The following is a 276,849-nucleotide window of genomic DNA, read 5'->3' as shown; positions in this document are numbered from 1 at the left end:
CCATCATCTAATAAACTCTAAAGGCCCCCATCCACTAGTGCAAGGTATACCATGCGGTATCTCGCGTTCAGTTTCCGCACGATAGGGGGGGGTTCACATATTACTTCTGGTGAAGGCCAGGGATGGTCGCACTCTTGTGGTGCTCCCGGCTTCCATCCCCAGAGCCGCCATCCACGGCCCCCTAGAGAACCGGAGAAGGGGCGCAGAGAGAGCGGCAGGAGGGGAAGCACCCGGCCACGGCGCAAGATCTGCTGCCCCTACCCCATCGGCCCAGAGGACCGCAGCCAGAGGAGGGGTGAGACAGAGGAGGGAGGAGGATGGCGGCATGGTGCAGAACCCCATCCCCTCACATATAGACAGCAGGACCCCCCAGCCATGAACACCCAGTGCCCTGTCTAGGAAGCCTACGGGAGAGGAGGTATGGCTCTGCATCCCCCCAGTAATGGTGGACTCCAGCCCAGGAAAGGCCCAAGATCCAACTCCTGGCCCCCGGCCTCAGCCTCCCTGACTCTCTCAGACTACCCCCCTCTCCCTGCACGCTGGCTCTCCACGCCCCCTCATCACGCTTTTGCAGAAGCAGCTGGAGAAAGTGGAGGAGCTAAGATGGAGCGAGTCCACTAAGCATGTTGGACTTGTGGATGAAGCCCTTCATTTGCATTGCAAGGCCACAGTGCTCTATCCTTGGTTTAAAGCCTACGTGGTGTCACTCTTTCCGGCAGACCCAAGCCTGCAGAAGTGCAAAAAACATCTGAAGTGGAAAGTGACTCAGCAGCTGCTTCTCCTTCATTTTCTCCCGCAACCGGGGCTGCCAGGAAACAACTGGGATTTCCTAAACATCCCGCTGGCGGTGATGCAGGGCAGGCAGGACCAAGTTCAGGTCCAGACTGAAGGACCTGGCAACAATTTCTGACATCTACTGTCACTGCATATGATGCTGTCACTATTGACAGAATGGTGGAGGATTATATGGGTGACAGCATCCAAGTAGGCATGTCAGAGAATCAGAACCTGTACTGGCAGGAAAAAGAGGCAATTTGGAAGCCCCTGTACAAACTGGCTCTATATTACCTCAGTGTCCCCCTTCCAGTGTGTACTCCGAAAGAGTTTTTAGTGCAGCCGGGAACCTTGTCAGCTAAAGACATACTAGGATGCTTCCACAAAATGTGGAGAAGATGATGTTCATCAAAATGAATGATTCTTACAGGAAGACCAGCATCCGGAAAGTAGAAAAGAGACCTGTGGTGGTGGATTCCAGCGGGGATTAATTAATACTGTGTTAGAAGGATGATGGGGGGGGTGAGGAATCGGTAGGATGAGGAGGATGACTACATCTTGCCGCAGTAGAGCCAGTTTTGCAGATTAATTGGCAGCTTATTTTGTGGGGGCCCAAATGAACCAATCATTTCAGCCACAGTCATGTGGCAGACTATGGCACTGAAATGATTGGTTTGTTAAAGTGTGCGTGTCCTGTTTACATGCTATTTGGGGCCTAGTTTTTCAAACCGCCATCCTGTCTGCCACTGCAGTGCCACTCCCAGATGGGCCAAGTGTTTGTGCCACTCCCTTGTGTCGCTTAAATCCAGCTACCTCATTGCAACCTTTTGGCCTAAAAACAATATTGTAAGGTGAGGTTAATAATAGCATAGGAACGACACCAAGCATTAGGTCGACACCACTAGGTCAATATGCATGAAGGTCGACATGCAGGAAGGTCGATATGGGTTAGGTCATCAGGGTCATTAGGTCGACACAATCATTAGGTCGACATGGGGAAGGTCGACAGTAAAAAGGGTGACGTGTTTTTTCACTTATTTTGACCCGAATGTCGACACAGTTAACATGGACACTGAATTGTAGCGCTGCGTTTGCCATACTTCAGATACTATTATATTCTCTCACCATGCCCTAGTGGATGGTAGGGCATGAAGTACTGCCTTTTGGCACATGTCGGCTCAAACCCCCCCCCCGAAAAACCCCATGTTGAATTTTTGACTGTCAAACTTCCACCAAGTTGACCCAATGCTTGAGTCAACCTAATGACCCTGTTGACCTAACACATGTCGACCTTCAGTCATGTCTACCTTCAGTCATGTTGACCTTCCTGCATGTTGACCTTCCTGCAAGTCAACCTTAATGCACGTCGACCTAGTGACCGTATCCCGGTCACAGATGGGATACCGCAATATTCAATTGTGGGATCCTTTTAATGATCATTTAGCATACATCCCTTCACACAGACTTTTGGCAAAGTAGCAGTATCATAAGGACAGATTATAAGGAAGAATGCTCACCCATACTTCAAGTTGCTTCTGCTGGTTCTGACTGTGTGCCTCTTGGGCAGTGAACGGATTAGGTGAGGGTGCAAGATAGTAATTTTTGAGGTTATTAAGCAAATGAAAAGAAGAATATGGGGATCTGCTGTTTCGATCCAGTTTTTACCCCCGATGGTCACCCATCGCAGGGGGTCACTCCCAGACTGGTCACAATGAGAGTCCTCTAAAAAGAGACTGTATAACAATGTAACAATAAATTGGCTTATTATTATAATAGGATATATCAACAGGATGCAGTCAATATATCTACAATCAAAATACAGACACTGTCAAAATACCAACATTTAAAATGTCTACACGTGAAAATACAGACATTTAAAATGTAGACAGGTCAATAAGTCAACATGAGTTTTTTCAATGAAACCAAATTATTCATCCCAGTGGACATGGAGGGGGAATATAATAGTGTGGCGAAGCATGTCAAGGGCACCGAGCCATGCAAGTTGACGCAGTTCACTCACACAGGGTTCATATCGGACTATGTCCACATTCAGACCCAAAAATATGCTATTTAAAGACTAAAGGTAGACACATCCACTACACACTATTTGGACCTTGAAAAAGACCCCTTGGAGGGTAGAAACACGTCGGTTAGTGGGCCGTGGATGGATAGACGGACAGCACTTTGCGGGTACTTACCACCAGGAGCAGGGACCAGTGAATATCACTGCTGATTCAATTCCAGTTCACACACCCTCTGGTAATTTGCTGTTATCTACACTTTACCACGGACATGTGGATGTGATGTTTATGGCATTTTTAATTGGATATTTTATGTTGGTTTTTAATAAATTGTACTTACAGTACTTACACTATAGTATTTCTATTCTCCATTTTGATGATCTACAGGACATTTGAAACATTGTTCACTATCCTCGAATTGATTCAGCGCTAGCTAAGTGATATTTTAGATTTTTTTTGCTTTTGTATGTATTCTCTTGTGAAGGTTCTGGGAAACTTCACACTTCACTAGGCCAGCTGCTCTGAGCGCATTCAAAGTCAAACATACACCTTTTCTTGCATTTACTTCTTAACCTGTCCATATTTTAAATGTCGGTATTTTGACCATGTCATATCATCTGCTGTGCTGGACATGCGTTTCGCCTATTAAAGGGCTTGTTCACCAGTCACTCTGCAAGTCTCCTTTTTCATTCAAAAGGCAATAAAAAAAAAGTTGAGAGAATATTGTAGCATATCTGTGACAATGTTGGAGTGAATATTAATAAATGGAATACAGAACAAAGAGAAAAGAATGTCTGTGGGTGGTGCACTGAGAGGGTCAGAATAATAATAAAATGAACTTTTATTAATGAATTTGTTAAAATTCTACGAATATATAAAACAAACAGTATATGTGTGAGGACATGGAAAAGAGTGTTTAAAAAGGATATAAATCCTGACGTGGCGAGGTTCCAGTGTAACTATGTCACATAATAAAGAATGAGGTTAGAGGCGCATCTTATTATGATTGGAACTGGCTGAGTGAGCAATGATACTGATATGTGTTGCAATCTATAACAATGGGTATTCAACTCTTGAATGTTTAGCTTAATAGGTGGCAAACCAGACGGCGGCACTCGACAGGAATAAATGGACTTCAACCAGGTATAATCATCAACGTTTCGAACTTTTAATTAATTCTTCATCAGGATATAACAAGATATAAAAAACAGACTTACATTTATACACCACACCAGATAATGAACACCTCGTCCTCCCCTCCCATCACGGCGCCGCCGGGAACACAGTCACGCCCACGTCACCGGCGCACAAAAAATGCGTCAGTACGTTAGCTGGCGTGTCCCGTATGGGTTGCCTGGGACGCTAATGGTATCATAGCAACATCGTGCACATACAGCCAAATGCGTTGTTATAGAAAAATGGCATCCTAAGTATAAAGTGCACATGAAAAAAAGCATTGTACAGGTATTGCCACGATAATAAAATACATACATAAGAATACCACCACGTGAAAAATACATAATAAAGAAAAATAAAAAAAGTTAAAAGCAGCGGTACATGGACATAGTAAACTGTACACGGCATAGCATAAACCCGGCAGAAAAATCCATCACATTATATTATAATCATAATGTAGAAAATATAACAGGGATAAACTCAAGCCAAATTGTAAAGCCTCAGTCATAAACAAGTAATGACGAGGCAACAGTAAGAGAAATAATAACTGCATAGGTCCACACATGGATAACAATATCAAGATGAATAATGCTCGAATAATAACAGTACTATAACCTTAAAGAAATCAAAGATTGCCCTAACATTATAGGAAGCAATGTAAACCCCTGAATTCGTTAAGGCCCCGGGGAGCAATAGTATTGAGGCGTTGAATCCATTGCGCCTCACATTTAAGGAGTTGTAATGAGCGGTTGCCTCTCCTGATGGAGGCCGGAATATGATCAATGATCATATATCGGAGAGCTGGCATGGTGTGGCGCGCCTCGAGGAAGTGCCTAGCCACCGGTTGGTCACTGGTACCCTTCTCAAGTGCTAATTTGATAGAGTACCGATGAGAAGCCATCCGTTCTCTAAGGGTTCTATCGGTTTTTCCGACATAGTACATAGAACAAGGGCATGAAATCAAATAAACAATGTAGCGTGTTGTACAGGATAAACGGTGTCTGATGAAATAACGTTTACCACTGGATGGGTGGCAGAATGAGTCACCTGTGATTAAAGATCTGCAGGTGACACAATTCAGACATTTAAAACAACCTGGACGTGTACCCAAAAACTGCTCACTGCTGGAAGATTGCAGCAAAGCAACATCCGACTTCACCACATAGTCACGCACACTCCTGCCACGAGTGTAACACGGCATAATGGTGGTGTTGGACAGTTTAAGGGAATCATCCATTTGTATCAAAGGCCACAGTTTTTTGGTAACTTTGTTAATACAAGAACTCGCTACATTGTAATGGTTAACCCATGGAAGTCTTTTTTTGTTAGAGGTATTTTTCTGTTGGTAAACCAACAGCGATTCTCTCGTTTTAGACATAGCTTTGATTTTTGCTTCGTGAAGAAGCATGCGATCATATCCCCTGGTGAGAAATTTATTGAGCATGTCATCAATGGCTTTTTCAGCCAGAGCATCAGTACTACAGATGCGCCTGGCACGCAAAAATTGCGAATAAGGCAGACTAAATTTGCTAGAACCCGGGTGACAGCTGGTAGCATGCATAAAGGTGTTGCGGTCAGTCGGCTTAGTATAAACCGACGTGACCACAACACCATCCCGCACGGTAAGAGCAACATCAAGAAAGTTAATCGACATAGTGTCAAAAATGTATGTCAACTGTACAGGACTACCAGTGTTGTTGTGGTTATCAATCATATCAGTGAAAACATCTTTAGGGCCCGTCCAAATCATGAATAAATCATCGATATATCGCGTGTAGAAGAATATCCACCGCGATATATCGGGATTGGAAAAAAATATGATTTTTTCCATGTCCATCATGTACGCGTTGGCGTAAGATGGGGCAAAATTGCTACCCATCGCACAACCAACGCGTTGTAGATAGAAGGAACGATCATATAGGAAATAGTTGTGAGTGAGTACCAGCCCGAGTAGAGCCAGCACAAACTCAACACAAGGACCTGTGTAATTAGCATTACCAAGCAGTAAATTCTTAACAGACTCTAGGCCGGACTCATTGGGAATTATGGTATAAAGACTCGTTACGTCAATACAGCATAAAAGGCTGCCAGAAGGAATAGGGTCCAATGCAGTAAGGCTGTTAAGAAATGCAGTAGTATCGAGCAGGTGTCCCGGGGAAGATCTAATACATGGTTGCAATAAAGCGTCAATATATGTGGATATATAATGACATGCAGTGGGAGATCGAAAAATATAAGCTTAATAGGTCCTTGCAACTTAAGGAATATTTTGGTAAAAAAATTGATGTACCGCCATTATCTTCACCTGTCTCTGATATACCTGTGCAATTGTCTAGGCTACAACCTAAATCTGTTTTCGATCCCCTCTCTAATAACTCGAACATTAAAACCTTTATGCAAGCGATTGAGGTCCAGGTTTCTAATGCAGTTCACCCACGTAGTGGTATACATAATGTATCTAGTGCTAACCTCAGCAATGACGAATTCCAGGCTCTACAAGATCTTAGTAGTTACAACCACATAGTAATCCGGCCCGCCGACAAAGGCGGGGCCGTTGTACTACAGGATCTTGCAGACTATAAATGTGAAATTGTAAGACAGCTCGAAGATGAGTCTGTTTATTGCCGCCTGAAAAGTGAACCCACCATTGAGTATACTGGAATTTAACTAACCTTTTGAAGTCTGCTGTCTCTGATGGTGTTATTTCTCCTGAGCTATCCACGGCCCTGATTGTTGCTAATCCGGTTGTACCCCTATTGTACACCCTTCCTAAAATACATAAGGGGTTGGATACCCCTCCCGGCAGGCCCATAATTGCTGCCCGTGGTTCTCTTTTTCAAAATGTCTCCACATATATTGACGCTTTATTGCAACCATGTATTAGATCTTCCCCGGGACACCTGCTCGATACTACTGCATTTCTTAACAGCCTTACTGCATTGGACCCTATTCCTTCTGGCAGCCTTTTATGCTGTATTGACGTAACGAGTCTTTATACCATAATTCCCAATGAGTCCGGCCTAGAGTCTGTTAAGAAGTTACTGCTTGGTAATGCTAATTACACAGGTCCTTGTGTTGAGTTTGTGCTGGCTCTACTCGGGCTGGTACTCACTCACAACTATTTCCTATATGATCGTTCCTTCTATCTACAACGCGTTGGTTGTGCGATGGGTAGCAATTTTGCCCCATCGTACGCCAACGCGTACATGATGGACATGGAAAAAATCATATTTTTTTCCAATCCCGATATATCGCGGTGGATATTCTTCTACACGTGATATATCGATGATTTATTCATGATTTGGACGGGCCCTAAAGATGTTTTCACTGATATGATTGATAACCACAACAACACTGGTAGTCCTGTACAGTTGACATACATTGTTGACACTATGTCGATTAACTTTCTTGATGTTGCTCTTACCGTGCGGGATGGTGTTGTGGTCACGTCGGTTTATACTAAGCCGACTGACCGCAACACCTTTCTGCATGCTACCAGCTGTCACCCGGGTTCTACAATGTAGCGAGTTCTTGTATTAACAAAGTTACCAAAAAACTGTGGCCTTTGATACAAATGGATGATTCCCTTAAACTGTCCGACACCACCATTATGCCGTGTTACACTCGTGGCAGGAGTGTGCGCGACTATGTGGTGAAGTCGGATGTTGCTTTGCTGCAATCTTCCAGCAGTGAGCAGTTTTTGGGTACACGTCCAGGTTGTTTTAAATGTCTGAATTGTGTCACCTGCAGATCTTTAATCACAGGTGACTCATTCTGCCACCCATCCAGTGGTAAACGTTATTTCATCAGACACCGTTTATCCTGTACAACACGCTACATTGTTTATTTGATTTCATGCCCTTGTTCTATGTACTATGTCGGAAAAACCGATAGAACCCTTAGAGAACGGATGGCTTCTCATCGGTACTCTATCAAATTAGCACTTGAGAAGGGTACCAGTGACCAACCGGTGGCTAGGCACTTCCTCGAGGCGCGCCACACCATGCCAGCTCTCCGATATATGATCATTGATCATATTCCGGCCTCCATCAGGAGAGGCAACCGCTCATTACAACTCCTTAAATGTGAGGCGCAATGGATTCAACGCCTCAATACTATTGCTCCCCGGGGCCTTAACGAATTCAGGGGTTTACATTGCTTCCTATAATGTTAGGGCAATCTTTGATTTCTTTAAGGTTATAGTACTGTTATTATTCGAGCATTATTCATCTTGATATTGTTATCCATGTGTGGACCTATGCAGTTATTATTTCTCTTACTGTTGCCTCGTCATTACTTGTTTATGACTGAGGCTTTACAATTTGGCTTGAGTTTATCCCTGTTATATTTTCTACATTATGATTATAATATAATGTGATGGATTTTTCTGCCGGGTTTATGCTATGCCGTGTACAGTTTACTATGTCCATGTACCGCTGCTTTTAACTTTTTTTATTTTTCTTTATTATGTATTTTTCACGTGGTGGTATTCTTATGTATGTATTTTATTATCGTGGCAATACCTGTACAATGCTTTTTTTCATGTGCACTTTATACTTAGGATGCCATTTTTCTATAACAACGCATTTGGCTGTATGTGCACGATGTTGCTATGATACCATTAGCGTCCCAGGCAACCCATACGGGACACGCCAGCTAACGTACTGACGCATTTTTTGTGCGCCGGTGACGTGGGCGTGACTGTGTTCCCGGCGGCGCCGTGATGGGAGGGGAGGACGAGGTGTTCATTATCTGGTGTGGTGTATAAATGTAAGTCTGTTTTTTATATCTTGTTATATCCTGATGAAGAACTAATTAAAAGTTCGAAACGTTGATGATTATACCTGGTTGAAGTCCATTTATTCCTGTCGAGTGCCGCCGTCTGGTTTGCTGTATATACCCTGCGGGGTTTTTGGAAGGCACCGCAACAAGTTATTTTTTGTCGAGGCAGTGCTGCTCCATCTCTGGATTCTAGCTTAATAGGTGCACAATCCTTGTGACATAGGGAGTTATTTTGGTTCACTCTTTCTGACAAAATTCTTCTTAGATGGACAAAACCATATGCACTGTAGGGGGGCAGATGTAAAATGTGCAGAGAGAATTAGGTTTGGGTGAGTTATTTTGTTTCTGTGCAGGGTAAATACTGGCTGCTTTATTTTTACACTGCAATATAGAGCTCACTTTGCAGTAAAACCCCACCCAAATCTAATTCTCTCTGCACAAGTAAAATCTGCCCCACCTGCAGTGCACATGGTTTTGTCCGTCTAAAGCCCTGTACACATGCATCGATTTTTCCAGATTTTTCGATTAGATTTTGCTTATAAAAGCAAAATCGAATCAAATCCTAAAGGAAATCGAATGGTTTTTGTGTCACTTTCGATCTACATTCGATTCGATGCGCGCTCCCATTTTCACAATATCGAAGATCTTGTAAATCGTATGTGTACAATGTACCATGAATGTATATTGAATTTGATATCGAATTCGATATCTAATGCAAAAGTATAGATCTAATGCCAAATCCAATGGAAACATCTAATGCCAGATCTAATAGAAAATCGAATCTAACATCGAATCAAAAGCAAATCGATTTGTGTGTACAGGGCTTAAGAAGGATTTTGTCAGAAAGAGCGAACTAGAATAAGGCCCATAGTGACACTGGAACCTCACCATGGGCCTTATTTTGGTTCATTCTTTCTGACAAAATCCTTCTTAGATGGGCAAAACCATGTGCACTGCAGGTGGGGCAGGTGTTACTTGTGCAGAGAGAATTAGATTTGGGTGGGGTTTTACTTCAAAGTGAGATCTATATTGCAGTGTAAAAATAAAGCAGTCAGTATTTTCCCTGCACAGAAACAAAATTACTCACCCAAATCTAATTCTCTCTGCACATGTTACATCTGCCCCCCCTGCAGTGCACATGGTTTTGTCCATCTAAGAAGGATTTTGTCAGAAAGAATGAACCAAAATAAGGACCCATGTCAGGATTTATATCCTTTTTAAATACTCAGTTTTTTTCCATGTCCTCACACGTATCCTGTTTGTTTTGTATTTTTGTAGAATTTTAACAAATTTATTAATAAAAGTTAAAAAGTTTATTTTTATTATTATTCTGACCCTCTCAGTGCACCACCCACAGATATTCTTTTCTCTTTGTTCTGTATTATTATGCCCATTGTCTAGTGCAGGGTTCCTCAAACTATTTTTCTCTGGGACCCCATCAAACAATAAAAATAATGACAGGACCCCAGCAAGTTACTGCAGAAGGTCATAACATCACATGTGTAGTCAGCAGACAGCACATAAATGGCCGCATTGTGGAGGCACAGAGTGATGGGAGGAGTCTAAAATAACAGACTATTCAACAGATTATTCAAACTCCTTAAATCACTGAATAAGATTAGAAAAGTCATCAGCCTGATGGTCAGCAACATGGAGTCCGGACCCCATGCTGAGAAGGGTGGGACCCACTTTGGGGTCAGGACCCACAGTTTGAGAACCACTGGTCTAGTGGTAGAAGACCTCAATACAGTTAGACTTTGGTCTCAATATTTATAAGGAGGTATATTGAACTTTGAATATCATTGTACTTCCAGTGCGAAAACCAGCAAAACCCTCTATCTTTATAAATAAAAAAAACACAGTTGCACATAAACATAAGGAAATTGCTACAATAAAATTTCTCTCTGAATGATTCCTATGAGATTCCTTTGTATATAAATCATTGTAAAATCCCTGACATATATGTGGATAGAAACAGTGCAAAAAGAAGGGACATTTATTTCCTATAATATACACTGCTCAAAAAAATAAAGGGAACACAATGCAATTTGGTCTCGATTTCTCCCGATCGGGCAGTGAAATCGGGCCAAATCGCATGTCCAGACACCCGGTCTGACCCGATGCACGGTCCCGTGCGCATCGGATCGGAGTCGGGAGGTCGGATTTGCAAAATCTTATGCACAGCCGGGCAGGGGACCCCGGAGCAGGGAGCTGTACTCCAGGAAGGTGGAGGGAGCAGGGTGGCGGGGACGCTGCGGGGCGTATGGCGGGGGACGCTGCTAGTACGCTGCGGGCATAGGTGCCAATTTATGTTTTTATGTTATGTCTGGTGGGTGCTCAAGCCAAAAATATAGGGGAGTGGCTTCATGGGGAAGGGGCGTGGCCACAAAATAATACCAATTTATATTACGCAGCACAGTTGTCTCCAATATTCAAATTATACTGTGACTGTCAGTGCATGGCCAGGCCCAGGCAGGCACCACAAGAAAATAGAAGCTGACAAGCCTGACAGGACTGGAGTCAGATGCTGTTGTGAAACTACATGTCCCAGCATGCCCTGTCACAGTTTTGGCAATCTATTATATAAAATCTATGGCAGGGCATGCTGGGACATGTAGTTCCACAACAGGTGGAGGGCTTGGGGCATGAGTTTGACACCAACCACTGATCTAAACACTCCTCCTTTCATTTATTCCCTGGCTGCTGTAATATGAGCTCTGGTTTTTATAAATGGCCTGCCCAGTGCCCTGCTATTAATTTCAATTACATCATAATGCCAGTTACATGGTACATCACACAGAGTAATGCCCATCACATGTTACGCCATACACTGCAATGCCCATTACATGTTATGCCAGGACTGAAGAAGTTTTTTGTAAAGGAGGGAAAACATGGGCAGTGCGCGCCGTAGGCGCGCGTCAAAAATTGTCAACATAATGCTGATTACACGTCACACCCATTACATAGTATACCACATGCCATAATGCCCATTACATGTATGCCACACACCGTGAAGCCCATTACACATTATGCCCATTAGTTGTTATGCCACACACCGTGAAGCCCATTACACATTATGCCACAAACCGTTATGCCCATAACACTTTATGGCACATGCCATAATGCACATTACACATTATACCACCTGCTGTAATGCCCACTAAACATTATGCCACAAGCCGTAATGCCCACTACACATTATGCCACAAGCTGTAATGCCCCCTACACCTTATGGCACATGCCATAATGCCCACTATACATCCTAGTCCTCAAGTTTGGAAACAGACATGTTGCATGAATGATTTACTATAAAACTTGCAGCTGAGCTCTCCCCATAATATAGCATTCATCTTCATCCATATAGACCTCCTAATAGTCACTTACTGTGCACTGCTGCGGCTCCTGGCTCCAGTCCCAGCTCCTGCCTCTCCCCTTTTCCACAGATGCGCGGGCGGGCGGCGCAGCATCATGATGTCATGTACATGGTGTACACTGTGTAGAAGGTGCAAATGGCAGCAGCTGGACAGAGGTGGCTATACCAGTCTGTACAGAGACAGATAGGGGCAACTTGGTGCTGCGGGAGGATGTTTATGAGGCTGCCTGCTATGGAGTCATATCACTGGCCCGGTGTACAGGTGTGAGAGAGGCAGAGCAGCGAGCCTGGAGAGTACAGCAGAGCCATGTGCCCCTGACAGCTCTGCAGATGCTGCTGGTAGTAGAGAGGCACACACTCCCACACACACTACAACCCGCCGGACCAGTGACTGTCTGCAGCTGCTGCAAGGTGAAGGGCCGGCGTCTTGGGAGCAAGCTGAGAAGCTGAGAGACCCAGTGGCCAGGCCTGTTATCTTAACTGCAGCAGCCCGCTTCCGCAGGCTGCTGCTGCGCCCGACCCCGGCGATCTTTATAAATAGAAAAAGATGCGAGAAAAAAAATTACTATGCGACAGGGGGGGGGGGGGCACGTGCCCAGGTGCCCCCCCTAAATCCACCAGTGCCCCCAGCGATCCGCCCTGGTTTCCTGATATACGGCGGTGCAGCTGCGGCGGGAGAGCAGGACTTAAAAAAAAGAACGCCCATACAAATGAATGGGAAGCCATTCATTGGCTGAGACCTCTCTCAGCCAAGATTGGCTGAGAGAGGTCTCAGCCAATGAATGGCTTCCCATTCATTTGTATGGGCGTTTTTGTTTTTTTTTAAGTCCTGCTCTCCCGCCGCAGCTGCACCGCCGTATATCAGGGAACCAGGGCAGATCACCGGGGGGGGGGGGGAAAGGGGAGGAGAAAACGGATGGTCGGACAGGGAGTCAGGGACAAACGCGGCCCAGCAGCATGATTCAGGCCAGGTTGCCCGTGGGTGCTCATGGATTTCTGTGGGTGCTCAAGCCCTTGAGCACCCACAGGATCGGCGGGGGACAGTGACAGAAGAGGCAGTAAAGGAGAGCAGGGCAGGGGGAGCCGTCCGGGAGCTGTCAGTGCTGGAAAAAATTAATGAATGGGTGTCAGCACTGGGGCTTTCTGTGTTCCCGGTTGTGACCGTGGTGGGCCAGTGGAGGGCGCTGGATAGCAGAACGCTGGTGCTTTAAGTATGGACATGCACTGGGGTGCAGAGCACAGTGAACCAGAGTGTTGACGGAGACCAGGAACAGGGGCGCGGAGTCTAACCTGCCAGCGGTATTCACCAGGGAGTCCCGCAAGGAACTTTGGACTTCGCTGCGTCTGACAGGCAGGTCGCGGCCCCCTGCCCTGGTCCTCTGGACACAGGCCCGCTAGGGATATCGCACTGAAGAGATACAGGTAGCTGTGCAATCTGAGAACTGCAGGAGGTGTCGACTTGTAGTGTCAACCGTGGTGTTGACAGGTGAGGGAGAGCCCCAGGGTACTTGCTGGAAGTATAGGACGTAGATGGTGTAGTCACTATATGCGCAGCAGGGAGTAGTCAACCCCGGAGTCGACAGAGCCTGTCGGCAGTTTACAGGACCAGGTGGAAAAGTCACTGAATGCTGAAAAGCCAAACGATGTTTGTAATGAACACCGGCTACTCAACTGCAGGGATGGAATCACAGGAGTCTTCTGGAGATGGTGAGAACCAGGTAAGTATTGCAGATGCACACTGGAGAAAAGAGACACAGGGGAGCCTGGAGATCTCGGAGCCTTGGAACTTCTCTGACACGAGGAACAGGTAAGCAATTGTTCAAGGCAAGGAAGTCAGGCCTCAGGCCTGAACTATATCCCCCTTGCCTGCTGATAATTGGCTGCAAGCCGCAGCACTAATCAAGACTGGGAATGAGTGCACACACCTTGATTCTGACACAGGTGTGTGGTTCAGGAGTCAGGCTGCTGGTTAGAGGAATTGGTCAGTGCAGTCAGCTGACCACAGGTGTCATGGCGGCGCCCATACACCTGATGCCAGGCATGCAACGGACCTCCCACGCAACACAGACCATCGGGAAGGTAACGACCGATGTCTCAGATGGTAAGATCTGCTGCGGTTTGTGACAATGGGCAGCCTGTGATTGGCTGAGCGCTCTCTTAGCCAGTCAGCAATTGGCTGAGAGAGTGCTCAGCCAATCACAGGCTGCCCATTGATTGTATGCTTTTTTTTTCTCAGCACTGACAGCTCCCTCCTCCCCCTGCCCGGCTCTCCGTTACTGTCACTGTCCCCCGCAGCATCGGCTGCATCATGCACGCTGCCTCTGCCCTTCTAGCAGCGCACCCCACCAGCAGCCCAGCAGTGTCTCCTGCCGCTTGCCGCTACACCAGACCCTGCGGCGAGCGGGAGAATAGAAAAAATACTATTCAAAAGACTGAGCGGCCGCTGATGGCTGAGAGCTCAGCCAATCAGCGGCCGCCCAGTTTTTGAATAGGATTATTTTTTTTATGCTCCCGCAGCTGCTGACTCCCCGGTCCCCGCCCTGCCCCCTGCCACAGACCCTTACCTGCAGCTCCCTGACGCTTACCTGCTCCCAGACCCTTACCTGCAGCGGAGCCTGCTCTCCCACTGCTCCCTGGGTTTACATGTGATAAATTGAGACGATTTATCACATGTAAAAAAATGGCACATCAAGTGCCAAATCTTATCAAGCTATCCCAGGGAGCTGCCGGGAGAGCTCAGGGGAAGTCAGGCCGACTTGTCCTTAGGACAAGTCGGCCAAATGTATGGGGGCCTTTAAACAACACAATGTAACTCCAAGTCAATCACACTTCTGTGAAATCAAACTGTCCACTTAGGAAGCAACACTGATTGACAAGCAATGTCACATGCTGTTGGAATAGTCAACAGGTGGAAATTATAGGCAATAAAGGAGTTGTTCTGCAGGTGGTGACCATAGACCACTTCTCAGCTCCTATGCTTTCTGGCTGATGTTTTGGTCACTGGCGGTGTTTGCACTCTAGTGGTAGCATGAGACGGAGTCTACAACCCACACAAGTGGCTCAGGTAATGCAGCTCATCCAGGATGGCACATCAATGTGAGCTGTGGCAAGAAGATTTGCTGTGTCTGTCAGCATAGTGTTCAGAGCATGGAGCCACTACCAGGAGACAGGCCAGTACATCAGGAGACATGGAGGAGGCCATAGGAGAGCAACAACCAAGCAGAAGGACCGCTACCTCCGCCTTTGTGCAAGGAGTAACAAGAGAGCACTGCCAGAGCCCTGCAAAATGAATTTTCCAATCCAGGAGAGTATGCACACTCCTGGAGCTCCAGAGAGTTTACTTTATTATTTTGGGTTTGCTGTTTGGGACTAAACAGCATTCCTGCTTCGTGGGAAGCCAGGGGAACGGTCAGTCACTGGAATCTTCAGGTGCAGAGCTGTTCCCTGATGCTCGCAGGTATTACTCCAACCTGTTTGTGGTACCGAAGCTGGGTGGCTCGGTGCGGCCGATTCTCAATCTGAAGCCCTTGAACCCCTACCTACAGGTGCTCAAATTCAGGATGGAGTAATTGGAGGAAGGAGAGTTCCTCTCTTTCCTGGACATGAAGGATGACTACCTTCACATACCGGTTTGGTCCCCGCAAGGTTTGCCCTAAGGGACGAGCACTTTCAGTTCCAGACCCTCCCTTTCGGCCTGTCTAGAGCTCCACACATTTTCATGGAGGTAATGGCGGAAATGATGTTCCTACTCAGGACACAAGGGATAAACATTATCCCATACCTGGACAACCTGCTAAAAAAAAAATCCTATTTCTTCTACGATCCCCATGGCAGCCATAACACTGGGATGTTCCCTTCCCCCATAGATTTAGACAGGATAATTTTCTCTAGGACCGCCCACCTTGGGGTATAATAGCCTCCTCCTTCTCCTCTATGTCTTTTTTCCTGTCTCCGTTAGAGAAGGACAGAGTAGGTGTTTATTTTATTTCAACCAGGGTTACCTCTAGCAGCATGGAGCTGAAGGGGTGGCTCCCCGGGGAGAGGAAGATGCCAAACTAGTTAAATCTATGTTTGTGCATGGTACCTGCCTAGAATGCCGGTGCTTGGTAAAGGAGGAAGCTGTGGTATGAAAAAAAATTGGAGCAGCAGCGCAAGGTGCGTGCATTGTATTACCTTAGGAAAGCTCTGGAGATGTGTGGCATCAGCGCGGTACACAGGGTCCAGCATTGGAGTGGCGTCACTTCCGCCCAGAGACGCCGGAGGTGCGGCCAGAAAATGCTTCCCCGCGGCAACAAGGGGAAGCATTATTAGTTCTGCTTGGTCATCCTGAATAGGGAATACCAGGGAACAAAGGGTTATGGCGCCCTATTTAAAAACGTTGAGGATACAGCGTGGATTACACTGTTTTTGGTGTTCCAAGTGCTAAACTGTGACTGCTGTTTGCCATTATGGATGTGCCTTCTCCCCCTAAGCTGGATAATGCCCCTCAGAGGTAAGCCCTTTGATTTTTGGGCATTAGTTGATTTTATTTTTAGATACTTAGTGCCTTATATCTTTTGTAGTGTGTCTGCTGAACAGAAAGTGGAACTATCTACCATTCCGAAAAAGAGGATAGCTAAAAAGAAGTTTATCCAAACCTCTTGTATGTCCTGTGATAAATCATTTGCAACAGCCCAGAAAAAAATCCTTATGTGGAGATTGTGAAGCAGGGCAAAGTAAAGTTGAAAAGAAAGGGAAACAATCAGATGTCCTTAGAGAGCTTTTGGACTGGATGAAAGAGTCATTTGTGTCAAAAGAAGAGTTTGCACAATCACAGACTCAGAAGAGATCCAGGGCTTAGGCTGAATTCAGTCAGGAGGAAGGATCAACTGAAGAAGTGGAATGTGTGGAAAAAGATTCCACGGATGAGTCGGAGGAACTACAAGATGTGAGGTCTTTTAATTTAGAATTAGTCGAAAATGTATTGAAAAATATATATAAGGCAATGAACTATAAAGAAGAACCCGGAACGTCAGAGGAGAAAAATCTCTTGTTTGAGGACAGAGGGAAGAAGGGGAGAACATTCCCGGTCCACAAGATGGTGAGAGAAACGATTGCCAAAGAGTGGACGAACATGGATAAGAAGCTGACGCTGGGGAACCGGGTTGATAAAATGTATCCTTACAAGGATGACAAGTTCTTGGGATGGAGCTCTATACCCTAGGTAGACGCCACAGTAGCGGAACTTACCTCAAGATCAACTATTCCGGTAAAAGACGCAGCGGCTTTCAAGGATTTGATGGATAGGAAAATCGAGAATGCCTTGAGAAAGGTCCATACTGCATCTGCAGGATCACTCAAATCTACAGTGGCAGTAGCATCGGTCTCTAGAGCGCTGAGATTGTGGGCATCCAACCTACATACAGATGTGGATGAAAGAATTTCAAAACACTATTTATTAAAGAGTCTGGACATTATGCAAAAATCTATAGACTACCTGTGTGAGGCTTCATTGGATTCCGTTGCTTTTGCGGCAAAGGCGATGGCTGCTGGAGTAACAGCAAGAAGAGCCCTATGGCTTAAACCATGGAGCACGGTTACAAGCTTAACAAGCTTACAACATTGCAATTTGAAGGAAACTTTTTATTCGGGTCAAAATTGGATATAATGATACAAAAACTATCAGGTGGAAAATCGGTACGTCTTCCTCAAGATAGAAGGAATCGTTTCCCTTAACCAGGTACTGGTAAACAGTCATATAGAGAAGCCAAAAGTTACAGGCCTGGTAGACCTTATTACAGAAGAGGCGGATCCAATACCTTGCGTCAAGCGTTTCGTCAGCCCTTTCGTGGGCGTTTCCAGTCTGATAAAGGAGGAAGATCATGACTATTGTCAGACGACGGAAATAGAAGCCAGACTGTTGCAGTTCAAGGAGGAGTGGGAAGACACTATAACCGACAAATGGGTTCTGAAGATAAATCAGCAAGGTTACCATATCGAATTTATAGAAACTCCCTGTCAAAACAGATTTCTGAAGTCCAGAATGCCAATAGAAAGAGAAAATAGATCAGCTCTGTATGTGAAGATAAATCAAATGTTAGAAAAGAAAGCGATCGAATTGGTGCCGGAAATACATCACAAGATAGGATTCTACTCCAACCTATTTCTAGTAGACAAAAACAATGGAGGATTCAGGACGATCCTGGATTTGAGGGACCTGAATGGCTTTATCAGAAAAACTAAATTTCGTATGGAGTGTCTGACATCCATAGTCTCAGGAATAAAACAGGGCGAATATTTAGCATCAATTGACCTCAAGGATGCATACTACCACATCCCGATTTGTGTAGAACACAGAAGGTTCCTGAGGTTTTATGTGGCCGGCCAACACTTCCAATTTACGTGTCTCCCATTCGGGCTAAGGACCTCCCCAAGAGTCTTCACCAAGGTGTTGATCACACTGGTGGCAGACTTGAGAAAGCAAAAAGTCCAAATATGGCCGTATTTAGACGACTTGTAAGTAGCTGGAAACTCTGTAGAAGAAGTGAAACAAAGTCTGAGTCTGACTATAAAAACCTTGCATTATCCATGGATGGATAATAAACAAAGACAAAAGTCAGTTATATCCAACCAAAAATATTATTTTTCTCGGAGTGAGGATTGATACCAGGAAATATTCTGTGGCCCTATTGCTCGAGAGGTGTATGAAGATGAAGAACTTGATAGAATGGATCTTGCAGGAAAAGAAGATTCCTTTGATAAAGGGAGTACAGCTACTAGGAATGATGGTCTCTTGCATAAAGATAATACCCTGAGCTTAGTGGAATTCAAGACCTCTTCAGTGGTTCTTGCTGCCTTTGCTGAAGAAAGGATTAAGAGATCATCATATGATAAAATTGTCTCATCAGGTGACACAATCGTTGAGATGGTGGATTCAAGACTTGGAAAACAAGAGTTCCAGTTTAGAAAATCCACATTTCCTGGTTCTGACGACGGACGCCAGCCTATTCGGGAGGGGAGGTCATCTCGGAAAGAATTCAGTCCAAGGAATATGGTCCTAGGAAGAAGCAAGAAACTCCTCAAATGTCAGAGTGCTACAGGCAGTTTGGGAAGCTATACAGCGGTTAGAACCAAAGATCCAAAGAACGCATCTCAGAATTATGTCCGACAATGTGACCATGGTGTCCCACATAAATCATCAGGGGGGAACCAAGAGTCAGAAACTGATGAAGATGTCAGAAAAGATCATGTCTTGGGCAGAAAGAAATCTAAGATCGATCTCTGCGGTATACATACCGGGGAAGAAGAACGTGATGGCAGATTATCTGAGTCGCAAGACTATATTACCAGGGGAATGGGAACTGAACAACGAAGTGTTCCAGCAGATGTCAAAGTTCTTCGGAGTACCAGATGTGGATCTGATGGCCATCTATTCCAACAAAAAGGTGAGCAGATTCTATTCAAAATATTATCATGCTCAGGCGACAGCTCTGGACACATTCTCAATCAGATGGGAATTCAAGCTGGGGTACCTCTTTCCTCCTTTCCCGATGATAACCAAGATACTGAAAAAGATTCGGGAAGACCAAGTACAAGTGGTGGTAATACTGCCTCATTGGCCGAGAAGAGCCTGGTTTTCATATGTCCTGAGAATGGCGATACAAGGTCTATGGCAACTACCAAACAGGCCAGACCTGTTGAATCAGGGGCCTATGTTACTTCCAGAGCCGGTGACTTTGCAACTAGAGGCATGGAAATTGAGCGGCAGATATTGATGAGACACAATTTATCTCCGCAAGTGACTGAAATGATGCTGAAAGCTAGAAAAAAGGTTTCTTCGGTAGCATATTACAAAACCTGGTATAAATTCATCAACTAGGGACAGTTTGAAGGTAACTTTACGGATATCCCTACAGATCAGGTGTTACAATTCCTGTTTGAAGGCTTCCAAATGGGGTTAGCTATGGTAACCATTAAAGCACAGATATCAGCTTTAAGTGTATTATTGGACAGACCTCTAGCAGACGAGAGAATGGTCAAAAGATTTGGTAGGGCAATGAAAATAATTAGACCGCCAATTAAGTCCATTGTAGCACCCTGGGACCTAAATCTACTGTTGACAGTATTAACAAAAACCCCGTTTGAACCATTAGCAGACTGTCCGTTAAAGTTTCTAACCTGGAAGGTGGTGTTCCTAGTAGCCGTGACTTCAGCCAGACGGGTGAGTGAGCTACAGGCCTTGTGGATTGAAGAGCCGTACTTGGTAATATTCCCAGATAGGGTGGTACTACGGACACATCCAGACTTCATTCCTAAAGTTGTGTCAGCTTTTCACCTGAACCAAGAGATAACTTTGCCTGAATTTTGCCCGCAGCCAAAGAATGAGGAGGAAGAGGTCTGGCATAAATTAGACTTGGTCAGAGCGATATCTCTGTATCTGGAAAGAACTAAGACTTTTAGATTGACGGAGCATTTATTTGTGATTCCAGAGGGAATAAAGAAAGGCAAAGTGAAACAGACTATAGCCCTTATTCTGAACGGTGCGTACTTTCCCGAATTCTTACGGTGCGGTCCGCACGCCACGCTGTGCGGTGGCGTACGGCCAACGTCCGTAGAAACGCCCACGTGTCCTCCGCATTCGGACGGACTCACTCTTTAAGAACAGGGCGTGTGTACGGACGACATACAAACCGTGCGTGTGCGGTGGGCACGTACAGATTCTGCACGGTCTTCCCGCGTAAGCACGGTCTTACCGCGTCAGAACGTACGGGAAGCTGTCCGTACGCACCGATGCAGAGTATTTACGCTCAATCCCACACTTTTTTACTGAGTACACATAGCGATCACATGACCCACTTAGGCAATTAGGCAACCTCATTAAAAAGGGATTGTTATCTATTTCAATCAATTAAATGCTAATCTATACTGAACCACATTCCTGCTACATTCATTACACACATTAACCCTTACAGCATGTGACCCTAACATACATCTATATACACTATTTACATTTGGCTTATTTAAAAGATTTTAAACAAGTTACACATATACTTTTGCATGTTAGAAAAAAAACACTGACAACTTTGAACTGTAAATAACTATTTATTATGGTACTTATGTAATATCTGGGCTCCCGTTTTTCTTATGAGACCGCGGCCCCTTGCGGGGCTCGCTGCGCTCGCCACGCTTCGGGCACGGTGGCTCGCTGCGCTCGCCACACTATATAAAATCAACTCCATGCGTAGTTGGATAGTAGGGGTATGAAAAAATGGGGTGCATTTAACATGGGAGCCCAGATAATACATAAGTACCTTTATTATTATAATTAACAAATTTACCAAACAAAAAAAAAAAAAAATTAATTTGGGCCATCTAAGAGCCGGTCCAATTCGGCCATCATCTGCCGCATGTGGCCTCTCATTCGTAGGAGGGCCCCACGGAGACCCTCCTCTGCTTGGGCAGGCTCATCTGTGGACCAAATACAAATTGAAAAATTAATAATGATATTCATGCATACATTTAACATAGTCATACCTACATTTTAAACATGCACCGTGACAGGTGTGTGTGTATATGTATATATATATATATATATATATATATATAGAGAGAGAGAGAGAGAGAGAGAGAGAGAGAGACACATATATAACTATATATATGACACATACACCTATACATACATGCATACATACTACATGGAAAGCCTGATTTTTGCCCTATACCCTTTACTCTGTAGAACACCTCACAGTCATACTGCTCCTTCTCAATCCAAACCCACCCATGACTAAGCTCTGAGAAGCATGTCACGCGCAGCACCAATCACAATTCTGCAAACAAAGTTCAGTGTCTGTTATATGATGGAGGCTGGCAGGGGAGTTACACAACTCTCAGGAATGCTCAGTACATTCGTGCAATCAAGCATGGCTTGCGTGCTGATGGTCTACTCCAGAAATCATTGTCATAATGCCAGTTAGGGGAAGCTGCAGCACTAACCCACTCCCATGCTCAAAATCATTACTAAGACCAAATCAACACACAATTATGGTGCAAAACATACATGCAGATCACAGGGGGTGGTTAGCTAGAGGAGGGCCCAGGGGCACTGACCACTTGTTACTCCAGTCTAAGCCACGCCTGTCCATACTTCATTTATGCCATACTGAATCTAGTTTACAAAGATCAATCACCAGTAAACTCTACTCACCTATATGAGGCTACAGATTGTATGCTTGCAGCAGGGACATGTAACCCTTACATGAGCAAGTCATCACTTTCTTCCTGGATACAGATTAACTACACAGGTTCAGTGGCACTTAAAATCGACCTGAAAGCCATCCGCACAACCTGTGTCATTAATATGTGTCCAGGATGAAAGGGATGGTTTGGCCACCCTATCTAACCCCAAAGTGTGTCTGTTGCTACCCAATTTGTTGTTTGCCTTTATAGTATTTTCAAACACATTTGAATCACCAGTGCTACATATCAAATAGTGGATGACAAAAGGAATAATGAATCTTTATGTATACATACCACTTTCGGCCGCCTGCTCCACCTCACAGGCCTCCTCATCCTCCCCCTTTTCCTGGGCCTCCTCGGCTGGCACGACCTCCTACTCGGCTGCCACCTAGTTGTCGAAAGCCACCACCTCCGCCTCCACTGCCCACACATCCTCCACCACTTCATCCCTTTCCTCCGCCACCCCTTCTTCACTTTCTCCCTCCTCGCCCATAGCTGGCTCCGCCTCCTCCTGGGCCTGGGCCGCCTCTGCCTCCTCCCGGGCCTGTCTTGCTCGATCACGTGCTGTGTTTGGGAAAAATCAAAAAAGTGCCAATTAGTGGTAATTTGTATTAAGCCTTATCAACCTATAAATGCAAAGGTTATAAGTACTGATAATTGTACAGGCAAACAGCTCCTTAGTGGCCTTTACAAAACACAGCCTGTAACATGGCAGGTATGCTGTGACATTTGGGCCATTGTAAGCATCACAAGCATTAATCCTCCCCAATAACATATTTTATGACCATTACAGGGTGTCAAACAGGAAGTTGCACTCATATATTGTATGCCATGTTTAACTCATGATCAGGCTGGTGACCTTAGTGGCTTAAATAATGTCAGGTAAGCAATCAGGTACAAATGGACATTTACTGTAGAAACACTCACATCTAGCAATACTGCCCCTGATTTGCTGGAGCAAATCCGGCTGCCGACGCCTCAGGTCAGACCACCGCCGCTCCAGCTGAGCGATGGTCCGCCGCACCTGGGTGCGTGCGAATATGCGGCGGCGGGCCACCGCATACGCATTCCGCTTCTGGCGGTTTGTTATAAATGGGCCTGCTCGCCCCAGCCTGGTCTCCATAACGGAGACCAGTGTCCTGAGCTCCGCAGCTGAGAAGGGTGCTGCTCTTCCATAAGCCGCCATCTTAGCAATGGCACAAATCAAGCAATCATGTGCTGTCATTGGTTGATCAGAGTGATATTTGGTATTAACTTTATTGTTCATTTTTACACTAACAGCGTGTATGCGCCCGAACAGACGGCTAACCCATTGCATCGCACACCCACACTTGCTGTACCTTTGCATAGTTTACCAGACCATCCTAAACAGACAGTGTCAAATAAGATGGGAACCCATTATATAGAATCTATAACAATCACCAAACATGGGTATAAGCAACAGGTGAAATAGTCTGCATCACTAGACACTTACACCTAACCCAACAAGGTACTAAACAGCTATTTTATCATGAAAGCTATGCAGCATAAACATAGCAAATAGTGCCAGACCTTTTCCCAAAATTAGGCCAAGCTGCCATGTGTACACTTACCTTATACTGGGCCATACTAGAGAGGTGGAATGAAAAGTAGCTAGCATCAAGGCTGATTTACTGATTACTTGTGCCTAAGTGGTGGACTGGATTTACATATGGAATGGGTATTGTCAGTTGTACTACATACCAAACAAGTGCACAGTACAGATGTACATTCAAATATACATTTCATGTGTGACCTCAGTTTTATTTGGTCATTGGTGTTCAAATATGCATTTACCTACTAAATCAGACTTACTCAGTTTGCCAGGTTTTTTTAAAATATTTTTCCACAGCAAGGGGCGTGGCCTATGCGCCGCACGGTTGACGCTGCCGTACGGAACGTGGACGTACGGAACGCGGCCGTACGGAACGCAGGTTGTAGCTGATTAACGCCAATTACAGAAATAGTATTTAAAGTTGTGCTAGAAAGGCAAATAGTTGTTGCAAACATGGCTGGCTCAGAGTCAGAGGAAGAACAGGTGGTGCAGAACCTCTTGGCCCGCATGGAGTCCAACACCACCTATGTCCCCCTCAACCCAGACCAGCCATTGGGGGAAGAGCAGACAGATGGGCCATCAACATCACGCCAATCGGCAGCTGGCCCATCCTCAGCATCAGCAGAATCATTGGGAACACAGCAGGTGGCTTCCCAACAGTGTAGCCTGGCCAGCTCTTCACTGGCGGTGCCAGTGGCAGTGGCGGTGCCAGTGGTCGTGGCCGTGGCCGTAATCGGGCAACAGAGGAACCAACCACCAGAAACATGGCATATGAACCGCAGGAGCTTGCCATCCTGGTGACCCGGGCACGGGATTTGATCGAGTGCCCACCGGCAAAGTTGACACACACAAGGAGATGGAAGATCTGGGAGGAGATAACGGCGGAGATTAATGCGGTGGCTCCACAAGTTCGTGAGGCGGAGCACGTTAAGAAGAGGCAAGTTCATGTGTGTTACATTTGAGCAGTACAAGTCCAGTAATGTTTACATTCAATATTAGATGGAGTTGGTCAATGGGTGGTCACGTTGCTTGGAGGCACAGACATGTTTGCCATGTTATTGAATTGATAGTTATTGTAGGGTGAGTGTGATTGTATCTTCTAAGGGTTGTGTTTCAAAATAAATATAATCTAAGTTTGGTGTCAGGAGGCACATGTTGTATTATGTTTCAGATTGCAATGGGTGCTACAGCAAACATGAGGAGTGACATGTATTAATATGTACACTTTGATTGCAGGTGGCACGACTTCAAAGGGAACCTCAAAAAGAAATTGAGCCCGCGGTGGGAACACAGCCACACCTCTGGGGCTGGCCCCATGCCATCAAAGCTGCAGCTCACCCCCCTGGAAGAGATGGCAGAGTGCTGCATTGCAGTGGAGGAGTTCCGGGGGGTGAGCACCATAGACAGCGAGTCCCCAGCGGAAGTGATGGCTTCTACGCTTGAAGGTAATTATTTGCCAGGCCATGTTTTGAATTTTGCATGGAATGTGTGGTAATTGGTATTTTCTCTTTCAACAGCATCCCCACCGCTTGGTCAAGAATCTCTTGAGGAGGTTGTGGAGTCTGTGCCACCTGGCCCCAGTAGCAGGCCCATGCAGCAGCAGCCGCCAATGTCTGCGGCTGAATTGGCCACTTGGGGGCATGTGCTTGAAAATATTGTGCAGCAGGGAGAGTCGGCATCAGAGCGGGTGCGTAGGGCCGAGGAGGTGCTGCAGGGTTTGACCACCAGCCAGCAGAGTATTGCTGCGAGCCTGCAGGCTATTGCTGCTAGCCTGCAGGTGCTGGCTGATCAAGCCCTGCTGCAAAATGAACTCCTCCTCCACCATAATGAACTTATGGTGGAGCTAGTTACCACCAATAGGGTCCTAATGTCACCCGTTTCTGGTGCATTACCACAATCATCACTCCCTGCTGCCAGAGGGGGAAGAACATCCACCCCCTCCCCAGCATGTGCTCCACGTGACCCACCATCTGACTGTGGCCGAGGCCGAAGAGCTGCTGCACGTGGCAAGGAGCCTGCCAGGGGCAAACGTGGCCGCAAATGAACTTGTGTCCCCATTAATCTCCACCGTTATGTCTTCCCAAATCTTCCATTGAGCTGTGTGTGTCAGCATCCTGTGTCAAATTCCGTGCCGAGGGTCACCACATTTGCCCGCGGTTCAAATGTCATGTTTGGTTCCCCTGTTGCCCTGTTTCGGCTAGCATTACTGTGTGCTGTACTTGAAGTGTTGGTGCTCTACTTTTGTTGTGAAGCCACCTGATGTGTTCCTAATGATTCTGCTGTGGCTATTTATTATATATTATTTACTTTTAGTCCTGGTATGGTACCATTTATTTTGTGATGGTTTCGAAATTATTTTCTAAGTTGATTTAATAAATGTTATTTTTGCCCCCCAAATGTCTGGATTAATTGATACATGCAGAAGTGACATGTGTATTAGTATTATTAATATTAAGTTGTGTTCATTATTTGCAGTGTAAAAGTGTGTGAAAACTGCAGCATATATGTGTGTGTTTAGTAATGGTCCATTTAAGGTGCATTGGTTTCAATTGAAGCAGTGAGAAGCGTGTAATTTACAAGTAATGAGTAAATTAGGTGATTGTATTGTGTTCAGCTGACATTGGTTGAGGTGCGTCCGTCCTGATTAGGCGTTCCGATTGCCTAGCGCATGACCGAGTGGTGTCCGCAAAGCAATACTTGCCTTTTGGACACCGCACATTTCTTCCCTTTTTGCGTGCATTCGGTGTGCTATCCAAATGCACGCCTACCAAAATAAGTGTACTCCCCCGTGTCCGCCCATGTTTCCGCCCAGTTTAGCCCACTTTGAAACTACGCCCCTGTGTCATTCCGCATGACGCCCATAACACGCCCATATTGCCCGAGTGATTGCGGTGCACATTTCTGTACGGTATTAGTGAGAACAAGTACGGAGACCATGCGTGGCACATGCGCATGGCGTTCCCCACGCATGCGCAGACGGCTAAAAAACGCGATCCGAAAGAATTCGGGAAAGTACGCACCGATCAGAATAAGGGCCCATATCTCATTAGATCAGAGAGACCATATTATTTGCATACAAAAAAGAAGGCAAGGCGCCACCACCCATCGTTCAGGCACACTCTACCTGGGCAGTGTCTACTTCCTGGGCGAATAAGGCGAAGGCATCAGCTTCTGAGATTTGCAAAGCAGCGACATGGTCGTCTATCCATACTTTTTCAAACCATTATTAACTTAAAGTTTCTACTGCCCACTTTGGGAAGCATGTCTTGCAAGAAGCTCTTTCTGGTTGATTGGCTTCTATAGATACATTAAAAAGTTTTCATGCAGCATTTAGCCCTCCCGTGTGTTTACTTGGGTATGTCCCAGTGTTATGGCTGCCATGGGGATCGTAGAAGAAAGAGTCGAATTATACTTACCGATAATTCCTTTTTCTTCCTAGAGATCCCACTGGTTTTTCCCTCTCTGTGTTATGTTGTTTTCTCCAGGACCTATGTTACGGAGACATGAAAAGACATAGATGAGAAGGAGGCTATTATACCCCAAGGTGGGCGGTCCTAGAGAAAATGATCCTGTCTAAATCTATGGGGGAAGGGAACATCCCAGTGTTATGGCTGCCATGGAGGGGGACATTTACCAAAATGGATTCGTAGAAAAAAGGTGTATTCGTAGGCAGAAATACACCTTTTTTTTACAAATTTGTATTTTCGGGATTTACAATCCCAAAAATACAACAATTCGTAGTCCTAAAGATGGAACATTCGTATTTGTATTTACAAATACGAATGTCCTACACCATCGATAGGATACGACAGAAATCACCATTCAAAAGAATGGTGGTTCCTGATGTACTAAGCAGCCTTACTGATAATACGGCTGCTAAGTGGTGTGAAACACCCACGCAAATACGACAGGAAAATAGAACACCATTTTCCTGTTCTATTTGCTTTAAGCCTGCACGGATCAGTCAGATCCGTGCAGGCTGCGGTGTAAAAAAATAGAGAAAAAAAAAATAGAGAAAAAAAAATATTAAAAAAAAAACCCGGCGTGGGGTCCCCCCCACAGCCGTAACCAGCACCAGGCTGAAGGAGCCGGGCCAATAATTAAAAATCAGGGAACCCGAAAAATAGGGGTTTAATCTATTTTTTTACACCATAATCAGCCCGATGCCCACCGCCCAGGGGCATCGGGGACAGTACCAGGCTTCAGCCTGGTCAGGTAAGTCCTGGAGGGGGGGGACCCCTTCATTGGGGGGGTCCCCACTCCCCCAGGGCCCCTGGCCAGGCTGACTGGTCGGTAGGGTTAATGTTTTGGCCGCGGGACCTTATATCATAAGTGTCTCCCGGCTGTGACATTACCCTGCTGGCTGGTTGTGCCTGGGACTGGTTCTTGAAATACGGGGGACCCCTAGTCATTTTGTCCCCCGTATTTTGGGAACCAGCCCCGGACCTGGAGCCTGGGGCTGGTTGTTAAAAATCGGGGAACCCCTATTTGTCGGGTTCCCTGATTTTTAATTACCGGCCCCGGCTCCTTCAGCCTGGTGCTGGTTTCGGCTGTGGGGGGGGACCCCACGCCGTTTTTTTTTTTAAATTTATTTTTTTTTCTATTTTTTTTTTACACTCTGCAGCCTGCACGGATCTGACTGATCCGTGCAGACTGCTAGAAATAATTTGTATTAGCGGCCGTATATATGGCTGCTAATACGAATTGTTACACCATCGGAGGGTTACAAAGCAGTCGTACATGACTGCTTTGTAATTTCCCCTCCGGAACACGACTTTGCATACGACTTAAACAGTCGTATGCAACCGTAGGGGAAATACCAATACGAAAAACTAGGTTTTTCATATTGGTAAATTTCCCCCGGAATCTCTAGGAAGAAAAAGGAATTATCGGTAAGTATAATTCGACTCTTTTCTAACCTTGCCGATGTCTTGACTATATCTTCTCTTCATTTTGCAACTCATTTGATAAATAAAAGTAAGTTTTCATGTAAAACATGAAATTGTCTGGCCGGTGACCCTAAACTTTTGAACAGTAAAACAACCAAAATAATCTGAGTTCGCTTTTTGTACATCACCAAATTCCCAGAATGTTATTGCCACGGGGATGACACATGACTAAGGTCAACACAAGCATTAGGTAGGCAATGGAAAGGTCGACAGTCAAAATGTCGACATGAGTTTTTCGCAGTTTTGCCCCAAATGTCGAAATAGTCGACATGGACACCGACAAAGTGTACCTCATCCCCTTACATAGCGGCACAGTGCCTTGCTGTGCTGGACACATTATTCTATTCTCCCTCCACACCCTAGTGGATGGTAGGGCATTGAATACCGCCTGTTGGCACGTCTTTCAAAAAAAAAAAAGTGAAAACCTCATATCGACCTTGATGTTATCGACTTAATGCTTGTGTCAACCTTCCAACCCTGCTGACCTTAGAAATGTCGACCTATTTCATGTGTCGACCTAAGCTATGTAGACCATCAGTGTTCAACCTAATGCATGTCGACCCAATATGTGTCAAATTAATGACCATATACTATTGCCACCCAGGGGGTGTACTAAATAATGTTGATTCCATAGACCAGGGGTTCCCAATCTTTTTTGAATCACGGCTCCCTAGAGTATCAGAATTTTTCCAGGGCACCTCTAGGCCCCCCAAAAATATATAAAATGAAGTAGATTGTGTTTATGCTTCTTAGGTTCAGTTATGTGGTAAAGGGCAGGATTTGCTTCTATTTGTACACAGATTTTGGACCTTATTTTGGTTCATTCTTTCTGACAAAATCCTTCTTAGATGGACAAAACCATGTGCACTGCAGGTGGGGCAGGTGTTACTTGTGCAGAGAGAATTAGATTTGGGTGGGGTTTTACTTCAAAGTGAGATCTATATTGCAGTGTAAAAATAAAGCAGTCAGTATTTTCCCTGCACAGAAACAATATTACTCACCCAAATCTAATTCTCTCTGCACATGTTACATCTGCCCCCCCTGCAGTGCACATGGTTTTGTCCATCTAAGAAGGATTTTGTCAGAAAGAATGAACCAAAATAAGGCCCCATTATGATTGGCAGCCACCAGCACTGGTTTTGTCCATAAATAATTGATCATAAATTATTTAAATTGGTCCTAGACCACCAATCCGTGGCACCCCTGCAAATGTCCCAAAGGCACCCCAGGGAGCCACCGCACACAGTTTGGGAACCACTGCCATAGACACAAACCAAGCGTTTATCATTGATCTTTAGAGGAGAAGATGGAGCCCTCGGCCCATGGACTCTAACTGGGAATTTCCCAGTATGCCTGTGGACCAGTAGAACCTGTTCATTACTGCTTGTTCTTGCTATCATGCTCTTGTAAAAAGATATACATAAGATCCCAGCTTTCAGGGAAATTGGCAGTTGGGAAACAGGTTAGGCAGGGAAAAAATCTGGGCCTGGGGGCTGCTGTATTTATATAGACAGCTGGGTATATTTAAGAACTAAAACAAACGCGTTTTTTTCCCACATACTGTACAGTATAAACATAACAGCGATTTTGGGGCATAGTTGAAATCAGGGCCGGTGCTAGGGTGTTCAGAACCCTCCTGAAAAATTTTAATTTGCACCCCCCATTCTTTACAAAAAGGACAACGCACACCGAAAAAAGACGCGTAGTCTCACAAGGAAGGGGCGTGGCCACACAATAGTACTCCCATTCAAAATGACTCCACACAGTAGCACAATCTTATTCACATTACCAGTGCCGTAATTAGCCATTTTGGTGTGTCTGTGCCAGAAAGGGAATTGGTGACTGCCTCACCACCACAGTCAAAATAGGGAGAGTCGGCGCTAAAGGTGCGTGGCAAAATAGAGGAGTGTTGCTAAACGGGGAAGGGATGTGGCCATATAAAAGTACCAATAACACTGTAATGCCCATAACAAATTATACCACACACAGTAATGTAACACATTATGATGCCCCTTACACAATATGCCACACACCGTAATTCACATTTGACATTATGACAAACATTATGCTACACGTAATGCCCCGAGTACTCCTGCATATGCCCACAGTAGTAGCGCTGCCTATACATATTGGCAAAAGTTTCCAACTGTAGTAGCCCTGCTTATATATAGTTAACACCCACAGTTACTGACAGTAGTAGCGCTGCTAATACATAATGCCCACACCAGTTGCCAACAACAGAAGTGCTGCTTATATATATAATGCCCAGTTACTGACCGTAGTAGCGCAACTTATACTGTACATAACGCCCACACCAGTTGCCGACAGGAGTAGTGCTGTTTATACGTAATGTCCACACCAGTTGCTGACAATAGTAGCGCTGCTTATATGTAATGCCCACACCAGTTGCCGACTGTAGTAATGCTGGTTACATGTAACGCCAACACAAATTACCAAAAGAAGTAGCGCTTTCTATACATAACGTCCATACCAGTTGCTGACAGTAGTAGTGCTGCCCATACATATGCCCGAGTTGTGGTCATTTGGTCTACAGCATGAAAGTCAACAGTCATTAGGTCGACATGGGCCTAGGTCGAAAGGTCATTAGTTCGACAGTGTCTAGGTCGACAGTCAAAACGTCGACATGGGGATTTTCAGTGTTTTTTTGAGCCAACATGTGCCGACAGGAGGTATTTCATGCCCTACCATCCACTAGGGCATGGTGTGAGAATAAAATAGTGTGCTGAGCATAGCGAGGCACCCTGCCCGATGCATCGTGAGCGCAGCGAGGGGATGCGGTGCACTTTAAACTGTGTCCATGTTGACTGTGTTGACATTCAGGTAAAAAGAACAGTGAAAAACCCCATATCGACCTTTTCACTGTCGACCTAGACATTGTCAACAACCTATAACCATGTCGACCTAGACCCATTTCGACCTAATGACTGTAGATCATCATGCTGTAGACCAAATGATCCCAACCCATATGCCCAGTTTCTGACAGTATTGCGCTGCCTATACATATGCCCAAACCAGTTGCTGACCGTAGTAGGCTCACATTTTACTAACCTAGTTCAGGGCACTTCAGGCTGGCAGTGAGCTCATCCTCTCCTGCTTCCTTTTTATCACCAGTTTTGCTCCCTGTAGCTCCGCCCCTCTGACTATTTAGCTCCACCCCCTCTGTCCGTGTAGCCCAGGGCAGGGCAATTGCGGCCCTCCAGATGTTGAGGATCTACACATCCCAGCATGCCTTGCATCAGTTTCAGCATGGCCACATAGCAAAACTAATGCAAAGCATCCTGGGATGTGTAGTTCCTCAACATCTGGAGGGCCGCAATTGCCCAGCCCTGGTGTAGCCCATGGGTCTTCAAACTGCTGCCCTCCAGATGTTGTGAAACTACAAATCCCAGCATGCCTTGCCACAGTTTTAACACTCCCTTATAGCAAAACTGTGGCAAGGCATGCTGGGATTTGTAGTTTCACAACATCTGGAGGGCTGCAGTTTGAAGACCCATGGTGTAGCCCCTCCATCTTTTGGTCCGTGCCGATGACCAGGTGATTAGGAGCCGGGAGGGAGCTCTGTGCCTCTGCCGCTGCTGTCTGTCATGCACTGTGACAGGCGCAGCAGCAGCAGCCACAGATGAGAGGACAGCTGGGGATGTAGAGCAGAGGGAGAGCGCCTCTCCTACCCGGCGCCTCCCTGCTGTGCATCCTCTGCTGAGCGGGTAGCACCGGCCCTAGTTGAAATCATTCATTTAAGATAACATTACAGAATATACAACTTTCTAAGTGCAATGGGCTATAGGGTCGACATGCATTGGGTCAACCACTGAAGGTCTGTATGCATCAAGGTGGACACACCTGAATGTTGATATGGGCATAGGTTGACTGGTCACTAGGTCAACACATGCATTAGTTCGGATGTTTCGTTATCAAGAGAGCTGTCCTTTGCTTAACCACTTGAGTGGTATGGCCGGAAATTTTCCAGGCTCAGCTGCGCTGCCGCAGCAGGCTGTCCTGGAAAATTTCCGGGCATACCACTAATATCAAGGTGTGTGCCAATGTTACCTGCAGCTGTGCACCACTGGCGCATCACCTATCCAGGGACCCCCCCCCCCCACCTCCTCTCCCCTCCCTGCCCCTCACCCTGAAGCAACCCCCGCCGCCATTATTTGCAGGGAGCAGGCAGCAGGCTCGGAGTGTCTCAGGATCCCGCACCCGAGTCCTCCTGAGCTGCTCCAAACATCCCCGAGCCTGCCGCCTGTGGTCACTGCTGTGGCTGACGGCTGGGGCAATGGCAGAGGAGCTCCGATGTACAAATGATGGACGGAGGTGAGAGGGGGGGGGGGGGGGGGCGGAGGTGAGAGGGGGGGGGGCGGAGGTGAGGGGGGGTGTGTCCGGACAGGTGGGTGGGTGGGTGGGAGGGAGGCTATGTTCTGTGGTGGGTTTTGCTGTTTAGTTTGCCCTGCCCCAGCAAATCCCACCATACAAGGGGTTAAAGCAACCTCCTCATTAGAACCTATGTGAAGACATTAATACAGTTACATGCAGTCATTTGAAAAAGGCATATCAAGCTATTAACAGTTTAACCCAATGGGCTTTAGTTTAGTTTCTAGTTCTAAACAAAACACTACATTCTAGAACACACGTTCTCAAAGTCAGTCCTCAGGACCCCCACACAGTGCATGTTTTGCAAGTTTCCTCACAGAATCAAGTGAAATAATTAGCTCCACCTGTGGATCTTTTAAAATCTGTCAGTCAGTAATGGGTACACCTGTCGGGAGACATGGAAAACGTGAACTGTGTGGGTTCCCGAGGACCGAGTTTGAGAACCACTGTTCTAGAACATTCATCCAGAGTCTAGGTAACTGATCCACTTCCAGCATCGCCATTGTAATTGAGACACATTAGGTTTCTTCATTAAAGTCTCTCTTTACTAGCCTTACTGTGCTCGCAGGATTAGTATTTCTAATACCAGTCTTAAGTTCCCAAGTCTCACTATCACAGTGAATTAAAGGTCCAACATATTCCATTCACCATGGTCTTTTAGTAAATTTCCAGCATCATGTATTTCAAAGGTACAGTATTCAAAAGCCAGTTAAGAGATGAGAGAACTACAGTAATTTCTGTTACAGTGCAACAGTACAATCAATTGCCTGACATACGGGAGAATGTCCCCAAGTGCATGTGTTTCAAATGTGGGATCTATTTTCTCAACATAATTGCTCACATTAAATAGGCATTTTCTCAATAGAGGACTTAAGACCCATACACACTGGGCGACTTTGAGCTGAAAGCTGCTGCTTTGAGCTACAAATTAGGGATGGCCATCGACCATCGAGGATTAGAAATCATCAATGGTTTATGGCCGATGTCGAATAGTTTTGCCATCGATGGGGGAGAACCAGATGGTTTCCCACCATCGATGTCAGGCTTAAATGAATAGTTTCATTTTTGCTTTTTCCCCACGGTGTCGGACAGAGAGCATAGCTCCACCCCCTGCACCCACAAAGCCCTGCCCCCGCATTTTGTTTGGCCCACAGATCAATCAAAGAAAATGGATGACCATCGATATGTTAAAACATCAATGGTCATCCATTGAATATTTATACACTATCGATGGCCAGTTGCACTTTTGGGTGCTGACGCGAGCTCCCACATTATCGCCCACGCCCGTTTGTCTGCATACCGAACGGCTTTCCATAATATCCTGCTATCGAAAACAGCATCGAAAATTGCTGGGCAGGGGAAAAAACACTCAGTGTGTACTGAGCAATTTTCAGCCCAGCGATTTCAGCCATCATCGCTGACCATATATACTGAACAAAAACTGCCCAGTGTGTGTATGGACCTTTAATCATATGTTTTATGTACATTTTTGCATAAAGATATATGCACACTGTATAACATATTCCTGTAGACTTTGCTATATTCAGCGCGATATGAATAACACTGGTAAGAAACTCGCAGGGATATTCAATTGAGCTGGCTGATATGCGCGACAAGGCTAGCTCTTATGGCACCACTCCTAGGGTGCAAACAGAAATTTGCAGGGCACCGTGTTTCACCAACGAGAGGCAGTGGTCACTGAATAGATGAACACAGCATCTTACGGGTGGGGAGGAGAGTCGGGGGCTGCCAGCTGCTTAAGGAGCACTAGGCACAGCCCCCAAAAATGGGGATCATGGTGTTAAGCCTCACCCCATCCACCAGAGGCCACACTCACCAGTAGTTCTGCCCCCTTTCCACAATACGGTCAAGACAAAAGTAGGGAGGTATGATTTTGTATTTTTGGATTGTGGGAGGAAATCAAAGTAAACCCACACAAGCATGGGGAGAATAAACAAACGCCACCCAGTTAGAGCCATTGGTGGGAATTTAACCCATGACCTCAGTGCTGTGAAGCAGTAACACTAACCGTTACACTGGCCATGCTGCCTAACGTGTGGGAATCTCCTTCCTTGATATGCGCCACTAGGGGTAATTGGTGCCTGTAGGAACCAGAGGAGAGGCCTTCCTCAAGGACATACACCTAACTGCCAATAGCCTTAGCCACTCAAGAAACATTCCAGCACGCACGTGGGACGAGATAATTTTGAGGAAGGTCTCCAACTTCATGTCCATCAGATCTTTAAGAAAAAAGACACAGTAGTGTGTGTGTGTGTGTGTGTGTGTGTGTGTGTGTGTATGTATGTATGTATGTATGTATGTGTGTATGTATGTATGTATGTATATATATATGATTGATTGAGTAGACATTTTTTTCTCTATTACTGCAATTAGTTTTCTGGTTGCTATTAACATTGTGTTTTAATAATTCATGCATATTTACTATGTACGAAACTATAAATAAATCAGTAAAAAAACAAACTGGTAAAAAACAAACTGAAACCAATTACAACGTATATTTTCTGGCATAGTACCTTATGACAAGAGCAGACAGTCTTTAAATGCTACAGTACTTAGTGCATAGAATATATTGTCCCCCACCAGTGTGAACACAAGCGTCCCCAGTGGTGGGGGGAGAATAGCACGTCATACATTTCTCAGCAGGGAGCGAATAAAAGGCTGCAATGCATTCTGATATTTGCAAGTGGTACTTGTGTAGTTTCATGGCGCCGTGCTATTTCCGGGTTCTACGCTCGCAACAAACTATGTTAAAAAAAAGTAACTTAACTCCATGCCAACATGGATAGTTCATACCTCCACTATCCATGTTGGCATGGAGTTGATTTTAAATAGCGTGGCGAGCCACCGAGCCCCGCAAACTACACAAGTACCTTGCAAGTTGAGCAGACTTTCAAGCTCAAATCATTTTTGACAACCAGACCTTGGACTGAGGGACCAGTTTTACAGTCTTAATTAAAGTCCCTCCTTCTACCTGAAAAGAGAATTCATCTTGGACAGAGGAAGTCTCAATATCAGGAAACCAACACACGTCTTCCTTCCAGTTGGCGGAAACTTCCAGAGTCTGAGGCCTAACCAGACTGGGGAAAGTAGAGTCGGATATGGAAGGTTTGAAACATTTCCTTTGCAGCATCTGCTGGTACGGGGTGGATACCTGCTCCATACCCTGTACGCTCTTGGAGGGAAAAAACTCAACTCAAGAGGGCAGGTGCAGGGAAGACTGCATAACCATGGGGCCTAATAGAGAGGGTGGGCAGAGAGCCCCCCACCACCCAACCTGCTTGTGTAAGGGCTGTCTGCAGGGATAGAACAGGCACAATGATAGGACAAGCACAGAAACATTTAATGCAGTTAGATAATAGGGCAGTAAGTGCTTACCAATCCAAGCCGCAGTCAGCTGGAAGGAGCGTAACTGTGTAACCTGACCAGAGAGTGTGGTATACAGTGATACAGGAGACGGACTACTGAAGGCTGCGTGTGGAAATGGGCACTCAGCGTTCCCCAATATGGGAGGGAAGAAGGGCAGTGGTAGGACGCATCCATGAGGGATCACATCAGGCTGGGGGAGACCCTACCTCCTGTGCCGATGTGGGGCCCCAGGTGCATTACCGCATCACTAAATACTATTGCCTGGAATGTGCTGCTCTGCGGAGAGTCCTGCTGGAGTCGCTGGTCCACTCATCAGAGCTATGGCTGCAGGGATTTGTTGGAACTGTAGGACAGGTGTCCCTATAGAATGCCTACTACTGCCCGCTCAAAAAAAAAAAAAAAACCCTTGAGACTGCTGACAGCAGGCCCCATTCTCCAGGCATCTGTTGATGCCGGGAAGCCAAAGCTTTAACAGTTTGGTGACCAGTTCCTTCTGCACAGCCTATACCCCCAGCGTATTCCCTGCGGATTGTAGAAATCCTGTTTTGTACATGGTAATGCCACAGCAAAATGGTCATTATACCCAGGTTCATTCTATAGAAGTCTGTGAGGTAGTTGGGTTGATGGAGAAGGATGAAAAGTTTTCATTATAACCATTACATAAATGTTTTAGTAATTAGTGTAGTATTACATTACATTGCACCCATTAGCAAACCAGAACATGCCAATGCCAGCTTATATACAAATGTGTTTATTAAACAGGTGCCATTTGGTGCAGAATGTTACTTTATTTCCTTTTTACATTTGTACAGATATCAGATCTGATCTTTCCAGGAAAAAGAATGAATGGATGGTTAGAACTTTTTTTAATCCTTTCCTCAGTGAAGCCAGATACAAAATTACTATATAAGCCAGGAGAAATATTAAATTGTGAATAAAAAACTAAGAATATGGTTACACCAATATGAATACTGGTGTACGCTCTCACAACATGTGTATACATGCACACATACACGTTGTATGCCAGCATTAACTTCTGTTATGCCATCCAAGCACATTGGATTTACACAACACAAAGTCTATGCCACAGGTTCCAACAGGATAGCCCACCTCAGACCCTGGACGATCTCACAGGCTGGAAAATAAAAACCCACGACTAGAAGTTTCTCATGGTTACATTGAGTCGGCGGTTTAAAAGGCAGTCCAGATAGACAGGGAGAGACCCCGAAATCTACCCCTAAAACACATAGTAATGTTATTTCCAGGTGTAATCGCTTTACAGGCTGACAACTCATTGCTTTTTTGACTTCTTGTTCTTGCGTTCAGCTTTGCTAGTTTCATCGTGCGCTTTCCTCTTCATTGCCAGCTTGTTGGCCTGGGAAAAAGAACAATTTGTAATTAAAAAAAATTATATATTTTCTGTACTAAACTTTCTAGTTTTAATGAAATAGTCACATTTATAAAATTCCACAAGAAAAGCACAACTTTACACAGATAGTAAGGATATAAAGTGCAATCATTTTTTTATTTCCTTGTAAACAGTTAAACAATCAGTTACCCAAACAAAAAAAATTGAATAAACAGACTTAAGTGGGTGTGGTTACCAGGATCTGCTACGGGACCAGTCCCGTTTAGTTTTACCACAATTACGTGCAATGTGCACACTAGGAGACACCGAGCTTCTATGGGGAGATAATATATATGTAATTACACTAACTAGGCCAACATACTCAACTAGTAACTACCTCGATCTATATAAAAGTAGACTCACTACCTTCATCAACGTGCAATTGCTGGGTTGCCACACTCTGGGTGATCCATTATAAAACAATAATATAGGGGCAGACTAGATGGGCCAAATGGTTCTTATCTGCCGTCAAATTCTATGTTAATATACCAAGGGCAATGAGCCAGGCTTCTTTAAATTCATATAAAACGCAATTAGACATTTAATCTGGCATCAGTGCAGATCATAAGACACATCTGGTCGATGTTTCGAAACACAGAGGGAGCTTTATGAAGACCCAATACTGCTGCACACAGACTTGTTATTTGTTTGTGTTGTGTGTACTAGAATTAGTAGTTTGATTAAACCCTGTGTGTACAAACATGGATATCCATTCCGTTTGAATTCAAACCCTCTCTCACCTCTCTGACTTTACGCTTTTTGCCAAACATGATTTTGTTGTAGAGATATTTCTCCTTCTTCTTCATCATCATGATGGCCAGACGTTTCTCCTCATTCTTCTCTCTCTCAGCAGTCCGTGTTTTGTCCTCTATCTTTACTGTGCCTGCTGTCACTTTCACATTAAGCTTCTGCATGACAGGAAGGCATTTAGCATTAAAAAAAAAAACAGGAAAAAAACAAACATGTCCTGTAAACAACAACATTTCAATGTAGAATTTACCTTTTCTCCAAACTTCTGTTCCATTTCATTTAGCTTAACATTCTTGTCATCGTCCTCATCATCATCATCCTCTTCTTCCTCCTCCTCCTCCTCATCATCGTCGTCATCATCATCATCCTCTTCCTCCTCCTCCCCTTCTTCTTCTGATGAAAAGTATCAATGAAATAAACAAAATTAATTTTTTTACCCCGACCCTTCATCTAATCATAGACAGAATACATAGGACATCTTGTTTTAAACAAAGTGTTATCATGAAAAAACGACAATAGATGTGTAATGCTGGCTGTCAGACTACAGCATTTGCAACATCTGAAGATTACTTCTCTATTGTATTCCAATAAACTGTATTAAATAGCTTGCCGGACACTTTCCTTACTGCCTACATCTTTCTAAATGTTTAGATTTTCTTTATATTTGCCCCGAAAAGCAGCTTACATATTACCAACATAGTATTCTCACAGAATAAACATTTGATACATAAGCATTTCTGAGGGGGCATAAAAGGAAACAAATAATTAAACAATACAGATCATATCCCACTATATAGGAGACTACGGAAGAACTGCTGATATACTAATAATTTTTCTTGAGCCTGCAATATTGGGAACTCCCACTCTCTCTGGTATATCATATCCCAGTTTACAGAAAGCAAGAAGAAAACAAAGGACACTTAAGGTGCCCACACAGAGTGAATTTTGGGCTTCCGATGCGCAAACACTTTTTGGACCAGATTGCATCTAGTTCAAAACGCACCCTGCATAGCATATGGTATCCATTTTGAACTAGATGTGATTGGAACTAGTCCCAATCGCAGAGTGCGCATTGCACTATATATGGGCATCTTTAGGTCGGTTTCCTCAATTACCAATTCGCTCTCCTCTTTGCAGTGCCAGCAGCCGCTGTTTCTCTGGTGGAATGTAGTCTCCTTCCTTCTCCACGACAAATGGAGAGAGATGGGGAGGCAGAAGTACCCCTGGAAAGTAGTCTTCTACAGGAAGGAGCAAGCGGGCGTTCACACTGTCAAACAGCCACTGTGGTTGTACATAATACCTGTAGATGAAACATGAACAAGTTCAGATACAATCTCACTACACAAAGTGATTTGCTATACTGTATATGCATAAATCAGAAGTCTGATTGACTAACTTCAATTGTTTCCATTTCTTATTATAAGTGCCTAGTGACTTCTGGTGGGTAAGAATCAAAAAGGCCACCTTATTATCTCCTAATATCTACTTTCCATCACCATTTGAGCACCTTTGTACTTTTCACTTCTCCCAGAAGTGAAGAGAATTCCTGGGAGCCCTTTATTTTTGACGCAAAAGCTTTTTTCCACCGGATTTTGGACATTTGTTAGTGGCTTGCAAGACAGCCAAGGTCTTTGGTGCAAAAGCTGGCATGGGCGTTGCTGTGGTGGAGTCTACTGCCTAGATCTCTACCTTCCACCCTCACCAATTTATTTGGTCCCTGAGGGATAATTGAGACTGCCACAGAAGACTACTTTCCCGTTCAAGCAAGGAGCGCTGCAGTTTCTCTTTTCGCACTGTCTGCTCCCAGCCACGGATTGAGGCTAGTGGGCTGTGCTGCCTTTTTAGTCCTGGGATTGCCTTATAGTATCTGGGACATTTCTCTCAAGAGAGCACAGTAAACCCAGTCTGGCTGAATCTTTCCCAACTTCTACAGAAGGATCTCTTGGGACTGGATTAGATCTCTCCTCAGTTTGTAATTTCCCCCTTACTAAAAGGCCCCCATACAAGAGTACAAGATGGCCCTATCCCACACAATTTTTACCCACCAGGCCGATATGAGTCATGTTAAGAAAAATGTAATATCCTATAAAGGAAACAATTGCATGGTAATTTCAAAAATACTACCTGGTATCTCACTAGACTTGCGACAAATGACCCACTGATAAATTTATGCTGACCGTGTCTGTATTAGGATTGGATTCCTGGGCTATGAAACGTTCTGTAATTCTGTTTATTATATTATTTGACAGTTTATTTACAACCAACAATTGCTTTGTATATATTTACCATACTGTGTTTATCTTATTATTAGGAAAAGTCATTATCTCGATATTGAAAGTCAGAACAGTTTACCCTTGAATGTATTATTGTACAGTGATTGATATATTACATTTCATATTGCTGTATTGTTTATTTTTAGGATGCCTCAATACAATAAAAAAATGTATTTAAAAAAGAAAGTGGCATATCATATGTAATTTACTTCCGACTCAGGTCCTGTGCGTATCTGTTCTGGAGTTTGTCATTGTCGTCGCAAGGAGGAGAACCTTTGTAGCACTGCCTGTGAAAGCAGCACTTCAGGGCTTCAATAAGTTTAACCTTTTTTATGGTGTATACAATTGGTAAGCGGCGTCATTTCTCACTTAAGACCCCCATACATCAGGACGACATTGGACCCGAACGCACAATCTCAATGGGTCGTGTGCACTGTGCACACGATGCGTGGCCCCGCAGTTCATGAGGTCGGCCCTCAGATCAGATGCGCTGTATGTCTGATCTGACCGCTCCACAACCTGCATACGGTTATGACCGTGAGCAGGTTGTTCTGATGTATGGCCAGCTTTAGTATACACACTCATCCTATGCTGGCGACATAGAATCGGGGGTGCCTCAGACAAGCTATGAGAGAAAATATTCCATCTACAACAGATGTGAAACCAACAGTAAAAAAAACCCTGACCAAGGGAGAGAAAAACAAAATGGCACCAGCTAGGGGTGGAATTCCCAGCTAGAGGCCAGTGTTCATTTATCCCACATCAATGAACGGGGTAAGTGCTTTTCTGAAGTGCTATTCAATTAGCCCTAATAAGTTTTTTTTTTGGTGAAAATGTGTTATTTATTTTTTTGACTGTCCAAATTAAATGGCCTGAGAAAAAAACAAAACAAAAAAAAAGACAAAATACATTGGATGATTGAATACCATCCTGAGAGTAAAATCCCCAAGCAGCAAATTTATGCAGTCCCTAAGTAATCTATAATAATACCAAAAGGACCACAATTCGAATTACCTGTTGATAATCTGAGGTTGTACGTTGGGTCGGTCCACAATGTGATGTGTGATAGAAGTGTCTGAGCTGTCATACGTTGCCCCAATACAGAGTGTGCTGTCCCATGACACTTCTCCTCCAAAACTCCTATTGGAGAACAGAAAATTATCACTGAACAAGTACATTTCATATGGCACAAAAAGACAACCAGATCTGCAGACAGACTTTTTCAGCTATAATTCAGTTAGAAACTTCTGATGATATCCAATTAGCCATGAACATCGCCAGCTCAAGTAAGTGCAAATTATTATACCGCCAAACCCATGGTTTTTGTGTGCAGCCGCACAGCGCTGTAAGCAAAAACATGCGAGTACAGTTCTATAGTTAACAAAATATTGTTTCTACTACCACCATCTTTTCCCACTTACCGGATGATAAAGGCTAGAGCCTCTCTCGGTACCTCCCGGTTCAAGAAAAACTTAAGGCCTACAAATAAGGACTTGTGTTTTTCCTCCTCTTGCTGCTGCTTTTGCTGCTCCTCCAGAAGGCTTGCATTTTCCTAAACCAATCAAAGTGTAGGATGAGAAAATGATGTAGTGACTCCACATCCAGACTCCCCTCTCCCACCTCTTCTCCCTACCATGCACTACTAGACTCTTACACCACTTTCAATTTATTGAGTTCTTTTGTTAAAACCCACTTTCATTATATGCTATGCTACCCCATACCTGATAAGATTCCCTCTGAGCACTACCAGCTACTATCCCATTCCTCATCTAGCACCTATTGTCACAACACTGCACACTTCTTCCATACTGTAAGCTTTCAAAAGTCAGACCATTTGTACCCACTGAGCCAAATGTATGAAGCCTTAACAAGTGATAAAGTAGAAAGTGATAAAGTGTGAAACTACAAGCCAAATCAGCTATTGCCATGTTACAGGATGTTTTTAAGTAGTGACAGTTAGGGGCTGTTGGCTCGTACTACTACTACTACTACATCAATGGCTGTCTAAAGGCCCATCCATAAACTCTAAGTATATAATACGGTTTGTCTCAGATACTGAAATGTACCTGTAAGTAGAACGAAGAGAAAGAAACATCAATGCCCGAGAAGGTGTTTGCATGAAGGCACACATGCATCCATATTCTAGATTCCCTATTTCTATTCATTTAGTTTCTGCTTAAAATGCATTCAGCACAACACACTCTTCCTTATTATACATAAGAGCCAATTAAATTATATTTGCACACATCATCATACAACACAAACATTTTTACCGTAACCAAATTGTCTAATCCCATCTATGGTGGCTAATCCCATCTATGGTCCTGGTTAGGGCGCGTCAATTCTCAACTGGGGGCCTAAACCACAGTGTTTTCACATAGGGGTCACCCCCTATGACTAATGAGCATCTAAACCCAGCAGCAATTGATTTTTTGGGGGAAAACAATTGAATCATTACCAAATAATGAATTTTGGACCTAGAAGGCACAGCAATACATATAGCTTACTCACTGTATCTGCAGGGAATTCATCAGCCTCCACATCATCTTCAGGCTCAGATGGAATGGCACGGGACAGGCTAGCGCTAAGAGCTGCAAGTTTCTATAGAACAAGAAGTGTGGGCAGATTCATTGGAGCGAACAAATTTTAAAAACAGAATTGCTAAAGAATCTATAGCACAAGGGCAAAGACAGTCAGAAAGAGAAACAAATAAAAGGAATATAAAATTTAAAAAAAAAGCAAAAACACCATACATATAAATAAAGAAAAACGTAACACAGGGGTGACAATATGTGAAGAATGGAAAAGAACGGTGCCATGATTATACCTCCATATAAGCCTCGGACTCCAGAGCATATTTGTCCTCATCATCCACCTTTAGTTCTGTATCTGAACGAGAATCCAACTGATGGATAATGAACGATAAGCCCAAGGTTATTAATTACAGACACAATGGTCATGACAAACCAATGCAGATCTCACAGGACCTGCTAACAATCTAGAATGTATCATCTAGTTTTAAGTAGTCTTTTTTCGAATTCATGCACAAAAAAGGTAAAAGGATTTCTTTTAAATTGTGCAGAAACCTAACACAGCCCACTCAGGTTAGAAATTAACCCACAGTACAATAGAGAATCTTTATACTCCCTTACCTTGGGGGGGTATTGCAGATTAAGCGTCTGGTAGAGACGGAAGTTGACAAACCCAAGAAGCGTTGTATAAAATTCAGTGAAAGTAGCCATAACTCTGTAATCCACATCTGTGGGGTGCTGCATGGAGACAAAATGTTCTTAATGTAATAGGAAATCATTTAAGCAACATAGCAGCTTATAGAAAGTACTTTATAAATCCTAGTGAGAAGACGATTGCTCACGAAAGGCAACTTCTCTGCTGAAGGAAACCAGACCACCCAGGGGTAGATTAAGCAAAGAAGAGAACACACAAATAATGGCTTGGTCAGGATGATCTAGGGCTGTGAGGGAGTAATGCTAACCAGCACACGCTCTGAACTTCTGATTGTTAAATAGTGTATCTGAAGGGTGGCTGCTATCACAACTTGCAAAACGAGAATTCAGGTTTCTTAAAAAAATAAATCAGTATTTACCTTATACTAAGATGGCATCTAAACTGTATATTATAGCATTTGGGAGCTTTAGCACTGCGTGACAAAATATATACTGGTACATTGATTTCCAGCATCTGATGATATGGTACCACCTTTAATCCAGACACATTAGATGCTGGGGGCAGTTAGGATTTAGGAGGGTTTAGAGGGGCAGCAGGTAGGGAGGGAGTTGAGCTGCAGTTGGGAGAAGCTATGTGGCTGGGGACACAGGGAGCCGCACTGTGGGGGGGGGGGGGGTCTTAGTCATACTGCGGGGATACCACCTATAATAATAATCCGGAACAGTGCTGGGACCCAGGTACCAAATTATTTCACATACATATAAAATTGTTTTATTTACACAAAGTATGAGCTGCTGGTTAGAAAATATAAAAGACAGCTCCACACTTATGAGAAACTTACATCATGAGAAAAAGCATATGGGGTAATCCATGTCACAGTCTGCCCCAGGACCTCGGCTTGATAATAGATTCCTTTTATTGACAGGAACACCTAATGTGAGGACATAGCTAAGTGATACAGATACACAATTCACAGACAAAACAAAGTAAAATGGCTGCTATTATTCAGTTTCCACATGAAATGCACACATTGAGGCCATTTCCATTGTTACTATACGGTTTACAGATAAAATCACTTAACATGTTACTGCATAACCATTATCTACAAAATAGATAATGGTACTTGTTTCCTAGCACGGCCACACCGATTCTAATCGGGGGCATCGTAGGTAAAAAAATCTCATCGGTCGCATCGCATGCGTGCTAAAAAATCGCATGCGATGGTCCCGACGCGATGCCCCCGATTTCCCATAGGGAACAATGTTAAATGCCTCAATTTACCCAAATGAACAGGGAACAATGTTAAATGTTCCAGAAACCCCCCAAAACACCCCAGAACAGTGAAATGGCCCCCCAAAATTAGTTAACGCCACCCCACGATCAACGTGAACCCGAAGCGTGGCGAGCGCAGCGAGCCCGCGAGGGGCGGCGGTACGCGTCCTCCGACCTTTTCATACCCCCACTATCCACGCCGGCGTGGAGTTGAGAATAGAATAGTGTGGCGAGCGTAGCGAGCCACCGAGCCCGAAGCGTGGCGAGCCCCGCGGATACCTTCACAGTTATACGCGTCCCCTCGCGGGCTTCACAGGTGTCCGTGGCGACGCGGACACCTGTGAAGCCCGCGAGGGGACGCGTTTACCTGTGAAGGTATCCGCTGCGCTCGCCACGCTTCGGGCTCGGTGGCTCGCTGCGCTCGCCACACTATTCTATTCTCAACTCCACGCCGACGTGGATAGTGGGGGTATGAAAAGGTCGGAGGACGCGTACCGCTGCGCTCGCCACGCTTCGGGTTCACGTTGATCGTGGGGTGGCGTTAACTAATTTTGGGGGGCCATTTCACTGTTCTGGGGTGTTTTTGGGGGTTTCTGGACCATTTAACATTGTTCCCTGTTGATTTGGGTAAATTGAGCCATTTAACATTGTTCCCTATGGGAAATCGGGGCCATCGCGTCGGGACCATTTAATGCTCATTTAGCCGCATGCGACGCGACCGACGCGATTTTTTTACTTTTCAATGCATTTCAATGGGAAATCGGGTCCATCGCGTCGGGGGCCATCGCATACCACTATTAAGGGCACAAGATCAATGCGATTGTGGCCGTGCTAGGAAACAAGTACCTAGATAATTAACTTGATTACCCAGTCCAATACTAATAAAAGTCAGTTATATTAAGATTGATCTGTATATGGGGAGATTTATATTGATATTTTAGCAATAAAATTTGATTAAGAAGATTTGCATGTACTATTCATATCATTAACCATTTATACACCAATTTGTGTTTATACTATTTCCCCCCCCCCCCCATATCTCATGGGTTACTAACTAACTAACCAACAAAGAATTTGGCAGTTGCTAACATACACACACAGTTAGGGTGGCCAATCCTGGGATTTGAGGCCAAAATCAGCGGGATTTGTATTCCGAGATATCAGGATTATGCTTCGCAGGATGTGCGGTTTTCAAATTGGCTTCCCGGAGCACAGCCACAGTTGAAAACTGACTGTGTGGCGCACTGCCGCAGACACGGACCAACTGCCCGGAGCACGGCCACAGATGCTGCCCGGCTGATACACAGTCTCTGATGCACACTGCGCTGTGTGACATCAGAGCTCACGCAGCATAGCCACATGGAAACCCACCCACCATTTCAGCGCTGAGGACTCGCCTGGCCCTGATGTGTGTGGCTGAGTAGGCCACCCTTTGGCCAAGAACAGGACTGCGTTGGATCCAGGTTGTAGGATGATTGGAGCCCAGACTGAACAGGACCAGAACCCTGCTGTGAGTGTAAAAGTGACCCTGCAGTGCAGTAACTGTGACCCTGCATACAAGCCTGGCCTAGCCGACATACGGCCTGGTCTCTGCTGACCAGACCCACCAAAATTAAATTCACGGATTTACTTTCATTGACTAACCTCAATCCTGGAAATCCCGAATTCCGGGCCTGAAAAAATTACCCAGGATTGGCAACCCTATGTACAGTGCAGCTGTTTGGTTCTCCTATTGTGAGGGCAGACACCCATGTCCATTGCTTTATGGGATAAAGCAAGGCAACCATCCTCTTACCTGCGTTTCTCCTAGCCTACCCGCTGGGAAGCAAATTATGCAATCTTCAAATCTTTTAAAAACTCTAATGGGCCCAAAACACATAGCAATGTGTGTAGGGCTTCCTAGCTATGCTAGGTCGCGCACTGCATGAACTGCTGTCGCTCAGCACACAGAGCTGACAGCCTACACACAGTGCGAGCTGTCAGCGCTGTGTGCTGAGCGAGCCGACAGTGCCAGTGTTCTCCAGTGGAATATTTATTATTCTTTAGCTCTCTGGCTCATTTATTAGCCACCATCTCTAGTGCTCAATTGTGTTGTTGTTTTTTTTGTCATTAAACTGTAAACCGCAGCGGAGATTGTTTAATTTAGCCAATTTTATTGTCTGGGAGATTTTTCGGTTCATGATGCAACCATGTAGGTCTTCTCACACACATACAAATCGATATAACTCAGGTGAAAAAAAAAAACTTTACTAACAGGCGAGTTCCATGAAAACATCTGGTCTATGACAAATTACCTTGCGCAGAGAACGGGAAGCAATGACAAAATTAAGGAATTCTACAGAAAGGCGGCGACAGAGCTGTATCGTCTGGACATGGCACTTCCCGGTACGCCGAAAGGTAGAGAAAAGAAAGCACATGGACAGAGCATCATCCATGTCACGTAGAGCATCAATAAAAGTTGGGTACCTGCAGAAGGCACAAGTACAGCATCTCTAATATATGTCATACAGCATTAACGAGTCATTTAAACCCTTTTCTATTTAATTCAATACATCTAAAGTGAAACAATTCGCATACCAAACAATGGTGGTGTCAGAGAAAAAATATACAGTATACATTGTAATGTGTGAAATTTTGAACAATTAAGCCCAAATGCAATTTTAAATTGTAGGTACATGCCTATTTGTAAACACCACAATTTTTTTTACAATTTCAATCCCCACCGCTATTTCCGACAGGGCAAATAGTGGCTAGGGCCTACTCAATGCGGTCATTCCCGACAGAATTGAAGAGGCAGCTCAACTGAACGGACCCGAGTCCATTTTGCCGAAAAATGTCCTTGGACTGTTGAGATCATGGCTGGATCTTGACAATCCATGCCCCTTTTTCGCGACATGCCCCCTTTTTGATGATCGTCAGGCGGAACATTGAATTCCGCCTATCGATTTACTGGCGTGCAGACTAAATACGGACTAGGGTTCCAGCTGTCAGGACATCCTGACAGTTGGATCCCGAGATTGAATATAACCACATAGTCTGTTTACTATAATGACCCTGGTGTACATATTAACAGAGTAATCATAAAAAAAAAAAAAAGAGGGGAGAGTGAAAAGCAAGACCGACCATCTGATTTGGACAACTAACTTTAACACGCTAAAAGTGACTGAAATATGACATATGTAGAGCCATAGCCAAGAGTTTAAAGAATAACACAAACACAAAATTTTCAATGCCTGCTGTTGCATTTTTATGATGGCAATTTGTATACACTTCAGAATGTCATGAAGAGTGCAATTAATTCCAATTCATGTGATCAGTACCTTTTCCAATTCATGTGATCAGTACCTTTTCGCCACGACAAAAAACTTCCACTGCATTACAACCCTGCCACAAAAGGTCCAGCTGACATGTCTGTGATTCTCTTGTGAACACAGGTGAGAGTGTTGGCGAGTACAAGGCTTGAGATTCCCCTATAACTGGGGTAGCCAACCCTAGTCCTCGAGAGCTACCAACAGTGCATGTTTTGCAGGTCTCCTCACAGAATCGCAAGTGAGCTAATTAGCGCCATCTGTGTATCTTTTAAAATGTGTCAGTGATTAATGAGTGCAGCAGCTAGGTTGTCTGGAAAATGTGAACTGTTGGTAGCTCTCGTAGGCTACAGTTGGCTACCATTGCCCTATTAGCAGAAATTAAATCAAAAAGGAGAAATATTTTTTATTCTGCCACCACTGCTTTTTGTATTAATAGATAATGCCGGACTCTTCTCACCAAGTGCTATTCAATTTTCTGTTTTACAAGCATAAAACCAAAAAATTCTAGGTACTTGTGTAGTTTCACGGCTGCAGCCTAAGCTACATTGTCAGTGTAGTTTCACGGCTGCAGCCTAAGCTACATTGTCAGCGTAGCCCAACGGCTGCCTTGCGTAGTCAGCGTAATGACTCCACGGCAACCCTGTGTAGTTAGCGTAGTGTGTCCGCGGCAGCCCTGCATAGTTAGTGTAGTGTCCCTGTGAGCTGCAGCTATGTCCCCAGCATCCCTGGCAAGCTTAGTGAGTGCCTATTACACAGCACCGGTAACTGCCAGATCCCCTGCGCTGGCGGATGCCGGCGCTCCATCTGCCTGAGATGCTTGTGCGTCTCAGTAATTATTGCGGCAGGGTGCAGCAACCCCGCCCATGTCCGCTTCAGGGAGACGGGGTTAGGGGTTCGGTAGCACGTGTGTCTCATGCACAAAGGGGGGGGGGGGGGGTGCGGGCGCAAGTGCGTCTCATGCACAATAAAGGACGTGTTACATGTCCTCTCGACCTGTTCCTACCTCCGTTACCCACGTTGGCATGGAGTTGATCTTATAAAGTGTGGCGAGCGCAGCGTGCCCCGCGAGGGGACGCCGATTACTTGACATGTATTACGCCGATTCTGACAGGGATGCTAGATAGACTACGCTAACTACTTAAGCGGCCGTGGGAACACTGTGCTGATTCCGACAGGGACGCTACGCTGACTACGTAACTGCCGTAACTACACAAGTACCAAATTCTATAATTGCAGATTATCCATTAGTGTTAACATATGTAAAAGGGATTAATGCAGTAAAATAGCACTCCTGCAAATAAGATCTCTCACCTCTCCTTGATGATGTGGTCCAGTTTATATGCTGGCTTGTTGTCTCTTATTCGATCTACTGCATCCCATTCCTGTTTTCCATAGGCTTTACGCAGACGACGCACAAATACCTGAATGATAAAGTTACATTTTGTGAAAAACCTACACGTTTAGAGAACTAAAATCACAAATTAATTCAGAATAAACGCAATTTTTATATATAAATTTGGTGGTTTCTACAACCACTGGTATATTATTAATAGGAGGAGTGTTTGCTGTGCACACTTGCCCGTGAATCCTGATAGGGTAGGGGGGGGAGGGTAGGGGGAGGGGACCACTTCTCCCATTTTTTGAATACTTACCCTGATGAGACCGGTGCTGACAGCAGCATCAGTGCTGTAAAAATCTTTGAGAAAAATGGCGCAACTACCAGTTTTCTGTTGTTTTTGTGCATGCGCAGTAGTAGAATCAATGGGAAAAATGACCACTGCACCATGTTCCCGGAGATATATACACAGAGCAGAAGCCCTCTAGTGTTCAGACTTGAAAGCGCTTCCTGAAGAGAGGAAGCTGCCCACAGGACTCCTTCTCTCCTAATATGCCCATCTACATCAAACAGATTGATACTTAATATGTGATGCTGATTAAAGTGAAGAAGCTTAAAGGCAGCGACTCCCATTTACATAGTTTCTAAGCTGGTGTGCAGGACCCTCTGTTGACCCAGTCTTGCTTTATTTGTTACCAATGTGTAGAAGTGCTGCAAAATATACTAGTACCATCAAAATTAATGTCAATTAATTAAGCTTTGTACTAAATTGCATTTCACAGAGGGACGGAGATTCTAGAAGGTCATTTCCTTCACATCACACAAGCATTACTATGCTGCTGCCTACTAACTGAGCATTCCTCCTCATTTAAATCCCTACCAGCAAATGTCAGCAAAATCCAAGAAAATCCAAACTCATGAAGTCTCAAGTAGCCTATACATAGCCTTTTGCTACTGTATGTATAAGCATGTAAAGGTCTAAAGACCGCACACATTACATTAGCATCTTATGTTTGGAATAAAAATACAATTACATATTAAATGGTTAGAAAAAAAAAAACTCTTAACTATCATGGCTACTTTAATATGGAGCATACAAAGATGACCCAGAACAGACCTTGTACTCTCTGAATTTCCCCACAATAGGCTCATGCAGCAGAAACTTTATATCCTTTACGAGATAGAATGTCCGGGGAGCTGTGGACCCTTTATTCACTTTTTTCTTGTGCCTTGGCTCATGAGGATAGATTCCTTTTAAGATACAGAGGCGTCTAAGGAGACAAAGTGAAATGCAGCAGTTTATTTACAGCGATAAATAGAACAGGTTTTCTATCCACAACACTAAAGCGAAAATAGGATTCAGTAAATATTAGCAGAGAATGGTGCAAATTGCTTTAGCATTTAAAACCGGCCCTTCTCACACGCTATGCCCAGCCGATTCTCACAAAAGCGTTCTGCAAGATCCCGCTGCCATAAAGTGTGGCAGGTGCTGCACAAGTAAGATAATAGCAGGCAACTGACTCCTCCTCCCCCTCCAATAAGAAATTGGTACTTATGTAGTATCTGGACGCCCCATTAAAAAAAAAAAAAAAATCGGGTCCATCACATCGCATGCGATGGACCCAATTTTTCCATAGGATTCAATGTTAAAATGGACTGAGTCCATTTTAACATAGGATTCTATGGGAAAAAGGGTCCTTTTCATTTCCCCACTATCCAACTACGCATGGAGTTGGATATAAACCTGTGGCGAGCGTAGCGAGCCACCGAGCCCGAAGCGTGGCGAGCGCAGCGAGGGGATGTGGAATACTTTTTAACGAATCCGCTCGCCACGCTTCGGGCTCGGTGGCTCGCTGCGCTCACCACAGGTTTATATCCAACTCCATGCGTAGTTGGATAGTGGGGAAATGAAAAAGACCCTTTTTCCCATAGAATCCTATGGAAAATCGGGTCCATTGCATTGCATGCGATTTGATCGGATGCGATGCGATAATCGGGCGTCCAGATACTACATAAGTACCAAGAAATCTTCTATGAATGGGATCAGACCACAATCACTAATTACATTTTATTTACTTTCTATAATACATTTAGCATGCACTCCTGCCAATCAAAGTCATTTTTTTCAATACCACAAAAATACTGAAGCTATACAGAATATGGTCTTCACAAAAACAGTAGGAGTAGCTGATCCATTTCATTTTAGGTTCTGAATAAGCATATTTCTTCCTTCATTGATAATTACAAAATGCATTTTGAATGCACATCAACAGTATTGGGAAAGTGACTTTTATAGGTGTTGTACCTGAAATCTGGCAGGCTCAACTGCAGCTTCTTTCTTGCCTTATTTCTTGTGATGTAGTTAGTGGCAGCGCCACGTTCATACTAAGGAAAAAGGGGAGATAAAAATGACATCAATTCACTACACACATTTTTAGTAACCAAGAAGTTTACCATCTTAAAGCGCTCATACATTGTGTGTTTTGCAGGTGCGATGCACGCTCCCGCACTCATCCCACTGCATAGTTAAAAAAATATGCGCTGCACATACTTTTTAAACTAGCTTCGGATCGCATCACATGCAAATCACATGCGATACGATGTAGTCTAACACACATCCAATTACTGTATCCCACGGTGTATGGCCACTTTTAAAAAGGTGACGTCAGTGAGTAAATCAGAGTTCTAGAACCTAAACATCTGCAGTTAGCTGAGTTCACCAATTTGCTAATGTCGGATCTTTAAAAAACATGTTAGAAATCCTCAATTAGCTGATTCCAAGCCAATCAAAATCAGTGTGTCAGGTAGTTTTAACATGTAGGATTTTGCAGATCCTTTGACCCCCGATTGGCAGATCAGATCGAAGCTTTTTCGTCCGAACACATGGGGCGGCTTGGATGCTGATCAATTTAGTCTTAATATCGCTGATTGTCACGTTTTCATCAGTGACCAGCGATGGTCGCTAAACAAACCGGAGACCCCCACCACATACAATCACAGGAACATGCTCCTGCAACCAGCGGCCAGTACCGGGCTGGTCACAGGAGCACACTGCTAGTAATATTGCCCTGTACACATGGGGGATATGGTTGCTCAGCGGGGGAATAAAGGCTACGAATATGATGGGCTGCCCCTCAAGCCTTTCCCGCTCTTGGAATAGATGCTGTGTACATGGCACCCATTTACCAAACGGTAGACTTTCCCTTCCACCAGAACACTGCAGGAGGGGAAACCACTAGGCAGGCTGTGTTAGCAGGGCATCACTAAAAGGACAGGGAGCATAATTCCTGCCCTTTTAGTGCATGTTGCTCCTCAATTGCCAGAGATCATTACAGAAACTAGAATGATCAGCTAGTTGATTTTATAATAAATAATCAGCAGTTGGGTGTAAAAGACAGTAATAAACTACCATCCTAATCAGCTCTTCCAGAGTAGTAAAAATATGAATATCAAGGGCACTGTTAATCATCCTCAACACAGTCATTTATTTTTTTAAGGCGCTCTGTATTTTACCAATTAATCACTAATCAGTTTCACCAACCAAAGCCCTTAACATTATATTACCTAATCCTGCCTCACGGTCAGCTATGACTGGTGCCAAACAAAACCTATACAATGCCTTCATGACTAATACGGTGATGGTTAAACAAGGCTGTTTGGCGAGCTCTTTGTGTACAAGTTCTGAGACCACAGTTAGACACTGCTGTAATTGCTTAGACATTACTGTACTGAGGCTCATTGCAGTGTACCAAGAGGTGACCAACCTGGTCCTAGAGGACCGCTATCAGTTCACTGTTCCACACCACCAATCTGCTGCAAAGGTGTAGTAAGTACAGTCACAAAAGATGTGCTGCATTCACTCCCAGCTTCAGTTAGGTACACCCAATCCGATGGGGTTCAGCCAAACTAACAAGCAGACCATCTAGTGTAGACAGCTGTGAGCATGCAATAGCTGTTAGCACTATGCTATATGGACAATATATTGTCCAATATAATGCTTTCGGGGGGTGGGGGTTGGATAGGTGGAGGTAACTGCAAATATTTATTATCCCCTGAATGTACAGATGGAGCGCCGCTTATTCACCGCCAGCTGTCCCCAGATCCCCTGCGCTGTCGAGAGCCGGCTGAGAGGAACCCCATCTGACGGGGATGCACAGGAGCGAGGAGAGGATTCCCTGCCCATCTCCACTTCAGGGTTAGGGGGTGCGGGCACAGACAGAGGAGCATCAGGTAAGCGACGGGAGGCGGTGGTGGACTCAGATGGAACTGGGCTTAAGCGGCTCCATGTGTATGACAGAGGAGTTGCAGAAAATATCTCCAATATCAGCTGCAATCGCTCCATTCATGCCAGGAGTTGCTATAGAGTACTATGGGGGATGCAATAACTCCATTCTGAAGTCTGGCCACCTCAGCTAATGAACAATACATCATGTGGTCTCACAGTATATTGTTCAGTGTGTAATAGTGCCTACACACACACTGCAATTTCAGCCAGTTTTCTAAGTGATCAGATTGTTTAGAAAATGACCCATGTCACTCCATATGTAAGGGCCATATCACCGGGCATTTTAGATCCTGCATGCAGGGTACATCTAGTTCTATTGCCTGTCAGGCACAATGTTGGCCCTGACAGATCTCCCAGCATAAAGCACTAACACATTGCTGCGAGTGTGTGCTGAGCAATCTACAGTGCTCAGATAGCTCAGCAGAGTTGCCCAGTGTGTAGGCCCGATAAGGATGACCAAAGTATCTTTACATTGATCATGCCGATGGCCACGTCCAATGCCAAATACACACTAGGCGATATTGTTCACAATATCGCCTAGTGTGTACACTCCATATTGTTAGCGATGCCTGCTCCAGCAGCATGACTATAGCTCATCCCACCTGTCGCTCCCATTTCTCCCTGCATTGGCACGTGTGTATGCTTTTAATGTGTATGTCATTTAGTCTTATGTGTACCCAGCAAAACACATTCACAGGAGGCCTGAAAAACATGACCTGCGAGGAGCAGTTTGGACACCCCTAATGTAACCTACTACGTATACTGTTACAGAATATAAAAGGTACAGTAAACTCATAAAATAACCTAGGAAAAATATCACCATACAGTATATATAACCAGTATACAGTCACCAGCACACAAACAGGGCTGTGATATATACCTTCTTCTTCTCCAGGCCGCCCATCGTCGCTCACTATCCCGGAGATCACGCTCTCTCTACAGCGGAAGCTCACACGTGTGGAGTGGACGCAGAAGACACAGCTCGGCGAAGCCAGGACCCTGCAGGGCAGCTAATCGATGCCTGCTCTCACACGACGCAGCAGGCACATTGCAGGGCAGCTAACACGGCTTCAGCGTGCCTCTGACGCCGGTGTCGTCATGCTTATGGTACTACAGTACAGTAGTGATGGGAAATCTAGTTCGTTTTGGTGACTAGTTCATTATGATCTAGTTCACCCAAAAGATTAGATCAGAAGATTAGTTCATCTAGCTCATTTAGTTCATTATTCCAGCACTGACTCAGAGACTGAGAGGAGTGCATGGATCTAGATGAACTAGACTAGATTATGACACACAGAGCAGGCATTGTAATACCAGCTCATTGTAGGAGTTATAGTCTTGTTAGAGTGATCATATACTGTATGTTTAATACATCAGATTATTTTCTAGTTTAGAAAAGCAATAAATTTATACAGCACCCTTCTAGTGACATGCTTATTGTTTAGCTCTGCAATATTAATCCCATTGTGGTTATTATTTTACATTCCATAATATGCAAGTAAAATACCCAAATTCAGAGTAATTTAATAAATCATTTTTTTTCTCTTTTTAAAATACAGTAATTAGAAAAAAAACATGTCCCCTTGCCCCAATGTAACTGACCTTAGAGAGATAAAGTAGAGACTTTGCAAAGTAACCAGTTGCTGATTGGTTGCTAGGGGCAACTGCTCCACTGTATGCATCATGAAGGTTCATACATATCCATCTCTGACTGTAATGTGGAGTAAACAGAGCTACTACAGTATACTGTATAACATGCAGCAGCCAGCACTGTGTCTGCACTGCATACACACAATACATGTGCCTGAGCACAGCAGTGCCACACATGGTAGCTCACAGGTACTGCACAGTCTCATTATGGCTGTATAGTCAGAGATTAGTTCAGGGATCTGTATGATCAGTGAACTAATTGAACTACTGAACTATTTGCAGGACTCATGAGTCATCAGGACAATGTAGTTCATTTGGATCCGCAGAGTCCAGACCATGTCTGAGCTCAGCACTGCCATCTTTGGCAGCTACCATGTACTGCCTCCTGTGTATTGCATGAGAGCTGATAACATGGCTGCTGCAGAAGCTCCTACACAAGTCCCAGCAGCAGATTTAGCACAGCAGTATGCTCAGGACCCAGTACCGCAGCAGCAAGTGTTTGGACATCTGAACTAATCATATAATGATAGCATCACATAAAGGTGAGCAGCATGAGCACACATTCTCACTCACAGACACACCACACAACTTTGGCTAGGCAGTGCATATTTTTATTTTATTACATCTGTATTTGCTGGGCTTTGTTGTACTTTTAACTTTAGATTCAGGAAGTAAAGATCCAGTAAATGAGCCTTATGGATCTGCTGGGCTCTGTCTGTCTGTGTGTTACAATTCCAACTTGCTTTACTTCCTGGTGAACTAAATGAACTAATCTTTGCCAGAGCAGTGATCTGAACGATTTAGTTCACTTTGAAGATTAGTTCATTTTGATCTAATCATTCACGAACTACCCAGTGCAGCGAGTGCCGGATCGCCAAATCTGTATATATATATATATATATATATATATATATATATATGTAGGAAGACGCCTCCAGGCAGGGTTGACATCAGAAATTGTGGGGCCGGGGACTGGAAAAACAGGCAGTGGGCAGTGCTGCCCCCTTTCCTCACCTATTGTTACACAAAATATATTTGTCAGTTATTTTGACAGCATCCATCTAGTCGGAGCCTCTCGAATAGCGAATTAAATTTAATTTTTTTTTATTGAAGTAATCATTTTTTTTTACATTGCAAAGCAAATTCAATAAACATCTCCTCACAGGTACATTTCACAGGTGACATGACATGGTTATACAAGGGTCACAAAGAAGAGTACAAATAATAATAAATAAATACAATAAAAAAATGCTTGCTGTGTTGTGTTAGAAGGGGGGTGCCCCCTTTTCTAAAACCATCATGTTGTACCAGGTAGACAAGTGTACAGCCTTTCTGGATATATGGTCAGGTTGTACCCATTTAGACAATATGTTTTTCTTTGCCGCTGTGGCTATTCTAGCTAAGATGAATCAATTAGATTTTAAACAAAAAACCTTACAGTCGGGGGGGGTGGGGGGGGGGGGGTGGCATAATGCTGTGTACACACAGGGGAGATATATTGCTAGCAATATATTGCTTGCAATATATTGCTGAGCAATATATTGCTCGGTGTACTTGCAATATATCTCCGCAATATATTTCTCAGCAATATATTGCTCAGTGTCCAGTTTTTCAGAGGGACCAGCAATTTTCCATGAAAATTGCTAGCAATTTTGACTAGATTTTTTTTACCCTCTATTTAAATTCATTTATGATTGACATGGGTTGTGGGAAGTCTGTATATGGTGTACTTGTGGAGTATCACGGCTCCCACGATGGCCATCGTATGCTAAAAAAATTGCATCGCATGCGATGCGATTGCACCCGATTTTGCACTGAAATACATCTAAATGCATTGAAATGTGTAGGAAACATGTGAAATGCCCCCAAATGTCATTTTTCATAGTGTACCACCCCCACTATCAACCCGAAGTGTGGCGAGCGCAGCGAGCCCCGCGGATACCTTCACAGGTATCCGCATCCCCTCGCGGGCTTCACAGGTGTCCGCGTCCGCTCGCCACGCTTCGTGTTGACGTTGATAGTGAGGGTGGTACACTATGAAAAATGACATTTGGATGCATTTCAGTGCAAAATTGGGTGCAATCGCATCGCATGCGATTTGTTTGTATGCGATGCGATCGCATGCGGTTTTTCAAAAAATCACCAAAAATCGGCTAAAATCGCATCCCATCGCATGCCATCTCATGCCACTACATTTGGCATGCGATGGCATGCGATGGGAGCCGTGATAATCCACAAGTACCTACAGATGTAGCAGGGGTCATCTTTGTAGGGGCAGGATAATCTAGCGGCAGCAGCCGCTAGTGCCCCGCTCCCACCAGGGGTGTGGGGGCACAAGACGGCCGTGCGGCCCCTGCCAACGGTCCCCACTGCCCCAACCCCCCCCCCCCCCCAAAAAATCATTTATTCATTTTATTCATTTATTTATTTATTTATTCATTTTTAATCTGCTCAGATACTATTGGTGTGGGGCAGCATGGTAATGCTCATGCTGCCCACCGATGGTGCAAATCACCATCGATGGGCAGCATGAACATAATCATGCTGCCCGACACCAATGCCCCCTTCATTTTAAATCTGCTCAGATACTATTGGTGTGGGGCAGCATGGTAATGCTCATGCTGCCCACCGATGGTGCAAATCACCATCGATGGGCAGCATGAACATAATCATGCTGCCCGACACCAATGCCCCCTTCATTTTAAATCTGCTCAGATACTATTGGTGTGGGGCAGCATGGTAATGCTCATGCTGCCCACCGATGGTGCAAATCACCATCGATGGGCAGCATGAACATAATCATGCTGCCCGACACCAATGCCCCCTTCATTTTAAATCTGCTCAGATACTATTGGTGTGGGGCAGCATGGTAATGCTCATGCTGCCCACCGATGGTGCAAATCACCATCGATGGGCAGCATGAACATAATCATGCTGCCCGACACCAATGCCCTCTACTACAGCCTATGCACTTACTGGATAGTGCGGCTGTGTAGTAGTGTGCTGATGGGGGGGAGCTGCTGCTGTGTGCGGTAATGCTGGAAGACCGGAGCAAGAAGCAGGGGCTGGCTCCGTGTCTCCGTCGGGTGGGCGGTGAGTGACAAGGCGGGTGGGCGGTGAGTGACAAGGCGGGTGGGCGGGTACCCGGCCGGCGCAGGAGGCTAGTGTCGCTTGTCGCTGGTGCACAGTGCTTTGTGCACCAGCGACCTGCAATTTTGTGCAGAATCTGAGGAGCAAGCTCCTGCGACCAGCGACCATGAAGCGCTGGCCGCGGGAGCGCGCTCCCAGCCATTTATCGCTGGCTGCACATTAAATTACTGGCAATATGGTCACTGAGCGACCATTTTGCCAGCGATTTAATGCATAATTGCAGCAGTGTGTACGCACCTTAAGACCTGCCACATATTTTTTAAAGGTATGCCATACCCATTTACTTTCACCAATGGTTACAGCCTTGCTGAGCCTGCACTGTTAAGCAGGGCCGTCTTTCCCATTGGGCACGATGGGCAGTTGCCCGGGGGCCCTAGGACCTAGGGGCCCCCGGCCCAGCCCAATGGGAAAGATGGTGGCCGGGGTCCGGGAATCCGCTCACCCTCGCTGGGGGATCCGGGCAGGGGGATCAGGGCGGTGGCGGTAGCTAGAAGCCTGATTCGGCTAAGCTCTATTTGCCGGCGGGGCGGGAAGCGCTGTTGCATTTGAATAGACTGGCCGGACGCTGATTGGCTGAATTCAGAAAATCAGCATCCGGCCAGTCTTTGAAAAGGCAACAGCGCTTCCCACCCCGCCGGCAAATAGCTCTTCACCTCCTAGCTAGCAGTGAATTTAATTTCGGGGGTCCGTGTGCCGGGGTTCTGATCACCCTCACTGGGTGATCCGGCAGGGGGATCAGGGCATCGGTGGCGGTAGCTAGGAGCCCGAAGCGGCGAAGCGCTATTTGTCGGCAGGGGGGGCGAGAAGCGCTGCTGCATTTAAAATGACTAGCTGAATGCTGATTGGCTGAATTCAGCCAATCAGCATCCGGCCAGTCTTTTCAAATTCAACAGCGCTTCCCGCCCCCGCCGACAAATAGTGCTTCGCCGCTTCGGGCTCCTAGCTACCTCCACCGCCGCCCTGATCCCCTTCCCCAGCGAGGATGGTCGGATCCCCGCCACCCGGCCACCATCTTTCCCATTAGCGCTATTTGCCGGTGGGGCGGGAAGCACTGCTGCATTTGAAAAGACTGGCCGAACGCTGATTGGCTGAATTCAGCCAATCAGCGTCTGGCCAGTCTTTTCAAATGCAACAGCGCTTCCCGCCCCGCCAGTTAATAGCGCTTTGCCACTTCAGGGTAGGCTCCTAGCTACCGCCGCTGCCCTGATCCCGCTGCCCGGATCCCCCAGCGAAGATGATCGGATCCCCGGCCGCCGGAAGCTGACTGGCTGCCGCACGGAGCCAGAGAGGAGAGGGTTGGGGAGGTGACTGTGGGCTCCTGGGCAAACTAATTTGGGGGGGGGGGGGGTCCAGTGAACTAGGTTGCCCAGGGGCCCTTCCTAATGTTAAGACGGCTCTGCTGTCAAGCAATATTTACATCCTGTTTGAGCCCCTTAGACACTGCACCAGGATTATGCACACCATAATGCCCATTACACATTGTCACACACAGCAAAGCCCATTACATATTACGCCACACACGGTAATAACCATTACATCACATACCGTAATGCCTATTACATATTACACCACACATCGTAAAGCCCATTAGACATTGTCACACATGGCAAAGACCATTACATAGTACACCACCCACCGTAATGCCCATTTCATATTAAGCCACACACCGTAATAACCATGACATATTATGCCACACACCGTAATGCTTACGCTTACCTGTATGCATGTTGCCAGGAGTTACATGCTTGTTGCCAGGGGTTTCTTGCTCGATGACAGGGGTTACATGCTTGTTGCCAGAGGTTAGATATCCTTGCCTGGGGGGATACATGGTCCTTACCAGGGTTTCTTGCTTATTGCCACAGGGTGGAAGTTAAATGCCTATTGCCAGGGGGGGTTACATACTCCTTGCCATGCATTTCATGCTCCTTACCAAGGTAGGAGGTAATTAAATGCTTGCTGCCATGGAACATTTCATGATCTTTGCCATGGGGTAGATAGTTGCCATAGGGGAATAGGTGCTCATTGTTAGGGGGAATTTCTTGCTCCTTGCCCAAAGGTTCGCAGTGCACACCAGTGCTCCTGGAATCCGCACTTCTGGGTAACGCTGGTCGCTCTGCGCTACCCTTCCCTGTCAGACGCTAGAGGTACAGGAGCATGTATGTGAGCGGCGGGCAGCAGCAGCGGCGGCCAGTGAACTAGGCTGCAGCATCTCCCACCAGTTCCTCATCACTGCTGCCTAAGCATGTCACCGCTCATGCATATGTAATAAGCAGGGACTGGGATCTTTACATATGCACTTCGCCAGGTTCCCGCTCATTAGATAAGCACAGACGGGGATCCAGCGCAGTGCATATTGAATTAATCTGGTCCCCCCCCCAATCAATTGCAAAACTATTCTACATCTACCATAAACCATCAATGATTATGATTCATTGATTCGTCGATGGCCATCCCTACGATGCAGGATAAAGTGCCAAACATGTACATGGTTTGGTTGTATGCGTTGTAGTCGACAGTGGATCCTTGATATAATCCTCGTAGTCCTTATACGTGATGTCTTCATATCATACGAGAGGAAAACAAAACCAAAGTCACACATAGGGGTTGATCTATGCTGTCTATTGGGATTGGTAGTCATACACTTTCAAAAATAATAATGAAAAAAATTAAGAAAATTTCCTCTCCCAATGAAAGTAGTGTCCAATCCATTACTACACATGCATCCCAATTATGGGGTTTATTCAGTAAATTCTCAGAATTAAAATCTTTCTCTAATGGGCAAAACCATGTGCACTGCAGGTGGGGCAAATTTAATGTGCAGAGAGAGAGAGTTGGATTTGGGTGAGGTGTGTTCAAATCTAAATTGCAGTGTAACAAGAAATCAGCCAGCATTTACCCTGCACAGAAACAAAATAAATCACACAAATCTAAAGTTGCCCAACCACTAGAAATATCAGCGATCTTAAAATGTGCGCATAAATGTGCCTTGAAATCATTTTGTCCATCCCGGACAAAACATTTCAGGCAAATGCACATTTTCACCAAAGATTTATTTTAAGGTCCAATGTGCGTGCTTTCCTATTGATCTTTTGTTAAATCTTTGGATCTTTCATGCAGCAGGTAATATCAGAAGATTTAGCAAAAGATCCGCAGGAGTGCACATGCGATTGAGATCGGCCAATTTCCAGTAAAAAAAAAGACTAATCTGGTCTGCTGTCCAAAATCGGCCGCTTGAAAAAAAAAATAAAAAATTCTACTGCGTTGGCACCTTAACTCTCTTTGCACATGTTACATATGCCTCACCTGCAGTGCACATGGTTTTGGCCATTAGAGAAAGATTTTGCTTTTGAGAGCCTTACGGAATCAGGCCCTATGTCCCCACAGAGTCACAATAGCAATTTCTGGCATACACAGAATTTAATAAAAAATGTACTGTATGGGGCATTTCTGGTTGGTGACATGGTGACTATTCAAATAGAGATGGACCAACTAATAGAGCTGTTGCTGAAGTGTTTGCATATACAAGCCCATCATCATTCATAATGCGTAAACCTGCACCTACAGTAGGCTTGGTGCTCAAATTTAGATGGTTTGGCCGGAGGGGTAATACAAAGTAAAAAGCTGAAAGTGGGCCTCAGTTCTTCACATGCAGTTGCAAGGTTGTACACCAGGGCAACACCTTATGGCTTTGTTTGCATAAAGTTGCAGACGTACAACTGTCAAAAGAACAGAAATAGAAGCCATTGTGTCAAATTTAGAATCAGGCCTGTAGTGCATACCTCCCAGCAGTCCCGATTTTCTTTGGACAGCCCCTCCCTTTTTTTTTTTAGAACTGGTCTTATTCCATTGTCCCGCATGGGGGGTAATTGGAATTCCCCTTGTTTCTCTCTGCTTTGCTTAGTAGATCAGTGGTCATAGATGCTGTGCACAGGGAGACTGCAGGCATGCTAGTAACTCAGAGCACTACTCATTCTCCCATAGTGATGTCAAATGAGGGCATGACCCATAATCGTGTTATTGCTGCAAAGCCATGCCCCTTTGCTGAGACCGCACCCCTATTTTCAGGACGGGGTTGTTGGGGGCTTTGGTGTACTAAAAGTCTACAATTTGCTGTTTGAGAAGTTGGGAGCTACTGTATGCATAGTGTGCAAATAATCAAAACTGGAGTAGTGTCTTCCTGATAGTTATACACAACAACAACAACCTGGGATACTATACATGCATGACAATGTTGTCCAACCATCCATAAGTTATTTATGTGTTTTTATAGTTTCAAGTTTGTTAAAAGTTGGGGATTTTTCGTTATCTCCCTTATACAATTTCCAAAACCCATTTCCATCAATACAAGACCTTAACCTACATGTACTACAACTTTGGTCAGATTATGGCATTTAAAGCTTTCTACATTTGATTATTCATTAGTATAATATTAGCTTGCCCACAGAACTGTCTTTTCATACTGTCTGCCAAAATTCAGGGTAAAAGAATAAAAAGGAAATAGTAAAAGTAGCTGCCCCATAATCCCTGACCTGGCAGTGTCTTTTGCGGATGCGTGACTCAAGTTCAAACTTGTGTACAATGTAGGCTGGGGAGAACACAGCGCTCCTTCCCATAGGAATAGGCAAATCACTAAAAACCTGCCAAAACTAGTATTTATGTATAATGAGCAAATTAATGTAAATGAATAGGCCCCTTGAAGATCAAAGTACAACATAAAAATATAAATAACATTTGTTTGAGTTGAAATGCTAATGAGCATGATCTCTGTGAGCCTATGCATTGGAAGGCTTGTCTATAGAGTACATCTAAAAGACAGCATGGTGAGCTAAAATTACAACGTACAGCAACTTTTAACGGAGAAGGAATCTTTCGTACAACATCAGTTTATAAAAAAACACAACCTCTAGAGCACTTTAAAAAGCTCTTAGCTTGGATGAAGGAATCCATTGTTAGGAAGAATGATCTCTATGCTAGGCACGGAGTGAAAAGAACAAAGTCCAGGACAAGTAATGTATACGTATAATAGATATTCCCATTCAGAATGTTTTGGGGGCTTTTTTTGGGGGGGGGGGGGGGGGAATTTATTTTTAAAGACTTTGAAGAAATTCAGTGAACAGCTGTGATTTTTTTCCTTTGGATATTGTTTTATCGTGATTAAATATATCTATATATGCAGATGCACAACTAGCACCGGTGCCCCTCAAGGATGTGTCCTCTCCCCCCTGCTCTTCTCCCTCTACACAAACGACTGCACCTCAGCAGAACAGTCAGTAAAAATTATAAAATTTGCAGACGACACAACGGTTATCGGCCTAATCATGGATGGAAACGAGTCGGCATACAGACGGGAGGTGGATCGGCTAACTAAATGGTGTAGCGGAAACAACCTTGACCTCAACCCCCTCAAAACGGTGGAGATGGTGGTGGACTTCAGAAGGAAACCAAATGCCATGCACCCACTCATAATATCTGACAGAGTAGTGTCGAGGGTCGACTCCTTCAAATTCCTAGGAACAAAGATTTCCTGCGACCTCAAATGGGGTCCCAACCTCATTACAACTGTCAAGAAGGCTCAGCAGCGGTTGTTCTTTCTGAGGCAACTCAAGAAATTCAACATCCCCCAGGAGCTGCTGCTCATCTTCTACACTGCCATAGTAGAGTCTGTCCTTTGCTCCTCGATCACAATCTGGTTCGGAGGAGCAAACGAGAATGACAGATGAAGGCTGCAAAGAGTTCTGAGGATGGCAGAAAAGATCATTGGGGCGGAGCTCCCCACTGTCCAAGAACTATACCTAGCCAGGGTCAATAAGCGTGCAGGAAAGATCTTGGCGGACAAGCTACACCCTGGCCACAACCTGTTTGAACCCCTTCCGTCAGGCAGACATTTTAGGTCCATCCCAGCAAAGACGATAAGAACTACAAAAGGCTTCTTCCCAATAGCTGTCCACCAACTAAACCGTATTGAACATACCAAATACTAACTCAAACTTTTCTAGATACATGTGAAATGTATGTGATGTATGTTTATGCCTCTCTTCCCACCCCCTTTGTGTTCCCTGATTGATGCTGCACTGTTACCACAAAAAATTCCAAGCATACGCAAGCATACCTGGCCAATAAAGATGATTCTGATTCTGATATTTTATTTAGTCATAGAATAATTTATTGTTACCCATACCGCTCATTGAAACAATGCTTTATTCATCCTGAAAAGTAATTAAATAAAAAGCTATTTTATCACATGTAGCTTTGCCTCTTCATAGAATAAAGCAAAGCAACTGCGAAAATAAATTATTTATTGCTTATTATCGAACAATATACTAAAATGGCAGGGACAGATTTGTTGGAACCATTTAGAAAACATAATAACTAACTGCTGGTCTGTCCAATATATATCAAACCACATGAACAATCAATGAGATAGATGACATTCGGTGTATGGCAGGTTATAAATGGTGAAATTTCGAATTTTCTGTTGACTTCAAAAGGTGTCTCTTTTGGATTGCTTAGATTTCACAGTTTTACACATCCCACATGTGCCACATCTATGAAACCCCTTTGTTCATATACGCAATGTATCTGTACAGGGAAGAACACTTTTAACCAACTTATTTTGTAGATTGTCTGATCTACGGTAGATAAATTCAGTCTGGGTAGGTAAAATGTTCACCAAGATGGGATCTTTTTTCAAAAGGGGCCAGTGTTTTCTGAGGATGGCTTCAAACTTTTTTTGGGTAGGGTCAAATTGGGTGATAAAGGCAAGATCAGACGTTCTGTTTTTTTTTCTTCTTCTTTGTTTCTATCTTCTTCTTTGTGTCAAATACATAAATTTTAAACGTATAATTAAGGACAACATAGGCCCACTAACCGCTATCAATGGAATAAGTTTTACGGAGGACAAGGGAAAAGCAGAACTGTTAAATGAGTTCTTCTCATCAGTGTTTACTAAGGGAGAGCAGACTGTGGAATGCACACATACCACAAATGGTATGAACAAGCCCGGACCTCAATATTGAATTCTCTACCGAGGAAATAATATTGAAGCTCAGCAAAATCAAAACAAATAAATCACCTGGGCCCGATGGGTTTCATCCTAGGATACTAATGGAATTACCCAGGATACTAATGGAATTAAGGGAGGAATTAGCTTCCCCTCTACATTATATCTTTGATAATTCACTATCATCAGGAAAGGTACCAAAAGACTGGAGAATAGCAGAGGTAGTGCCATTATTCAAAAAAGGAAAAAAAGGAGGATCCCGCTAATTACAGACCTGTTAGTTTACCCACTATTGATGTTAAACTATTTGAAGGATTTTTAAGAGATGTTATCCAGGAATATTTAGACCTTCATAGTTTACTCGTTCATGCCAAACTAATCTACTTGGTTTCTATGAAGAGGTTAGCAAAAACCTTGATATTGGAAACGCTGTAGATGTGATTTTCCTAGATTTTGCTAAAGCCTTCGACACAGTACCGCACAAGAGGTTGATAAATAAAATGGAGGACATGGGATTAGGGGCAAATATCTGTAGATGAGTAGGGAACTGGCTGTGTAATAGAGAACAAAGAGTGGTCGTGAACAGTGTCGTATCAAATATGATACCAGTACTAAGTGGAGTGCCACAGGGTTCGGTTCTTGGGCCCATTTTGTTTAACGTTTTTATTTATGGGATGGGGCTACTCAGCAATGTATCCATCTTTGCGGACGATACAAAACTGAGCAGTTATTAAGTCATCAGAAGATGTCACCACACTTCAAAATGATCTTCACAATCTAGATGAGTGGGCAAAAAAGTGAAACATGAGGTTCAATGTGAACAAATGCAAGGTCATGCACCTTGGGAGACATAACCAGTGTGCTAGTTATAACCTAAGCGGGGATGAATTGGGTAAATCAGTACTTGAAAAGGATCTAGGAGTCCAAATAGACAACAAACTGGGGTGTAGTGCTCAATGTAATATAGCAACAAAAAAGGCCAACAAAATTCTAACATGTATTAAAAGGGCAGAAATTACCATATATACTCGAGTATAAGCCTACTTTTTTGAGAACATTTTTTTAATCTGAAAAAGCCCCCCTCGGCTTATACTCGAGTGAGGATCCCACTTGAGTCAATGAGTTTTACCAGTTTTTTTGTTATAAAATTAGGTGCCTCGGCTTATATTCGGGTGGACTTATACTCGAGTATATACGGTAGCAAGGGGCGCTGAAGTGAATCATAGGGTTTACTGGTGTATTAAAAGGGGCATGGAAACTAGGGACTCAAAAGTAATTATGCCTCTGTACAAATCATTGGTTAGGCCGCACCTCAAATACGCAGTTCAGTTCTGGGCCCTGCACTATAAAAAGGACATCATAGAATTAGAAAAAAATCCAAAGAAGAGCAACAAAGCTTATTAGGGGAATGGAGAATTTAAGCTATGAGGAAAGATTAAACAATTTGGGACTATTTACACTAGAGAAAAGACGTTTAAGGGGGAATATGCTAAACATGTATAAATATATTAGGGGCCAATATAAGGAACTGTCAAACACCCTTTTTTCTGCTAGACAGGAATCTAGGATGCGAGGGCACGAGTTTAGATTAGAAGAAAAAAGATTTTGTTCATCTAGAAGAAAAAAAATCTTTAGTCAGAGCAGTCAAACTTTGGAACTCTCTTCCTGGAGAAGTGGTGTCAGCAGACACTATAAATACATTTAAAATAAGGTTGGATAAACATTCATTGGTTAAAAACATCCATGGGTACGAATAAGTAACATAATCTGTCTTTAAAATATCAGAACATACAGTACTATACAACAAGGGATAAGCTACTATAAACATAGGTTGAACTAGATGGACGCAAGTCTTTATTCAGCCTCACCCAGTGGCGGATTCAGGGGGGGGCACCCGGGCACGTGCCCCCCCTGTCATTAATTTTGTAGATGAGGACCAGAGCTTTCCAACGAGCCCAGCCCCATGTCTCTAGCCCCCCGGGAACCGGAGATATCGCCTGGCAAAGCTGTAACATTTTTTCCCCATAGGATAATATGGGACCCGTCAATTCCGACCCCCACCCGGTTCTGACAGCTGCCAGTTCCCCCCCTGGCATCACAGGAGCTTGTGATTGATGTTATTCAATTCCAAATCGCTAGGCCTTCAATATGATACCAAGATGGTCCATATCGGTCAATCGGTTCCAGAGATATAGCGTGTAAATCGATTTTTTTATTTTTGAAATGTAATTTCATGGCTGTTCATGTTCTTTGAGGGCAGATTACTCTGGAACCAAACGTTCCAGTTTTACTGGACCAAAATCCTTCAAAGCCCACTCAAAACTTCTTCAATATGATACTTGTCTCATGTAAATGGGTCAGTTAGTTCCGAAGATATAGCCGGTTAAATGAGATAACTGGTTAAAGGGGGGGAGGGGTGGTTTTCTCTACCCCTCACACCAGAAAATGCAGGGACTAGGCTGGTGTAAAAGGGGCCAACCTGGGAATGCATTTTCTGGTGTGAAATGGGTATTATTTCAAATAGCTGGGACCTGCAGTGCTCGGAATACAGCCAGGCTCTGCCACTGTCAGTGGCTATCACTTCTGCCTGGCGGCGGCTGTCCCCCATTTACCACGAGCATGTATTCCCCGTTGGCAATGAGCATGTAATCCCACATGGCAACGAGCATGGAACCTCTGGCAATGAGCATGTAGATAAGTAGCACTTACTGTATGTAGCATAATTTTTAATAGGCATTATGGTGTTTGGCATAATACATAATGGACATCATGCCGTGTAACTTAACTTGCAATGGACATTATGGTGTAAATTTTAATGCGCGCCTTTGGTGGACAAGTCCCTGTTTATGAAGCGTATTGTGAATTTTGTCTTAATCTGTGTGGCATTATGTGAATTCTGGCTCAATCCGTGTGGCATTATGTGAATTTTGGCTCAATCTGTGTGGCATTATGTGAATTTTGGCTCAATCCATGTGGCATTATGTGAATTTTGGCTCAATCCATATGGCATTTTATGAATTTGGCTCAATCCGTGTGGCATTATGTGAATTTTGGCTCAATCCATTTGGCATTATGTGAATTTTGACACAATCCATGTGGCATTATGTGAATTTTGACACAATCCATTTGGCATTATGTGAATTTTGGCTCAATCCGTGTGGCATTATGTGAATTTTGGCTCAATCCATTTGGCATTATGTGAATTTTGACACAATCCATGTGGCAATATGTGAATTTTGACACAATCCATTTGGCATTATGTGAATTTTGGCTCAATCCGTGTGGCATTATGTGAATTTTGACACAATCCATTTGGCATTATGTGAATTTTGGCTCAATCCGTGTGGCATTATGTGAATTTTGACACAATCCATGTGGCATTATGTGAATTTTGACACAATCCATGTGGCATTATGTGAATTTTGGCTCAATCCATTTGGCATTATGTGACTTTTGGCTCAATCCGTGTGGCATTATGTGAATTTTGACACAATCCATGTGGCATTATGTGAATTTTGACACAATCCATTTGGCATTATGTGAATTTTGGCTCAATCCGTGTGTTATTATGTAAATTTTGGCTCAATCCGTGTGGCATTATGTGAATTTTGACACAATCCGTGTGGCATTATGTGAATTTTGGCTCATTCCATTTGGCATCATGTGTAAGGGGAAAGTATAATGGGGTCTAGTATTTTGTTGCATAATGTGTAGAAGTTGTATATGGTGTTGTACACTACACTCAAGGACATGCCCCCTGTTGAGTGGCCACACCCCCTTTTCCAGAGCGCGCCTTTGGCGCGTGCACAACTACATACTTCACTTTTGTTGCCATGGTGGGCCTGCATACTTTAAATGCCAGGGCCTATTTTTAATCCCATTCCCACCCTCTCTCTGCCACTCTCTTAGCATGTACACTGGCACCACTAACACTGGCCCTCCCCCACCTAAACCCTCTTTTATCATGGTGCCCCCACTGTCATTTTATCCTGGATCCGCCCCTGGCCTCACCTACTATGTAACTATGTAACTATGTTCTTCTTTTTGATAAAGGTGTTTCTATTGATGTTTGAGATCTTGTCTTGCAATATTGATTTTGCTTAACTTATAGCCCCTGGCTCTAAAATTGGCTGACATCTCGGTCAATTGTTCCTCGCAGAAATCTTTTTCAGTGCAATTTCTTTTTACATGGAGAAATTGGCTGTCATGACTAGGAGTTTGTGGACTCAGTCATGACCTTGGTGGCTGGTGCAAACTGTCACACCGGATGGTTATTGTGGATCAGTCACAGGCTGCGGTACCGGGACGGGCTGTGTTTGGGGAGCTGGAAGCGCAGCGGGTTAGATATAGGGGACCTGCGCATAAACCCCCTGGATGTGAGACTTGGCTGAACTTCATGATGAGGGCGCGGAGTCTAACTGCCCAGCGGTCTTCGCCAGGGACCCCCGCAAGGAGGTTTGGATTTCGCTGCGTCTGGACAGCAGGTCACGGTCCCTCCCTAGAAGTGCTCACTGATGGTGAGAGGTTGCGCAGTTGAGGACTTGATGTAGGAGTTTATGGTCGGAAGGCAAGTGGGACAAATGAAAGGCTGACTGGCTGCGACAGGCTGGAGTATAACTGGGATGACCGAGTAGACCTCCGTAGAATGAACACAGGAAATAAAGGAACTGAACTTGCCGACTTGGTGTTGACACTCCAACTGTATAAAAGAAACCAAAGGCCGACTTGGCTTTAACACAGGAACAGGTCACGGGAATAACTGAACAGAAATGGCCGACTTAGCATTGACACAGGAACAGGTGATGGGAATAACTGAAATGACCGACTTGGCGTTGACATAGGAACAGGTGACGGAGATAACTGAACTTAAATGACCGACTTGGCGTTGACACAGGAACAGGTGATGGAGATAACAGAACTGAAATGGCCGACTTGGCATATAACAAATAACTGAAGAAAACCGAGGATAAACACAGGAACTAGATGAGCAGGAACAGGACAATTTGTGGACCAAACTGGGAGCGTTGGACCAGCCGGACAAGCAGAGCCTCTGGGAGCTGAACACTGAAGACTCACGCAGGGATTCCAGGAAGCAAGCTTGAACAGCACAGGGCATCCAGCACATGCAGCAGGAAGACAAGTTGCTGAAGGCAGTTTCTGGGTCTGTGAGCAGGATATTTAACCTCCCTGCCTTGCATTGATTGGAGGAAAGGACAGAGGGCATTCTGCAAACTGAGGTAGGAATCCAGGAGACTTCAGTGTGAATTTAACAGGTGAGCAACAGGGAACAGGACAGCAAAGGGTTAAAGGCGATTTCAGTTTTAGACTGGATTCTACTCCGCTGCACAATCAAGGAGCCAGCAATGCATAGACTGACTGGCAGCATGAATGCAGACAGAACTGATTCAGACTGAGACTGAGAAACAGCAGAATCACAAGTCATGTAAGCTTGAATAAGCAGATCCGTGACAGTACCCCCTCCTTCAGGGTGGACTCCGGACACCTATGCCAGAACCTTCTTTGGAAGGAAGCTCAAGGTCAACGAAGATGCTTCTTCTTCTTCTAAGATGAATGCTTGGATTTTTTTGAGGAGGTGAAGCTTTAGATTCTGCAAAACAGGCATCAGAGAGCACAGGACCTCCCAGGAAGGGAGTTGCATCATTATCAGAATCATACTCTGAATTTGAGTCTTGGTCTAAGGTCAGGATTGTAGACGTCTTAGTTGAATTCAAACTCCCTGAAGGACCACCGAGGTAGCATGAAGCGGCAGATCCAATACATATGGTGGGTATTGACGAGGCAGATTCCTTTTCAGAAGATGATCCTGGAGAATTGGACAGTCCAGAGGAACCAACACAATGGGTGGACATGGATGTGTACCCAATTCTAATTTCCATAGATTCGGGCATCGATAGACAATTCTTTGAAACCTGGGAGGTTCTAATGCATTGTTGAGATGGCTCGCAATCTTGGATGGCTGGCAAAGAATGGTCGGTTTTGGCCACCGGATGACTTTTAACTGTAGTGGTGGAGGAATTCTTACAGGGAGTCTTTGAACCGAACCTTTCGACTACGGCCTTGGAGAAGGATATCAGATCTCGTATTCTGGAGTCGTTAGATTCAAAAAGCGGACTAGCCCACTCCAAAGCTTCTCCTTTAAATGCCAAAAACAGGTAACTGACGATGTTGGCTAGCGTGAGACCAGATGAAGGTTCGGTTTCCAATACAGACAAATATTGGTTCACCAGGGCTTCATAATAGACAAGATCCCCATCAAAATAGTTGGGCGAATATTCTCTGCTTGAATCTTTAAATGGTTTTGATGGAATTGGGGCTTTAGAAGGCTTTGGCTGATCAAGAATCTTGGACTTTTTAGGAAAACCTGGAACCACGGAAGCCTTAGATAAGGCAGGCACATTGAGTGTTTTGTGCATGGCAGACCCCTCGGATGCCTCGGGCAAGGCAGTCTGCATTGGAATAACTGGAACAACCTCAGGCCCAAAGGCCAGGGCATTAGGGACCACAGGCCCGAAGGCCAGGGCATTAGGGACCTCAGGCCCAAAAGCCAGGGCATTAGGGACCTCAGGCCCAAAGGCCAGGGCATTAGGGACCTCAGGCCCGGAGGCCAGGGCAGGTGTATCCTCAGGCCCGGAGGCCAGGGCAGGTGTGTCCTCAGGCCCGGAGGCCAGGGCAGGTGTGTCCTCAGGCCCGGAGGCCAGGGCAGGTGTGTCCTCAGGCCCGGAGGCCAGGGCAGGTGTGTCCTCAGGCCAGGAGGCCAGGGCAGGTGTGTCCTCAGGCCAGGAGGCCAGGGCAGGTGTGTCCTCAGGCCCGGAGGCCAGGGCAGAAGTGTCCTCAGGCCCGGAGGCCAGGGCAGAAGTGTCCTCAGGCCCGGAGGCCAGGGCAGAAGTGTCCTCAGGCCCGGAGGCCAGGGCAGAAGTGTCCTCAGGCCCGGAGGCCAGGGCAGAAGTGTCCTCAGGCCCGGAGGCCAGGGCAGAAGTATCTGACTCTCCTCCAGGGTCTCTGGTATACAGGACCCCCTCCTGGGACTGGACACTTGGAATTGCCTCCTCTTGGAGCTCGACACCTGAATCCAGACCCTGGCTGGTGTAAAAGGGGCCAACCTGGGAATGCATTTTCTGGTGTGAAATGGGTATTATTTCAAATAGCTGGGACCTGCAGTGCTCGGAATACAGCCAGGCTCTGCCACTGTCAGTGGCTATCACTTCTGCCTGGCGGCGGCTGTCCCCCATTTACCACGAGCATGTATTCCCCGTTGGCAATGAGCATGTAATCCCACATGGCAACGAGCATGGAACCTCTGGCAATGAGCATGTAGATAAGTAGCACTTACTGTATGTAGCATAATTTTTAATAGGCATTATGGTGTTTGGCATAATACATAATGGACATCATGCCGTGTAACTTGCAATGGACATTATGGTGTAAATGTTTAATGCGCGCCTTTGGTGGACAAGTCCCTGTTTATGAAGCGTATTGTGAATTTTGTCTTAATCTGTGTGGCATTATGTGAATTCTGGCTCAATCCGTGTGGCATTATGTGAATTTTGTCTCAATCCGTGTGGCATTATGTGAATTTTGGCTCAATCTGTGTGGCATTATGTGAATTTTGGCTCAATCCATGTGGCATTATGTGAATTTTGGCTCAATCCATATGGCATTTTATGAATTTGGCTCAATCCGTGTGGCATTATGTGAATTTTGGCTCAATCCATTTGGCATTATGTGAATTTTGACACAATCCATGTGGCATTATGTGAATTTTGACACAATCCATTTGGCATTATGTGAATTTTGGCTCAATCCGTGTGGCATTATGTGAATTTTGGCTCAATCCATTTGGCATTATGTGAATTTTGACACAATCCATGTGGCAATATGTGAATTTTGACACAATCCATTTGGCATTATGTGAATTTTGGCTCAATCCGTGTGGCATTATGTGAATTTTGACACAATCCATTTGGCATTATGTGAATTTTGGCTCAATCCGTGTGGCATTATGTGAATTTTAACACAATCCATGTGGCATTATGTGAATTTGACACAATCCATGTGGCATTATGTGAATTTTGGCTCAATCCATTTGGCATTATGTGACTTTTGGCTCAATCCGTGTGGCATTATGTGACTTTTGGCTCAATCCGTGTGGCATTATGTGAATTTTGACACAATCCATGTGGCATTATGTGAATTTTGACACAATCCATGTGGCATTATGTGAATTTTGGCTCAATCCATTTGGCATTATGTGAATTTTGGCTCAATCCGTGTGTTATTATGTAAATTTTGGCTCAATCCGTGTGGCATTATGTGAATTTTGACACAATCCGTGTGGCATTATGTGAATTTTGGCTCATTCCATTTGGCATCATGTGTAAGGGGCAAGTATAATGGGGTCTAGTATTTTGTTGCATAATGTGTAGAAGTTGTATATGGTGTTGTACACTACACTCAAGGACATGCCCCCTGTTGAGTGGCCACACCCCCTTTTCCAGAGCGCGCCTTTGGCGCGTGCACAACTACATCCTTCACTTTTGTTGCCATGGTGGGCCTGCATACTTTAAATGCCAGGGCCTATTTTTAATCCCATTCCCACCCTCTCTCTGCCACTCTCTTAGCATGTACACTGGCACCACTAACACTGGCCCTCCCCCACCTAAACCCTCTTTTATCATGGTGCCCCCCCTGTCATTTTATCCTGGATCCGCCCCTGGCCTCACCTACTATGTAACTATGTAACTATGTTCTTCTTTTTGATAAAGGTGTTTCTATTGATGTTTGAGATCTTGTCTTGCAATATTGATTTTGCTTAACTTATAGCCCCTGGCTCTAAAATTGGCTGACATCTCGGTCAATTGTTCCTCGCAGAAATCTTTTTCAGTGCAATTTCTTTTTACATGGAGAAATTGGCTGTCATGACTAGGAGTTTGTGGACTCAGTCATGACCTTGGTGGCTGGTGCAAACTGTCACACCGGATGGTTATTGTGGATCAGTCACAGGCTGCGGTACCGGGACGGGCTGTGTTTGGGGAGCTGGAAGCGCAGCGGGTTAGATATAGGGGACCTGCGCATAAACCCCCTGGATGTGAGACTTGGCTGAACTTCATGATGAGGGCGCGGAGTCTAACTGCCCAGCGGTCTTCGCCAGGGACCCCCGCAAGGAGGTTTGGATTTCGCTGCGTCTGGACAGCAGGTCACGGTCCCTCCCTAGAAGTGCTCACTGATAGTGAGAGGTTGCGCAGTTGAGGACTTGATGTAGGAGTTTATGGTCGGAAGGCAAGTGGGACAAATGAAAGGCTGACTGGCTGCGACAGGCTGGAGTATAACTGGGATGACCGAGTAGACCTCCGTAGAATGAACACAGGAAATAAAGGAACTGAACTTGCCGACTTGGTGTTGACACTCCAACTGTATAAAAGAAACCAAAGGCCGACTTGGCTTTAACACAGGAACAGGTCACGGGAATAACTGAACAGAAATGGCCGACTTGGCATTGACACAGGAACAGGTGATGGGAATAACTGAAATGACCGACTTGGCGTTGACATAGGAACAGGTGACGGAGATAACTGAACTTAAATGACCGACTTGGCGTTGACACAGGAACAGGTGATGGAGATAACAGAACTGAAATGGCCGACTTGGCATATAACAAATAACTGAAGAAAACCGAGGATAAACACAGGAACTAGATAAGCAGGAACAGGACAATTTGTGAACCAAACTGGGAGCGTTGGACCAGCCGGACAAGCAGAGCCTCTGGGAGCTGAACACTGAAGACTCACGCAGGGATTCCAGGAAGCAAGCTTGAACAGCACAGGGCATCCAGCACATGCAGCAGGAAGACAAGTTGCTGAAGGCAGTTTCTGGGTCTGTGAGCAGGATATTTAACCTCCCTGCCTTGCATTGATTGGAGGAAAGGACAGAGGGCATTCTGCAAACTGAGGTAGGAATCCAGGAGACTTCAGTGTGAATTTAACAGGTGAGCAACAGGGAACAGGACAGCAAAGGGTTAAAGGCGATTTCAGTTTTAGACTGGATTCTACTCCGCTGCACAATCAAGGAGCCAGCAATGCATAGACTGACTGGCAGCATGAATGCAGACAGAACTGATTCAGACTGAGACTGAGAAACAGCAGAATCACAAGTCATGTAAGCTTGAATAAGCAGATCCGTGACAGTACCCCCTCCTTCAGGGTGGACTCCGGACACCTATGCCAGAACCTTCTTTGGAAGGAAGCTCAAGGTCAACGAAGATGCTTCTTCTTCTTCTAAGATGAATGCTTGGATTTTTTTGAGGAGGTGAAGCTTTAGATTCTGCAAAACAGGCATCAGAGAGCACAGGACCTCCCAGGAAGGGAGTTGCATCATTATCAGAATCATACTCTGAATTTGAGTCTTGGTCTAAGGTCAGGATTGTAGACATCTTAGTTGAATTCAAACTCCCTGAAGGACCACCGAGGTAGCATGAAGCGGCAGATCCAATACATATGGTGGGTATTGACGAGGCAGATTCCTTTTCAGAAGATGATCCTGGAGAATTGGACAGTCCAGAGGAACCAATACAATGGGTGGACATGGATGTGTACCCAATTCTAATTTCCATAGATTCGGGCATCGATAGACAATTCTTTGAAACCTTGGAGGTTCTAATGCATTGTTGAGATGGCTCGCAATCTTGGATGGCTGGCAAAGAATGGTCGGTTTTGGCCACCGGATGACTTTTAACTGTAGTGGTGGAGGAATTCTTACAGGGAGTCTTTGAACCGAACCTTTCGACTACGGCCTTGGAGAAGGATATCAGATCTCGTATTCTGGAGTCGTTAGATTCAAAAAGCGGACTAGCCCACTCCAAAGCTTCTCCTTTAAATGCCAAAAACAGGTAACTGACGATGTTGGCTAGCGTGAGACCAGATGAAGGTTCGGTTTCCAATACAGACAAATATTGGTTCACCAGGGCTTCATAATAGACAAGATCCCCATCAAAATAGTTGGGCGAATATTCTCTGCTTGAATCTTTAAATGGTTTTGATGGAATTGGGGCTTTGGAAGGCTTTGGCTGATCAAGAATCTTGGACTTTTTAGGAAAACCTGGAACCACGGAAGCCTTAGATAAGGCAGGCACATTGAGTGTTTTGTGCATGGCAGACCCCTCGGATGCCTCGGGCAAGGCAGTCTGCATTGGAATAACTGGAACAACCTCAGGCCCAAAGGCCAGGGCATTAGGGACCACAGGCCCGAAGGCCAGGGCATTAGGGACCTCAGGCCCAAAAGCCAGGGCATTAGGGACCTCAGGCCCAAAGGCCAGGGCATTAGGGACCTCAGGCCCGGAGGCCAGGGCAGGTGTATCCTCAGGCCCGGAGGCCAGGGCAGGTGTATCCTCAGGCCCGGAGGCCAGGGCAGGTGTGTCCTCAGGCCCGGAGGCCAGGGCAGGTGTGTCCTCAGGCCCGGAGGCCAGGGCAGGTGTGTCCTCAGGCCAGGAGGCCAGGGCAGGTGTGTCCTCAGGCCAGGAGGCCAGGGCAGGTGTGTCCTCAGGCCAGGAGGCCAGGGCAGGTGTGTCCTCAGGCCCGGAGGCCAGGGCAGAAGTGTCCTCAGGCCCGGAGGCCAGGGCAGAAGTGTCCTCAGGCCCGGAGGCCAGGGCAGAAGTGTCCTCAGGCCCGGAGGCCAGGGCAGAAGTGTCCTCAGGCCCGGAGGCCAGGGCAGAAGTATCTGACTCTCCTCCAGGGTCTCTGGTATACAGGACCCCCTCCTGGGACTGGACACTTGGAATTGCCTCCTCTTGGAGCTCGACACCTGAATCCAGACCCTCCTGGAGCCAGACACCTGAAATATTCCCCTTCTGGGACCGGACACCTGGATCTACCCCTTCCGGTGGCTGGACTCTTGAAATCCCATCTTGGGGCTGGACACAAGAAACCCTCTTCTGGGATTGATTATGCTGAACCCCCTCTTGGGGCCGACGAGGCTGAACCCCATCTTGGGGCCGACGAGGCTGAACCCCATCTTGGGGCCGACAAGGCTGAACCCCATCTTGGGGCCGACAAGGCTGAACCCCATCTTGGGGCCGACAAGGCTGAACCCCATCTTGGGGCCGACAAGGCTGAACCCCATCTTGGGGCTGAGTGCAATGAACCTCTACTTGAGGCTGGAGATTAACCCCTTTCTGGGGCTGAAGAAATTGAACCCCCCCCCCGGGGCTGGAAACAGTGAGCCCCCTCATGGGGCTGTAAACTTTGGACCCCCTCCTGGGGTTGTAAACTGCGGACCCCCTCCTGGGGCTGGAAACTGTGGGCCCCCTCTTGGGGCTCAGGGTTGCGGACCCCCTCTTGGGGATCAGGACTGAAGACCCCTGCTGGGGTTGAGGCACAAGGCAGCCCTCCTAGGATCCGCAACTCAGTCTCTTCCTTTTGGGGTGTAAATAAAGGTACCTCAGATTCAGTAGCGGACACAGATACCTTCTGTGGATCTCTCTGGACTGTAGCAGATCCACTTTTGGTGACGATGATCCTTGTTCTAGGACTCCAACTATAAACTCGCATCTTTCTCTGAGGCAAAACTGTGGGGACCTTCGAATTCCTAATCTGACGGAATAAACAGTCTTCTATAAAATGGCCAGAGCCACTGCAATAGAAGCACAGGTCTAAAAGCCTGCGCCGCTGACGTTCCTCCTCAGACAATTTGGGTCTTGGCCTGCTTCGTGGACCTTCCTCTCGTTGTAACTGCAAAGGTTTCACAGAAATACATGTAGCTGAGGCAGATGAACCTTTGAGCTCAGCACCGCTGGTGAAGGGTGTTAAGAAAGCAAGAGTCACCTAAGATGACGGAAACCACTGGAAAAATTTTGGTCAAAATTTCCTGTAACTGCTCCAGCAATTGATGTAATGTCCTTAAATATTCCACCTCTCGCTGTGTAGAAGTCGGGGGGAATCTACAACCCCCACAAGAGGAAGGCTTTCCCATGGGAAACTCACTCTTCTCAGAAGCCACAGTAACCTTGTTTTGTGTAGAATGATCATGGAGAGTAGGATGAGGTGGGGCCAGATCACCTGATGTAGTGGATGTAGATGTGGTGCTTGTAGTGTCCTTAGCTGGGAAGGATTGTCGAACTTTACAGGAACAGCTGCATAACTCCTGCAGAAGCCTCATGACTGGTGACTGCATATCCTTATTGCACACTGACCAAACACTCTGGTCACAGACTAAGTCCATGTGCCTTCAGCAAACGGTCATGACTAGGAGTTTCAATAAAGATATTAAAAAGCACTGGTCCAAGTACAGATCTCTGGGATACTCCACTTGTAACCTTTCCCTCCTTTGATTGTACTCCGTTTACTACAACTCTCTGTTATCTGTCCTGCAACCAAGATCTTATCCATTCAACCATCTTAAAATCCAATCCCAAGCTTTCAAGTTTAAGATAAGGAACAGTGCTGGGTGGGTGTCAAGTGTACCCTGTGGATTCAGAGAAAAGGATTTACTGGAAAGTACCAAAATCCCGTTTTCTCTTTCATCCAGCAGGGGACAATGAGTTACAATGGGGATGTCACAGAGCTCCCAATCAAGTAAGGGGAGATCAATGAGCACCATGCAGAACCGCATGACAAAATAGCGAAACGGAGGTCGTAAACATGTCACACCTATAGAAGCGTAAAAAGGTGTGATGGCTGGACCAAGTCACCGGTCTGCACAGTTGGAAACCACATGAGCGGCCACTCATGAAGGCCCCATGGCGCGAGTAGATTGAACCTTTACTGGAGGCCACAAGATAAGCCTGTCAAATTGCAAGGCAAATCCAGCCGCCATCATTTGTTTGGAGGCTGGCCAACCCAGGCATGCCACATTATAGGTTACAAACAGTAAGTCCTTTTACCTAAGGGAAGCAGTTCTGTCCACATATATTCGAAGAACCCTGCCCACATCTAGGGATCTTGAAGATGGCGAATTGTCCGAAAACACCGGTACAACTATAGGCCGATTCATGTGGAAACTGGAAATTACTTTTGGGAGAAACAACATCTTGGCAGGAAGCACTGCCCTATCTGCATGGAAGACCAAATATGGAGGTCTACAAAAGAGGTCTACAAGAAATGAGACTCGCTTATTCGATGCCAAGGCCAATAGTAGAATTACCTTCCAAGACAAATAAAGCTACTCCACCCATTCTAGGGATTCAAAAAGAAATGACTTGAGGACCAAAAGAACAAGATCCAAATCCCGAAACACCTGCCGACAGACCTCCTTGAAGAAAAAAAAGAGGCAAGATGTCTTGTAAATAAGAGAAAAAATGGTACTTGTTTAGTTTCACGGCGGCAGCGCATGCCACACTGTGTTTGAATCTTGGCAGCTTGCCAGACTGCCTTACTTCTCTAAGCTACGTTATCAGCATAGCGCCGGTTTGTATCCTGGCAGCTCGCCAGCTGCCTTACTTCTGCAATCTATTCTACTTCTGAAGTAACGTAGTTTAGTCAGCGTAGGCAGTACTGTTCTCGCGACTAGCGTAGTCATCATATTATGTTATCAGCGTAGCTGCCTTACTTGTGTAATTTCACTGTGCCAGCTTGAACTATTACTCTGTGGAACTACAGGTGCCACAATGACCTGTCAGCGTAGTGACTACGCGGCAGCTCAGCGCTGACATGTTGGTACGTTATCAGCGTAGCTGCGTTACTTGTGTAGTTTCATGGCTCCCGAGTGAACTACGTGGTCAGCGTAGTGACTCTGCGGCAGCCCACCCCGGCAAACCGCTAACAAAGTGGGCGTCTGAATTTTGCGTCTACTACTTAGACGCTATAGCGTCTAAGTACAGCGCCGGCAAACTGCTCATTTAGACATTTAGCGTCTAAATTTAGATGCTCCCCAAACCACTAACAAGGGTGCGTCTAAATTTAGTTGGGTATAGGGGTACATAGGAGGTGCAAAACACTATTAAACCTGTTAACAATGACACTTGTGACAGCTGTCAACCTTGTTTAGTCCACTATCCACGCCAGCACAAAGTATGGCTTGCGCACGCGGTACGCGTCCTACCGACCTTTTCATACTCCCACTATCCACGCCGGCGTGGAGTAGATTTTATATAGTGTAGCTAGCGCAGCGAGCCACAAGAGCCCCGCGAGGGGACGCGGAATACATGTTAAGTTATCTGCGTCCCCTCGTTGCACTCGCCACACTATATGAAATCAACTCCATGCCGACATTGATAGTGGGGGTATGAAAAAGTTGGTAGGACGCGTACCACGTCCACTCGCCACGCTTCGGGCTGGCGTGGATAGTGGGGTTGTTTCAGGAACACATTCACACCTGCCATATCATACACCTGAGACAGTAATGACGACATGTGTTAACTGGTACCTGTTTTTTAGTGACTAATAAAGAAGATGAATGAAGAAAAAATGATTAAATAACAATACAATTAATTTGAAGAAGAAAAAAAAGACACAATTTTTTTTTAGAAAGAAGTCATTCGGCAGAAACTGCAGCACCATAATCAGCAGTTGAAGACGACACAGCAGCTGAAGTCAATGCTGTTGCCTCTGGCTCTGCGGTGTCAACTTTGTCTGCCTGGGGAAGCAGGGTCAGCGAGTACAGGACGCGCAGGAAGGGGTCTTCGGCACCAAGTGTCTTTCTCCAAATAAACTCCTGCAGGTAGGAGTCCAATTGAAGTCCCTTTGGCGCTTATTGCGCCACTTACAGGATCCCCACAGCCTTTCTATATTTTGAGTGTGAACCCCGCTGTCCGGATCCACGAAGTGGTAACAATGGTTCACCCTGACATGGTGGTAACTGCTCCAGCTGCTCTGTCTGGTATGCCCTCCAGCAATCGGAATATATGGTGATCCCGGGCTTCACATGCTTTTCAATGGCAGCCATGAGGGTGCCCCGGAAAACCCACAGCTGGGGCAGCATGCGTCCAACGTTGCTCTTGCGCTTGACGAAGAGGGCCGCCAATTTGCTGCTGAGGCTGTGACAGGAGGTCGATGGTGCAGGCCTCCCGCATTAAATGACTGTACTGGACACTGGTTGCCTGGGATATTGAGAGATGGCATTGCCAAAACTTGATGCTGGTCATCTCCTCTGCCCAGCACAATACAAATCTTACGAGGGTGACGAAGGTCAGGTAGCACCGTCTGAACCACTGTGCTGCCCACAGACTGACCTTTTTGGCACAGCTGTGGATATGGCAGCGCCACATATGCTTCCTCACACTGAGCCTCATTGGGTGTCCACTGGGGCAGGTCTGGATCTCAGGTAGGACATTGTGGCCCTGCAAAAAAGCCACCGCCTCCTCCTCAGTCTGAGGCAGATTGAAGATGATCAGCTTTACCATGACTGCAATATGCGTCTGTCTCTCACGGAATCAAACAGCTGGCTGACTGCGCTACCTGCGTACCGCTCAATCTACCAGCTGACTGACTACACTAACTGTGTACCACTCAATCTACCAGCTGACTGATTTAGCCGCGATAACTAGACACTGTTTCTGACAGGGACGCTAATTCTGACGCTAGAACTAGATGCCAAACGCCTTTTCAGTAAATACGATGACTACGCTAGTCGCAAGAACAGTACTGCCTACGCTGACTACACTACGCTACTTCTGACTGATTCAAACAGGCGCTACGCTGATAACGTAGCTTAGAGAAGTAAGGCAGTCTGGCAAGCTGCCAAGATTCAAACTCAGAGTGGCGCGCACTGCCGCTGTGAAACCAAACAAGTACCGAAAAACCTTTACCTTGCCACCAGAGAACATGGGTGAGATTTAATAGGATGAGAGATTCAGAAAGTGAGAGATTTGGTGAGAAATCTCCAGGTTTTTTTTTAAAGCGGCAATCATTAACACAGCAAAATCAAACTGGTTTTGCAGTATAAATGATTGCCGCTTTAAAAAAAAAAAAACTTGAGATTTCTCACCAGATCTCTCACTCTTTCATCCTATTAAATCTCACACCATATGTTTTCCAAATTTGATGGCAATGATGTGAAGTAACGTCCTCTCGTGCGCTAATCATAATATGCATGACCTCAGAAGGAATACCCAGTTTCCTTAGGAACGCCCGCTCAACAACCACACCGTTACATGAAGCTGCTTTATCTGGAAAGACTAATGGCCCTTGGGGTAATAGGTCTTCCCTTAGAGGAAGGGGCCATGTATTGTCTAAAATACACTACCATGATTTGGGATAATTTCACCGTGCCCGATGGATATGGCTGAGAAATCGTCCCAAATCGGATGCCTTTGATGTACCATTGGGCCCGATACCCGGTCCCACGAGCATTGGACTGGAGTTGGAGATCCGACCTGCATGCAGGTCCGACCTCCAACCCTCCTCTTGGCAGCAGGGAGCATGCAATACATCACAAGTGAAAGGATCGCATTCGATCCTGCCACCTGGAAAGGTCCCAGGCAGCTTGCAGGGGATCGATGGCCATACACTCCTGCAAGAGATTGCAGGAGTGTATGGCCACCTGCAAACTAGCTTGGAGAGGGGTAGAGAGGGTAGAAGCAGTCGCACTATGACTATACTATACTATACTATACAAGGGATAAACTAATATAAACATAGGTTGAACTAGATGAACGCAAGTCTTTATTCAGCCTCACCTACTATGTAACTATGTATGTAAATTTCTTAAAATGCCGTCTCCCAGTTACTACCAATCTATACCCAAATGTAACTTACACTTCAGTGTATTCTACCGGATGAAACATACACCACATTTAGGGGTTTATTCTAGTTCATTCTTTCTGACAAAATCCTTCTTAGATGGACAAAACCATGTGCACTGCAGGGGGGCAGATGTAACATGTGCAGAGAGAATTAGATTTGGGTGAGTTATTTTGTTTCTGTGCAGGGAAAATACTGACTGCATGATTTTACACTTCAATATAGATCTCACTTTGAAGAAAAACCCCACCCAAATCTAATTCTCTCTGCACAAGTTACATCTGCCCCACCCGCAGTGCACATGGTTTTGTCCATCTAAGAAGGATTTTGTCAGAAAGAATGGACTAGAATAACCCCCTTAATTCTTAGATGAATTACACTGTCAGGCACCACTCATAACCCATCTATGCCACAGTCTCATCTCCAGTGTCCCCCTGCGAACGAAGGAGAGATTCCTTCCTGATCTCTAATCACCAAACATGTAAATTAAACTTTTATTCAAAGAAAAAAAAATTATATTCACTTCATAATGAAAACAGCAAAAGGGTGCAAAGCACCAGAAAGAAGAAAAAGTTAAAATACTATTAGTACACAGGTCCAGAGTGCAAAGGTCCTGTTTAAATCCTACACTGATTAACAAAAGCAAAATTGTTTTTAACATTTGAACAGTCACAGTTCAGTGGACAGGAAACCAGTAGTAGTTGGCAAACAGTTGATAAACATAGAGAAAAAAATGCATGCCCATGCATAGGTTATGTGTGGATTGCCTACATTTAAAACATTGCAACGTCTACCAAGTTTCTTAAAAAGTACACATTTCGACTGCATCCAGACTGGTGAAAAAGTCTGGCCTAGGACTGGGTCTATAAAACAATTGCAAAGTAGTCATTGCTTTTTAACACCATAATATACAAAAGGTAATTCAAGCTAGCCATGTGTAAGTGGATCCTAAAATTGATTTAATGTCAGAGGCATTACAGACAAGTGCCGGAATTCGCATGTCTACAAGAGGTAGGGCTAAAATGGCATAACAATTGGCATAATTTTACCCTCCTCCCCCCACTCCCCAGAAGAGCTACGATTGCTGGTATTTGATCATCGGAGGAGGGGCTGCAGGTCTGGGGCCATGCAAAGACTTGTTCATCTTTTGGGGGAACCCGGAGTACCACCCAATTTTTTGAAGTTTTCCAGCAGTTTTAGGAGGGTAGGCTAGTGTGTACTAATTGGTTTGGAGGAATATTCCACCAAACCAATATTTTTTTGTTTTTTTGTTACAGTAGGTCATTTAAGTGATTACTGACTAGAACATAATATAACCTTGTTTTTATGATCATTGAAGTTCACATTTCATTGACAAAATTAAGTACAATTAGTAAAATATATTGCTGCTGCTACTTTTAGATCTGGCTTGCTTTGCTCAGTGATGCCCCTGGTTCACTCCCTTTCTCTCTTCTTCCTCTTTTTCTTATATGCATTCTCCTGTCTTTTTTTCTCTCTTCTTCTCCAGGGTTTTCATTTATCGAACTCTTGTTTAACTTGCCTTTTATTTATATGGTCATTTCGTTAATCCATATACTGATGACTTTGTTAAGAGTTTTATATTGTTGTTAGAAGTCTGTTCACTTCCATCCAGATTATATATGGTTCTATATAATGCTATGCAATAAAAATCATTCTTTAAAAATAAAAAAATTGCTACTGCTTTGAAACAAAAATGTAATTTCTGTGATGGTCAGTTACTTTTGGGAAAGCATTGCACGATCAGTTGCTGGCACTGGATTTCCTCAAAAGTTCAATATAAGGTGCGGAAGCTAAATGTGAGTCATTTTCTGGTGGAAGCCAGGTACGTATACCAGAAGAATGCTACCAAGTTGGCAAACAGCACTCGGAACTGAGGAGACAAAAAAACAAGTGAATTATGTCACTTCGGTGGATCTGGTTGCCCCTGGTGTTGTCTGCATTGTCAACTCCTATACTGTAATACCAGATGGGTGCTGTACATAATGTTACACTGCAGCACCTGACTCATGTCACTAAGGAGGACATGCGTTTTTTTTTTTTAATTTGTACAGTGCAGTTAATACTAATGCAACATGAATTACCCTGGATATTCTTGATGTGCTTTGTATATAAAGAAATCATGTACAATGAGGTCATTCAAATTGCAAAGTTACTTTGTAAACAAGTAATAAGTGATACAAAAAGGTAGATCCCGGATAAAGAAATTCCTTCAATTACTATTTTAGCTCTATTCTGTATAGAGTTGTAATTGAAGGAATTCCCATATCACGGATCTACCTTTTTTTTCACTTATCATTGTTTACAAAGTAAATTGCAATTTGAATGACCTCATTGTACAGGATTTCTATAGAGTGTACATACGTATATCACTGTTATACAGAGCACAGCTAGATATCTAGTGTAACATCAATTTTGTATTTAAGTTTTCATGGCACAAATTCAAACAACTAGATGTAGACAAGAGTGATAAACCCTAACCACATACCTCCCAACATTGAGGAGGGACGCTGTCGCGCACTGTAGGTGTGTCCAAAAAAGTCAGGGCCTAGCGGGAAAGGGGCGTGGTCTGTAATCGCGATGAGGTCACACCCCATTTTCGCTGCTGTGGGGGCATGAATAGATGCTGTGCATACAGCGTCTATTCATTATTGACTCCACACTGCCAGCCCCGAGCGGGGCGTGGGAATGTTCCCCAAAAACGGGACGTTCCTGCAGAAAGTGTGACAGTTGGGAGGTATGTGACCATACACAGACCAAACAAGAGGCAGAGCGTAACACATACATATTTACAGAACAAAAATGCAATTCATGTAGAAGATGTAAGACCTACTTATATATATGTGAATACTAAATTAGCCAAATACGAATTATACATGGTAGTAGAATATAAAAAGTAGTGTGAATATATATATTTATATACATTTTTGCAGACTGCCCTTACCTGCACAGGAATATAGTTCACATTGATGTACTGAAATGGCGTCCAAACTTTCCAATTCATCTTTAATGCTGACCAATAGCTATCCTTTAGCTTCTGATTCAGTGTGTTCAAGTCTCTTCCCTAAAGAACAAAGGTTAAACAAAACTAATATAAGAGTGGGTGAGGGCTGCATAAGCCAGAAACCATATAAGAGCCCTGACTTAGGTTCATAGAAAGTTCAGCAAGAGAGAAAAAAAACTTAGTCTGGCTGTTCTGCCTGGATACAAGCTGGTGATCAGGCAGGGACCTATCAGGGATGTAGGGGGAGTAGCCAGTCAAAGGTTATATAAGTTAGATGATCATGTGACCTCATCCTTCTTTTGCCATTTTTGAAGCCCTCCTTCCTCCCCATGAACGGGCTCACTAGAGGGATGGTTTATCCCGGTGAGTATTTTTGGTGGTCTTTGCAGAAGCGTTTCTGCAAAGAATTTTATTTTGTGGCTTTCCAGCCAGCATGGCGGGAAGTCGCTACCAGCCAGCGGTCAAAGGGGGGCACAAGCGGTCATCGTAGGGCACCATCCCCTTCGTAGGACGGCGAGTGGTCCTTCCCGTGCGGGTGGACAGGGGGGCGTTCCCCTGCGGGACCGTCCGCTAAGGGCTCAGCCAGGTTAGGGGGTGGTGAGACCTTCACGATGCAGGTTGTGCCATTAGGAGGCGGTGGTGAACCCCTCCTGCAGTTTTCTGTTTTTTACGTATATCAAGTTGACTGGGCTGGCGTGTTGGTAGCGGCTTAGTCTTTGCCATCCTCCAACCTTTAGTTTAAAAGTTAGGGACTCAAAACCCAAATTCAAATCCAAATTTTTAGTTAGCTTACAAGGTCTTCAATAAATATTCCTCTGACCTTTTTAAACTTAACTCTCGGTGTCAGTGTGGTTATTTCTTGTCCGCGTGAGTTATTTGGTGTCGGCTCAATTATTTAGATAAGGGTTTTTGGTTAAATAATGTAAAGGTATATTAAGTTATGGGCTACTTATGATAACCATGTTGAATATTCTGAGACAGAAAAGTATGTAAGTATTGTATGGTTTCATTTCCACGTCAACGTGGCAATTGCTGACCATGCAGGAGCCCTGTCTGAAGACTACTACCCCATCCAGACTTAATGTCTTTGGGGTAGCTTGGTACCAGGGTTATTTTGAGGACAGAACCAGGTAGCTTGCTGTCTGAATAGCATGACCTGTGTCATGTTTGAAAAAGGAGTTGATTGTTGGGCACAGCAGTGCATGGAGATCAGATGACATCATCTATTAGCATCCACTGTTAGATGAAAGAAACGGTTCGGTTTGAACAGCAATGTTTTAGGAATAACCATGTTCAGTGTCCTGGGACTTAGCTGGGATTTAGGTCTGTAAGGGGTTTAAAAAGCAACAATTACATTGCTTGTCTCATAAAAAGGATTGCCTGAATAGCATGTACAGTGGAGTTCTAGGATATCAGACTATGGGGTAGATATATTACAGTATATCCTGCTTTGCCTCATTAACGTTATGTTCTCTATTTAATTCTTATTTCCAGCAAGAGAAGGAAGACCATGGGCCAAATGTAATAGGGTGAGAGTTTCAGAAAGTGAGAGATTTTGGGAGAGTTTTCCCATGTTTTTTAAAGCAGCAATCAATTAAACTGCAAAACCAGGTTGATTTTGCCATGTAATTGATTGCTGCTTTAAAAAACATGGGAAAACTCTCCCAAAATCTCTCACTTTCTGAAACTCTCACCCTATTACATTTGGCCCCATGTCTCAGTTGAAAGATGCCGGAAATATGGCAAACATTAAAGTGTATAGTGTGATCAGGTTTCACATTGTAAAGGGCACATTAACAGCAGACATTAATTAGCAACTTGTCCATTTGTATGCGGATAATGTCAAGTCACTGAAAGTGGAGGACCTTGACGTTGAAGGTCACTGAAAGAGTGGTGATCTCCCTGAGAGGCTTAGCAATTTTAACGGGGGAAAACTGGGAGGATGCATGCTACAAGAAATGGGCAGATTCTTCAGTGCACTGATAGCTACATGATCAGAGATGAACAGAAGCCCAACGTTAAGTGTATCTCCAATATTTGTGGATGTGTGAAGCAGCATTAAGCTTCTGGCAAGCCTATCATATTTAAGTACCACACACATAACCCTCTGAGGCACTTATGTATTATATAGCTTTTCTTCTGGACTTGTAACTTGGTGGGACTGTTATGCCATCACTAGTGCCTGTCCTTGTGTTTCCCTCCTATATCCCTTGCAGCAGGACTCTCCTACCTCCAAGTCTGCCTGTTACCCAGTTTGTTTTATCATTGTCTACTATTGTAAAGCGCAACGGAATCTGCTGCGTTATATAAGAAACTGTAAATAAATAAATAAAAGTATGTGCAGATCCACGCCTGCGATGTTGCCTGCAATGTCTCAATAACGCAGCATTGAATTTCCAGAAAATACACCTCCTTCATGTAGCTGCAATCCCTACACTGTGACGTCACAAGCTGGGAACCAACATTGCGACAATCTGTCACAATGTTCCCCGCAAAGAGCCTGCCAAGTAAGCTTCAGCTTGCACAGCTGGCCAACAGAAGTGGGGGCTGTGAGGCCTGAAAGTCTAGGTGATGACACAGACACTTGGCTTTCCCCTCCTAAAAAACAAGAGCAACAGACCTCCCACTGCCCCCTCCCCAACCCCTGGATAATGCTGCCAGTCAATCAGGGAGCGGAAGAGGGTAACTACAGGCAAAAATAGAAGGCCTGTTCTGTGCATGCGCAGGACCGATGTTGCGCAACAGCGGATTCCCAATAATCGGGAATCTTTAAGCCTCCCATCTACTGCGCAATACTTGAAATCAGGCCCAATATTCACTCAGTCCCCACGTAGTAAGGGTAAGTAGTTCCTTTTCTTTCCCCTTCACTCTCCAGCCCTGGTACTACACCTTTTCACAGGGACACCTATCTAATAATGATTAGATATTGTGACTACAACATAATCTCCATAAGATCTTGGGTTTAACTGGAGACGGGTCAGGAGATATGCATAGATCTCTGTACTTTATGTGGTCATACTACTCAAGAAGATACTGGACACTATTAATAATTAAAGCAATTATTTAAATGGCCTTTAGTCTCCTCAGGTTATTGCATTACTCTTCCCTTTTTTTTGGAAAAAATACACCATGCAACAATATCCATTTCTGTATTCAATGTAAAAGAACACACGTATAACGAGATCTGTGTGCCCCAGGGAGTTATGTAATAATGCCATGCAGTTGCTTAAACTAGGCAGTTGCTAGTAAGAAGCACATATAAATTGTTCCAAATCCATACTGTTATATAAGTTATCCAAGTTCCAATAGGGCAATTAGCAGAATTGTCCTTGCTATATGTGACTAATACTGGGAATATGAGAAATGTACTTTTTAGTCTGTTCGGCTGACACTGAAGGTAAATTATAGTCTTACACTAGTACACATCGAGCAGAGATGACATCAGTCTGATCATCAGTTTCCGTCTGAATTGGAATGACATATCTGGCATCTCAATCAGAACGTGTGCACAATATCCAGATGACCACAGTCACATTTAGTGCAGTCCAGTCAGATGTGCTGCACGGCCAACCCAGCGCAATCTGGGCGACAGCATCGCATAGTGCAGACCCAGCTATACTGTAGTTTGATTTCTTATGTATTTCCCCTCCTCATATATGAAAGACTTCCCACTACTAATATTACATGTGTGTTAGTCATTACTTCCAAAAGGTAATTATTTTAAATCTATGAAAATAAAAGTTTAGGTTTTAAATACCTAAAAAAGAAAAGATCCTTTCACAGCGGTTACATTTACTAAAGCTTCTCGCTTACTAAAGCTTTGAAAAGATAAAAAAAAGGTGATATTGGGCATAGCACCCAATCAGGTTCAGTCTATCACTTTTCTATTGCATTTTAAAAAAAATATATAGACCAAATCTGATTGGTTGCTATAGGCAAGATCACCTATTTGAATTTGAAGAAATTTTAGTATGCAGAAGAATGAGCAATACATATAAAAATGTATGTTGAATGGTGTTATACAGATATTTAAATACAGCCTATATAATACTTTGTATTATGGTAATCATTTAGTCTGAAGGAACATAGAGACTAGAAAGAAGCAGAAGAAACACTCACTTCTAAAAAATTCATCACAATGAAAAAAAGGAGCAGGAAAGCTGGGCCAACCACTAATCGGTCAAGCATGAGGCGACGGAGTCCAGCTAGTGGCACAGAGGAAGGGATCAATTGTTCCAGAAACAGGTAGAAGTAGTGAGACAGTGGTCCTGTGAAGCAGAGTCTAGGGAAGAGAACAATTTCCTCTTCATTACTAAACAATAATAGATGGGTATACTGGCAAATTACTAATAGATATTAGTGACATTGCTTTTTTGAACATACTAAACAAATATTACAGAATTCTCCCCCCCCCAAAAAAAAAATATAATAATATTATTATAAGTCATACCCACCAATGTATGTCCAAAAAGGACTTGAAGGTATATACACATTTAAAGCAAAAACCTACAATTAGGTGCATTGGAACAGATTGAGAACTGGCAGATGGGAGTGATCTAATCCTCCGCAACCTGACATTTATGCGGCTTTCAGACCGCAAAACTGGCTTTGACCAGGTATTTTAAAACTTTTCTAAAAAGGGTCTGCCAGCTTAAACCCCTTTCACACCGCATGTCTTTAAATGGTATTTTAGCGCAGTTTTTGATCCTTCGTAACACTGAACCCGTTTTAACCCATAGAAAACAGTGGATGAAAAAACGGGTCTGAACGGGATAGGACCCTGCTTTATTACAGTTTAGAAATACCAGTTCAATAGAACCGGTAAATTCACTCTGCACCTTTCAGACTGCACAAATTGCCATTTTAAAACGGTAAAATAACGGGTAAAAAGTGCGGTCTGAAAGGGGCATAACTCTCATGCCTTAAATTGCTAAATAAATAAAATGTATAAAATTGGATGCACCAACTGGTTTTATAATTCAGCAGTGAGGTCACAGATGTAGGGTGGAGGAGTGGTGTGCATATGCACAAATAGCGGGATTTTGTAGCAAGAGGAGACACCTCACGGGATGCCCACCCCCCATTTTCATAATGCTGGGAGCATGGTCAGTATTCCGGATACTGTTAGGCATGCCCCCAGTTCCTCTTCAGTGAATAGATGCTACACACATGTGCACGTCATCCACTTACCATTTGTTTTGCATAGGAGACTATGGAGATGGCTACTGCTACACCCAATCAGGGCTGAGCTCAACCCTGCTTGGTTGAGGGGATGTCACTGGAATTCCCTGAGTAGCGGCTTCTCAAGTTTAGGGTTCGGGTTTTGAGTGTTTTATTTTTGATCCCTGGAGCCCAATTGGAGAAGAGGAAAGATCTGCGGGCAAGTGTGTGGCAAGGGGAGTATGTATGTTTGCGTGCGTGACGGGTGAATGCTTAAAAATAAAAAATAAATCTACTGGGTGCGTGTGTGTAATTATTGTAACATTGGTCATGCTGTAGGACTGCAAGTTCCAGTGCCCTGCATGCTGGGACCTGTGGTTCTTCAAGAATCTGCATGTGGGGGAGGCTTTCTGAGACTACTTGTTCCATAGCACAACCTAATTTAATATTTTTAACCACAAAATAATCATTCCAGCATCCATCACCCAGGAACGTCGGGGACAGCCGCGTACTTCAGCCCTGGATGGGTGAAGCCTGGGGTGGGACCCCTTATTACCAGCGGCTGTCAGCTGAGGTGTCACAAGATGATTTAAATATAGCATAAATGTGCATTTGTAGCTAGGGCACAACCTTAAAAATGGGGCGTGGCCGTGTTGAACCTAGGTCACGCCTTTGTTTGCATGGTATCGGCTCTTTGTCTTACCATAACACATTTTTTGGCTCATTGCCACGGATTGGTGGCCACCCCTGTTCTAGAAGATAATAGATAGAATATATTGATTGCTATATTTACCCTGCAGAGAGATATTGCAGTTGTCTGCAAACTATGCAGACACAGCGGAAAGCCAGTGACAAGTGAGAATGTGCAGGTACTATGCATAGATTAGATATAAAGACCCAACAGGTCTCTACATGCAATAGGCGTTTCTGGGAGGATGCACGTAACAGATCCATCTCTTGATAGTATGAAGTAAAATGTGATTGGTTGCAATGGGCAATTTATCCCTAAAATGGTACGCCAGTTTCTGACAGATCTTACACAATCAGCATGAGGGAGGTGTAATTCCTGAAATGATGATGGCAAAACATTGGGCCTCAGGAAGACAAACATATATTTATAGATGAGTGGACACTCATTTGTATAAGGTAGGAAGTAAACTTTCCGGAAAAAGAGTCTGCAGGTAAGTCAGACTCCATTGTGTTCTAGAATAGATTTTAACAAAAGGGACCCAACTAAAATCTGACAACAGTGAACAGAAATCTGTAATGCCCCTTTCAGACCGCACTGAAAAACCGGTATTTTGCCAATTTTTAACCGTTTTGAAACGGTAATCTGTGCGGTCTGAAAGGTGCTAAGTGATTTTACAGTTTCCCAAAAAAAGTCTGAAACGGGATTCCTCCCCCCCCCCACCTCCCCCCTGGGCAGCGCAGGGAGGAGAATAATCGCGCTGGGGGCAGGGGGTCCCTACAGTGTATGTTATATCAGTGGCGGGGTCCCTGCAGCTACTAGTTCCCATCACTGATATAACATACACTGTAGGGAACCCCTGCGCTGCGCTGCCCAGGTAGGATCCGTGCTGTGGGGCTGGAGGACCCCCGGGCAGCCTCCCCCCCCCCCCCCGTCGTGTCCATACCGTGCGCACGACGACCCCCGGGCAGCCTCTCTCGCCTGTATCGCCGGACAGACGGAGTGCTGCAGATAGCCGGCTCCTGTCCTGCGGTGAGTGTTTCGGGGGGGGGGGGGGGGGGAAAGCCCAGCCTCCCCCCCTCCCAATCAGCCAGAATTTGCCGTTATCACTATCGCTTTCACACCGCAAACCTGCTTTAGAACAGGTATTTAGATGCGGTGTGAAAGGGGGTCAACTGCCTCTGACCCCTTTTAAAAAAACTTTTAAATACCTGGTCTAAAGCAGGTTTTGCGGTGTGAAAGCAGCATAAGTAAAGACTAATGTGGCTTACACATACCAAACTTTCCTTTGTTTAACTGCAGTTATATTTATTAATAATAATAACAAAAACAGCACTTTATAATAATGATTTTATTCTGTATTCAGGAACAAATCTCAGCACAAAAGCTAGGTCTGACCAATCATTGGATTATTATAGGTATATATATTCCAATCTTGTGTTTAATGCAGCAATTTAACTGATAATTACCATTATGTTGCTTAGCATGAAAGATGCCATGTTATTCATTGGAATTAAGTTTGAATCATTAATCTGATCTGATGATTCAAATATCATGGTAAAGTGGTGCAATTATAATGTGGTAGATGTATAGAGTAAAACAATGTTAAACCCTTTGCTGCAGAAGGTGAGCGGGACTCATCATTGACATGGGACTTAAGCTGCCGGAATCTCTGCAGCAATTTACAGAATCTAGAGGGGGAGTGCATATAAATAAAGTAAAATGACCTTTTCCATACCTGAAGACCATAGTATAGTATTGCCAATTTATATTTATGGCATAAACACTCAAATAATTCACAAGTATTTTTTTTTTTTATTTAATTCTATTAGTCCCTGCATTAAAGACAAAAGTATATTATTCTTGTCTCTTTACTACATTATTCCTTACACTACAGAATTTTTTTTTTTTAAATATCTTCAATGGGCCTGATTCAGCATGAATCTCAGAAGAAAATCCCTATTGGCTGATTTTGGCTCTTCTGTGCATCCACATCAGAGCGCATGCTCAAAACGCAAACTGTTCTAATGGTACATTGTATTTACTAATTGCGTTAAGAGACTAATTGATTATTAGAAAACACTTGTGCAATTATGTTAGCACAGCTGAAAGCGGGGTTTGCTCGATAGAGAAGCTATAAAACTGACCTTCCTTTGAGCTAATTTAGTATCTGGAGCATCACATTTCTGGGTTCGATTATACTCTCAAAATGGCCATAAAAAGAACTTTAATGTGAAACTCAACAGAACTTTTTTCTTAGAAATTAAGACTATTCCATGTGGGAAATTGGCAACAAACTGAACATTTCCTAAAACGGTGTGTACTACTACCATCAGAGGACCGCACAAACAGGCTCTAACCAGAGTAAAAAGAGTGGGAGGCCTCGATGCACAACTGAGCAAGAAGACAAGTACATTAGAGTCTCTAGTTTGCGAAATAGACATATCACAGATCCTCAACTGGCAGAGTCATTAAATTGTACCCGCAAAACTCCAGTTTGAGTACAATTTGCTTTCGGCTTTTCTTAACAAGTTTTGATACATACCCCTCCCAGATACAGCAGTGATTTAAAGTATTTAAGTGTTCCTTATACAATTAAAAGTATTATATACACACACACACACGTAAGATTATATGTATAGTCATGTGAAATGCAATGTATAGCAAGTAAATTATAGATCTTTTCATATTTGGTGCTTGTGAATTATTTTAGAATTATATGTGGTATGCAGTTAGGAGTTCAACAATAAACGTGGAAAGTAAGAACATAAGGGAAAAGCTGTAATGCTGGCTTATTAATCAGGCACTTTAAAGCATTATTTTTACAACTTTAAACATGATCATTTACTATTATATTTGAATAAATGGCTATTACAGTGTTTGAGATCATCTTATTAACAGGTCAGAATAATTGCTTCAAACTGAAACAGTGTCCATTCAGAGGGGCGACACTGAGGTTGTTTAACACTGTCACCCAACACGCAGAAATATTTAAGTGGCGGTACAATTGGTGGAGATTTGGGGGGTAGGTTTTAGGTCATTTAGGGTAGTAAAAAAGATTGAACAGGTGGGGATTCATAAGGAAAAGTGAAAGAGCCAACAGGTAACCAGGTCAATTTGGAACAAGATCTAGTAATGTAGTAGAATGAGTATAATGTGGCATCTTGTGACAAGTGAGGCTTTTCTGTAGCAAGTAGCAGGTCAGAGAGGCATGTGGTGAATTGTTAGATCAAGTCGTGTGCAGGGGATGTTTTGGTATTTTTTTTTGCACTCTTCAAAATGAGACATGGCTGTTTGAAGGGTGACACAACTAACCCCAAAGTACACTGCATTGCCATCACAATCTTAAAACGTGATGCAATCAGGAATCTGGCATTCAGTATACTGACACCTGCATCCTGAGTATGACCGGGAAACTGATGCCGGAATTCGGACTGCGGGATGCTTAATGGTAAGTATGCGGCCAGAGTTCGAGTGTGGCTAGGGGGAGTTAGGCTGCAGGGTGGGGTTTGGTCAGAGGTGTACAGTGGATAGAATTAGGGGGGTATTCAATCCCGGGTCCGGACAGTCAGAACCCTGGCCCATTTTTATTTTGCTTGCCTGTTATTCGGCAGGCAGGATTCAATGTCCCGCCTGCTGATCGGCTAAAAGGGAGCGTGTGTGTGAAAACACATGTGGATTGTCGAGATACGGCTGTTTTTTGGGAAAACGGGCCTGACTGCTTTTAAAGTCGGGTCCGTTCTGCCAAGATTCCGCTTCAATGCAGCATTGAATAGGTGTCCACCGCTATTTCCCCCATCGGAAATAGTAGTGGGGATTGAATACCCCCTTAGGCACTAGCAGGAGGGTAAGGGTCAAGCTGTGAGGGGGGTTAGGGTTATGCTGCTGCAAGGGAAGATTAGGGCTTGGAGTGGGTAAGTATACTTTCCCCATGTCGGGATTCACTTCAGAATGCAGACATCGGTAATACGACCTTAGGTCATCCATATGTAGTCCCTTAAAACATCTTTCAGTTAAGTAATATTTCTCTGTATAACTTTTTAGCTGGTCTATAAATACATAATACAGGTTTCCGCTGAATGCAGTAAACAATCTCACCCATATGTAGCAAAACGTAGAGGTGCAACAAGATCGACATTTTTCACTGAAGATTTACACTTGCGCCTCCTCTCTATGTACTGTGACAGAAGGTTTGCCAACGCAGACAGTATTCCGCTGTACAGAGACAAACAGTTCAGCAAATGTTACCGATTAACAGACAGTCAAGTATATCAACTGAATAAGATTACAATTAGAGGAAGACTATTTCTCACAAAAGGATTATTGATGGTCTGTAAAAAGATAGAAAAATAATGACAAACACACACATGTAGGGAATAAAATGACCCGTACCATGCCAGATTTTGAAGATCTATCAATAGATTATTTTGGCTCTAATCAGAAGCCCTCTACTAAATTTGAATGAATTATATAGTACATTTCCATTGTTAAAAAGCACATAAAACAATACAATATAAATATACTATTGATTTATTAGGGCACAGGATGTCAAACTCTGTTCTTAGGACCCTAAAAACGTTTTCCACAATGGGATAAACTCAGTGGTTCCCAAACTGTGTGCCGTGGCTCCCTGGGGTGCCTTGGAACACTTGCAGGGGTGCCCTGGGCTGGTGGTCCAGGACCAATTCAAATTAATTATGGTTAATTATTTATGTGCAAAACCAGTGCTGGTGGCTGCCAATAATAAAATATGTACACACAGAAGCAAATCCTGCCCTTTACCACATAACTGACCCTGGGAATCGCATATAAACCCAATCTAATAACTGTTTGTGTGGTCCAGGGGTGCCGTGAAAAATGTTGATACCCTTAGGGTGCCGTGATTCAGAAAAGATTGGGAACCACTGGATAAACTAATAAAACCAAGGTTGAACTCGATGGACACAAGTCTTTATTCAGCCTGAACTACTATGTAACTATGTAATAAAAGCATTAGCTCTGCTGTGGTGGATCTCTTAAAATGTATCGTTGAGTAATGAGTACATTGGTGCTCTTGTTAGGTGACCCGGAAATCTTCAACTGAGGATAGTTTAATAACCTCTGCATTAGAGAAATTAAAAATTGCATTCACTACCATCATAATGCTACAAAGAATTAAATGTAGGGGTATACTATTAACCGTGATCATTGATCACAGGTAATTGCTTCGCTGGAGGCGAAGTGGGATAAGTTGGTATGAGCCGTGGGTTTATCAGGTATTTTGTTTGTGGTCAAATCACTGGGCGGAGCGGCCTTGCTCAGTAACCCCCTGCAGACTACCTGCCTGAACCAGGTGAAACAAAATAAGTTGCAGCTCATGCGTGCTTATGAGGTCTGTATCAGGCCTCTAATTGCATACCCCTTTCACATAGAAAACCAGCAGGTGAAGCAGTTCTACCTGGTAATTTGCTGTTCAACGCGGGTCCTTTTTCAACGTGAAAGGGTCAACCGGATCATTCCAATCCAGGAATTTACCAGGGTAGAGGACCCGGGATTTTCGACCCAGGTTGATCCTTTCACACAGAAGCAATACGTGTGTTATTCCTGAAGTAGCCGTATAGGAATTTATAACCCGTAATTTACTTTTCTGTGTGAAGGGAGGTCAGGTTGGGACCAGCAAAATTATCCGGCAATGAAAATGCTGGGTAAAAGCACTGACCCCCTGTGCCCCTTTAATCCGGCCCTGCACACATTAGAACATTACAGGATATACAGGACTAAACATAACACTAACTGAAGAACTAAAGCAGAGCACAGGTAACAATTAGAAGGGATGGCCATCGTTGCTATTGCTATCAATGGCAATAGTGCACCTGGACATCGATGGTGTTAAAATATGCAATGGATGACCATTGACATGGTAATCCATTTTGGTTGACTGATTGGTCTGTGGGCCAATTAAAACACAGGGGAGGGGCTCCGTGTCCTGGCACTTAAAAAAAAAAAAAAAAAAAAAGCAAAACCATCTGGTTCTCCCCATCGATGGCAAAAGTATTCAACATTGGCCATAAACCATCAATGATTTCAAATCATTGATGATCAATGGCCATCCCTAAAAATTAGTAGCACAATTCTTAGTACACAATACAGCTACGATGTAGGGAAGCAGAGCAGTTGTGCCCATGCTGGGCCGAGTCTGATCTGCTCGCTAGTGTTTGGAGCCCAGCAAGCAGGTAACCACTGCCCAGCCGTGCACAGTCCCCCGCTGCCCGTGTGCATGGCTGCGAAAGTGTATGCAGCCGTACACACAGGGTTAAAATCATTCACAATGATATTCCCCTGCTTGCAATGCTGAGTGAGCCAGGACTCTCTCCTAACGGCTGGAGAACAACTGTGTTTCCTGGGGGATGGCCAGAAAATGTCATTGGCACCCCCCCCAAACGCCCGCAGGGTGTCAATCACCCTGTAAGAAAAGGCTAGCCTTTGCTTGCTTCCTTTGTGTGGACAGCTTGCACATGCAGTCAACGATAATCGCTCAGGGTGCAAATGCACTGCCTAGTGAGTGGATCTGAATGACCCCCACTATCATAGGCAAGTTGTCATTGGCAGAGATGTATGAAAACAGGTGAGAAGAGATGCAGGTATAGACGTTACAGTAGGCGAGTAAAGGTGCATACAAATGGAAAGATGTTGGAAACAATCAGACATCGTTAGCGATGGCTTCAAATTGTTCATCGTGCTCAGGGCCGGATTTGTGCCTAGGCCCGTGAGGCACCGGCCTCAGGGCGGCACCAATTAAGGGCGGCAGGCAGGCTGACATTCAGTTAAATAGCAGCATGGCACAGCGGGAGGGCAGCAGCGAGTGACGAGCGCCGCCGCCGCAGACATGAATTATCATATGTCGGCGGCAGCGCCGCTCGTCACTCGCCACTGCCCACCCACTCTGCCATGCACATTACATCACCGTTAGTGGCTGGGTCCGGCGGTCCCCCTGCGCTTCCAGAAATGGCTCAGGCTCACTGCTGCTGGCTCCTGCCCATTGGCTACTCTACACACACACACACACACACAGTCTATTGGCTGCTGTGTATCCAACAGCTGAGTGGCACGCAGATCCCCCCTGCGCTCAGTTGTTAGTCACAGTGTGTGAGCCGGAGAGAGACTGACGGAGACACTGTGCTAATCACTGTACTAATAAGTGCCTCCCTCCGGGTCCTCCGTACCGTGAGCAGTCCAGAGTGCTTAAAAAAAATATTAAGGTGGGCTACAGTTAAATTTTAATGATATATAAATAACAATGTATATACATATGATTACATTAAAATGTGTGTGTGTGTGGGGGGGGGGGGCACAAAAATGTTGTGCCTAGGGGCGGCCTGACCCCTAAATTCGCCCCTGATCGTGCTTACACATGAAACACTTCACATAAGATTGGTCTATGAGCTTCCTGCATGCATTAAAGATCATGGACCAATCTTAACGATTGAATAATGAGTGCACCTGTAGGGTGACCTAGAAAACGTACACTGTTGGGGGTACTTGAGGACCAGGGTTGGGAACCACTGATCTAGACCACAAGCATTAGGTTCTAATGATTGTGGCATGTGTAGGCGACTTTGGCTTTAGGCAGTCCAGCTGGCACTAAAGCACAATGTACATAAAGTAATGGCTCTATCAGTAAATTACATTGTCACAGTAATCTGGCAGTTACCATAAAGTTCTTAAGGTAACTGCCAGATAACGGTGACATTTGGCAGTCCCCCCCTTAAATGTTTTCCTCAGCTGTGACCTGAAAGGCACTCCCCCCAAGTACTGGCACCCTAGGCTGCAGCCTAATAAGCCTCTTGGTTAATCTGGCACTGATCACAGCGGTAGCAGGGTAAAGCAATCCGGGGTGGCTGGGAGACTGTAGAGGAGTTATTAAATGGCTCAACTGAGGGACTACAACCTCCAGCACGCCCTGATAACTGCGACTTGTAGTTCCACATCTGCTGCCAGAGCCTGGAGCAGGGTGTGCGTGTGTGTGGGGCACATTACCTGGTCAGCGCCTTGGTGAGGACGGGCCGGCTGTGCAGGAGCTGCAGGTAGGCACGTAGGGCCGCTGTATGGAGCGGGACGCTACCTATGGTCGGGACTGGTTTGGAAGCTAGCGGCATAGCTGCTACTGTTGCGCTGCCGGGCACCTACTGCCTGTGCCAGTGCCAGCTGTCCTGCCGGAGGCGGAGCCAACACACAGCCTGACTCCTCCCTTAGTACAAGCAACCATTCTAACCCCTCCCTTACAGGACACGTTACTATGGCAACTCGACCCCAGGCCAGAACAGAGGCTAGACTCGTGTATCATTCACAACGATACGGTTACAGGAACCAAATCCTTTGCAACGTTACGGCTGTAATCCAGTGTTCAGATTTATTGCCGGTCCCTAACATCATACTGCCATGATTGGCTATGTTTGACATCGTCAGTTGATTGGCTTACACCGAAGCAGCAACTTGGCTGGAGGTGCTGGAGTCGGCTAGCTGATTGGCTGAACGTTGTAGAGCGAACTGCTGGTGATAGGTTGTTGTAGGCTGCGGGGCAGAGCCTATGACAAGTGCTGGCGGGAGCTGAGCAGCGCGGGAAGTACGGCAGCTCTGTCTCCAGCCAAGAATCAGGATCATGGTGCTGCAGAACAGCGGAAAGCTCAACCGCGACAGCCGGGGCGACGGCGAGAACCAGCAGTGAGTGTTATGTGGTCGAGGCTTCAACTCTAGTTCTAGCCTGGCAGTGATACATTGTGGTCCCCTTCCATCATGACCCCACCAAGCTGGTACACAGTTATCTGATGCTGGGCTGCCCCCATAATGATTGCAGTCATCTGTGATGCAGGAAGTATTTAAATGAATTGAAATATGCCTGAACACAGGTGACTGTAACCATGAATGAAAATGGAAGTCTAGTAGAGTGTGGCACTGGGCACAAATGTGGTGCAGCAGCTTTGTTTGCCTGTTGTGAGCCTTCCTTCCAGCATACCCTGCCACAGTTTTGCTGTGAGACAACTATCAGGGCAGCTGGATGCCACAGTTCACCTACTCCTTGTCGATGCTATGTCACTGTCCACTTGGGTTGGGATCATTTGGTCTACAGCATTATGGTCGACATGGGAAAAGGTCAACATGGTTCTAGGTGGAAAGGTCATTAATTCGACAGGTAATTAGTTCGACATTGTCTAGGTCGACAGTCAAAAGGTTGACATGGGGTTTTTCACAGTTTTTTTGACCTGGATGTCAAAACAGTCGACATGGACACAGTTTAAAGTGCACCGCATCCCCTCGCTGCGCTCGCAATGCATCAGGCACGGTGCTTCGCTACGCTCTGCACACTATTCGAACTAATGACCTGTCGAACTAATGACTGTCGACCATAATGCTGTAGACCAAATGACCGCATCCCCCTGACTTTAGATCAGGCATGTCCAACGTTGGCCCTCCAGATGTTGTGAAACTACACATTCCAGCATGCTTTGCCATAGTTTTGCTATTATAGATTGCTAAAACGATTGCAAAGCATGCTGGGATGTGTAGTTTCACAACATCTGGAGGGCCAACGTTGGACATGCCTGCTTTAGATGGTCCTAGCTAATTATTACTATAGACCACAGTTCGTAAGCTTTCTTTAACATGCATGCACCCTGAACAAGATGCTAATACGAGAGTGGAACGCGCCACTGACAGTCTGGATTCCAACAGTAATTTCTCTGACATTGGAATCCCAACTGTCAGTAGTCGGGCAGGGGTGGGTTTAGGGATGAGGGCGTTCCTAGGCACAACAATAATGTTTGCACCCCCATCCCTCCTGCCTAATTGTATTATTTTTATTGATTACTTATAAACCCTCATTTGATAATAGCCAATATAATGGATTTATAAAAAAAGCCACTAATTGTGACATGTTCTTTTATTATGAATACATATTTACTAAGTAGGACAGGTTACAGGGGCAGTATCTTCTATCCATTTACACTCTCTATTTAAGATGGAATATAGTACAGTACAGTAGATATTTTGCAGTTATTGGTACATTTTGGGCTGACAGTACTATCAGAGGCATCCAAGTGCCACACTCAAACATGTGCCGCCCCTAGGCATGTGCCTCACATGCCTAATGAGAAATTTAGCTCTGGAGAGGGGGGCAAGCGCATCAGAACCCCCTGTATGCTGAGCGCGCCATGCTGCAGGCTTGGTGACTTTCTGTGCTCTACACAGGTTCTATTCTCCCTCTATGTGGGGGGCGTGGACCCTCATAAGGAAGAATAGCCAGTTGGGATCCCGACTGGGCATTTAGCAGGCAGGCTTCTGATGTCAGAGAAACGACCATCTGAATCCTGACTGTCGGATCGTCATCCAGCACCCGCTAGTACAATCAAATCACACCTATGTTCTGTTTATGGAGAGTTTTTTTTTTTTATTACAGTGCACCTTAGTTTACATTATTTTAATGCCAAACATCTGATCTCCTTGGTCAGGATCCATCTTACTTTCCCAAATCAGCTGCTTCACACGTTCACACCACTAGTGTTCACTCTGTGAGTGTGCGGGTTGGATCAATGTCTTCCTGTAAACCTAAGCGTATCCGGATAGTAAGTTGACTTTGACAAAAGGCAGACACAAGCAAAAGGTTGACATGGAAATTACCAACTTATGAAAAGGCTGATATGGCTTTTTCATACATTAACATCTACATGGACTCCGATTGGGAATGATAAATTGTGCTGAGCACAGCGGTAGTGGAGCCAGGCACCTGGCCTGAAGTATGGCGAGTGTATGCACTACACTAATTAGAGCTCCACGTGCTCAAGTGTCGACACCAACCCTGTGTTGGAAATAGCCACTGTGCATGGTGTTAAGGCTTTCTGCGCATGTGCAGAAACTGGAGCATGTACTCAGCACGTCGCAGGGGCAGGCTCCTTTCATTCACCCAATATGAGAACATTCTACATTGTGATTCTGGGCACTAATATTGCACCCAGATCCCATTGTTAATGCTATCATTGGTAAATGGTTTTCCTTAATTACTTGACTGTATTAATGCTAGGTTAGCCTAGCACTGTTTAATATTGTTGTGTGATTTGTTTAACCATGAGCATAGTGTGCCACTGGGTACAAATAATGTAATATCTATTCACCCATGTATCCAATCTAAATCTGAACCTGGTCTTTCACTTTCTCATATACAGAAAACCAGAGTAGTTGCACGTTCACACGCAAAAACCCAGATTTTAATTGTATGTATCTCTCTTGTATAACTTAAGAAGAGATGCATGAAGCAGTTCTTGGAATGGTATCTCGTATAACACAGCTTAAGCTGTATTGATTTGGGTAGTGGACTAACAGTATGTGAAATGGTTGATAGTATTGCTAGCCTGGGACAGAGATTTTATGTACATACAATAGGGCACCATTGTAAAATATTTTTGTGCTGTAACTAATTCAATGTTTTCTTCTTCATTCCTCCCAAATCATTCATTAGAGATGATTCTTCATCAAGTTCGGCTGCCAAGAGACTGGAACGCAGCCAGTGGACAGATAAGATTGATGCTCAATATGGGTTTGAAAGGATCCGGGAGCCTGGAGAAAGAACAGGCTGGCTACTCAACATGCATCCGGTCAGTGTATTAACCAGCCATGTATAAGCTGGAAGCATTCAATTTATATGTTGTAAATGATTGAGGAAACTTAACACAAACTGGCTTGCCAAAATTCTATAGGCATGGTGACAAAATACAGGTCATTGACCCTGTCTCCTAAACCCTATTCCATGTCCAGTCACAGATGTTGCATGCCTGACCCTGATCTCTCCCTGCAGAATTGAAGATACTGGTGTGGTAGGCAGAAAATCCAAATAATTTGGTTGCACTATGATTTAATATCTTGCTATTTTATACCTACTAAATAAATTGCTTCTAGAAAAATAGGATCTGCACCTTTTAAGAATATCAGTAGATAGGGGGTAGGAGTGCTATTTATAAGGGGGGGGGGAATCTAAACAGACAGTTTAGAAATCTAACAGATTAAATATATGTAGAATAATTAATCAGATCTGTATGTTGAACTATGTATGGACTCCACCTCCATCAACACTTAAAATGGATTCCTGATCATAACCATTGTAAATAAAATGGACTGAGGGTATTCGGCCCTCACTCTGGGCCAATTGTATATGGACAAAATGATTTGAAAGTTTCCAAGCAGATTCTGGGGCATAAGGTCCCTCCAATGATTGCACAATAACTAGAAATAAGGAATTAATATTCCATTATTAGAGAGCATGTAAATGCCTTAACCCAGTGGTTCCCAAACTGTGTGCTGTGGCACCCTGGGGTGCCTTGGAAGAATTGCAGGGGTTCCCTGGATTGGTGATCCATGTCCATGAAACATTATTTATGACTAATATAATAGGCAAAATGTGAACAAACGGAAGTGAATCCTGTCCATTATCACATGACTGACACTAGGGATGAGATATAAATACAATATACTTAACTGAATATTTTTTTCTGATGTTATCATTGAGAAACGTTTTTCTAGGGGTGCCATGAAGAAAATTCTGATACTCGGGGGCGCTTTGATTCAAAAAAATTTGGGAACCACTGCCTTAACCTGTCTTGGCCCGATACCTGAATTGAATGAAATTTTGTTGAGGGATGGATAATTGTATCCCAGTAAAGAGAAATCTGGTGGAACTTTATTTTTTCAATATTTTGAAAACTTCTTAATGCTGGTTAGTAAACTACCCACTTAGGTGAAATTGTGTTAAGCGCTGATGTGTCACTGTTCAGCAGTTATCTAGGGCTTCAGCCACAGTAGGGTTTTCCATATACCATGTAAGGATTCTTGTGATCCTAAAGATACCGCTATTGGGAACCGGCGGTGACTGACTGCTTGGTGAGATCCTACTGAAGATGTAGAGGTATTTTTGGAATGTGTGTAATGGTGTTTAATTGCTGTAGCATCGAGGTGCACTAAATTGTATGTGTTAGCAGAATGCTGCTACTGTGTTTCCCTGATAATAAGACACTGTCTTATTTATTTTTTTCCTCAAAAAAGACCATAGGTCTTATTTTCGGGGGAGGGATTATTTTACATGTTACATGCCCCACTGCGCCTTTAAAAAAATGCCATCCCAGTCATCCATAATGTAACGTACGGTACATGCCCCCACCTGTTTGTGTAAGGGGATCTCTCTAAATGGATTATTACCGTACTGTAACGGTATTGTGCCGGCGCTGTGTGGTGAGCAGCAGCCGCGTGATGTGCGCAGCAATGCATCCCTGGGAACGGGAGCTGCGGTGTTGCAGGTGAGCGGGCGTGAGTGAGCGGAGGTGAGCGGGGGCTACACTTATCAAATACATAAAATTACATGGGGAAATTGATAGGGCTTAATTTCGGGGGAGGGCTTATTTTGGACCAGCGTCCAAAATCTGGGGTAGGGCTTATTATCGGGGTAGGTCTAATTATCGGGGAAACACGGTAGTCGCTGTCAAGTCTTAGCACTGTTTCCTGTGTTGCTTACAGTTTTGTCAGTTGATTTAGCTGTAATGAGCCCCAACCCTAGGATAGCAGCAGCCTAAACTGCACAGACAGAGATTATTTTTTTTTCTGCTTGTCTACTTAAAGTATATACCTGATCCTTCAGTTTTGGATGGTCTTTCCAATCCATTTTTCATTCTCATAACATAACTCATTAGTAAATATATGTGTTTTATTTGTCACAAAGTGCAGGTGGATCTTTGTGTTACTAGCAGTATATATTCCCATGCCCTGTTGGGGAATATTTACTACTAGTGGTTCCTGCAGATCGGGAATAGGACTGTGGAATTGCTCCGCAATCCCATGCTACTGAAAGGCAAGCCTACCAAAGCAAGACTCGTCAAGTGGAGATCATTGCACTGCTGTCCAGAACAGAGGGCCTGGAAGATTGAGACATTTGTACATTTTAAGTGATTTATAGCTAGAATCAACATGCCCTATGTTGATTTATTAACATTCACAGGTTTTAGATGATCTTCTTGCTAAGAAGCTTTCATCTAATATCGATGTGTCTGCACAAGAGTTGTGCACCATACACAGCAAAGCTCCATGGTCAGCTCCAGGATGTGTACCATATACTGCAAGCTCTGTTGTCTGCTCAAGACTGTGTGCCAAAGAACGCAAGCTCCACAGTCAGCTCAGGCTTTTACCTCAGACACCACAAACTCCACCATCAGCTCCAGGCAGCAAGGACTACCATACGCCCCAGATGTGCACCACACACACGTCCGGCTCCACCATCCACTCCAGGCTATGTGCCATACAAAACACACTTCATCATTTGCTCTTTGCATGGTCATTCCATTTACGATTCAAAGGTTTTCGTTTCTATAAAACTGGTTGCTGTATTGTTGCTATTGCTTGACAGGTTTCATACATTGATAGGGTTTAAGTGCTCAATGTTATGAAATTCTTACTGTAACAATGGACTGTATAAGATACTTTAGTCTTAAAAAGTACATCTACTCAGGGGTATAACATAGGGACACTAAAAGTAACACACTACCTTACACCAGAGGTTCCCAAATTTTTTTCTTTTGAATCATGACACCCCTGAGTATCAGAACTTTTTCACAGCATCACTAGGGCAAACGTTCTCATTGAAAAAAATAAATAAATGACATCAATAGTTTATATCTCATTGTTGGGGTCTGTTATGTGGTAAAGGACAGGATTCACTTCTGTTTGGCCACAATTTGCCTGTTACAAGTATCATAAATAATTTTTCATGGACATCGACCACCAATTCGGAGCACCCCTGCAAGGTGCCCATGCCACAGCACACAGTTTAGAACCACTGCCTTAAGGCCGCCATACACTATGTGATTTGGGCCCGATTCGGAGGAATCGGGCCAAATCGCATGTGCAGACATCCCATCCGACCCGATGCGCGGTCCCGTGCGCATCGGGTCGGACGTTCTGCACATAAGATTTGTTAAATCTTATTTGCAGCCCAAGGCGGGCAGGGGACGCAGCGTATAGTACGTGCGGGGGACTGTAAAGCAGGGAGCCGGGCTAGAGAGGCAGTGGGCGCACTATCCTGGCCGGGGGGGGGGAAATGCCGCAAATAGATGCTTCTAGGCGGTGAACGCCGCAAGGGGATCAGAGACAGAGACCGGGTAGCGTAGGGGAAGCCGGGCACATACAAATGAATGGACAGCCAGTAATTGACTGAGAGAGCCAAACACTGACTGTTAATTCATTTCTATGTCCGCCCGCTGCTGCCCGGCTTCCCCTACGCTACCCGGTCTCTGCTCTCTGGTCCCCTCGCGGAGTTCACCGCCTGGCATGTGTTACTTGTGCAGAGATAATTAGATTTGGGTGGGGTTTTACACCTGCCTCACCTGCAGTGCACATGGTTTTGTCCATCTAAGAAATATTGTCAGAAAGAGTGAACTAGAATAAGGGCCACAGTTCCTGCTGGAGCCTGCACAAAAATAGCCCTGATCACATCCAATATATGGGACATAACACGGGTACACCACTAGTGGAACACTTTTCAATCTTGTAATGCTTTGTGGAAGCAGTTATTATATATTTATCTCTCTTCCCTAGAATGAAATTCTTGATGAAGACAAACGTCTAGTGAGCGTTGTGGATTATTACTTCATACAGGAAGATGGGAGCAGGTTTAAGGTACAAACTAAAGCCTCTACTTTAATAACTGGATATGGGGCCAAATGTAATAGGGTGAGTGTTTCAGAAAGTGGGAGAGTTTTCCCCCTTTTTTTTTAAAGCAGCAATCAATGACACTGCAAAACCATGTTGATTTTGCCATTTAATTGATTGCTGCTTTAAAAGACATGGGAAAACTCTCCCAAAATCTCTCACTTTCTGAAACTCTCACCCTATTACATTTGGCCATTGGTGTCTGTTGAATCAAAGGTGGAGTACACCAATCCTTCAAAAGTGATCTTGCTGCAATCATTTATTTTTTAGCTGCATTTTTTTGTTTTAAATATGGGAATTTTTTTTTTTCCCTTTTTGTTAAATTATTATAGTAACTGTAAACCTTTTGTCTTCTACAGGTCGGCTTACCGTACAGGCCTTATTTTTATGTGGCCACCAAAAAGGTAGACGTTGATTGTACAATGTTTCTGTTGATAGGGACCCTCATTTTTCCCTGTGTCCTTTACTTACTTTCTTTCTTTATTGTGTCAGGGGTGCGAGAGGGAAGTCTCCTCTTTTCTTTCGAAGAAGTTCCAGGGGAAGCATGCACAGATGGAGACTATAGCCAAGGAAGATCTGGATTTGGTCAGTAATTATTTTTTTAAATGAAAATTCTAATGATAAAAATTTAGAGTGGTATTTGAATTGCTGTTGCATATGTCCTTTCCACATGATCTCAAATATTGCAATATTTGTATTTAAATTTGATACTAAATGTGTTTCTATTCCTGCTGTAGCTCAGCAGTCTAGTGCCAGCAGTTTTCTTTCCAGAAAGAGTTAAGTGCCATTATTAGGGATGAATTATTGAATCTTATTTGTAGCTTTGCTCTAAATGGGTTTAGTTACTGAATCACTGCTTTGTTACTATAACCAAAGTTATAAAATATTAGTCCTTTTATTCTTCATCTTTTTCTGAGAACATCTACTTTATCTATCCTACCTCAGCACAGTTCCTTCTGTCTCCCATTTTCCAAGCTTTATCTACCTATAGGCACCCCCCAAGGACCTGTTTTGGCCCTTTAAAAAAATATATATTTATTTTGCCCCCTGACCACTCCACATCCGTTCATTTGGATGCCTTAGCACTTTCTGAAGCTTATCATGGCCAAGACCCAACCTACCCCCCAATCCAGGATCTCTCCACTCCTTACCCTCTATCTCTCTATCAATAACACCACCACATCATGTCCACTGCCTCCAGTATTCTAGCTGATTCTGAGCCTTACACAAACAGGTGTAAGGTGCACTATTCAAACAATACTTTTTAGAGTTGTAATACATTTTCCAATAATCTTGGCTAGGGTTATGGTCTTATCCACCATATACAGTTATATAACACCCCATACTGATACTTACATCCTATATGGTGTATTTACTTTACATTTACATTTGCAACCTGTCTCTCTGACTCTTGATCCTACTCCTTATACCCCTTTTACACCAAAAATGCCGGATCCGACCCGGCATTTGGAAGAAGGATCCAAGCCGGGTCGGATCCGGGATTTACTCCATTTACACTGCGGTGCCCACCCACAGTGTAGACTGAGGCGGTGCTTGGAGATGACATCATCTCCAAGCGGCGGTACCGTGGAGATCCCCGCCGGATACACCGATCGCCATGCTGGGGGCAGCCCAGCACCAAGGTTAGCTGCTGGGCTGCCCCCGTGCACCCCCCCCCCCCCCCCTCCAGCCGCAGTCCGGGAGGTGAATGGATGCTGCACACAGGCATCCATTCACCTCCTCCGCTGCTGTCTGCAGAGTATAGCAGACAGCAGAGCATTTTTACTTGTAAATCGTTTAATTTCTTTATACTTTTTTTTTTTTTTCAGCCAAACCATCTTGTGGGACTGAAAAGGAACTATATCAAATTGTCATTCCATTCTGTGGATGATCTGATAAAAGTTAGGAAGGAGATCTCTCCAGCGGTACGGAAGAACAAGGAGCGAGATCATGCCAGTGACACATACACAGCCATGCTCTCTAGGTTTGTGAACTTATCAATCCGCACTAATGGGGAGAATTCTCAAACCTGTGTGAGAGAGAAAATATAGAGGCTGTTCATCGAAACCTAGAAATTAATGGCAGATCACAACCACTTGGCCCATCTAGTCTGCCACTTATTTATCCTTTAGAGATCATCTTAACCCATTTGGTTTCTTAGTAAGGATATTAACATGCATATTTAAATAGCTCTGTCTTCGCCTCTGAACAGAGGCTATTCCACTTATCCACTACCCCTTCTGCAAAGTAATTATTTTTCAAATTGCCCCTAAACCTACCTCCCTCCAGTTTCAGGGTATGCCCTTGAGTTATATTACTTTTCTTCCTTTTGAAGAAAGTTTCCCTCCTGGACCTTGTTATATTTTAAAGTTTCTATCATGTCCAATCTTTTCCTTCTCTGCTCCAAGCTATAAATATTAAGTCTTAATCTTTCTGGGTAAGTTTTGTGATGTAGGCCATGCACCATTTTTGTTGTCCTTCTTTGTACAGTCTCTAATGTATTTTATATCCTTCTGGAGATATGGCCTCTAGAAATGAATACAGTGTTCTAGATGAAGGTGTACCAATGACCTATTCTTTCCTTCCTGGCTACAGTTCCTCATTGCTGTGTTACATTTATTAACTGCCTTTATGTCACTTGAAATAGTGACTCCTAAATCCCTTTCCTCCTAATGCTGGCCACACATCAGACCAACTTTCCTCCACCCATCCAACTAGTTGCATGGATGGAATAAAAATATGGTACTGATGGGAGCAAATGTAATATTTACTTCAGATATTTGCTCCCAAAAGCTGGAAAAGGACATCACCCGTCGCTCAGACACACTACTGTAGTTTTGATTTAAACAATTAGATTGAATTAATGTTTTTGTCCGTTTTCCTGGGTTTGTGAGCACATTTCTGATTGTCCTTTGCTTCCATCCAGTACCATATTTTTATTCCATCCAAGCAACTTGTTGGATGGTTGGAGGAAAGTTGGTTGGATGTGTGGTCAGCAGTAGTTATAGTACCCTTGCATTTTTTAGGCCTATATTCAAGTCTACATAGATCATCAATCATTTGTTTTACACCTCCCAATATATCTACCCTGTATCATACCTTTGTGTCATCTTCAAAAAGGCATACTTTCCCTTCAATTCCATTTGCAATGTCACTGACAAAGATATTAAAGAACACTGATCTAAGTACTGTTTTTTCTAACTGCTAATGATCAACCCCTTTATTTTATCCATTCTGTATCAGATACTGCTTAGTTATCTTTTGATGACATAGAGGCACTTTCCAAGGTCTTCAAACAGAACATCTCACTTCTGCATGTTTTGAAGCTTTTTGGTTCAATGGCACCTAGATGGCTAATCACTAAAATATTGTTACTTTTTGCTGATTCCAAGGGGTCGGAACGACAATCTCTAAATACCGTTTAGTATATAGACAATGTCACTGATGATGCACGTCAGCAACATCCTCCAACAGAAGACCTACATAGCTAGGGTCATGCTTTGGAATGCAGCAGGCCCCCCGTCGTCGCTAGTTGCTGCCGGCAGGGGCAGGTGTGTATGCATGTGCCAATACTGGCTACCCACTGCATCACCATTGCGACTGATTTTGTGCTAGGTACAAATCACGTAGTGTGTTCCGTGCATTTAGACATTTGGCTTTAAATCCTGTTTGCACTAATGTGCTTTTACACTAAAGAAGCTGCGAGTAACTGGGTTTCTGCAGGATAGTCTTACCTATCGTATTGTAATCTTGGATGCCAATCATTGTCTCTTTGAGGCTGCCAGTCAGATGCTACTGAGTCAGTTACAGCCACTGGCACCCAAGCACTGTAAATTGGACAATAACTGTTCTTTCAATCAAAACCATTTACCCCACCTGACTTAATTTAGTTTAAAGTGTATGATGGAGGTGAGCATTTCTCCTCACTTGTATCCTGCAGGCAGAGGTTATACAAGAGGTGTCCACATAGTAAGTTGGTGCCTCCCAGAGGGACCATCTATAGGTCCATGACCATACTCCCTGAGCACAGTTTTATTTGACACTTTGTTGACCACTCGCACTCCACACTGGTTACTGATGGGCCCGATCCTAGGTGGCCGCAGTTCCAGTTCAGAAGGGCAAAACGTTATATTGTGCTCTGTAACTGTTCATTACTAACAGTTAGGTGTAATATTCTGGCATCAACCTAGCTCCTGTACTAGTTCTTCAATGCTGCATCCATCTTTGTAAGCTGCACAATTTTTTTTTTTGTCCCAAGTGGTGCATTTGACACCTTTAATTTTAGGGAAGTTGCATCCACCAGTTTAACAGTAGTTTCTGTCTTACAAAATGTCCGTCACCGATTTTGCAGTGCCTTGACTGGAAATCTCATGGCCCCTGAGGAGGAAGGTCCGTCTAAGAAGATCTCTGATCAGATGGAGAACATAATTGATATGCGGGAATATGATGTCCCCTATCATGTACGACTTTCTATAGATCTTAAAATACATGTGGTGAGTAAAAGATAATAACTGCTTACACACAGTCTATTTAATGTTATAAAAATAAGGGTTTAAAAGTGTCTTCCTTTCCTGCTTTTACCTAGTCAGACTCTGAAAGGTTTTGGGTACACAGTAGGCAAAATATTCCCACAACAATTCCCAGTAATAACCTCAGTGTGTGGGATTTTTGGCAGTGTAGATCATTTACCCCAAAAGGTCTGGTGGTTTGCCTGTATCTTTTATGACTGTGGATCTGAGGAAAACAAGAAGTTTTTTATGTGACTGTTTGTCTGTAATTTTTGTCTGGAACTTTTCATCTATTTTTAAAAGGTTTTGTCTTTTTTTTTTTTTTTTTTATTGCGGAACTGTCTGAATATCAGATTAAATAAAAATCATTTTATTTTTAAGATAGATTTTTCATGAATTTTTGTTGGATAGTTTAAGTTTCTGCCCTTCAGTAGGAATCTATGAGAAGTGGATTAATTGAAAGTACTCTTTAAAAAGCCAGAAGTCTGGCACTGTGGTGTATCCCCATTTTTTGGAATTGTTACCCTGCTTATACATGGCTTACTTGCTTAGCAGGCCAGGAATAAGGCAGGACTTCTCTTGACATGTGCAGTAAAATGCAGCTTTCCTACAAAACTATATAGTGCCCTTCGGTTTCTTGTCAGGTCAGAAAAGCACTAAAATCTATAAGGGCAGTCTGTTTTGTGCAGGAGTTGTGCTGTGTATATATCTCATTTTGCATTATTCCTATTCATTTTTGTAATATTGAAGTCACAGCTACAGTGTATTCTGGAATATGTTTGTGCATTAGAGAAATAAAGTATAATATTCATAACTGTACTTCCTCCTAATTTTAGTGATTGGTAGTAATTTGGGGAATAGGTACTGTCCAGCAATAATGCTGCTTTTCTTGCAATATCTGTAATATATTTGGGATACTTATTTGGAATACGTCTTTCATTGGAACTTAGGTCTTGTTATGAAACCCTACATTTATATTTGCAGCCCTAATGGGAGGTATTAAATATGCAATTTAGTAATGAAACTGGTCTTCTCTGGTTATGTTATGTGCAGTAATCTTTTCCTTATTACCGCCTCCTCCTTTTTTTCCCACCATTTATTTTATTTTTTTTAATTTAGAAGGTTTATATTTAGAAACAATGTTGTGTCTTTTTGCTTACTTATAAAATGCATCCTTTACATACAATAATGCTGTACACATTTTGATTTTTGGTAGTGGGACGCTCCTTTTGCCCCATACAGTTGGGTTCTCTTGACAACAGATGCTATCATTCAGGGCTAGGGATTTGTGGTACAGGACAACTCCTTTCAGGGTCGTTGGGTTTCTCTCGAATCTTGCCTGTCAATCAATGTTCTGAAACCTTCACAGAGCCGTGCCACCAAGACGGAGATCTCTGCTATTCTGTGGTGGACAGAACCGTTTTTGACGTCCTGTCCGCAATCTATATCCCAGGAGTCTTGAACTGGGAGGCCGACTTCCTAAGTCGGCAGGACATTCATGTTTGGGAATGGTCTCTCCACCAGGACGTCTTTAGTCTCCTAGCTGATTGGTGGGGCAAGCCCCAAGTCTACCAGGTGGCTTCCAGACACAACCAGAAACTGTCTCTGTACAATTCCAGGGCTCTTGGACGCCCTTAGGCTGTTTCTGAGTGTGTACATATTCCCTCCTGTAACTGCTCACCAGAGTGCTGCGCAGGTTGAAGCAGGAGTCAATAATTTCACTGTTATTGCTCTGAGTTGGCCCAGGAGGCTCTGGTACTTGGCTCTTTTAAGATTGTAAGTTACTCCGCCCTGGCGTCATCCTCTCAGACTGGACCTCCTATCACAAGGCCCATGCCATCACCTGATATGCTCAATTGGAGAGGAGAGACTTAAGATTCAAAGGTTTCTCGTCCAAAGTCATCCAGACCATGTTGGCCTCTAGGAAACAGTCCCCAGCCAGAATTTATCACCGTGTTTGGCAAATATTTTCAGTGGTGTCAACTGCGCCACTATAATCCAAAGGTCTACATCCTCTCAAGAGTGATGGTTTTCCTACAAAAAGGTTTGGATTTAAGACTACATTGCTCCTCCCTGAAGGTCTTCGACCCTCTTTGTTCTATTTCAATGGCGAGTGGTGGACTCGTCCACTAGGTGTAACACTCCCTGTAAGAAGGTGAAACCATGGAGGATGCTGTGCGCCTACTCCTTTGTGTGGCAGGGTTGCCTAGGGACACTGTCAGCGAGTGTGTGTGTGTGCTTGTGCGGAATGTGTGTTCCTGTGTATTTTCTCTTCCTCTTGTTGCAATAACTGGTTCCTGAGAACAGGGGATTCTATGAGGTAGGAGGAGCCACAGGCTGTTCTTCGCTAAAGAAGTTATCTCCTTTGTTTTTGGCAAAGACAGATGCCAGGGGCTAGCAAAGTTTACACAGAACCGCACTCACGTCAGGCATCTCAAGCTGCGTGACGCATTAAGGCTATTCGGTCAAATGTACAGCCTGAGATATGATATTGCAGATTCCATGCATCCTATGTAATTTTACTTTATTTTTGTTATCAGGCTCATTGGTACAATATTCGGTATCGTGGAAGCAGTTCACCTCCAGAGATCATGCGACGGGATGACCTTGTGGAAAGGCCAGTAAGTGTTTCAGACTGGTTGTATGTATTTTGTGTATATGTTTAATCTGCAGAAATCTAAAAAGTCCTAATATAAGCAACTTAAATTACATAGTAAAGACCAGGAAGTGGTTCTATAGATTAAATCTGATTTTTTTTTTTCTCTTTATTTAGGATCCTGTGGTCATGGCATTTGACATTGAAACTACAAAGCTGCCTTTGAAGTTTCCAGATGCTGAAAGTGACCAGATTATGATGATCTCCTATATGATTGATGGTCAGGTTTGTATGACTCTTTATTCGTCTGTTTTGATTTTGCGGAGAGAATCTTTACTTCCAGAGCCCAATATCCCCTCTTACCACTGACATAATATATATATGTGCATAATAACGTGTTATTTAGGGAGACTGAGCAGACCTTAGTAAAGTGTCATTTATCTTCTGTTTAACGTTACTAAATTTGCCTGTTTTCATAGTTTTTCTATCTATCTATCTATATTCTCAAACAATCCGCTTCATAAAGTTCAGTAATTAGCTCTTCACCTTGTGTTGTTTCTATATTGTATTGTTCCATTTACCACCTTTTAGGGTTACCTAATCACAAATCGGGAGATTGTGTCTGAAGATATTGAAGACTTCGAGTTCACTCCAAAACCAGAATATGAGGGACCTTTTTGTATCTTCAATGAGCCAGATGAGGTTAGAAATACTGTTTGTTCTCTGCTTTGCTTTGTTTAAGATTTGCTTCTCAATATGCACCATTTACATAGAGATTCTTCTTTAAATATGTATGGTACATCTTCATATAGAGAGTTAGAAATAATTTTGACGTTTGAAGGAATCCTTAAGATTAAAATGAATTTTCAATATAACCATAAACTCAGTACAGGCTTAGCGAGGGCTTGTTCTGAAATTGTAGTTATTAATGTATGTACTTTTCATAATGAAGCCATTTTTTTTTTTTACCTGAAGTTGTAATCTAAACCAAACCTACTGCAACCATTTTCTTTTAAGGGGGCATTTGTAGGGTGCACAATTTTATAGGGGCATTCGCAGGGTGCACAATTGTTGAAAATAGGTGAGTAACACAGCTTAAGCAGTTGTACTTTCTAATTTTGCTCAGAAGTACCAAGGAAACCTGTTTGTACAGTTTTCTTTACATTGTTCATTCAAATTTTAACCATGTGACTTTCCTACCAGCTGACTCTTAATTCCTTCATCCATCCAGCATTTGGCCATACACCTTTCCCTGGTTATGGGGGTTATTCAGGCCTGGTCGTATAGATGCTTTCTACTCCAATAGACTAAATGTTGCACTTCAGGTGGGACAGATGTAACATGCAAAAGAATTAAAATTGGGTGGGATGTGTTGAAAAGCTAAATTTTAGTATAAGCAGTGGCGGCTACTACCTCAGTGCAGTGTTGCTACTTCCGCTGGCAGTGATGCCTTCACCGCAGGACCTGTGTATGCGCAGTAGTGCCCTCGGTACTGTACATGCACTGTCACCCAGCTTCTATGGGCTCCTTTGGCAGCAGCAGCTCATAGAAGCTAAATTATGGTCCCGGCACCTGTACACTGCAGGTGACAGTCATTGGGGTCTGCGGTTGAGAATTGAACTCCTGATGGCAGATTGTGAGTTAGCCTCTGCCATCCTGCTTCAGAAGTGTCTAGCATCAGTAGGCAAAATGCTGCACCTAGAAACCACTGATTATTCTGGTTAATTTTGCACTTAGAAGTTCCCAACATAAGCAGAAGGAAATTTCTATGCAAATGACTGCAGATCATGCATTATAAGGTGCAAAAGGAACTGGGAGCCTTCCAATGGAAAGTCACAGCATCCAACAATTATAGACTAGTTCTAATCTATTGTGCAGGAGACATGCGATATATAAACTGAGGTGCAGGATAAGCACAATGCAAAGTAATCTTCAGGCACACATAGTACATCAGTATATGGACAGCAGTATATCAATATGAGCAAGACATCATGACCAGATACAGCATATTGTGTGTAGCAGACAGGCTAAGCTGGATCAAAAGTATATGGCAGCCAAGGAAGGAACATACAGTACATGGCTAGTTTTCAAGAGTTGTTACCTGTAGTTCTTTATTTCACCTATAGTTAATTCCTGGAATCAATTGCACCAATTGTGCTCACCGGCAGGAAGGAGAGGGACCCAATGGGATACTCCTATTTAATTTACAGGGTTACAGATCCTGATTTGCTTGCACCACCTACACACATTGTTGTAGAGTGGTAGCCTGCACCTCAGCAGGTGCCTGACATAGGGACCGTTGTAGCATCCTTTGTAGACTTCTGGTGGAACAACCAGACAATTTCCAGCACCAACAGCAGGGAGTGTAAGGGTATTGTAACATCTGGTGGCTATGTGTTCGAATAACTTTTTAAGAAATGGAAATGTGTACAATTGAGTTCTAGCAAGTAGCTGTCAGTCTTTCTGGCCTATGTATAATGGTGTAAAAAAAAAAAAGAGTAAATAATAAAACAAATTGGACTTTAGTATTGAGTTGGTTTTAAGCATTTACCTTTTACATATGTTCTCATCTGCAGGCACATTTAATTCAGCGTTGGTTTGAACACGTTCAGGAAACAAAGCCAAGTATCATTGTAACGTACAACGGGGACTTCTTTGATTGGTAATTTGCTCCTCAATTTCATCCCTGTATTGTAGTGTAGCCCACCATAAGTCCATGCTTAAACATTCTTATTTGTTACAGGCCCTTTGTGGAAACACGTGCTACAGTTCATGGGATGAGCATGACTCAAGAGATTGGCTTCCAAAAAGATAACCAAGGAGAGTACAAATGTCCCTCGTGTATACATATGGATTGTCTCAGGTATGACCGTGCTATCTAAAATGTGATGAGTGAAATGTGGTTTCCTCTGTACATCTTAGCATGTCACTAAGTGATTGATGCCTGTTGTCCAAACACTCTAGTCTGTTGCTATTGGTACACCACTTTTTTATTTTATTGACGTGTAGTATGATTGCATACAAAATAAAGGCTATCTTGAGGATGGGTGAGCAAATACATGGACTGTTTTGGAGTTTTTTCTCTCATTTTTGCTTTATTGCAGGTGGGTAAAGAGAGACAGTTACCTTCCTGTTGGAAGCCATAATCTTAAGGCAGCGGCAAAGGCAAAGTTGGGATATGACCCAGTAGAGCTGGATCCAGAGGAAATGTGTCGTATGGCTACTGAGGAGCCGCAGGTATTCTACAGTGGATCCTAGTATTTCATTAAAAGATGTCAATATCTGATTTCCAAAAACACTGCTTTAAATAGATTGTGTTTTGAATGGCGGCAACCCTTTGCCTTAAAGTCTAAGCAGTGAACTTTGTACTGCATCTCACAGCCATTGTTTTCTGTTAAGATGAGGGCACCTATACAAACAATTGGCTCATACTGTTGTTCTCCTGTAGGTACTGGCTACATACTCTGTGTCTGATGCCGTTGCCACTTACTACATGTACATGAAGTATGTTCACCCATTTATATTTGCTCTCTGCACGATCATCCCTATGGAGCCTGATGAGGTAAGAAACACCTTATGTTAGAGTGTAACACCTAAGAAATATATACACAAACACACTGATTGGGTATGCTTTTTGCATAGGTGCTTCGTAAAGGCTCTGGTACACTGTGCGAGGCGTTGCTGATGGTCCAAGCTTATCATGCAAATATAATCTTCCCTAATAAAGAAGAGACAGTTTTCAATAAGCTGACTAATGATGGACATGTCCTGGACTCTGAGACTTATGTTGGTGGCCATGTGGAAGCTCTGGAGTCTGGAGTGTTCCGTAGTGACATCCCCTGTCGCTTCAAAATGGTGGGTGTTTTGCTTGTGTATCTGTTTTATATTTATGCAAATTTGTCCTTTTATACGTGTGCTTGTGGAAATCTGTTTTTTTTTTTTTTTTCCTTTATGCAACACTAGAATATGTCCTTTTTAAATAAAATTGGTGCATTTAAATCTTTCAAAAATGACCCTACAACGCTGTGTGGGTATGGGCCAGCGCAGCGCTATCGCCGGTAGAATAAAGAATGAGCAGGCACCATAAATATCGTCCTAACCATTGTTCTCTCACCGGAGAACATGACAGCTTACTCGGCACGCAGCACTACACATCGCTGTGTGAGTATGCTGAGCAGCTCTGTGTGCTGAGCGATCTAGCATAGCTCACATCGTTTAGCACACTCGCTATGTGTGTAGATCCCATTAGACTTTAGAGACTCTAGATTTCACTGATTCTAGATTACCAAAAGCCAAATCTGCTCTTTGCAAAAAGCTTCATTTTTTGGCATTCAAGAGCTAGGGACAAAATTCTGTTTTGCAGAGACTAGCAATGTATTTTTATTAGTTCTGCATAGAAGTCTTGGGATAGATTCAGCTGGTTAGCTTTAGTTTAAGGTTGTCCCAGGCCAAATTTATTCCTGAATAAAAAAGGCATCGGTTGCCCCTTTTTTTGAGCTGAGGGGCAACGACCTCCATTTATGGTCATACCTTTGCCATATAGAATTGGACCCTTGTAACTAAGGTTGGGCAAGTCTGTTGTCCTTCATTGAATGGACATTCTCAGGATGTCTGTTTGATAGTAGAGACCTTTTTACTGGGGACTGTTTTACTATCTGGGATTAGTGAGAAGAGCTTAATGGTATAGAGGTTGAAGCCATGATCCTGAATTAAAAGGCCAATTGTCCTGCGATTTGGAAGTGTGCCAAGCTAATATGCCAATAGCTTTATGTTAGTCACTGATCAATGTATTAATAATGCTTCGTTTTGTATCCTAAAGAACCCTGCTGCATTTGATTTCCTACTCCAGCGTGTGGAGATGACACTGCGTCATGCTATTGAGGAGGAGGAGAAGGTCCCGCTAGAGCAAGTAACCAATTTCCAGGAGGTAACATTTGTCCGGTCATACGTCACACTTCTTTAGCTCTACCATTAAAGTTCAAGAAACAAATTTTCTAACCCTTCTGCCTTAGATTTGTGGAGAGATTAAAGATAAATTGAACTCTCTGAAGGAGGTGCCAAATAGGATTGAATGTCCCCTCATTTACCATCTGGATGTGGGGGCCATGTATCCCAATATCATCCTTACTAACCGTTTGCAGGTTAGTAAAAGACCTTGCTCAAGCTATTCTGCACTTTCCTTTGTGTATTATGTGTCTGTAAGTAATGCTTTACTTTTTTGTAGCCTTCTGCCATGGTTGATGAAGTGACCTGTGCCGCCTGTGACTTCAACAGGCCAGGAGCCACATGCCAGCGCAAGATGACATGGCAGTGGAGAGGGGAGTTCAGTAAGTAGTACTCTTTTGTTGTTTTTTTGTTTTGTTTTTTTGTTTTGTTTTTTTTTGTGCTATAACGGTCTTGGATCTTTTTCCATAAATTGCTTTTGGCGAGCTCAGCGTTATTGGGTATAGTAAACTGGGTACTTGTGTATTATAGCGGCGACCATCGCATCTCATACCAAAAGGCATACGATGGTATGCGATATCGCGCAATGTCATACAATTTTAAAATTGTATGACATTGTATATGGCATACAATGCGATGCGATTAAAAATTGTATAAGCACCCTAATGGGTGCTTACAATGTTAAATGCACCCCCACGCCACCCCTCACTATAAACGTGAACCCGAAGCGTGGTGAGCGCAGCGGTACGCGTCCTAAGACCTTTTCATACCCCCACTATCCACGTCGGCGTGGAGTTGAGAATATAAAGTGTGGCAAGCGGGTACCAGTGAAGCCCGCGAGGGGGCGCGGATACCTGTGACGCGCCCCCTCGCCAAGCCACGCTTCGGGTTCGCTGCCCTCGCCACACTTTATATTCTCAACTCCATGCCGACGTGGATATTGGGGGTATGAAAAGGTCGTAGGATGCGTACCGCCGCCCCTCGCGGGTTCGCTGCGCTCGCCACACTTTATATTCTCAACTCCACGCCGACGTGGATATTGGGGGTATGAAAAGGTCGTAGGATGCGTACCGCCGCCCCTCGCGGGCTCGCTGCGCTCGCCACGCTTCGGGTTCACGTTTATAGTGGGGGGGGGGCGTGGGGGTGCATTTAACATTGTAAGCACCCATTAGGGTGCTTATACAATTTTTCATCATATAGGGGGCAAAAATCGCGTGGCATGCGATTCGATAAAAACATTGTACGACCAAAATCGGGGGCGCCGCTATAATACACAAGTACCGTAAACTGCCATGTGTGCATATAGTTTATAAAAGTGACTTCATAACCTGTTCTGTGAGGTAGTCCAAATTAGTTCAGTGTACTTTTTATGTTGTAAATTGTGCATCTGTCTCTTTACTTCTCATGCCTCCTAGTACAGGGGTGCCGGACGGGGTCCCGACAGTCATTTACCCGATGTTGGGATCCCGACTGTTAAAACACCGACAGACGGGTTCCCGATTGCCACCAGCTATTCTCCCTTGTGGGGGTCCAGCTGTGAAAAATACAGAATAAATAAAAAAAAAAAGTGGCCGGCCAGTAAAATATGATCTAGACATAAAAAATAAGAAATATTAATTATAAAACTACACTCCTGATTAACTGATCTGCAAGAAACAGACGACTATCTCTTTTAAAGTATGTCCGTGGCACATATAAGTGATTCCTTATCACATCACAAATATTTACAGTCTCAAAGAGAACACCTCTGGTTAGTGGTGATACTGATAGCTGTTAGTGGTTAGTATTAAACCTTTCCACGGTAATCAATAGGTCTTTGTTACCACTCCACTGAATATTAGAGTTTACTGACTTTCTCCTTGCCTCATGCTCCGAGGCTCTGTTTTTAGGATGCTGGTATTATAAGCCAGTAGTAGTCAGAGGTGAGGTAAATGTGTCCGGACCTTACCCCGATTGTAAGGACAAAAGTAATCTCCGTGCGGTCTCCAAGCACTCCTGCGTCCAGCCCCTGTCACTAATACTGCACAGGGTAACACTCTCCTCAATTGCTTTGATGATACAAGCATGGTTAGTGGTGCCGGCTACCATATTGGTAAAAACAGCTATTACCAAATCGACGCGTTTTCCCGCCTGGTAAGTTCGCTTTTTCGAACAGTCAAAACTTGGGTCATGATTACCCATATATTGCAGTTTCAAAGTATAGACCCCAACACCGCTATATGAAACTGTAAACCATGTACTGACTAAAATCTCCACCTTACATATTTTTGTAATATGAATCTTCACTACCAAAAATAAATAAATACTTACACTTAATTAAAGTTAGAGAATAACAATGGTACTAATGGAGTTCTGGCTATATTTGGGTTACTCCCTTTTTATTTAATTTATTTAATTAATCCTTACTTGCAGTGCCAGCTAGTCGCAGCGAGTATCATCGGATACAACAGCAGCTTGAATCGGAGAAGTTTCCTCCACTCTTTCCTGGGCAGCCCCCAAGAGCTTTTCATAAGTTGATGAGAGAAGAGCAAGCCAAGTATGAGAAGAAAAGGCTGGCAGGTGAGCAATCCTTTGGCACTGTGTTTATCATCCATATGGGATTCTGGGTATTCACTTAGTACTATGGGTATAGACGTGGTCCAAAGGAGCCTGTGCACATAAAACTTCAAACAGTGTGCTGGCTCCTCCTCTCTATTCCCCCGCCCAAAGCTCAGCTTAGAAACATGTGCCCTCAGGAGAGTATACACACTCTGGAGCTCCATAGACTTTTCTTCATTATTTTAAACTTTTATTTATTTGGGCATGCTGCTTGGACATGCAGCATGTCTGCGACGTCGGAGCTTAGGGGTAGGCGAGGGATACTGACCTCTTCAGGTGCTGCTCCGATCCCCACTGCCGGTACACATTCTGGAATGGGTTAGTGCACTGCCTGGCATTGCGCCACGGCGCACAGACCCGCAGCTTGCCACATACCCCTAACATGTCTGAAATCCTCTGAGTGGTGAGCACAAGCTGGGGACCCTGCTATTGGGGTACTTTCACTGTGTGTGTATCTGTGTACAGTGTGACTGTTGTTTCTTTCATCATGGGGAGAGAGTGCACTGTATGTAACACCAGGTTTTCCCCGTCCCCTGCTGACACGTGTGATCATGCAGCCAGCTATCTCAGTATAGTGAGGCCTCTGTGGGGGAACTTCCTGAACCACAGTTCAATGAAGGCTGTGATGCAGGGTACTTGTGTATTATCACGGCGCCCACGAAATCGGCCGAAAATCGGATGCGATTTTTGGCTGATTTTTCACTTTTTCCGGCCAATTTGCATGCTGTTCCATTATTGCACACCTTGCACACCCCCGATTTCCATCGTAGTGCATCGCATGCAATATAGTGGCATGTGATGCATGCCATGCGATGCATGTGAAGCGATTCGATTTGTAATTTTACAATGTTAAATGCACCGCCATTGTTAACGCCACCCCTACTATCAACGCCAACCCGAAGCGTGGCAAGCGTAGCAAGCCCGCGTGGGGCGGCGGTACGCGTCCTCCGACCTTTTCATACCCCCACTATCCACGTCGGCGTGGAGTTGACTTTAGATAGTGCAGCGAGCCACCGAGCCCGAAGCGTAGCGAGCCCCGTGAGGGGACGCGGAATACATGTAAAGTAATCCGCGTCCCCTCGCTGCGCTCGCCACGCTTCGGGCTCGGTGGCACGCTGCGCTCGCCACACTATCTAAAATCAACTCCACGCCGACGTGGATAGTGGGGGTATGAAAAGGTCTGAGGACGCGTACCGCTGCCCCTCGCGGGCTTGCTGCGCACGCCACGCTTCGGGTTGGCGTTGATAGTGGGGATGGCGTTAACAATGGGGGTGCATTTAACATTGCAAATCGCATCGCATGCCACTTGCTGGCATGCATTGCTACGCGATATTTAATTGTACAATCAGGGGCATTTTTCCCGAAAATCACATCGCATACCATCGCATAGTACCTGGGGGTGTGCAAGGATGGAATAACATGCAAATCATCAGGAAATGGCCGAAAATCGGCAAAAAATCGGACGCAAAATCGCATCGCAGATCAAATCGGCCGATAAATCGGATGCGATATCGGATGTGATTTGGATGAAATCGGGCGCCGTTATAATACACAAGTACCTGATGCAGCAATTGTCTCGGCAAATAGCTGCCACACAGCACCAGAATCAGTTACAGGTGTCTGTGGAAGGTCTTCAGAAATCTGGCAGACTGGTTGCTTCTTCCTCGGGTGGTAATTCACCACCAAAGTGCTGGCTTTTAGAGTTTGGCTCTGACTCCGAAGAGGAAGGTGAGGAGGTGGAGCCTGTTTTGGAAAAGGATTATCCAACTCGGGCCCTCTAACCTTTTATTGTGGCCATCAGAGATATGTTACATATACCTGCTGAGGAATCTGAGGCACAGCAATTCTTATGCTTTACACAGAAAAGGGCTAGAGTCACCTTTCCTGATTCTAAGGATTTAGATGACCTTTTCAGAAAATCTTGGGCGTCCCCGGATAAAAAAAATCCAAATTCCCAATCGTCTAGTGTCCACCTTCCCCTTTGCGCCAGAGGGTAGGGGGCCTGGGAAATCCCGCCAGTAGTGTCCTGCTGGTACCTGCGGTGGCTGCCTTGAAGGATCTGGCCAATAGAAAGAGATTGAAGGCATGTTAATATCTATTTACACTGCTGTGGTTGTGTCCCAGACGCCTATTATATTGCAGGCTGATTGATGACTCGCATCGTTCAGTCATGGGCGGGTCAAATTCAGAAAGCCCCTGGTTGATATGACAACCCTGGTTAAACACATTCACGATATCACGCGTGTCCTTTGTGATACTTTTAAGGAGGCCGGCGTCATTAATGTCAGGACCACCACAGCCATCTCAGCACGCAGATCCTTATGGCTGCGTTCATGGATGGCTGATGCTGAATCCAGAAAGCGCATAGAGGCTCTTCCCTTTACAGGGGAGTGGTTGTTTGGAGGGGAATTGCATGCTTTGATTTCTAAAGCTATGGCTGGAAAATCCACCTTCCTCCCCTCAGCAACTCCACCTGTTAGGCGGTCCTTTCTGATTTCCTCCCCCCCCTTGCAGTCCTTTCCTAGGGGAAGGTTTCGTAGTAAGCCAAGGGGCGCCTCCAATGTCACCAGGGGCAGTAGGGGAAAACAGCGTAGACCCACCATGGCCAGGTCCCAGGAGCAGAGTACTGATCTGCCTCCTCCAAATCTTCAGTCTGACACCATACCTCAGTACCTGTGGCAACTAGAGGTGTGGGCACGGTTCCATGTTCTTCGGTCTCGTCTGGAGACTTTCCTGCCAGGATTCCTTGGTACGGAATGTCGTTTTCCCCACGGGTACAAACTGTGAGTTCAGCACTTGCTTGTGTTGCAGATTTTTCAAGTCAGGTCTGCTAATTTTCCAGGTGACGGGATACGCTACTAGTTGCGTTAGAAATGTTGGTTCAGACCAGAGTCACACAAGGGCAGCAAATAATATTAGATTACACTTGCAGAGTAAAATTGAACACTTAAAACCAATTATTTCACAGGTTTATATAAAAGTTCGCCATAAAAAGATGACGAGGGACACTCGGTGAGGAACGGCGATATGAAACAAGAAAGAAGAATCGCCAAGTTCTCATTGAATACACTTTTGGCGAATCATGGCGACTCCCGGCGAATCCCCATGAAAATTCCTATTGACAAAAACCGGCGATTTGAAGCGAATAACATATGGCGAATGGTGCTTCATTCGCCGGTCGTCATCGGCGAATAGAGGTCGTTGAATAGGGTGATTCGCTTTTTCAGCTCCAAAAATCGCCGGCACACACGAAAAAAACACAGATTCGCCATAAAACATGGCGAATCTGCCTCATTGAATACCGCCCATTGTCTCTGTCCCTTCTCCCCAAAGAGGTCTCGGTTATTACTCAAACCTATTTGTAGTACCGAAGCCGGATGACTGTGTGCCCTTTTCTGAACCTAAAATCACTGAACCCGTATCTACGAGTGTTCAAGTTCAAAATGGACACCTTGAGGACTGTAATCTCCAGCCTGGAAAGGCGGGAGTTTGTGGCCTCTCTGGATATCAAGGATGCATACCTACACATCCCAATCTGGCCGCCCCATCATGTATACCTGCGGTTTGCCCTGTTGGAAGATCATTACCAGTTCTGTGCCCTGCCTTTTGGACTGCCCACAACACCGAAGGTGTTCATGAAGTTGATGGCGGAGATGATGATGCTGCTGCTGCAGGGGATCAACAACATCCTTACCTGGACAATCTTCTCATAAAGGTAGGTGTGGTCCAGGGAACAGCCGTCAGCCAGCATTTCTTAGATCACTCAGCTGTTGTGCCAACACGGGTGGCTTCTAAATTATAAGAAGTCTCACTTGCTGCCTATGCAGAGACTTCTCTTTCTGGGGATGATTCTGGACACAGTGGCCCAGAGGATCTTCCTTCCGAAGGAAAAAGCGACTGCCATTCAGGAATTGGTCAGGGAATTACTGACACCGAACCAGGTCTCGGTATATCTCTATATTCGCCTGTTGGGAAAGTTGGTGGCATCCTACGAGGCCATCCAATACGGGCGTTTCAACGCCAGGAGTTTTTAATTGGATCTCCTGTGCAAATGGTCAGGCTCCTACCTGCACATGCATCAGCTGATACGGCTCTCCACTCTGGCCAGAATTTCTCTGGTGTGGATGCTGCCCGAGGACGACAGTTTGGGATCCAAAATTGGGTCCTTTTTAATGACGGATGCGAGCCCAAGAGGCTGGGGAGTTGTAACCCAAGGGGTACAGTTTCAGGGCAGGCAGTCAAGCCACGAGTCTCTCCTTCCATTCAACATTCTGGAACTTCGGGTGATTTACGAGGCTCTGATTCAGGCCTCCCATATGCTCCTAAATCAGGCGATTCAGGTACAGTCCGACAATGCTACGGCTGTAGTGTATGTCAATCTTCAAGGAGGGACAAAAAGCAGGGCCTGCATGTGGGAGGTCTTCAAAAACTTGGGCAGAAAAGCATGCAAGGGCCATATTGCCCATTTTCATTTCAGGCGTAGAAAACTGGGAGGCAGACTTTCTCAGTCACCACGATCTACAGTACATCTGGGGGAGTGGAGTCTCCACCCACAAGTGTTCCAGCTGATCACGGACCGGTGGGTTGCCCAGACATAGATCTGATGGCGTCCCGGCTCAACAAGAAGCTTCAGCTTTACTGTGCCAGGACCAGGGACCCTCAGGCGGCGGTGGATGCACTGTCAACGCCTAGGTCATACCAGCTGGTATACTTATTGCCTCCAATTCTGTTGCTGTCCCGTGTACTCTGCAAGATCAGGAGGAAGATCAATTCTGATTGCCCCTGACTGGCCACGAAGGGTGTGGAACACCCATCCTCCGGCTGTGTTGGAGGACGAACTTTGGCCTCCTCCGCTGAGAAGGGATCTTCTTCAGCAAGGGCTTTTTCTTTATCCAGACTTAGAGTGCGTACACACGGGGGGGGGGGGGGGGGAGAGATATATTTCTTTCAATATATTGCTGAGCAATATATTGCTCAGTGTCTCCTTTTCATCAGCGACCAGAGATGGTCGCTGATGAAAAGGAACCTCTGCTGGGGGAGCCGCAGAGGTAATTAGCTGGTTAGCTGCGACCAGCGATTACAATGGGGCAGAAAACGGGAGCGCGCACCCGGCGGTTTATTGCTGGTGCGCACTCCACTCACTGGCAATATGGTCGCCTGTGACCATATTCCCAGCGATTTATCGCCCCAGTGTGTACACAGCATTACGACTGCTTCGTTTGTCAGGTCGGAGGTTGAGCAGTTGATTTTAGCCTGGAATGGTATTCCAGGAAACATAATCCCTACCATGATTCCGATCATGCCGGTGACGTCCAGACTCTATCATCAGATTTGGAAAGTTTGTGTCCTGGTGTGAAGGGAGACTATGGGTGAAATGTAATATAATGAGAAAATCAGAAAGCGAGAGATTTGATAAGAAATCTCCTTTTTTTTTTTTTAAAGCTTGATTTGCAGTGTAAATGATTGCCGCTTTAAAAAAAAACGGAAATTTCTTACCAAATCTCTCATCCTATTACATTTCACCCTATGTTCTCCTACAGTTTTCCGACTGGAGTTTGGTTCCTCTGGTTTCTGCAGCCTGGAGTGGATATGGGGTTGTGTTTGGGCTCCATCAGGGTGCAGATATCAGCGTTGACCATATTCTTTGAGCAGAAGTTGGCTCTGTTAGCAGAGGTTCAGACGTTTTTACAAGGTGTTCTGCAAATTTAGCCTCCTTTCATACCAACCACTGCTCCGTGGGACCTGTCTGTGGTATTGACCTTTTAGCAGTCCTCCTGGTTTGAGCCATCGGACTCCATTGAGGATTAGTGGTCATGCTTGTGGCCTCGGCTAGACGGGTCTTCGAATTTGGTGCTTTGATATGTAAGTTCCCCACTTTGAAGTTTTTCGAGGACAGAGCAGAGCTCAGGATTTGACCACAGTTTTTGCCGAAGGTGGTTTCAGCGTATCGCTTTAACCGCTTTAACCACCCGATGATGGTTCATAAATCTTTGGATGTTGTCCGTGCTTTAAAGAACTAAAAGGATGGCTGGGACTAGGAAGCTTGACTCCCTTTTTGTGTGGTATGATTCTCACAAAAGAGGTTGTCCTGCTTCAAAGCAGTCAATTGCTCGCTGGATACAATTGACTATTCAACAAGCTTATTCGGTTTCCTAGCACGGCGCCCATCGCATACCTTAATTAGTGGTTTGCGATGGGACCCGATTTTCGGGTCCTAAGAGACACACTGTACAATTTTAATATCGCATCACATGCCATTACAATGACATACGATAGGATGCGATTTCTAATTGTACAGGCACCCTAATGGGTGATTACTATGTTAAATGCACCCCCATTGTTAATGCCACCCCCACTATCAATGCCAACCCGAAGTGTGGCGAGCGCAGCGGTACGCGTCCTCCGACCTTTTCATACCCCTACTATCCACGTCGGCGTGGAGTTGATTTTATATAGTATGGTGAGCCACCGAGCCCGAAGCGTGGCGAGCAGACGTGGAATACATGTGAATTGGGACCTCCCTATAGTACTAAGTGAATCCCCAGTATCCCTTATGGATGACAGAGAAAATAGGATTTTATATACCTACCGGTAAATCACTTTCTCTGAGTCCATAAGGGATACTGGGCGCCCTCCTCAGTGGTTTGCCATTCTGCAGGTTGGGTTGGAACTGGTCTTGCAAGTTGTTGTTACAACAGTTTGTTGTTTTCTGTTATGATTGGTGTTTTGGTTTGTTTTGTCTCCCCACTTGTATCTTAAGTTTCCTTCTCTCAAGTATGTCTTCCTCCTTCGGGCACAGTTTGACCTAGACTGAGCTGTGAGAGGGGGGCATAGAGGGGTGGAGCCAGCACACCCTGTTTGAAGTTTTATGTGCACCCATAGTACTAAGTGAATCCCAAATATCCTTTATGGACTTCGAGAAAAGGATATACTGGTAGGTATATAAAATCCTATTTTTATATTCCTATATTCGCATGTCCAGTATTGTATACATTTTGGTTTCAATTTAAAGTCCTTCTCTTCCCTCTAGATTACTGCAGAAAGGCTTACAAAAAGATACGCGTCACTAGGCTGGAAGACCGCGTCACCACCATATGCCAACGCGAGAACTCCTTCTATGTAGATACTGTCCGAGCTTTCAGAGATCGTAGATACGAGTTCAAAGGTCTACACAAGGTATGACTGTTGTGCATGTAGCTTAAATATTAATAAAACCCATAGTTATTTAATTTATATACTACTTATAAACTTAGATCAAATGTTATTATAGAAGATACATTTCTGTATTTTTTTTTTTTTTTTTATTTTTTTTTATGTCCTTTCTCCTAACACATCATAAGGTTACTTGACTGTTTAATTTTTTTGATAGATATATATATATATATCTAACACCCAATAGTGATTTGGCATTGGCGCCTATAACTATTTCAAAGGGATTGTCCGTAATCTCCAACTCAATTAGGAAGAGGCTTTGTACATCCACAAGATGTATTTATATAAAAATGTTTTTTCGGATGTCAACAGTACATAGAAATCCCAACACGTTTCGTCAGAAATGACTTCATCAGGGGAATAATAACAGGTCTATTTTTTCAGTTGGAATAAGACTCCATATTCTTTAAAAAAAAAAAAAAAAAAAATTCGCAAAGATTTGGATATCCTTCCAGAAACTACACAATTGAATAAAATCACCAATCAATTGTGTGGCGTTGCCAATCCAGATATGTGGCTTCAGAAATGACAAGCCTTAAGCCTGGAGCTCTGTCTCCTGCAGTGCTGGATATCTGAAAAAATGGCGTCTGCAAAAGTTTGGGCACTCTGCAGAGCATACCTTGTACTGCCCCCTTTGGCAAGTATCACAGCTTGTAAATGCTTTTTGTAGCCAGCCAAGAGTCTTTCAATTCTTGTTTGGGTACTTGTGTAATATCTGGGCGCCCGATTTTGTGATTGTATGCCTTACCTTAAGGCATACAATCAGATGCGATGCGACGCGATTTTCGGCAAAATCGAATCGCATGCGATTTTGCATAGGATTCAATGTGAACAAGTCCTGTTCATTTCCCCACCATCCAAGTGGGCATAGAGTTGATTTTATATAGCGCAGCGAGCCAACGAGCCCGAAGCGTGGCGAGCGCACGTGGAATACATTTTCAGTAATCCGCGGCCGCTCGCCACGCTTCGGGCTCGCTGCGCTCGCCACGCTATATAAAATCAACTCTATGCCCACTTGGATGGTGGGGAAATGAATAGGACCATGTTAACATTGAATCCTATGGAAAATCGCATCGAAATCGCATGCGATTCGATGCGATTTTCCAACCCGATCTTAAAATCGGGCGCCCAGTTATTACACAAGTACCCTTGTTTGAGGTATCTTTGCCCATTCTTCCTTACAAAAGTCTTCCAGTTCTTTGAGATTCCTGGGCTGTCTGTGACGCACTGCTCTGTAAAGGTCTATCCATAGATTTTCAATTATGTTGAGGTCAGGAGATTGTGAAGGCCATAGCAAAACCAGTTTACGCCTCTTGATGTAATCCACCATGGATTTTGAGGTGTGTTTAGGATCATTATCCATTTGTAAAAGCCAGCCTCTCTTTAACTTCAGCTTTTATTACAGATGGCATCAATTTTGCCTCCAAAATTTACTGGAATCTTATTGAATCCATTTTTCCTTCTACTTGTGAAATGTTCCTTGCGCCACTGGCGACAATACAACCCCAAAGCATGATTGATCCACCCCCATGCTTAACAGTTGGACGGAGTTCTTTTCATTAAATTCTGTGCCCTTCCTTCTCCAAAGTACTTTTGCTCATTCCGGCCAAAAAGGTCCACAGAACTTGATTCTAAAATGCATCAGGCTTGTCTATATGTTCATTTGCAAACTTCAAACGCTGATTTTTGTGGTGAGGACGTAGAAGAGGTTTTCTTCTGATGACTCTTCCATGAAGACAATATTTGTACAAGTATCTCTTTTTATAGTGGAATATTGTACCACAACTCCAGTGTCTACCAGATCTTCCTGGAGGGATCGTGCAGTCAAATGTGGATTTTGACTTGCTTTTCTCACAATCCTGCAAGCTGTTCTGTCTGATATTTTTCTTGGTCTTACAGATCTTGCTTTAGCTTCCACTGTTCCTGATGACTGCTATTTCTTAATTACATTCCGAACAGAGGATATGGGCATCTGATAACCCTTTGCTATCTTCTTATAGCCTTCTGCTTTGTGAGCGTCAACTATTCTCAGTTTGTGTTCTACACAACTGCTTAGAGGAACCCATGGTGCTTATTGTTGGGGCAAGGTCAGATGAGTCTGGGCTTTTAAAACCTTTTGAGATTGACATCACCTGGTCTTTCCAGCCGATGATTGAGAACAATCCATGACACTGCCAAGTCTCAGCTGTCCAAAGGGGGCAGTGCATGCTATAAACTCTGCAGGGTGCTCAAACTTTTGCAGATGCCATTTTTTTTGTTTTTCTGTTATTTTGAAAGTAAATGGAAATAAAATCAAACTCTTTTTTTTTTTTACATGTTATAAGAATGTCTAATCTGTAATTTGATGCCTTTTTGGAGTTTTTTTCCATCTTTGCTTGGCTTATTTTTGCACATTGGAATACATTTTTGCCTGGGGTGCCCAAAAATGTTTGCTTGGCGACTTTCACACCTATTTTGACAAATTCACTAGACACTCAAAGGGTTAAGTTCTTTAGATCAATGAAAGCTATAAATCCTAGGAAATTGTTATTTGGCAGGTCTAATATGGTATAGTGTGTTGAAAATGTCATCAAATTTGTAGCTGATGGGTTATTTGGCTTGGTTGTAAATGGTATGTAGTGACCTTGAAGAGTCCAAGAGGACGCTGAGTACCATACAGTCCTATTGAAGGGATTTATACAAGGGTTGTAAATCTTTTTTTTCTAATTTGTAGAACATAGCCATTCACATATAATATCTGTGTATCTCACTTTTCGGTCTGTGCCTTCTCTAGGTGTGGAAGAAAAAGTTGTCTGCTGCATGTGAGAGTGGAGATGCCGCTGAGATAAAGAGGTGTAAGAACATGGAGATTTTATATGAATCTCTCCAACTGGCTCACAAGTGTATCCTAAACTCCTTCTATGGCTATGTAATGCGCAAGGGGTATGTACAAAGATGGTAAACAATACTCCTTAGGGCAGTGGTTTCCGAACAGTGTGCCTAGGCATGCATGGGTGCCTTGGATTGATGGTCCTAGACCAAATCATATTGTGATTGGATAACCCCAAACATTGTCACAAGTATTTTTTGACATAAACCCTCGCATTTCTCCCTTCCAATACGATACCCCCTAATGTTTTGATGTTTAATTTAATACCCAGACCAATGTGAAAAATAGCGGTGTCTATGGCAGAAAGCGGATTCTGGATCGGGTTTTCCCCACAACAATGAACAGGAAATAATGTTGCAGAATTTGTGCACAATGCAGCAGATATGGGAATAACTAATTTGCACTTAGTAAATAGCAGAACTAATTCTTTATCTAGTCTAGGCAATATAGTGGATTAATGTATTGATCGCTTTCTTCCTCTCCTAGAGCTCGTTGGTATTCGATGGAGATGGCTGGTATTGTGTGCTATACTGGAGCCAACATTATCACCCAGGCCAGAGAGCTCATTGAGCAGATAGGGTGAGTAATGCAGAACATAATGGCTTGGCCCATATGCATGAGTCTTTCCAGCTTTGTCATAATAAGTAATATTAGTATTATGGAGCTGTTATTTGCTGGGCAGTTAGCTCCTGTGCCTGATTTTTGCTGGGCTATTTGACGGTCTCCAATGACTGTGAAAAAATTGGGTTTCAAAAAATGATCCCATCTGTGATAAACTGCCATATTCCAGAGCTATCCATCAGTAAGATGACCACGGCATTAACTCCCTCTTTGAGCTAAATGTAGTATACTGCGAGAAGAGGGAGGCTGTATTTTTACGGCAGCAAATGTTTATTACCCAAAACCAACTTGTTTTTTCTCATTAACAACCGCCTCTTTAAAATTATGGGCATTCTCACAAAATGTCCAGTTCCTCCAGCTTCACACAGGCTATTACATTTTGCCCCTGGTTTGGAAGGTTGGTGTATAAAGGCGGGCGGCGGTGATCCGAACACGGATGCCGGTGCCCCGATAGGTCAAGTCCAGAATTGGGGTCCTGTAGTGGATCGGGCCTTGAAATCAGCCCAAATCGCATGTGTATGGGCTGCACATAAGATAAATATTTTGTGCAGCCATCAGCGACGCATCGTGGGTGCTTTTTAGCTCCCACAATGTATTGTATTCGACGGGAGGGGGGTGCTGGAGCCGGGCGTGGGTATGCTGCCAGGTGGACGGGGTGAGCCAGGCGCCGGGCAAATAAATAAATAAACACATACAGTTCAATGGGCAGCCACTGAGTGGCTGATGGCTCTCTTAGCCAATCAGCAGCCGCACAATTGGGAGCTCTCGGCCAACTCTCAGCCAATCAGTGGTTGCCCATTCATTTTTATAGGTTTTTTTTTTTTGCAGCCGGCTCCCTCTGCCCAGCTCTCCACGGAGTAAATATACTAAATCTAAAAAAAATTAAATAGGTGATGTTGCTATCCTCAATCAGATTTATAATTTATAAATTTATAGACCTAATCAGATTTGGTTGCTATGGGCAACATCACCTCTTTTCATTTTTAGAAGCCTTAGTAAATTTACCCATTAGTGACTACATTGAAGCAATCAAGCTGCAACTGGAAATAGCCTTCATCACCAGATGAAATAATTTATACATATTCAGTTGATCAGGAATCTACAGTGCTGCATTGATTAATTTACATGGATTCTACAGGTTTGAGTAATTTGTAGCAGAGCTCTTTCTGTGGGGACAAATGCCAGTGACAGTCACAATGAAGCTGTTGTTGAGACATTGTGCAGTCTCCTGGTGCCACAATTCCTTAATTGAAATGAATGCATTTCCAAAAAGACCATTAGCATTGCTGCGATGCATTTGCAGTATACTTAAATATTTGATGATTGAACTTTAGTGTTCAATTGTGAACATATTTAACCCTTTGAGTGCCAACATCTGTAAGATGTGCCAAATATACGCTAAAAATTGCAACATCTCTGTGAGATGTGCAAAAGATCGGCTAAAAAAATGCCGATCTTATAATTGTTATAAAAATGTATTAAAAAAAAAAAAAATAAGATTTTATTTCCTATATAAGGTATACATTACATTTCATTATGATGAATGAAAATGTTTGCTTGCAATTTTCACAAATTCACTTGGCACTCAAAGGGTTAAAGTTAACTTTTTTTATTGAAAAGGACTTTAAGTTTAAGGAGTAATGTGCTATGGGTGAGTATCCATCACCAACCTTTATTGCGACTAGTAGACCTGGATTGGATCTCACAGCAGACCGCTTACTTAGGCTTCTGGGCTTAGAATGTGCTGGAGCAGAGTACTATGGGTCTGCACATTCTATATTAAGGTGCATACACACTATGCAATATTTTCAATTATTGTGCTCATTTTGGCACTTCTGAACAATATTTTTTAATATATTGCCCAGTGTGTAGGCTTCGAACGATTGCACGCTCCCGCTGGTCATTAATGATATCTTTTAGTACGTATGCGCTATATCATTCGCTCAGTAGTCTCACTAATCTAGTTAACGATACCACACGAATTGCATAGTGTGTATGCAACTTAAATAAGAAAGATGATTGAACCCTTTCAATAGGATGGAACACAATGGATAATTTGCTTATAACAACCAATTATCTAGCTACCATTTTATAGAATGTACTAGATAAAATAAAAGCAACCTCTCCATTTACCCCCCCAAAAAATAATGTACATCATGATTCTAATTTCAGTTAATATATATGTGCACATTGCGTAAGGAAGTTAACTGTCCGAGTAAAGCAGAAAATTATTTGCACATGAGTTTATTTACAAAGTCCTGTATTTTGTAGTTTTATTTACTGAAAATAAAGTTCAGCATTATCTGGATGCCTTTGGAAAGATCCCCCTTATAACACCGTTTCTCTCTCCCCCCCCCCCCCCCCCCCCCCCCCCAGGAGGCCACTGGAACTAGACACAGATGGGATATGGTGTGTTCTTCCAAATAGCTTTCCTGAGAACTTTGTCATTAAATCTACCAATGCCAAAAAGCCAAAAGTGACCATTTCATACCCTGGAGCTATGCTCAATATCTTGGTGAAGGTAAGAGAGTACAGGTAGTGTAATGTACAGGCTAACATGCCAAAAACCTATTTAAAACCTGCTTCTGCATTCTCTACCCATGTTTTCAGGAAGGATTTACAAACCACCAGTATCAGGAACTAAGTGACCCATCAACACTCACTTACATTACCCGCTCTGAAAACAGCATCTTCTTTGAAGTGGATGGGCCATATTTAGCCATGATCCTCCCAGCATCTAAGGAAGAGGGGAAAAAGCTGAAGAAAAGGTTGGTGAATTGTTTAGTGTGTACAAAAATAAATTTCCGCAATGAATCCTATTATCAAGCATTTGCCAAGTGGCACACGTGTGCTGCTGCTGTACTCCACTGATTTGCTGCTGATTTATCTTGTTGGATTTTGTTTTTCCAGGTATGCGGTATTTAATGAGGATGGCTCCCTTGCTGAGCTCAAGGGATTTGAGGTGAAACGGCGAGGAGAGCTGCAACTGATCAAGATATTCCAGTCCTCTGTGTTTGAGGCATTTCTGAAAGGCAGTACCCTTGAAGAGGTCTATGCGTCTGTGGCTAAGGTGGCAGATTACTGGCTGGATGTACTGTTCAGCAAGGTAATGGAAAACACCAGACATAGACATTGTTCATTGGTTATAAAAACAAAGAAAAACTGCGCTAGAAAGGTGCTGTGATACATATATGAATAATTCTGAAAATGTAATAATTTGACGTGCAATACATAAATATATATAAGGAAATATAGTATTCTACTAATAATCATAATAGGTGACGGAAGCAGCTATAGTCCATACTGTATATTTTATGAAAATCCAGCTGGAATGGCATGTGCGGCTGTAACCATTCCTATATTGCCTTGCTCTAAACCTGGGGTAGCCAACCCTAGTCCTTGAGAGCTACCAACAGTGCATGTTTTGCAGGTCTCCTCACAGAATCACAAGTGAGCTAATTGGCTCCATCTGTGCATCTTTTAAAATGTGTCAGTGATTAATGAGTGCAGCTGTGCAGCAGCAGTTTGTCTGGAAAATGTGAACTGTTGGTAGCTCTTGAGGGCTAGGGTTGGCTACCACTATTTTAAACCATTAGTGAATGGTCTTCTAGCCAGGAATACGGGAAGAGTCCGCTTTAGGATGAACTGGGTCCCTGAATAAGAATAGAGGCGGATTCTGTTTCTGGACACTTTTTTCAGAGTGACCACACCTTGAAAAACCTGACCACATAGCGAAACGCGGTGGTGGATGCTGTTAGAGGACTACAGCAGCTCAACCATTCTGAAAGCACCCTCCAGTGTCCAGAAACCTCTAATCCGAAATCGCCCCATAGATCAATTACTGTATATATTTTTGCAGATGGGGCTGGTTATTAAGTATATTAGCATTGCCTGCATCAGGCAACCAAAACAAAATTTCCATCCTGGTAACTGTCAGCATCCGGGACATTTAACTGTCCCTGGGGAACCTAATTAGCCACAGTGAATTACTGCTGCTAATTGAACATTGGCCTTATTGTCTCATTTGGATAATTCAGAAAATGCATCAAGATTGAGCGATTTCCGTTCTTTTATTGCAGGCTGCTAACATGCCAGACACTGAGCTGTTTGAGTTGGTTTCTGAGAATCGCTCCATGTCTAGACGCTTGGAGGACTATGGAGAACAAAAATCCACATCCATCAGTACTGCCAAACGCCTTGCTGAGTTTCTTGGTGATCAGATGGTTAAGGATGCTGGCCTAAGTTGTCGTTATGTCATATCTCGAAAGCCTGAGGGGTCCCCAGTAACAGAAAGGTGAGGTCTTATTTAAGGTTTTATGTGGAATTGTGTAGGCGCTCAGTTTTCATTATATGCCTTCAGGTTTTTAGAGTAGATAACCTAGATCAGGAGTATTCAACATTCGAATGTCAACATGGACACTGTCAAAGTGTCCCCTCGTGTGGCACGTTGCACACGCCACACTGTAATGGATGGTAGGGCATGAAATACCCGAATGGGAAAAAAAAAAGTGAAAAACTTATGTTGACCTTTTCACTGTCGACCTAATGCTTGTGTTGACCTAACCCTGCCAACCTTAGCCTTGTCGGCCTAAGCCCTGTAGACCTTCAGTGGTCGACCCCAATGCATGTCAACCTAAATTGGGTCGACCAGTTGACTGTATCCTGAGGAAAGGATGCAAAACGCCTTAAGACACAGAAATAAGAGAGGGGAAGCAAACTGGGGTATATGCCACTTAGTTGAGCAGAAGTGGGGTGCTGGGTAATCTAACTGGCTGTGCACTGCCACCTTAATAGTAATATTTAGCAGGTGGTGACTAGGAGAGGGGTGTACGACAATAGAAAAGCCTCCTGACGTCAGTTATTCCTCTATAAAGCTAAAATGAGGTGTTTTGGTCAATGTTAATGTAAGATGATGGAGGAGGATGTCATTCTGTTTTCTGTATCTTCCATTTTAGAGCCATTCCCCTTGCAATCTTTCAGGCAGAGGTGGGAGTAAAGAGGCATTTCTTGCGCAAGTGGTTGAAAAATCCATCTTTGCAAGATTTAGATATCCGCTCGGTTGGTATAACTCCTCTATGGTTTGTTTTAGTTTACCTCCTCTCTGGCTCTTATTATTATTTTTTTAATGTTGTTTTTCTCCAGATTCTAGATTGGGATTACTACATTGAGCGACTGGGCAGCGCTATTCAGAAGATCATTACAATTCCCGCAGCATTACAGCAGGTATGATAGCTGCTCATGTTGAAAAAATCCACCACTATACAGATATACACATAAATAATTGGTAACATTTAACATATTCACAACCCTTCTATACAATAGTTTTATATGTCTGTTATTACTCTGGGTTTGTGGCCATTTCCCCTGGTAGTCTGTTGTAGCAAAGGAGTATTGTAAGTGGGTGTACCTTCCATATACATATGGAGTATTTCTCATATAACCAAAACTCCATCCTATTCTGTCCTAGTCTGGACACATTATACCAGAGCAATATATGAAGTTTAAACCACTGATACAGATAGTAAGTCTCCATATTGCACATTTCGTCATATAGCCGCCACAGCGAGTGAGTGAGAAATACAGCAGACCGGAGCACGCATTGCATGTTTATGTGGACCACACTGCGCTAGATTGGAAGTCTGACTGTCTCTTGGTCCTCTACACCCAGTGAGGGCTGGTTTGCCTCCACGCTATCCGTGGCATGCTGGGTTACTTCTGCTATTATACAGCCTTATATTGCTATCCTTGAGCCTGACTATCCATATGCGTTCTACTGTGAGGCAGTGAGTTCCCTTTGGGTGATGCATCAGGGTGCCTCTATTGCACAACTGTGCTGGGAGACTACTTGGTCTTCAGTGCACATCGGAACTAATACTTTGGTATGGTTTCATACATGTCTAGAGTGCCACCTTACCTTATAAATTAGTAATACATCTACAGAAGGTTATAAAAGATTATATGAGGCAGAAAAATACATATAATTTAAGCAGGCTTTGCTTATTTGGGTTTGGTACGGGATGTCGAAGGAAAGAAGACGGCGGCATACTCCTCCCCCAACCCCCTAAAGCTGTCAGTACCCATTTATTGCCCATGTGCTTTTTACATTTTTCCTTATGTTTTAGGTAAAAAATCCTGTCCCCCGTGTCAGACACCCAGATTGGCTGCATAAGAAGTTGCTGGAGAAGAATGATGTCTACAAGCAGAAAAGGATTAATGAATTGTTTACCAGTGAGGGCAAAAAACAGGCGAGTATAGGCTCGGAGACTAAATGACTCATTCTTTCTTTCTTTTAAAGTGTTTCCTAACTGAGTTACATTTTAAGAGCTGTTGAGATCATGATCCTCCATCGTTTCAATCTCTAAATTATATTACAGCTAAATGAATTCTGATAATGCCTTTCTGTGTCAAGATAAATAATGCTCACTCTGCTGAAACACCATATAGTTATAAATACTGGGTTCGTAGTTCATTGCTTTCTCTGGAATACACCAGTAAATTGCTCGAATAGTTACTCCAATCTATGATTTCACCAGTAGGTGGCACTGTTCTGTTTTTTTTTTTTTCATAATGTATTCGCGGAATCAATATTGAGACTACAGCAAAAGGTAATAAATGCAAGTAAGCAAGAAGGAAATGTCCTCTATTAAATCATATTAAGTCCATATTTTTTTGTTTACTGGACGAAAAAGTGTTAACCCATATTTATAAATTGAGGCGTTGGTCTAGTAATGGATATACCTAGATAAGATCTAGACAGTCTAGATTGTGTCTAGACACTTTTCTAGATATTGTAAATACTTAGCAAGTTGTGAGCAGCATTACTCTTGCATTGTGACCGCATTGCTAAAGGTAAAGTGTTCATCATTGGGCATGTGGTTTTAGAGCATAATTGTGATTCCCATGTAATGCCATATTGGTGCGTTATTTAAGTTGGTTGGAATGTACAGTCTCCATACTAACGTAATGTGATTATTGTTCTGTGAAATCATGTCTTTCAGAAGGATGTTCTGCTGTGAATTACATAAACACGACCAACTGGCTGAATCCACTTCTCACTTTTTGTTTCCTTAGCATACAAACAAAATGCATTTGTACATACTATATATACCTTACAGCAGGGATGGCAAACCTTCGGCCCTCCAGCTGTTGAACTACACATACCAGCATGACCTGCAACAGTTTCAATATGGCCAAATAGCATAGATGTGCAGTTTAACAACAGCTGGAGGGCTGAAGGTTCCCCATTCCTGCCTTACAGGGAACAGTAGTTTGTATAGGAAAACCAATCCTATCAAAAGCAAGCTGGTATAGCACTGGCTCTAAATGTTTTACAAGACACACCTACCACACATGGTTGAGGATGTTAGCACTAACAGGCCACATACAGGCTTGCCTGTGTAGCGTATATGTCACCATGTACTGTACATAAATTTATAGATCATTCAACGTAGTTCAATACGGATTGTGGTTTTTATTTTTTTAAGTAAGCTCATCCTATAATTGCACAGATCATTTCTGTTTCATATATATAAATTGCTGCATCTCAGACTGCACCAGCGTGCTCACTGCATTGGTATGATCTATTTAGGTGACTGCTCAGCTGCAGCACGCGGACCCTTCACAGACTGCAGACATTGAGGATTTTGGAAAAGGAAAACGCCTGCAGCCTGCTATCCCTATAAGTACCAAGAGGAAACGTGTCCAAACAGCTGAAGAGAGTCAGGGTGACTCACAGGAAGTGGCTCTCACCCAATCTTGGAGGGAGGTTCTAGGTCCACCACCTCCTCTAGGTAGCACAAAAGTGAGGACAATTTTTATTAAGTACCTTTTTGTGGCTTAAATCATTCAGATAAAGATGGCTATACATCTAAAGATTTTTTCTCCTTCCTCCACTAGGTGTCACTGGAGCGTAGACAGTGGGGGATAGAAGGGCGACCTCAGGGAGCTTGGGCACTCTATTGTAAATTCAGTGTGGCCAACTCCTCCCCTTCTACTCCCCCCCCGGCAGTCTTAGATCGTGCCCAAGGGAGCTGGGCATGTTTCCAGAGCTCCTGGGCAATGTTATTAGTTAGACGTTTATTATGTTGAACAAGCAAGAGGACAGGCTGGCAGTATGCTGTCACTGCCAGCCTGCTACGTGGGCGCTGCCGGGGGGACCCGGCCGCCGCTACAAAGCACTGCGCCCGGGTCCCCGGCTGAAGAGACCACAGTCTCCCTGAAGACGCGCGCGCCCCATAAAGAAAATGGCGGCAGCGCGACGCTTCTACAGCCGCTCCGCCGACCGGCCAGCAGACGGCTGTGAGTACTCTGACCTCTCTCCAGTTAGTGGAGGAGGTCAGTAAAACAATAATGGCGGACAGCAGAGGGGTTTTTCTCATGTTAGAAGCCCTGGCACGGAGCGCAGTCGGGAGGCGGGGCTTAGCGCTGACCCCTCCTCAGTAAGGGGGGTAACCAGGCAGGGCTCAGAGCCTCCGTTCAGCCCCCTGCAGCACTGCTGGTGGCCATTTTTAGTCAATTTGGCGCCTCAGGCAGAGCGTGCAGGAGAAGGCTGTACAGTAAACTGACTCCGGTGACCGTCCTGCATATACTCTACCCAGTCTGTGAGGTACACAGCGGGGGCTAGAGTAGGGTGAGCCAGATTTGGGCTGTGCAAAATTGGTTAGGCTACAGTGCCTTTGTTGTAAGGCAAGTTTGGCCGGGCCAGCTCTTAACCCTTCTTCTGCTGTCTCCCCTGTCAGTTTCACTTCTAACCTTATACTTACTGTTGGAAGTGTGTGAGTGTGGTGTTATATCTCTGTTCAGTATGGCAGGAGGGAACACCAAATGTAAGGGCTGTAAGGGGAAGTTTACTCCTTCTGCTGATGGAGTTATTTTCTGTGAGAAATGTGCTGTTAACCCCTCCTCATCCACAGCTCAGGAAGTACCGGTATGGGCTTCTCAGCTTACTGAGGTAATGACACGCTTGGCTTCTGAACTTTCTGCCTCACAGAAAGACAGAGAGCAGGCAAGAGACCAACAAATCTCTTTGGCCACAGCTGTACAGGGGTTAACAAAAGCCCTTGTCCCGCCCGCTTCTGCGGAGCAGGGTCAGGCATCTTTACTGCCCCCTCTTCTCTCACAAGGAAGGAGGCAGTTTACTCATGACTCTGGCACTGATTCAGACGAAATGCCTGAGTTAGAGGAAGGAGAATATTATATTCCTAGCGCTGCTGCACCAGAGACTCAGGATCAGCAAATGGCGGTCCTACCGGACCCTGATCCTGTGGTACATGGCTTAGAAGATTTGATTGCCATGGTGAAGTTAGCCACGGATTATGTTGATACATCTGAGATTCCAGCAAGGCCTTCTCTGTTTGGGAAGAGGCCCAAGCAGTCGTCTAGCTTCCCTCAATCGGAGGAGTTAGATGATTTTGTTACACAGGCCTGGAATCATCCGGATAAAAAATTTCAAATTCCTAGGAAATTTTATGTCTCTTATCCACTCCCTGCAGATAGTAGGAAGAAAGTGGAAACGCCTCCGGTGGTGGACCCATCAGTGACTCGTCTATCTAAGAAGACGGTATTGCCGGTGCCTGGGGCCACGTCTCTGAAGGATGCTTCTGACCGTAAGTTAGAACTAACTTTAAAGTCTATTTTCACTGCGGCGGGAGTTTTACAGAGACCAGCGCAGGTAGGATGCTGGGTAAACAAAGCAATGGGGGTCTGGGCCTCCAAGATTTCTGAAGGTTTAAAAGACAACCCAGATCCAGCCGAGCTTAATAGGTTAGCCGAACACATACGGGAGGCCTCTGATTACCTTATGGAGGCTTCGGCTGACATTTGTAAAATGTCCGCACGTATTTCAGCCTTATCCATTTCTGCGCGCAGGGCTTTATGGCTTAGGCAATGGCAGGCAGATGCGGAGTCCAAGCGGGCGGTTGAAGCCTTGCCCTTCAAGGGAGAAGTCTTGTTTGGAGCAGAACTAGACAAATGGATCTCCCTGGCAACGGGGGGTAAGTCTTCTTTCCTCCCTTCAGCAGCTCCACCTGCTCCTCGTAAGGCCTTTCAGAGTCACACCTTTAGGTCCTTTCGTCCCCAAAACAGATTTCGCGGTAGATCGAGAGGAGCTTCCGTCGCCCAGAGGGGAACTCGGGGCAGAGGAAGAGGTATGGCCACAGTACAGCAGGAGGCAAAGTCCACCCCTAAACAGGCATGACGGTCTTCCCTCCCTGAGGGAGACCCTCCAGGTGGGAGCGCGTTTGAGGCACTTCAAGCATGCGTGGCTTCAATCTTGTCAGGATGCTTGGGTACGGGATCTGGTGTCAGAGGGTTACCAGATAAAATTCATGTTTCCTCCTCCTCAGAGATTTTTCAAGACAGGTTGGCCAGCTTCTCCACAAAAAGCAATCCTTTTGAGGGAAGCAATTGCCAAGCTTCAAAGGATGGAAGTGATTCTCCCAGTCCCGACGGAGGAAAGGAACCAGGGATTTTATTCTTCCCTGTTTCTGGTGCCGAAACCGGACGGATCGGCTCGTCCCATCCTGAACCTGAAACAACTGAATCCGTACCTACAGCCTCTGAAATTCAAGATGGAATCCATTCAATCCGTAATTGCAGGGTTGAGTCAGGGGGAGTTCCTGGTATCCCTGGATATCAGGGACGCCTACCTGCACATTCCAATTTGCTCATCACACCAGGCTTTTCTGTGATTTGCAGTTCTGGAACATCATTGGCAATTTCAAGCCCTGCCCTTTGGCCTCTCCTCGGCACCTCGGGTGTTCACCAAGGTGATGGCCGTAATGATGGAGATTCTTCGCTCAAAAGGTGTAACGATAATACCATATCTCGACGACCTCCTTCTGAAGGGCTCTTCTCAGGAGGAACTTTTGACAAACATCAATCTGACCAAGAGGATACTGGTAGAACACGGCTGGATCCTAAACTACGAAAAGTCCCAGCTGCAGCCATCGCAGAGGATGCAGTTTTTGGGATTGATCCTGGACACGATACAACTCAGAGTTTTCTTACCGGAAGACAAGATCAGATCACTGCAGGAGTCGGTGCGTCTAGTACTGCAGCACAGGAAGGTCTCAGTACTCCTCTGCACGCGTCTGCTGGGGAAGATGACCGCTTCTTTCGAAGCAGTCCAGTATGCGCGCTTCAGGTCAAGACCATTTCAACTAAATCTTTTGAGGCAATGGTCAGGATCACACCTACACCTACAACGTCTGGTGACCCTGTCCCCGAGAGCGAGGCTCTCCCTTTCATGGTGGCTTCACTCAGCCAATCTCAGGGAGGGGAAACGCTTCGCTCTTTGGAATTGGACGGCCATCACAACGGACGCAAGTCTCCGAGGATGGGGAGCAGTAACCTCGGACCATCAATTCCAGGGGCGTTGGACTTGTCAGGAATCTCGCCTACTTATCAATGTCCTGGAACTCAGAGCAATATATTACGCTCTCATCCAAGCACAACCCCTGCTTCAGGGTCGACTAGTCCGGGTTCAGTCCGACAATGCCACCGCGGTCGCCTATATAAACAAACAGGGCGGCACAAGAAGTCGGACGGCCATGAAAGAAGTGACCCGAATCCTGGTGTGGGCTCAGGTTCATGCGATGGCCATCTCGGCGATCTTCATTCCAGGAGTGGGAAATTGGGAGGCCGACTACCTAAGTCGGCAGGATGTCCACCAGGGAGAGTGGTGCCTTCATCCTCAGGTTTTTCAGCGACTGGTTCGAAAATGGGGGTGTCCTCAGGTAGACCTGATGGCTTCACGTCTCAACCATCAGCTTCCGTTGTACTTCGCACGAACTCGAGACCCAGCAGCGGCGGGAGTGGATGCCCTGACGGCCCCTTGGCCATTCAGCTTTGTATACCTGTTCCCTCCGTTTCCGCTGATACCCAAGATTCTACAGCGCATAAGGAGGGAGAGGGTGTTGGTCCTCCTAATTGCTCCGGACTGGCCTCGGCGAGCTTGGTACACCAGCCTCACAACCCTGCTGGTCGAAGAGCCGTGGCCTCTGCCGTTACAAGAAGATCTTCTCAGTCAAGGCCCTTTCGTCTTCCCAGACTTAAAGCGGCTACATTTGACGGCGTGGCTGCTGAAAAGTCCATCTTAAGACAAGCAGGGATTCCAAGAACAGTAATCCCGACCATGATGAGTGCAAGGAAAGAGGTAACATCAAGACATTACCACCGTATTTGGAGGTCGTATGTGGCATGGTGCGAAGGCCGTGGGGTCTCCACAACGGCATTCAAAAAGGCTAGACTTCTTTTATTCCTTCAGGCTGGGCTGTCTGCAGGTTTGCGTCTGGGATCCCTGAAGGTTCAGGTGTCCGCTTTATCCGTTTTTTTTCAAAGACGGCTAGCACTGCTACCTGAGGTACAAACCTTCTTTCAGGGGGTTTTACGATTGCAGCCTCCGGTTCGCCCTCCGACGGCCCCATGGGACTTAGACTTGGTCCTTGATTATCTTTGCTCCTCGGTTTTTGAACCTTTGGAAGAGGTAGATCTCAAATACCTCACTTGGAAGACGGTTCTCTTACTAGCTTTGGCCTCAGCCAGAAGGGTTTCAGAGCTGGGAGCCCTTTCATGCCGCTCGCCTTTTTTGGTGTTTCACTCAGATAGAGCCGAGCTTCGTACATCCTTATCCTTCCTTCCAAAGGTGGTTTCCTCCTTCCACCTTAACCAGCCGATCGTAGTTCCTGCATTTACCGAAGATCCTCAAGCAGAGTCTTTGGACGTGGTGAGGGCCTTAAAAGTTTACGTGGCCAAAACAGCCTCAGTTAGAAGATCGGACTGTCTCTTTGTCACCTATGATCCAATCCGTCAGGGATGGCCTGCATCTAAACAGACTTTGGCCAGATGGATACGGTTGACTATAAGACAAGCATACGTGAAAGCGGCTCAGACTCCTCCGGCTTCCATTTCGGCGCATTCTACGCGTTCAGTAGGACCCTCTTGGGCGGCTGCTCGAGGGGTTTCCATTAATCAGCTCTGCCGAGCTGCCACGTGGTCGGGCAAGCGAACCTTTGTTAGGTTCTATAAATTCGACACATTTGCTTCATCGGCCTCTCAGTTTGGCCGAGCAGTTCTTGGGGGTTCTCAGCGCCTTCCCACCCGTGTTGGGAGCTCTGGGACGTCCCCACTGTCTACGCTCCAGTGACACCTAGTGGAGGAAGGAGAAAATAGGATTTCTGTACTTACCGTAAATCCCTTTCTCCGAGTCCACAGGTGTCACTGGACGCCCTCCTCGGCGCTGTTGCCGACTTACCTAGGAAGGACCTTCTAGTCCTGGTTTGGGGTTTCTTCCTGCTAACTAGTTTTTGTGTGGTTAACTATGTTCAGTGTTTGTGTTTTTTCATCACTGCTTGACTCAGTTTCCATGTCTGCATGAATGTTGGTTAAAAGTTTTACCTCCTCTTCGGAAGTGTGTTTCTATCTTCCAGCTCCCTCTGGGCACGATCCTTGAGACTGCCGGGGGGGGAGTAGAAGGGGAGGAGTTGGCCACACTGAATTTACAATAGAGTGCCCAAGCTCCCTGAGGTCGCCCTTCTATCCCCCACTGTCTACGCTCCAGTGACACCTGTGGACTCGGAGAAAGGGATTTACGGTAAGTACAGAAATCCTATTTTTTTCTGGCTGGTTGGAACAAAAATCTGGTAACATCTGAGGGTTTTAGTCTTTAGGTGTATATCCACTTAAAGCCCCCTACACACTACCCGGCTGGGGAGCGTGGCATCGCCAAGTGCATACACACTTGGCGATGCCAGGGAATGTAAGGGAGCGGAACCAATGTTAATGAGGACTTCCTCATCTGAATATGTTCAGACAATGGAGGGGGGTATATAACGACCCATGGGAGCACGCATAGTTAACTACATAGAGTGTACACGCTAGGCGATATTGTAAACCATATTGATCAGCGCTTTCTGCTTAAGTGTTAGAAGTTGTGCTAATTTATCTTGTATCTTATAGGAAACTTGTACCATGAGAAATCTATTCTTCCTATTTCTGTCTGTTCCTATGGAGGGTTTACCTACTAATGTTCACTGTGGCCAGTTATGATTAAGAGAACTCGGTCATACTTCACCCAATGCCACCAGTAACAGAACAGGGGAGGTTCAGTTGACCAGCTATGTTGAGCATCCTCCTGATCTTTAGTACATATGTTTAGCTTTTACATGTTTTAGTCTTTAGCTTTACATGTTCAACATTTTGTTCCCAAATGTGCTAGGTTTGTGTGGAGGGTGTGATGTACATTGCAGCGTCTGAGTGTACTCACCTGTAAGAAGAACTTTAGCACAGCCCAAAGTGAGAGGAGGCTGAATGTTAATGTTTTTGTAAAGGTCACTGCTTCCTTTGCTTTACATTTTGTAGTATACTTTTTTGGGGGACTCTGTAAGAGAGTAGCCAAACTCAATGGGGGATACACGAGGAGTTTTTATTTTAATTTATTTTTTCTGTATTTTTTTATTTAAGTGTAAGAATAGCCAAGATGTAATTACGATCCTGGCAGACCGCTGTCTGGATTCCCTCCATTGGGATGCTGGCATCGTTATTCTGATTGCTGGGATCCCTTCTCCCAGTTTTCCATATGTAATCCGAATAGCCTGTTCCCCCAATGGATTCAGAATAAAGGAAGTAACTTAGGTGCAAAAATCCAGTTTTTGTTTTTTACCTGCTATAGGAAGAGCGACTTCTCTGGTTGCGTTATCACAAGAAAAAGTGGGAGCTTCAGGCACGCCAGCGCAAAGAGCGACAAAAGAGACGGCGATTAGAAGATGGAGATGCAGCCCCTGGAGTAGGAGGTGTAGTCCGTGAAACCCAAGCTGCTGGGTTAGGCAGTTTCCTGCGTCGAACGGCTCGCAGCATCTTTGACCTGCCCTGGCAGATTGTGCAGGTTATGGGATCTCTTGCTATTTATTACCCCATGTTTTTTCTTTTTTTTTTCTTTCTTTTATGTCCGCAACAAGCCCTATATAATTTACTGTTCTGTTTCTTTCCACAGATTGGAGAAAGCAACCAGCCAGGTGTTTTTCGTTTGTGGGCTGTGATTGGCAGTGACTTGCACTGTATTAAGCTCAATATAAATCGCATTTTCTTTGTCAATCAGCGTGTTCCAAAAACAGAGGATGGGGCGGTGTATAGAAAGGTTTGAACTGTTTACGGATATTTTTTTTTTTTATTATTATTTTACAAATGCGTTCTTCTAACCACTATAGAATATTCGCCCATTCTTGGGTGGCAGATAATTAGAAACTTCCAGTATTTAAGTTCCTTTTCAGCAGTATAGGAAAACTGCCAGCATTTTTAAAAATGTGTATTTTGTTTTTCTTTTTTTCATCTTGTAGAACAGGGGTGGCCAACCGGTCAGAGGTAAAGAGCCGAAAAATATCAGTCGTCAAGCCAAAGAGCCAACATCATGCGCGCGCCAAAAAGGGGCGTGATCGGGGGAGTGGTCAGGGGCGTGGTCATATGACACAAGGAGAGTGGCCACATGACAAAACTTTATGCCCCCAGTGCCAGATATGCCCACCACAGTGCCAAACATCACATGCCCCCCACAGTGCCAAACATCACATGCCCCCCACAGTGCTAAACATCATATGCCCCCCACAGTGCCAAACATCATATGCCCCCCACAGTGCCAAACATCATATGCCCCCCACAGTGCTAAACATCATATGCCCTCCACAGTGCCAAACATCACATGCCCCTCAAAGTGCCAAACATATGCCGCCCACAGTTAGGAAGCTGGGCCCTCCAGCACAGGTGTTGCCCACAGTGCAACACCTATGCTGGAGGGCCCAGCTTCCTAACTAAAGGGCCCACCTAGAGGGCCAGGAGGGCCCAACAAACAAATGATCCACGGGCCAAGAGGGCCCGACTAATGCGCACACAGGCCAGAAGGGCCTGAATTTGCCCACGGGCCTAGTGCCCGACACCCGGTGGTCTAGGGTGGAAGGAGGGTAGGAGGCCAAAGGCCCCTACCTGGTGTTGGGAGAGGCCGCTGGGGGGAGCTTCGTCAGCTCTTTTGCTTCCCACCCCCGCTGGCCTCTCCGGGAGCCATCTTCTTTTTTCTTGCAGAAGGCGCCGGAGATCTTCTGTCTTGATCCCGGCGTCTTCTGGCCTCTTCAGCGGCGCCGGAACTCTTCTCCCCGCCGCCGTCTTCTGCGCCATCCTCCGGCGTCTTCAGGAGCGCTCCTGCGCTCCGCTGGCGTGGAGAAGACTTTTCGCCCTCCCGCTGGCGTCTGATGTCTGACGCCGGGGGCAGGGCGGAAACGGCGCGGCGAGCGCTGATTGGCTCGCCGCGGCCGTTTCCTATTGGCCGCCGATGCGGCGTTTTGAATTTGGCAGCCGAATTGGCGCCAAATTCAAAACCCCGCTTTGCAGACGGGATGGGAGGCTGGAGCCGCAATTTACAGCGCGGCGAGCCGCGGGTTGGCCACCGCTGTTGTAGAACAATATACAGTGGTGATTTGGAATGTACATTATTGAAAGGGTTAGCTCTTCAATATCCTCATCCACACATTTAATGCATTCTTTTTTTTTTGTATGTATGTAAAGTGCTCATTGTGTACTTTTTTTCTTAATTATCTTTGTTTTGCTTGGTTTTTTTACGGCTTTGCAAACCATAGTAATAGCAAACTCAGGCAGCACTTGACTATATGAGATACAGCGCAAAATGGAGACATTCGGGTTCAGGAGTTAAAACCCAATTAACACTCACAGATGTCGCCCATTAAAGTATATTGGAAAAGCTCTTAATAGAGCATGGGAGCATCTAATGGATAATTCAAGAGCATCCCAGGAGTAATTCTGAATGCTAGAATGGATAAAGGTGAACCAGGGGAAAGGTGAGAAAGCAGTCATTGGCAAAGTAGTAGGTACACAAGGGTGAGTAATGAGGCAAGAGATGCAAGGAAGAGAGGGCTGGCTGACTGCTTTGCAGGTGAGAAAAGTTTGATTCTGAATGGAAACCTGAGACAGTTTAGTGTACACGAGAACTGCAGAGGTAGGACAGATAAAAACGAGGCAGGCAGCAGAGTAATGGGGCCTACACATGGCTAGATGACCTTTCTAAGCGATGCTAGACCGCTCAGCACACAGCAATGTGCCGCTGAGCGATCGGTCAGGGCCAGTGGTGACTGTAAAGGGGCATACGCACGTAGAGATCTGTGCTAAGCAATTTTGCTTGTGTAAAGATCTCCCATGCAGAGCACATACACACGCAGAGATTTGTGCTAAACAATTTTGCTAAGTAATTTTTCTTCAGTATCTCTCATTCTGTACACACAGAGATTTGCAGTCATTTGCTAAGCATTTTAGTTAGCAATTTAGTTAGCAAGAGATATTTAATCTCTTGGAGCATACACACGGAGAGATCTGTGCTTACTTTCTAAGCAATCTAGTCAGATTGCTTAGAAAATAGCATAAATTTGCTCTGTGTGTACACCCCTTAAGAACAGGAAAAAAGGGGGGATGAGAACGCGCTCGCTAAGGACATGCAACAGGTGTAGGTATAAATTTAGAAAAAGCGGGGTCTTGCAATAGAGTACAAGAGAAAGACTGAATTAGTCTTACCTGGGGCACGCTTGTTTGATGTTTGTTATATTGATTTAGTTAAAACGTAACTTTTAATTTGTTCCTCTAAAAAAGAGAAGTGACGTTAGTCACATTTATCTGCATCTTGTAACCATGAGATGCAGGTCCTGTTAGTATTATAGATAACACAAACGTTACACACAGATATCGGTTTAAAAAAGTAATGATATTTATCCAAAATTATTTATCATTCATTAGACACAGAGAATTTTTTTCTCCAGTTGCGAAGATTTGTGAAAATCAATATTTTCACAAATCTTCGCAACTGGAGAAAAAAATTCTCTGTGTCTAATGAATGATAAATAATTTTGGATAAATATCATTACTTTTTTAAACCGATATCTGTGTGTAACGTTTGTGTTATCTATAATACTAACAGGACCTGCATCTCATGGTTACAAGATGCAGATAAATGTGACTAACGTCACTTCTCTTTTTTAGAGGAACAAATTAAAAGTTACGTTTTAACTAAATCAATATAACAAACATCAAACAAGCGTGCCCCAGGTAAGACTAATTCAGTCTTTCTCTTGTACTCTATTGCAAGACCCCGCTTTTTCTAGTTGAGTTCTCTGAAACTTCTTCTGGGAGCACCACCAACCGGCTATATCACAGATCACTTCTTTTGATGATATACATGTTGGTTGACATCATTTAAAACTGATTAAAGACTGTGTGCGGATTCAAAAAAACCCTTCTTGTAGGTATAAATTTATAACATTTATTAAAACATGAATAAACCTAAAATGGTCAGATAAAACATATATTTGTTTAAAATGGGAGGTACCACAATGTATAAATGAGAGCAAGGATAGTCACCCACAGTTCGGCCGTATAGTGTCCTGTGTCCGTTCCTATAATGCCTCCAGATTTTTGTCCCGTTAGGAATTGCCAATGCAGGGAAAACTTGTTTTAGGAGAGATGCTGATCTCCAATCCAGGGAGCGCCTGTTGTTGTGAGGTGCTCTACCTGGTGTGCAGGATATTTGGATATTCTGATATATCGCATTTACTGATATGATCATACATCAACAGGGAAGTCCAGCAATAGAGCATTTTCTCCCTGAAGGAGATGGTCAGAGCTGCCTACAGTACAGTAAATGCGATATATCAGAATATCCAAATCACCCACCTGTATACATCCTGCTGTGGTAGCAGCTAAGCAGTGTATATATGAGTCTTCAGTTTTCCCACTGTTCATCTCCTGCAACCGGACCAGTCTCCAGAATTATTCCCAGAGCCAGGAACCAAGGGTCTAATACTTCCATGCACACCAGGTAGAGCACCTCACAACACCTGGATTGGAGATCAGCATCTCTCCTAAAACAAGTTTTCCCTGCATTGGCAATTCCTAACGGGACAAAAATCTGGAGGCATTATAGGAACGGACACAGGACACTTTTACGGCCGAACTGTGGGTGACTATCCTTGCTCTCATTTATACATTGTGGTACCTCCAATTTTAAACAGATATATATGTTTTATCTGACCATTTTATTCATGTTTTAGTAAATGCTATAAGTTTATATCTACACCTGTTGCATGTTCTTAGCGAGCGCGGTCTCAACCCCCCTTTTTTCCTGTACTTTACTTTTTTGGGCCAGACTTCCCAATTTTAGAGACCGCGGCTCCAGCGGGACAACTCCTCCCAGGCGCCCTTTCAGGCCACTTTGGTGACCTATTCCCCTTGGTGACTGTAAGAACACTGGCCCTGACCCCAGCAATTATAGACTTATCCAGACTGCTGGATATTACTCGCTAGGGCGATATTGACACGCGTGGCCAAGCATCGAGATAGCTATGCCCCTACACACGGAACGATGTGAGATTGCTTAGAAAATGCTTGGGAAGCGCTATGTATATCATTAGTGAACTAAAAAGGGCGGGGAGTCAATTAAAAGGCCAGATAGTATTATATTACATTAATCTTGATTGGTGATGATGAGTTTTAATGGTGAGGAAAGGCCTAATCCTGAAGATTTTGTGAAGGTGAAAACAGGAATAGGGGGGTAACTGATTGTGGCACAGTCAAGGATGACACACAGACCATGTACGTTGGGAACAGAAGAGAGGAAGGTGTTACCAACAGAGAGGGAGTATGTACCTGTAAGAGATGGAAAGGTCTACTATTAAAATCTTACATTTCACCTACATGCAGCAGGAGCCACTGCAGTCATTACATGTGGGATAGAGTAGGTGTACTGGAGGAGTGGCACTTTAAGAAAACTTTACTGCTGCAGGCTCCTCCCTCCTCTATCCCCGCCCAGACCCCAGTCTTAGAAAAAGTGCCCGGAGGAGTAGGTTCTCTGGGCCTATTCTCCTCAGGGAGTTAGGTCTTTTTTACTTTTATTTTTATTTTGAAAATAATTTTTATTTTTGACTGCTGATCACAGGCAGACCCCTCCGCAGGGTCTGCCTGCTCCGTGGGACCTGGAGGGGTGCTGGTCGCCACTGCCTGCAGTGCGCCTTCCATGCACCCGGCCACCGGTGCCACCGCATCGGGGACCCGCCGCAACTGCACGCGGCTCGCGTTACGGGTCCAAGGCCTGGCCACTGCTCCAGGAGACAAGGCAGCATCGCTGCAGGTAAGCGGCGCTGTGCGCCGGAATGTGGCCTGAGACGGGCGGGCGCACCCGTTCTCATACATGCAGCAGCCAGTGTACTGACGGCCGCCATTTTGGCGTGCGTCAGCGGGGACAGTATTAGAGCGGAGGCTGTACACAGCGCTCCGCTCTAGTGTAACTACGCGCCGGAGGGAGAGGGAGGGCTTAGGTGATGTCACCTGGTACCGCCCTTTCTCTTTCTCCTCTCTCTCTGCCGGCGCCATTGCTGTTACACCGCGAGGCTGACTGAGGGACATCGTGTACCGCGCTCCAGCGCACGCACTGCAGTCCAGCGCCCCCCCTTATCCACTACAGAGCAGGTCTGTAAGTTACTGGGGGAATATTTTTGTGCACAGTTTGCAGAGATTGTGCATAATCTCTGATACAAGGGAGGAAGGCTCCCCCTCCCTATCCTAGCTCAGCTCCGCTGTTTTAGGAATAGTATCTGTTGCTTATAATCTGTGCACTCTTGTTTATCTGTGTGTGTGGGTGTGTGATTCTAAATAACTAATCTCATACACTGACAGTATGGCAGGAAAAGCTGCCTCCAAAGCTGCCCTTAAGGTTTTTACATGTAAGTCCTGTAAGGAGCAGTTCACCCAGCATATAAAGGGTGTTTCTTTGTGTGAATCTTGCTATAAACCAGAGCTCACACAGGAAGTGGAGCCTCAGACACAGACTTCTCAGTCAGATTCTTCTGAGCCTTTACTACAAAATGTGTTGGCTGGATTGGCTGCAGAATTAGCTGCTTCCAGGAAGGACAGGGAGCGGTTTCATGCTCACCTATCCATTATGGGTTCTACTGAACCAGCCTGGGTTAAGACCCTTATGCAGTCTATGGCCTCTGGGTCAAACCCAGTGGCTGGCCCTTCACGCCCTCCACAAAAACGTCCTAGATCTCCCATAGGTTCAATACAGGGAGCTGATATTGATACTGATGGGGATGAAGATGTAGATTTACTTCAGGTAGATGATCCTGAACACATTCAGGATGAGGCGCTACAGCATGATGATCCTCAGGGGGTAGAGGGCCTGATTCAGGCTGTTCGCACCACACTTAATTTGGTGGAGGAGGATGCTCCTATGCCTTTGTCCATATTTGGTCGGACACAAAAGCAGCAGGTTACTTTCCCTGATTCGGCTGAATTGGACAGACCTCTTATTAATGCATGGAAAACGCCAGACAGAAAATTCCAATTGTCTAGGCGCATGAAGCTGCTTTACCCTTTTTCTCAGGAATCTAGGGAAAAATGGGAGACTCCGCCTCCAGCTGATGTCTCGCTGTCCAGGCTCTCCAAGCGAACCACGCTTCCAGTTCCGGCTGCTGTGGCTCTAAAGGAGGCTCCTGACCGTCGTCTTGAGACCACGGTAAAAGCTATTTATACCACGGCAGGGGTCTTACTCAGACCAGCCTTAGCTTCAGCCTGGGTTAGTAAGGCCATGGAGAAATGGGCTGAAGAGCTTGCTTTGGGTTTACAGAGCGGTAGGCCCCGTGAAGAACTACTACAGCTGGCTCTGTATGTGAAGGATGCAGCTGTCTATACAGGAGAAGCTGCTTCAGATGTAGCTGAGTTGGGTGCAAAGATCTCAGCTTCAGCTGTATTGGCCAGACGTACTATCTGGTTAAGATCTTGGCAGGCAGAGGCCGATATTAAAAAGGCAGTAGAAGCTTTGCCTTATGCGGGAGATATGCTGTTTGGGCCTGAGCTTGACAAGCTCATTGCTCAAGCTACAGGAGGTAAGTCTACCTTCCTTCCTTCGGCCACTCCCCCGCCGAAAAGACAATTTACACCGTCCTTTCGGGCTTTTAGAGGGGGCGCCTCATTCAGAGGACGTGCCAGGGGAGGCTTTTCGTCCTTTCGAGGGCGTAGAGGCAGAGGTGCTACAGCCGCAGTTACCTCTACCCGTCGTGCAGAAACCAAGGTTGCAGACAAACCTGTGGCATGACGGGCTTCCCGCCCATTTGGGGGACCCCAAGGTGGGCGCAAGGTTATCCCTTTTCGAGAACGTCTGGAGGTCTCACTGTCGAGACAGTTGGGTGCTTCAGATTGTGGAACACGGGTACAAACTGGAGTTTGTTCAGGCTCCGCCGAACAGATTTTTTACAACAGGCCTACCTGCTTTAGCAACAACACAAGCAGCTTTGGTCAACTCCATTCAAAGTTTTTTACAAGCAGGGGTCATTATACCTGTCCCCAAAGCTCAGGAAAAGCTGGGTTACTACTCAAGTCTTTTTCTAGTACCGAAGCCGGACGGTTCGGTAAGACCCATTCTCAATCTGAAGCACCTCAACGATTACATCGTGTACCACAGGTTCAAGATGGAATCCATAAGGTCAGTCATTGCAAGCCTGGAGCCAAGGGAGTTTCTCTTATCTCTGGACATAAAGGATGCCTATTTGCATATTCCGATCTGGGAACCACACCATCGGTTCCTCAGGTTTGCTATTCGCAATCAGCATTACCAGTTCAGAGCACTCCCTTTCGGTCTTTCATCAGCTCCAAGAACCTTCACAAAGGTTATGGCTTGCATGATATCAGCCCTTCGGATTCAGGGGATAACGATTGTGCCCTATCTGGACGATCTACTCCTAAAAGCATCCTCACCGCAGAAGCTACAACAGGATGCCCGGACTACCTGCGACTTCCTGGTTCAGAACGGATGGATCCTGAACTTCAAAAAGTCACAGCTGGAACCAACACAAGTGATTTTGTTCCTGGGTCTGTTGTTCGACACTGTCCAGGAAAGGGTTTTTCTGCCATTATCCAAAGTCACAGTTATCCAGCAGAGGGTTCGTCAGGTTCTGACGCCTCGCAGAGTATCGGTGCATTTGTGCACCAAGCTGTTAGGCCTGATGGTGGCAGCCTTCGAGGCCCTATCTTACGGAAGGTTTCATTCCAGAACCTTCCAAGGCAATCTTCTGGCTCAATGGTCGGGGTCCCATCTTCAAATTCACAAGACCATTGTTCTTTCCAAGGAAGCTCGACTCTCTCTTCAATTGTGGCTGGATACATCCAACCTTACCAAGGGTCGCTCCTTCCAGTCTCAGGTCTGGACCATGGTGACCACAGATGCCAGCCTTCGGGGTTGGGGTGCAGTCACGCTGGGTCGCACTATCCAGGGTCTTTGGACCAGCCAGGAAGCCCGGTTACCCATAAACATCTTGGAGTTACGGGCTATCAGGTTGGCACTGGCTCAGGCCCACCCCCTACTTGTCGGCTTGCCGGTAAGGATACAGTCAGACAACATCACGGCAGTATCCTATATCAACCGACAAGGGGGCACCAGGAGCAGGACAGCCATGCGGGAAGTCCGCCCAATTCTGTCCTGGGCAGAGACATACACCACCGGTTTCTCCGCAGTCTTTATTCCAGGAGTGGAAAATTGGGAGGCGGATTACCTCAGCAGGCAGGATCTCCACCCGGGAGAGTGGGGCCTTCATCCGGAGGTTTTCCAACAGCTGGTTCAGAGATGGGGGATGCCACAGATAGATCTCATGGCATCCAGACTGAATCACAAACTTCCGCAGTATTGTGCAAGGGCTCAGGATCCAGCGGCTGCGGCAGTGGATGCCCTCTCCATCCCCTGGAACTTCGACCTGGTATATCTCTTCCCTCCTATTCCGTTACTTCAAAAGGTACTCAAACGGATAAAGAGGGGAGCAGTAGAAGTCATCTTGATCGCTCCAGATTGGCCCAGGCGTCCGTGGTACTCCGACCTCAGGGACCTGTTGGTGGAGGAACCTTGGCGCCTGCCGCTGCGAGAAGACCTGCTGCAGCAAGGTCCATTCGTCTACCAAAACTTGCCTCGTCTACGTTTGACGGCATGGCGGTTGAGGCCGAACTTTTGAAGAGAAGAGGTATACCAGGAACGGTCATTCCTACAATGCTTAAGGCAAGGAAGGATGTAACAGCGTCTCACTACCATAGAATATGGAAGTCATACATCCGCTGGTGCGAGGCCAGGAAGGTGCCAAAGGCAATCTTTTCTCTGGCTAGACTTCTTGAATTCCTGCAGGAGGGACTTGCATCAGGTTTGAAGCTTGCTTCTCTCAAGGTTCAAGTTTCAGCCCTCTCAGTATTCTTCCATCGCAGGATAGCGCTGATTCCTGAGGTACAAACTTTTTTGAAAGGAGTACTTCGACTTCAACCACCGTTCACTGCTCCTACGGAACCATGGAATCTAGTGGTGGTTCTAGAGTTTTTGAAGTCAGATTATTTTGAGCCATTGGACACCTCGGATCTCAAATTTCTGACTTGGAAGACGGTGATGCTGCTGGCTTTGGCCTCAGCACGTAGGGTTTCTGAATTAGGAGCCCTATCGTGTAAGTCTCCTTTCCTTACTTTTTACAGGGACCGGGCTGAACTACGTACTAGCAGGAATTTCCTTCCTAAGGTGGTTTCTGCATTTCATGTAAACCAGCCTATTGTGGTACCGGTTCTTCAGGGTGAAGATGTTTCTCTGGATGTAGTCAGAGCCTTACAGGTCTATGTTAGGCGAACCCAACATCTAAGGAAATCTGACAGCCTTTTTGTGCTCTACGATGCACTTAAGAGGGGTTGGCCTGCGACAAAAAGGACTTTGGCAAGATGGATTTGCTGTACAATTAGGGAAGCCTACTTGTATGCACGAAAGAAAGTACCATCGGGAGTGTCAGCGCACTCCACGAGGTCAGTAAGTACTTCTTGGGCCATGGCGAGAGGTGTCTCCTTGACACAAGTGTGCAAAGCGGCTACCTGGTCGGGATCTAGCACGTTTGCAAAGTTTTATCGGTTTGATACCTTCGCCAGCTCGGCTACGGCTTTTAGTAGAGCAGTGTTACAGGAGCCCCAGAGCTCTCCCGCCCGGACTTAAAAGCTTGGGTATGTATCCCCACATGTAATGACTGCAGTGGCTCCTGCTGCATGTAGGTGAAATAAGGAATTTGGTACTTACCGATAATTCCCTTTCACCGAATCAGCAGGAGACACTGCACGCCCACCCAGCACTGGTTCTCCTGCCATGATGTTAGTGTGGTTTGTGTGTGTGAAAGATACGCTCTTTCTATTGTTGCAATGTTTGTTGCATAGTTATTATTATTACATAGGGAACTTTTCAAAAATCCTATGTGTTATGTTTTGTTAGTATGTTCACGTTATGTGCATTGTCTACTAACTCTGTTTATGTTTTAGCTCCGTTCCCTACCGGGCAGGCCCTGGTCTCTCTTCTCCTCTCGGACACAGTTTTTCTAAGACTGGGGTCTGGGCGGGGATAGAGGAGGGAGGAGCCTGCAGCAGTAAAGTTTTCTTAAAGTGCCACTCCTCCAGTACACCTACTCTATCCCACATGTAATGACTGCAGTGTCTCCTGCTGATTCGGTGAAAGGGAATTATCGGTAAGTACCAAATTCCTTATTTCTGAAAGTTCTCTGAGAATAGATAATAACAGACAGGCGAGGACCATAATTGAGACCTTAAGGAAAGAAAGGTAACATCTATGTTATTGTAACAGATGGGATCAGAGGTCAAATAAAATGCTCAACTTAGAAACATAGAATTTGATGGCAGAAAAGAGAAGTGAAGAGAAGTGAGTCCTCTGTTGCTTATGTTTAACAGAAAAGACTGCTTTTTGGGTCACATTACATCATATTAAGAAAGCCAGCTCCATACCAAGGTGTTCCTCACCATGCTTCAACTGTGCAGCTGTGTCTCTGTTTTCCAAAGTTAACTAATTTAACGTGTCTATGGCCTGTTTTGGCCATCAGGTGTTGCGCACTGCTTTGGGGGAATCCTCCAGTGTATACCAGAGGTTGTTGGCAAAAATTCCATTTAAAGTGCCTATATCCTTTTGTAGTCTATATCCCCTGAAAGTCTTATATATCCAATGACATATGTACGATAAGTGCAGGATGGGCACTGCACCCATGTGTAGTCTCCTGAGTCCTGTGGTGCTACAGAACATACTGTAGGGAAAACTACACTGTCTGCTTTTTTTCTGGAGTTTTACTTAATCTCCGTAGAAAAATCACTGGGAGCACGGGTGGGCGCCATAGACCTGAATATGGAGGTTAGACTCTGGCATAGTGTTGTGCTATCTACAAACCTATGCCTGCTTCTAGAGAGGTGGGGCCAATACTGAGACTGCAATTAATATATAGATATACATTTTCTCCCCTTATATTGGACTACGGAAGGAACAAATATGTAATGGACCAAGGCTATTTCCATATTATTTATGTAGCTATTTTGTTGGGTCAATATTGAGATGTGAGGCCTTTGTGCCTCAGTGATTTTCACTAGCTTCCAGTGGAATGATGGCATGCATATTGTGTCGGACACAAAATGGCTTCCCCCACAGTGTAGGTAAAATGTACATTTGAAGCCCTCCTGTATAAAGTTGTTCAATTTTGGATAATACAAGTATTTACTATTCTGATTTTTGCAGGTGAATAGAATTCTACCTCGCTCGAACCCAGTATACAATTTATACGAGTATTGTGTGCCAGAGGATATGTATCAGGAGCACATCAATGAGATCAATGCAGATCTGTCTGCACCTGATATCGAAGGAGTATATGAGACTCAGGTATTTGTTTAAGCAACTCCAGCAATCTGTTACGTGCAAATCATTATCGCTTATGTACTGTATATAAACTATTTGTGGTCTCCCTCAGGTTCCTCTGCTGCTGCGGGCAGTAATCCAGCTTGGGTGTTTATGCATGGTGAATAAGCAGGTGATTCGGCAACTTTCAGGAAGGGAAGCTGACAGTTTTGACTTGGACCACTTGGAAATGAAGTCGTTGGCTCAGTACAGCTACCTGGAACCAGGTAACACGCAATCAAAGCCTGCAGCTTTCCCTAAATCCAAGTTTGACTTGCTTTTCTTTAGGAAGATTTTTTTATTGTCTGCAAAATTACTGTACTTCTGATGTATTTTTCATTTTGTTTTACAGGAAGTATCAAGCACATTTACTTGTACCACAATTCTCAGGGAAACAAAGCACTTTTTGGATTGTTTATACCATCTCAAAGAAAGTCTGCTGTGTTTGTTGTGGACACGGTAAGATCCGTTTGAAATCGGAGTACTACAGCGGTCTTCAAATGTATAATTAGCTCCGCAACTGTGAAGTCACATCCCCATATTTTGATTGGCCAATCAGTCAAAGAAAATGGATGACCATCGATAGATAAAACATTTATGATCATCCATTGCATAGTATGCCACTATCGACAGCAACAATAGCCATCCCTAGCAACAGCCAAGCAGAGAGCGGTGGGCTGCCCAGCTGTATTCAGACTCAAAGCAGGTTCAATGCTATATTGAAATTTCGCTGTGGCTCACAAGTCACCACTGCCGCTCCTGATTGACTGCTGGACCACGAGCTCTGATTGGCTTGTGAGCCAGGGCAAGATTTATTTCTGCCCTGCTGGTGGCTGTCCTAGTTACCGCCAGCAGCAGTATTTCACCCACCCTGTGGATAGCGAGCAGAGATGCTTGTGAATACTGCCGTTTGGGTGTTCTAATTGTTCTTCCCATGTATTCTAACCAGTAGAGGTTTTTGGTACATTAATGACCCCTTTATATTAAAATGAAACATTTTGGTTTATTTTGTTTTGTGTTGGATGTTGTAAAAAAAAATATATATATATCTTTGTATTTTGATATGGCACCCCTGCCATATCCCGCAATAGTGGAATCCCCCTATTTTTAATAACATTTAATGTATGTTATGTACCTTATTCTTCGGTTTTATGATTTTTTTTTATTTTTTAACTAGTTACATTTTCAAGTCGGATACCTTTCTATAAGTGCATTGTTTTTGTTTTTGTTTTGTTTTTTCTACATTTTTTGAGTAGATCAGTGGCTCTCAAGACTCCATACAATTCATATTTCCCCAGTCAACAAATGCCCATATAGAATTAACTTCCCTGTGGATCTTTTTAAAAGGTCAATGAATGTTTATATCAGGTGTAATTCTGTGAGGCGACTAACTTTTTGGGGTCTTCAGGACAGATATTCATAACCACTGCTTTAGATCTTGGTTCTGGAGTAACACTTCCATTTTTTTTTTTTTTTTTTAAGTGTATGATCTCCCCATTACTTGGTTATATTGTGTTTATAGATGACATTTTGTCTTTGTAGGTTTGGTTGATAAAACTGCTGTAGATTTTATTATTTTTTTTTTTTTTATGATCAGGTTTTCCTGTGTCTTGTAAAGTTTTATGTACTGTATTAAACCTGGGTTTTTTATTTTATTAATTTGTCTACAAATTGCTACATTAGTGAGATTCCCAGTCCCATGTAATTCTCCAGGTTCAAACTGTTTCAAGTTTCTGGTTCGAGGGTGTTGGTTTTCAATCAGGCCCAGGTATTTTTCTTGTATTTTGTGTTCAAATATAGGGTGAAATTTAATAGGATGAGAGAATCAGAAAGTGAGAGATTTGGAAAGAAATCTCCAGTTTTTATTAAAGCGGCAATCATTTACACTGCAAAACCAGTTTGATTTTGCAGTGTAAATGATTGCCGCTTTAATAAAAACTGGAGATTTCTTTCCAAATCTCTCACTTTCTGATTCTCTCATCCTATTAATTTCACCCTATATGTTCTAGTTGTTTTCCTTTGGGAGTTAATAATTAAAGCAATGTCCGTTCTAGATGAAAATGTCATCTAGATATCTGCGCCAGAAAAGCCATGCCTAGGCACTTGTTTATGAACAGGTTGGCATAGAATAGGAGATTTGGGTATTGCCCATTTACATGAATAAGGTTGAATAATGAATTTTTAACTTTCTTTAATAAATACCTACTCCTATTTATTAAGGATGAATAGCTTTACAGTTCTGATAGTTATTCCTTATTAGTGACGGAACAGGACAAGGAAGCAGTTTTCTTTGTCTAATGTAGCATGAATGTAAGTTACACATTTAATTATTTTATTGTATACTGTAGCTATGTATCCATATCTCTATTATTGTGTACAAAACATATTTGAGTCATAACAAACTTTGTAATATTTCTTTATTCACATGTGTTTGTTTCCAATAGTAGTAGCTAACTTCATTAGGATTAGCAGTTACAAAAATACTAGTGGTGGAACATATCTCTTTCCCAGCAGTAAACACTGCTGCTTTTGTACTCCAAATTTACTTTGAAATGCCTCGTACATACGGGGCGCACCAGCAATGTGTGCGATCTGGCACGGTCAGTGTTCTCTGGTGAGAGAACACTGGTGATGACTAGATATATACTGGCTTGCAGTATAAATCTAGTCCGGCACTGGCGCATTGCCATCTGTGGGGTGCCTACACATTGAGCGATTTTATTTCTAAGTAATCTGTTCAGATTGCTTAGAAATAGGTCTACAATCGCCCCGTGTGTACGCCCAATAGTGATTTTTTTTTTTAAAAAAATCTATTTTTTTTTTTTTTGTCACTTTGATTTCACTTTCTGTGGTATGGCCCTCGTATGGATAATGACCTGCATTATTGTCAAGTATGTTTCTTTTCTTAAGAAATGTCTTGTCCAGTCCCATTGGTGGTTGTAATAGGGTACAAGGATGCCACTGTCACTGGTCAACAGAGTAAGGCTAGCACAGACTCACATATGGAAGTACAGACAGTGTACATATAGCGATATACCCAAATCACATGACAGTACCACAGCCCCACCAGTTATAGAAGACGGGTAAGAGAAACACAAGCCTGATCCGATGGACCAGTGGGTGTTGTGCTGCTGTCCGTGAGGCAGAGAATCTGTGCCTGAGGTGGGAACTTTTGGATGGGTAACATGTGCTCCAGTAAAGCCCCCCCAAATGTTTGTTGTCATCGCAACTTATTAGGTTGACAGAGACAAAGGCATTTTTTTTACCTATCTTATCTCTATGTAATCCAGAAACCAATTTGTCCATTGCAGTTACTGCCATGGAAAAGGAATAGATAAGTAAATATAATTTGCTGTGTAAATGTGATGTGTATGATAGATTTCCATACTTCATGCAGGTGCGAAGTAACCAGATGCCAAACCTAAGTAGTATGTATACAAGTGAGCACACTGCAATGCAGGAGAAGGTTGATTCTGAGCTTTTGCCCCCCGAGAAACACGTCTTTGAAGTTCGAGCAGAGACTGATTTAAAAACGGTCTACCGGGCAATCCAAAGGTTACTTCTGAGTTACAAGGTAAGTGAGAGAATGGCGTTTTAGAAACTGTGCGAGAGAATGCAGCTAGTAAACCAGTCTTGTACATTTTATTTTCCTTAGGATGAGAGACGTGGTCCAACTCTGATTGCCGTGCAGTCTAACTGGTCCTCCAGGAGGTTAGCTAGTGGGATGCCTATTCTAGAGGAATTTCCTTTTGTCCCTGTGCGTGTAACAGATGACATCAGTTATAATGTCCTGGATTGGCAGCGCCATGGTGCCCGGCGCATGATTCGTCATTACCTTAACTTGGACAGCTGTCTTTCTCAGGCATTTGATATGGCCAGGTAATTTTTTGACCATTGCTTCAGAAAATGTTATTTTATATATATTTTTATATATAGTAACTGAGAACAGGGTTCCTGCTGGTCTTTTCTGTGGAAGATGCCAAAAACTACGAGTGAGTGGCCCTTGCTGTTTGCAGCAAACATCAATTTGGGAAATAATTTTTGGCCCTATCCGTTCTGTGGGTTGAACATTTAAAGTAGAGATGATCCAAATAACATTTGTTCTATATAAACCTTTTTTAAGAACTTTTTTATTTATTTTTTTATTTCTGAACCATTTCTTTTAACAGTTGTGTAAAGTTGAACTCTTAGATGCAGTCACTGTTAGCTTGCCAACATTTGTTTTGTCAATTTGATTGAAGGGTTTATGAAAGATGTTTCCCCCTGTAAGGCTATACAATTTGTATTTTGCAGTGAGGGTGTTCCAGGTGAATTGATTTTTCCTTTAAAAAAAAAAAATCTGTTATAAGATTTTTTTTTTTTAATACACAATTTGATGTTTGTGTTCTTGCCTCTGCTGATAATAATCAACATAAACAAAAGTGTAAAAGCTGAGCTGGACAAGCATTGTACTGCCCATGCATTATGGTTATGAGATACAGGGGAAGAAAAGAAACGGTAAGCATGAGAAGAGGAGGGCGGGTGATGGCAGAAGGAAGGAGACCTTATCCAGGTACCTGATATACAGCAGTGGACTGAAGTAAATGGCCTTTCAAAGAAAATAGCAGCAGTGAGCGGCCCTAAAGCAGGGATGGAGAACCTTTCGGCCCTCCAGCTGTTGAACTACACATCCCAGCATGCCTTGCTACAGTTTTGCTATTGGCAATCCTAAAACTGTTGCTGGGCGTGTTGGTATTTGTAGTTCAACAACAGCTGGAGGGCCAAAGGTTCCCCATCCCTGCCCTAAAGAAATGAAAGCAAGAAATCTAAAAAGCCAGAAGGAAGGGCTCCGTAGGGTGTAGAGCTATTATAGACAAACCAATGACATCAGTGTTGGAGAAATCTGTAAGAGGCATTACGTGAATAAGCAGATATTTTATGCATGGTTGCCAAATTTGTTTCAGAAGCTGTTGGCAGGAAGGTGGGTCTGATTTTATTGCCATGTCCAGCAAACAGGCACCTAGCCACATTTAAGATTCTGCATAGAGAGCATGTCTGTGTATTTAGCCAAACATTCCAGTGGGGAGCCATGGAAACTTGAATATTGGTATTTTAAGAACCTCTAAAATGAGATGAAGTACAGCCCAAAATGGGTCAGGCACAACCACCAGATATCCGGGGGGATATCACCTATGATAGATCTTGAATTCATTCTCTCTATACAAGAAGGAAATAGACCTAGAAAGCCTTTCTCTCATCACGGACCTAGGGGGTTATTCTAGTTCATTCTTTCTGACAAAATCCTTCTTAGATGGACAAAACCATGTGCACTGATGGTGGGGCAGATGTAACTTGTGCAGAGAGAATTAGATTTGGGTGGGGTTTTTCTTCAAAGTGAGATCTATATTGCAGTGTAAAAATAAAGCAGTCAGTATTTTCCCTGCACAGAAACAAAATAACTCACCCAAATCTAATTCTCTCTGCACATGTTACATCTGCCCCCCTGCAGTGCACATGGTTTTGTCCATCTAAGAAGGATTTTGTCAGAAAGAATGAACTAGAATAAACCCCCAAGTGTCTTCATCTGGTGGACCCACCAAGTTTCTCCAACTGATGTTTGGCGTATCTGTCTGCTAAGCAGATTCTTTCAATTTTGTAAAGCTATGTCTCCACATCACTTGATATACTCACTTTTCTACTATCCAAAGCTGTGTGTACTGCTCTGCTTGTGGATCAGAGGCAACTTCAACAGCGATCACCCATTTTTCATCTTTTCTCCGGCCTTTGAATCCTTTAACCTGCTGTCTTGCATGATACAGGGGATGGGGTCTGAACTTTAGGAGGTAGTTTTAGTAGTACCTTAGCGCCTGTCATTGCATTCTACACCCCATAATATACATAGTCCTCCATAGAGATCAAAATTACAAAACTCTGAGTTATCTTTCCTTATATATTAGGGATGTGTTTATTAAAGATTATCTATTTCCTATTGCACCTGTAGGTATTATCACCTTCCTGTGGGCAATCTGCCAGATGATGTATCCACGTTTGGGTCAGATCTGTTTTTCTCAAGGCATCTGAGGCGACACAATCACCTCCTTTGGCTCTCCCCAAGCTCCCGGCCTGACCTCGGAGGCAAAGAGGCTGATGACAACAGACTAGTTATGGAGTTTGATGAGAGGGCATCCGTGGAAATCAACAACGCTGGATGTTACAATACTGGTAGCTAGACTTCACTGAAAACCCCCCAAAAATGTTTCCCATGTTTGTTTGTTTGTTCATTTGTTTTCTATTTGTTTTAGTGTGTGTTTATTGATTTTTGTTAATACAGGCATATGGGATGCATTTTCTTTTTAACAAGTGGACAGCTAAATAAGCAATTCATCTTCTGTTTTTTTGCTATGAAATGTTTAAATGGTAAAAAAATATGGTACTCTTTACTTAGAAGGGCGCCCATCTCGGCCATCTCGGGCATTGAATGCACTAAAAAATCAGGTGCGATGCGACAGACGAGATGCCCGAGATTTCCCATAGGGAACAATGTTAAATGTCTCAATTGACCCGATTTTCCTGTTCAATGCCTCAATTGACCCAATTTTTCCATAGGAAACAATGTTAAATGGGCCACAGAGGCCAAATAGGCACCCTGAAGTGAATAATGGGCACCCGAATTGTTAACGCCACCCCACGATCAACGTCAACCCGAAGCGTGGCGAGCGCAGCGGTTTGCGTCCTACGACCTTTTCATACCCCCACTATCCACGTCGGCGTGGAGTTGAGAATAGAAAGTGTGGCGAGCGCAGCGGATACCTTCACAGGTATCCGCGTCCCCTCGCGGGCTTCACAGCTGTCCGCGTACCCTCGCGGGGCTCGCTGCGCTCGCCACGCTTCGGGCTCGGTGGCTCGCTGCGCTCGCCACACTTTCTATTCTCAACTCCACGCAGACGTGGATAGTGGGGGTATGAAAAGGTCGTAGGACGCGTACCGCCGCCCCTCGCGGGCTCGCTGCGCTCGCCACGCATCGGGTTGACGTTGATCGTGGGGTGGCGTTAACAATTCGGGTGGCCATTATACACTTCAGGGTGCCTATTTGGCCTCTGTGGCCCATTTAACATTGTTTCCTATGGAAAAATCGGGTCAATTGAGGCATTGAACAGGAAAATTGGGTCAATTGAGACATTTAACATTGTTCCCTATGGGAAATTTCGGGCATCTCGTCGGTTGATCGCACCCGATTTTTTAGTGCATTCAATGCCCGAGATGCCCGAGATTTTTTACTAACGATGCCCACGATCAAAATCGTGGGCGCCCTTCTAAGTAAAGAGTACCAAAAATATATTAATATATATGTTCATTGCATTAATACAAATCCTTTTAAAGGTATATAAGCAAAGATATAATGAACAGTATATATGAGCAAATTAATTATTGAAAGTAGCTGAACTGGTTTGAAAGACACTTTTTAGATATGTAGCCACTGGTTCGTTGTGTCTAGTGCCTCCATAGTAAAAGCTAGAATATGTGGGACAGTATGAGCAGGTGGATACACAAGCTGGCGATCGGGAAATACCGTATTTATCGGCGTATAACACGCACCGGCGTATAACACGCACCTTCATTTTAAAAGGGAAATCTCAGGAAAAAAACCCCTGCACTAAGGAAGGTGGCTGGCTGCACTGGCACACTTCACGGAGTCAAGAGCAACAAATCTCAGACTCCGCAAAGGCCCATGGGAAGAGCTGCTCTGGGCATGCTCAGCAGCACTCCTTAAGGACCGGCAGCCATCTTAGACACTGGCAGCCAGCCTCCTCGCATAAGTACCGTACAGGCTGCACAGAATCCCGGTAAATATGAGCGCTGGAGCGGGTGCCTTCGAGGGGGCGGGCGGCAGGACTCTGCACATGATGTGCTGGTGTGGCGCTGGAGCGGGTGCCTTTGGGGGGGGCGGGCGGCAGGACGCTGCACAGCGTCCGGCTGCCTGTCCCTCTGCATGTGCCCGCTCCAGTGTTGCACCAGCGTATTTATTGTGTGCGGCGTCCTGCCGCCTGTCCCTCTGGGGGTGCCCGCTCCGGCGCTCCCTCGCTATATCGACGTATAACACGCACATATCGGCGTATAACACGCACCCATCTTTTCCCCCTATTTTCAGGGGGGAAAAAGTGCGTGTTATACGCCGATAAATACGGTAAGTACAGGTCTTACGCAGTGATATGGTTTTATGGATTGTGTGGAAAGTCCTTTCTTCCTGTGATAACTTGTTCATATCTTTGCCGCAGTGTGCGTGGAGCTTGATATTCAGAGCCTGGCTGTAAACAGCATTCTGCAATCACATCATATTAATGACTTGGAAGGGGCTGGTAGTATGGGCATCAGTTTTGATGTGTTACAGCAAGCTTCCCTTGAGGATATGGTTACTGGGAACCAGGCCAATGCTGTGGCCAGTTACGATGAGACTGCCCTTTGTTCCAACACCTTCAGGTACTTTATTACATATACAACTGATGTTGCAGTAATGCGATGGTGCCATATTGTCAATACTAAATCCATTGACTACAGCCATAGGAGTGCTAAAAGCGAAGTCTGCATTGTGTGGATTTGTGTTGTCTGAGGCTATTCACTCAAATTCATGTGTTGTAATCTTCCCCCTGTAGGATTTTAAAGAGCATGGTTGTAGGCTGGGTGAAGGAAATTACACAGTACCACAATGTGTATGCTGACAACCAGGTTATGCACTTCTATCGGTGGCTTCGAACCCCATCCTCTCTGCTGTATGACCCTGCCCTTCACAGGACTCTCCACAACATGATGAAGAAATTGTTCTTACAGTAAGGAAATTTGGTTATATACTGGGTCTGCTTTCCAAAAGCCTTGGGAGCAATGATAACGAAATATATATCTTTATTAATTCATTAAAACAAAAAAACTGTTTCCTTGGTTTAATAATGTTGATTGCACTATACTTAAGGGACGTAACTTTATAAAAATTAATAAACTCCTGTATTATAGGAGTAGAACCTTCTCCCGTGCTGTATAATGAACTGATGTCCACAATAGTACATTTCCTATCTTATTTATAGTGGGTGACGACCATAGGCTGCACACTGTTATCGTAGTAAATGTTGTATACTGCTAAAAGATTAAGATCTCATGACCGAAGTCTTCAGTGTGTGAGACTTCAAGTACTTGATGTATAAAGCAGACTATGTTTTAGAAGGGCTAGATGAAGCAAATGTATCAACTATATTACGTACCAATATTCGGATTTTATACCATCTAAAGCTTTCTGTCCATCTAGTCATTGCCCAAAAATATATGTATGATTATTATTTTATGAATGTATTTTTACCCCCTGTTTCTATAATGACCTTTGTCCAATAGATTGGTGGCAGAATTTAAGCGGCTGGGCTCCTCAGTAGTGTATGCTAACTTAACCCGCATTATCCTCTGTACCAAGAAGCGCAGGGTAGAAGATGCCATTTCTTATGTGGAATATATTACCCAAAGGTGGGTGCCTGTCCTTTTTGTCTTAGCGTCTGTTAATTGTCCATCACCTTTATTCAGCCGCTTTAATGTTTCCCTTACAGTATTCACTCTAAGGAGATCTTTCACTCTCTAACCATCTCCTTCTCTCGCTGTTGGGAGTTCCTGTTTTGGATGGACCCTGCAAACTATGGAGGGATCAAGGGAAAGCTTCCTGCTAGTGTACACTATGGAGAGGTTGGTCTACGTAATCCTTTTATGCAGTATATTTCTAGCCCAGTTTCTCGATACATTTATAATATAATGGTGCCTCAGACTTTCAGAATAGAAATGTCATAAATCAGCAGAACACATTTTACACTTTATAAAGGCACAGCTTACTGGAGATAAAGGTCATACTGAACAGCTGTGTCCGACAGCCATTGGTCCTTGTACATGCTTTTAGCACAGTTTACAAATTCAATATTATTTGTGACATAGGGTGGTAAGCACTGCAACCCAAAGGGTGTCCTCTGTAAGCTGAAATACTTTCCCTGAAACCATTAGGAGGCACTTCATACCCCACCCATTTATGCCATAGTACTCATGCTAAGTTTACAATAGTTAGACCTCCTCATGCTTGAACACAAATTTCTCTCCGTTCAGGTTTTTTTGTTTCTGCACCGGTCTTGCGAGGCTTGGCTAGAAAAGTGTCGAGCAGGATGGGGAAATGAGACTGAGTTAAACACTTAAAACATTTATAATGCAAGTTCCCTGTAGGAGCCTAGACTCCAGGGTCCAGTACACACCAGGGGACTCTATGAAAATAATTTAACTGTATAAATATAATATTTTTCCTGTTTCAGAATGATAAGAAGAAATCAGAGAATGAAGAGGAAGAAGGAAGTGATGATGAGGAGGAAGAAGAAACAGATGCTCCATTAGATAGTGAACAGTCTGAGGACCAAGTGGAAGAATGTCTGGAGAACAACTGGAATATAGTACAATATCTTCCCCAGGCAGCCTCGTGTCAGAGCTATTTCCTGATGATTGTTTCTGGTAATGTTGCATTTGCTCTAGACCACTGTATTTCTTTATGGACTCGGTTGGTGTGCCATGTAGAAGCTTATTCAGATGAAAATTGAAACTGCTCTTCATAATTGCAGTCTACACTCTTAGGGTGGTATTTAGTGTGGCCAATCCCGGGATCGAGATCGGCGGGATCCCGGGATTTGGCCTAAAAAAGTCCGGGATTTCAATCCCGGGATTGGAGAATCTAATCCCGGGATTTCGGGATTAGACTGCGCATGCGCAGTCTAATGCCGGGCAGCGTCTGAGCACTCGCTCAGACGCTGCCCAGCTGTTCCCGTAACCTGACCCGGCGTGCGGCCTGTGTAGCGTGACAGTAGAGGTCACGCTGCGCAGGCCACACGTCACCAGTGACCGCCTACCCGCCTCTTCTCCGCCAGCACGCCGGCCTGACTCCGCCCGCCGGCCTGACTCCGCCCGCCTGCCCGCCTCTTCTCCGCCGCCCGCCTGCTGTCTTCTATGGAGGTGCACTTGCCGGGAGGCACCGTGCACCTCCAAACCCACTCCCGGCCGCCCGCACCCTAATGTAAGTAGATGTGTGGGTCGGCCGGGGTGGGTCCTATGCTAAAAATGTTTTTTTTTTTTGGTGGGGATGCCAATCCCGGGAATCCCGGGATTGAGCATTTTTCAATCCCGGATACCGGGATTGAAAAAATGCCCCGGGATTGGCATCCCTAGTGGTATTCAATCCCAGATTCTGACTCACAGTAGGAATCCCGGGTCGTTTTTGCTCACCTTGACAAACTCGACAGCTGGAATTCAATGTTCCGTCTGTGGAGTGCCTGAAAGTAGGTGTGGCTGCAAAACATCGAGAAATGGCCGGGAATCCGCCGCCATTTACAACAAAACAGGTCCGACTTGTTTTTAAATGGGATCAGTTTTGTCAGAATCTGCCTTCAATGCTGTCGGGAACAGCAGCATTGAGTAGGCGGCGGCCACTATTTACCCTGGCGGAAATAGCGCCCAAGATGAAATACCCCCTTTTAGCTGGGTACACACTTGATTTACTGGCATTCATTCCAAAATCTGAACATATGCGGTTAGCAAAACACTGGAGCAATATTAATGAAGGACTGGACAATCATGGTCCGGCCTTCATTCACATAGTACAGATCGCTAACGATGTGCAGCACATGAAACCTGACGCCATCACATGCGACTGCTGGAGCTCGCATATAACGTGTAGGCAAAGAGCAATGTAGCCACAATTACATTACGAAATTGCATAGCTGCCCAACATCGCCCCAGTGTGTTCCCAGCTTTTTTTCTTTTGTCCAGCTGTGATGAGTTTTTATAAAAAGTTGACTCTGCTGCTATAGAGTTTGAAGATCAGGAAAGTAGTTATCCAATGGGTAAACATACTGACCAAAAAGTAATAGGTAATGCTTGAGGGGTGGATTCCCTATGCCTCGGTAAGTTCTGTAGTTGTTAATGATCTTGTTGGTCCTGACTGAGTTTTCTTTCTTTCCCTAGCGTACATTGTGGCTGTGTATCATAGTATGCGGCAGGAGATGAGACGAAATGCTCCTGGAAACACCCCAATCAAGCGTCGGCAGGACAGCCAGCTCTCCCAAGAGACATTGGGTGAAACTGGGGCCTTGCCTGGTAAGAGGCCTGTTTTTAGAGTTCATGACACTCGTTTGGAATGCTTGATTATTTATATGAATCAGCAGTCATTTTAGGGCTTACAGCATTGTTTGCATTAAAGGCTGTATCATTTATATGAGTTATTCTTGGTTATCCAGGTGAGGACACTGAATTCCACCACTGCAGTATTTCCAAATTCAGGCCCTTCCTCATGCTGGAGGCTACAGAAAGAACCAATCATGCTCTCATTATTGATGATGTAATGTGCTCCTCACTGGCTTTTCTAATTCCTCCCTAGACTTTCTCCAGTTTATGCTAAAATCGCTTCACTTTTCCTCTCTGGATGCTCTTTGCTAGGTTGCCCATCTCGCCATGTCCACTATCTTTCAGGATTTTTCCTACTGTAGGTCCCCGATCTTTCCTTTTTGTGTCTACCCATATCCCCTATAGACTAATCTCTGTATGAGCAGGACACTGTGTGTACAAATTCACAAATACAAAACTGATACATATACAATCTTCAGTAAACTGTATCTTGCTGTTCCTTTTACAGAACCACAGGGCCATTGTGTGGTGTCTGACTAATGATGATACCATGGTGGTATAGAGCCTGCTATTTATCACTTTCATGTTTAGTACTTTTATTAATTTTCCACCACAGTCATTTTATATTTTCCACTATGGTACTTATGAGGAGCTGACAGCCTCACAGGGTGGTTGTTCAGTAGAAGCCGGCTACCAATGTAGGACAGTGCTCTGAGGCTAGCTTTGACTACCAGCACAGATTAGAGACCTGTAGCCCCTGTCCTAGATCTCCCCCTTCATTGGGAAGGGCCGTAGTGAGTGAAACCACAGTCCTGGTGAGAGGGGGGGTTTAATAGTAGTAGGACAATAAGGCAGACAGTGGTGACTGTTCCGTACTATGGGAAGGGTCAACTCAGTGCAGCATAGTGCCTTAACCATGGTGGGCTTTGGTTGACTGACTGAGCCCTACCAAAACAGAGACCGCTTTATTGTGCCGACTTCGCCTCCCCTGTATAACTTGCTGCAGAGGAGTATGTATTGGGTGTTTTTTGCTAGGAAATTTGAGTCTGATTTTCTGCTTATATTGCTTTGCTCTGAACTGTGCAGGGTTGCTGTTATTAATCTTATATTTCAGGGTCTGAGGAGCCATATTAGAGTCCTAACGTTAAGTGCAGTCCTTAACGCTCTAGATCAGGGACAACTTCTCTTGTGGGAAAGATCGTAAGATTTCAGTCAGACGGGGCCATTGTGGTGGTATACATCAAGATCAAGAGACCAGCAGGTCATACACTAAATATAGCCAAGTGTTCCAGCAATATCCGCATTGTTTGTACTGGGCCTCATTCAAGAAGACGGAAGGTGCTCCACAAAGCAACTTCTGTTAGCATTCCCACTAAAGAGGCCGCTTTGGATGACCCTTCAGTGTCTCACAATGGAATGAAAGAATAAGATTTTTATCATTACATTGAAATTATTTCTTTATATTCATTGGTAAACACTCATGTTCTACTGTTAGGAGAAGAACACACCATGCTGAATTTACTCCTGTCTCCCTCTCCAGTGTATTCAAATCGGATTATCAAATGTATAAAAATCTTACTTGTAGCACTGTATCATTGTATTTTGGTTTGAGAAGTGCTGGAATTTCTAGTCCTTAAATCCTGCAGACATTAATAGTATTACAGTATAGTCCGTACCAAAATATATATATATATAAAAAAAAAATGTCACTTCCATTTAGCATGTCACGGTATAATGTATATGTTTAATGACCTTTATTTTATTTATTTTTTCTTTACACCTTCCTCATCTTTACTTCAGGTCTCATCACCTTTTCTCAGGATTATGTAGCAAATGAGTTAACGCAAAATTTCTTCACAATCACACAAAAAATACAGAAGAAAGTGACCGGAACACGCCATGTCACTGAGCCCTCTGAGATGTTCCCCGTCTTACCTGGGTCCCATCTGCTCCTGAACAACCCAGCTTTGGAGTTCATCAAATATGTCTGTGAGGTGAGAGTGCTGCAACATGCAAAGTGTGGATTGTTAGATATTGATGTTTTGCATGTGCTTAAATCCACTACATTGTTCTGGTTGCATTTGTTGACGTCCAAAATAGTTGACAATGTGGAAATGGCTATGGAGCATAGAAACAAAAAAATCCTACGTTATAATGTCAACTCTTCAGGGTTTCTTAAAGTTTAAAAAAAAAAAAAGTTTTGTGTGAGATGGGATCTAATTAGTATAACCCATTGGCCCTGATTCAGTACTGCTTGCTAAGCAGCGGTTGTTCATGGCTTAACACCGCCCACAGCCAAATTCCCTTCAGTGGTAAGTCAGGCTATACCGACTTTTATTTCCGTCACTGTTCATCAAAGACTGGGTGGGCACTGACATCGTGTGATGTCAGCCGCCCGCCCTAAGCAGGCATCGCCAGGGGAACGCCCAGTGTTTTTATGGGGACGCCCATTAAATGCTGGTGTTCTCCTCCTGCTGCAGCCCCCTGCACACCCCCGGCCCTCTCTTCCTGTAGTAAACCCTGCCATGTAACTTGCCAAAACTAATGCGCAAACTCAGACCATCAGGGTCGAATTCAGATCATAATGAGTGCTCCTGAATCGGCCCCTTTGTGTGAAGCCATCTTTTGCATTTGCGGAGTTCCTAATGTTCTTTTGCATCAGGACATTTCGTCCAGCTTTCTGTCAGAGCATTGCAGATTTGTATAAAGAGAGCGTTCTTTCTCTATAGACACAAGACTCTAGAATGACTGATGATCTCGTTACATAAAATCTGGGGGACACTGCATGTCTTTACTATGGATGAGTTGTCTGGCACAGAAGTGTAGGCAATAAAAAGTTGGGGAAAAAAAACCTACACTCCCCACAGCTCATATAACACCTCCTTGTAAATAACACCCATTGTAGTCTATCTCCTACTGACCGCTTTTCCGGCCTGGCAGAGGGGACAGCGATATCCGAGCATGCGCAGACCCTCTGGCTGTGCGCATCGCAGGGATGGGCTTGTATGGGTAAATTTACTAAGATGGGAGATCTATTGAAGATGGGATGTGGACAGTAAGAACTCTCCAGTGTGATGGAAACATTGTTTAGTTGTGGCGCTCCTTTTTTCTAATATAGGGAGAGATGTATAAACCTCTCATTTGCAGAAGTAGGGGAGTTACCCCCCCCCCCCCTCTCTACCCTCCTCTGGCGAGTCCTGTCAGTCGTGCACCCCAGAGCGTAATGTGTTCCTGTGTTCCATGCTCTGGTGATGGGGCAAAGATAACTGCAGCTTTCAAAAATGATAGCTCGAGTTGTAGGACCACTCATGCATTGGTTGATATATCGGTGTGCTATCTTGTTTGTTGCAGCGCTGGTAATGGGAGACCATAGCGTCCCCAGTAATCACTGCTTTCTTACGTGGAGGAGAAGCAGATACCACCCCCAAACCCCCCCCCACACAGTATTTTTGATATTGCTTTTTAATATTAATTATATTGAGCTATATTTGTTTGTTATTTATTTGCACATGGCCAGAACATTTGGAACCCACCATGCTAATATTTTGTGCCTGGTTTCTGCAGGTACTGTCTCTAGATACAAATATAACTAACCAGGTGAACAAGCTAAAGAGAGATCTCTTGCGTCTGATTGATGTGGGGGAGTTTTCGGAGGAGGCGCAGTTTCGGGATCCTTGCCGCTCTTACATCCTTCCGGAGATCATTTGCAGGAACTGTAACTTCTGCCGAGACCTGGACTTGTGCAAGGATCCCTCGCTCAGCCAGGTCTGTCCATTAGCCTGCCTAGAAGTCTATTCTGTATGTGTAACTTCGGTACTGCTTTCCTAGCACGGCGCCCACGATCTAGATTGTATGTGTGGGGCTGATATCTCAAGCATCTCATGCATCTTATGTGTTTGTGCGGCATAAGATGCATGAGATGATGCGATCGACGAGATTTTAACATTGCAAGCATCTCATGCATCTTATGTGTTTGTGCGGCATAAGATGCATGAGATGATGCAATCGACGAGATTTTTACATTGGAATCAATGTAAAAAGGCCCCAAAACCCCAATTTTAATTGCTAACCCCCCCCTCATGGGTGAAATCCCCCCCCCCCCCCCCCCCCATTGTTAACGCCACCCCACTATTGACGCCAACCCGAAGCGCAGCGAGCCTGCGAGGGGCGGCGGTACGCATCCTCCGACCTTTTCATACCCCCACTATCCACGTCGGCGTGGAGTTGATTTTATATAGTGTGGCGAGCGCAGCGAGCCACCGAAGCGTGGCGAGCGGACGCGGAATACATGTAAAGTAGTCCGCGGGGCTCGCCACGCTTCGGGCTCGGTGGCTCGCTGCGCTTGCCATACTATATAAAATCAACTCCACACTGACGTGGATAGTGGGGGTATGAAAAGGTCGGAGGACGCGTATCGCGGGCTCGCTGCGCTCGCCACGCTTCGGGTTGGCGTTGATAGTGCTGGTGGCGTTAACAATGGTTATTGGGGGCTCACGATTTTTTATCTCATGGATGCATAAGATCTATTAGATTAAAAAATCTGGTCCATCGCGTACCTTAAACTTAAGGCATACAATCAATGAGACGGGCGCCGTGCTAGGAAAGCAGTACCGTAACTTCTAATGTATATATGATCTTATTATTGCCATCTATTTGCCACACAGGATGGGTCTGTGCTGCCACAGTGGGTGTGCTCAAACTGCCAGGCAGAGTATGACTCTGACAGCATTGAGATATCGCTGGTTGAAGCTCTGCAGAAGAAGATGATGGCGTTCATGCTGCAAGATTTGGTAGGACTGATTTTATTAGTCTGTGTTATACATGCACGTTTATGTCATGACTGTATGTTTTTACAAGTGTCCCTTGTTCCCAGGTGTGTTTGAAGTGTAAGGGTGTAAAAGAAGCAAATATGCCAGTGTACTGCAGCTGCGCAGGGGACTTCAGCCTGACTATTTCATTGAAGGTACATACACCGTTTGTAGTTAATGGGGTGGTATTATAGAAATGTAATGGGAAGTATACACTGTCTGACTGTTCTATTACTCGTAGGCTCTCATGGAACAAGTAGATGCATTCCGGAATATCGCTCAACATTACCAAATGCCCCATCTATTGGAGACAATCACCTGGCTTGTTCAGCAAAATTCTCACCTGACCTTGTGATTGGATTTACAATGGCCCTGCTCTGTATTGGAGCTGGACCTCGTCAGTATCTGACCCCTTCTTTATATTTGTTATGTGTAAATTAATAAAAGTTTTGTAAAGATAAAGATTTCTTTTTTTATTCTCTTCCCACTGTAGGTGGAATAAAGAGATTAAAATAATAAAAAAAATGTTTCTGTATTCTGAAGTTTAGGGTGTGGATTTGTGTATGTGGATATATAGCCTAAAAATCCTCACTAAGATTGCTAATTCGTTAAGTGTGTGTGATGGGGCTTCTGCAGAATGGTTACACATTTTGATGAGATTCAGTAATGTACCTTTTGGAAAAGGAATAGAATACAACAGTGGTTCCCAACCAGGGCCGGTGCTAGGGTGTCCGGCGCCCTCCTGCAAACCATACATTTTGCGCCCTTTCACATTGCCATTGCAACAAGCAGCAACCCGATTGTGGGAGCTTATGCAACATGCGATCCTATGGAGGATCTCGGGTGCATGTACATGTATGCATACACCATCTCAGTGCTGTGTCCGCAAAATGTTGCAGGACTAAAGGTGCCCATACACGCTGTGAGAATCGCATACGTTATGGGCTAGATGGCATCACACGGCATGCATGCAATGTGTGTGCGATGCGATCTGAAAGCAGTACAAAAAGTAAGTGCAGCATTACACCCCTCGTGTGACTGAGGGGGAAAGGAGGGGAGAGTAGGAGGAGATGGAAGAAGAGGGGAGGAGATAGAGGGGGCGGAGTGTTGAGGACTGGCAGTGGCACTGGCACAGCACACTGAGAAAAGGGAAGGAAGGGGAGGTGGCACTGCTGCCTGTTCATCATTTGCTTGACAGCTGACAGGCGCAGGGAGCAATGGGTAGGGGGCGGATCCGGACATGACATGTCATCCAGGCATTCAGAGACAGCGCTACATGCCTCAGCGCAAGTGTCCGTGAGGAAGAGGGAGCAGGTCGCAGGAGGAGGACAGTGTGTGTGTGGTGCAGAGAGCTGCTCAGCCTCTCCATACTGCCGCCCGCGGTGCAGGGAGCAGCTCTTTATTCTGCTGCCCGCCTGCTGTCAGACAGGCGCTGCGGGCAGTGTGCAGGAGGCAGTGACAGTGAGGGCTGAGGCAGCTTTAGCAGAGCAGGGAGGGAGACAGCGCCTTTTCAGCATGGCGCCTCCCTGCTTTGCAGGAGCTGCTGAGTGGGTAGCGCCGGCCCTGTTCCCTACCCTGGTCCTCAAGTACCCCCAACAGTGCATGTTTTGCAGGTCTCCACACAGAATCGCAAGTGCTATAATTAGCTCCACCTGTGGATCTTTTCAAATGTGCCTGAATAATGAGTGCACCTGCAGGGTGACCTGGAAAACGTGCACTGTTGGGGGTACTTGAGGACCAGGGTTGGGAACCACTGGAATACAAGATACACCTTTTTGAAGACCTTTTATTAAATAGATTAAAAAGATATAAATGATTCACATGCCGAAAAAAAACAGTGTATATTTTTTATCTAATTAGTTTTGTTTTTTTTTGTGTAAACAAAAAAATTTAAAACCGCCAGATATCAAGATTTGTGACTGTTGTTCATTATCTTGCTATCCAATTATAGGCCATCTTTTTATCGGTCAAAAAAGGTTCCGGGGTAAATTCTCAATCTCGTGTTATTTCGACACCGATAGTTGCTTATTATGCTTCAGGTGCCTGATAATTGCTCTGCATCGGATAGCACTGATAGCTGCAGTAAATTACCACACCTTATTGGATAACACCTATATGTACTTCCAACTAGAGCAAGGGTGATCAATAAGTGTAGCGACTGCTATGGAACTATACATCCCAGCATGCTCTGGCGCTGTGGCAGGGCATGCGTTTCATAATTCCACAGCAGCTGGGGGGCCGTCTTGATTACACATTTCCTATAGCAGGTATGGGCAACGTGGCTCCTCAGCTGTGGTAAAACTGCACATCCCAGCATGCATTGCTACAGTTTTAGCATTCCCTAATAGATTGTACGCTTGCCCCTGTCTGTTTGTTTCTACCCCCATTTAATCACTGTTGTTTCCAATTGTAAAGCGCAACGGAATATGCTACCCTATGTAAGAAACTATAAATGAAATAAATAATTAGTGCCACTGAATCTATTTTATTATTTACTTAACGTGCTCCAGATAGGTGATATGGAAACCAAATAGTGCATGTTTTCCAGGAGAACCTGTTTTTAGCAACACTGTTCTAAAGACATTGCAGCAGACCAGGTTTTAAAGCTATACATTTTTGAGCACAGGTGATTTAATTAGTACCTTAGTCCATTTGATGTAACCATCTGGGTAGCAGATATATCCTTAAGAAATCAGTGAGCGTGTACCAGCGATTAGTCTGGGGAATTATGTCGTTCAGACATATCACAACACAGCCAATGGCCAATAACTCTGAAGATATATCAGCGTATTTTGCTGTGTGTGGGTGATCTGGCTACTGCCCGCACAAGGAGACAGTGATGATTGACAGTTTTATTGGGTGGGCGCATGTAAACGCATCTGCCCAGTTGTAACTTCAGGATAGATCGGACAGTGTGTGTGGAGAATATGCTGCCAATCTTTCAAGAGATACAGTGGCAGATTGATTGCTCTGTAGAGATATCTACTAGTGTGTACCCATCCTAATGGTGGAATTGGGGAACATCTGCACTAGAGATCCACAAAATATCCTGTGGCACCAGCAATCTTTCTGTGATGGAAGTTTAGATCCCATTTCCTTGCCATTTTGGGGTTTGGTCCAGATAAGAGACCAGAGATCATAACCTCCCCACCAAGTATTTTGTGCATTGTGTTACTGATATTTGTAGAAACAGGCAAGTCTACATATATAAAGATACAGCGTTCTGATGCCATTACTTAGCTCTTAATCTTGGTCATGTGTAATGTTTATGCATGATGGCTTTAGATCAGGGCTGGGCAATTGCGGCCCTCCAGATGTTGATGAACTACACATCCCAGGATGCTTTGCATTAGTTTTGCTATGTGGCCATGCTGAAACTGATGCAAGGCATGCTGGTATGTGTAGTTCATCAACATCTGGAGGGCCGCAATTGCCCAGCCCTGCTTTAGAGAAACTGATCAATGGAGCAGAGACCGTATTCTCCGGGCTGATTATCTCATCATTTAGAATTTCTGGAACAACAAGAAAAAATATTTTGGTTCTAGGCTTATGCAATATCATAAAAGGTCAAAATGATGGGGGTTATTCAGACCTGATCGCAAGGCTGCTAAATTGCAGAGCCCTGCAATCAGGTAATCACCACCCAGCCAGAGTGAAATCCCACAACGTACAAGCCTGTAAATTACTTTTAATTGCTTGCGAAAATTAGCTGGATTGTCTGCAAATCCATACGCATGACACGACCAAATGATTTTCCCAGTGTGTGCAGTCTGTAGTCTGTATGTAGCCCAGGATTTGGCTGCTGTGATAGAGGCAGGCTGATCGGGGCCAGAGCTGACGTCACACACCCTCCCTCCTAATACCTGGGTATGCCTTTGTTTTTTCTGACACTCCCAGAAAATGACCTTTTAACAACCCCCAAATGCTGTCTTTCTGTCAATCAATGCATACTATGATCCATAGTCTATCGATAATCGCCCGGCTTACAAATTTGAAGCCATGTAATCAGGTCTTAATACCCTCCTAAAGCAGCCGTTACCAACCTCGGGGTTGTCATTCTCAGTAAGTACTTCTACTGAATATTTCTTGTTTAAAATTTCTAACTGCTCTCCACCATGATTTTGTGTATGTACGGTAAATAATGTATGCACATTCACGATAATCAGATCCTTTTACTGTTTCTCGGATCTGCCAGAACAGAAGCTGGCTGGCTTTTAGCATTGGATGCATAAATGGTCCTGACTTTTCTACCACTGCATGGTAATGCCAAAATGGCTGTGGTGGAAAATCTGCAGGCGCTGCGATGTGGTTTAAATGTGTAATGAAGCCTTGTTCAAAATTGGGAATTACTGTGCCAAAATCCTCTGATTCCACATAAACTGTAGAATTTGTGGGTTTTCCACACACGTGAACCCCTAATTTTGCATTTTCTCATGGACATTAGTTTTATATGTTCGATTATATCTATTGTAATATGTCCCCAATGCAGATTATGCTACACATAGTGCCCAAATTTCACATGCTGCACAATAGTGCTCACAATTCATGTTCTACCACACAGTAGTGCTTCTTATTCATATTATGCTGCACAGTAGTGCCCACAATTTGCGTTATGCTAGCAGGGCCCTCCTACCTCCATGTCGGTTTGTTTCTACCCAGTTTGTTTAATCACTGTTATTCCCAATGATAAAGCGCAACGGAATATGCTTCTCTATATAAGAAACTGTAAATAAATAAATACCCACATTTCATGTTATGCCCCACAATAGTGCTTTATATTTGTTACACAACACAGTGATGCTCCTTATTCCCATAATGCCACACACTTGAGCCCCTTGTTCACATTATGCCATACAGTAGTGTTTATCTTTCATGTAATTCCCTTTATTCACATGTCACAGACTATTTCCCCTTATTCACATTATGGGGTATTCAACTGACACCCCCCTCCCGCATACACCAATTCCCCTTGCTCCATTTTTGGAGTGAGGGGGAATCGGCGTATGCGGCCGCAGAAGCAGCGAGACTCGCAGCTGAATGCAGTGGGCTCCCTGCATTAGCCACAAGCTTCGCTGTTTGGTGACAGCGAGGATTTCCCTGGAACATAGAATAGGGTGAGGGGGATCGCTGGTTTTCTGCCATCCCAGCAATTTAACCCCCTCGCCGGCCGCATTGAATACGGGCCTATACTGCAGCAGTGCCCCTGTTCTAAGCATATTTGTCTTGCTACATACTGCATGGAAAAGCTATGGACACAACTCAGCTCAAAGTGCTTCATCAATCCATGAGAGTTGACAATGCTTTATTAAGCCCACCACCACCTTGACAGTGAACCAAGATTCAAAGGTCGTATGGAGGGGACAGCGCTAAAAGTACACCACAATCCTGCCCTCTCCTCTAGGAAGAGGAAAGGTTTGTTGAAGCCTTGCCTACTCTTCCACAACATTCAGGAGCGTAGACAAGGATGAAGAAACTCCTGTAATACCCTTTTTACACCCAAAATCCCGGATCTGACCCGGCATTTGGAACAAGGATCCAAGCCAGGTCGGATCTGAGATTTACCCCATTTACACTGCGGTGCCTACCCGCAGTGTAGTCTCCAAGCGCCGGGACTGCTAGTTGGACGTCCCACATTCATGTAAACTTGAGCCAGGTCGGATGACCTGGCGTACCTGTTTACACCGCCCTACCCAGTTCCTAGCCATGTTCTAACCAGGTCCTGACCTGGTTAGAACATGGCTAGGAACTGGGTCCTATGTAAAGGGACACGGCGTGACTCATTAACATCGCCGATGACACAGGTTTTTTGTGCCGGGGTAAAAGGGGTATAACTCTTCCTGTTTGGCAGAAAAGCAATGGGTCAATCTAATTAGCCATCATAATCTCAAAGCAGTTAGATTCCCTTCCCCAGGGGGACCTTTCCCATCATGTACTGGGTCCACATCTACCTGGGAATATAAACCTGTGGCAAGTACAGTGAGCCACTGTGCCTGAAGCTTGGCGAGCAAAACTAACCCATGAGGGCTGCAGCCAAAATAAAAGAAAATAATCTACACCAACCTAAATTACAGACAAAATACAAATTCTGTAAGGGCATCTAACACCTTCCCCTAACGTAACATCCAGGTCCTTTCCACAAAGGTATAATAGTCACAACCCTAATATCACAGGTGTGAGTCATCACAGCAGTGGCCACACTTTACAGCATTCAAGATTCGCACCAAAGTGCTCACTGCCCCATAGGATTACCATAAGGTGACCAACTGACCTCCTTTAGGGAGGACAGCCCTTCTTTTGTAAGTTCTGTCCTCCCTTGAAAAGTGTCCTCCTTTATGTCCTTATTTATTGCCCTTAACAACATTGCTGAGGAGGCAGCTTCCATGATCAGATCTCTCTCAGAGCCTGCCGCACGTGTTGATGTTTCTCCTGCTGTGGATTAGAAGTTAGAAGGTAAGGGGGGTTGCTGGGGGCCCAAAGCATATGTTTGCACCTGGGCCTAAGGCCGGTTTCACACACTCCGGCTCCTGCCGGACGGTGAAATCCCGCACGGCCAGGGAGCCGTGCCGCACACATTAGTTGTGAATGGACACTATTGTGTCCATTCACACGGGACGGCCACGACCCGGCCGCACGGTTGCAGCCGGATCCCGCCACTGGAAGGGACGGCTGCCGGGCTGTGGCCATCCCTTCCATGATAAACTAGTGTGTGCGGCACGGCTCCCTGGCCGTGCGGGATTTCACTGTCCGGCAGGAGCCGGAGTGTGTGAAACCGGCCTAAGAGTTGCTAGTTCCGCCACTGCCCACCCTGCTAGTCTATTTAGGTTTGGGGTATGGGTAAAAGCCGGACCAGGACAAGACCCCCGGACTGCTGGACTGGACATCAAAATCTACAGTCCGGAGCTTGGAGCGTCCGGTCCGAGGGAGTCCTGTCCGGGGGTGTCGTGTGTGTGTGTGTGGGGGGGGGCTGCCTGTGACCAGGGAGAAGAGGAGGAAGAGAATAAAGCCTCCCTGTATGGTCCGGGCATGTAGCAAAAACCGGATGGGCCAGACAACACGGGGAGGCTGTAATCTCCCCTTCCCTGTGTCCCTGGTCCGGCGGTCCGGGGTTTAGTCCGGGTCCGGTTTTTACATAGTCCCTTAGGTTTGCTCCTTGTTTCTTTTATTCACGATATTTATTTGGGTCCTTCTTTTCACTGCAAAAAAAGTTGGTCACCTTAGTTACCAACACTTTTGTGTAGTCAGCTGATTCCAGCCTGGGAAGAGTGAGAGTTTTGGTGCTGTTGCTAATTCTGCGGCAACAGTACATTGCACCCTTCTTGCACAATAAGCAACTGTTGATGTCCACGTTTGGTCAGTTTACAAATCTTTTTGTATCCATGTTATTGAATTTAAATCTACAAGTCAGGTAGTGATGCGAATGACCTCTCAGTACAGCACCGCACAATAGGAACGGGTGAAATAGTAAACTAAAATAATACATTTGACCATGGTTACGTATTACTATGTGGCTGCTGCTACTCAACTGTGCAACCTGTTAATACCGTTTTCAGAGTGCATTGCAGGTCATGTCATCTATGGCCAGGCTGCCCTTCTGCATTTAATAAACCCCGCGTTTATACTTCTGCATATACATAATCCAATATAGATCTCTTTCGCATTGTTTCCCATAGCGCTGCGCTATGAGTACACAGCAGTGGCCGTATTTCCGGGTGTCAGGTACACAACAGCTGCGTCCTGTGTTACCATGGTGACACTGTCCGGGCAGCCGGCCTGTATCCCAACAACCTGTATTATGGGGGCCGTGATGGGCGGAATGAAGAAAGGGACACACGGGGGAGCCCAGGTAACAACTCGTCATCACTTTTATCATCACTGAGACATAATCAACGGCCTGTTTCTAAACCGCATGCTCAGGATTTGCAGCATATGGAAATGAATTATCATACATGTACTTATTCCTGCCGAAGAGCAGGTAAAGCCACATGCAATGACTACTTTTGTTTTAAAAATAAATAAATATATTTTGAGTAATATATTATGTGGTTAACGTACAGTATGGAGATGAAAAATTTTATACAATGCTTTACATTTATTTTGAAAAGAGTAATATCAGTGATGGGTTACTGCTGAAGACCCGCACTTTTTGCTGCTGATGCTTTTTCTATTGCATCAGGGCTAATAACTAAGGCTGTAGGAGCACAGGGTGCTGTACCACCATGGCACCAGCATGTAGCTTGCAGGGTGCCTAAAGTGGCACTCTGCACAGTCAGCAGTGCTACTGGAGAGCTGCCTAGAGCATCCAAGGGAATGGGGACTAAGTAAAAGTTCCAGACAAGACCCCAGAACCCCGGACCGGACATCAAACTCTGCATTGCGGAGCTTGTAGTGGGGGGTGTCTTGTCCGGGAGATGCAGGGCCGGCGCCACCACTAGGCAAATCTAGGCATTTGCCTAGGGCGACGGCCACTGGAGGGTGGCATTTTGCCCCCCGTGCTGCGGGGGTACCTGTCCTGCGGCGCTGTGTATTTAAAGCTGGCGGCGGAGGCAGTGAGGGGTCCCTGCAGTCAATAAGAAATAAGGAGCGCTATCCGCCGGGCTATGCGGAAGCGCTTCTGTTGTGAAAACACTGTCCGCAGTCCGCACGCTGATTGGCTGAGATTCAGCCAATCAGCGTGCGCCGTGCGGCCAGTGTTTTCACAATAGAAGCGCTTCCGCATAGCCCGGCGGATAGCACTCGTTGCCACCGCTGCCAGCTTTAAATAAGCAGCGCCGCAGGACAGGTACCCCCTCCCCCGGCACCGGGGCGCCCCCACCCCGACTCGCCTGGGGTGCTCCGGTGCCTTGCACCGGCCCTGGGCAGATGCCTGTGATAGCTTTCACCAGGGACATGGGGAAGGGGACATTACAGCCTCCCCGTGTGGTCCGTGTCGTTCCGCTTTTTGCTACATGCTCAGACCATACTGGGAGGCTTTATTCTCCCCCTCCTCCTCTCCCTGGTAACACCCCCCCCGGACCGGACACTACAAGCTCCGGAATGCAGAGTTTGATGTCTGGTCCGGCATTCTGAATGCACTTTGCAGCAGTCTGCTTTGTACTCTCTGGGCTAGATCTAGTTTGGTGGCACAAACCCCAAGGTATGACATCATGGGTTTAGGGGTGGGGTCAGAGTTCACTGTATATAGTAAAGTTGACTAATGATAAAATTATGTAATTATGTTTGAATGTAGTGGCAGTTGGTATTTTTGTGAAAGCCAAGCAGTGTGATGCTTCGGGCAATTCTTAAATGTGGATGTTAGTTTGACACATAACATTGTGGCAGGCAGAGTACACCAGTATTCCCTGATGGCAGCTGGCACTTGCAGCAGGATAGTGCACCAAACCCCTACTGCAACAACTGTCAGGAAGATTAAAAGGGACCTGACAGAGTTCAAGGTGTTGATTTGGCCTCCAAATTCCCCAGACCTCACTTCTAATGAGGATCTGTAATATACTGTATGCTGGAAAAACAAGTCAGAGCCAGGAAGCCCACACTTCACAACTTGCAGGACTTAAAGGGCCTGCTGCTAACATCTTGGTGCCAGATACCACAGGACCCCAGAGGTTTTTTTGGAGTCCATGCCTCAATAGGCCAGAACTGTTTTATTGACATGAGGGGGACCCCAGAATAATAAGCAGGTGGTTCTACTGTGATGTCTGATGGGTATACAGTATAGTGCACAGCTTTTTCTCACTTTAACACTCTTTAGCTGTTGCAGCCTAAACAAAATATATATATATATATATATTATAGTTATGATGTTTTAATAACAATTTTACAAGAACAACAACTTACATTTTGCTAATATTAATGTAAGTTTTATATCCCACCACACATATAGCATAAAGCTCCATACACACTAGAGGATACTGTGAACGATATCACTCAGAAAGAGCCTTCTGAGCGATGTCTTTCACAATATCGCCTAGTATGTATACTCACGTGGATTGTTAATGACCATTGATGTCTGCTTAACATGCAGCTCAATTTGGCTATATAGTTAAATAACCCACATGTTCAGCATATCCCAGTGACATCACTGAACAATATCATTTACCAATATCGTTCAGGGTGTACACTCAATATCGTCCACCCACGACTGATATTATTAACTATATTGGCCACGGGCAGGGTCGCTTAGTGTGTATGGGGCATACGTTTAGTGTACATTAGATATAATATAATGACATGAGTACTTACATTGACTGGACATCATCACCAACCTGTGCATGTACACTATAACTACATGGCCGTGCATATGAGATCTCAGCTATGCTTTAGGCCTAAGGTAGTCATGTTGCCAGCTCAAGTCTTGTAAGTCCAGTTAGTGTTCTCTTGAATTATTGTTCAGTAATAAAGGGAAGGGCCACATTTCTAGTATAATGCTTCTGTACAGCATACTTACATAAAATATATCCATATTTCTTGTTGGATTATTTATAATTCTTCTGTATGTTATTAGCGCACTGCTGCAGATGTAGCCCAGATGTGGACTGAGATTCAAAAATTGCCTCCAGTTGAAAGAACATCTGAACTTGGGTTCCAACCAGGGTCTACTCCTGGTTGGCCCACCATAAGAGTATTTGTCTCTTCTACATTTGATGATTTCCACTCAGAGCGAGAATTGCTGGTGAAAGAGGTGAGGATGTGGAGTACATTTAGCAGCCTTTAGTCATTGATCCTAAATAATGGTGAACCCCATCCTCAGAGAATTTGAATATTCAGTCAGTTTTTGTGTTGTTTTTTTTTGCCTTGTGTACAGGAACAGATCAGCTAAACTCTGTGGATGGGATATAGTTGAATTATTGGTTATAGTACCCTGTAAAATGTCTCTTTCCCTAGACCAATGGTTCTCAACTACAGGCCCTTCTATAACCAGCAGGTCATATGTAATCATGCACATTTGTTTTACTGTATCTAATTATCCAACCCATTATCTAGACCTGGGGTAGCCAACCCTAGTCCTCGAGAGCTACCAACAGTGCATGTTTTGCAGGTCTCCTCACAGAATCACAAGTGAGCTAATTAGCTCCATCTGTGTATCTTTAAAATGTGTCAGTGATTAATGAGTGCAGCTGTGCAGCAGCTAGGTTGTCTGGAAAATGTGAACTGTTGGTAGCTCTCGAGGGCTAGGGTTGGCTACCACTGATCTAGACAGAAATCCTTATGACGTGGCTGGTTGTGGATACTTGTAGGTTGCGTTGAGAACCACTGCCACAAAAGTAATTAAACAAGGACAATTTATAATCTACTACTGTAGCTCGATAATATACAAATCAAATAATTTCATATTTAAGATTTTTATCATATTAGATATCTTCTGCCCCCTGACTATTGTACAACTGCACATAAATTCCACAGAAAATGTTTTACATGCAGTTTAACTACACAAAAATACAAATATCTACTATTGCGACAGCACATGACTCCAATATACCTAAATCAATGGCGGGACACTAGAAAGGGGGAGGAGCTATGGGTGAGTTTTAGGAGGAAGCATTAAGATATTACTCTTTGCTGCAAGGTACTGTACTATACATTATGCCATCCAGAGAGTGTGTGATGATATGGAGGGTAGAGCTGGAAAGCCCACCATGCCATTCTTGTCTGACTTATTTCTCCCCATATGAGTGTACAGTATGAGCAAGCAGTGTTTGCTCTGATTGGGAGACCACTGGATAAAGCTGAGATTTGTTGATGTAACCCATTCTATGAATAGAATAAAGCAATGAAAATCCCCATTAAAACAATAGGCAAATGATAAAGGGCTTTTCACTGCTTTATGATTATAGCCTTAATGAAAACCCCCTTTAGCAGAAGCATGTAAAGCAATGTCCACATCTACCTTCATTTATACTTCCAGTGTCTTTCCGCACCAGCAGAATACAGAACACACCAGTAACAGATCTTTGGGGGTCTCATTTTCTTCTCACGAAAACTAGACTGATAACTGGTGGACAAAAAAGTATATCAAAGTTGTAGATCAGAATATTCTCCAGTTATGGTATGTGTATTATTTAGCTAATCAAAAAGGACATTATTGATCATAGAATGGACAAATACCTATATTCTGGATAAGGAGAAATAATGATGCCCAATAATAGTAATAGTCTAATTCTTAGGCGTGGTATTTAATTAGTGGTGATGTGTACAGTTAAGTCAGGTAATCTAACACCATTTATTTTCCTCCACAACTCTATGGGTTGTGAGAAGTAATCTGAGATGTTGGTGGCCATGAGATGCGAGAGAGAGAGAGAGAGAGAGAGAGAGAGAGAGAGAGAGAGAGAGAGAGAGAGAGAGAGAGAGAGAGAGAGAGAGAGAGAGAGAGAGAGAGAGAGAGAGAGAGAGAGAGAGAGAGAGAGAGAGAGAGAGAGAGACAGCACCTTGCACCCTTCACTGATAATTGAATACCATCCTTGGGGGAGATGTATAAAACCTTCTAAAGAGTGAGGCAACAAGTTGAAAAGTTGCCCATACCAACAAATCAGCTTCTACCTATTGTATAGAATGAACATGATAAATTTCAGCTAGATGCTGATAGGTTGCCCATAGCATCCAATCCATTTCTCTGCTCGTTTAGAAGGTACGATGCATTCCCCACTTGCTATTTGTGTTGTGTGTTTCTTATTGACTCTGGGAGCCTTTAAATCACATAATAGAGATTTGCTAGCTGGATTTTTGTATTCCCTTCTGAAGAGATCAGTATCCCTGCACTCAGAATCCCAGCAGTGAGCATTAGGGTTAGGCGTTAGGGGGAGAGTTAGGTTTAGGCTGCAGGAGAGGACTATTTGGGTTAGGCTGCATAGGAGATGGGTTCTCCCCAAAATCCATTGGTATTCAGCTTCCACGATTCTCACTGTCAGGATGGTGAGCGCCGGGATATCATGCCTAACCCCTTCTGAATGTCTCTGCTGTGAGATGATTGAATTCATGGCTTGTTGACCTCTGATAAAGATAGTGAGATAGTGTCAACTTTTGGATTACTTCCCATATAACAAACAATGGGCCCTTTCTCTTCCCAATCCATGCTAATGCCCGACATTACGGTGTAGATGCAGCTCACAGCTCATGAGGTCTAAAATTGAGAACTTCATAAGTGTCCTTTTTACTTTCAACATACCTTCTCTGATGATCTTGTCACTGTGGGACATTATGAAACAGTTGAGAAATAAAGCTAACTAGTAATTGTTCTCTACAGTAATAACAATCATTGCAGGTGTTTCCAGAGCTGAGAGAGTGGTGTGAGGCCCGCAGTATGTGTCTAGTTGAGTGTGACTTAAGATGGGGGATCCCTGAGGATACGCCTTCAGGCAAGATTTTTGCCACATGTTTGGGTGAACTAGATCTATGCCACCAGGACACACTTGGAATGCCCTTTATGGTGGTTCTTCTAGGTCAACGGTAAATATTTGTTTTCTCCATCTAAATAGACAAAAACCTTCAACTAGCACGCAACATTGTTATTATTCTATGCTTTGCCGGGCTGTTGGCAGCCCTTGTATTGAAGAACGTTTCACATACATGAGAAACCTGAAAACAATAATTCCGCTGTTATTGCACTACTTTTAGCCAAATGTTTCTTGATTTGCCCGTATTAAAGGTTCCTTTAAGAATATAAACTGCAAAAAAGGCAGTTAACAATCAGGTGCCACCAAAATTATTATTATTTTTTTACTTGGTCTTTGCAATTCATTTATTTTATCAAGTTAAAACTGCAGAGGATTATACTATCAATCATTCTGTGATCAATTTAAATCTAGGGTGATCAAAGGATAGTCTAGCAGTCATTTGCCCTCAGCCCAATCAAAAGCAAAAAAAAGACCATTGCTGGTTGTTGACTATCCAAGTGAGCTATAATAGGCACGGCGATTATGTTGTACACCCAATGACAGGATGTACAGTATTTTATTGAAGTCAGTAAATGCATTTCTTTCCTGTCTTCCAGTGCTGGCTGGATACCAGATAAAGCAGAGGTGCCTCAGGAAATTGTTGAAATGTATGACTGGATCAATGGCATGTCAGTCACAGGCACAGAGATCCTTCATGGTGCTTACAGAAACTGTAATCCTAATGCAGCCTTTTGTCTGCGAGATTCATCCTTTTTGTCCAAGGTGCCACTCCAAGATCTTCATCGATATCAAGACAAAGGCTGTAAGGCATTATTTATGCAGTCTCTCAAGGAGCATGTGTGCCACCGCTTTCCTGAAGAGCAAATTAAACACTATGAATGCCAGGTACTTGGCACTGAGTGCACAACTGGATTAGAGAAGGTAAGCAAAACACTCTATTATTTCATCCTACAGTCCATTATTTCTGGATGTTAGCCAGGACACTAGAGATAAACTTGTGATGTGCTCAGTGAGTGCTACTATTGACTCGATAAAGAAAAATTTCAGGCACAATTTAATAATTAAAAACTGATCTGTACATTTGAACCCCTATAAATCCAAACATACTGTATTCTCTAATGGGGCATACACACGGGGCGATTTTAACCTAAGTGATCTGACTAGATCGCTTAGAAATTAAGCACAGATCGCTCCGTGTGTACTGTACACCCTATAGAGATAGAGATGCAAGGTCCCGTGCGTCAATATCACAAACAGAGATAGACAGTGCATGCACCGTCTATCTTACTAGATCACAGGGTTTTGCCTATACACAGTAACAGCGCTTAATGATAATGATAAGATCAAGTGAATGGTAAAAGACGATACTTTACTGGCATCAGAAAAACATGTACAGACACACAATTAAAATAAAGATAGGATTAATAATATCCAGGTTACACACTTTCAGGATTAGTGGGGCTCTCAGCAATGGGACGTATATTTGGAGTTAAGTTCATACGGATAAGTGCACTTTACCACATGGTATCACCGCTATGGAGAAGGCATGGGGCTGCAATCAATTGATTCAATTTGTCCTCTCTAGTGAAAGCGTCAGGTGGAGTAGGCCGCTGGAGGAAGTAACCTAGTGGATCCAGAAATGTAGAGTCCTCTCTAGTTTTGCGGTGTTTGAATAATGATACCGATGAAGAATATCCAAAGTGGCTAAGGTCGCTTAGGCAATAAGTATTCCGTTTAGATGGAATGGAAGAGCCCTGGAATTTTGGAAAGTGGGAGCCTCTTCCATTCCATCTAAATGGAATACTTATTGCCCCAAGCGACCTCAGCCACTAGACATGCATCTCATTATGCTATTTCAAACGGGCTTTGGGGATAAGTGAGTGAGTATACAGTACATTTGCCGAGAAAAGGATGCACGCTATTTAATAATTTAATAATAATTTGCCTAGGTGACCTGGACGCTCCTGACCACTGTACATTACACGGCCCATTTGCTAGAGCTTGTATTGTACTCCTCATCTACCCCTCACTCCTCCTCTATCTTTCCATCTCCTCCTCTGCCACTCCTCTGTCATCCTCCAACTCTCTCCTCCTCTACCCCATTCTCATCCTTTACCCCCCCCCCCTACTCTATCTGCTCTCTTCTTCTACCATCCCCCCCTTCCTTTCCTCCTTAGTCACCTCCCTGGTGGTGGAGGGGGCCCTCACAGTACTAGTTACGCCCCTGATAGAAATATTGGTCGTCTTGAATACTTAATAGTTCGTGACACTTGTGCACAACTAAGAAAAAGCCATTTGTCAAAACATGGAGAATCCAGACAGGGGCTCCGTAGGTGACTTAGCCTTCTTCCCCTACCTCCCTAACCTCCTTGCGTGCAACCTATTCATAGATACATAGTTACATAGTAGGTGAGGCTGAATAAAGACTTGCGTCCATCTAGTTCAACCTATGTTTATAGTAGCTTATCCCTTGTTGTATAGTATGTTCTGATATTTTAAAGACAGATTATGTTACTAATGCTGTGTACACACGGGGTAATATGATTGCTGGGGATATATTGCTAGCAATATATCCCCAGCAATCATATTGCTCAGTGTCTCCTTTTCATCAGCGATGAAAAAGAGACACTGCTACGGGGCGGAGGGGGAGCGCAGCAGCAGCAGCACTTTAATGGGAGGAGGGAGGGAGCAGCGGCACGGGGCTGGGGGGTTAAAGCTGATCTCCCCGGCGCTGACCTTCCGGCACAGCGATCGCCTGGGAAAGCCGCTGGTCACATGAGCATGCTCCTGCAACCAGCGACCATTAGGCAGTGCACACGGGAGCACACAGCTGGCGTTCCAAATCACTGGTAATATGGTCGCTCAGCGACCATATTCCCAGCAATTTTACATGAAATTGCACCCGTGTGTACTCACCTTTATTCGTACCCATGGATGTTTTTAACCAATAAATGTGTATCCAACCTTATTTTAAATGTATTTATAGTGTCTGCCGATGCCACTTCTCCAGGAAGAGAGTTCCAAAGTTTGACTGCTCTGACCGTTAAGAAATTTTTTCTTTTAGATGAACAAAATCTTTTTTCTCCTAATCTAAACTCGTGCCCTCGCGTCCTAGCTTCCTTTCTAGTAGAAAAAAGGGTGTTTGACAGTTCCTTATATTCCTAACCGTGACACGGCATCCCGACCACCGGGGTTATAACTGCATCACATATAATGACAGTATGACCCTTCTAGAGGACAGTCATGTACAGGAGAGAATGAGACATTTTGCTTGATGTTCCTTATAACTTATAGGCATATATTCAATGCCGTGGGCGAGCGGTGACTGCGAGCAGGACTTTTTGCTCGCAGTCACCGCTCACCCTGTCAGTATTCAACTGACCCCCCTCATACGCAAATTCCCCCTCGCTCCGTTTTTTGAGCGAGGGGGAATTTGCGAATGTGCTTCCAAAAACTGCGAGAATCGAGGCTAATTACAGCGAGTTTGCTGCACTAGCCTCGGCTCTCGCAGTTTAGGGGAATCCTCGCCGTTCTGTGACGGCAAGGATTCCCCCGGAACGTTGCATAGTGCGAGCGGCCGGCGAGGGGGTTAAACTGCGAGGATCACTGGTTTTCTGTGATCCTCGCAGTTTAACCCCCTCGCCGGCCGCTCGCACCGGCATTGAATACCTGCCATTGTATAACTCAATCCTATACTACCTGGCCATAAGCCAAATTCTCACACACTTTCTCTCCATTGCGGATGCAGCTGCCAGATTGATTTTTTTTTGTCATTATTTTACTTGTGCCAACTATTGCTCCTACTGCATATATCCTGCAGGAATCTATTGGCTGCTAAGCTCTCCATGATACAGCACCATCCTACATTTATTCTTTATCAACCTTTGAAATTATGCTCCAGGTTCCTCCAATCCCCATATCTAGATGTCTATTTCTATCCCCCCAACATGCTCCCCTCACAGACTTGTCCCACCCTAAACCTACAATGGATGAACTATCAAGTTTCACATTTTAATAATAATAATAATAATATATAATATTGTTGGATGTTAATATTTTCAAAAGCTTTACTGCTGAGAGGAATGCGGGATTGCATCTGCATGTCTTTATTGGTTAGAATTGAAGATGCCAGATTAAAGCCATACATCAGACTTACTGTATGTGATACTCTTCCTGCCCTTCTTCACTTGTATTCTAGTTTTCCTCTTCTTTTGTCTCTTTTTTCTTTTTACACCACTTCCTGAGAATTGTCACACTCTTTACATGTTTTATGCTGATTCTTCTTGTTTATTTCCCTCTTGAGCCCATTTATATATTTGTGATACTATCATTTTGTTTCCAACACAATATAATAAACCAATCTGTCTGTCACTCTTCAATCTGATCATTTTGCCTTAAGGTGTCCATACACGGTGCGATGAACTCTGTGCTTTAACCTAGACAAATGAGCTTAGGGGCCGCATTTATCAAACAATATTTGCAGCTAAATCCCCCAAAAGCTGATTTTCGGGGATTAGCCGCCGGCCGCATCCCCCATAGGTTTCTATGGGGATGCAATGCTGCCCAATGTATCAAAATTGGGCAGCAGCGGTTCACATCCCTTTGCTATCGCCATTCTGAGATGGCGATAGCCCATTGTAGCCCATGGGCTACACACCGCACTGCTGCCGTGGTAGTGCGGTTGTCGGAGGGTCAGCGCTAACCGTGCATGCGCAGACCCCCCCGCGTCCAGCTGAGTGCATTGCATGGACGGGCTCCTTTCGGATGATACATCCCAGCACTAATATCGCATTTTAGAATGTGATCCTGGGTGGTAACATTCCACCCAGGTCGCATTGTACATGATAAATGGGCCCCTAAGTCCATCTTTGTCTCTTCCTGAAGTTGATACATCTGTGCCTCACCCTAACGCTTATATCTCTGTGCCTCGCCCTGATGCTTATACCTCTGTGCCTCGCCCTGACATTGATACCCCTGTGCCTCTCCTTGACATATTTTCTTCAAATAGTGAAACAACCACAGCATCATTTTTTTAAGTGCAAATATATGTGGCAATGATTTTGGTGTTTTACTGCTACAATTATCTCTTTTATGTCTTAAAACTGCTCTAACAGTGTCTGGTGAGGCTTTAATATCACATTGAAACCACCTTCTTGCAACGTTTAGAACTTTCTAACCACTAAAACTGTAACATTGGTTGACATTTTATTATTAAATAAAAATATTATATATTTATAGAGAAAGAAAGAGTGTGTTGTGTTACTGTGTTTTTATGTTTAGGTAAAACTGAGTTTTTCAGAAGACTATTCCTCGTGGATTTTGCAATTCCTAAAGACAAGAATCCTGAAGACATTTCCAGGGCATTCTGAGGTTGTGACACATGGGGACAAGTTTTCCTGGTAAAGTGAAGGATTTTGCATATACTCTAAATGACAAGATAGACTCTTGGTGTTACTGCCCCAGTTGCCTGACCCTGGAGATGATGAAGAGACGGCCACTGTTTTCCTTTTCACAGCTCATGTGTTTCTCTGTAGGGATCAGTCAGAATTAGCTCAGCATCAACTCTTCCTTCACCAAAAGAAGCAGCTGTTCCTGGGCCGTGATCTGGAGATACAGAGGATCCTGGAGTTCCTCCACATGAAAAATAATGAATCAGGTTCTCTGTTCCAAGTTATATCAGAGCCTGGCTTGGGTAAATCCTCTCTATTAACTGCCTGCATAACCAGAGTACTCCAGGTGAGAGACTGGTATATGATATACCCTAGTATAAAGGTATGGGTACAGTTTGGGGAAAGCCACTTGGTCTACCATCTTCAGTCATTTGCTCTTGGTTGTTCCCACAGCTTCCTCACAGCAACGTGTTTTACCATTTTGTTGGCTGCTGTCCTTCATCTGTTCAACTTTCCAACATAGTGATGCGTCTATGCTGCCACTTCCTGCCAGCAGGGCCAGGTATGATGTATATAAGCTTAGCATGTGCTCAGCATGTCTGCTTGTCTGCATATATCTTGATTAGGAAACTTCCACAGTATCTAAAGGAAAATACGGCAAATATACCATCAAATATCATCATTTTTTTTTATTATTCATGTTAAATTGCATTGATCTGTATATTTGCATGTGAAATGTGACTCATAATAGATTTACTAATATTGAATTCCTAGATGTCAGTAATACATTGACCCCAGCAGTATCCAGGTTGTCCTGAGTAGGCAGTAGCAGCTATAAAAAGTATCGCTAAGCTATTGATGTACCTCAGTGTAATGAGCCACAAGAATCAAATGTTTTCTTTTGTTCAGTATCACTTTCTTTGCACATTGAGAGAAAGAGTAACATGTACACAGCAGCAAAGCGTATTACACTGTATTGTCTGGCAGATCGTGAGGATGTTCTCCAGAAGCTGGGAAACTGTTGGAGAAATGAAGAGATGAAAGATATCCTGCACCGCGTTCTGCAAGATACTGCAACCCCTGATGATATTCCTGCTTTTATATTTATTGATGCTGTGAACCAGGTGAGATAAATGTATGAATGCTGTGCTGTATCCTTATATGCCACACCTTTATACTAATGCTCAGGGGCTAACTAGAATTTTGTTGGCCCCATAGCAAAATCTTGAAAGGATCCCCATTGCCACTACATTGCTCCTTAGGGTATCAAAGGAGTCCCTCCAGCTGTTGTGAGACTACACATCCCAGCATTCCTGGCCATAGTTTCAGTATTCCCTAATGGCCAAACTGTGGCAAGGCATGATGTACTTATGTAGTATCTGGGTACTTATGTAGTATCTGGGCGCCCGATTTTGTGACCGTATGCCTTACCTTAAGGCATACAATCAGATGCGATTTGACGTGATTTTCGGCAAAATCTCATGCGATATCGCATGCGATGCGATTCGATGCGATTTTTGCATAGGATTCAATGTTAACAAGGTCCTATTCATTCGCGGGGCTCGCTCGCCATGCTTCGGGCTCGGTGGCTCGCTGCGCTCGCCACGCTTATGAAATCAACTCTATGCCCACTTGGATAGTGGGGAAATGAACAGGACTATGTTAACATTGAATCCTGTGGAAAATCGCATCGGATCACATGCGATATCGCATGCGATTCGATGCGATTTTTCCGACCCGATTTTAAAAACGGGCGCCCAGATACTACATAAGTACCGGGACTTGTAGTTTAACAACAGCTGTAGGGTCATAGTTTGGACATGCCTGTTCTACCGTGTAACACTCCTAGTGCACCCAGCATGGCTGCCTCAACTGGTAGGCTTGTGGATTGGGTGAAAAATACATGGACTTGACTGTTTTATTGGGACCTGAGTCTGAGTGTTAGTATTCCGCATCCATCCATGTTGTGTGATCTCTCCCAGGGTAACCTAGTCCTTCCATGGTAATCCTATGCAGTGCACCCAAGATTGCTGCCTCACCTGGTACCATGTGAGAGTGGAAGTCATTATCCAAAATGCTTGCACCAATCCTGCATTATGCTTTGTCTAAACTCTAGGGTTTGGTTTTTTATACCTGTATTGCTCTATTACTTACAGATGGAGCCGCTTTCGTTAGAGTGGCTCCCGGCGATCTGATCACCAGCCGCCAGCCTGCGCTGCCCCATCCGCCAGAATGGGGCGTACGTGCACGAGACGCTCACGTGCCCCATTCTTGGCAATGGGACTTGTGAGTGTGTGAGACGCTCGCACCCCCCCCCCCCCCCCTCTGTCCCCGGGCCACGCCGCCGCCAGCGCTAGAGATATGTAGCACTGGCGGGAACAATGAGAGAGGCTCCATGTGTACATCTTCTGTATTATGTACATTGTTTTTTTGTCTGTAAAGTGCCTGTTAGAGAGCGAGCGCTATATAAATAAAATAACTATTATTATTATTATTATTATAAGACAGTTATTCAGCACTATGTGAACTTCTAGAAATGTGCGTACATGAACTTCTGTCTGGGAATACCAGCACAGCTATGTACCAGTCTAAATACCAAAATTTATTGTGTTAAGCAATATTTTTATTTTTTATTTTAACAGCTGTTTCTCCCATCTGATGTCTCTCACCTTCTCTCTTGGCTGAGCACAGAAAAGTTTCTTCCTCTTCATTATAAGAGTGTCATCAGCTGTACCCCAATCTCTGCACTCAAGAATGGGTCTTCGCCTTACTGTCTTGATCTGGGTCACCTTTCTCTAGAGACCGCACAAAGCCTTGCAGTCCTATACCTGTCTCGCTATAGCAAGGTGACACCAGGACTGCAGTATATAGAGATCAGAATAACATATTAATGGGGGGGGCGTGGCCAAGTGGGCAGGTGGGCTGAAAAGGGGCGTGGCAGCATGATGGCATCCTCGTGCCTTGGCCACTGGCTATACAGTGTTGAAAACCAGGTACTGTGTAGTGGGGAGTGGGGCTGCGAAGACACGATTCAAGGGCAAATCACGTCATTGGGTACTCTGTTCTGGGTGGGGGAGTGTGGAGGAATTGCACACCTTTCTGAGGGGCCCCGTAGGGCCACTTGATTTTCAGTAGCCTTATTCCAGGGGGGTAGGCAAGCATGAACCATTCATGTAAAAGAGGTATTGCTTAGGTAAGATTATTTTTTTTGACTAAATAATACAACCCATGTATACTTACAGTGCAGTTAGAATAAGCAGCTATACAGTATATAGCAGTGGTAGTAAAATAAGTTTATGCTCATACTGAGCAAGGTCCACCTCTATTACTATTGATGTAGTATTAGTTATATTGATTCCTCACACAAATTGGGTACTGTTTGTAGCACATATTTAGGACCTTATTATGGTCCGCATGGGGGACCGATGTTTTCGTAATACACATTTCTGTGCATGTGCATATGCTGGGTGCGAAAGGGTACAGCGAACTGCAAGCTCATTGTCCCGTTTGCACCCACCAGTGCGGGCCGGAGGTGCCGGCAAGGGGATGCACCCATAGGAACGGCCAGTGTTTCATGGGTGTTCCTATGAAACCCTGGGCGTTCCCATGGTATTTTAGCAGTGACACGGCTGCTGGGGGTGGGCAGCTGACATCAGTGGATGTCAGCTACCTGACCTCTTTCCGTACAGGGAAATGCAAAATGAAGAGACCTCAGAGTGTCTTAGTTTTGCGTGTACGCACCAAATAATTTGCTGGTCGTTGATCTTGGAATAATTTGGTCTTCGCCGAGCGAGGGCGGGCAGATTGCTGTGCCGGCGGAATTCACAGCGATGCCTGTGGATCAGAATAAGGTCCTTAGTGTCCTGTTGCAATGCTTACTGACTACAGCTAGCTCTTATTTCTAACTGTGTGGCACTTTGCTGCTGCCATATTTCTTGCTACTGTATGTGCTATCCTCCCTCTGTTTCACGTAGACGCTGAGCTCTGGACAGCTTCACCAGCTTCTGCAGAAATCCTCCTCCTCCAACCCGCTGTGGTTGTCACTCGCCTGTGAGGAGCTGCGTGTCTTTGGTGTGTTTGAGATGCTCACCAAAAAGATTATGGCACTTCCTGATACACTGCTAGGCCTGCTGGAAAGTATTATCCAGAGACTAGTAGGGGAAGACCAGAGTTGTCGGGTTAAAAAGGTAAAGGACTGACTTTTTGTGAATGTTTTCTCCAACAAGACCACAAATATTTTATTTACTATGTTGCAAATTAAGCACTGCCATAATCCTACAGTATTGCCACTGGCATTATTTGTGTCTTTTAAACAGCTACTTTGCCTGGTGAATTGCTGTCAGGAGGGCATAGCTGAGAGAGACTTACAAGGAGCAATGTCTTCTCTAGAAGGTGGAGTAGAAATACCCACCATGCATTGGGCTGCACTCCGCAGAACATTGAGATGTCTTCTTCGAACAAGCCGGGACTATCGAGGGAGAGACACTCTCAGCTTCTTTCATGGCAGGGTTGCAAAGGTAATATTGACTAGGTGAGAAATGACATAGGAGATACTTGGGGGGATAGTATTTGGATTGGTTTGGTGGGTTTTTGAATACACTATACCAGAGGTTCCCAATCACGGTCCTCAAAGAACAGCAATGGTCCAAAGAGCCTAATCTGATTCCTTCGGTCCTCCGTGCGATGTTCATACTTGCCTACCTGACCCTCTACATGAGGGAGAAAATGTTCTGCTCCTGGACTTCCCTGGTAATGTATGATTGCCATCACCTGTGGTGAAACACCTTTCATATCAATTACCTAGCTCCCCACAGGTGATGGCAATCATACATTACCAGGGAAGTCCAGGAACAGAGCATTTTCTCCCTCATGGAGAGGGTCAGGTAGGCAAGTAAGCCGATGTTTAGTGTCTGCGCATGCGTAGGCGCGTTTCTGCGCATGTGCAGACATAGTGCGTGCACCCACGGCGTGCGGGGGGCGGTGAAGGGCAGGGGGCGCTGCTCTGCCCCATTACTGTATGGGAACGCCCAGTGTTCCATGGGTGTTCCCATAAGAACGCTGGGCGTTCCCATAATAACGCTGGGCGTTCTCATTGTAATCACCGGATGTCAGCTGCCCGCACTGTCCTTGCACAGGGCGCCCGCAGTTTAGAGTGACTATATTAGTCACTCTGAACTGTGTGCACGGGAGAAATCATTCGATGGTCGGCTACCATCGAATGATTTTTCCCCGCCTGTGAATAGATGATTATGTAAATCATCCATTCGCAGCCGTGCGGGCGGGGGGGGGGGGCACGGCGTGGGAGGTGGGGGGGTGGCCGGCTGTGGGCGAAGGGCGGCGTCTGATGGACTTACAAGGCTTTGAATTTCGCAGCCTTGCGAGTCAATCAGAATAAGCCCCAAAGTATGCTTGGTCACAGGTGACTTAATAAGTACCTCAATCAATTTGATTTATCCATCTGTGCTGAGCATTGGATATACTTAAACCTGGAGTATAGGGACCACATTTGGGAACCTCTGAACTACACGAAGATCTTTGGTTTAAATCAATGGTTCTCAAACTCGGTCCTCGGGGCCCCAAAGAATTCACATTTTCCAGGTCACCGGACAGGTGCACTCATTACTGATTGACACATTTGAAAAGATCCACAGGTGAAGCTAATTATTTCACTTGATTCTGTTAGGAGGTCTGCAAAACATGCACTGTGTGGTGTCCTGAGGACCGACTTTGAGAACCTGTGGTTTAGATTGATACAAAGGATAGAGTAAAGGGGTTAAGACACCGGAGTGTCTTTAGAGGGCGCCTGGAAGGAGTGGATTTGCTGAAGCAGCGGTTTCTGAATTGGGAAGTCAAGCCCAAATTATCTATAGTACAGAAGAGGGGGGGAGGTGAAACCGTGCTTATCTAAGAACATGCAACAGGTGTAGATTATAATGAGCAAGATTTATTAAAAATATTGTTAGAGATATTTAAAAATTTATATAATCAATCAAAGGATAGTCCATAAGAATTAATTAATGGTACCACAAAAGTAAAAAATTAGAGCATGGATAGTCACCCACAGTTCAGGCGTGAAGTGAAGTGTCCTGTGTCCAGTGGTGTAGCTAGGAGCCATGGTGCCCGGAGCAAGGGCATGTTTCGCGCCCCCCCCGCCCCCCCCCCCTGTCATCCCAGTTACAGCCTGTCACCCAACACCCATTGTTCCCCCAGTCATAGCCTGTCACCCCACACTTTCTGTCCCCCCAGTCACAGCCTGTCACCCAACACCCATTGTTCCCCCAGTCATAGCCTGTCACCCCACACCCACTGTTCCCCTAGTCACAGCCTGTCACCCCACACCCACTGTTCCGCTAGTCACAGCCGGTCACCCCACACCTTCTGTCCCCCCAGTTACAGCCTGTCACCCCACATCCTCGGTACACCCAGTCACAGCCTGTCACCCCACACCTTCTGTTCCCCCAGTCACAGCCTGTCACCCGAAGCCTTCTGTCCCCCCCCCCCCCCCCCGTTATTACAGCTTGTGACCCACACTCTCTGCTGCCCGCACTCCCCCGTCCCTATACTCAGGTGCAGCCAGGGCCGGACTGGGACGAAAAAGCAGCCCTGGCATTGTGAGCACACAGGCCCACCTGATGTGGCCACCATTCATGATATTGTGGCATGCTGAGAGGGCACTGTGGGTATAGTGCATACACCGTAATGCCCATTACAGAATATGACAATCCGTTATGCCCATTACACATGATGACACACACCGTAAGGCCATTAAATAGAGGGCTACACAATCCATTATGACCATTACACATTATTTATGACACACACACACCATAATGCCCATTACATATTAGGCTACACAATCAGTTATGCCCATTACACATTGGTGGCACACACTGTAATGCATGCCCATTAAACATTGTGCCTTTGTTCATCTACTTAGGGTGCTGTACCCTCTTCCAGCACATAACTCCAGCATAGGCGTTACCTACCTGACCCCCCTCCCCCCTCTCTCTCTGCCTAACCCCCTTTCTCTATATGACGGACCCCTCTCTCTCTTTCTGCCTCACCTTCTCTCTCTCTCCACTTGATCCCCCCCAAACCCCTCTCTCTCTCTGCCTGACACCCTCTCTTGCTCCTCTCTCTCTCTCTCTGCCTAATCCCCCTCTCACTCCTCTTACCCATCTCCCATGACACTCTGTCTCTGCCTAAGCTCCCTCTCAACCCTCTCTACCTGCCCCCCACCCTGTCTACCTGTCCTGTTCCCTCTATTTCTCACCCCTCGCTCTCTGTATCTGACCCCCTTCTCTCTTACTCTCCTCTAGCTATCCATTACAACCTCTCATCCCTTCTCTCTTTCTGATACCATTTCTCTCTTCCCTCTCACTTTCTCTATATATGACACCATCTTTTCTCCCTGACATTCTCTCTCTCCCTGACATTCTCTCTCTGACACTCTCTTGTTTCTCTCTTTCTCCATGATTCCCTAAAGGTGCGTACACATGGGGGCGATTTTGTACACTATCGCGGGAAATATGGTCGCTAAGCGACCATATTGCCCACGATGGGAGTGTGCACTGGCAATATATCGCCGGGTGCGCGCTCCCGTTTTTACTCCTGTAGTGATCGCTGGTCGCAGGAACATGCTCCTGCGACCAGCTGATTACCACTGCCGGGCTCCCCTGGCAGTTTCTTTTTCATCAGCGACCATCTCTGGTCGCTGATGAAAAGGAGAAACTGAGCAATATATTGCTCAGCCATATATGGCTGAGCAAAATATCTCCCCCGTGTATACGGGGCTTAACTCTCTCATTCTCCTCATATCTTTCTCGCTCCCCCTATATCATTCTCCCTCTCTCTAGCTATCTCTATCTATGGGGAGGGGCGCACCATTTTATTCTGGTCGAACTTACGCCACTGCATATGTAGTTACACACATATAGTCACACAAATAGTACAACACATATAAACATACATATGTACCAGTGGCGTAGCTACGTTTTGGGCGCCCCCATCCCCCCGCCCATGCAAACCCCCCCTCAATCCCCCACAGCCTTACCTATCGCGCTGGTCCCGGCGGCTCCGTTCTTCTTCTGAGGACCACCACAAAATGGCCGCCCCATACAGCAGACAGTTTCAGAGAACTGTGTGCTATATGGGGGCGGCCATTTTGTGGTGGTCCTCAGCAGAAGAACGGAGCCGCCGGGACCAGCGAGATAGGTAAGTCTGCGGTGGCGGGGGCTGTGGTGCTATAGTTACGCCGCTGATATGTACAATTACACACATACACATATAGTCACACAATTAGTACAACACATATAAACATACGTACAATTACACACATACACATATAGTCACACAAATAGTACAACACATATAAACATATATCATACCTCCCAACTGTCACGATTTCCGCGGGAACGTCCCGATATTCGGGGACGTTCCCGCATCCCGCCCGGGGCCGCCATTGTCCCACGGTGGGGGGGACAGTTGGGAGCCCCCCCAGCTTGCCGAGAATAGACGCTGTGCGCATGCGCACAGCGTCTATTCAGCGCCGACGAGCGGCGAAAACGGGGCGTGGCCGGAGTCCGCATCACCCTGTGAGGCCACGCCCCCTTTTATCGAGGCCACGCCCCCTTTTCGGGGCGTGTGCGGCTTCGCCACGCGAACGTCCCGACCTCCCAACTTTAAAAGTTGGGAGGTATGCATATATATGTAGTCACAAATAGTCACACACTTATCTATGTACAGTACAGGCAGAGACACAGCACACATGCATACAGCCACACACATTACACATGTATATGATATATATATTGTCACACACACATCTATAGTACCTCACCACACTATTACTGGGTGGGCCCAGTGTCTTTATTGCAGCTCCCTCCTCCTCACATTCAGGCTGCCGTGTAGCTCCGCCCACCTGCTCGATGTGGAGACACTCCCATCCATTTTATCCCCCTACAGCTGGCAGAGCACTGGGAGAGAAGGAATCTTCATCCAGCTTGGTGTGGACAAGCAGGACAGCCCATATGCTGTCTAGCTCCGCGGTGGCCATCTTTAACAGGAACAATGGCATCATGGGATTTGTAGTTAATATTTGACTGCTCAGAGTCTGAGCAGTAACAGTTAAACTACAAATCCCATGTGCCACTATTTTTCCTGCTCTGGCCAGCCGGGTCCTCTGTTCAGGCTGATGGTAAGTAAATCAGCCTGAATCCGCAGTCTCCCTGCACCTCGTTTCAGACGTGCAAGTTGACTAGGTGTGAGCGAAGCCATATCGCTGTCTGCTGCTGGCTTTATTGAAAAAGCCACAGCTCAGCCAGTTGGTCGACGGGCAGAGCAGGGAGCTTGCGGGGGAAGGAGTGGGGGAGCGGACTACACGGCTCCGGCGCCATTTGACCTCCCTGCGCCCGGAGCTCGTGCTCCGGTGGCTCCGCCCTCCCTACGCCCCTGCCTGTGTCCATTCCTATATTGCTTCTGTACTACTGTCCCATTTGTAAAGGCCAATATGCAGAGGGGTCTTGTTTAGGAGAGCGCCTGTTGTTGTTTGGTGCTCTACCTGGTGTCTGTAGTTGTGCTGTCCCGATAATTCTGGCTGTGGGAAATGAGTTCTGGAAGCTGGTCCTGTGACAGGGGGGTAAACAGATTGGGTGTCCAAATGTTGGGTGTCTGGCTCTCCTCCACTCATTGCTGCATTACAAAACTCATCTTCCATCCCTCTTCTTTTAAGCAAGATCAGTTTTCTTATGCAGCAATGGCGGTGAGTGCAGTCAGTAGAATGGGGAGGATGGGTGTTTGCTCACACGCACAGCAAGAGGAAACCGCAATGTAAATTGCTGGTAATTAACACAATCCACAGCCGATTTGGCAGTACTAGCCAACTTGGAGTGCCAGTCCCTGCGTTCCTACCATGAAAGAAACCCTCAGCTGTTCCAGGTTGTCTTGTTTTAACGTGCAATACCCCCAAATAAGTATCCCCGAATATATGTAGCTGGAGACTGCAGTCTCCCATTTTCACATTTGTATAGGCGCTCCTTTTTAGCCGCATTCATCAAGCTCCAGATGCAATGCATCCCCAAGCACAGACCAGTACCGACTTTCCAGAATCTCAGGTGAAAGTGTGGATTTGGTGTCTTACAAGTTCAACACCTCCCAGTTGCATAAAGTTCAACAGGAATGCCTAATTCTTAACTTTGTGTTAGTCAGGCTCAGGTGCGACCACCAGGAGTCCCTAGGCAGCCTAATGGCAGAGCCAGGCCCTGGTCCCTTGTGGAATTATGCAGTCATGCCATGCATCATTATGCGATTGTGCATTTCTGCATGTGTGTACCTCGGATACAGTTACATCTTTGGTCTGTTTGATATGGGTGTGCACTCTACTTGTGCGCCATGTTTGCATGCAGCCTAAAAATTTGGTCCATTCCATTGATTAGAAACTTTTCCATAGTATGGCCATTTCTCTGCTGGGTTTTATTTTTACCTGCATTTTTATTGTTGCTCTGAAGGGATAATAAATGATGTGCCTTCCAACATATGTGTCAAATAACACATACATATATACTGTACATACATACATACATATAATATCCATTAATGTTCAAATTGCAATAATGCTATTTCACATTTCAGGTATTTGCAAATCCAAAGCCATGTTATTCAGTATGTGAGTTTTGTTACTCTTTACCCTATATACATATTGTTTATATACAGTTGGTAACATAAGAGTCGTATTTTTTTCCATTTGATAATTGCCCCCTTTCCTGGTTATAGGCAGTGGAGCAGTGTCTGCTAAATCCGAAAAATTCTCATCAGTTGTATTTATTCAGTTTGGCCGATTATTATGAATACAGCTGCAAAGATGATGCCACGGTGGTGTACCAGCTACCACGCCTGCTGCAGCAAGCCTCACTGAATGGCCGACTGGTGAACTTTTTGAGAAAGGATCGTCGGGCACGAACCATCCAAGCTCACACCCGAGCACAGTACCTGAAGGTAATCATACACCAAGATCTTCCCCATTGGTAAAATGAGTTCCATTTTTAAGCAAAGGTCAGAAAAAGGCTTATACTGTATCTAGCAGATGCGACAGAATGGGGTTATGTAGTGATATAACTATGGCCATTACAAACTGATGAGTTATAGCCAACAATGATCCAGTTTCAATGCTTTGTTTCTTTAATGCCAGGTTTATAATGTTGAAGAACATTATATTCTAGTTTCCAATAGCTGCTGATCATAGACAAATCTAGAAATATGCTAATGGATGGTCCCAGACTATACATAATGGTTTTGCGCAAAAAAGGGTGTGGCCTCATTTCAGGGGTGTGGCTTAACAGGGGCATTTTGCAGCCTGCAATGGCTTTAATAACAATAAAAAAAAATGCTGTAATCTTTCCCAGTACCCTGCAATTTACTGGGCAGGGCACTGGGAAAGATTACAGCGTTTTTGTTTTTTTTTATAAAATCCATTGCAGGGCACTGGGCACAGCAGGCAGGGCAAGTCAATTTGCTGAAATCACAGTGAGTCACTGCACTTACTGGCGCTGGGCGCCCAGAGGGAGAGGAGTCAGGAGGAGCAGTCTCTCCCAGATGGGACTGTCAATCCCCACAGCCGCCGCGTGACCCGGTCCCAGACCCTGTGCTGGCTGCTGCGCGCACACACGTGCTCTAGCCCCCGCCGCAGCAGCAGCACATGGAGGAGGGAGGACATGGAGGGAGCCGCCCAAGCTCAGGTGCAAGCTCCGCAAAGGACCATGGGATGAGCTGGGTGCAGTCGGGCATGCGTGCAGCCCTCCCGAGTCCCGTGGCCATGTTTTATGTATAAAATCCGGGCAGCGGCAGTCAGAATAAATATTTAAAGGCACAGACGCGGGGCAGACTAATGGGTGGTCCGGTGCACCCGCGGACCACCCCCTAGATTCGCCTATGCTGCTGATGGCAGGGGCGTCACTAGATATTGGTAGGCCCCATAACAAAAGTTTTTAAGGGCCCCCTATTTAGCAACCAAGGGTGATAAATGGATGTAAAACATATTACTTAGACATTAAAGATGGGCCCCCTTCAGCTCTGGGCCCCATAGCAGCTGCACCCCTTGCACCTATGGTAGTTGCACCCTTGGCTGATGGTCTTTCTGCTAAAGCCACCAGGGTGGAGTGTACAATGCAGAGCTCCTTCTTGCATGCACAAGCTGCCAGTGTCCTATCTGTATGTGCATCAGACCATCGATGGTTAAACTATTGATGTTTATATGCAATGGCTGCATGCTCTCTTGCAATGGCTATGGTAATGTTGCTATTTATGGTTGATTCTAGCTCACCTAAGGCAGCAGCAGTGAAGGCAAATTCGAGAGTCTACACAATATAATTCTCACATATGCACAAACACAGAAGGTAGCAGACTAGCTTTTGAGGCTTTTACTTGGGAGCTCTATCTTACATGGGATGTTGCTATGGACAACTAACCAGAATCTGCTTCTCTGTTATTTAGCACCTTCTAGAAGATAATAGTATCCGATTGCCTTGCCCGTAGTGAATTCCCATCTTAATAAATCCCCCCCTTAATGTTTAGTGCAGACTAATTGATAGTTAAAGAAGTAGTTAGGGACTGGCCAGTGTTCAGGATGGAATGCACAAGTTCCAGGTCTGAATAAAAGCTGTAGTTCAAGGTCACAGGTATAGACAGAAACAATCCTTGTTGGTAATAATAATCAGATAAGCATATTGACCGCAGCATAAAATTGCAAAAATACTTGTTTCTTTGTTGTGTACTTTCTAGCCTAGCACCTACTGACATCAGTAGGCAAATGCCAACTTGCAGCAACACATTAAGCATACAAAGGAAAACCCTTAGACTAGGGCCACACATTGACTATTAACCGGTCCCTTTCAACGGGATCTGTTTGGCAGGAAGGAGCCTGGCCATGTCACCGAAACAGCTTCCTCCTGCCCAGCTCCCTATGCAGCCTGCCCCTGCTCCCTCTGTCTGGCTCTATATTAGCCGGCATCCCCAGCCCGCTGCCGTCCCCCGCACGGCTCCGGGGCCGGGCTGCACATAAGATTTAGCAAATCTTATGTGCAGCCCATCCGACCTCCCGACCCCGATCCGATGCGCACGGGACCACGCATTGGAATGAACGGGATGTCTGAAAGTGCGATATGGGCCGAATCGGGTGAAATTGTGCCCAAATTGCATAGTGTATGGGGGCCTTTACAGTAACTATGTTTGCTTATACTGTACTCGCTGCCACAATCAGGCATGTGGAAGAGAAGATAACTATTTCATGTGTGCCGTGTAGGTGCTACGCTGCTCCCACATGTGCAGGGATGGCTTCATCAGGTCTCCAGCTATGATCTGTGGCATGTGTTCAATGAGGACTGGAGGATTTGGGCAGGTGAGAAAAATACATAGACACCTCTCATGTAAATATTTGAGAATATCCTGTCCTTGTTTGTGATTATGTAGTTAATACAGATTTCCAGCCTCATTACTAACATTTGTTATAGAGTTTAATACCTTGTCCTTCCATCTACCTAATGTTTGTCAGTATAACATACACTTCTGTCTCTGTAGCTGTTTCTGAACAAGCAGAGCTGTGTCTTGTGTGGGGGACATGTTGCCACCATGGGTAGAGAGGCCTTCTTGTGTCATCAACACTACAGGTATCTACTGCGCTGTTCTCATTCTGCATTGTGTTTGCACTCACATAGGGCCAGATGCACTAAGCTTCAAAAGTTATAAAATGGAGGATGATAAATAACCAGCCAATCAGCTTCTACCTGACATTTTTAAACACAGTCTGTGACATGGCAGGTAGGAGCTGATTGGCTGGCTTTTTATCACTCCATTTTAAGCTGAAGCTTATAGAGACTGAACAATCTCCTCTTATTCCAGGTTAGGCAGAACTGAATGTGAGGTATGCAGATCACCTATTCTGGGGATCCCACCACCATCTCCAGCTCTTCTGTGCCAAATGTGCGGCTTTTCTGAAACTTGCATTGCAATGAACGTGTGATAGTTTCCAATTCTCCCTTTTGTGTTTTCATCCACTTTTTTTCTATTTGAACAGTTATTACACCAGCATTAGAGTGCTCCTGTCATGTACACACAGGGACGCAGCCATCCAGGGAGTGTCGTGTCAGTGGTGTCGCTGTGGCTTCTTAGGTTGCAGTTACATGGCTAATGTTCCCACTCCCACAAATAGCTGCCGTCACTGTGTGTGGGGATGACAGGAACGTGATGCTCTTTACTATTATTTTTGGTTTGACAAGCTGTGATCTTTCTCAATTCCCAATTAACATGAGGTTACATTAGTAATTCTAATTAGGCAATGTCATTTGTTGTATTAAACTTTACATTTCTCCATTTCTGTCTGTGCAGCATTTATATGGCAGCTACACCTCACTGCTTTCATCTTGCATTATAGTATGAGCCTGATTCTGATCTGTTCAGCCCCCCCCCCCCCCCTCGTGTTCGCATGGAGGACAGATGTTGGAGCATGGCACATACGCAGGGCTTCTGGGCAGGCGCCTTCGGCGACTTGCATAGTCTCCCTGGCACTCGCACGGGGGAGGGGCAGGATGAGGTTGGCAAGGGGCATTTGCATGCGTTCCCTTGTCGTACCCACAGAAAACGCTGGGTGCACCCAGGAAAACGCTAGGCATCCCCATGAGAATGCAGACTGGCACCACTGCTTAGCGAGCCAACCAGAATGACCCTCTATTAGCAGCCGCATCTTTCTTCATGTCATGTACAGCCAAAATGTGGAAGACTTGGGAAGACTACCCCAAATCACGGCCTCCCAGCTGAAGTGCATTTGCCTTCAGCCAGTACCTTTTGAATTGTTTTACCATGTAATAGGGATGCCAATCCCAGGGCATTTTTTCAATATGCATTATTGTATCAGAGTAAATGAGTCCGAAACCAAATGGAAATTCATACTGGATATAAGGAAACATTGTTGACCACTAGATGACAGCAAAACCTTATAGACTTCAAAGACTACTAGAATAGATTGAAGAAATGCATTATTAGTAAAAGACGATACAACTGATGAAAGACTGTATTATTTTAAATATATTTTTATTAAACAGATATATTTCTTTAAAAAATACATCAGTTAATTCTAATGGTACATGGCTCATAGATGCCTACATGTGGTTCTCCTGGAAGATTGAGAAAGTATTGTTAATGGTTACTACAATCGCTCTCCCTCCCCCACACACACCACACTAGCACATACTATAATACACACACACACACACACACACACACACACACAAACACACACTGGTATTAGGAAGGGGCTGATGACGCAGTTGGAGTTGAATCTTATCATCATGGGCAAGGTCCCTGGTGGCAAACCCATAACATAGAGGCACTGGGCCGGAGAAGCTCTCTCCCTGCTCTCCATCAGTGCTGCTGCCTGCTCCACCTGTCAGTATTTCACACTGACAGGTTATGGCTGGTCGGCAAGAAAGCTGTACAGGGCTTCTACTCTATCACATGGGCTGGCTATGGGCTGGCCGCCAGGTAGCAGCCATATCTATCCACTGCAAAGGATGGCTGCTGGGCCATGGCCGCCCCGTCCTAACAGGCCAGTGTGTGCAGAGGGAGATGGGGGCATTTCACAAACACTGCTTTTTCGTTGTGCAGGTACAGCTCTCCCCGCAGCCGCAGCCAGCCCAGCGTGTCTTTGCAGTGCTGTGAATGATGGCTGTCGGGTGGGTGCTGCTGGTGCAAGCTGCAGTGCCACGGGTCAGATCGATAATAAAGATCTGATCTGTGGTTGGTGTCGAGGGGGGGGCTTTCAGATAGGGGTACCCGGTGGTACATATCCTGGAGCGCCCCCCCCTTAATCTGGCTCTGTATCTCCCTGAAACTGCCTCTCACTCTCCTCCGTCTCTCCTGCTGTCTCTCTACCCTTTCTCTCTTCCGTTCTCTCCTGGACACTCTCACTCTTGCTTTGTTCTCTCTCTCTAACTCTCTCTCTCTCTCTCTCTCTCTCTCTCTCCCTGACATTTTCTAACTCTCTGGCAGTTTCTCTGTCCCTATCTCTCTATTTCCCCCTGACACTGTCTCTCTCTCTCTCTCTTTGACACTCTCTCCCCCAACGACTCGCTCATTCTCTTCCCCTGACACTATTTTTGACAATCTCTCTATCTTTCTCGCTATCCCTGACATACTCTATTTCCCTCTTTCTCGTACTCTCTCTCCCCCTCACACGCTTTCTCTCCCTCTATGTCTCCCTGAGACTCTCTATTGCTCCAATCTTTCTCCCTCCCTCCCTGACACTCTCACATTTCTGCTTGCCATTTCATGCGTTTCAACGTGGAATTGCCTACGTCTTCATCAGGAGCAGCTCCTGATGAAGACGTGGGCACTTCCACGTTGAAAAGCATTGGGTCTGCCTTTTATTCTGTGCCTATTTCCACCCAAATTCTCTATCTGCACACTAAGGACTGAATCACCCACAATTCCGGACCGGCATACACCAAGGAAAGCTTCCAGGTACCGTTTACCAACTCGGCGAGGGATTGGCTTCCACTAACTCAAGCTTGTATCCCCTTGCAAAATACTACAGAGTTTGACCAATACAGATACAAAATCTGCCTGGACTCTGCCCCTTTTAGCTGGATAATAGACCGGACTTCCATGTGGTTAATTTCAGTCCCCCACCAATAATTGTAGGTGCAGTATACAAACAGACGAGTTATATCGGTTTTATTAATATTGTGCTTTTTTATTATTAAACCAATTGTTATACCTAGCCGTGTCATTATTTACATACTTCAATATAGCACAAGAGCTGTTCTATATTATCTTTTTGTCTTTTCACTTATCTGTCAGGGAATAACACACCCCCATTGGAACAGCTGCTAATTGATTGTGCCAAGGTCTATTCCTCTTTTTTCCCTAAGCTTATGTAGGGTACACACCAGAACGATCATGATCGCGAGCACACGATCTGCTCAGGATCTACATATGATCTGATCACGATCTGTACCCAGTTGAAGGGATTGTTTTCAAATCCTGACTGCAGCAGGTAGGATCTGCAAAACAACCAAACGACCAGGGGGGCCCGCATCGGATCGGAATCATGCCAAAACATGCCCAATTTACATACAATCAGTCAAGATTGTATTGAAATTGGGGGAATTGAGGCCAAATCGTTTTGGTGTGTACCCAGCATTAGGCCTACTCATAGTTTACAATATTAATCCAATCCTTCTTCTTCAGACACAGCCATCAGATCCATCTGAGATGCCAGCAGGAGGCGTCTTTTTCCCTCAGAAACTTCCTGCAGGCATTAACTCAACTCCAAAACGAAATTTAATAAAATCTATTTTTTTTTAATAAATGGATTAACATCTAGTACATTCTTTTAAAAAGATATAGTACACTTGTATTCATCGCAATTTGTGTTCCAGCTATGGTAGTTAGTATTGATATATTTATGGAACAGAATAGCAGGGAGCATAGACTGTATGACACAGAGCTAGCGACACAACAAAGATCAGTTTTCTAATGTCTGTGACTTATTTCTATGTCCTGGATCCATTACATACACACATTAATCACTGTTGTGCAGCCATCAGTGCAGATTTGGGATGTTGCAAAGTGTCTACTGTATGTAACAGGAGTATAATTAGATAAGGAGATGCTCGTCATCAGGAAGAGAACGTAGAGGACCAGGCGGAATGAAGAAAATGACTTGCTGGATGGAAGTAGAAAAAAAAAGAATCTGAAATAATGACATCAAAATGGAACATTACAAAACAGGGAAATCATAAAGGAAGGTAACTTCCTAGCACCGGGGAGCTTCAGGTAAGCGCAGGACATCTATAGTGACAAAGACTGCAGTTCTATATGGGGATTGTAACAAAACAATGATTTAGTCACACATTAGACATACATTTGCTTATATTAGTACATCAATCACGTCTAATATAGATGAAGCAGCTCTCTTTGGCTCCGATTGTGCCGTCCGCCATCCGACGGAAGGCGCCATATGCCAGAATGGAGGGAGTGCGCCAAAGATCACCCTATTCTCAGCAATGGGACATGTGAGCGTGTGAGATGCTCGCGTGTCCCAGTTCCGCCATCCACCAGTTGCCGCCAGCTTGTCCGATATGGCGAGCTGGTGGCAACACACAGAGTGGCTCTATCTGTATATAAAAAGTTGATTGCTATGAATTATAGCATATCAGAGCCACCACTAGTAATTTTGGGGCCCGGGACTGAAGTCTGAAATGTGAGTTTGGAATTTAATTTGCAAATGTAATTTGCTGTGAATTCACCTTACGAGACCAAATTCACATTGAATTGAATTCCCTTCTATAGACAAATCTTATTTCTATAATTAAAACTTTTTCTATATTCTTACATCAACCCAAGCTAATTATGTCACTTTGGCCCTTTGGCTCTGTTCTGCACTTAAGAAAATGTTACTGAGGATAAGTAAGCTTCATAAATTATTGAAACCCCTTGTGGCTGGAGGAAATAGTTTGACCAAAGCAAATAATGCATTTTCTGTTTTGTGCTGGCTTCTACAGGTGTTAGTAAGCAAGTTTTACATTTTAGGTTTGTTTTTGTTTGTTTTTATAAGCGAGATACACTTTCTTGAAAGTAAATAGACAGATGTTGGTGCTAAAGGCAACAATATTAAAACACATGCACTTATAATAGCACACTACGAAAAAAATGTATAACCAATTATACTTACGCATCCATTATTCGGATTTTGGTTGTAAATCCTTATTTGATGTCAAACCATGTCATAGTATTCCCATAGTGTGAATGAAAAGGCAAAAAAAAAAAGAGGAGGGGTCTGCTGGGAGCCTGCACACGTGCCCTCTACTCAGTTACATTTCCCCTAAGTAACAGCAATGTATTGTTAGTGCAAAGGTTACACCTAGATTCACGCCATCTTTGAACTTTGTCTATGGGGTATATTTACTAAAGATCAATTTAGGCCGAGGTTGACTGATTTTATTATTATTATTATTATTTGTTTATTCTATTTTTTTTTTTAGATGTAGATCAGTATTAGAATTTGTATATAAAGAAGAGAAAAAGCACGCTTGCCGAGTGAGTATGTAATAATTGAATTTAGCAAAAAAAAAAATTTTTATTAAATAAATATTAAAACAAATATACCTATACTGTCCCAGTTGCCTGCAGGGCCGCTGACAGGGGGTGCTGTGGGTACCGCTATCCCGGGCCCTGGCCTCTGGAGGGGCCCGGGCAGCTGCCCACAGCGGCACGGATCATGCTCCGCCCACACCCCGCCTCTGGGCCTCCCCAACCCGGCAGACCCCATCCAGGCATGCACAATGCACAGTGCAGCCTGCAGAGCGCCAAGCCTAGGACACAGAGGGGCTCCGCGCTCTGCACGCTGCACTGAGCAGTGTGCACTCCGGACCGTTATGGAGGGAGACAGAGATGCCACTGCTGGATGATGGATGCTGGTAAGTAATGGGGGTGGGGTGCACGTCAGGGCGGGCGTGTGCGTGCGTACAGGGGGGCTGTGCCGCTGGGGGCCCGGACTAAAGGTCAGTCCTGGGCACCAACATTTCTAGCGGCATGTTTGGTTGCCTGGAATATAGCTGTTGTGATATTTATAAATTGCTTGTTGAATCAATGGTTAATGGTGGGTCAGCCAGACTTTTATTATAGGTATGGACAAAAAAGACCTTCATTCATACCATCTGATATACAGTAACTATGTAGCATAAGCGGTTAGGTGGCGGTAGCTTAAATCATAGGTCAAGGGCATATATGTTATAATGCAGTTTCCACAATAATAATTATGCACTCCGATGAGACCCCTGTTAGCGATATGTACTGTGAACACACAGAGAAAGAATCAAACGGTACATGGGTATTCCCTGGAGGTCTCCCATCCAAGTACTAGCCCGGTTCAACACTTTTATTAGCTTCCAAGTGCGGTATGAGTTTGGGCATAGTTAGTATGGTAGGACCGTATGTAAATGGTTATTGTAACATAAGGGTGTCTATTTAATATATGCCAATTAGTATTGATGGGAAACACTGCATCAAATCCCCATCCAAAACATATTGGTGGTGTTTGGCAATAATACACAGCCTGGCTACTATCTGTCACTGCTCTGCATCAGGTGGCTTGGTAAATAAAGCCACCTGACACAGAAGCGCTGACAGCCGTACAGGCAGTATCCAGGCTGAGCTTGGATGACTTCCACTGTGGATGACTTCCACTGTGTGCCCCCCCCCCCCCCCCCCAGTAAGATCTGCCACCATGGAGGAGAAAAGAGGGGGTTTGCTGCCAGCTTTTATATTCTTCTAGTGGCTGCAACTGATGTACAGTACTCCTTAGAAAACATGGGGGAGAGAGGAGGGTGATGGGGAGTACTAACTGTAATGTGCTTCTAGGGGATGCAGCCGAAGCAGTCCCTAGACGTCTGGGTCTTGTATGCATACACAAGTCTCTATTTGTTTTCAGCTTCAACCCCATGGTCTGTTTAAGGGTTCCAGGTGCCCTAGGCTAATATTTATGTAGCTCCCCTTGTAATACTGCTAAACACACGTGTATGGGTGCTCAGGGACTCGCCGTTCATATTGCCCATGTGCATGCAACAAAGGTTATACAACTGGCATGTAGGATCTAATAATTGTGGCATTTGAATGAGACTTTGGCTTTAGGCTGTCAAGCTAGAGCTGTAGCACAATGTACATAAAGTAATGGTTCCACCAGTAAGCTACACATCCCCCCCAAGTATTGGGACGTATAAAACAACATGCACATAATATACACACGCTTATCGCGGGAACGTCCTGATATTTTGGGACATTCCGCGTCCCTCCTGCCACCGGCAGTGTCCCGCGGCGGGGGGGGGCAGTTGGGAGTCCCCCCCTGTAGTCCGTGAATAGACGCTGGCAGAGGGGCTAAGGGGTTGGCCAGCAGCTTACAGAGCTGCTGGGCATGCCCCCACCGCGGCGAAAGACAGGGCGTAGCCTCGCAATAGTGCCGCAAGTATAGACCATGCCCCTTTTCCAACAGGCCACTCCCCCAAATTCGGCACCGTCCCGCCGCCGCCTTCCCAGATGTTGGGAGGTATGATGATACATGAATCCTGACCTAGAATAGTTAACAAACTACATTTACAATAAATATACAGTTTGAATGGTGGTCATATGTGATATTCAATGTTTTTATTTTTATTTAGTGCAAGCTGTGCCTTGATTATGTACAGTATTTCAAGATGGCTTCACTGATAAAATGAGGGAGAAGATCACTGCTAAACAAGAGAAGGGGGGCTGTTAGCTACAGAGGTTGACACAGTAAAGGGCCCCCAATGCAGGAATAGGGCTTGGGGCCACTCTACACCATCTAGTATGGATCATTCACATTTGCTTTTACATTTGAGCCAATTACAACAGACACACACTAAGTACATACATTATGCAGTCAAACCTATAGATTCACATATGGAAACAATGTAATACAATAAAGACTTGCATAGAAATAAGAAGTACAACAGCATAAAGACAAATATAGGAAAGTCCAAAGACGCACACATAAACACACATTGAGATACATACAAATACAGATCATTCTGGAATGACAGACACGGACACACATCAGAAGTTCAAGTACATTTTTTAAGGGTAAATACTGGCTGCTTCTGCATGCAGCTCACAAATGCTGAACAGCTTGATTTAACGCTGCAATTTGGATTTGAGTTAGGACACGCCCCTCTCATGTCTACGTCTTTCTCTTCATCTCTCTAAAGTTTACCCCCAGTTTATGCAGGGGGTAATTCAGACCTGATTGCTGGCTGCTAAATTGCAGAGACCTGCGATTGCCCAACCAAAGTGAAATCCTGCCTGCAAGCCTGTGAATTGATGTGCAAGGCTTGCAAAAATGATGCTGACAATTAGCAACAAATCCATATGCAAGGTGCTCACCATCAAATGATATTTCCTGTGTGTGCAGTCTGTGCGTAGCTCAGGACTTAATTGGTGGCTGCAACAGAAACAGGCTGACCACTTCCAGAAAACATCTGGTTACCACCCATAAACGCCTGCTTTCTGTCAATCAATGGGCCTACAAGCAACTCTCTTCACCATGATCTTGCTCTCTGCCAGCAGCAGCGCCGAGCCAGTGGCACCAACCGGAAGCCTTCATTACCAGTCCCCTGTTGTTCCCCCTCCCCGCCAGCAGCTGTGACTATGTGCAAACCAGAGGCTCCATGAGCCAGAAGTAGCAGCAGCAGCCCACACCAATGGCACCATGAATGGAGGTGGCAGTGCATTTATGTATGAATGGGAGCTGGCGGGCATGTATCTATGAGAGCGGCAGTGCATGTAGTATGTACTAATGGGAGCGTCAGTGCATGTATGCATGTATGAATGAGAGCCGCAATGCATGTGTGCATGAGAGCGGCAGTGCCTGTATGTGGGAATTAGAGTGGCAGTGCCTTTTAGCATGTATGAATGAGCATAAGTGCATGTATGTATGTGCATGAATGTACTTATGAATGGGAGTCCGAATGTCTCCCATTGTCAGTCCGAATATGTATGAATGGGTGCGTCAATGCATATATATGCGTGAATGAGAGGGGCAGTGCAGGTATTCATGAATAAAAGTGGCAGTGCATGTATGTATGAATGGGAGCAGCAATATATGTATGTATGATTGGGAGTGGCAGTGTATGTATGTATGAATGAGAGCGGCAGTATATGTATGTACCATACCTCCCAACATCTGGCTGGAGGAAATAGGGACACTCGCGCGGCGAAGCCGCGCGAGCGCCCGAAAAGGGGGCGGGGCGTATGCAAATGAGGGCGCGGCTTATGCTAATTAGCCGCGACCTCATTTTTATACGAGAATAGACGCTGTGCGCATGCGCACAGCGTCTATTCTACTAGATTGGGGGGGTCTCCCAACTGTCACCCCCCGCAGCGGGACAATGCCTGCCGCGGGTGGGACGTCGGGACAGGACCCGAAAATCGGGACTGTCCCGACGGAATCGTGACAGTTGGGAGGTATGATGTATAAATGGGAGCAGCAATACATGTATGTATGAATGAGAGCGGCAGTGTATGTATATATGAATGAGAGCGGCAGTATATGTATGTATGTATGAATGGGAGTGGCAGTGTACGTATGTATGAATGGGAGTGGCAGTGTATGTATGTATGAATGGGAGTGGCAGTGTATGTATGTATGAATGAGAGCGGCAGTATATGTATGTATGAATGGGAGTGGCAGTGTATGCATGTATGAATGAGAGCAGCAGTGTAAGTATGCGAGAGGCAAGTGGATGTATTATATATGTACCGTATTCATGTGAGAAGCAGTGTACAGATGTGTCCTCATACAGTGTTCCTGAAGCCATGTGCACATGCGCCTGCTTCCTATTACATTCTTATAATTTAAATCGTGATATTTAATAGGATGAGATATTCAGAAAATCTCCAGTTTTTTTAAAGCGGCAATCATTTACTCTGCAAAATCAAACTGGTTTTGCCATGTAAATGATTACCGCTTTAAAAAAACTGGAGATTTCTTACCAAATGTCTCACTTTCTGAATCTCTTACCCAAAATGTCAGATGGAATCCTAGAAAACAGAAAGCAAACATTGGTATTGTTATGTGTAGAAGTTATTACTTGTGCTTGAATGTTCATTACGGGCACTCTAATACCACAAGGAACTGAATCATTGATTTATGGACAATTCTCAGCATTTACTAGGTCCCCAGATAATATTTCTGCGAGGCACCCTTACATAGAAGGCTATAATTTCCCATGTAAGATGAGACAAGATGAAAGGAAGGAGCATGAGCAGTAAGTGGATGAGAAAGTAATTGAGCTAAATCTATGACCACAAGTCCTGATCTTTATAATAATTACTGTGAAATCTTGTTATCTTCTCAGAGAGATTGTTACTTATCACTCCACTGCTCATCTTCCCCAGAGACAGTCTAGTACAGTACTCACATCACAAAAGAAGCGGAAGGGAGCCAATAAGAGTAGATGGAAGAATGGAGATGATAAAATAGGAAGTGAAGCCGGCTGACTGTGACATGAGGAATGGAATAAAGCCACTAATGAGAATTAAATTCAGAGCTCTGGGTTATTAAACAAATGAAAACATCAGCGAGAAATCAAGTTTAGAGATGGACCGGGAATTACAAGCATTAAATTTGAATGTTGATGAGCAGTAATACGCCATTGAGTCTCTTCTGAGGGGGCTGATGCCGAGTTGGATTTAAACAAGTGTCTGCTAGTTCACAGAAAACAGGCCACACACATATATACCTGACACTTGTATCAGAGGCGTACCTAGATATTTGTAGGCCCCATTGCAAAAGTTTATAAGGGCCCCCTATTTAGTAATAAATGTATGTAAAACATATCACTTAGTCAGTAGTGATGGGCCCCCTTCACCTCTGAGCCCCATAGCAGCTGCACCCCTTGCACCTATGGTAGTTACACCCTTGACTTGTATGCACCTGGAGAAGCAGGACAGGGAAGGTGTTCCATTGTATAAACAAGCAATTGCAGTTATTGTAGTTACCACATTATACCTGTGCGAACTTGGATACAAATGCATTCAAAATCCATAACTTAACACAGTCTTCCTAATGGCATATACAGTAGCATCAACAATTGTCTCTTTCTACAATCAGTGCCTCTCGCACTACTGTGGAGAACTGCAGACAGGAAGTAAAACAGAATAATGGAGAATAACTTAAACCAGTAACTGTGGAGTCAGAACAGAAGGTTGCAGATAATCCATACACTAGGAAAGGGTAGAGCTAAGGTGCTCATCACGTACAGTAACGCTGGTTGTCCACTGTAGAGTACAGTATCATCAGGTTCTTCCTTCCTGAACCTTCATTTCAATCATCTAGAATCTGTTACTTCAATCTCCCAGAATCCATTCCAGATACCATACTTATTGGCATTATTGTAGCTCTTATTTCCAGCCCTAGAACATCGACCTTATTCTTGTCGATAGTAACACTTTCTGATCCTCCACTGACTTTAGAGTCCTCTTCTCCCATCTGATGTAACAGAAAGCGCTTTCCACTTTTTATGTGTTTTCCTGAGTCTCATGTAAAAGTCTCCTATGTACAGTAGTATGCCTTCATTCCTAGAGGGAGGAGAGGCTGCAGTCAGTGTGGTGTCAGCTTCCCGGTGGGGGCTCTGTATTCTCGCTCCATTCCTGCTGCTGTCCTGCTTCTGGTGTCAGGCTCTTTGCTCTCAGAGTACAGTCTTTGTATGGAGGATCATGTGTGGTGCAGAGAGATTCTGAGGTTGCGGGAGAGTCTTGTGGGGAGCTGGCTGTGGTAGCTGTTGCCGTATTTGTGTCCTCCAATTTCCAGACCTTCAACAGATTGAAGAGTTGTGACCAGGGTAATATTTGTAACATAAAGTTAATGCTAAACACCATAATTGCCTACTCTCCTGGAAGTAACAGCCAGGAGGCTCTTACAAATCATGTGTCACTCCCGGCCCCCAGGAGCCGGCCTTCTCCGCCTACACAATCAGAAAGTCAGTTAAGGTGCGTACACACGGGGCAATATGATCGCTAGCAATATATTGCTCAGCAATCATACTGCCACGTGTCCCGTTTTCATCTGCGACCAGAGATGGTCGCAGATGAAAATTTAAACACTGCTGGGTGAAGAGGCAGAGGATGTCGTTGGTCGGAGGAGCATGCTCCTCCGACCAGCGACCATTCAGGGGCTGAAAACGGGAGAGCGCACCCGGCGATTTATCGCTGGTGCACACTCCAATCACTGGCAATATGGTCACTCAGCGACCATATTCCCAGCGATTTCAGCCCCTATCGCCCCCGTGTGTACACAGCATTAGGCTTATTTCACACTAGCCCAGGCATTCCCATACACGGTCCTCAAGGCACACTCAGTGCAGGTTTTATTGATATCCAGACTTGTGCACAGGTGACTTAATTAGTACCTGAGTTATTTTGATTTAACCATCTGTGCTGAAGACTGGAAATTACTAAAACCTGCACTGTTGATGTGCCTTGAGGGCCATGGTTGGTATTGACCAGATTGCCAAACACCTGGATGGCTTATTGGCTGTGCCGGGAATGACATTGGATGGATCTGGCTGCTACTAGGCGGATGGGCTGTTTGAAAGGACCCTATCAGCTCTAGTATTTACTGACAATCCCAACATGGCAAAATGCCATCCGGGAGTTTGCCATTCCTGTCAATACCGGCTAATGTGAATTAGGCCTATTTCACATTAAATATAAATCCACATAGATAAATAAGCAAAATAATAAAAAAAAAACTAACATTTAGATTAGTTAGAAGAGAGATATACAATATTAGGAACATTTGAACACTATAAACAAACAAGACTAGACTAGAAAATAGTTTTTATTGCTATAATAAGCATCCATCTCCTTACCTTATCGTATTTCCGGATGCTGTATATATGATCTTTGTTCATGAACGTCAGCAGTATCCAGTCACAGAATACAGAACCCTAATGCAATGTAAAACAATATGGATGACTATGCAGACTCAATTGGAGTGATACAGTAGTAATAATAAAGACATGTATCAGATACCTAATACACAACATAAAATAACACAGATGTAACTTATTTTACGGTGAGACAATGGACCTTATTCTGGTTCGGTCGGCCAAACGTGCGTACGTTCCGTATCACCGTACATTTCCCGTACGCGGACGTTGAGCCACTCACAAAACATCCGCATACGGACGGTCACAAACACCGACAAAGGGGAGTGGCATACAATTGAGCGTACGCCACAGTACACGGACGGATCTCCTCCTAGACACCGACAACTGGCGTACAGCAGAGCGTACGCCACCGTATACGGACGGCTCTCGTCCGTTTTCACACTGACATCTTACGGCTATCTGAGCGTTCGCCACCTTGCACGGACGGGTCTCGCCTGTTTTCAATGGAAAACTCAGCCTATGTCACCGATCGTGAGAGTGAGCGTACGTCCGTGCACGCTGGCATACCCTTCACATATATGGCCCTGCTAATCTAGCCTTTCAACTATGATTAAGCCAATTAAATGAATTATTCTAATTGTTCATCAATTATTGTTTTCTATTACCTCAATTGTCTACCTTAATGAACAGCCTAATAAGCCATGGCCTTAAAACATTGCTGAAACATCCTTGTAGCTGTTAGATGTGGTTTATGTATTTTTATCATAATTAAAAAAAACTATGTTTGTATAAGAGTGAAAAGGTTGACACATGTCGACTTGTGTAGATTGTGTGTGCTGCTGTTTAAAGTAAATGAAAACACTTACTGAATGTGTATAAATGGTTACAAAATAACTACTTTGGCATATATAAGCAGGTCTTAAATAGAATCTTACCTTAAATGAAACCAACCTTTACATGTAGAGAAGTGTAGAAAGATATGCTTCCAATGTGTTTGAGTGCTGTGTGTGGCTTGTAGGTAGTGAAATAATGGTTTGGACTTAATAGACTGCAGCATTGCTTATTACATTCAGGTGTATGTGTTTGAGTAGTAATCAGCGTTAATTAGCAGACTCAGGCGTCTGCTCTCATGCGTTATCTGTAGGGGTGGTCTGGAGGTGGCGGTGGCGGCCACCTGTTTTGTGTCCGAAATGCACGGTGCTTTCGCAGATCGAGCGGTAGTAGCACCGTACATTTTTGTGCACACCCCCGTGTACGCCCATGTTTACGCCCAGTTTCCCTCATTATTTCGGCCGCTCCCCTCAACACGCCCCTATGCCGCCCACAATGACCGTACTCTTGCGGACAGGTTTTTTCGCACAGAAAGACCCATCCGTGAGCGTTGTGGAGTTGTCGCGTCTGCGCATTGTGAAAGGTACTCATGCGCAGATCAAAAAAAATCCCGGAACGTACGCGTACGGCCCAACCGCCCGAACCAGAATAACCCCCAATATTACTACAGTATGAGGCTGGGAAAAGGGAAGAAGGGGAGCGGACCAGTGCACAAGTTTTAAACGGAGCAAGGCAGCAATATTAATTACATTTAAAGTTCCACAATTTTGAAAGAATTAAGTTAATTAATTCTATTATTACTCCTGTGGAGGTGCTCCCATGAGCCTTGCATTTGGACAAAAATCATTCGATGGTCTACCATTGTAAAGCGCAACGGAATATGCTGCGCTAGATAAGAAACTGTAAATAAATAAATAAATATGCAATAGATTGGCTGCAAGATTCACAAGACTACGCTAATACTGATTTAGAGCAGGCATTTTGTCCTACAGTTCTATTAGTTAGCCTACTACACATGAGACCTAGCGAATTCCCGTCCTAGATAGAGGGTAACCTGCTAATAACCAGTACTTGTATGGCGTGGAGACTGTCTCGTTCCCTGATGGACATGTCAGCTCACACTTCCACATTTCTCCCAGTGATGCATAACAGCTATGCCCAAATAGCACATTTCTAAATTCCCTACATGGAGCATTTCTCAAGCAATTGGTGAGGGAGCCTACTCGCAAAGACTCAATATTAGATTTAATACTCACAAATGGTGACAGGATATCAGACATATATGTGGGTGAGAACCTGGGATCCAGTGATCATCAAGCAGTATGGTTTAGTATCAAGGCAGGGTCCAACTCCAGTCACACAAAAACTAAGGTGTTGGATTTTAGGAAGGCTGACTTTGCAAAAATGTGGAGATGTTTAAGCGACTCATTAGCGGATTGGAGGAACTTGAAAGGAGTGCAGGAGAGGTGGAAAAAATTAAAAAGTGCAATACTAAAGGCAACGGACCTTTGTATCAAAAGGGTTAAGAAAAGTACCAGGAAAAGGAAGCCAGCGTGGTTTACTAAAGAGGTATCAACTAGTGTAAAAGCAAAAAAGATGGCCTTTAGGACATACAAGCAGACTCAAAATAATAATGACAAAGAAGTGTATCTTGCCAGACGCAAAGAGGCTAATACCCCTTTTACACCAAAAACCCTGGTCTGACCCTGGTCTTTGAACGCTGGAGTTTCCAGGGTCTGACCCTGCTTTATACTGCATTTACACAGCACTTCGACCTGGGTCGGACCTGGGTCTGCACCATTTACACTGAACCTGGGTCAGCCCTGCCTTTCCTTGTTGATATATATATATATATATATATATAGATATCTATAGATATATATCTATAGATATCTATATATATATCTATATATATATAGATATATATATATAGATATATATATAGATATATATATATATATATAGATATATATATATATATCTATATATATAGATATATAGATATATAGATATATCTATATATCTATATATATCTATATATATAGATCTATATATCTATATGGGGATGTGGGATGTGTGTATCAACTCTTTAGTAATATTTGAGTTTATTGCCCAGTGTCAATTTTTCTGCAGTGAGTTGTCAGTGAACTTATATTTTTTCATTTGTGCCTATAATAGGATGACACAGTGCAGGCCTATATACACTGTGTATACAGTTTCTTATGCGCCGTTTGCGCTGCCTAACATGTTAGAATTATTCGGCCCCCTTTTTTCCTCCAGCTTTGGGAGGTCATTACTGATGTGCTGACATTGCGATACCGGCACTTCCGGTATCTGACGTGCGTTCCAACAGCGTGGAACGCACGCTACTTCCGTTTTCGCGAGGGTGAACACGGATTTAACCCCCTCTTTCAGCCTTGTGTCCCGTTTTGTACATGGTAAGTTACTCTTATTGCCATGTTAACCTGCCAAGTAAGGCGCTGTTTGCGCTACCTGATTGTGATGTAGTGACACAATTTGTTCACTGACATGCAGACATTACTGTAATGGGCATTTCCGGGATCTGGCGTGCGTTCCAACAGCGTGGAACGCACGCTACTTCCGGTTGTCGCTGAGTTTGTTTTTTATTTACCCTGTTTTCAACATCTTTATCCCCTTTTTTCATAGTGAAAGACCCTGATTGATATAACGCTATGCCAGGTTGCCATACAACATGCTTAGTAGCCATATAGTTTTGTTACAATGTTAGTTTGATACCATTTGGCTGTGTAATGTACCATGTGATGTGTAACAGGTATATATACTGCTTTGGTGGCCAGTATGAATTGGGTGTTCATGGTGGAAGGACCTGCTCTCTATATTGCTTGGCTTTGACAAAGGTCTGTGTAAGACCGAAACGTTATCCCTGTCATGTAAGCATAAATAAATCGTTTTTTCTTCAAATTTCATTTAACGATTGGTGAGTGCCCTCTTCTTTTGCTCTATATATATAGATCTATATATCTATATATATAGATCTATATAGATCTATATAGATCTATCTATATAGCTTGGAGGGGGTAGAGGGGGGAAGCTGTCCCCGGGTGCTGTGAGGGTAGAGGGGGGAAGCTGTCCCCGGGTGCTGTGGGGGTAGAGGGGGGAAGCTGTCCCCGGGTGCTGTGAGGGTAGAGGGGGGAAGCTGTCCCTGGGTGCTGTGGGGGTAGAGGGGGGAAGCTGTCCCCGGGTGCTGTGAGGGTAGAGGGGGGAAGCTGTCCCCGGGTGCTGTGGGGGTAGAGGGGGGAAGCTGTCCCCGGGTGCTGTGAGGAGGAGGGGGGTCCCTGCGGCTGCTGAGGGGAGAGGGGGTACCTGTCAGCCTGACACTATGATTGCCGGCGCTGCCGCTGCTGTATCTCCCCCCGGCGGCCGGTCCTTGCGGCGGATGGACAGTCAGTGTCGGTGGTCCCTCTGGCACAGGGGAAATAGTACTATTTCCCCTGCGCCAGAGGGACCGCCGACACTGACTGTCCATCCGCCGCATGGACCGGCCGCCGGGGGGAGATACAGCAGTGGCAGCGCCGTGTCAGGCTAGCCGCTGACAGGTACCCCATCTCCCCTCAGTAGCCGCAGGGACCCCCCTCCTCCCGCAGCACCTGGGGACAGCTTCCCCAGCGCTGCACGCTGTGGACCCGCTGCGGGTGCCTGGACCCGCAGCGGGACCATTTACACCGCCATTTACACGGGTTCCACCCGGGTTCTACCCAGGTCAGGACCTGGGTAGAGGACCCGTGTAAATGGACACGGATACCCCCCATTTACACCTCCGAGGATCTGGGTCTGACCCGCCTCTGACCCGGATTTTTCGGCGGTGTAAAAGGGGTATAAGAAAGTGATCAGGCGTGCCAAGGCACAAGATGAGGAGAAAATGGCTCAGTCGGTAGAAGACACTGAGAATTTGGTGGAGGGAGACAAGGCAATTGCAGATCATCTAAATAATTACTTTTGCTCCGTATTCACTATAGAAGGAGAAGGGAAGGGACCACAGTTAAGTTGCAAGGACAGTCATAAAAATAAGGTAGATGGAAGTACATTTACTAGGGAGAAAGTCCTAACATAACTTTCAAGACTGAAAGTGGATAAATCAATGGGGCCAGACGGAGTGCATCCAAGGATACTAAAAGAACGAAAAGATGTGTTGGTAGCGCCATTAACAGATTTATTCAACCAGTCACTAGATACAGGTGCAGTTCCAGAGGACTGGAGAAGAGCAAATGTAGTTCCACTGCACAAAAACAGAAGCAAAGAAGAAGCAAGTAACTACAGACCAGTGAGCCTTACATCAGTAGTAGGGAAATTAATGAAAACACTATTAAAAGAAAGAATAGTGGAATATCTTAAATTAAACAACTTACAGGATCCAAAACAGCATGGTTTTACTGCAGGGAGATCATGCCAAACAAGTCTCATTGACTTTTTTGACTCCGTGACCAAAATTCTAGATGAAGGGGGGCTGTAGATGTGGCTTATCTAGACTTTAGTAAGGCATTTGACACTGTCCCACATGGCAGGCTGCTAATAAACTTGAACATGTGGGATTGGATTATAAAACAATTAAATGGATAAGAAACTGGTTGCAGGATAGGAAACAGACAGTAGTAAATGGAGTGCATTCTATGGAGGGACATGTTACCAGTGGAGTACCCCAGGGATCTGTACTTGGACCAGTGCTCTTTAATATCTTTGTTAGTGACATTGCAAATGGTATTGAAGGGAAAGTATGCCTTTTTTGCAGATGACACAAAGATATGCAACAGAGTAGACAAACCAGGAGGGGTAAATCAAATGACTGATGATCTAAGTAAACTTGAGAATTGGTCAAGAGCATGGCAACTACAGTTTAATGCTAAAAAATACAAAATGACGCACTTGGGACTCAAAAACCCAAAGGCTCAATATAGGATCAAGGGTACTATAATGGAAACTACTGAGGAGGAAAGAGATCTAGGAGTCACTATTTCAAGTGACTTAAAGGCAGGAAAGCAATGTAGCAAAGCAATGAGGAAGGCTAGTCAGATGCTTGGTTGCATAGGGAGAGGAATCAGTAGCAGAAAAAAAAGACGTAATAATGCCACTTTATAGGTCATTGGTACGGCCTCATCTGGAATACTGTGTCCAGTTCTGGAGACCATATCTTCAGAAGGATATAAATACATTGGAGAGTGTACAAAGAAGGGCAACTAAAATGGTGCATGGCCTACATCACAAAACTTACCTGGAAAGACTAAAAGATCTTAACATGTATAGTTTGGAGCAGAGAAGGGAAAGGGGGGACATGATAGAAATCTTCAAATATATCAAGGGTTTTAACATAGTACAGGAGGGAAATTTTCTCCAAAGGAAAGGAAGTGGTACTTATGTAGTATCTGGGCTGCCGATTTTTTGATTGTATGCCTTAAGTTAAGGCATACAATCAGATGCGATGCGATATCGCATCGCATCGCATGCGACCATCGGATGCGATGACCCGATTTTTCCATAGGAATCAATGTTAAAATGGACTGAGTCCATTTTAACATGGAATTCAATGGGAAAAAGGGGTCCTTTTCATACCCCTACTATCCAAGTGGGCATGGAGTTGGATATAAACCTGTGGCGAGCGTAGCGAGCCACCGAGCCCGAAGCGTGGCGAGCGAAGCGAGCCCCACGAGGGGCCGGTATTCTGTGTCCCCTCGCGGGGCTCGCTACGCTCGCCACGCTTCGGGCTCGGTGGCTCGCTACGCTCGCCACAGGTTTATATCTAACTCCATGCCCACTTGGATAGTAGGGGTATGAAAAGGACCCCTTTTTCCCATTGAATTCCATGTTAAAATGGACTCAGTCCATTTTAACATTGATTCCTATGGAAAAATCGGGTCATCGCATCGCATCGCATCGCATCGATGGTCGCATGCGATGCGATGCGATGTGCCCGATCCGACCCGATTTAGAAATCGGCAGCCCAGATACTACATAAGTACCAAGGAAGTAATAAAACACGAGGACATGCACTGAAACTAGAGGGAGGTAGGTTCAGGGGAAATGTTAGAAAAAATTACTTCACAGAAAGGGTAGTGGATAAGTGGAATAGCCTCCCATCAGAGGTGGTAGAGGCTAAGACAGTAGAACAATTTAAACATGCTTGGGATAGGCATATGAATATCCTTACAAAGATATAAGCATTAAAAAGGGTTGAGATTACCTGAAGGGTAAAAAAAGAGGCAGACTAGATGGGCCAAATGGTTCTTATCTGCCGTCAAATTCTATGTTTCTATGACACATACTCTCACTCCTGCATTACCTCAGGGATGTTACAAAGGGGATCTTAGACTAATATATCACACAATAGATTTAGAGTCATGTACAGTACTCTCATATAATCGCCTCACTGAACTTTTTCCTCATCTTACTATATATCTTTTTATTTACTGTACTACCAAATACAAAGTTATGCTAATAAATATTATCCAAATTGACTGAAATTGATAAGGCCCATGTGTTCGATGGGCCTTATCCAAACATCTTGTCAGTTCATAAACAGTCAATCTATTGTAAGGTCACTACTGCCCGCTGTAGCAGTAGGGGTCTTAGGGAGACCATTTTGGGAGACTACTATACTACTACTGCACACCTCTCCTATTTGCCTATATTTCAAGGGCAGATCTACCTTTGTATTAAGACAATTTTGTCCAATATTATACATAAGAAAACCTCCTTGCTGACTAACAATATTGGTTTCTAATCTCCTCTTAATAATTATATGTGTGTTGCGGAACATTAAATGGATGTGTGCGGACACTATGATATTAGTATATGGTTTCTAAATATTGTATAGTGTATTTGAACTGACAAGATGTTTGTTCTTACTAGCCAATTATCAGCATCTTATTTCAATTGCTTGGATGTTTTTTGGTACCGCAATATTATTACATTCTCTGGTATTCTTGCCGTTTACTTTGCCTATAATTTATTGATATCGCGTTAATAGATATATTAATTTCTTATCTAACAAAGCAATTAGTAGGAGCTTTACTCTAGGAGAGACAACAAAGCCATTGTAAACGTTTTTTATGCAGAGATGTGATGTATATCATGACTCAAAATTGCATGGACATTTCTAATTGTTCATATAATAGCTGAATAAATTGTAACCTACAAAAACAGTGTGATACTAATTACAGACATTGTGACTTTATCAATCACAATTGCATTGTGGCCAATATATTGTTTGACACAATAACCATCAGAGACATCTTGATAATCTTATCATACATCTGACCCCCATATACTGAGAGGGGCCTTATTGGATAGCTCTCTGATTTGTAACAATTAAGTGCTACTGTTTGTCTGCATGTCTTGTGTGTGTGTTTTCTCTGAATTGAATGTACTTTATTAAAAGTTATGTCTTAGCTTCACTTCAAGTATAATGATTGATCTGGGGGATTTACTTAGTACTGTATATGACAAATTATGGTTTCAATTAACCGCCATTTGTCTTATCTTACTATACTGAGGACGCATTGTCCAACTTTGAGATTTATTGGATATTGTTGTACAACAACTAGGGTACGATGCCCGCGATTTCCCATAGACAGTAATGTTAAAAGACACGATGGACCCGATTTCCGACCCGATTTCCCATAGACAGTAATGTTAAAAGACGCAATGGACCCGATTTCCGACCCGATTTCCCATAGACAGTAATGTTAAAAGACGCGATGGACCCGATTTCCCATAGACAGCAATGTTAAAATAAAATGACAATGTGAAATTGGCCAATATGGGCATTTCACATTGGATATGTTTTAAAAAAAAATGTTTCATGGCCCCCCCACCACCGTTAACGTCACCCCGCTATTGACGCCAACCCGAAGCGTGGCGAGCGCAGCGAGCCCGCGAGGGGCGGCAGTACGCGTCCTCCGACCTTTTCATACCCCTACTATCCACGTCGGCGTGGAGTTGAGAATAGAATAGTGTGGCGAGCGCAGCGAGCCACCAAGCCCGAAGCGTGGCGAGCGCAGCGAGCCCCGCGAGGGGACGCGGACACCTGTGAAGCCCGCAAGGGCACGCGGATACCTGTGAAGGTATCCGCGTCCCCTCGCGGGGCTTGCTGCGCTCGCCACGCTTCGGGCTCGGTGGCTCGCTGCGCTTGCCACACTATTCTATTCCCAACTCCACGCCGACGTGGATAGTAGGGGTATGAAAAGGTCGGAGGACGCGTACCGCCGCCCCTCGCGGGCTCGCTGCGCTCGCCACGCTTCGGGTTGGCGTCAATAGCGGGGTGGCGTTAACGGTGGTGGGGGGCCATGAAACATTTTTTTTTAAAACATATCCAATGTGAAATGCCCATATTGGACAATTTCACATTGTCATTTTATTTTAACATTGCTGTCTATGGGAAATCGGGTCCATCGCGTCTTTTAACATTACTGTCTATGGGAAATTGGGTCCATCGTGTCTTTTAACATTACTGTCTATGGGAAATCGGGTCCATCGTGTCTTTTAACATTACTGTCTATGGGAAATCGCGGGCATCGCGTCGCGGCCCCTTATAACGGCCACGACCGACGCGATGCCCCCGATTTGGGGCTAAATCGCGGGCATCACGTCGGTCGGGTGTCCTTAAATTAACTAAACTTAAGGACAAAATCGGCAGCCTGGATAATTCACAAGTACCACAACTAGCACTCATATACATTACTGTTTCATCTTTTATTTTACCCAAATAATATGATACATCAAACTGAAAATAAAGAGTGTCCCAACAAAAAGAGAGTTCTTTGCCTTTCATAATATTACTACAGTATTATCAAGTGAAGGTTATATAAGTTCCTACAATAAGGAAAATATAAACATTGATTAGACAAATGAGTAGTAAAGTAGGAAAATAAAACTTATTCCCAAACGCAAGTATTTTTATATAAACATAATGTATTAGAGACCGTTATGAAGAAAAGGGATAATTAAAACAAAAGTGTAATTACAAATAAAGTAGAATTGACTCGGGGCCTGATTCAGAGTGGTATATAGGCCCTTATTCAGGCTGACTTGCAAGTCTGCGAATTTCACAAACAAGAAAACAAGGGGGGGTTTGACTAGCACTGACTCTTATTTATATGTTCCACATTAAGTTAACCAACATGCTTGTTATGAAAGGACCTGCCACGTCCTACCGGTATCTTTAGTTGGTGGTGCTCCCACGAGTCATAAACAGTTACAATTGTACACAGGGAGAAAAAAGATGACTCTCTTTTTTGGGGCACAACTTGTAAATTCTATTCTATTATATTCTTAAATAATGAATTGGGAACCTATACTCATCTCACAACTTGGGTCCCTGCATCATGAGAGTGATATTAATGCGGGGATTATTTTTTAAGATTTTTCTATGCATATAAGTGAGAAGGTACAAAAAGTGGGTACTAAGATTAGTACTAAAATTTGTAAGTGTAACAGCCTTGATCTGAAATGGTCTCAATAATGGGATAATCTCCCATGAGGCATTGAGGTAATCAGACTGTGATTTATTTATAGTGACAAAGTGTGCAAAAGAAGTTTTTTTTGTATATATAAAGAAAATTATAATCATATAGTGAAAATTGTTAAAATATCGGCGTTTCGCCTGAGCTTGTTCAGCAGTGACTGCTGAACAAGCTCAGGCGAAACGCGCGTCCAGAGACGGGTTTGATGATCACAGATGGGTAACACAGACGCTGGAATGAGGAATTGAGGAGCTTGTACACGCTAAGTAGCCATATGTAGTTGGTCACCCCTAACACCTTAAGCTTACTGGCCAGACAATATGTGACCCAAGTTGTGAGATGAGTATAGGTTCCCAATTCATTATTTAAGAATATAATAGAATAGAATTTACAAGTTGTGCCCCAAAACAGAGAGTCATCTTTTTCCTCCCTGTGTACAATTAAGTCTGCGAATTTCGCAGGCTTGCCAGTCCGCCAGTCCACCAATCCCTGGCCACACAGCTGCCCACCCCCCCTCGCACGGCGCTATTACCTGCAGGTATGCGAATGAATGATTTGCATATTCATCCATTCACAGCCTTGCATTTGGACAAAAATCATTTGATGGTTGCAGACAATCAAAGGATTTTTCAAGCGCTCACAATTCTAATGGGCCCCATACATCAGCAATCACAATTTATGGATTTCCAGATACAGGGATTTTTTGGCCAGATAAATGGATTTTACAATCTATCTGACTTTGCCCACACATTACAGATTTATTTCAGTGATCGGCAGATTTTTCCATCTAAAGATTGCATCTTCATATCTGGAAATTGCCCAATCGATTGTCATTTCAGCTGTTCATAATGTAAATAGATGAAGAAGATGAATTAGGAATGCCCACCCATATAAAAAAGATCCGCAGATAATACCAGATTATTAAGCATGTTTAAAAATCTGATTAAGCAATCAATTGGCGATTTTGATTGGGATTGCCAAAAGGGGGAGCCCACACATCTAAAATTAATTGTGGCAATCATCTCCATATCTGAAAATTGTCACAATTAATTGCTGATGTATGGGGCCCTTAAGACACGTCTTTGGTGTCTTACATCTGCGAGTGCCTGTACGGGAACTGGGCGGGCAACTGACACCCGCTGATGTCAGCTGTCGGCCCTCCGCACCTGTGTCATCGGGGAATTACCATGAGAACGCCCAGTGTTTTCATGGGAACACCCATGAAACGCTGGGCGTTCCCATTTCCCATGGGCGAATGCCCTGGCCTGCAAACCCACGTCCCCCACCCGCACTTATGTGTGCGAGCACCCGCGAATAATCTATTCGCCATGGCCGCTTGCACACAGTGGCTGCACATGTTCATCAACTTGATTAAGGGCCATAGTTTAGTGAGGACTAGCTAAACTACAACCCGTGGTGGCAGGCTGCAGGGGTCTGCCCAGCACAGGGCAAAACTTGTGGTGACTTTGATAAAGTGCGAGTGTGGCAAAGCACTCACACAGTACTGGCTGATTCCAGGTTACAAAGCCAGATGCAGGCGAGCCATATTTTGTGATATCATTCAGCTGCCATGGCCCTCCCCCCAACCGTTCCAGACACACCTGCATTGCCTGGATAGCACCCACAAAATGGTCCATCACCACCCCCCCTCCCAACTTAAACTGCGTTTCTGAAGGGGCATTCAATAGGAGGCAGCAGCGGCGAGCCAATGGGTGCTCACTACACTGCCCTCCATCCCGCACCTGGCGTCTGATGTCAGACACCAGTGGGGGATTCAAAGGTTGCAGCCTGCGACAGAAGCACCAGGTTCTGCGGCGGGGAGAAGAACAAAGAGGATCGCCATGGTGACGCTGGAGCCAGAAGATGGCGGAAGCGGCGGATGGGACCAGCGGACGTCAGGATCAAGAGTGAAGATCCGCGGCGGCAGAGAAAAAAGTGACACTGGCTGGGACGGCCCAGCGGCAGAAGAAAGAAGAAGCAACGGACCGGAAATGCCTGGGAGTGGGAAGCAAAAGGGCCAGTGAAGCTCCCTCCCTGGGAGCTCGCCCAACTAGAGGTAGGTGGCCGTGGGCCACCCCCCCCCCCGCATCCTGCCTAGACCACCAGGGTTCGGGCACTAGGCCCGTGGAGCTTGTTCAGGCCCTCTCGGCCTGTGGGGACAATAGTAGGGCCTTCTCAGCCTGGGACCACTTACAGTTGGGCCCACCTGGCCCTTTGGTCTTAGCATTAGACCACCAAGGTAAGGGCCCATGAAGCGTGGTCAGGCCCTCTCAGCCTCTGGGGACAGCAGGCGGGCCTTTAAGGCTCAAGGCCATTGTCAGTCGGGTCCTCCTGACCCATGGGCCTTAGGTGAAGGGCCTCCAGGCTTGAGGCCTAGGCAATCGGGTGGCAGGCCCATGGCACAGGATAGGTGTGCAGCAGGCCCAGAGGTACCGGCACAGCCACGGTGGCTATAATGGTGCGGCCTTAGGCAGTCAGTGGAAGGTAAGCCCTTATTGGTGATCTGGGCATGTATTGCCTTGTTCACATTTTACTCCATTTTTACTGTGGATTTCTTTCTGTTTATTTTGCTGTGTAAACCCATGCAAATATATCTCAATGCAAAGTGTTTGATTACAGGCCAGATGTTTGCGGCCCCAGGTTGCGCGGGTGCTATGCCATAGGTCTCGTGGGCCCTAAGCTGCAGGTTTCACAGGTGCTAGGCCCCATGTGGTTTTGCGTATTGCCATGTCCTAGGTTGCAGGAGGTTATTTGTGCTTATTTCCAGGTGCCAGTACGAGGACCCCCAACGAGTTAGGGGACAGGTCAACATCTGGTGAGGATAGTGTCCCTATCCCCCTTTCTCCTGGGCATTTTCGTTCAGGTTGCACCCATTGTGTCCCACACATGGGTGTAACGAAGTCTGAGGCTACAAGTGCCAATGATGACCCCCCTCGGCTTGCAAACGAGTGCCTGGTGTTCCCCAGGTGTTGTTCCGGAGGTGTAGTGCGGTTCACCCTCTTCTTTGCAGACCGGACCGAGTCGAGATCCCATTGCGGAGAGAGTGATATACCAGGACCATCCTTGGCCCAAATGTAAGAGATGGAGGGGTGAGGTGAGTAATCGCAGTGATTGGCGTGTGTAGGTCCCGCCCCCATGTCTCTCACATGTAGACACTGGCAGAGTCAGACTGGCTCACCAGGCATCCACTTCCACTCTTTAAAACAGTTCCCTGCATCGCTGACATCACACAGGTTGATTGCAGGTGTAAATGCAGGGAACTGGGAGCCTCTAAACATTGTCCCGACATATGTCAAAACGATTTGGTTTATTTTTTCTTCTGAAATTATGTATCTGTTTGATATGTCACATGACTACATTCCCAGTTGAAAAAAATAGAGTTGCATCCAAGATGGTCGCCATACTGGTGACATTGACCCATATTCAGATCTGATCGCAGTACAAATTTGTTCTCAAAATGGGCAAAACCATGTGCACTGCAGGGTGGCAGATGTATCATGTACAAAGAGAGTTAGATTTGGGTGAGTTATTTTGTTTCTGTGCAGGGTAAGTACTGGCTGCATTAGTTTTACACTGCAATTTAGATTTCAGTTTCAACACACCCCACCCAAATGTAACTCTCATCTGCCCCACCTGCAGTGCACATGGTTTTTCCCATTTTGAGAACAAATTTGTACTGCAATCAGATTTTAGTTTTCCCCCACTCCCATATCATATGTGTAGACACTGGATTAATATTTCCTTACTCATTTTCTTTTTCTAAAGGTGTTTTCACACTTATGGACCACCCTGTAGATCAGAATATCTTATATAGAGTACTGCTGTACTGTTGTAAAGTTGTTGAAATGGTCTTCTATCTTCCATTGAGATAAACCCCAAGTTCACAAACTGTGTGCCTTGGCTCCCTGGGGTGCCTTGGGACACTTGCACGGGTGCCACGCAGGGGCGTAACTAACTACTTTGCGCCCCCCCGCCACACGTTTTTTCGGCGCCCCCCCCCCACCCCCGCACACCCCTAACCTGTCCCCCCCTTCTTACCCGTACCTGCACCCGCGGTCTGCGTCTCGCCCGGCTCTCTGCCGGGACCTGCCTGACCATCACGGTCCCGGCCGGCTCATGCTGCTACAATGAAAACTGACTCTTAGTAAATGGCTGCCCCCATACTGCAGACAGAAAACTGTCTGCAGTATGGGGTCAGACTTTTTCTAATTGTCAGTTTTCATTGCAGCAGGAGCCGGCCGTGACGGTCAGGCAGGTCCCGGCAGAGAGCCGGGTGAGACGCAGACCGCGGGTAACTATAGCCCCGCAGACCCCTGGCGGCGCCCCCAATTTCTCTGCGCCCCCCCCCCGCCACCGCGGGGGCTGCGGAGCTATAGTTACGCCATTGGTGCCACGGGCTGGTGGTCCAGGACCAATTCAAATTATTTATGATCAATTATTTATGGACAAAACCAGTGCTGGTGGCTGCCAATCATAAAATATGTGTACAAACAGAAGCAAATCCTACCCTTTACCACATAACTGACCCTAAGAATCACATATAAACACAATCTACTTAATTTTATATATTTTTTGGGGGGGTCTAGGGGTGCCGTAGAAAAATTCTGATGCTCTAGGATGCCGTGATTCGAAAAAGATTGGGAACCCCTGCTCTAACCTATTACCATCACTGTACATTCTGCAATGTCACAGTCTGACTCATGAAAAACAGTATGGTAGGGACCAGTGGCAGCTCAAGAGGTGGGTCTGATGCGCAATTCAAAATTCAAATAGAGGAGCCACACCCACTGCTGTGAGCCACTTCTGCAGCCGCCAATGGTAGGGACTGTTCAAAGACTGAGGGGTCGATTTGTGTCTAGGAGTGATTGGTGGGGGTGATTGCAAGGATCAAACGGTTATTCTTAAAGTGTTTGAGGAGCTGAAAACTAATTTTTGTAGAATTACACAGTGGAGTCCAAACATTTCACTTAGAGAGCTGTTTGAAATGAATGACTGAGTGGAGGACTACAGATTTTTGTTCTCACTATTAGCCTTCCAGCAAGTAGGTGAGGGTTCTGTGCTGAGAAAATGTTATATTAAGAAACACTAATGCTAATACAAATGTCTTGAAATAAACAATTTCATTATTTTCTCATTTTAATATATATCTGCCACACATTCATATGATATACAGTAATACCCCAGCTGGTGGTATGGCACACAGAGATGCCACAATTAATATGGTCCCAACTGGTAATATGCAACATAATAAATACTCTGACTGGTACTTTGCCACGCAAAGCCTCCTTAGTCGAGTCCTATTTGTGCGTATATGCCGCTGACAAAATTATATCCTTTAGGCCCCCTCATGACGTTCTAGGCCAGCCAAGCCCTTTTGTGACCTTGACTTACTTTTCTAATAGTAAAACTTCCTCATGTCCATCTCTCCTACTGTATAATCTGTCCATTGCACAACTGACTCCAGTTGTGATCCCCCACATCGGACACCACTGCCTTTGACTTTTGACTGCCTTTGAGGAAGAGCCAGAAGGGCTCGAAATGCATCAGGCCAGTGACTGATACCTGTGACACCCCTTGGGATAGTGCATGCAATTGGAGCCTGGCAGGTAGCACTTCCGGATTGCTGCCCTGCCTCCATTAACATCCTGTAGGCTCCAATTGCCCTCTCAGGGTAAGATGCCAGGCCTCATTCAGTATGTCACATGTTTTTTATATTGGTTTTTTACATTGTTAAATAAAACACCCCTTTTTTAAGTGCCTGGTGTCCATCACAACTACCTCACCTCCAAATCTTACTTCCTGTGGTCCAAGGGAATCCACAATGTGGTTTGGACTCAAAGGCAGTTAGATAGTGCGCAGGTTACCAATACCCTAATTTACCAAATGATCCATATGACAGTGATCGATACAAGGTTTTTTTTTTGCAATTTTCTACTTTTTCATACTTTACCATACACGTAGACTATGAATGGGAAGGGTAATTTGCTGGAAGCTTGCAAGCCATGCAGAGGGACGAGGTACGCTAATTCAGGTATTATGTGCTGAAAACGACAATTTCACACCCCCCAAAAAAACATAAAAGAAGGTGTGCCAACCTTATGTGTCAGAAATGTCCTAGTCAACATTTTTTTCACATGTCGACCATTTGGGGTCAACTTAGACACTATCGACCTTTTAACTGCCAGCCTTTTCAACCAAGCCCAAAGAGAGGGAAAGATGGAAGAAAGAAGGACATGCACAGAATAGAGATGATGGGCATAATTCTGGTCATTGGGCTGCGAAGATTTGCTGCCCCGCTAGAGTGAAATTCCACCCATATGCAAGGCTGCAAATGGCATCGCAGCCTTGCAAACATCTGCCAATCCATTCGCATTCAGTCCCTTCCTTGTGAGCAGTGGCTGAGTAGCCGCAGACTTGCTTTGCGATGAAAGTGGGTGAACGAGGCTGGAGCTGACATCAGGTCCTCCCTGAAATCAATTGGGTCCGACCTGCATTTCTCCAAGGCACTAACTGAAAATGGCCACCCCCAAAGCTGCCTGTCAATCATCCTGCCTACGGCCAGCATTAAAAAAAATAACACGGGCTTTCATTGCAGGGAGACCTTGCGCATGATCGGTGCACATGTGCATTCGCTAAATAATTGATCAGGCTGCAAATTTGCCTACTGATCTGAATCGGGCCTGAAGATGGAGGGAGAGAGATGGGAATGTGGGGGCAGATATAAAATCCTACAGTTCTAAAAGTCTATGAGAAATGCCTCTGGGAACTAAATGAAAATGTTTCATAAATGATCAAATTCCAATGAATTAATAAATGAAACAAATAAATCTTGTATACTTACAACACCAATTGATGTCAAAGCTGTTGCCAGGTTAATGATGGTGGGAATAAGACTGAACTTTCCAGCCTGTGTGATAAGAAACAGATAAGAAGATTTACCTAACAATATGTCTTCTTTGCAAAAAAAAAGTCCTACTGAAATATATTTGTAATGATAAACTTCTGTACTACTTGGTTGCATAGATAGAGTCATCATGTATGTTTTGCATGCTGAAGATTTTCCTGTGCCGCTTGATAGCTGTGTAAATCTTAAAAGGTAATATCATATGGAAATTATTGATAATGATAACTATTATTTTAAATCAATTGGTCCAATAAAATATAATCCTCTTAAGCACAGGAATAGATTTAGAATTAAATACTAAATGTCCACAATCTTCTAATCCAGTTCAGTACCATCAAGGCTATACAATACTCAGGGGTACCCACAGCAAACTACCTTGTGTAACTCTCTTGCTGGGGACAATCCAGTTAGCCCTGATAAGCTGGTGGGGGGCGAAGCTTATCAGGGATTTTGGGTACTTGTTTCCTAGCACGGCGCCCGATTTTACTACGTACGCAAACGTAGTGAAATCGCATGGCATGCCATTATTGTATGGCATGCGATGAGATGCGATTTTACCTGTTATAATGGCATTTAATTTACTATACCATTAAATTACCTATAATGTCATTTATTTAGCCCCCCCCCCCCAGTATCCACATCATCCCGAAGCGTGGCGAGCACAGCGAGCCTCGCGAAGGGCCGCGTATTATGTTACATGTATTAAGCGTCCGCTCAACATGCTTCGGGCTGACAGAGAGCAGTGAATACATTACATAGGAAAATCGCATCGCATCGCATGCCATACTATAATGGCATGGGATGCAATTTCACTACCCTGAATAGCCCACTACGCAAATGACAGAGTGGGCGCCGTGCTAGAAAACAAGTACCGGATTTTGTTTCCCCTGCCTCAGACAAGGGAAACCAAATCCCCAAAAGTGTCCGACAAAAAAACACAAAAGTTTCAATGAACCTTTGTGTTTTAAGGAAAAAAACATATTTTTTCCCAGGTGTTCTAATAGCACAGCGCCAAAAAAAATATATATTGGTTAAAAACATCAGGAAAAACATGAGGCAGGATGCAGCAAGTTTAGCAATTTGCTTGCGATGCATCCCGCCACTCTCAGCATGCATACAGGCATCTAGTAACACCGTATGTATGAAGATTTTGGAAAAGGACAGCTCTTGCAGTAAGAGCTGTTCTTTGAGATGATAGGACTTATGGGTTAAGGACCCAGAGACCTATCTGCACATGTGTCGAGTGACGTGTGTGCTGCCGGGGATGCTGGGGAGGATCAGGTTGGATCCCTACAGCAGGAGCAGTGCGATAGAGGCCCAAAAGCTTCCATAGGGCAACACTTATCGGCTTATGGCATTGCCCACCGTATCCAAGCACTGGAAGCTATCGGATTCTGGGCTTGGTGGATATCCAGCCAAATCTTTTAGTTGTTTGCAGCATCTCGCCCCCCAATTTTTATTTACCGCTAATTGGATAGCCCCCTCAGTGTAAAAGAGATGGAGATAATAAATTGAGAGGTTATTAGTGCATCACAACAATACCGGCTCCAGTTGTGTAACGCTTGTGTATACATACAATGAATGCGGGTATAATTACCTGCCCGTGCACAATGACATCAATTCGGATCCCATACACTTTAATTAGTGTCCGTGTCTCTGTTCCATTGTTGTTGTAATACTTGGCAAACCTGTGATGAAGTAGCAGTGAAGAGAGATAGATTCCGAAAAAAAGATGGAAGACATCATTTAGACACAGGGTCTAATTCAGAGTTGTACGCTTTGCATACATTATTGCAATTGAGTGCCTAAAATCAGACTGTGCATTGTGTACTGACTTTGTAATTGCGCTCACAGTGAGTATATAACCGCAGAGTGATTGACAGGAAGTGACCGTTTGTGGGAGGTAAGGGGGAGTGGCAACAAAAGGTAGACATGTCAATGCCATTTTCAGTGCATGTATCTGATGTCAACTGGGATCATGTATGCAGAGAAACATGGCGCCTGCGTCGCTACTGCCACATCCAGTCTGCGTAGCCATAGACCTACTCAAGCAATTGATGTTGCCTTTTATTGCATTTATTGCGATCGCTCCTTATAGCTCTTTTCATTTCTGGGCGGCAGCTTCACTTGCTAACATTTGCAGTTCAATTGCCTAGAAAATCACAGTTACATTAGCATACGACTCGCTAATGCACGCTGATGTAATGTAATCAGAACAATGTTGAGTTAATAAAAGTTATGTACTTGTGTAAAATTATAATCATCTTTATTACTGTATTGAATAAAACCATGGGGGTTATTCAGACCTGATTGCACTGCTACAAATTCGCAGGCCAGGCGATAATCAAACAACTGGGCATGCGTATGGCCTATAGTAGGCTGCAATGAAATCCTGCTACTTTTTTTTTTAATCGCTGGCCATACGCAAGTTTGTGGGTAGTAACTGGCAGGGAGGGTGTGTGATGTCAGCTCTGGCTCCGATCATCTTCTATTGCACTGGCTGAGTAAGTCCTGGGCTACACACACTGTGGAAATCATTCGGTGGTGAGAGTTGCAAAAGGATATATGAGCAAGCTTTTCGCAGGCCAGCACAGGACAGGATTTCACTCTGGTGGGTGGTGGTGACTACCTGATCACAGGGCTGTGCAAATTAGCAGCCCAGTGATCAAGACTGAATAACCCCCATATACAGAGAAGTTTTGTGTCATTTGTTTGGGCAATGAATATAAGCAAATTTCTGTGTTATAATGGGAGAACATGGATAAAATACACAGAAGCAAACTAGGAAAATAAATAAAATAAATAGGAAATAGAGAGCGAGGGGATCTGTAGTGATAAAGACATTTTCATTGCAATTTATGAAACCTGGGGCGAAATGTAATAGGGTGCGATTTTTGGACAAGTTCCAAACTCGCCAGAAATCGCACCTTTAAAAATCATGTGTAATGAGCATATGTAATGAGATGCGAATTAGCGGCAAAAAATGCGATTTGCCGCGATTTCGGACGATTTTCAGTCATGAAAATGTGCGCATTTTCATATATGCGAGTTTGGGTAAAAAAATTTAAAAAAAAAAAACGGCGTGGGGTCCCCGCTCCTGAGCATAACCAGCCCCGGGCTCAAAGAGACGGTCCTGGTTTCATAAAATCAAAGGAACAATCAAGTTGGGGTTTCCATGATTTTATAAAACCAGCACCAGGCTCAAGGGCCGGTCCTGGTTCCCAAAATACGGGGGACAAAATGACTGGGGGTCCCCCGATTTCAAGAACCAGCACCGGGCCCAACCAGCCAGCAGGGTAATGCCACAGACGGGGGGAGACTTTTTATACAAGTCCCTCCGGCCAAAGCATTCAGCCCTCTGACTGGTCAGCATGGGCAGGGGCCCTATGGGAGTGGGGACCCCCCCAAAGAAGGGGTCCCCCCCCTCCAGAACTTACCTGCCCATGCTGAAGCCCGGGGCTGTCATCGATGCCCCTGGGCTGTGGGCATCGAGCTGATTAATGGTGTAAAAAAATAGATAAAATCCTATTGTGTATTGCTGTGGAACTATGAGTCCCAGCAAGCCTGCACCACATGCAGGGACTTGGAGAACCACAAGTCCCAGCATGTGGGGCAAAAAAGGGCCCGCTGGGACTAGTAGTCCCACAGTACTACAAATAGTTAAATAAAAACACACACAGACAGTACAACTTTAATACACACCAAGCCCATTCATCCATACTCACCTATGTTGACACGAAGCTTCGGTCCCCTTGTCCAGTAGAATCCAGAGGGGAGGCTGTGGAGAGAAATCACACTCACCACAGACGTCTTCAGCGCTTCCCCGGGAGCCTTGCAGCAGATCACCGTCCTCCGGTGTTCTGTTTACATCTGGGGCTCCGCCCCCAGACCGGGACTTAGCCCCGCCTACCAGCCAATGATGGTCCGGGAAAACCCCCATGCTGGACCATCATTGGCTGGTAGGCGGGGCTAAGTCCCGGTCTGGGGGACTCAGTGCTACAGAGGCTGAGAGCGCGTTTGGCTGAGCTATGCGTCTCCATGGAGACGCATAGCTCAGCCAATCAGGACTGAGCTATGCGTCTCCATGGAGATGTATCGGCCAATCGCGCTCTCAGCCTCTGTACAGAAGCTGTTAGAGGCAACGGAGAAAGCCGGTTCTCCCCGCTGCGTGTCAGTGCGGGGGGAGCCGGCTGTGAAGCAGCCAGACCAGCGCTGGATCCAGGAATGGTAAGTAACGCTGGTGTAAAAGTGAGGTGTGTGTGTGTAATAAACTTTTACTTCTCTCTGTGTGTGTTTTTTATAAACATTCTTTTTACAGGTGGACTACAAGTCCCAGCGGGCCCATTAATGCCCTGCATGCTGGGACTTGTGGTTCTCCAAGTCCCAGCATGCGGGGGAGGTCTGCTGGCATTTGTAGTTCTCCGGTATAAAGCAATGTAACGTATGATCGATTTAACCCTATCAGGCCGGCGTCCACTGGCCACGGACGCCGGTGACAGCCCCGGGCTTCAGCCCTGGACGGGTGAAGCCTGGGGGGGGGGACCCCTTTATTGGGGGGGTCCCCACTCCTCCAGGTACCCCGTCCAAGGCTGACCAGCCACGGTGCTCATGTTTTGGCCGGGGGACCTTGTATAAAAAGTGTCCCCCGGCTGTGGCATGACACTGTGGGCTGTTGGAGCCCGGTGCTGGTTTCAAAATACGGGGGACCCCCAGATTTTTTGTCCCCCGTATTTTTGGAACCAGGACCGGTCCAAGAGTCCGGGGCTGGTTTCAGAAATACGGGGGACCCCTATGCTTTTTGTCCCCCCGTATTTTTGGAACCAGGTCCGGCTCAATGAGCCCGGGGCTGGTTATGCTTAGGAGGGGGGGACCCCACGCCGTTTTTTTTTTTTAATAAAAACACTTTTACACATTTTTATTAACAGGACCATGCACAGATCTCAATGATCTGTGCATGGTTCTGTGAAATTCGCCTGTCAGAACCTGGTCTATTTTTTTTGCGATTTTTGGTAACATTTACCAAAAATCGCACCCTATTACATTTGCGAGTTGTATACTTTATAATGGGAAAACATCTGGATGCGATTTGAAATGTGACTAAAAATCGCACTTCTAAAAGTGCGATTTCACGGTAAAAAGTGCGATTTTTTACCGCGATTTTCAACCTATTAAATGTGCGATTTTCGGAAAATGTGCGATTTCGGCCGTTTTTGACCAAAAATCGCACATGTCTAAAAATCGCACCCTATTACATTTCGCCCATGGTATTTTTCTGTACATTTCCCAAGTAATCCTACATGCAGAAGTAGAGGATGATTTCTGGGCCTAGTTATAGACCTTTATATAATAGAGTATGAGAACTATGGGATCTAAGCCTGAAAGAATATCACTGTGATATGAGCCGTGGATGTGGGGGATACGGTCATATTGTCTACAGCATTTAGGTCTACAAGCATTATGTCTACACCACTAGGTCGACCTGCATTAAGGTCGACCTGCATTTAAGTAGACATGCATTTAGGTGGACATGACTGAAGGTCGACATGATTTAGGTCAACAGGGTCATTAGGTCGACTTTTATAAGGTCGACAGGTTCATTAGGTCGACATGGGGAAGGTTGACAGGCAAAAGGTCGACATGGGGTCATTTGACTGTTTTATGAGTCGACATGTGCCGATAGGCGGTATTTCATGCCCTACCATCCACTAGGGCGTAAAAATTTATTTGAAAAAAAAAATCATGTCGACTTTTCACTGTCAACCTAATGATCCTGTCGACCTAATGACCCTGTCGACCTAACCCATGTCGACCTTCAGTTAGGTCGACCTAAATGCAAGTCGACCTAATGGTGTAGACCTAATGCTTGTACACCTAAATGCAGTCTGCCGAATGATCCCATTCCAGATGTGGCTCACCCTCAATGTGGGTCCAAGTCATTGCCACATGTCCAACCAGAAGATACCATGTGTGACCAGGTGCAGCATTTGTTACATTGTGTAATGTGTACTGGCAATCTGCTATGGTCCATTGTAAAGGGAAATTGCTCCAACCAGTAGTAGTAGTGTGTACCGGGCCTAAGAGCTTGTATGCTCCTAGCTGTGCTGGAAGGATCATACATACTGCCACATTATCATCATGCATTCAGTGCAATAAAATACTATGCATAGGCGTCTGAAATGTGAAGTGAGAAAATAAAGTTGAAAATATGTTTTTATAGTGCACAAAATCATTGTACATCTTTAAATCTATTTGTTTAAAAGTCATTAAGAATTTTGGAATAGTTGCAAAATGGAACTGGAAGAGGTTGCGGGTGGTGGTGGTAGTGGTGGAGGGTTCTGGTATAGTGGATCAATGGTGTCTAGATCAACAATTGACACGATCGACCACTCTTGGTGGAACGCGTCTAGTTAGGCGCCTTTAGATAGTCAACAGTGTCTAGATCTACAGTAACGAAAGTTAGACGCAAGTGTTAGATCACCAAGAATGTGATTGACAGTTACTAGGATGACAAGAGTTTGGCACACTCGCCATCTTGCTGGTGCCGTGCTCAACTCGGCACACTATTATAATCTAACTCTATGCCAACTCAGAAGGTAAAGTATGAACCATGTCGGTCTAAAGCAAAAAACCTGAAAGACTTTTGTCGATCATGTGACCATCAATCATGTTCCCGTCAATCTAACGATTGTCTAGCTTTCGTAACTGGTAATCTAGAAGCGTCGGCTACAGTATCTTTAGGCCTCTAATTAGATGCATTCAACCAACAGTGGTCGACCACATGATTGTCGTTCTAGATGCCGTCAATCCTTCGACCGGATACGGTGTTGGAGTTGGGGGTGCACAGGCAACAGGGGTGAAGAGAGGGGAATGGGAAGGGGGAAAGATCTCCCAGGATTACAATGCTCACACTTTAGAGATAGCTGGATATGCAGTAGCTGTCAAATATTTGTAATATTATTTTCAATGGTTACAGTTTGGTGAATTTCCATAAAAGTCACCACCAGATGATTTTACTGTCAAATAAGAGACAGAGACAATAGGCCTAATTCTGAGTATCCAAAAGTTCTGCGGCTGCTATAGTGAAATTGGGAAAACTGTGCATGATCAACAGAGTATATATCCATAGGCGAATCTAGGGGGTGGTCCGGGGGTGCACCAGAGATACTGCCAGGCAAAGCTGGAACGTTTTCCCTATAGGATAACATGGGACCCGCTAATTCCGACCCCCACCAAGTTCAACGGCTGCCAGTTCTCCCTTCGGCATCACTGAAGCTCGAGGTTGATCTCAGTCGAACCCAAATCGCTGGGCCTTCAATCTGATACCAGGCTGGATCCATATGGGTTAATTGGTTCCAGGGATATTGATGTTAAACCGTTTTTTTTTTTTTCTTAAATGTAATTTCACGACTGTTTATGTATTTTGAGGGCAGATTTCTCTGGAACCAATCAGCCCAGTTTCAAGGGACCAAAATCATTCGAAGCCAACTCAAAAGTTCTTCAATATGATACTGGTCTCATGTAAATGGGTCAGTTGGTTTCCGAAGATATAGCTGGTTGGTTAAAGGGGGGTATGGAGAGGGGAGTGGTTGTCTCTCCCCCTCACACCAGAAAATGCAGGGACTAGGCTGGTGTATAAGGGGTCAGCCTGGGAATGTCCCTGTATGATCCTGGGATCATATTTCTGTGTAAATCCCTGCATTTTCTGTTGTGAAAGGGGTATTATTTCAAACAGCCGTGACCTGCAGTGCTCTGAATACAACCGGGCAGCCCCCTGCTCTCTGCCCAGCTGTCAATGACTGTCACCCCTGCAGCTTCCGCTCCAATTCTTCTCCCCGCTTTCACCTCAGCCTGCCCCCCCTTTAATCATGTGGTGCCGGCGCCCGGCATTCTCCCCCGACATCACGCACAACAACAGCGGGCACAATATTTCAAATGTCCCCTCGGCTAGAGGGGACACCAGGAGGGGAGTGGGAGCGTGCTCTGTGCTGCTCTCTGCTCCTCTCCCCCATAGAAGCAGCTGCACCGCTCTCCATCTCTCCCTGCAGCAGCAGCGAAGGCTCATATAAAAATTTACAGTAAGTGGCACTTTTGGGGGCATTGCTTAAGGGACGCTACAAGTGGCGGTATGTATGGGCATTACGCATAATGTGTGGCTTAATGTGTAAGGGGCATTACGGTGTGCAGCATCATGTGTAAGGGGCATTATGTGTGCAGCATAATGTGTGCAGCATCATGTGTAAGGGACATTATGTGTGCAACATCATGTGTAAGGGGCATTATGTGTGCAGCATCATGTGTAATGGGTACTATGGTGTGCTGCATCATGTGTAATGGGTACTATGGTGGGCGGCATCATGTAAAATGGGTACTATGGTGCCATCAAGCAAGAACCCCCTAGCAATGAGCACGTAGGTAAGCAGCACTTATGTGGCAAATATGTAATGGGCATTACGGTTTGTTATATAGTATGTAATGGGCATCATGATGTGTGGCACAATGTGTAATGGGCATTATGGCGTGTGGCATTGCGGCGTGTGGCTTTATGTGTAATGGGTATTACGGAGTTTGCTAAAATGTGTAATGGGCATTACTGTGTATGGTCTAAAGTGTAATACCACACCCCTTTTTGTGATGCCACGCCTCCTTCCCATGAGGCCACACCCCATTTTTTCACGCGCGGCTACGCCGTGCAAAGGTCCCCCTGCTGTTATGTCTAGATCTGGGACCACCCATTACCATTATTCTAGATTCGCCTATGTATATATCTACAGTAGGTGATTTTAATTCAAATGCAGCTAATATGCTTGCGTTAGTATGTGAAATAAGAGTTTTTGTATGTCAAATTGGCGCCAGTGCTCATGGGCATGTTGAGTTGCGTGTTGTTGCGTATGCCAAAAACTGGTACTAGCAATTAAGATATGTATGGTCACATTAACACTCCATTATCAAAAAATCTGCATCTGCAGCTGCATATGGACCTCTGCACCACAGAATCAGGTAATGTGTGTCACTTACGCGTGCACTGGAACAACTCATGCAATCTACTGAAACTTGGGTGGTTTGCTAGGGCTCTCAGATTTAAAAACATGGTGCCAGTTCTAATAAATGTATGGAAATCTAATTCTTTTCATTTCAGGCAAACTATGGGACATTGAAGATTAGGTGGCAACTCCATTAAAAAAAATCACAATACAAGTTATTCCTGCACCTCAGGTGGTACATGTGTGTTTGCTTTCTACATGGGGCTCTTGTTTCCCTGAATGCCGCAGATATGTTCTCCCACAATTCCCTGCTGAGGTAAGGAATAAGTAATACATAAGAGGGCTGACCACAGCGCTGGAACAATATGCCCAATAAATCTGTAGGACTTGCAGGATTTGCAGGATTTGCAGGACTTGCAATTTAAGAAGTTGACGCAATTCATGTGACTTTTTTTTGGATAAATTGGTTGAATCCTGCAAGTCCTACAGATTTATTGGACATATTGTTCCAGCGCTGTGGTCAGCCCTCTTATGTATTTTCTTTGACATTCTTTGGAATCATATCAGGATTGAATTTTTCCAATTAGGGCTAAGCAGCAGTAGGAAAAGAGCGCTTGAGGCTGTTTGGACTGCTTTTTCTTAAAGGAATAAGTAATATCTCAGGTGATAAAAAGTGCTCTAGTAACAGCATATGCTGCCCACCATATGCCCAGACTGCACAGCACAGAGATCACTGTTGTCTCACTAATGCAGGACAGGCCAACCTGTCACAGTTTTAACGCTACCTTATAGCAAAACTGTGGCAAGGCATGATGGGATTTGTAGTTTGACAACATCTGGAGAGCCAGAGGTTGGCCAGGCCTGCACTAATGCATACATGCCATTACACTAACATACCAAATACTGACCTATAGTTGTAGCCAGTGGACAAATTATTTTGTAGATCAAGGCGTCGAAAAGAATACTGGGGGCGACACTTTGAGGGGTGTAAATCCAGGTTACAATTCCAGTTAATGATCACGCCGATGATTCCGCCCTGCAATAAAGACACAGTATACGTCACACTTTAAAAAGCAACTACGTTTATAGCTTAATAATGGAGTCTGGGAGAAGGAAGAGTACATGTTAAGCAATCAGGTAGCAACTCTCTGGAAACCAGAAGCTATAATACCAGTAATCTGGAGGAAACATGACTCTGATATCTTCTATTATGAAACCTCCCCCATTACCTCTTCTATTCCCTGCTGTCACTCCCCAAGCCTTGTCAGTAAAGTCTTTATGGATACACTTACTTCATTGATTACTACATTGAAATAATCACATCTCCCAGAGCATTACTGTAAATCTTTGCATCTGTGGTTACTGCAAGTCTATTTGTGGTGAATAAAGTAAGTTTCTGCATGTGGTTTATACATGGAATACCAGCAAAAGTGCTTTACTTTGTTATTACATTTCCTAATGGTAATCAATTTAATTGGAGCCCAAAATCTATATGAAATTAAACTCTGGAATTGTTGTAGACAAGCACAAGACAAGTGTTTGGTTTTCGTATATGTCTAGGTGATATATGTTATGCTTCTAGAATGGATATGATATGTTATGCTTCTAGAAGAGCAACTAAAATGGTGCATGGCCTACATCACAAAACGTACCAGGAAAGACTAAAGATCTTAGGGCGAGATGTACTAAAGGGAAAATGCGGTAAAACCCCCGTTTTACCGCATTTTCCTATGTACTAAAACCCGTTCGCAGCGGTTTCGCAGGGCAGGGTATCGCCACCTTTGGGTGGCGATACCCTATAGAAGCCTATGGGCTTCTTTTCGCCGCCCGCCGCGTCGCCGCAACCCGCCGCCTCGCCGCCCCCCCCTTTCCCCCCTCCCTTGGGCTTACCTTCTTGCAGGTCCTCCTGGACCCCGGAAGGTAAGCCCTTCCTCCCCCTAGCAACGCAGCCGGACGTCCTTCCGGCTGCAGGGGGAGGAGGAAGCGCCGGGGACAGCTTGCTTTGCTGTCCCCGGCGTGGATGCTGCAGAAGCCGGCTGGGAGGTGACGGAGACCCCCCGCACACCACAGTACAGGTATCGCGGGGGGCCTCCGTCACCGCATCGCGATGCCAGCCGCATATGTTAGTACATATGCGGCGGCATTGCGGCGGGGGGGGGCGCGAAGGGCGGCGATGTATTTTAATACATCCCGCCCTTAATATGTATACTTTAGAGCAGAGAAGGGAAAGGGGGGACATGCACTGAAACTAGAGGGAGGAAGATTCAGGGGAAATGTGAGGAAGAATTACTTCACAGAAAGAGTAGTAGATAAGTGGAATAGCCTCCCATCAGAGGTGGTAGACGCAAATACAGTAGTACAATTTAAACATGCTTGGGATAAGCATATTGATATCCTTACAAAAAAATAAGGATCAAATATGGTTTGAGGTAACATGTTTAAAAAAGGGGCAGACTAGATGGGCCAAGTGGTTCTTATCTGCCGTCAAATTCTATGTTTCTATGCTCTGGTTTGTTTTTAAACCTCATTTTCTCCATTGTCCATTATGGTTCACATAGTGGTTAGCATTATTGCCTCACAGACCAGTGGTCATGAGGTCAACTAACCTTACAGTGTGAGTATGTCCATGTCTTAGGGAATATAGATGGCAAACTTCACTGTGAGTGAATTCTATTGGTATTCTCTAAGTGCTGTGTAATATGTGTCTGCTAAATAATAACTACTTTGTAAAAGTAACAATAAATTGCTAAATAACAAATCTCAGTCCTGCAGTCTCAACACGGACAGTGCGCATTTCTGCTGCCTTGGGTTTGGTATATTATGTTGACATTCATAATATTAACATGAGATTGTTGCTTTTCAGCATGTGTTGAATGTGATGATACGGGATGAATACAGATGACCAGCGGTCCTGATGCTGGTGGCCAGAATACTGAAGGAGGGATTCCTGACAGGGGTCGGGTAAGTATACTTACCTTCACCCACCTCACCCTGCACCCCCCAACCCTAACCCTCCATACTAGCAACCTAACCCTAATCCCTCCTCGCTAATGCCTAACCCCTGTACCCCACCTTTGCTAATCCTAACCCCCTTCTAAGTGCCTAACCCTCCATCCCCGCAGCCTAACCGTATCCTTCAGCCTTTCACCACAGCCTAACCATAAGCCCCCCGACACTAGTGCCCAAACCTAACCCTGCTCCCCACCCCCAACGTAACGCTAAACTGCCCCTGTTACTCGCACCTTGACATGTCATGTCACACAAGGTGCATGTACATCCCTTCCCCAGCTACTGGGTTGCCCCCTGCCTCACGTGTATAGCAGGTGAGAGTATTCCCTCCATACCTCTAAAACATATATATATATATATATTGGTATAATGCATGGTAGTAAAGAATAATGTACATGACAAAGTAGAATACTATAATCTTGTAGCTATAAGGACAGATTCATATAACTGTGGTGTTTACTGCTTGCCTAAAGCTCTGGGTTTAATGGATGGAGCTATTCAATTATTAGACAATTTCCCTGTTCTGTAAACCCAGTGCTTATGAGCATTAACCTACAGTAAAGATTCAAGGGTAAGTGCCCAGAATCTATGGGTAACCCCATGCGGTAAGCCCCAGAGTACGCCTTTAACATACCATTTTCCTCACAGCTCCTGAGACGTAGTTGCACTATATGAATCTGCTCTATGGTAGATTCCGAGTTTCTGGTCTGAAATAGGATAGAATGATATTGCTCCATACAGCCAACTCTGGCGTAACTCTGGGAGGCAATGGAGTCATCTGCCGCCAGGCTCCTGCTCCCAAGGGGGCACCTCTCCTCCCCTGCAAGTTTGAATCAGTTAATTGAAAGCAGTCCATATTGCTTGTGACTACTCCCCCTCCTAAAATTATTTTTGCAAATGTCACACCCTGTAGTAGAACCCATGACCTGTCTTACTGGAGACAGATACCTTACTGATATTTGGGGAGGCACCAGCTATTTGGGGGGGGCACCAATATTTATATTGCCTCTGGGCAACTGGGACGAACTTATGCCACTGCATACAGCTGAGCTTCATTTCAGGAAGTATACTGACCTTATGGGCTATTTCTGAGAAATTTACACCAGCCTCTCTCACAATGAACCCCATTGTGAATATTGGACAAGAAGGGGAACGAATGGGATGGTAAGTACAGTTCTTTAGAGCGTTTTCCCCCTCAATGTTACCCCTGAAAGAGAAAGAATAGGACAGAAGGTGACAAAGTATCCAGATTTATGACATACAGTATATGCTATTGTATACAGTATTTTACTCTAGAAGTAAAGATATCAATTACACCATGACCAGGATATTTGGAGATATTTCTCATCAGAAGGCAGGGGACAAATAGCAGTTTTTTTTTTGTGCTTTTTTTTTTTACCACGATACATACTTAAGTAACTTATGGAAAATCGTTTGCAACATCTAATTGCACCATCTTCATGTAGCCCTTTAGAATACAGATATCTGTAACATGTAAACCTCCATTTACTGTACATTTAATGGTACACGTCTGCAGATAGACCTGATGTGCAGAGATGCCCATAATGCATAAAACTCCTGTGTGCCTCTCCTAGTACCAGCACTTTGGCCTGTAGATGCTGCTACTACAGTTCAATACCAAAATTACATAGGCAAAAGAAAAGGTACTGCTGTGTGACTTTCAATTAGAATTTGTTTTAATAAAACACACCTTTATTATCTTAATTTGTTAAGGTGCCCATATTCGGATGATTCAGAAGTGCTTTGATGCCCTAGAGCATTTTAATTTTTTTCTTCAATCTAGGGTGATAATATGCCCTTGTGTTAAGATTTATGTAGGTAAAACTGACTGTTCCCTAAGGAAAAAAATGTGCCAACATTGGTCTGCGATTGAAGCTGTGCTATAGGATTATTGACCATGTTCGGCCCTTGATTAGAGAGGGCGGCAGGTCAAAAAAATTATTGAGGCAAAATGAATAATAAAACTTGATGTACCAGCACAAACTTGAATCCCCTCACCCCAAAGACAAGGGGCTTCCATATATGTAATACAGTATGTGACACAACATAAATCATGTAGACAACATGGTGGCAAAATGTTAGCTATGCTGCCTCACAGTACTGAATGATTCCAACCCAGGCCACATTACATGGAGTGTGTTTGTTCTCTCCACATTTATGTTGCTTTCTTCCCACAATTCAAAACACACTGATTCAGTCTTATGCGTAAGTTACAGCTTCTGGGCCAGTTGCACTACGCTTCAAAAGTGATAAAATGGAGAGTGATTAACAACCAACCAATCAGCTCCTGTCTGACATTTTTCAAACTCAAACCATGACATGGCAGGTAGGAGCTGATTGGCTGGCTGTTTATCATGCTCCATTTTATTACTTTTGAAGTTTAGTGCATCTGGCCCCTAGTCTTTCAATTCTCTGTTGCATGACTCAATAGCTTAGTGGTAATAAATAATATTGTAAACCTCCATTTGCCTTATTTATAGATCTTATACTTGTAATTGGGACCTATTGACCTGTTACCAATTATAATGCTCTGGAATACGCTGGCTCTGTAAATAACTGTTACTAATAATGAGAAGGTATTTAGATGGCTGATTGACAATGTCTAGGTCAACAGTCATTAGGCTGACAAACAAATGGTCAACATGGGCAAAGGGTCAACATGGTTATGGTCAACATGAATTTTTGGTGGATTTTTGTTAACGTTTTCATATATTACCATTCACGTGGATTCTGATTGGGAATAGTAGTGTGCCAAGCGCAGCGAGGAACGTGGCTTCCCTTGCCATACAAGAGGACGTAGTACATTAATCGGGGATCCACGTGTCCAGGTGTTGATACTGACACCCCAAAAAAATGGTAAAAACTCATGCTGACCTTTTCACGTGCCAACCTTTTTTCCGTGTCAAAATCTTGCTTGTGTCCACCTTTTTCTAGTGTTGACCTTGTGCAAGTCGACCTTTTGTCATTGGCCTAATATACCACACCCAATGAGAAGTATGCAAGTGATATTCCATCACACTGTTATTTCCAATATTTTACAGCTAATGGCTATTTAATTAGTATTGCTAATTTTGTCAAGGATGATTTTACTCTTCATCTCTAGAGAAGTAACACATAAAGTAAACCCTGAAATTATAGTCTGGAGCTCAGCGGCAAAATCATTTTATGAAGTACATTAAGTGCATTGGAATCACCTCACAGAAGCTCTCTGAACAGTCTACACCTTATTTGTCCAAGCTTTATCGACAATGTTTGTACTGCTGGATGCGAGCTTGAGAACTACAAGAGTATTGATTAAATAATCTTACTTGGAAAATCCAAACTGAGGGAAATGGATGTTGTTCTTGATTAAGATGGTGAAATATGGGACATATTCCTGCAGTGATTCACTGGAAACAAGAAGACAATGAATATAGAGGAGACAGAGGTGCAGCAGGGAATAAAGTTCAGGGAGGAAAGGATGATAAAAATGGAGAATTCACAAGTAAAAAATAATTGTACATGTTGTGCGTTCCTGGAATAATACTCATAGCCCACAGCAGTCCCGGGGGACCGGGAGTACATACTTTCCTGGATTTGATAATGCCAGTTACAGCAAAGCACCAGGAAACATTTGTACTTCATGAATATTATTCTATTCTTAATCAAAACACAAATTGTGCAATTTCTAATTAAAATATTTTCTATAACCATAATGGTATTAATGGATGACTCAGAGATAGATAAAAACAGGCTATATCTGAAATAAAAATGTTATTGTCACTTCTGAGCCGCAGATTTAAAATATATAATGTATGAATTAATTTCAGAGACTTAATAAAGTGCATTGTAGGGAAAACTTACTGGCATCTACTGTAGAACATTTCAGCAGATAACACTTTATATAGTTCCTTGTTTCCGTGTATTAAAACAAGTTTAGAATATTCTTTAGGTGCCATTTATGAGGGCTCTCACACTGGGATATTCGCTGCAGGGCTTAAAGTGGTCCTGGAAAGGTGGGGGAATTCAGGAGAAGATGTATGAAGCAGTGATAAGTGAGGAGAAATGATAAAGTGCCTGGTACTTTATCACCGGACAATCAGCTTCTAACTGTTAAGGTGCCCATACACTAGTAAGATTTATCTTCAGATCTTGCTGGTTGGAACAAAAACATGGTTATGGATGAGTGACAGTTTGTCAGTTTTCCAGCATTTCCAAGCAAATGGTCAACTGTCATTTGCTCTCATCCATAACCATATTTTTGCTCCAACCAGCCAGATCTGAAGATAAATCTGCGTGTGTATAGCCACCTTAAAGTTACACGCTGGGTTTAAAAAGGGACAGTTAGAAGTTGATTGGCCGATGATAAAGTACCAGGCACTTCATCACTTCTCCTCCCCTATCGCTGCTTCATACATCTACCCCTCAGTTCTTTCTGCCGCCTTCTGTATATTTTCTGTGCTGCATTTAATGTTAACAATGGCTGGTGAAGTTGGGGGCATAATCATGCAATATGAATGTAACACCTTTTTTTCACTTAAAATGCAGCTCTTATGGGGCGTACACACGGAGCGATTTTAGCCTAATTTCTAAGTGACCGTAGATCGCTTAGAAATTAAGCACACATCGCTATGTGTTAATGTGTTAGGTACATAGTGATAGCGCTGCTCGCCCCTGCGCATCGCAATTGCTGGGAGATGTAGATACTGCATGCAGTATAAATCTAGTCATTCCCATATTCTAGCTATTAAGAACGCGGGCAATGACAGATTGCTCAGCACACGTTGCTGGTGCAGCTATGTGTGCTGAGCGATCTTGCTGAGCGTTCTAGCATCGCTCACAATGCTGACGAAATCGCTATGTGTGTAGGCCCCAATACTTACACAATAGATCAGTTTTTTTACAATTTTGAGATGGAAAATACATTTTGTGCACAAGCAATATCCAGCTCATATTACTTTACTAGTAAGCCCCCTCGAAGCAAATGCTTTGAAAGCTAGTCTGCTACCAAGTTATTGCCTCTGTGTTTGTGCATGTGTGAGAGAGAAAGAGATGTAGGGTGACATTTAATGAGAGGCGAAAAGTGATCCTTGCGATTTTTAGGCAAAAAACATCCGAAATCGCACTTTTTCCTGAATTTGCATATTTTATGAGATGCGAAAAATGGCAAAAAACACGTTTCTGAAGGTGCGATTTTTAGTAACGCTGGAACTCGCATCCAGATGTTTTCCCATTGAAAAGTATACAAATTGCATATTTAATGAGATGCGAATTCTGGAAAATGTGTTTAAAATTCGCCACACATGCAGACCAGGTTCTGACAGGCAAATTGGCCAGAACCCTGCACAGATCATTGAAATGTGTAAAAGTTTTTTTTTTAAATGGCGTGGAGTCCCCCCTCCTGAGCATAACCAGCCCTGGGCTCATTGAGCCGGACCTGGTTCCAAAAATACGGGGGGGGGACAAAAAGCATAGGGGTCCCCCGTATCTCTTAAACCAGCCCCGGACTCTATAGAAGCTGTTAGCAGTGCCGGAGAAAGCCAGCTCACCACGCTGTCAGTGCGGGGTGAGCTGGCTTTGGAGGAGAGAGGGAGGGCAGCGCTGGACCCTGGGTTGGTAAGTATATTGGTGTAAAAGTGAGGTGTGTGTTTGTGTGTGTAATAAAGTTCTACTTTTCTGTGTGTGTGTCTTTTATTGTAACAATCTTTTTACAGGTGGACTACAAGTCCCAGCGGGCCCATTAATGCCTCGCATGCTGGGACTTGTGGTTCTCCAAGTCCCAGCATGCAGAGGAGGTCTGCTGGCACTTGTAGTTCACCTTCAATGTTATGAATGAGTGTTTTAACCCTATCAGCCACGGTGCTCATGGTTCGGCCGGGAGACCTTATGGAAAAAGCGTCCCCCTGCTGTGACATGACACCGTGGGCTGTTGGAGCCTGGTACTGGTTTCAAAATATTGGGGACCCCCAGATTTTTTGTCCCCCGTATTTTTGGAACCAGGTCCGGATCAATGAGCCCGGGGCTGTTTATGCTCAGGAGGGGGGACCTCACGCCATTTTTTTTAACACAAATTCGCACATTTCCACAAATTTGCACATTTTCATGACTAAAAATCACCCATTGGGTGAAATGTAATAGGATGAGAGATTCAGAAAGTGAGAGATTTACCAAATCTCTCACTTTCTGAATCTCTCATCCTATTACATTTCACCCCATTATCTCACTTAATTGCACCTTTTTTCCCAGAATACGCAGCTCATTAAGTATGCGAATTTGCAGCAAAAAAAAATTAATCGATTTTAAAAAGTGCGATAACGAGCGATTTTGAAAAGTTACTAAAACTCTCATCCTATTAAATGTCACCCGTAGTTTCACTCGCTGTAAACAGTATTTCGGAGACAAATAGACACTATACATATATATAGATGATTATTAATGTCTTTTTTGAAGCACCGAAAACATCAGTATCATACGTCACAACACTTATACAGGCCAATTTAGGACAACATAAGACCAGCCAAGAAAAATACTCTCATCTACACATTTCCTGCCAAACATCTACAAAGAAGATTTAACAGCTATTAAGAACACATAACAAGCCGCACTAAATTTAGAACATCCCTTAAAAAACATTAAACAGGGGGAGCTGTGGTGAGTTATCCTGAGATTTTCTCAACTAAGAATGGCACTTTTTAAACCCTCCTCAAAAAATGTACACAAACCTCACAGGCAGAGAATTCAGGCATGTTGTGTAACATATAGAACAGGTGAAACCTATGTGAAACATTACCATGGAAATCTCTAAATATGTTCTCACTGGTCTCAGTTAAATTTACATGAAACCCATTAGCGGGATTTTTATTATTTTAAATGAACAATACATTCCAATATCCATCTGTGTTAAATTTTACTTGTGAGTGTGGTGTTATAAACGAATCCCGTCAGCCCAGATCATCTTTACACCATGGAGCAATATTTATAAATGATGGAAAGAACCTTTGTGCATGGTGTCGCTAGCGATATCAAACCTAGCATCGCAAGCAAATGCAGGAGTTCACACATACACAATGAGTGATATGAGCAATATGGGCGATATACCGGTCTGATCCGCCTGACCGGACATCATATTGTTCAGTGTGTACTCAACTTTAAAGTGATTAAAATACTGTACATCATGTGATACATATATGTGCATAAAGAGATTTTTTTTGACATTGCACACACAATGCGCCAATTTCATTATTATAATTTAGCATTTAAATGTAAAAATCACACATTGGCATGCATGTTAATCACAACATATCTTAATACTGACCTGGTCACAAATTCATCTTCCAAGGGACACCACGCAAGGATCTCACAGGTTTTCAGAGATCCACGAGAAGCTCGAATGCAGCGTCCGGTCTGCACTCCTGCAGGAGGCATAGATCACATGACACATTATTCAGCCACTTTTACATTGCTAACTGGTGGCTACATTTGCAAGCGGTACAGGAATGTAAATATTTGTATAAACGGAGGATCAGAACTAGTGGTAACTCACCATGGCCAAGGACATGCATTTCTCCGCGCTTACAGTCATCGGCAGAGGTGCACCGAGCATCGATTACAGCCTTACTCTGAATGAGATGCAGGATACATAAATCACTGAGAGTTATATTTAGAGAGAAAGCGCCCTATGCACCCTCTGTGTTCAGAAATAAATGAGAATACGCCCCTTTATTCAGTCAACTACATCTATGCTATTGCACTGCTCCCATCCATCTGCTGGTGGCTGTAACCATCATAATCACCTTATCTTTTCTGACTTATGTTGGATGGATCCCTAGTTACATATGCTCATCTCTGAAATACCCACAATTCGGTCAATGCACCCGCTACACAAACAGGGTAAACTTATCCTATGTGTGCCTGCCCCATTGGTGCCAGATTACACATACTCAAATAGATATATGACAATTATTTTAACCACAAAATTTTTTTTATATATATATATATATATATATATATATATATATATATATATGTTTCCATATATCATACAGCAGCTCTCACCTCAGGACAGGTCCCCAGAGACTGAAGCTTGGTGCTCTCTGTTCTGGTTATGATGGTGAAGATACTGCCACCCTAACACACAGAGAAGACATTGATAATGACCAAGCACTTAAATTGTAAGCAATTCCCTTTCTCTATGACAATTCATTTATAGCAATGGTCTGAGTATTATTTCCTTCCTCCTACAAAGGGCCTTCTTAACATATAGGCACAATGGGTAGATGCCTGGGGCCCCCACAACCATTGGTGTCTTCAAGCAGGAATGGGCTGGGTCAGATGGCATCTTGATCCTGGACTGGTGGCTCCGGAGCATCTTGGGAGGCAGGTAGAAAATGATGCCTGACTGCTCTGATTTGGCGCAATTAACAATCAGAGCAACCAGACCTTCTACCTGCGTACCAGGATGTACAAGATGCTGATTGGCTGCCAGCTTGGTTATTGGAGCATGGCTGGAGCTATCCATCAATCAGTTCAGCATTCTATATCTGCCTACAGTCTGACAGCAAATGGCATTTGCTTGCTGATTGGTGAATAGCTGGAGCTATCCAGCAATCAGAGTGCCGGCAGCCAGACAGTGATGGCTGCCACTTGCTGATTGGTGGCTGGCTGGAGCTATCTAACAATCAGAATGCTGACAGCCATTCACTGGATGGTAGCATGTGGAAAAACAGTGCAGGACAGCAAGAGGGATAATTATATATATATATATATATATATATATATATATATATATATATATATATATATATATATCATTTATTTCTGTGAATGGGTGGGTATGGTCCCCACTGCTTTGCCCATGGCCTTTAAACCTGTTAAGATGGCCCAGCTTCTACAGCATTGTGTCCAGTCCTTGCTGTACACCAGTACAGTTTTCTTTGCTTCGTAGTTGCTTGATAAGAGTCCATTCTGTTCACTTCCCAGAACATTACGCATCAATTGATTGATTTCATAATTCAGTTATAAGTTTCCTCAGCTCCACAACATCACAGGTTATTACTTATTGCCTCACCACCACAGCTACCAGGCTATGATTAATTACTACATCTGCATAATGTCCCTGGTCTTCATTTATTTGCTACTAATTCAAATGCTTCATTCTCTCATCTCCAAAACTTTTCAAGCATATTTCATCTCTCATTGACAGATCTACAGCTTCCATGACCAATTATTCTTCTGTCATCGCTACAACTTTCCATACCACTATTCATAACCCTAACATTATCAGCATCCCTGTACATTATTCAATCTTTGATTGTCAAAATACAACCGACCAAGACTTATTTCCTAATCTACACAACTTGCCTTGCCAATTCTCTCACTCATATAATATGATACGCCATGATTCCCGAGTACTTTCTCACACTTCCCTGGCCATTACTCATTTTTTCACCTTTTACAACTTTCCTGTCCTGTAAATCATTTTTTACCTTAAATTATTCAGCTCTTGTCTCTATAACTAATATTTATAATCTATTCTATTAATGGCTACTTCTACCATTTTACTTTGATATCTGTAGACTTTCCATTTCCACAATTGCTTAGTCATTTTTATTTCCTTCACACCCCTGAATAGCTAGTAACAATGGTGCTAAACCTGAAACAGCCATGGTATCTACTAAAGGTGCATACACACTGTACAATTTTATGACCAATTATTTGACTAATTTTGGCCCTTCTGAACGATATTGGTCAAAATATCTTTCGATGTGTATACGACGAATTACGAATGATGATGCGCATACCCGCCAGTTGTTCATCAAGATTGTTTTTCAACTGTGCATGCATTTGGATATCTTTGAAAACAAGCTTATAAACTGTAGTTAGATCTTTTGTCTTTCGTCAACATCTTTTGTCAACATCTTTCGTCCAGGACACTGAGTTCAAGGGAAATTGGTCATCAATGTGTCTTTCAATTAAATTGGTCAAAACAATTGTACAGTGTGTATGCACCTTTAGTCTGAGTCTTCACTCTTATTACTGTACTCTACCACATCTCACCTCTGGTGGCTTCACATATTCAGCAACATCCCAGATTTTCTTAGCTCCCCTGGGGGCTTTGGACATGGAAACGCCTTTAACTTTGGTGATGACAGCACTCTCAGGACCAGTCTCCCGTGCCTGGTAACCTTTCTGCACCACAAACACATACCTGCCAATACAGCAGCACAGATGAGTACAGTGCAGGACATAGAGATTCCCCCCAAAAAACAAAACTGAGGCAAATAGAGTTCTGTCTAACATTTCCTTCACATGTTAAACATCTTCTAATTCTTATAAAGAATCAATAACATTGCAGAATATACAGTGTGCATATTCCAACTACCATACTCTTATTTGTATCAACTACACCATCCTACATTACTTTTAATTATTCACTTTATCTTCATGTCCCAATACTTTCTCATTATCTCCCTTTGTACTTTTTTCTTCTATTGCTTTACATAAATAGTGTAAATATATATATATATATATATATATATATATATATATATATAGTATACATATACATATATATATATGTCCTCACTCACCATGCAAAGTACACAATGATTAGGAGCTGCAGGAGTCGATAGATTGTCCCAAGATGACGATTCTTCACCACAATAACTTTGGGGGTCTCGTATTCCCATAGTTGCCCGATCCATGTTAGGGAGTGGGTCCAGCAGCCTGTCATGGGCCAGTGTCCTGTCCACGGGCACAGAGTGGCACGTGGTCCCAATAGTCCTGTTTGATAGCTTTAATACCTTAACCTTTATTGCTTTATACTGGCAGAAAATAAAAACCAGTGTCCAAGTCTGGTGGGCTGGTGTCTGAGCATTTTCAGCTTGCTTCTCCTGAGGATGTATGTAAAGCAATTAGTGCTGATCTGAGAGATTGAGGGGAAGCTAACGTCAGAATACAGAGGAGGAAAAGAAGACAATCCAATCATCCTTGTTAGGAGCTGTCACACTGTGCTCTCTAGTGGTTCATTTCAAGAATACATTCTGGTTGTATTAGTGGGTATGGGATTTATATACTTCTGACTTTGGGATTTCTGGAAAAGGGTTTATTTTATGTAAATTGAAGAAACATGTATAAAAGATGCCAAATTGAACGTAATAATAATACTGTATCTGTATTTTTCCACACAGCCTTATATATTCTCGTGTCCAGAAGATTGCGCTTGGCGTGGATACCGTATATCTGTTTATTTTAGAGATGTGCAGGTTCGGATTTACCCGTATTTACCCATATTTACAAGGATCTGAAAACTGTAGCTTATTGGCTATCGGCTGTCACATGTTTTGGTGTGATATGGTGTAACATTTGATAGCCAGATAGCCAATAAGGTCTCGTTTTGAGATTCTGGAAAATCCGGGTAAATCCGAACCTGCACATCTCTAGTTTAGTTTCCTAGCAGGGCGCCTGTCGGGTCCCATCGCATACCTTAACTTAAGGTATGCGATGGGACCCGACTGACCTGATTTCTGGCTTTTTAACAGCTTTCCCAACAATACGATGCGACCGACCCGATTTTACATTGTATGTAATGTTTAATGGCCATTCAAAATCGGGTCCATTGCATGCCATTATAATGGCATGCGATGCGATCAATGCGATGGACCCGATTTTACATAGGAACCAATGTTAAATGGCCCCCCATACCCGATTTTTCATTGTATAGCCACCCAGATGGGTAATTTGTATGTCAAATGCCCCCCCATTGTTAACGCCACCCCACGATGAACGCCAACCAGAAGCGTGGCGAGTGCAGCGAGCCCGCGAGGGGCGGCGGTACGCGTCCTCCGACCTTTTCATCCATCCACTATCCACGTCGGTGTGGAGTAGATTTTATATAGTGTGGCGAGCGCAGCGAGCCACCGAGCCCGAAGCGTGGCGAGCACAGCTCGCCACGCTTCGGATTCACATTGATCGTAGCGTGGCGTTAACAATGGGGGGGGGGCATACAATGAAAAATGGGGTCTGGGGGGCATTTAACATTGGGGCCAATGTAAAATCGGGTCTCAGGGACACATTGGTTCCAATGTAAAAAATCGGGTCGGTCGGGTCGATCGCATCGCATGCGATTTGGTTGCATGCAATGCGATTGGCCCGATTTTTGCAACCCGATTGCATACAATTAAAATCGGTGGCGCCGTGCTAGGAAACAAGTACCCTAGTTTAATTTGTTTGTTATTTCAAAAGTAAATTTTGTCCTGGAAATGTTTATTGCTATCATGAATTTATGAATGTCTTCAGTGAGATATGAGTAAATGCTCTTATTACATATACACATGAAGTTCACACTAGAACAGGTAGCGTTTTAAAAACCAACCCTCAAGAGAAAACACTTGTGGTTTTGGGTAATTATAATGACCAATTTATATGCTTTTACTAGTGTTAAAAAATGCTAGAGAAAGGTGTTAAGTGATCTTCTAGTATCAGCACATTGTAGTCTTATAAATACTATATTAAGGAACTTAATTATGTAGATCTCTTTGTATGTTACAAAGTGTTTTGGGTATTTTTGTTCACATTTTTATTTAGCCTTTTTTTCTGTAATGTATGGTATGAAATGACCAGTCTACCACTCAAGATGGTGTATTTCAGACTGACCATTAAAAAAAAACAGGCATTCACAATCAGCCCCCAGGAATGGGTGCCCCAAGACATGTGCTTAATTGGTCATCACAGGACATAGCTTTTGGGAACCAACTCTCTTTGAGTGGGTGAGGGCTGCATAAGCCAGAACCCATATAAGAGCCCTGACTTAGGTCAAAGAAAGTTCAGCAAGGTAGAAAAACTTAGGCTGGCTGTTTCTGCCTGGATACAAGCTGGTGATCAGGAAGGGACCTATCAGGGGGTTAGGGGGAGTAGCCAGTTAAAGGTTATATAGGTTAGACGATCATGTGACCTCATCCTTCTTTTGCCATTTTTGAAGTGCTGCAGTCCTGCGCGGATCTGAGGTAAGAGGATTTTGTCTTTTGCATTTGCTCTATTTGTAATATGCCCCGTCCAAAACGCTCTGCGCCCCCCCCCCCCCCGCCGCCTTGTGGATGCGGCCCGGCCGTTATCTGCGGCGGGGTACCGCCGTCCACGGGTGAGGGTGCTTGGGGCGCAGGAGACCGCTGTTTTAGCTGGGTCTCCTGAGGGGAGCCTGGCTGCGGGGCCCTTACTGCCTGCAGGCAGTCATTTCTCCCCGGTGAGCGTGGTCAGCGCTACACCGGGGGTTGGGTGTGTGTCCGCCGTCGAGGGTGAGCAGGCGGGTGCTGAAGCCGTTGAGGTCTGGGCCTTGCCGGGTCCCTCGGCGGGCGCTGACATCCCCCCGCTGCCTCAGGGCGCGTCCGTCATGGACGCGTCGCTTGAGGCCTCCGGTCCGGCGCCTGAGGTCTTTGCAGACTCTCAGGCGGCGGGCGGGTCGCGGGTGACGGCACGGGTCTCTGCGCCGGCTGGCGCGAGACCCGTTCCGGAGCTTCAGGTGGAGGGCGTGCGGGCAGTTGCGGCGCGAGCCCTGGCGCCGGCTGGCGCGGGGCTCGCGTCATCAGTGGCAGTGTCCATCGGGTTGCCGGGAACGGAGCGGGCCCCGGCGCCGGCTGACGCGAGTACAGCGTCATCAATGCCTGCGCCGGGGATCCAGGTGGCTCCAGTCCCGGCTCCTGTCCCGGCATTGCAGGCCGCAGCGTCGGAGGACGCGCGGCCTGCTTTATCAGCAGGCATGGCAGTCAATGTGGTTTCCTCCCTTGCGGGGGGAAGCCTGGATGTTAATTCTGCCAGCGTTTCAATTAACATGGATGGGTCAGGGGGGAGGGGGAATGATGTGCTGGGGACTCACACTCCTCACAGTGGGTTGGGAGTCTTTTCTCATGAAGTTGTGACAGGGGAATCTGCAGCAGCAGCTGCTGCGGGCTCTGTAAATTTTGTACCCAGGCCAGCAGCCAGTACTGGACTGGGAGGTTTCAACATGCCCCCCCCTGATTTAGGCCCGAATCCCAGGGGCCCCGTCGGGAGGGGTTTGGGGGTCAGTCAGGCCTGGAACCCAGTGGGGTTTTCAACAGGCATGCCCATTGGCGCGGGGGGTTTGGGGCACATGGTTTACTCCAGGAGCACGGTTGCGGCTTCCGTGCAATTGCAGGGTCCCTCCCTAGGGGCACAGCCCACATCATCTTGGGGGGGAGGTTTGTCCACACCATCATGGCAAGGGGCCCATTCAGGTTTTTTGGGGCAGTTTTCCCCCGGGGGGGGGGCTTTCCCGGGCAGTGGCCCCCTTTGGGGTCCCCGTATTTTCAGGCCCATTTGGGGGGAGGGGGTTATGGGGCTTGGCCGCAAATTGCACCTTGGAGGCACCAGGCGGTCCCTGCGGTGGGGCCACAATTCTCTGCTGGCCTCCAGGGTGTCCCTACCAGTCAGCCACTTCTCTGGTCCACGGGGGCACAGGGGTACAGTCCGCATAGCTCCGCGGGGTATGGTTGGGATCAGAGTTTTGGCCCTCAGGGGCTCTGGGCGTCCCCTAGGGGACACGGGGGAACCTTGCCTCATGTGAGCGGTAATGCTGTGGGGGCTCAAAGTGTTTTTTCTCCAGTGGGTGCTCCCCCGTTGCCTAGGGGACCACCTCCCAGTGCCACAGTGTCAGCTCCACCTCCTCCACCATTGGATCCACCAGTGGGGTCAGGAGGTGGGGGCAATTTGTTGTCTTCTTCCCCCCTCCCAGTTGTATGTTCACAGGAAGCAAGCGTTGCAGCGTCATCGGTGGTTTCCAGAAGAAGAAGTCGGGAGGGCAGGGAAGAGCCAAGGATGACGGCGGGATCAACTTCATCAGTTTCCAGGTTGGCCGTTGCGGCCGATGAAGTTCCGGGGACTTCGGGTGCTGGTGAGTGTGCAGTTACTTATTCAACATGTGATTTCTCTGATAGCGATAGCACCAGCGTGGGGTCGGATTCCCCGCGTCGCCCTCGTAAGCTGGCTAGGCTCATTGCGCAACATGTAGCAAAGGCAACTAGTAAGGACAAGGTTGCGAGTTCTGCGCCACCTCCCACGGAGCCCCCTTTGTTTACCGAGATGGTGCATTGCGCGAATACCGCGGTGACCAGGGGGCTCCGTAAGAGGATGAGGGAGAAGATTAAAAAAGGGAAGTACGTTGACATGTTCACCCTTACGGAGGACATGAGGCAGGCCTTTGATAAGGCGAAGAAGGCTGATGGCATTGGGGAAAATGCTTTCAGGAACTTCCATCAGTGGTTAAGGGGTTTCCTGGTTTTTGCAGCATGTTATGCGGAAACCAGGCCGGCCGAGTATCCCAATGTGGTGAAGTATTTGTTTTTGGTACATGAAATGTACCTAAAAACGAAAGGGTACTCCTGGAGGGATTACGACGAAAAGTTTCGTCGCAAGCAGGATGGGAACGCGGTGTTGCCCATGGGGTTTAAGGACGTCGAGGTCTGGTTGGAGGTTACACAGCAGACCAAGCCCCTGGGGGAAGGGGCGGCCAAGAAAGCGGTGGTGGCGGCGTCCCCGGCCACCAAGATAGTGGGGAAGGGCAAATGCTTTGCCTTTAATGATGGCAAGTGCGCAAGGGGGGCGAACTGTCGTTTTCGTCACTCATGCAGAGTCTGTGGGGGTAACCATGCAGCAAAGGATTGCTCCGCAGCCCCAGCGGATAAGTCAGCTGACGCCGGGGAGGCGGGAGGAAGTCACAAGTAAGGCGTATTCGCCGGTGGTGGTTTCAGAGCTTGTTAAATGGCTCAGGGGGTACCCTGATGCCGGGGTGGCTCGTTTTTTATGGGAGGGTTTCAGTTCAGGGTTTCGGTTGCCCATTAGGGGTTCAGTTCACGTGGTGGCATCGAGGAATTTGAAATCTGCTAGGGATTTCCCCCACATTGTTAGGGAGAAAGTTGTTGCGGAAATTAGTCTGGGGCGCATGTGTGGCCCTTTTAGTGTTCCTCCTTTGCAGGGTTTTTGTATTTCCCCAGTAGGGGTGGTTCCCAAGAGCACTCCTGGGAAGTTTAGATTAATACAGCATCTTTCACACCCTCATGGGGGCTCGGTTAATGATGCCATACCCGAGGAGCTCTGCAAGGTTAGGTACCAGTTGTTTGAGGAGGCACTCAGTTTGGTTCGGGAGTGTGGACGGAATGCTTTAATGGGTAAGGTGGATATTGAGTCAGCTTTCAGGTTACTTCCGATCCACCCAGATTCTTTGCGGTTTCTGGGTTTTAAATTTGAAGGGGAGTTCTTTGTTGATAGGTGCTTGCCTATGGGTTGCTCAATATCTTGTGCGTATTTTGAAAAGTTTAGCTGTTTTCTTCATTGGTGCATTCAGAGAGCGTCGGGTTGTCATGGTATTGCGCACTATCTTGACGATTTCATCTTTGTAGGCCCCGAGGGGAGTCCGGTCTGCAAGACTTTGTTGGAAACTACGGAACAGGTGTTAGGGGTGTTGGGGGTTCCTATTGCAGAGGGTAAGACTGAAGGGCCCACGCACTGTCTGTGTTACCTTGGGATTGAAATAGATACGAGGGAAGGTTGTTGTCGTTTGCCAGCCAGCAAGGTGCATAAATGGTTGGGCCTTATACAGGACTGTCTGTCAAAAAGGAAGGTGAGGCTGAAGCAAATTCAGTCCTTGCTGGGTTGTTTTAACTTTGCATGCAGGGTTATCCCCATGGGGCGAGCCTTCAGCAGGAAGTTGGAACGGGCGACCGCCGGAGTTGCCAGGCAGCACCATTCTGTTTATTTGTCCAAGGAGATAAGGGGTGATTTGCGGACTTGGTCCTCCTTTTTGGAGTCATTTAACAGGGTGGTGTTGTGGCCAGCCCCTCCTTGCTATAATAGCGCTTTACAGCTGTTCACTGACGCATCGGGCAGTGTGGGCTTTGGAGCTTTCTTTGGGGTGGAGTGGTGCGCCGGGGGGTGGCCGGACTCATGGGTGGAAAGGGGTTTCACCAGAAATTTGTTGCTGTTGGAATTGTTCCCCATCATGGTAGCCTTGGAGTTGTGGGCCCGGGAGCTAGCAGACAAGCAGGTCGTTTTTCGATGTGACAACATGGGCGTTGTGCATACCATTAACAATCAAAGGACTTTGTGCCCTTTGGCCTTGCGGTTGCTTAGGCATTTGGTCTTGCAGTGTCTGCGTTTCAATGTGGTTTTCTCAGCATGTCACGTTCCTGGTATTGACAACAAGATAGCAGATGCTCTGTCCCGTTTCCAGTGGAGTAGATTTAGAGAGTTGGTGCCGGATGCATCGGTTGTAGGTTTACCTTGCCCACCTTATATCTGGCAGATTATCGAGCCGGTATAGTGGGATTGGCCAGAAATGCCTTGGCGCCTTCCACGCAGAAGGCTTATGACGCGGCTTGGAGGGATTGGCAGGCTTTTCTGTGCAGGTATGGTCAGGAAGGTGAGTCCTTGGAGGATAGGTTATGTGTTTTTGCTTGGGAACATTTCAAGGCAGGGACAGCAAAAGGGGCCATGTCCGCTGCCCTTGCGGGCATTGCTTTCCATTCGAGGATTCGGGGTCAGGAAGATCCAACGCGGTCTTTTGTCCTAAGAAAGGCAATGAAAGGTTGGGCCAAAGCTGTTCCGGTGGGTAAGGATGCAAGGCGGCCTATTGACTTGGCTTTATTAAAGGATTTAGTGAGGGTTTTGGCAGAAGTTGGTGAGTCCGAGTATGAGATACTGCTTTTTCGCACTGCTTTTGTTTTAGCATTTTTTGGGGCTTTCAGGGTCAGTGAGCTGGTTGCCAAGAGTAGGACCGATGGTAAGTCTGGGTTGCTGTTCAGCGGAGTGCAACTGCGCAGCGACAGTGTGTACTGCAAGATAGCTAGATCCAAGACGGATCAGGTTGGGAGAGGTAAGTGGGTTATTTTGCAAGCGCAGAGCGAGGTGGAGATTTGTCCAGTCCAGTTGACACAGTCTTACTTGGGGATCCGACCAGTAGGGGTTGGGGGGCAGTTTTTATTGCATAATGATAAGTCTGCACTTTCTAAATTTCAATTTGCGGCTGTGTTAAAGCGATGTCTGAGTGTGTTGGGGCTCCCGCCTCAAGAGTATGGTACCCATTCCTTTCGGATTGGGTCAGCTACACAGGCGGCGGCAGCTGGGTTGTCCCCCGGGGCGATCCAGGCGCTAGGCCGGTGGAAGTCTGATTCGTATAAGAGTTATGTTAGATTGGATAAATTGTAGTTGCGCCTGTTGCGCCAACCCTAAAACGTAGTTTACTCCCGGTTTTTGAACGACAGCGTTTAGAGATCGTGGGTGTGAAGGTTGCTTTTACTTTTTCCTCCGAGGGGACCTTAATTCAATTGGCAAACCAAGGTCCACGGGAGGTTTTTTAAGTTTTCTCCTTCACATGGGTTGAATATTTAAGTTTTGTATATGGATAAGTACTGATGGTAAGGATTCTTCTTTTTTCAGTTTCAATGGAATCCTCGGGGCAGATATGGCTCATTGGCCATTCCTTCATTTATTGGGCAGGGAGACACCCAATTGGAAGGAGGTCACATGATTATTTAGGAGACAGGTTGGTCAGGTGGATAGGTGTTAGAGGCATGCGCTGGGGTGAGTTCTTGAACGAGCTTTTCAGGCATGAGAGGAATTGGGGTCGTCCCCAGTGGTTGGTCATCCACCTGGGTGGCAACGACATGGGTATGGTCAAGGGAATCGACTTGATTCTAAGCATAAAGTCAGATTTGGTGGCCGTGCGGGCACATTGGCCCGATGTGAGGATAGTCTGGTCGGAGATTATCCCTCGGTTCCATTGGCGGGGTGCTGTTCGGTCCTCAGCCATTGAAAAGGCGAGGAAAAAGGTGAATTCTGCCATTGGAGTTTTTGTTAGGGCTATGGGGGGTAGTGTGGTAAGACATCCTTCATTGGTGCTGGATAACGTGAGGTATTATAGAGAGGATGGGGTGCATCTTTCCCCTGCGGGAAACTGCATGTTTCTTGAGGACATTTACCGTTTGTGGGCTTGAATAGTTGCATAGGTTTTTCCCGGGTTGTTATAATTTTCTTTTGGGGATGGCGGCTGCGGTTAGTTAACCTTGTGGTGGCGGGAAGTCGCTACCAGCCAGCGGTCAAAGGGGGGCACAAGCGGTCATCGTGGGGCACCATCCCTTTCGTAGGACGGCGGGTGGTCCTTCCCGTGCGGGTGGACAGGGGGCGTTCCCCTGCGGGACCGTCCGCTAAGGGCTCAGCCAGGTTAGGGGGTGGTGAGACCCTCACGATGCAGGTTGTGCCATAGGAGGCGGTGGTGAACCCCTCCTGCAGTTTTCTGTGTCTTACGTATATCAAGTTGACTGGGCTGGCGTGTTGGTAGCGGCTTAGTCTTTGCCATCCTCCAAACCTTTAGTTTAAACGTTAGGGACTCAAAAACCCAAATTCAAAACCAAATTTTTCTAGTTAGCTTACAAGGTCTTCAATAAATATTCCTCTGACCTTTTTAAATTTAACTCTCGGTGTCAGTGTGGTTATTTCTTGTCCGCGTGAGTTATTTGGTGTCGTTTCAATTATTTTAGATAAGGGTTTTTCATTTAAATAATGTTAAGGTATTTAAGTTATGGGCTACTTATTCAGTTTGAGATCATTTGAAATGAGAAATTATGTTACTGTAGTATTTTCCTTGTCATTCATGGCATTACCATGCTGAAAGAACAAAAAGAAAAAAAAAGAAACAATTACCTCAGTCTGTGGTTACTGCACCATATACTTATGGGAGGACAATAGGATATGAAAGAGCTGTAAAACAATTTGACTTTTGAGGTAAAGGGGAATAGGGGTAAAATTATTAAATTTATTTATGTTATTATCGAGTTTAAATGGTGTAATCCTTCTCAGCGACAGCTTCCACAGATTTTTCATGTTTTTCCATGATAACATTAACCCCTTCACGACATTGCCTTTTAAGGTAATTTTTTTTTTTTTCCTCCTTGCGTTCAAATAAGCGTAACTTTTTTAATTTTCCGGCTATATAGACACATGAGGGCTTTTTTTTTGCGGGACAAGTTGTACTTTTTAATGGTACCATTTACTATACCGTATAATATTCTGGGGAATCAGGAAATAATTCAATGTGGGGTAAAAAGAAAAAAAAACGCAATTCCACAATTTTGCGCTGGTTACGGTTTTTTTAGAGTTCATAGTTCGTTTAAAATGATGGGTTATCTTTATTCTATGGGTCGTTACGATTCCGGTGATACCAAACTTATATAGTTTTCGTTACGTTTTACGACAAAAAAAAAAAATAGAATATGTTACGGTTTTTCGAATTTGCGTCGCGTCGCCATGTTCTGCGGCTTATAACTTTTTTATTTTTCCACCTACGGACCTGGGTGAGGGCTCATTTTTTGCGGGCTGAAGTGTACTTTTTAATTAATACCATTATGGGATATGGGCGACTTTCTGATCTCTTTTAGCTATTTTTTTTTGGGTAGGCGATGCGACCAAAAAACGTAGTTTTGGCGTTGGGGATTATTTTCCGTTTACGCCTTTAACCGTGCGGGATAACTAATGTTATATTTTAATAGATCGGACTTTTAGGAACGCGGCGATACCAAATATGTTTATTTTTTTTATTTTTTATTTATTTTTATCTGGGAAACGGGGAAAGGGGGGTGATTTGAACTTTTAATATTTTTTTTTTTTTTTTTTTTTAACTTTATTTATTTATTTTTTTTACTTTTACTACAAGGCCCCCTAGTGTACTTGACCACTAGGGGGCGCGATCGCCTGTACTAGGTTCAGCCATAGAGCTCTATGGCTGAACGTAGTGATTTTATGCACTTCCTATTACATCCTGCCTGAGGCAGGATGTAATAGGTATGCATACACGGCCAGCACAGGGGTCTACATTAGACCCCTGGCTACCATGGCAACCGATCGGCACCCTCCGATCTCGCTGCGGGGGGCCCCGATCGGCGCCGGAGGGGGGCGCCCCCCCTCCGATCAGCTATTTAAGCACTGCGGGCGCTTTGCCCGCGGTGCTTAAAGGGTTAAACGGCCACGATCGGCGAACTCGCCGCTCGTGGCCGTGAGAGCAGGGACCTGGCTGTAATATACAGCCATTACCTGCTCTCTTTCAAGCCAGCTCACTCCGTGAGCTGGCTTGATTCCCCCGCAACCGACATATGACGTATATATACGTCATATGTCGTGAAGGGGTTAATTTTTCATGGCTAGCTGTGGTACTTGTATGCCTGTTATCCCCCAAACACTACTGTAATACCCTGCTCCTGCGATTACTGTATGTCTGACATGGTGCATTGCACTACACACGTCTGTATTTCTCAGGTAGACCATTCCCAGCAGCCTCTGCAACTGTTGAAGCGGTCAGGAGCTGGTCACATGATCAGTGACAGGAGAAGACAGTTCAGTTGAGAGTGAGCAGCAGTTATACACACAGAGCGATGTTGTGCTATTTTCTAAGCAATCTGACTAGATTGATTAGAAAGTAAGCACAGATCTATCCAAGTGTATGCCCCAAGAGATTAATTATCTATTGCTAACTAAGTCAGAGCATGCAGTCAAAATTTGTGCACGTGCGCAACCTTTGTCACGAATATGCACACGGCGGGCACACATGCACTGTGCCATAGGCGTGCGCAGCACATTTTATTAGAGGGTGCACCATCTATTGTGCATGTCTAACAACACCCATTGGGTGCGTCTAACACCACCAATCAGGCGTATCTACCATCATCTATTGGCACTCACTACAATATAAAAGTCTCTCAGCCACAACATAATCTCCTGCCTATTTCAGTCAGTTTTTAATCTTCTTCTTACTCTCTGTAACAGTTCATGCAAATAAAGTCCAAAACATATATGGATGACACAGGTATCTAGTGATATGACAATGGTCTAGTACAATTAACAATTGTACAAAACACAACACACATAATTGAATGATGGGCTCTTCTTTTAAAAGAATACAGTTCTAAAAAGCAAAAGTCTTTGGTAAAGGTATTGCTGGTTGCTAGCAGCAGGGAGGTGTTTATAAGGGTGGGCACAGCATTAGGGGGTGCCTGTGCACCCCTAACACTCTATGTGCGCACACCTATGCACTGTGCATGCGTCTGATGCCTCTCCTGGCTTACAGGAGAGAGGGGAATAGCAGCACGTGATTCCCTCCTCTTTCCCCGACCTCAGCAGTGCACAGAGAGCCTCCGGACCCGCAATGAGTCCAGCGTCTCTCTCTGTGCGCTGATTGGGAGGCGGAGCCTCCACCTTGAAAAAAGAAATCAGCCCCTGTGGCATTTGCCAGAAGTGCATACCCTCCAACATGACCCATTCCATTAGGTACAAAATGCTCTGTCCCTGGACTTCCCTGCCAGTGGCAGTTACAGATGTGAGCCTGCAGCACAGTCCAATATTCAAAAAGGGGAGCCACACCTGCTGCCACCCCAAACATCACTGTCCTGGACTCACTGACAGGTGATGTGACTCCCCTCTTTCAATATTGGACTGTGCTGCAGCCCCACCTCTGTAACTGCCACTGGCAGGGAAGTCCAGGAACAGAGCATTTTGTACCTAATGGAATGGGTCATGTTGGAGGGTATGGAAGTGTCAGGTGGCCAGTCCGGCCCTGGACCCTGCACAGATGTCAAAGGCAGAAACCATCGGAAGAAGGTAAAAACCGGAAACAAAGTAAAAGCCAGAAACCATGGAAAGTGTATTAGAAAAGTCGGAAATCATAGTAAATGCATTAAAAAAGCCAGCTATCATGTAAAGTGTATTAAAAAAGCCTGAAATCATAGCAAATGCATTAAAAAGTCCAGAAACCATGTAAAGTGTATTAGAAAAGCCAGACATCATAGTACAGTGGTCGCCAAAACGTCACGCGCGAACTACCGTAGCAAGCCTGAGCAATCTGTGTCGCTCGACCACTGTTGTCAGCTCGCTGCTGCTGCCACCTTCCCCCGCACACACCTCCGCCATGACGATATCTGCTGCCGTCCCCCGCAGGCACGCACTCCTCACTTTTGAGGACTAGGATGCTAGAGGTAATATTTGACCACTAGCACCTGACAGGAAGCACAGCGCTAAGCGCTCCTGGCACTTCCTAGTAACACTGCAGCGATGTGCTCCTTGTCAGACGCTAGAAGTCAAATATGACTTCTAGCATTTGTCCTCTTCAAGGCGGAGGGGGTGTAAGGGAAGACGTTGGAGGTGGGCAGGCAGTGACCCCTTGGCAACGAGCATTAACCCCTGGCAATGGACATTAACCCCTGGCAACAGACAGCCCCTTGGCAATAAGTATTGTCCCCTTCACAACGAGTATTGACCCCTGGCAATATGCAGGTAATTTACAATTTATTAGAAGCCATACTGTGGAGCAACGTGTGCAGCATCTTGTGTCAGGGGCATTGTGGTGTGGAATAATGTGTCTGGCATTGCGGTTGTGGCATACGTACCCGTGCGTGTAGTGTTGCAGGTGGGCAGCCCCCCTCCCCGTTTGCGGGTGGGCAGCCCCCCCGCAGCTCCCCCTCCCCGTTCCCTTGTGTGTAGCGGCCGCATCGCCGCTCCTCCCTGCCGCCTGGCAGCGTGACAGAAGTCGCCTGAGGAGGACTGAGCCAACAGTGTCACTGTCAGTGACAAAGAGCCGGGAGGTTGCGCAGCGGAGACAGCCCACCTCACACAGCCAGTGTGCATGTGAGGTGACTTTCAAGAAAGAGCCGGCAGCTGGGTGGGAGACGCTGCAGCGCAGGAGGGGTGAGTCTATGTCACCCTGACATCCTTTCTTTGTCTCTTTCTCCATAATTCATTCTTTCTTTTTCTTTTTCTCTCTCTTTCTTTCCCCCCCCCCTCTCTCTAGCTGTGTGTGTGTGTGTGTGTGTGTGTTTGTGTGTGTGTGTGTGTGTGTTTGTGTTTGTGTGTGTGTGTGTGTGTGTGTGGGGGGGGCACCAACTTTAGTCTTGCCTCCGGGCTTCTTCATCAAACTTACTTCACTGTGTGAGGGGCATTGCAGTGTGTGGCCTAATGTGTCAGGGGCATTACAGTGTGCAGCATAGTATCATATACATTGGGGTGGGTCAGCATCATGTGTCAGAGGAATTGTGGTGTGTCCCATAATGTGTCAGGCATTACAGTGTGCAGCACATTGTGCAGGGGCATTACTGTGTATTAATAGTTAATACTAAGTGCATTGAAAAAGCTGGAAACCATGTAAAGTGTATTAGAAAAGTCAGAAATCATAGTAGAGTTCTATTAAAGATGGGATGTTGCCCATAGCAACCAATCTGATTCTACTTCCTATTTGTTTAGACTTTCTAGAATAATAATAAAATTTGAATCCCATCTTCAATAGAACTCTCATTATAGTAAATTTCCCAATAATAATAATAATGTACATTTAAGTATATTTTACGAATAAATGAATATAATAATAAATAAATAATCATCATTGAAAACAAACTTATGTGAATTGTGTTTGCAGTAGTTAACCAGCGTATATTATTAATTTAAATACGTATTCCTATTATGTTAAGATGGAAAGCAAATATAGGTTCAAGTAAGCACAGGCCTTAAAGTGGTCCTGGAGAGGTGGTGGAACCTATTTCCCTCTGCCAACTAATCCTCACACCCCTGCGCTCCCCCCATTAGAGCCAGGGACAGTGGTAGGGTTTTTGACACCCCCTGCAAACTATAATGCTTTTCTGTTAGAATTACTGTGCAAGGCCAAGGTGTAGGATAAACTACAGTACTGTAGTTGTACCTCACCATTACAGGGGGTGAAACTCAGTTCCATGCAAACAAGTACAT

The 276,849-nt window shown here is 44.8% G+C and overlaps 5 protein-coding genes and 1 long non-coding RNA gene across 9 annotated transcripts; 3 read left to right on the top strand and 3 right to left on the bottom strand.

Annotated features, from left to right (window-relative positions):
- Window positions 1-37,407: 37,407 nt before the first annotated feature.
- On the bottom strand, window positions 37,408-55,526 carry PES1 (pescadillo ribosomal biogenesis factor 1). Its single transcript, XM_083145308.1, has 15 exons — window positions 55,341-55,526; window positions 52,481-52,560; window positions 51,293-51,446; window positions 50,151-50,260; window positions 47,823-47,994; window positions 45,098-45,187; window positions 44,223-44,339; window positions 43,898-43,975; window positions 43,582-43,671; window positions 42,492-42,622; window positions 42,085-42,210; window positions 39,913-40,097; window positions 39,048-39,190; window positions 38,788-38,955; window positions 37,408-38,014 (listed from the first exon to the last, which is right to left on the bottom strand). The coding sequence occupies exons 1-15, from the start codon at window positions 55,362-55,364 to the stop codon at window positions 37,931-37,933; spliced, it is 1,752 nt and encodes a 583-aa protein (XP_083001434.1). The 5' UTR covers window positions 55,365-55,526; the 3' UTR covers window positions 37,408-37,930.
- Window positions 55,527-56,214: 688 nt separating this feature from the next.
- On the top strand, window positions 56,215-65,400 carry LOC146006409 (uncharacterized). Its single transcript, XR_014444108.1, has 2 exons — window positions 56,215-56,652; window positions 64,437-65,400. It is a non-coding gene; the product is annotated as an uncharacterized LOC146006409 (long non-coding RNA).
- A 19,027-nt stretch (window positions 65,401-84,427) lies between these two features.
- PXMP2 (peroxisomal membrane protein 2) lies at window positions 84,428-101,133 on the bottom strand. Its single transcript, XM_083145307.1, has 5 exons — window positions 100,834-101,133; window positions 96,916-97,032; window positions 91,089-91,251; window positions 86,910-87,029; window positions 84,428-85,838 (listed from the first exon to the last, which is right to left on the bottom strand). Exons 1-5 carry the CDS (start codon window positions 100,950-100,952, stop codon window positions 85,770-85,772), a joined length of 588 nt encoding a protein of 195 aa, XP_083001433.1. The 5' UTR covers window positions 100,953-101,133; the 3' UTR covers window positions 84,428-85,769.
- Window positions 101,134-101,199: 66 nt separating this feature from the next.
- Window positions 101,200-178,049, top strand: POLE (DNA polymerase epsilon, catalytic subunit). Its single transcript, XM_083145306.1, has 49 exons — window positions 101,200-101,517; window positions 104,306-104,441; window positions 108,421-108,501; window positions 108,894-108,938; window positions 109,027-109,119; window positions 110,364-110,518; window positions 112,886-113,027; window positions 115,583-115,663; window positions 115,816-115,923; window positions 116,230-116,340; window positions 118,215-118,300; window positions 118,382-118,501; window positions 118,743-118,875; window positions 119,087-119,200; window positions 119,281-119,493; window positions 120,458-120,565; window positions 120,651-120,779; window positions 120,863-120,965; window positions 122,995-123,141; window positions 130,211-130,356; window positions 133,166-133,314; window positions 133,748-133,840; window positions 136,259-136,403; window positions 136,493-136,650; window positions 136,793-136,988; window positions 137,962-138,176; window positions 138,838-138,940; window positions 139,025-139,105; window positions 140,005-140,127; window positions 141,471-141,683; window positions 148,551-148,763; window positions 148,872-149,015; window positions 160,494-160,634; window positions 160,723-160,876; window positions 161,002-161,108; window positions 164,047-164,223; window positions 164,305-164,528; window positions 166,630-166,850; window positions 168,905-169,106; window positions 169,280-169,453; window positions 170,007-170,132; window positions 170,213-170,345; window positions 170,954-171,146; window positions 172,650-172,781; window positions 174,609-174,802; window positions 176,373-176,573; window positions 177,473-177,598; window positions 177,682-177,771; window positions 177,858-178,049. The coding sequence occupies exons 1-49, from the start codon at window positions 101,456-101,458 to the stop codon at window positions 177,969-177,971; spliced, it is 6,855 nt and encodes a 2,284-aa protein (XP_083001432.1). The 5' UTR covers window positions 101,200-101,455; the 3' UTR covers window positions 177,972-178,049.
- Window positions 178,050-185,337: 7,288 nt separating this feature from the next.
- Window positions 185,338-210,746, top strand: LOC146029824 (telomerase protein component 1-like). Of its 4 annotated transcripts, none has more exons than XM_083158375.1 (15): window positions 185,338-185,459; window positions 188,115-188,291; window positions 190,869-191,053; window positions 191,598-191,922; window positions 196,282-196,400; window positions 196,536-196,737; window positions 196,845-196,953; window positions 197,379-197,515; window positions 199,034-199,237; window positions 200,366-200,578; window positions 200,708-200,908; window positions 207,162-207,383; window positions 209,686-209,781; window positions 209,961-210,049; window positions 210,282-210,746. In XM_083158375.1, exons 1-15 carry the CDS (start codon window positions 185,361-185,363, stop codon window positions 210,400-210,402), a joined length of 2,499 nt encoding a protein of 832 aa, XP_083014501.1. In that variant the 5' UTR covers window positions 185,338-185,360; the 3' UTR covers window positions 210,403-210,746. The 4 variants fall into 4 exon arrangements, with proteins under 4 accessions (XP_083014501.1, XP_083014502.1, XP_083014504.1 ...); XM_083158376.1 differs by having other exon boundaries at window positions 185,387-185,588; XM_083158377.1 differs by lacking the exon at window positions 185,338-185,459 and adding an exon at window positions 189,516-189,656 and having other exon boundaries at window positions 188,175-188,291.
- Window positions 210,747-219,938: 9,192 nt separating this feature from the next.
- P2RX2 (purinergic receptor P2X 2) lies at window positions 219,939-262,962 on the bottom strand. Its single transcript, XM_083145305.1, has 12 exons — window positions 262,653-262,962; window positions 262,120-262,270; window positions 260,119-260,190; window positions 259,607-259,682; window positions 259,379-259,475; window positions 255,393-255,473; window positions 253,138-253,270; window positions 249,963-250,090; window positions 241,671-241,761; window positions 240,011-240,076; window positions 222,824-222,901; window positions 219,939-221,765 (listed from the first exon to the last, which is right to left on the bottom strand). Exons 1-12 carry the CDS (start codon window positions 262,793-262,795, stop codon window positions 221,565-221,567), a joined length of 1,317 nt encoding a protein of 438 aa, XP_083001431.1. The 5' UTR covers window positions 262,796-262,962; the 3' UTR covers window positions 219,939-221,564.
- Between the last annotated feature and the right edge of the window lie 13,887 nt (window positions 262,963-276,849).

The sequence above is a fragment of the Crinia signifera genome, chromosome 1 (assembly GCF_055691185.1).
Source record: "Crinia signifera chromosome 1, ASM5569118v1, whole genome shotgun sequence".
Classification (NCBI taxonomy): domain Eukaryota; kingdom Metazoa; phylum Chordata; class Amphibia; order Anura; family Myobatrachidae; genus Crinia; species Crinia signifera.
The sequence above is the reverse complement of the archived record's forward strand: the minus strand, read 5'-3'. Positions and strand labels throughout refer to the sequence as shown.

What these genes read in the sequence shown, in the direction of transcription:
- PES1 (XM_083145308.1), bottom strand. Translation starts at nt 55,364, where the DNA reads ATGGGCGGCCTGGAGAAGAAGAAG. An exon ending in GGAAATTCAGAGAGTACAAG is followed by an intron (nt 50,261 to 51,292) that starts GTCTGTTCTGGG and finishes TTTATCATTCAG; the next exon opens with GTATTTGTGCGTCGTCTGCG. An exon ending in AAAAGCGTAAAGTCAGAGAG is followed by an intron (nt 38,015 to 38,787) that starts GTGAGAGAGGGT and finishes TCTTTTTCCCAG; the next exon opens with GCCAACAAGCTGGCAATGAA.
- PXMP2 (XM_083145307.1), bottom strand. Translation starts at nt 100,952, where the DNA reads ATGCCGCTAGCTTCCAAACCAGTCCCGACCATAGGTAGCGTCCCGCTC. An exon ending in CTCACCAAGGCGCTGACCAG is followed by an intron (nt 97,033 to 100,833) that starts GTAATGTGCCCC and finishes GTCTCTGTACAG; the next exon opens with CGGAATACTGTCTGCGTTGG. An exon ending in TTGTGATGAATTTTTTAGAA is followed by an intron (nt 87,030 to 91,088) that starts GTGAGTGTTTCT and finishes TTTGTTCTTTAG; the next exon opens with GGAAGAGACTTGAACACACT.
- P2RX2 (XM_083145305.1), bottom strand. Translation starts at nt 262,795, where the DNA reads ATGACAGGCTGCTGGACCCACTCCCTAACATGGATCGGGCAACTATGG. An exon ending in TCCACTGGCTACAACTATAG is followed by an intron (nt 241,762 to 249,962) that starts GTCAGTATTTGG and finishes ACTTCATCACAG; the next exon opens with GTTTGCCAAGTATTACAACA. An exon ending in ATGTCATTGTGCACGGGCAG is followed by an intron (nt 240,077 to 241,670) that starts GTAATTATACCC and finishes CTTATCACACAG; the next exon opens with GCTGGAAAGTTCAGTCTTAT.
- POLE (XM_083145306.1), top strand. Translation starts at nt 101,456, where the DNA reads ATGGTGCTGCAGAACAGCGGAAAGCTCAACCGCGACAGCCGGGGCGAC. An exon ending in TCCCTATGGAGCCTGATGAG is followed by an intron (nt 119,201 to 119,280) that starts GTAAGAAACACC and finishes CTTTTTGCATAG; the next exon opens with GTGCTTCGTAAAGGCTCTGG. An exon ending in GTGGAATATATTACCCAAAG is followed by an intron (nt 170,133 to 170,212) that starts GTGGGTGCCTGT and finishes TTTCCCTTACAG; the next exon opens with TATTCACTCTAAGGAGATCT.
- LOC146029824 (XM_083158375.1), top strand. Translation starts at nt 185,361, where the DNA reads ATGGTGACACTGTCCGGGCAGCCGGCCTGTATCCCAACAACCTGTATT. An exon ending in GGACACACGGGGGAGCCCAG is followed by an intron (nt 185,460 to 188,114) that starts GTAACAACTCGT and finishes GTATGTTATTAG; the next exon opens with CGCACTGCTGCAGATGTAGC. An exon ending in TTATTGATGCTGTGAACCAG is followed by an intron (nt 197,516 to 199,033) that starts GTGAGATAAATG and finishes TTATTTTAACAG; the next exon opens with CTGTTTCTCCCATCTGATGT.